This window comes from Odocoileus virginianus, chromosome 11 (assembly GCF_023699985.2).
Source record: "Odocoileus virginianus isolate 20LAN1187 ecotype Illinois chromosome 11, Ovbor_1.2, whole genome shotgun sequence".
Classification (NCBI taxonomy): Eukaryota; Metazoa; Chordata; class Mammalia; order Artiodactyla; family Cervidae; genus Odocoileus; species Odocoileus virginianus.
Window position 1 is genome coordinate 52,206,748 of NC_069684.1, and position 264,406 is coordinate 52,471,153.

Genomic DNA, 264,406 nt, shown 5'->3' on the forward strand with positions numbered 1-264,406 from the left:
ACAGGTGGTCCCCCATTCATGTCTCTGCCCTCATAGTCAAGCCATCGCTTCTGAATGATGAGAGAACAAGCCCATAGTTGCCCTAGAGGATGTCCATTTGGGGCCAAGGTGACACACAGCCCGAGGAGGCCAGGGGTGCTATTCCCACTTACCACCCAGACCCAGGCAGGTGAAGCGATGGGCTTCAGGTGTCACTAGTGAAGGGTGGTGGCCGGCCTTGCATCCCCACAGCCAGGGCAATAGGGCCCTTGGACTTGCTCTGCTCCCTTCACGCCTGGCCTGGGAGTGTCCTGGCCTTCAGTTCACAGGACACAGCCCGTGTCCCGGCCCTTCCTCTTGTGGGTCTGGAAAAGATGCCGAGCAAGACCCATCTCACCGATCAATGTCAGGATATCCCTTCTTTTCAGTTAAAAAGGAATACCGTGCTCAGGAATTTCCAGGGCTGGACGGCCTCCTGTTTATTCCTCTCAACCTGCTCCAGCCACAGATAAGGAAGAGCAGCCCATTCTCTGCCTGCGTCCTGCGTGCTTCCTGCCGGACTGCAGGCAGCCACTTCCCAGTGGGCTTTTTCCCAAGGGGTGGGGTGGGTGCCACAAGACCTTTAGCATGAGAAGGCAGGGGACAGGGAGCCCGAGGGAAGTGGCAGCAAGCAGGATGGTGGCAAGAAAGGGCCCAGCTGACCTGGCCCCAGGCACCCTGTAAGAATGAACACATGGGAAACCATTTCACTTTCTGCAGAAGACAGGCCCCTTCTCCCCACCCAGGGTCCCCTCAGCTCTGCACTTGATGGCAGCTCAGATGAGAAACCAACTAACCCACTGGCCACCCAGTCAGTTGACACTGTAACAGAGAAGAACAAAGCTGACTCCATACTGGATTTATTTTTTAGTTCTAATCTGGTGTTCTGTAGACTGTGCTTAGTCATGGTGGCTCTGCATCTTTTGTTAGTAATAAAAGAATGTTGCCTATAGCCTGAAATATACAGGATAGCCCATTCTCAAGGCTCTGACCTTTAAAAGTATAACATGTTTCCATTTATAAAGAGATTAAAAAGTTGCAGAACAGAGAATAACAATTGTCTTGATGGAAGTTTATAGGAACATTATGACCAGATCCACCTGAATAGCTGCAAGAAAAAAAGGATTCCTTTGCCAAGAAGGTTGCAACAACCAACCACACTCCCTTCCTTTTAGTAAAAAAGAAGCCTAAATTTTAACTTCATTAAGATGGTTCTTTAGGACACTAGTCTGCCATCTTCTTGGTCTGCTGCTGCTGCTGCTGCTGCTAAGTCACTTCAGTCGTGTCCAACTCTGTGCAACCCCATAGACAGCAGCCCACCAGACTCCCCCGTCCCTGGGATTCTCCAGGCAAGAACACTGGAGTGGGTTGCCATTTCCTTCTCCAATGCATGAAAGTGAAAAGTGAAAGTGAAGTCGCTCAGTCATGTCCAACTCTTAGCGACCCCATGGACTGCAGTATACTAGGCTCCTCTGTCCATGGGATTTTCCAGGCAAGAGTACTGGAGTGGGGTGCCATTGCTAGCTTTCGAAATAAAGTGATTGTTCCTTACCCCAACAAATTGTGTCTCAATTTATTGGCTTATGGTGCAGCTCACAGTACAGGCTTGGACTCAGTAACAATATCAGGCAGACCTGGCCAGGCAGTGGTCTACCTGGCTGGTGCCTCCTGGATGCAGCAGAGACGGATCCCTGGTGCTCCAATAGGGCACTGCAGTTCTCTGCCTTTTTCTGCCAGCCCAGTGTCTGCACCTTAGGGAAGCTGGTGACCCCAGTCTCTGCTTTCTGAATGTGGTAAAGAGAGAGGTCACACACTGTTGGCTCAAAGGATCTACCCCATTTCTTGTCCCCCAGAGCTTCAACTGTTCGCATTTTCCTTTTTCAGATGGGTAAACTTCATGGGGAAGTTGCTGGGGGAATTAGGCATAGCCCTGCAGTTACCCATTTGGGTGGAGTTGTTTCCACTATGAGCATTTGCTGGAGAAGTGGATGTTTCAGAGGTTATGAGGGCCAAACATTATTATTAGAATAGTGAGCATACTTGTAAATACGTAAAATACTCAATGGCTTCTGGGTAGAACTTAAAACACCAGAGTAAATCCTAAACATGAACTCACTGACCTCAGGGATGTGAAGACCACTGCTGGCAGAGAGGCCAGTGCCCCTTAAGTTTATTTCACTTCTGGCTCATTCCTTGTATGAAGTTGAAACTGATGAGGTTGAAAGAAACCTCTTTCTCTCTGCTTAGAGTTCACGTTATTGATCAGAGTTCTGAGTTGCAGGCAACAGAATCTACTCTAGTAGTTTACAAGTGATATTTTTACCAGGTCTCCTCTCATTTCATACTTGCAATCCTATGAGGTAGGTATCATCAGCTTTATAGATAGGGAAGCTGAGGTATTAGACAGTGATTGGCTTCACTCTTCAACCTAAGTCTTTGGATCTTAAAATCCAAATCCCTCAGGATGTTTTAAGGCCTTGTTGCTTCACACCAAGATGACTCTAAAATGATTGAGACTACTTAAATCCTAGTTTCAACATTTTTCATATCTCCAACTTAAAAAAAGTCTTACTTGTGCAGTTGTTTGTAAATTCCTTTCTCTTGGAGGGCATCCATTTTGCTTTTTAAGGATGGTAGCTATCTTGAAAGCAGAGGTTCTTCATCATTAGAGGCCCACCACTGTGTCCCAAATACACTGGACTTTGGGTGAAGTTTTGTTACTTCAGCACAGCAAGGTGCTGAAGAGTGCCTGCTCTTAAGGGCTTAGACTAGTGAGAGAGGCAGGTAACCAGACAATGAAAACAGTAGGTGATGGATGATGGTGGTGAACCTTGGTGTCAGAGAGGCTCCCTATTCTAACAGAAATGTGGAGTTTGAGCAAGTGAGGTTACCTGCAGTTCTCTTCAGAATGGCCCAAACTGCTTAAAAAGATTCATTAGGCTGATTCTCCCAAGACCCACATAATGACATCAGAACACAGAGAAAATGAAACTTTCCCTCCATCTCTGAAGGGGCTCAAGATGAGTTCCTCCAGTCCAGAGTGTTTTTAAAGAACCAACCCACGGATGAGAAAAATCACAGTTTTTGTTTCCAAGGCAGGATTTGTGCCTAAATTAGTTTTCTGAATCATAGTGATTTAGAGGAAGGATTGAATTTTGTCTCAAAATGGGCTTTCCTAACCTCTGCTTACTCTCTGGTAACGTGTAGATATTTACCAAAGTGCTGTATAATTTGTCATGATTGGCAGGGAAGTCATTTACTGAAGGAAATTTACTGCACCTGCTAATCACAGCCTAGGGTTCTTTTCAGGGTAGGGCAAAGAAATTCAAGAAGGGATCTGTGAAAGAATTATTAAAACAATTCAAGATTATTCAGTGTCTATCTCTCCTGCCTGCTATATGTGACTAATAACACATACAGTCTTCAGAACACTGAAGGTAAAGAGATCAAATTGTAGAAAAGGACAGACATCAGTGGACTTAAGTCTGAGTGAGGGTGTTGCCAGAGATTTGCGTGTTTCTCACAGCCTTTCCTCAGATCTCTACAGGAAAGGAAATTTTGCCAGAGGGAGGATAAAGCTTGTGGCTTTAGAGATCCCATCCTTTAAGGCTACATTGATTTAAGCACTTCCTTACTGCCAAAATGCAGAGAACTAGGTCACCCTGCAGACCAGAGAGTTTCCCAAGGTAGAACAATGGTTCTCACGGGAGTGGGGAGCATCCAACAAAGATCACATTTAAGACATTTAAAAATAGATATTATTTAATACTCTCAACTAGTATTGAAAACATCTGGTAAAGTTTTGCCTAGAGATAGTCCCACTAGACTTTTTTTTTTTAAATCAAAGAGATTTGTAAATGACCATGTTATATTGCAAAGGCAGTAACACTACAGTAGTTTTTTAAACTCTTAGAGGTTTGTTTTCTTAAGCAGGATGAACAGGCTCTTTGTAATCTTATTTAGATTACTGATTTACATAGTAAATCCTTTCCCCTTTAAATAGTGGAAATCTCAAGACCAGTTCATTAATTAAAAATGACCAACTAGTGGATAGAGGTTGAACAAATTTCACTCTTTTTGTTACTTTGTTGCAGGTTAAAACCAGCTCTTTTAAGAGCTGGTTCCAAAAGAAAATATATCTTACTGTAAAGAGTCTACCCTTCACTTTTAGGAAGGTGTAGATTACACTGCAGAGTTACATGGAAAAAATTTGATTAGAAGGGTAAATGTCATAGTATAGGTATTCCAGTTGATCTGATGACATCAAGTGTAACTCCAATTTCACTGCACTAGTCACAGGGTCAGGGATACCACAGAGCTATTTATAATAAGCACAAGATCATGAAATTATCCAATTTTAGGTGTCAGGTGAGAAGAGTGGAGGGGTTGACCACTGTTTCAAACCTTTGCTTAAAACCCCTAAGAAGAGGGTACATGCTCTACAGAATTCCTGTCAACAACTTAGGCCACTGACTTATCTTCTTACTCAAAACTAAAAGTATTATGGCTCCTCTCCTACGCTGTTGGTGGGAATGTCAATTGGTGCAGCCATTCTAGAGAACAGTAAGCGGTTCCTTAAAAAACTAAAAATAGAGCTATAGTATGATCCTTCAATCCCACTCCTGGGCATACATCTGTAGAAAAACTTGATCCAAAAAGATACATGCACCCCAGTGTTCACTGTAGCATTGTTTACAATGGCCAATACATGGAAACAACCTGTATGTCCATTGACAGAGGAATGAATAAAGAAGATGTGGTCCATGTATACTTTGGAATATTACACAGTCATTAAAAAAGAAGTGCCACTTGCAGCAACATGGATGGACCTAGGGACTGTCATACTGACGAAAGTCAGTCAGACAGAAAGAGAGAAATATTGGTGTGACTTCCCTTATATGTGGCATCTAAAAAGAAATGATACAAATGAACTTACGAAAGAGACTCACAGACTTAGAGAGCAAACTTAAGGTTTCTGGGGGGCAGGGTGAGGATGACCCACTGTATAGCACAGGGAACACAGCTCAGTTATGTGACGCCTGAACGGAAGCGGAGTTTGAGGGAGAACGGATACGTGTACATGTATGGCTGCGTTCACCGTCCACCTGAAATAATCACAACATGTCTGTTAACTGGCTATGCCCCAACACAAAATAACAAGTTTGAAAAAAGGTATATGGTTCCCAAGTTTTCCTGAAAGAAAACCCTAGAGGAATATCCAGGCTTGGAGGGGCCATCCCTTGTACTATGGTTTCTGAACTCAGATTATCATTGCTTTATTTCTTGCCCCCAACTTAACACAGCACTCTCATGGCCTCAGATATTAGGATGTCAGACTTATGGGCAACAAATATCCATCAGGCTTTGCTGAGTTAGGAAATCGTGTCCTAGTTGACACTTGTGTTGTCAAGTTCATGTTATGGGAGTTGACAGAAACTGTGCTGATCTCGGTTACTTAATGATTTGTTTTTAAGTGTGCATGCTGTGGTTTCTACAGCTGATGAAAAGAGAAATGACACTTTTCTCCCCATGAAAAATTCAAAAAATTATAACATTGTTAAGAACAAAAGGCACAAGATTCCACTAGTCAGCCATGAATATTCATTGCTTATCTTTTTTTGTATATATTTAATGAAAAGATAGGAAACCTCTTAGTGCACAAAATCAAACATTAATTAAAGTGGCTGTCTCACAAAAAACATTGTAGATTAATATAACAACTGGAGATAAACAAACTAAACACTAGCAAACATTTTGGAAAGATCCACTAGGGTATAAAGGGTATTTGAACATGATAGTTCTTTCTGCATTAAAAAAAAAAAAAATCCCCTCATGAGTCAACAAATTTCTCCTTTCATGGCCACGTCTGAATCTTATGAAGAAAACCCAATGGAATCTTCAGATTTTTTTTTGACATAGGCTTAACTTTTTTTTCTAAAATGACTCTCCTCATTAAAAAGATGCAGCTGTTTTCAAAGTCATTGTTTCCTCATATTTCCTTCAGAATCTGTCCTAAACTGCTGGCAGAAAGATGGTTTCCATGTGAGACAATGTGAGTAAGGAACATTTCCTAATCTCCTGTAAGACCACATTTGTAAAACTACTCTTCAAATCACCCGTTGCAAAAGTTTTAACATTGGGAATGATTAAGGCTGGGGCATAGATTATCATCATGAAATTTAATATAATAACAGCTTAGCAAAACTTCAAAGAACATTGTTTTAGGAGGATGTGCATTTTATAACAATGATACACAAATGAATATCCGCAGACAAGGCTGTGCAGTTTATTTCAAACAATATAGCGCTTCTCTGTGAAAAATTGTGTTCTTGGCCTATTCCACTTTTCCATCAAGTTGGGATTTAAAACCCTGGAGAAGGAAATAGCAACTCACTCCAGTATTTTTGCCTGGGAAATCCCATGGACAGAGGAGCCTGGCGGGCTACAGTCCTTGGGGTTCAAGAGTTGGACATGACTTGGTGACTACACCACTACAAGAGGGATTTAAAAGTGACCTTGCAAGGAAGAAGTCAGGGACAAATTTGGTAACATGGAATCAAATCTCAGAGGTGTGTTCTGTTGCACAAGAGAGTAAGAACATCCTTTTCATAAGCAAATACCCTCCAAGTTACAAATATTTTTCACAGTAAAAGGGCTCTTTCCCCCTATGTACGAATTAGCCTCCTCTCTGTTTTGCAGTCCCTCTAGAAGAGGACAGTGGACAAAATGTCTTTGCGAAACGTAGCTACAAATAGTGATCCTTTGCTGCCCAGAATGAGGAATAATTAAAAATAAAACAACTTTCTAGTCCCAGCTAACAAATTCTCTAGAAAATTCTTGCATAAAAAATACAGTCAATTCACAGTTCACAGTCTGTGGATGAAATCAATGTGGAAAGTTTCCGACAGCATCCAAGGTTGAGGGTGATGAAGCAGAGGGGGTAGTGTGGGAGGGAAGAGAGGCTGCTCCAGCCCCCCGAAACCAGAGCAGGTGCAGGGGCAGATCAAGAGCAGAGCTGGACCAAGGCCCAAGGGAAAAGACAAAGGACTTCTCTCCTCCTCCTAAGTCCCTTTCGTTCCAGTTTTTAATTTCTACATGAAACAGCACTTAGCTCACAGGAGTCTTGTGGGTTGGACTCCCGGTAAAGAAGTTTGCTTCTCTTGTTGCCCTTTAATTCAATCTGTATCCCTGCTCAGCATACAAAAAAAAAAACGTGCCTTCAGATCACTACATTTTCAGCGGCCAGCTTTATATTTACACATTTCAGAAGGAAAACAAAGGATATAGTGTTGGGGATCGTGAGTCCTGTTTTTCAGTGTTCCCTTCTCTTCCTTGGATTTTTCTAAGGGAGCTTGAGTGCACTGGGTATGTACATATGATCCCAAATATCAGGGTCAGCTTGGCAGCAATATAGGAGAAAGACTTAGTGGGCTGAGGTTCCTCAAAGCTGCAACATGAGGCAGCTGTCAGGCCTGAGCCAGAAGTTATTTCCATCTCTAAGTGAACTACCAGAAGCACCATCCTGTCTCCCTGGGGTTGGCCCTCCTTCCTGTGCTCTATTGGAGTCTGTTTGGGTCTCGTATTTGGGCAAGGAGTTCAACAACTTTACTTATCCAGAGATAGTAATTGCTCAATCACTTAAGACCTGGTCATGAGAAGAACACTGGAGTGAATTGGGGATGTGAGTGGGAGGACAGGACTACTGTTTTCAAATCTCTTTAGGGATGCCATCTGGCAGAAAGAGGAGAGCCATGTGTTCCCACTCCAAAGAACAGAATGAGAACAAAATAGCACAGAAAATCCATGGGACAACAGATTTGGGTTCAACCAAGGTAGTCAGGTGGGGCTTCCCAGGTGGTGCTAGTAATAAAGAACCACCTGGCCAATGCAAGAGATGTAAGAGACACAGGTTCAATCCCTGGGTTGGGAAGATCCCCTGGAAGAAGGCACAGCAACCCACTCCAGGGTTCTTGCCTGGAGAATCCCATAGACAGAGGAGCCCGGTGGACTACAGTTCATAGGGTCACAAAGAGTCGGACATGACTGAAGCGACTGAACAGGCACGCAAGATAGTCAGGTAGTAAGTTTCTTGTCACTGAAGTATTCAAGCAAAAGCTGGAAAGTTACTTCACAGAAAGGTGGTTTGGTGGAGGTGGAGTGGAGTCAATGAACCGTAAGACCCTTTCTAACTCTTGACAGCTTTTTCAGATCCTGAATATCATGCAGATCTAAGATGGAAAACCATTCTGAGACAATAACAGAATTTTTGGAAAGAACATTGTACTTAGAAATATTCCCTCCAGTTTTCTTCAGAGGATCAAACTGGAGGCAGAATCCAGAAGGAAGAATTCAGTGGAAGTCTCCCTGCCTGGGACAGGAATGCATACTGTGTCAGATGACAGCATGAAAGGAGGTTCTGTCATCTGAAGAATTACCCAGAAGGCGTGCTCCGACAGCTCATGGACTGGAGCTTGATCTAACACAAGATACATGAGTGTCAGTTAAGATGCTGCCTGCAGGTTCAGCATTTCCGGGTGTTAGTTGCACAATGAAATCATCCATGCATATCCCAAGACACCTTAGCCTGGGAGAAGGCAGCCCTCTGAACACATCCCCTGGGGTCTGGGCAGAGATTGAAACAAAACTGCTTGGAACAAGTTCTTCTACTCTGACTGTTTCATCTGACCTGGGGCTCTCTTGGTCAAGATGAAACTTATCATTTCAGGTGATCACCTCTCTACATCTGTGTTCTTCCTTCTGTGGCCCTAATATTTGTCACCAGACACAAGATGATGCCCATGACTCCGAGTGAACAGGTATAACCATGGAACGACTGTACAGTTTGGCTAATGTGGAAAGACACCAGTTGGATACACATGGATCATTGGCTTTATGGACAGTCTACCCATGCAGACAGGTGGAAGGCACTATTTAAATGCTTGGCAATTCATTTCTGAATGAGGTCTCATCAAAATTAGAAATTTTAAAGTTGTTTAGTTCCTGAATCCCAACTGAAGTAGCTTTCTTAAAAATCAGTATTTCTCTTAAGTCATCAAAAGCCCTAACTACTGACAACCAAAGGCACCAGAATAAGGGTTATCAGGTAAATACAACTGCCAGGGAGAAACGAAAGTTCTAGATAATTCAGACTCTAAATCTTTGACTCACTGCTATGAGAGGGTAGAGAAGCAGGCAATAACTGTTCAAGTTGAGTGTAAATGTCAAAAAACAACTGTACTTTTTGAAAATATAAAACCCCAAACGGCTAACACTCTTAACACTCATTAGATATATGCGTTTGTTGATTGTTCATATGGAATCTAAAAATACTTCATGATTTTTGACAAAGTGAAACATGCCTGTTCCTGTATTTCTGGACTCTTGTTTCTAAAATTCCGGATTTCTATTTCAAAGGCACGACTGAGGCGCTGGTTTAACACTATATTTATTAAAGTGTTTTTATTAACAAACTCTCGCCAGAAAGTTCTGAGGGTGTTAACACAGCAGGCACGCCGGCTTCGATGTTTGGTATTGGACAGTCCACAGAACTGCGCTTCACTCTCACAATTCTGCCACGGCTCTGTGGGTTGTTTGGGCAGGACCTATACCCGGCCTCCCCTATTAAATGGTTAAATAGGAATTTGGGTTCATTCTGATTTAAATGTTCCGAGCTCACAATGACATCAGTCTGTGATGGGCTCAGCTCCACCTGCCTTTCTGTGTTGTTGGGCTGATTCACTGAAACGGAGTCCTTGGCGGCGGCCCCGCCACTGCCCTCCGTGGTCCTGAGGTCTCTGTTTTTACAGAGTCCCCTTGGGTGAGTCTCAGGACCACAGCAGGCTTTGTGTAAGGCTCCGGCACTTCTGCAGACCAATGATGATGGCTCTACCGTCTTTGGAAGATGCTCTTCGAGGCTCTGAAGACTGTGTACACTGGTCTTAGTGATTTTTTCTTGGGCCTGAATGTGCTGCACTGGGTGGAGGAAGAAACTCCTGGGCAGAGCATTCTGGGCTCCAGGCAGTTTTGCCCTGCACTGTTGGCCAGAACAGGGGTGGATGCGCGGGACCGGATGCATGAAGCCCTCGGGGGCTTGGTGTGCGGCCTTCAGAGGCGCCAGGCCATTCTGGACGTGCACGAAGCTGCTGGCAGTGGGAGCGCACTGGTGGCACAAACAGTCGCCCATCTGCTGGCAGCAGGGTGGGCTGTATTTCAAATGTTTGTAGGCATTTGGGCAGCTGCATCTCTGATTCAGAGAGAAGAAGTGACACATGGTGTGCTGTTCAAGAGAGGCCTGCAACAAGGCAGGGCTCGTTTCATTTTTGGTGCTTTTGTTGAGTTCACTGTTGTAAGCTGTGTGGACAGGCAGCCCTAAATGCCTCGCCTGGCTGCTGAAAAATTCAGAGCAGATGTGGGTCTCTTCGTAAGTGGTCTTCTCAGACGCTGCACAGCTGTGGGCGGCCAGAGGTTCCAATTCATAAAACTCATGTTCCATTTCTGATGTCTGGCCCCTAGGATCTAAATGATAAGCATTCAGGGTGTGTGTCTTGCTTGGTCCGTTGTCACTGGGACTTGCAGACAAGGCGTGGGAGAAGGCACTGCACTGGAGTTTTTTAGGTAAAGGGATCTGACCGCAGGTCCCCTGCGGCCCAAGGCACCGGCACATGCACTGGAAAAAGAAGGTGGCGAAAGCCCAGCTGATACACATGATGAGCATCATGAAGGTGCCCAGCTGGGTGTAAGCCAGAACCGTAGAGGGCATCATCATGGCCCCGGCCACGAAGGTGGTCAGCGCGGCCATGGCGATGGCAGAGCCCATGCGACTCAGAGAGAAGATCACCTTCCCTTCTCGGTCAGCATCTGGGGCCAAGCGATAAGCCACCCCATAATGGACAGCAAAGTCTACAGACAGGCCCACCGCCACCGAAATGGTGACGGACTCCAAAACGTTCAGCTCCCAGCCCAGTAGGACGAGGGAACCCACGGTGACAAATATAGTTCCGGCAATCGAAATGATGGCGTAAAGGCTGATGATTATGTTCCAAGTGGTCAGCAGCATCACACTGAAGGCCACGGCCACGGACAGCCCCATGGCAATGAGGGTGCCATCGGAGAGGCTGTCCTGGAGGTCATAGAACTCCAGATTGCTGACAAACCAGCCGTGGCTGAGGCCCTCAGGGGCAGAACTCAGCTCGTTGGAAATCCATGAGTCCACCTCTTTATAAAACTGATGCATTTTTTCATAAGCCAGGGTGAAGAGGTAGGTACTCTGGAACTCTAGCACAACTGCCCTGATGGTGTCATTGATGTCAAACCTCGGCCCCGGGGTCTTGCTATCTAAGTGGTAGCCTGTGCTCCTCTCCAGCTCCATGATGGCTCTCTTGATGCACAGTTCGAAAATCTCCTGCTTGTAGGGGAAGCTCCAGTGGCTGCAGCAGGGGTATAGGGCAGGCTCATCGCAGTCCTGGTTTTCCATCCACTGCTTAAAGGTCTCGATGAAGCAGCTGGTGAAGTCCTGTTCGTCGGTCTGGTAAAAGAAGGTCTGATTTCTCAGTTTTTGACAGAAGTGCAAAATCCAGACCTGCGAAGCCGGACTAGCGATGTTGAAGGCGCTGTCCAAGGTCAGCTTCCCTTTGCTCTTAGGGTTTAGGGGGTTGCCGTTGTCCTCTGGGGATACACCCCAGATGACCGTGATGGGCATGTGGAGCTCCTCTCCGTGGTGGACGCGCTCGAACATGAACAGCTTTTTGTACTCGGCGTCGTAACGTTCAAAAGGGTGAGACGACCTGAACACCTGAAACTCGGAGAGCTCCAAGGAGGGCAGCTTCATCTTTGGGTTTATGCAGACGATGTAGGCCCCGCCCACCGTTAAGGCCAGGAACCAGAATAGCCAGAGGTAGCGAAACTTAATAACGATGCACGGCAAGACTTTTTCAAAAAAAATTCGAGATGCTTCTGAAATGGCAAAAAGGACTTTGTGGCACTTCTGACAGGCCACCGTCCAGCAGCTTTTGTTGTCATAAATCTGCTGCTGGGGCTTCTTGAAACAGCTGAAGATATTAAGCAGATACCGCTCGTGCAGGACAACCACCGCCGGAAGCCACGTGACCATCAGCACGTAATTGACGAGGATGGCTGTCCCCGCATACACCCCGAAGCATCTGATGGCCGTGATGTTGCTCACGTAGTTGGCGTAAAAGGCAGCTGCCGTGGTAAAACTGGTGACGAACATGGACAGGGCAGCATGCTGCAGCGTGATGCTCACTGTCTCTGATGTTTCCGCGTGAGGCTTGTCAAATTTGGTGTAGTTCCAGACGTCACATAGGACGAAAGCATCGTCTGCTCCAATGCCCACCAGAATAATGAGCGCGGTGAGGTTCATAAAAGGGAAAAATTCAAAGTTAAACACCACGCGGTAGAGAAAATAGGACACGATCAAAGAACTGATGATGGCAAACATCGTCATCAGGGTGATGAACATGGACCTGGTGTAGATGCACATGACTAAAAGGACGATCACCATGGCGATGGCGGGATACACGGTATCCATCAGAAGATAATCCTGAAACAAGCTGTGCTTGATACCAAACTCAATGCCGGTGACAGTGGTGACGCCGTCGGATGCGTTCCAGTTTTCGAAGTTGTCCAGGTAGATGTTCATCATGCTCTCGCCTTTCTCGGTGGGCGAAAAGAGCATGCTGTATTTCAGAGTGGGCGTGGAATCGGCTGTCTTCGGGGCCATGAAGTCCTTGTCCACCAAGTAGTGAAGGATCTGGTACACGGCGTTGTACTTGGTGCATTTCCGTGGCACGTTGGTGCACTTGAGCTGGTCCTTCCTCCGGGCCGCCATATCCCAGCAGTCTGGCTCCAGGGTGCCGTTCTGGTAGTGTTTGGCGCACGTGCGGAGAAGCTTCAAGGTATGAGAAACATCGCGCTCCACGATTTTCTGGCAGGATGATCTGTTGTTCAGAATAGCAATGTAGTTCCCCAGTGTCCAGCTGGGGCAGCAGGAGGCAGCCGTGGTCCTCTGGCAGAGATCGCCAAACTGCGGATGCGATCGGATCTGCGGAGACAGAGACAGGCGGAAGGACTGCCGTTTAAAATCGGTTCATGGAAAGGTCTGAAAGACGGTGGCCTTGAGGGGCAGGACAGTTACCGGAGTTACAGAATCATCCTCTGGAGCTGTCAGTTTGACTACAAGGTGAGATTCCCTCCCCCACCCCACCCCACCCCCGTCCCCAGTCTGCTTTCTTGGCTACAGAAGGCTCACTTTGTTGTTCCCTTGCTCAGTCTGACTCTTGGTGACCCCATGGACTGCAGCACATCAGGCTTTCCTGCTAGGTTACTTCATTTTGAACAGTGAACTAGTATTTGGGGATGACATCCAAGTGTGAAACAATTTCAATCAATGCCAGTTTGGGTTCAAACAGGAGGTAAAATTAACACCTCTTTGGTAAACAAGCCCTTTCAAAATCACTTTAAAAAGCAATTAAATGGATAGGCTGTGAAGCATATGTATGAACACCTACTGGATTAATTAAGAGAACAATTGCCCAATTGATATATGGAATGAATTTGTGGCTTCACCTAAAATTTCTGGTGATCAGCATGAAATATTTGGTGACAGAGGTACTATATTTCAATCATCTTAGGTGGAAGCAAAGGTGATATTCTCTAGAAAACTGTCAGTGAATCAAAAAGTGATCCTGGTAATATCAGAAGCAGATGCTAAAGATACATGTAAAACCTGGAATAAAATGGTTTCCTGATATATAAGTAGAAAGGGGAAATGTTTCTAAATTAAAATGATATATGTATGATTTTAAATAAACATATACAGGTAATAAAATACTTAAGTGGGAATTTATTTCTTCCACAGCCTTCAAAGTTTATTCAAGTTGGCTAACCACCCCTCCCGCTTTGGGGAACTTTTTGTTTGGTAAACAGAGGTCTGCTGCATATTAGTAAGTCTAACAATTCTGGATTTAATGTGGACAGTATTTCATTTGGAACTGAAAGCCTGGAGAAGGCTTTTCTTCTTATGGCTGTTCTTCTTATAGAAAACTGAAATCTGTTCCAATGCCAAAGGTGGCATTGGTAAGGTTAGAGTGAAGACTGCACAATCCTACTGCTTTAAAAATCTATAAATTACATGAATGTCCCCTCTACCCTGAGGCTGAGAGTAAGAACTATCCCCCTGCTCTCGAGCCTGTCCAGAGACTTCTCTGGAAGCAACAGGGCTAAAGACGACCCACTCCTATCACTTTCCTCATCTCTATCTACCAAATGTTGTTCCAGGGAAGAAACTCCAAAGTTGAAGAAGGGCTCATGGTATTTTTTTTCTAATGAGATTAAAACCCTTTCCCTTTTATTAAAGTGTGTGTGTATGCTCAGTCATATCCGACTCTTTGCAACCCCTTGGACTGTAGGCCACCAGGCTCCTCTGTCCTTGGGATTTTCCTGGTAAGAATACTGGAGTGGGTTGCCATTTTATCAATCATGCACTGAAGTATTTTGTCAAAGTAGAGATGTTGGCACAAATCATCTTTAGAACTCAGACTTATCCAAGAACCAAGTTACTTGTAACTCACTAAGCCCTGGTGATCAGCATACTTTACTGGGACTTATCTTGCAAGGGGCAAAGAGTAGATGAAAGGAGATTGGCCATATACTGGGAACTGCTGAAGTTTGGTGACCTGCACATAGGAATTCGTTCTACTATTCTACTTTTACATCTGTTTGATAATTTCCATAATAAAAAGTTATTTTGTTTTGTTTTTTAAGATATTCTATTGGGAGTTAAAAAAAATGAATCAAAGGGTTGTTATACAATATACTAAAATAATGCTGATTTTAACAAAGGCTTGATTTTCAAGCTCATTTTTAGAGAGTGATAATTACTGGGCATTTCATAAAACAGGATGATTAACATTTAATTGTTCCTACATAAAAACATTCACATAAGCTCACACAGGGGGAACTGAATCACCTAATAAATAACAGGAAATCCTGGAATAGCATCTCTCAGATAACCAGTTTTATCCCATAAAGAAATAACAGGCAAGTCCCTGGGCTCAGCCTACTGAATTGAAAGAAAGGTAATGCATGGTCTGACAGTTTTGAGATGGAAGAAAATGAACCGTATCCATTACAAAACCCACTATCAGCTAGAAAGAACATATCTGTACTTGTCCAAATAACCAAATGCCAAAGATAAAGGAAACAGGGTTGCCAGCTAAAACTGGGGGAAAAGGCACAGAATTCTGTCCTTGACTAACCTTTTCAAAGAATTGCAGAGGGTTTTTTATGTGTGTATCTGACCAGAGATTAAAAAGTTGGACATGACAAACACAGACCAAATACTACTTTGATGGCTGCTATAAAAAATAAATGCTAATGAGCCTCTGGAGGGCCAATCCTCAAATTCAAAGGTGATGCTGGCTGATGTACAACCTTTGGAAAACAGTTTTTGAGGACTGTTTTAGAGGATAAAAAATAAGGACAGAGAATAGACATTTATCCTGAGTTGGATGCCAGTGCCCTAAATCTAAAGGCATGGAGCTCAAGGGTCATTTAGGCTTTCAGGGAGTGATGCTGTATGTCCCCATCCATCCATCCATCCATCCATCCATCCATCCATCCATTCAAAAGAAAAAATATTTATTGAGCACCCATGCAAGACAAATAAGGCAAATTGGTCCTGCCCCCAGGTTGCTCATGGTAAGGTGGGGAAATCAGACAAGAAAAGCAACGATGACAATTCGCATGAGAAGCAACGTATTATGTTTATGAGTCTATGTGAACCTGTGAACAGAGTGCCAAAGTCTGTAAGTGCAATGAGAGAGAAGCACGGCTTAGTCATCTGGGATGAAGACAGCGCGATACAGAGTGATATGTTACACTGTGGGGCTGAAAGGGCTTGGCAAGCAGGTGTATCTTCATGCAGAAGGCAGCTGCATCTCTGCATATTTTTGCCATCAGAGGAATGATTTTGAAATCTTTGAAGTTTATAAAAATAAGGATGGAGTTTCTGAGAGCCATTTCTTGCAACTCTCATGAGGGACACCCTTTTCATTCTAGGTATTCACAGATGGGAGTTTTAGGAAATCATTTTGCTTGTGTGGTAATAACACGCCTTTGCACACTTCCCTGGTCAGATGGGAGCAGGGGTGGAGTTGCCTTCAAATAGAGAAAAAGAAGAAACCAGCAGAGTTTAAATGATACCTTAACTTTCAAATCTAATGGCCAAGTTGGAGTTATGGTAAGACGTGGAGAAAACAATAAAGGCAAGAAAATTCAGCCCTTAATACCAGGTTCAATCAACTGCTGGACTCTCACTCCCCACGTGACTAAGTTCCTCACGTATAAAAGTTGAAGGGAGCCTAGAGATGAAAGAAAAAGCAAGGGCTCCACAGCTTTCTTTAAAACAAGCATCAGGGAACTTCCCTGGCAATCCAGTGGTTAAGACTCTGAGCTTCCACTGCGGAGGGCTTGTGTTCAATCCCTGGTTGAGGAACTCAGATCCCCCATCACCTGCTGCATGGTGTGGTCAAAAAATAAAACCAAACAAACAAAATCTCCAGGCATCAGGAAACATTTCTAGAGTCTTCTAAGCTTCAGAGGAGGGGGGGTGCGTTCCAGCTGTCCACAAAAGCTATGTAAGTAAAAAGGGTACCAAATTTCAAATCCCTACTATAAGCTGATTCCTCTGAGCACCAACTTCTACAGTGTACAAAGATTAAAAACAGGGTAAAGAGTTTCCAGCAGTCAAGATTAGACATACAAACGTCTTTGTTACTAATGACTCTCTGCCAGCATGCCCTACAGGAATGCAAAAGCGCAATAAAAAGTAATGAAGACAGTCGGAGGAAGCAACTGAGTCCCCTTTTGAGAGAGTCTAAGAAACCAAGCATTTCTGTGACAAGACAGACACAGCATCAGAAACAGAAGCTCTACACTCTAGAAACCAGCACCCATCTAAACTGTGAGTACAAGTGGCATGTAATTTAAATGGGAACTGGTGTTTGAACTCAATGTGCTATCAACACAGGCAGGCAACAACTGAAACACCTGGTCTCCTGGTGACATTACACTGATTACCAGATGCTTTCTGGAGTCAACTGACCAACAATTAAGCTCTTCTGCTCTGTATCATTTCATATGTGTCTCATTCAACTTGATCGTTGTTAATAATCAAGTGCTTAGGTATGACAGTGAGGATTTGAGGGGGGGAAAAGGAAAGACTGTCAAGTAGCCTCAGGACACCGTTTGCTCAAAGCACCATAACAAATAAAAATCCCCAAAGGGTCTTGAGCTGGGAGACTCAAAAAGGTACAGTAATAGTCTGAAATCTGAATCGTTAACCACTAGATATTATTCCCTGATGGCTCAAGCAGTAAAGAAGCTGCCTTTAGTGGAGGAAACACAGGAGGCGTGGGTTTGATCCCTGAGTCGGGAAGATCCCCTGGAGGAGGAAATGGCAGCCCACTCCAGTATTCTTCCCTGGGAAATCCCATGGACAGAGGAACCTGAAGGGCTATAGTTCATGGGGTCAAACAGAGTCAGACACAACTGAGTGGGCACAAGACATCACTAAATATATTATCTCTGTGAGAAACACGTTGTTCTAGGTTCACAGCAAGAGTTTGAGGCTAGAATACAAGGGTATTTGCAATTGGCAAAAATAGCATTTAATTTAAAAAGCTCAAATTACAACCATACTCCTTGAGGTAGAATTTCAGGGCCTTGGTTATGTTTATTCATTTACTGGTATGCATCTGTAAGTGGCTTGACCATTCATTCAGATGTGTCTTTGGGTCTGTTCCTCACATTTTCACAAAAGTACTACAGATTGTTACGTTCTTTCAAGGAAGTGAGCATAGGCTTGAACTCACAGCTAACCATTCTTATTATGAGCTCAGTAGAGAAAAAAGGACAAGCAAAGTACATCTACTTTTTTCAGTAGTTTAAATTTTGCAGACACTTCAAGCCAAACCATTAGAAACCATGTATTGAGATTTCACTGCTTTATCCCTTGTAGAAAAGCTTCTGGTATATCTCAAGTACCAACCTACTTGAGATATGGTTTACAAACCAAGTAAGAATCAGCACTGTACCTCTCGTAAATCTGCTAAACCTGCCGTTAAGAACTTTCTTCAGAACATCATACTTCTTTTGGAAGTATGGGAACAATCTTTTCCTGTCTTAGTATGAAGGCAAGATGGGTTTCTTCTAAAAAACAAATCTGTAGCTCTATTTCAGTGACTTTTGTCTCTGACCGTGAATTCCTCTGCGCTGGTTGCCAGGGAAGTTAAAAGACAAATTTGAAGCTCACCACCATGCAAATACACAGAATTGTGGGGTATGCATTATTGTATGTCCAATCTCATCCTTAGCTTTATTTTCCACCCACTATTGTCCCTTCAAGTAATTCATTCAATTATTTATCCTTTCTGTATGCCTTTTTGTAAGGTTCCTATTGGTGCTGATATTTTATCATCTGAAATATACATATGTATGTATATATAATATACTCTTCACTTATGAAAGCTATAATGGCACAGTACTGCTTACTGGTTTTAGAGTTTTTGAGTTCATTAAAAATCTAAGATGTACTCATAGAACAAATTGCTAGCTTTTTAAAAGGTACTTATTCTATTCTAGGCCATGATGATTCTTTGAGGTTCATTTGAGTGGGAAATGGTATATATAGCAAAACAACACAAAACATAAATGGGAGAGCAAACAGTAATCTGCATTATGGAAGCATAAAGAATGGAAGGTAAAGGCACAGACTCTAGAATTAGATTTTTGTTGTTGTTTAGTTGCTCAGTTATATCCGACTCTTTGAGACCCCACAGACTGTAGCTTGCCAGGCTCCTCAGTCCATGGGATTTCCCAGGCAAGAATACTGGAGTGGGTTGCCATTTTCTCCTCCAGAGGACATTCCTGACCCAGGGATCGAACCCACATTGCCTGTATTGGCAGGTGAATTCTTTACCACCAAGCCACCTGGGAAGCCCTGGAATTAAGACTTGGCTGGGTTCAAATCCTGCATCTGTCACTTACCACCTGTGTGAACTTTCTCATCTGCAAAACAGGCAAAATAACAGTGTTTCATTCCTAACACTGTTGTGAGAATTAAATGAAATAATTCATTAAAGTATTTAGAATACTTCCTGACAAATATCAATAACACTCAAAAAACATCAGCTGTTAATCAATTGAGTGAATTCAATCACTTTAGTGTCTTCAAGGGAGGGAAGGTCTAAAGATTAACTGCAAGGGTAGGAATAACAGGGTCTAAGAGGTTAATGAACTGTTTTCATCCAAGGTGTGATTATAAAGTAACCAGACTGGCTTAACTTCTCTAAGCTTAACTGCTCATCCATTAAAAGGTATTATTCCAAGGTCACAGGTCTACTGTGAGAGATGTAAAATACCCATCATAAAGCCTTGCACACAGCAAGTGCTCTCTAAAGTTAACTTTAGAGTCAACTTTCTGTATGAGAACGGCTGTAACCCATAACAAGGAGAAATAAGCTCATAGTAGCTTTCAAAAATCCACTGATCATTGTAGAACAGAACAAAATATGACAAAAATGGCTCACTGATGAAGAAACTGTAGGCTGTTTACAGATGGTTTGTGACTTTGGTCTATTTGGAGTTGCAGAGAGACAAGATGGCACTCACAGAAAATCCTGATATCCTCATTGATGCAAAAATTATTTTCAAAATATGTAAACGGCCTCTCCGAATGAAGAATGAAGTCAGGAGATCTGGGACCAACTAACTAGGTGACCTGGGTAAGGCACTCAGTTCTCAGAAGGTCCTTTTATCAGCACAGGGACAGTGCTGGTCTGTGGGTGACCTCAAAGGGTCCTTTCTACCTCCTATGCATTAAAGAATCCTGTTAATAGAACAGGTGATTTAATTCCCTGGATTGTTAGTCTAACTCTTAGAGCATGTGATTAGATTTTCAACTGACAAGTGATTTTACATTTTATTGGGTTTCATGCTGGAGTTTCTCACTTGACAATGCTCCACAGTCAGGTAGACCAGCTGAAGTTGATAGTGACCAAGTCGAGACATTAATTGAGAATGGAATTATGCTCAGAATACAAGTTCCTTTTCTGCTTTGTTACTGTGCTTGGATGAGGCCATTAGTGACCTCAGTGACCAGCAGTTTCTACTTGGAGAAACTACGTCTGAACACATGAAATGGACTGCTCTTCCAAGCCTGGTAGGTGACTTTATATTTTCTGGTGCTCTACAGAAGATTAGGAGTGGAAGTGCCTGTCTTCTTATATCTTTATGTCTTGCTAAAGCATTAAGGTGTTCAGAATTCAGAACAATCTGGATTGGATTACTCAGGCCATTTCCATAGATATTGTATTTATGCTCTTTGATGTCCTCTTTCCTGGCCTGTGCCCTAAATTTTCCTTTGAGGTCACCGGCCAAAAGGATCCATTGATTGCCAGAAAGGTGAGCATTTCATTGCATAATTAAGATGCTGACAATTGCCTCAGGGGGAAAAATGGAGTGAACAATGAAACTAGGAAAGAGAAAATACAACAAAAGAAGAAAAAAAGGCTTAACTATTATCCTGAAAGGAAATAAGCTGTGAAATAACACAAAAGACTATGAAGGACAAAGAACATGAGTGGGAAAGAAAGAGATCTTTATTAAGGAAGATGGTATGTTTTAAAGGTGGGGAAACAGAAACACTTTGATCCTGGGGTCGAAAGAATGCAAAGCCATTCTCCTGGTGTTTATTCTTCAGTAGGTAAGCCACTTAAGTGCTTTCATCTGATCAGGCACCAGGCTCAGCAATAAAAGGAGTTTCAGAAATACAACCTTATTTGTGCCGAACAGATTTCAGTTTTACTTTACATACCCTTGAATTATCTACATTGCACATTGATTTAATTGCAGGTAAATTCCACAATGTCTCCCCTCCAGCTGAAGTAAATACTACTCTGGAATATCGGTCACCTGGTGACAGGGGAAAAAAAAAAGAAAAAGGTTTATAAATTATTCATTAATTTCAGAAGACTCAGCATTCAGAAATAATTCAAACTGGGAAACCACATGGGCAATTCATTAGCAGTGGGGAATCCTGTCTTTCATTAAATTCCAGGAGAAAAATGTAAGAAAAAGATTTTTTTACATATTGCTTTAGCTCAAAGCCTTTGTCGACTCACTGTATCTTAAAAATCGTAGCAGTTATGTGACATATCTAGTTCTGATCAGACTGTAATTAGGAAGGACAATCCATAAGAACTTTTGGCAGAAAATCAATTGAATGCCTCCCTCTTAATTTCACAACATATCACCACAGTGGTATATAAAATCAAAGAATGAGGCACCAGGGCATATCAAGAATGAATTATAAGGGTGTTCTCTGTGGCAGCTAACTAGAGAGCAAAGATGGCAAATGATCAATGTTAAAGCACTAACTGAAGTCAACTAAACACAGAATGCTGGCCAGGATCACAGACTCACTCCTCATTCTTGCTGAGTGTTCAGAGTTCTAGAAAAAATATTTTGAAAATCATACTGTTACAAAATATATTTCCGAACAAGGGAGGCTGTGTGATATCCTGGAAAGAACGTGGTCTTTAAAGTGAAAACTGGGTTGTAACCAGGTTCTGTCATTTACTAGCTAGGTGATCTTAGGCAACTAACAGCTTTCCTGAGCCTCAGTTCCTCATCTGTAAAATAAAGACAGCAACACTTTCTCAAGTAAGTGTTGAGAATTAAATGAGATACTGAAAAATAGGTGCTCAATAAGTACTGTTTCTGCTCCCTTAGCCATTAAAAAATTAACATAAGTGAACTGAAACAAAGTAGGTTAATTTTATATGATCAAAATGCCAAATGGTGCAAAGAAAATCAATTTACAAATTTATGAATAAATCTTTATTACATGAGCATTTATTAATGGTCACAAAGTTTTCTTTAGTAAACTCCGTCTTCAAGACAAAGACCCTGAAGTTTGAATAGATATAGAAACACCTAAGACCCAATCACGTAGGTCCCCTAGTGATCTAAGAAGATAAGAAAAAAACACATCTTAGAAGGATTTTCAACAACAAAAAAAGCTGAAACCAAAGGAGCTTCAATGTTAATATTCACTTAATCAAAATTGAAGTTATCACAATTCCCCACTTGTAACCATGAGGGCTAATCAGTGACATGTAAAGTTAAACATGTTTCTTTGAGACCCTGAACTCTTCTTTCCTGGCAGCTACAGAGGAGCCAGGCTGACTCTAGGCCACAGCCGATTTTGTTTAGTGAATTTGCTGCCAACATTTAGAGATCTGTGATGCCATACTGAAAATCCGGATTCCTGGCCTCTGGGAATTTCTTACAATATTTGGGCCCTCATTTTTTCAAGGCCATATTCTGCCATATACTCTTCAATCACCATCACTTCCTGCTCTCTTAACTCAGTTCACTTATCTCATCCATATATGAGCTGGGTCACTGAGGCATGCAAGCTTTGAACCTCTGGACTTTAATTGTTCGTCTTTCTTCCTCTAATGCCTAATGACAAGGCAGGCACAAGAAGGCTATTAATACAGGTGTTTTGAAAGTAGATTATTTCAGGGTTCAATCTAAAAATATGTGCAAGGAGTTTTTTTAAATGACTTGAAATATTGAGCAAGGTCAATAATTTTATTAGATTTATATCTTTCTTAAAACCGGCTATAACTCAATCCTCTCTTATTATTTTTTTCTTTTTTGCTCATTATTTTTTTTAATTATAGGTAAATAAATTCAGATTAGTGGTTGACTAACCTAGAGAAGTAAAATTACAAGTTAATTAAACAAAATCTCTTGAAGCATGACAGAAGCAGTAAAGCTGTGTGACCAGTCACATATACCCGACAGTCTAGGTTATCTATCTCGTTCAATCTCAGGAAACTCTGAGAGGTTTGTCATCTATGATGCCACTCACTTGGAACGTCACAGAAAAAGCTGTCCTTGTGGAAGTTCCAGTCAACTTCTCTCTTCTCTCTTTCATAATGATCGTCTGACCATCTATCATCCCGATGGCTGAAATGGAACACAGTTTGATCTTCAGTCAAGTCCTCACCATTCCAAGGATGAGAAACCTACCGGTAACAGTACTGCCTCAAAGTCATGACCTATTTAGTGCTTGGTATTAAGTTGGATGGATGGGCATAAGCAACCGCCATTAATTTTCTCACTTCTGAAAAAGGAAAAAAAAAAAACCCAAACCCAAACCTTCACTAACAGACAACACAATCTTAAAAGACAATGACAATTTTAACACATTCAGTGGTAAAGATTTTGAGCCACACATTTTAGATGTAATTGCTCTGCTCAGGCAGTGTTTATAAGTGGAATTCATTAGCAGTGTTTTGTCTAAAAGTTAATAAATGGTTACCTTTTGGCTTGTTCATCTGCATATTTAAAGGGGTAATTTGCTAATGTTGCTTTGTATCCTGTATTTTTCACCATGTTATTCCATGTGACCAGTCTCTGGCCTATTGCAGTCCCTCTTGGTTCAAAACCCTAAGGCAAAATATTACAAATTCCCATTAGTGTACTTCATTTCAGGCTAAGTATAGTTATAACAGCTTGGGAAGGCAATGTCAAGGTGATGGATAGCTTTCAACAGAAAATAAATACGTTCCTCACAGCTACTCCAGAGGTGAACTGCATTAAAACAAGATGATTTGACATAATAATGATCACCTATTTACTGTGACAAATCAGCCTGATTCTTTGGTATGTTACATATCTCAGGAAAAAGGAGGATAAAAAACTTATCTGAAGCTTCTCTTCTATATGCATCCCTAGCATTTAGTAAATACTTATTTTTATGTTATAAAACATCATGGTCAAATTAAATTATGTTATGCATGTTTTACAAAGAGTTTATCATTATAATTATCCTCATTCATATTTTCCTCCCTATTCCACACCCGAGGGACATCTACCAATACTTAAAAACAGACCCTGCTCTCTCTTAGTAACACTGAAATTCCTTTAACTTCCTCCGGAAAAAAAAAGTGACATTTTGGTTTTAAAGATTTTGTGAAAATGTTTTTATAGTCTGCAGATTCTCCAATTTACAGCTCTTTAGGTTAACATGGAGACCAAGAAACAGATTTCCAAATTTTTGATGGTGAGCAAGTTCTTGACCCCCTTTGAGAACCGGAGAATACAGACAAGTCTTCCCTCTTTCAGAAAGTGACTGTACTTACTGATGGCTTGAGAAGGTTTCAAAAGAGAGGGTATTAGATAACATAAGACAAAGTGTCTTAAAGTGCTTATTCTTTTGAGATGATTGAAGGCTAAATAAAATAGACCAGCAGATTCTATTGGCTCAGTTTTCCTTACCAGCAATGGATCAGAGAAATCAGGAAGCTCTGGCACTAATACTCCAACCAAGGCACAGACCACGATGAACACCGTGCACAGGCCCAAGACAACCACAGGCCAGTCTGCTATCAGGGCTGCATAACTACAAGAGCAGAGAGAGATCACAGAGAAAGCCGCTTAGAAGCAGAGTAAAGTTTTTTCACTACCTAACAGAGCAATTTGTTCATTCTTCCTACTTCAGACCTAGTACAGGTATTTACCAATGAAAGATCTAATGAGATTATAAACTGTTGTTCCTCAGTTGCTAAGTCGTGTCTGACTCTTTGTGACTCCATGGGCTGCAGTATGCCAGGCTTCCCTGTCTTTCACTAGCTCCTGGAGTTTGCTCAAATTCATGTCTGTTGAGTCGGTGTTGCTATCTAACCATCTGAAAGTGAGCATAATGTCCATTTCTGACAAGTAATATTTCATTATTAAATCTGTGCCTGGGAAAAAGATCTTGAATCTACACTTTCTAAGTGGAAAGAAATATATTTTAACAGAGGCTCCATCCTCTTTGCAGTCTCTTCCAGAACTTTTGTTCCTCCAGTTACTCCTTTCTCCCTACTTTCACTCCATCACCTCTTGAAAAAGAACCCAGCCCATAAACAGGTTCAGGTAAAGCTTTAAGAATTGTTGTTTTAGATGCTAAGTCATGTCCAACTCTTTGTGACCCCATGGACTATAGCCTGCCAGCCGCCTCTGTCCATGGAATTCTTCAGGCAAGAATACTAGAGTGGGTTGCCATTTCCTTCTCCAGGGGATCTTCCTGGCCCAAGGAACAAACCTGCGTCTCCTGCATTGGCAGACAGATTCTTTCCTGCTGAGCCACCCAGGAAAGCCTGTAAGTCTTAAGAATAACCAAACCAAATTGAAACCTCCTCATAAACCTATTAACCTTCCTTTTAGTTAAAATAAAAAGTTGGACATGGAACAACAGTAATGAACTTATCCACTAGATGGTGAGCTACATGAGGGCAGAGACTTTTGATTGAGTGGTTGATTTAGTACAGTATTAGTGCCACCTTCTTTTTGCTAAACATTTATATACTTTCTTTTTTGAAAATTATTTTTATTGGAGTATAGTTTTTTACAATGCTGTGTTAGTTTCTACTGTCCAGCAAAGTGAATCAGCCATACAGATACACACATTGTATCCCCTCCCCTGGGAATCCTTCCCATTTCGGGTCACCACAGTACATTAAGTAGAGTTCCCTGTATGTTCTCATTGGTTATCTAGTTTACAGAAAGCATCAGTACTATGTACATGTCAATCCCAATCTCCCAATCCCTCCCACCCCCTCTTCCCCCTTGATACCCACACAGCTGTTCTCTGTGTCTGTGTCTCTATTTCTGCTGTGCAAATAGAAAAATGATACAGATGATCCTGTCTGCAAAACAGTGCCTTTTAAAAGGTGCTTGGTCACTGTCTATTGATTACATGAACAAACACCCATGTATCTATCTTCCCTCAATTCTCCAATCACCATGGCCTGGTTGTGTTTTCTTACTACACCTCAGAAACTCCTGTTACCAAACCCACAGTCAAGTCATTTCTCCCGATACCCTTCCCATACCCTCATTCACTATCTTCCACTGAAAGACCTGTTTCTGGGCCCTTCCATCAGATCCTGGACCAGGCCTTCCTAACTTGATGCTTGCAGATCTAGCTAACAACTTAGTGCTTAATAGAAGTTGACTAAATTGAACTCTTCTAAAATTCAAAATGTATTCTGCCAACTTCAGGTTTCTTGAATTTTTATTAGAGAAGAAAAGAAACATCTATCTTCTGGACAACTACTCTTCAAGTCTCAATAGTGTCAGCTCATTGGGCTGCTGTGATGGCTATTTCTGGCTCATTTGAAATAGACTTCTTGCTCAGATATTTTTAGTTTTTTCTTCAAAATCATGCTGGCAGTTCAAGGAGAGCTTGTGGCTCTACAATTCTGAAAAAAGCTATAAGACGTCTCTAAGAATAGATGGCTGATTTTTATATTCTGATCACTAAACTTCATTGATCTGGCTTCATGGAGATTTTCACATTAAATTTTAATAAGAAAGTTAAAATATAACATAATTATGTTTTAAGGGTGTACTTGCACAGGCATTTTCATTATTTTTCTTTTAAAAGCAACCTTAGGAGAATAAAGAAGAATAGATTGCACCCACTAAGAGTTCCAGTTGCTCTCATGCTTTACATAGATTATCATCTCACAGAATTCTCACAACTTTATGAGATGAAACTGAGGCATGGTCAGGTTGAATAACTTGTTCCAAGTCACAAGCTGGCCCTGGTCATGAAACAAGTATGTCCTGGGGATGTAATGTACAACACAGTAACTATAGTTAATAATACTATACTGTATATTTGAAAGCTGCTAAGGGAGCAGATTTTAAAAGTTCTCACTACAAGAAAGAAAAAAAAATTATAACTGTGTGTAGTGATGAATATTAACTAGACTTATTGTGATTATTTCACAATACATATGAATATCAAATTATTATGTTATACACCTGAAACTAATATAATGTTACATATCAATTATATCTTTTTAAAAAAGTCACAAGGCTAGGAAGCCAGGTAGTCTGGTTTAAGAGTCTGGCTTCTTAGTCACTATGATATCATCTCTTGATTCAAACACAAGAGAGACAAAAGACATCAAGAATAAAGTCAACTTGCCACAAATAGATGCTTTCCAAAATTGTCATTTAGAATTAAATTCCTAAGCCACACTCTTAATTTCTCTGTGCAAAATCATGTAGACCCAAAGGACTTCGAGTTTGAACATGATTCACTAGACTGTAAATTCTGCATTTAAAAACTCATTAAGGAAAAATTATACTAGATAAGGTGGAATAACTTAAGAATAATTCTGAATGTATTGAAAACACAGAAATCACAATATGCTGATTGTAGTTGTTCAAATGTAAACACCAAGTGGTCAGAATCGTTCGTATTTCCAGAACACACCCAATGCTTATATTTTCTATACTTTATTTCCTTCTCCACCAAATGCAAACCAAGATGAAAGTAACTGGTTTGAAGCAATAAAATCCTTTGTCAATAGCACATTTGAGACTTTCTGTTCATTGCTTCAGGCTTAAAAAAAAGTCCTTTACATTTTAGACCTTTAAAATATCAGCCCTATGAAGTGAAAAGGGCTCCAGGCTTACACAATTACTCATTATACTTTATATTAAATGGATCAATTTTCTTTCAAATAAACCAGAAGTTATGCATTTTTACCTACAAACATGTTATCAATAGAAGGCCATGGGCCCCAAATTGCTTAGTTTTCATACTATGGTTTAATTTACCTATATAATGACTTTTTGTTTGTGTTCTTGAAAAATCTGCACACATGCACAGCAATCTTAAAAAACTCATTCAATAATTGCTTTTTCTTGCCTTTGAAAACATTTGGTTTTGATTTTACAGCACTGCTCTCTACCATATCCGTGCACTGACTACATATGGAAACTTTACGGCATTAGTGATTTCAGCACATTTCTTCCAAACATGTTTAACCTTACCCTATTACAAGTCCACTTCTTCACACAGCACATGTTTCACATGCTAACCTTTCCTAGAGACAACTGTTCACACTTAAGAAATGGAATCACTATCCTGAGGACATAAAGCACCATGGAAGGAAAGCCCTAACTCTTTTGAGTAAATATCACTCAGACAGTGGTTTCTCCTAAATATCACACAATGACTGAGGCTATTTCTGCTTCCTGCTGTCTATGCTACGATGTTGTGTAGCTATGGGCACCATGTGGGAAACAAAAGTTTCATGTATAATATGAAACCCAGACAATGGTTGTAATATTATGACAAAAATCTAATAAAGCAGGAAAACTGGAGAAGTAAAGGAAATTAAAAATGACCTATAAATCTTACAGCTATATTTTTTCTAGCTAATTCCCTTCATGATGCATCTGAGTTCAAGGTACATATTCTAAGTTTAAATTTGAAGAAAGGACCTGCACATTCTTTTCTCTGAAAAGTCAACTACACATGCATTGGAAGAATTTTCCAAAGGACCACTCTTTTACTATAATATGTTCCTCTGTATACCATGTAGTAATTGTCTTTCATCTGCCTGATCTAATTTTGTACATCTTTAGACCACGCTACAACATAATTGTACGTGCCATCCACTTCTCCAACTCCTGGATGACAGCAGGCAGTCATTTCTTAATGACTTACTGATCAAGTGATGGTTTTCCTCAAGGCCCTACTGCTGAATCAGCTGCTTAAGTTAGGCCCGCAGCACTACCCATGGCACTGTTGTATTGGGTTGGCCAGAAAGCTTGTTTGGGTTTTTCTATATGAATGGTATGGTTAAACCTGAATGAACTTTTTAACTAACCCAATATAAAAGAGCACATCATCATCTCAATAGGTCACATATCAAACAGTACAGATATGAAGGATTCATTCTTCTTCTATAAAATGACAGATAACAGAAGGAGCAGGGTGAATGGATTTCGTTTGTGGGTAAACTGCAGATCTAAGTGAGTGGGCAGGCTGCCTAGCATCCTGATCCAGGCTGTTCCTGTCCTGCTAAAGTTTTCGAGAGGTATATGGACCTTGATGGCTCAAGTGGTAAAGAATCTTCCTTGCAATGCAGGGGACCCAGATTTGATCCCTGGGTCGGAAAGATCCCTAGAGGAGGACATGGCAACCCACTCCAGTATTCTTGCCTGGAAAACCCCATGGACAGAGGAGGCTGGTGGGCTACAGAGAATGGGGTTGCAGAGAGTTGGACATGACTAAGCACACACGCATACATGGCAAGTCCCTCATAGATTCTCAATCACCTTATTATTGGGTTTACTCCGGAAAAAGATCAGCAATAACTATGAAAACAAATAAATGAAGTTCTTACAGGGCGAACTTATGCTCATGTGACATGGGGGACCTGTTTTAAATGGACCATTTGTATTACAAGACCCTCTGTAGTAAACTTTCCTCTCTTAGTTTACAGAGATTTTTTTCTTTTGACCTTTGCTGCCTTTCTGGAAACCCTCTCTTCTTTCTCCCCCTCCTTTCTGAGCAGAGAGCTAGGCTGTAGACAGTATGAGTACCTCGGACCTCAGGCCTCTTTTCCTGACCAACTACCCAGTCCTTAACCCCTGATAGCCTGGCTCTTGCTCTGGTGAGTCTTCCGAAACTGCCAGTATCAACTAACTGTCTTGGTTTTCATCTTCTTTTACCTAAGCAATATTTAACACTTTAGCTATTGCTTGCTTCCTAAAAAAAAAATCTCTTCCTCCTATGTTTCTTCCCTTTTGTTTCCTTTAATATATTTTCCTTATCCCTCTTCTCTAAGCATTTCTAAATGTTATTAATCCTAACTTTCCTAGTGGCATCAACTATCAATTGAGTGGAATATTTGAAGCTTATGGAATTTCACAGAAGAAAACAGTATCAAGCTCTTTCTTGTGAAGTGATAAACTCATTCAACAGCATTACATAGTAAGGATGCAGGTTTTCTGGGAATAAAATCATAGCAGATAACCACTGTCTGAGTGATATATAAAATCATAGTAGATATCATAGAGGATATGAATAACTATCCTCAAGGAAATTAGAGCCTAATTCAGAAAATCAGACAGGTACACAAATACCTACAGAACTAGGTCAACAGAGGTGTATTTTTACAGGGATACAGATTAAAAAATTTTGTGAATTCTATGAAGGAAAAGATTACTTCCAGCTAGGGTGGGAAAGGGGAATCAGAAAAGGCTAATTTTAGGAAGAAGTTGTATTTACATGTGCATCTATTGAAAAGAAGAAATTAAGACTTTTAAAAATACAAATCTTTTAACAGAGAAAAATACATATGACTCTTTCAAAATATAAAACTTTTGGTCATTTAAGAAGACCCTATTATTTCTAGAAAAATGGAAATTCATTTTCTTCATGTGTCATATTTATTTGTATAACCTCTTTCCTTCATCTTTTTTCCATAATTTTTTTTTGTTGCAAAATTGGGTAAAAAAAATGTAGTATATGCATACCATGGAATATCATTCAGTCTTAAAAAGGAAGGAAATTCTGACGCATGCTACAACATGGATGACACTTGAGGACAACATGCTAAGTGAAATCACAGAGTCACAAAAGGACAAATGCTGTGCTTTTCCACTCATATGAGATGTTAGAGTAACGGAATTCATAGAGGCAGGAGAATGGTGGTTGCCAGAAGCTGGGGGGAGGAAGAAATGAGCAGGTACTATTTAATAAGTACAGAGGTTCAGTTTTGCAGGTTGAAAAAAGTTCTGGAGACGGATGGTGGTAATGTTTGTACAATAATGTGAATGTACTTAGTGCCACCGAAGTGTACACTTTAAAATGGTTAAGATGGTAAATTTTATGCTATGTCTATTTTACTACAATTTAAAAATTAATATTTTTAAATATAAAAGAAATTTACTAATTAAAATTTATGTAGCAATCTTACTCCAAAGAGAGAATAACTCTCCTGAGGAAGGCTTCAGAGCTATCAGCATCTGAGCTTCCTTAGCAAATGAATTTCAAATATCATGAAGAATTTCTTAATAACCTCATATCTGGAATCACCATGCACAAGGACATCTGATGAAACAATGCTTTTTTTTGGAAACACTTGTCCATTTAAAACTTTGATTTTCTATTAAAAAAAGAAAACTTAAAAATTTTCACATAAAAGAGTACCTCCATCTTAACATGATAACAAATTTTTTTTTTTTTAGGGGATAACAAAATTTTTATAAAGACACAGACAAGTCATCTGAAATAACTGCTGTGAGTTCAAGTCATGGCAGTTGACTGGATGGTTTCTCTCTCATCAATAAGTAGGACATTGAGAAGCCAAGCCTTACAGGAAAGAATTCAAAATAATCATGAAAATATAAATGATCAAAGTGAAAGTGAATGTTGCTCAGTCGTGTCAGACTCTTCGAGACCTCATGGTGTACAGTCCATGGAATTCTCCAGGCCAGAATACTGGAGTGGGTAGCCTTTCCCTTCTCCAGGGGATCTTCCCAACCCAGGGATCAAACCCAGGTCTCCCGCATTGCAGATAGATTCTTTACCAGCTGAGCCACAGGGAAGCCCATAAGTGATCAAACCCAACTAGAATTTAAAGGCTAGAAGACTCCTTTGGGATTAAAACCACTTTTTGGAGTTCAGGATTCCTCAAGCAGCCAAATCCGAGGAAATATAATTTTCCTTCACAAAAATACAAATGAGGAAGGCAAAAACAGCAGCAAAACGTAAAGAAAATACTAAAATAGGAAAAGCACATACTTATTTCATAAGATGATCCAGACTACTTTACCTTTTTGGTAACTTGAAAGGTCTGGATGGTCTGGAAAAAAGCAAAGGAAAAACAATCAGAAACAAGGCATCATAATATAAACAAATTCTTTATACATTTAACATTTCACTTATTATCTCTCTTTATGAAAGAATCCTTGAAGAGTTAAAAAAGACATTTCTATTTGAGAGATTTTGGATTTAATAATGAATGTTGACCACCTTGTATGCCAGTAGGTGGCATATTCTCAGATGTTCATCACAACCTCCTAGGGGAATCATAGTCATACCAGACAATCTCCAAACCTATAGCTACAGATTCCCTCATCTCTCTCACAACAGGAAGCCATATACCTGTCTCCAATCTGAGCTGCTTCTTACTTATCAAGGATCCCCCAACATCTTTTTCTTTTAATTTGGACATCAATACATTCTTCAGCTAGAAATATCATATCGCCTTACAGTTACAAAATTCACTGCTCATGTTTCACCATTCTGGAAGACAATGGTTCTCCCCATGTGGGATGAAGACCCCTGGGACTTCCTCATATCCTTCACAGGGTTTTTGAGGGCCTCCCTTTTCCAACCCCATATCTCTTTAAGGCTGGGTTTCCTCCATAATATATATTTCAACCAAACAGCAGACTGCAATAGACTGACTGCAGAAGCAAGTATGAGAAGCCTGATGTCTCCTATTAAACCATACATCAAAGAGACTTACAAAAATGTGAAACAGTGCTAATCACCTCACTAAAGTTTTTTTTTCATTTTGGAAATTATTTTTCATAACTTATGTTAACATGTAAAGGGCTTACAGTCATTATTTTAAAAGAATTAAATTAAAAAATTTAAATTTCTCAGTTTCAATTCCAATGTGGTACATATCAGATATAACACATAAAATATTAATAACTCTGGATCCTTAATAATTTTGAAAGTGTAAAAAGGTTGTGAGATCAAAAGGTTTGATAACCACTACAATAATACTGAGAGGATATTTAAATATTTGCTTAGTAAATGAGTAATTTCCTACCGTGGTATACTCTCTCCTAATCTGAAATCTGCCACCAGGCTGTCCCATACTTTGAGGAAACAAAAAGCAAAATGAAACATCTATTTTTGGTTTTTCTACTTCAGTCTATTACTCTTCCAATAGTTAGACCTCTGTTAGGAAAAGACCCTGATGCTGGGAGGGATTGGGGGCAGGAGGAGAAGGGGATGACAGAGGATGAGATGGCTGGATAGCATCACCAACTCGATGGACATGAGTTTGAGTAAACTCCGGGAGTTGGTGATGGACAGGAAGGCCTGGCATGCTGCGATTCATCGGGTCGCAAAGAGTCAGACACGACTGAGCGACTGAACTGAAATCTAAAGTTTCCTTTCTTATTTTTCCTTCTCTATTTATATGTCTCACTAATATATATGTGTTTATTCTGAAAAAAAATATTTATTTAACTCCTGGTATTGCCATGAATGAGACCAACAGGGTCTCAAACTTCACGGAACTCACATTCCAGAATGTACTTTGTATCAATCTGCCTACAGAAAAGATGCATATGTTCTAAATTTCATGTTTTTTGTACATGTCCTCATTGATGACTCTAAGCCCCTTAAAAATATTATACTCAAGGAGATGAAAGAACCCCAGAGGTTGCAAGCCCTGGAAACAGTCTTAGAGAAGACATATTCCAATTTCCACCCCAGTCTTATTTTCAGAGATGAGCCTCTGTTTGCCTTTGGTCATTCAGGGTCTTAGGAACAGAGCTGCAGAGAGAATTCATGTTTCCTGATCCCCAACTTGCTGTTCTTAGCCTTGTGTGTGTCAATCTGTAATACCAACGGGGAAAAATGACATAGGTATAATCATAAAGTATTCATCTGTCATATATGAAAATAAGTAGTATTTCTTTGGGGAGATATGGAATTTAGAGTTTCCAGTAAGAAGAGCATAAGAGACCTTGTTGCTCACAAATAAATATGAGACCAAATATTTGTGAATATTCTTTAGCATTACTAAAGAAATCAACCCTAAAATGTATTACTTTTTCATATATATACAATAAAGAGAATTCCCTTTAAAAGCTAAAAACTGACATTAAAAGCATACACAGGGACCTATCTTATTTGTGCTCACATCTCCATAATCTAGTATAATGCAGGGTCCCTTATAGATGTCAGATCAGAGTTTTCTGGATTAATGAATTAATTAATCTTTTATTAATGAAAATTAATGAATCTTTCATTACTTTTCTCACCTTCAACAGATGTGAAATCAGTAGTCAATGGACAGCAAAATAATGAAGACATAAATATCAACACAAGTAAATTTAGCTCTATTTCCTATTTGTTTATCCACCTGTTAAACATACACATAGACACAAATGCACACTCTGTAACTTCAACACATTCATATCTGCAAATCCTAAGCTCCTTCACCACTTTACTACATTTTGCAAGTTTTCATTTGTGTCTCTAAATCCTATAATAGAGGCCCTTTTATTCGATGCTGCAAGAATCATTAAATTGGTGGCTAATCAGAAAGGTTAAAGTAAAAACTTCTTTAATGGTGCCATAGACATTCCTTACATATCTAATTGTAACTTATGCTCAGTCATCTCTGACTCTTTGTGACCCCATGAACTGTAGCCCATCAGGCTTCTGTGACCATGGAATTCCCCAGGTAAGAATACTGGGGTGGGTAGCCATTTCCTTCTCCAGAGGATCTTCCCAACCCAGGGATCAAACCCACGTCTCCTGCATTGCAGCCAGATTCTTTACTGTTTGAGCCACCAGGGAAACCCAAATGCATACACAGGTGCCAAGGGAAATCTACCAAGGGAAAACCCCTCAATCCTCTCAAATATAATTATATATTGACATTTTTAAAAATATGTTTTACTGAGATATAGTTCACATTTGTTGCTGTTCAGTTGCTAAGTCATGCTGATGCCTTGCAACCCCATGGACAGGAGCACATCAGGCTCCTCTATCCTCTACTATCTCCTGGAGTTTGCTCAGTTCATGTCTGTTGGGTCAGTGATGCTATCTGTCTCATCCTCTGCTGTCCTCTTCTCCCTTTGCCTTCAATCTTTCCCAGCATCAAGGTCTTTTCCAAAGAATTGGCTCTTCCCATCAAGTGGCCAAATTATTGGAGCTTCAGGTTCAGCATCAGGCTTTCCAATGAATATTCAAGGTTGATTTCCTGTAGGACTGACTGACTTGATCTCCTAGGTGTCCAAGGGATTCTCAAGAGTCTTCTCTAGCACTACAATTCGAAAGCATCAATTCTTCGGCGCTCAGCCTTCTTTATGGTCCAACTCTCACATACATGACTACTGAAAAAAACCATAGCTTTGACTATACAGACCTTTGTAGGCAAAGTGATGTCTCTGTTTTTTAATACACTCTCTAGGTCTGTTACAGTTTTCCTTCCAAGGATAATTATTCCATTTAAAGTGTACAAGTTAATGGGTCTTAGTCCTTCCACAGAATTGTGTGACCATCACCACAACCACACACTGCTTTTTAAAGAACATACCTGAATACCAATGATGAAGCTATTAATGAGCTTTGCAAGAAAATTTGTTTTTACAGAGATGGAGACTAAGACAATGACCAAAGAAGCCAGTCACTTAACCTGTACACAAAACCTTAATTTGTCACTCTCATTATACATTCTCAAAACTACCCCTTGAATTTCCACAAGAAATTAACAGATTTTGCTGTCTTTAGACTGAAGGTGATCCCCAGAGCCACAGCTCTGAGCTGGATTATACCCAGCAGTTGCAAAAAGAAAAGATATTTTATTATATACATTTTGGGTCGTTACAAATATAAATATTTTTTTCCCTCCTATTCACCCCCATTAACTTTTTTTTTAAACTGAGAAATTCATGGATCTACAACTAATTTATTCCCAAGGGACAGAAACAACTATATATTCATCACATTCTTTCTGCTTGAGTAAAAACTTCATTTTATGTTAAAGTTGAGACAATAAGTAGAGATTGTTGACATCAGTTGAGAAAGAAAAATTGAGGTTACCGCAAAGATACCTCCTGGGAAAACATTAGATCCCTTTGAAGTTTTTATACTAATGGACATGACAAACAGATGTTTGAAACACCAAAACCACAACTGCAGGTAAAACATGAAACCTGTTTGATTTACGGTTTAAGGTGTTGCCATCTTGAATTCTGCCCTACAATCTCTTAACAGAACATAGCTGTTTAAGGAGGCAAGTGAGGGAATCCACCACATACTTTCATGGTCAAAAATAGTCTTTCTTCATTTGTGCCATCTTTCTGATTTGCTACTTTTAATAGCTATCTAATAAAATCTGCAGAATAAATTTTTTCCTCCTAACCTCAGTCTTGTGTTGCTAAATAACAACTGGTAAAAACAAAAAGAGAGAAACAATGTTTTTCCAAGGTTCACTCACCTTTTAATAGCATCTGGTCAAAACCCATGCCAAAAAAACAAATAAAAAATAATCATCTTAGGTGGAAACATCTGCTTGTTCTTTGGTTAGGGTTGTAGACATTTTCTTTTCTGCTGAGAAAAAGCCCCAAGGTGGATGACATTTGCAGGCTCCACAACACAACTCCTACAGGCTATAGTGTAAATAAGCTTGGGTTGTGCACAATCCCCAGATGACTAGCTGGAGTGTCATTCTCTCTCCCACTCAAGAAAACATTTCTGTATGTGACTGGGTAACAGCGACATGATTGTAGAGCTAAATTCAACTCTTCTTTCAAAAAAAAAAAAAAAAGAAAGCACTTGCAAACTCAGTACTCATACTAAGTAATTAATTGCCTCTGGCATTTCACATTTGAGAACTGTATAATAGCAGTTGAGAACCTTGGCTCCAGCTCAGATGACCAGTGGACTGTAGTATGTGCACATATATTGGTCAAGGGACCAACTAACGAGAGTGTAAAGTTCTCAGAAGAAGGGAGGGTGGGGGGTACAAAGAAGGGTAATCAGGACCATGGGGGTTGGGGGAAATACAGAAAAAAGGAAGATCTTTTAAAAAGGTCATAAAAAAAGTATGGGAGGGAAAAAGCTAACAGGAAACAGGAAGGAATGTAGAAAAGCTACAAATGGTCTATTTCTTGGTTTCCCTCACCTTTCCTCTTTCTTTTGGTAATTTTTGGGAAAAGAATGGCAGATTGTAAGGTGAGGGTAATGGGGCTGCTAAAACATGAAAACATTCCACCCATCTAGAGAGGTCAATTGTTGAGGTAACTGCAAAATTAATATAACAAGTTAGTAAGGGACAGTATCAAGTTTCATAAATTCCAAATAGCTCTTCCTAGCATTCAGGAAAACCAAAGCTATGGAAAAAAAGAGTTCTGTATATTTCTGAACAACTAAAATCCTGTGAAGGAAATACATTTTCCACTTCATGTTAGTAACCAAATTTAAACAAGAAAATGCTTAAACTAGCATATTTTAGTCTCAGTAGTCCCATATTTTAGTCCCACAGGATTGTGCCACATTGCCTTTTTGTAAAAGGGGTATTCTGCAATGAATAACTTCAGTTCAATGCTGGCATGTTACAAAGAAAGTATCTGAAAATAAAGAATCCACACTTTGATAAGCATTCTTTAAAAGATTTCCAACAAAAACAAAACCAATCTTTATCACTAAGTATTTCCATGAATCATCAGTGGCATGCTTGGGGTCTAATGTGAAGATGAAACAGATACTCTGTAGACAACCTAAGCTTGGCCTCTAATTCATCTTCATGCACCAGAGCTAAATGTTTATGGTCTGTGTCAAGTGATTTGAAAGATAACAATAACCACAACTACTTGCGTAATGCATGTCCTGACTGCTCAAGAGATGTTGACTCAAAAGTACCGGTCACTTTGACATCTCAAACTACTGTAACTGACCAGAGTCCCACTACCATCAAAAATATAAACTAGGAGAGGGACTTCCCTGGCAGTCCAGTGGTTAAGACTCTGCTCCCAAAGCAGGGAGTTTGAGTTTGATCCCTCCTCAGGGAGCTAAAATCCCACATGCCTGGGGGCCAAAAGACCAAAACATAAAAGCAATACTGTAACCAATTCAATAAAAACCCTAAGAATGGTCTACATCAAAAAATCTTTAAAAAATAAACTAGGAGAGCAAGGAAAAGGTTGGATGTGGACTAATATTTAGAGAGCATGTAACAAATACACATCTCTTTATAAATGTTAAAAAAGAAATTGAGCAGAAATTAAATATTTGAGTATGAGGCAACTGTCTAAGAAAACAAGTGAACTTAGTAATCAAAAAATGTGAGTTAAAACTGATAAATAACTAGGTCCTACTGGATAGCACAGGGAACTATATTCAATGTCTTATCACAATAAACTGTGGAAAATTCTTAAAGAGATGGAAATACCAGACCATCTGACCTGTCTCTTGAGAAACCTGTATGCAGGTCAGGAAGCAACAGTTAGAACTGGACATGGAACAACAGACTGGTTCCAAATAGGAAAAGGAGTACGTCAAGGCTGTATATTGTCACCCTGCTTATTTAACTTATATGCAGAGTACATCATGGGAAACGCTGGGCTGGAGGAAGCACAAGCTGGAATCAAGATTGCTGGGAGAAATATCAATAACCTCAGATATGCAGACAACATCACCCTTATGGCAGACAGTGAAGAGGAACTAAAAAGCCTCTTGATGAAAGTGAAAAAGGAGAGTGGAAAAGTTGGCTTAAAGCTCAACATTCAGAAAACTAAGATCATGGCATCTGGTCCCATCACTTCATACCAAATAGATGGGAAACAGTGGAAACAGTGGCTGACTTTATTTTTTTGGGCTCCAAAATCACTGCAGATGGTGATTGCAGCCATGAAATTAAAAGACGCTTACTCCTTGGAAGGAAAGTTATGACCAACTTGGATAGCATATTTAAAAGCAGAGACATTACTTTGCCAGCAAAGGTCTGTCTAGTCAAGGCTATGGTTTTTCCAGTAGTCATGTATGGATGTGAGAGTTGGACTGTGAAGAAAGTTGAGTGCCAAAGAATTGATGCTTTTGAACTGTGGTGTTGGAGAAGACTTGTGAGAGTCCCTTGGACTGCAAGGAGATCCAACCAGCCCATCCTAAAGGAGATCAGTCCTGGGTGTTCATTGGAAGGACTGATGCTGGAGCTGAAACTCCAGTACTTTGGCCACCTCATGCGAAGAGTTGACTCATTGGAAAAGACCCAGACGCTGGGAGGGATTGGGGGCAGGAGGAGAAGGGGATGACAGAGGATGAGATGGCTGGATGGCATCACCAACTCTATGGACATGAGTTTGAGTAAACTCTGGGAGGTGGTGATGGACAAGGAGGCCTGATGTGCTGTGATTCATGGGGTCACAAAGAGTCAGACACAAATGAGAGACTGAAGTGAACTGAACTGAACTGAAGGAAGTAATGCAGAAGACTAATGAGGACTAAAGTGTAATGCCCTTTTGTTCATAAGCATAGTGAACCTTTATGATTTACTTTACAAGATTCAAATGGCACTTGCTACTAGCTGAATATAATAAAAATAAATGGTATCATACCCACAAGCCTACTTAAAACAAGAAAATTGCTGGAACTGTAGGAAACTCTAAAAGTCTTCCTTCTAATCTTTGTTTTCATATAACAAAGGAGAAAAAGGTACAAGGTTACAGAGAAAGTCAATGAAGAGCCAGGTCTAGAATGTGAATTTTCTGCCTTGATCCTATACTTTTGGCCACAACCTGGAAAAGAGTACACTGATGGAGGTTATGAGATACTGCTTGTGAACCAGAAATGGAAAGAAGGGCAGAACAAGATCTTATTTAAGAGCAAATGGTACATGTTCATAAGCGTGCATCTCACTGAGGTGTGGTTTACAGTAAGGAAAAAAGTGACAGCAACCTAAAGGCCCATTTATTAATAGAAGGATGCTTATTAATGGTAGTACATCTATACTGTGGAACACTGCACAGAACAAATTCTCAGAGGTATACTTACACAGATGTATACTGATACAGAAAGGGCGCCAAGACAAAGTGAGAAAGTTCAATATAATTTCATGTGGCATTTTTGAGAAAAACTATATAAAATATGTAAATGTACATTAAAAATTCAGAAGGGAACATGGCAAATCAATAGCCTTGTTTACCATGAGAGAAGGAATCCAGAGTGAGTTTTACTTTATATTTTTGAATCCTTCATGAGAATGTATTCATATATTCATTGTACAGTTACAAAGAAGTGGAAAAGAACTTTACAGAGAGAAATTGCATACTTATTCATTTAGGTACACGTGACTGAAGTATTTTATTTGAAAATTTCTCTCATTGACAAAGACTTTAGGAAGAATGAAAACATCTCAGATAACTATATACTAGATGAAAATAGCTAACACTATACACAGGTCACAAATTATCAAAGAACTTAAAACAAAATACATTTAATACAAAATCTACAGTTAACTTTGTTTAATTCAAGTATTAACTGCACAGTTTAAATGATACCACGTAATATGATCTTCACTGGAATCACCTGGGTAGCTTATTTAAGAAAGAGATTTCCAGGGTCCTCAGGGATCTGGTTCAGTAGGTCTTGGAATAGAGCCTACACAGTCAGAGTTTGAACCACTGCTTAGGACAATCTGCCAGGAAAATGTGACTTCCAGACAAGAAGCAATTAGAGAACAGTACAAGAAAATAATAAAAACTTAAAGGTATAGTACAAAATATTGAGTAGGGGAGATGATATTGGAACAGAGTACTCCACAAAGAACAGCAACTGAACTCGACATAAGTGGAGTTTGAACTAGGTCTTCAAGGAGAGTCAAGATTTCAGACAGATAAACAGGAGGCACAGTTTCCTTGGAAACAAACAGTACTAAGTCCTGTGCCAGACACCTTCCCATAGCAGCGTGAGCAATGGCAACTGGACTTAATGAGGGAATAATACAGAGCTAGTGTCGTGTTCCAGGTGTACAGTGTGGAGCAAAAAAGAAATGACGAAGAGTTTAATCTTCCTTTAATGATTCAGAAAGCCTCTAAGAACCTTATACATACATATGTGAATCAAAATGTGAGTATCTGTTGTCATAAATATATTATTATATGATATATAATAAGATTGGGACTGACATAACACACTACTATACAGGAAATGGATAGCTAGTAAGAACCTACTATGGAGCACAGGGAATTCTACCCAGTGCTCTAATGGCCTGAATGGGAACAGAGTCTAAAAGAGTGGATATTATGGCTTCCCTGGTGGCTCAGACAGGAAACAATCCGCCTGCAACACGGGAGACCTGGGTTCAATCTCGGCTGGGAAGCTCCCCTGGAGGAGGGCATGGCAACCCACTCCAGAATTCTTGCCTGTAGAATCCCAATGGACAGGGGAGCCTGGGGGGCTACAGGCCATGGGGTTGCAAAGAGTCGGACACAACTGAGTGACTAAGCACGCACGCACGCACGCACACACACACACACACACACGTATATATGTATAACTGATTCACTTTTCTGTACAGTAGAAACCAACACAACATTGTAAATCAACTATACTTCAATAAAATTAATTAAAAATAAATAAAAATTGGAAAAATAAAACAAATGATTATATAATTATGTTATTTATATATTATCATGTTATTAATATAAAATATATAGATATGGTTAATATGTAATTATATAATCAATAATATTAAAATGTATATATATTACATGAAAAAAACTCTGGTGAGCTTTTGGATACATTTATATATTCTATGTATAACACACTTTCATACTCTCAGTTATTTAGAACCCAGTTCTCCTGCACTGCACGTGGTTTCTTTCCCATCTGAGCCACCAGGGAAGCCCATTAATATTTATTCAATATACATAATGATGAACTTTAAGTACAATTAGAAATGCCTAAAACTTCACTTATCTCTACATAAGGAATTAAAAATTTCTGTAGTACCTACTGAAATGAAGCTAGAGATAATTTGAATTACAGCACAAAGGGGTTGTCCAAAAGGTTAGTCTAGAAGTTGAGGGCATAGTTCTTTAAGTATATTTGAGAAGTTTACATTCAACCTGATTCAACAAATACATTTCATTACTTTCATTAAGGTAAGATACACAAACATTTCGCCACTTTCAAAATTTTATGGATCTTGGCTTCCCTGGTAGCTCAGATGGTAAAGAATTCACCTGCAATGCAGGAGACCTTTGTTTGATCCCTGAGTGGGAAGATGCCCTGGAGAAGGGAATGGCTACCCACTCCAGTATTCTGGCATGGAGAATTCCATGGACAGAGGAGCCTGGCATGCTACAGTCCATGGGGTTGCAAAGAGTCTAACACAACTGAGTGATTTTCACTTTCACTATCTGTAAAAAAGTAAAAATGTTTGGCATTTTAATTACAAAGTATACAAATAAGAGTTTGTTAATTAAAACCTCAGTTAGGTCTATTTGCATTCCTGAAAATAAGTTATCTATTAATATTTTATTAATAGGACAAGACCTTCATCAATTAGACTGGAGATCAAAAGTATAAACATAATTATAATCCACAAACTTGCCAATTATTTTCTCCAATATTGCTGGTTTTCAATTTTTAGTATAACATCTACATTTTGTTCAATGTAAGAACTAAATATCTTACAATGAGCAAAATGTATTCAAACTCCACGTTAGAAGATTATTAATCTTTCTTAAATTCATTTCCTACATATTCTGGATTATTTTGGCCCCCACAAAAATTAATCAAATAAGTTTGAGTTTGGAAGGTTAAAAGTCACACCTGCTATCAAAAACTTTGGGAGAAGGGTGGGGAAGTTTAAAAAAATAATAAAAATCCACTGTATCAAAATGAATTCCAACAGTGTAACCAATACCTTGCAGCTGTTGTGATATCTTCATTTTACTGGCCAGGAGGATAGACTATTCCCTCAACTACTATAGAAATTCTTTAGTTATGCTTTTCAGAACAACATATAGTGAAATTGATTTTTCTTCCTGAACTAAATTTTCTCATATTTATCCTTTAACTTAAAAAGTTACATTTATATAACTCAACAGTCTAGAAGCTTTACTAAAAGAGATCAAAGCAAAACTCTAACACAGTTTTTATAAAAATAATACTGACAGGAAGAGAGTCTTGTTAGCCAAAGTCGAGGTAAAAAAAAACACACACAACTCTGCTTAAAAGAATTAGACTGAGAAGAAACAAGAATTTTTGAAGAAATGAGGAAAACCCCAGGATGACGGGACCTTGTGCCCTCAGGCTGTGCTGAGGGCCTCTGTCCACTCCGGTGTTAAGGTGTTCAGGCGCTGTATTCAGTTCATAATGGTGCAGATTCTGTCTGCAACCCCAAAAACCTATCATACCAAAGACCATGAAAACAGGTTGAGGAACTTATTCTAAGAATAATGTATTAAGAAGACCACAGCGAGAAGTAAGAGGACCTGTTACTAACTTGGGGGATTAATCTTGAGTTTTAACTTCTCTGGCTTCAATTTCCTCATCTTTGAAAGACAGTTGGATTTAAGTTACTTCTAAGGTCCTTTCCTGCTGTGAAATTCTATTGTACTCTCATGTGGAATTTCAGAGAATCCAAGTTATCACCTAAGTATTTCAATACACTAACATGCCAAAAGTTGGGAAGCCAGGTTACCCTCATCAAAATTCCCATGTTGAAATACTTCATGTGAATAATCAATTTAAAAAACAACACCCCTCCCCATAAGGTAGGTAAGAATGAACTTAGATTTTAAAATGAATGCTGGCTCCTTACGTGAGTAGCTCGAGAGACTGGCCTTCTAAATAGCTAGATAAATGGTTTAAGAAAAAAGGGAGTAGGTAGGAGGATGGGGCAGGGTGCTCTGGGTTAATGAACATGAAGACTGATGAACTGTGATGCCAGTGACACATTTTTGCTAGTATGTGTCAAAGGAAGAAGAAAACACTGTAGGGAATCATGCCAGGTTATCAAAGATGCTGGTGGTTAAGAAGTGGTGAGGAATCACCTAGTTCACCAGCCTAATACATTCTACCAGAAGAACAAACATGATAAAGTACTCAAGTTAAAAGGGCTATTCTGAGGAGACATATCTTCTGCTTTAATGTTAGTTTTGTTTTCTGATTATAAAACAAACACACACTTTTTCAAAAAATTCTGAAAAATGCAGAAAATTATGAAGGGACAAAAATCAGCCATATTCTTACTACACCAATCTAACCTCTGTAATTCTTTTTTATCTATTTCCTTTCAGTATTTTTTTCCTTTGTGCCTAAATATACACTTTAACTATGCACACAGTTAGGATCATACTAGATACATGAAGTGTTACCACTTTTGATTATGAGTCTTCCCCATGTATCAATAATTAAAACCTTCTAAAAACAGGAAAAACATGATTTTAGTAGATGTATAATGTTTCATTCCCCAAATTCATGTAACATATGCATATAGCTGTAATCACATTAACATATTATTTTATGTCTCTTTTGCTTATATTAATATGTATCTTTCCTACTTATTTATAAAAGAGTATAAAAGCTCCAAAACATCAAAATTTTCCTAGTTTGTGATATGTTTTTTAACACGATTTTTAATATGCATTCTAAAAATTTCAATGGCTGTATTTTCCTTTGTAATTTGGGTGACTACTTTTACAATTATAGAATTATTCTTAATTCAGATGTCAGTTTTTTCCAATTCCACTTACTGATAATCTAGGCCAGGCCTATTATTTTGTGATGCTTCAATTATCATTTTCTACATGGTCTCATTTCAAGGGGAAAAGTAGAGTCCAAAAATTCATTTTTATAAAATGTATGGCATCTGATATTGTGAGAATAATAAGCTGATCACGGTACACCTGTTCAGCTAGGAGACTGAAATTTCCACGGTCTGGCTGAACCATCCAAATCCATCCTAGTACCCCGTTTGGTGCCGTCTAGTAACAGTTGTTCTCTTGGGTTTAATTATCAGTGGGGACAAATGTGGATTTGGAGCTTGACTGGTCCTTCCAGGACTATCATAGTGGTAATAGAAATCTCCCAGTTAGTTGGTGCTCATTTTGTTAGCTAGATGTGGGGAAACTGGGCTGAGAGAGAAACACAAATACAGAGATTTTTCACTTCCTGAAAGAGGGTTGCCTATGATCAGATGATAAGAATTTGAGTCTGGCCCTGTTGGAGAATAGGGGTTAGGTGGAAGTCAGGAGCTCACTGAGTTTCTAAGGAGTTTTACTTTATTAAAGTTTTACACATACTAGGGTCTATTTGGTCTAATTATTTCCATAGAATCACAATGTTTTAGTTACTCTGGTTTCAAGATACCCAAGTCCCAGGATGGAATATATTTAGGAAATCCTAATTTCCTTTGAAGAGCTAATAGATTCATAGTATTATTCTTGCATTGGTAATTTGAAAACAATTTCAGTTAGTGAAAGATCAAAAGAGATTTTTAAATGGGTCCCCAACCAAATACAGCAAACTTAACCCTATGATGACATACACATGCTAAATGATAGTCTAGAACAAAGATTCTAAAGGAAATTTCAGCTCATTTGGAACAACTTCATAACAAGACAACTGCATGAACCTCAAGGGCAGTATTACAGCAAGTTTCCCCTATGCTTTCCTTGTGCACAGGTATTTCTTACAAAGTAAACTCACATTCAATTTTAAGTCAACTGAGCACAGTAAGTTTTCCCAGAACCTGGGAAAACCTATGACATGTCATAGGTTGAAGTATTTTGGAGGAAAAGGCTTACGTATGTAGAATCCAAGGGCTCTCTCTTGTCATAAATGTTAAAAACACCCTTTCTTTTCCTTCTTCCTGGCCCCAAATCTGTCTCTTCCACATGGAAAACAAATCTTTTTATAATCTTGGCTTAACTTTATCATGAAATGTTTGGCAGAAGGCTGGGAAAGATGCTTTATTACCTTCCCTAAGGAAGACTGTCCAAGGACAGCCCTTGATTTTCTCAGCATTATTAAATCATTCATTTTGTTATCTTTTCTCCACCCTAGAAATTCCAGTCTGCTAAGCACTTTTGAGCAGTAAAAAGTAAAAATGAAATTTCTACTTTCAAATACCAAAATAGGAAGATGGAAGGCTGACAGAAGATACAAATGGGGAAGCAAGTAAGGCAAGGTGTGTGCAAGAATGTGATCATGTCAAAAAAGACTCCATTTTTCAGATTCTGAAATAAAAATGCAGCTCATAGCTTCAAAATAGATAACCAACAAGGACCTAGTGTATAGCACAGGGAACACTGCTCAATACTCTGTAATAACCTACACAGGAAAAGAATTTTACAAAGAATAGATACATGTATAAGTATAATTGAATCACTTTGCTGTATACCTGAAACTAACATAACATGGTTAATACTCCAATATAAAATAAAATTTTAAAAATAAAATAAGTATGTAAAAGTTCAAAAGTGCAGCTTAACTTTACTATCTTCAAATCAAGAGGAAAGAACATACATATTTAAACAGCAAGGTGGCAGCTCAGAGTGGAGCTTGGTTTATTAAGAAACTGCTGGGAGGAGGTGAGTATGGTAGCTGTTATTAAGCCTTCCTCCTAACCTCCAACCTCTCTCCCACTTGATTTATAATCAAGAATATAAAATTTAAGAGAATGTTATCTCTGTTTCCAAGTGTATATATGGACTGGCCAAGAATGTGAAAGGATATTTTAGAATTAAAGGGGAGAGATTCTTAAATCCCTTATGTCATTCTTTTAAACCCTTCCTATTTTACCAACTCTATTTTCAATAAGAGACACAAAGTTTAAGTGTTCAGTATGATGGATTTTACATCCATGGAACCGCGACTCAGATCAAGACATAGAACATTTCCCAGAAACCCAAAAGGCTTGCATGTGCCCCTTCCAATCAATAATCGCAATCAGAAGTAGCCATCATGCAGACTTGTATCACCACAGATAAGTCTGCCTAAAGTATCACCCTTTTCAAGACAGCCAAAGACAAAAGTTTAAGTAGAACCTTAGACAGCTAAGATTCAGCTTAGCTCAAGTTTGGGGAAACATATAAAAAGGAAGTTCCAATAACATTTTAAATAGGTAACTCCTCGATGAGTCGTAAGTCAATTTCTTTTCAAGTTTTAGAAATATCTGTCCCAATGACTTATAAGGTACAGACCTTAGATTACCTATAAATGGCCTTTGATGAGCAACAGAACTTCACTGATCTACAGCAAACTAGTCCTATACTAGTATCTGACGTTATGTTACTTTCGAGTAGATTATTTTTTCAAAACCCCTATTGCTCTGCTTCCTTACATATTAGCTTCTTCCAAAGTTCAAGATCTCTCCTGAGTCAACAATATCCAGTTACGGTAAATGGCTATGCTTACTTAGGGTGCAAGTGCTTCAACTGAAGGATTACAAAGTACTCATCCTCTGACACTTTGACAGGATATTTAAATAAAGATGGCCTACACGCTACTGTGAATTATGGGAATATCCATTACAGTGAGAACTCAGACAGGAAATGGGGATCTGAAATTTTTAACAGTTGAGAGTGGATGAAAAAACAGTGAGCAAGATATTATGGAAATGACAGTCATGTGAAAGAGTGGAAAAGGAGTCTCCATCAACAGTGAGAGGTCAGGATGGTCACAGTACATTGGATAAAAAGGGAAAGCATACAGTGATAGAGTGCAAAAAAGAGGACAGTTGAAGGAGGGATGGTAAATGGGAATTACATGCTATTGAAGGAAGGAGGATAAGAAATGAATTTGTCAAAAGAGGTCACTGACCCCAGGACTGCCAGGAAAGGAGTGATGGCAAAAATTAGACTGCAAGGCATTAAAAAGGAAAGAGGTAATACAAAGTAAAAGCATTAAATATACTAATATTTAAAAAAACTAATACTCAACATTTATAGAACTTCACTATGTGCCGAACACTGTCCTAAACACTTGACATATATTGAAGTGAAAGTGGCTCAGCTGTGTCCGACCCTTTGTGGCCCCATGGACTGTAGCCTGCCAGGCTCCTCTGTCCATGGAATTCTCCAGGCCAGAATACTGGAGTGGGTAGCTGTTCCCTTCTCCAGAGGATCTTCCCAACCCAGGAACTGAATCCAGGTCTCCTGCATTGCATGCAGATTCTTCACTGTCTGAGCCACGAGGGAAGCCCTGACATATATTGAAACATTTTTTAATTCTAAAAACAATCCTAGGCAGTGGATTTTCGAGATGAGGAAGTGGAGCACAGAAAGGTTAAATAAGTTGCCCAAACTCACACAGTAAGTGTTAGAGGCAGGATTCAGACCCAGGCAACTGACTTCAAGGCTCACCCGTTTAATCTCAAAGGTGCACTCCACAGAAGTTTCCACTGTTTTCCTAATATAGTGGTCAGTGATGCTGCCCATGGATCAGGGGTGGAGAGAGTCAACTATGGTTCAAGTAAATGACAGATAGAGGAGCATATGGAAAATGCTGCTGGAGAAAGTATATTTAGGAGTTAGCAGTGAAGACCGAGTTATTCCAGACTACATGAAGTCATAATTAGGAAGGGCTACAGTTTCCATCTTGTTTTAGTGAGCACTGTTTGGCAGTCTGGGAGCCAGAGCAAAGGCATCCAAAATCCTGAAGATGATAGCATGGAGTGTGACATTTAGACTAGAAAATATGATTTAGGCACAAAGAAAATGTTATACCTAAAATGTGGAAAATCTATTTCTTACTACTAGCCTGTCCAAGACCTGCTGTGTGTCCCCCTGTAAGTGTATGCTCAATTACTCAGTCGTGTCTGACTCTTTGCGATCCCATGGACTGTAGCCCACCAGGCTCCTCTGTCCACAGAATTTTCCAGGCAAGAATACTGGAGTGGGTTGCCATTTCTTCCTCCAGGGAATATTCCTAACCCAGGGACCAAACACACGTCTCCTGTATCCCCCTCATTGGCAGGCAGATTCCTTTACCACTGTGCTATCTGGGTGTCCCTCTGTGAGTGGACCTGTAGCAAACAGATGGGAGAAATCAAGCAGGATTCTTCCTTGGGGTCTGCATAAGGTACTGCTGTGAATATGTCCTTTCTGTGATCTAAAAAGGACTTGGAAAGCCCGGGGCAAGTCATCTGTGCTTCTCGTGACTGGGATCTATGATCTGTGCCATCTTAGCTCTGTGGTTTCAAGGATGAATCTGCACAGTGCTTACTATAGCTCAGTTCAGTTCAGTCGCTCAGTCATGTCTGACTCTTTGTGACCCCATGGACTGCAGCACGCCAAGCTTCCCTGTCCATCACCAGCTCCCAAAGCTTGCTCAAACACATGTCCATTGAGTCAGTGATGCCATCCAACTGTAGCTAGGACTCAGTAACTGTTTCTTGAAGTACTGCTAAAAAAAATCAGTAAAAACAAAAACAAAATTCTCTTACATTTGAGCAGCACATAGATGTGACTAAGAAGACAGGCTTCACAATCAGACAGACCAGGACTCAATTCCAGGCTCTACTGCTTATCATTAACTATTTAACTGATCTTTTAAACACTATTTAATTTTTTCTAACCATAGTTTCTTCATCTATAAAATGGAAATGACAATAATAGCTCTGAATTCCTTGCATTGTTTTCAGGATTAAATCAGAGAGGACGTGTAAAATATAGCACCATGTCTGATGTATAGTAAGGGTTCAGTAAAATCATTAATACTGTTACTGTAAATTTAATTGAGACTTTATGCTATTAATGTCCATTTTTCTTCACCAAATACAGGTACAACACATGACCAGGTTAGTTCCAATTCACAATTAAAAAAAAATTATTTACATTCAGAGACTATTATTCATTATTTTGGAATATTTTAGAATATTTGTAATAATAATAAAAATTACTATTAAAAATTCTTTGAAAGATTATTTTATAAAATTACACAAAAGAGACACTCATGTGGTAGCAGAATAAGAAATTAAGTATAATCTAAATTGCAATACTGATAGAGAACTAAATATTCTTTAATTGCTTACATGACCCAAGTACTCCAGTAATATAGAAACAATTTACAGTGATTATATTTCTATGCAAAACCTACATCTGTAGGTGAGAAAAGGAGATATACCTCTTCAAAATGTTCTTTGTCTCTCCCATTTTGAAACTGTGATGAAACACATATAATATTCGGTTTAGGTGTACTCTAATTTAAATTACAGACTTTATTCAATGATGAATTGTTTTTCTTTTAAATCACAGTTTTTAAACAGAACATCTGAGATTAGTTTATTTTAAATAATGAAAAAAAATTTAATTTCTAAACTGTGCGATACTAAAATCAGACTTACACCCATGTTGAATTTCTCTCTCAAGATATATCTAGACCCCTGACTATGACCATTCCTACCTTCAATAATAAATGTCTACACTTTGAATATAAAAATGTATGTCCTTTTGATAACTGACAGGAAAATGCCAGCAAAAGGCAGAAAACTGCTGAAATTTAAACGGATCATAGGCAATCCTACAGCTGAATTTCCTTTGTCATCTTTCACCTCCTTCTATTGCTTAAGCCACTAGCGGCTACTGATTAGCTAAGAAAAACTCACCTCCAATTTAGCTGTTAAATAATTTTAAATGTTCTCCCTAGAGACATTAGGAATGCCTCAGAGATGTGATAAAAGATTGCTGTGAACAATGATTAAAAACGTGAATTTCCACATACTTATAAATCCACATGCCAATTTTACTAAACTTGCTGGCAAAGACAATTATCTGATATTTAAGGAAGTTGGTCCAATGGGATCACTGACAGGTGAAACTGCCCACTCACTGACTCTACTAGACGTCACTTCAATTAGTGATTGAGACTGGTAGCCCACACAGGCATTTCTGTGTGATGTTCCATAAGAAAAATATGCTTTGTACATAATGTACAATATTCCCTGTCTGTCCCACTCAGACGCAAAACCCTATAAAGCTGGAACGAATCAGACTTTCATGTAACAGCTTGAGTTCCAATTTAAGTTAAAAAGAAATTTTTCTCATATTAGTAGAGCCTGGCCCTAATAAGCAAGAAAGAAATCATGTTATTTTTTTCCCCAGTTATTGCAATAAATAAGAAAAGAACTGTGTTATACGGATCTGGGTGAGAACAGGGAGGGGGGTAATTTCCTCTTATATAATTAAATAATTATTTCTTCTTAAAAAGGTGGAGTTCTAGGCCTGGCAGATCAGTCGCCAAAGGGCAGCTATTCTGCCGTTCACTGAAAGAAGAGGGAAGAAGAGCATGGGAAGTTCATTTTTAGACACCTTTTGCCCCTGTAGTAGCGGAGGCCAGGATTTCACATGGTTCTGGTCCTATGCAATGCACACCCCAAAAGAGAAATCTAAGAATGATTTTAAAAGAAACAGTTTAAAACAATGAGCATTCTCAAAAAGACAACTGGCTAATTAAAAATATTTTTTAACGGTTGAAAAGTATCTTTGCTTAAAAGAAACATTCTTCTTCAGCCCATGAAGTTAAATTTGCATAGTTTAGCTGGAGTTATAAACTGAACTGCCCCATGTGTTGCATTTTAAAGTTATACTAAATTATAAAGCACTTGCCCTTAAACTCAAGCTTTTCCATGCCAGACTTGCTGTAAGCCCCGAAACAAAACATGCTAAATGAGAGTATAGTATATACTTTTCTTAATAAGATGTGAATAATAATCACTAATAGCAGATCCAAGAAAAGCTCATAAGAAAGCCAGAAAAATCTTATTAAATTTAACTAACTTAAGAGGTTGGAATGCTGGAATGAAGTTTAAAATCCTCAAGCCAAAATACTCACCAGATACTAACGCTGCTCACTCAGAATTCTGAGCTTTGGGAGATGGAGGTCACGGGTAAGGAGGTTAAAAAAAAAATTAATACAATTTTGAGCTCAAGGTAGGGTTTAATTCTGCATTAGAGGGAGACCTTTTAACAATCAAAGAATGCCTTTAAATAAATCTCTCCTGGGGACTGCTTTACAATGAAATAGTTTCAGTTTCTGGTAGCCAATAAGAGCGGCCAGTGACAGAGAGCTAAAAACAAAGACCCAGAATATTTAGTGTTGACCAGGACCAAAAAAATTATCTGAGTCTAGTTCTCAACTACATATTAATATAAATGGAAATGGAGATACAATCATAGATCAATTTCTGTTTACGCTTCTAAAGTGCAGGGGGGAAGATATGATACAGTAATCTCATTCACTGAGATCTGTCACCTTCTTCCTGACCAGGGCTAGAAGATTCCTCCTCCCTGAGCTACCCTTCCTTCCCTCACAAAACACACTCCATCCCTTTAAAGGGACTTTCAGTGTCAGGCCAAGGAGTTTGGGGAAACCATGGAAGATTTCTGAGCAGAGCGGTGACATAATGAAAGCAGTGTTTCAGGGAGAGGGAGGTGGGCAGATCCAAGTGACCACAGGCACAGAAAGAGGGTCTGAAGGAATGAATGTGTTAACTGTCCATCCTTGCTTCTTAGTAGACACACAAAATAGTGTTTAGAAACAGTAAATTGCTCACATTCCGGTAGCAAGCATCATGCTTGAATCTCAAGCTATTTGATAACCATCAGAGAGCCCTGTACTGTTTAAATGGGGAAAATACACTGATTTAACTAAACCAACAACTTAGCAAATTCACAGAGACTAAGGAGGCATCAAATCTGGCCCTGTACCCTCTCATTTTATTCTAAGTCATAAAATACATATGGACCAAAAAAAGTCCAAACTATTATTTAGGATTTTATGTTTCATCCATCAGTTCTATAATCTGCTGATTGCTTATAAAGTCACTTTTACAAGATTTGCAAATATCCTGAAGGTGGCTAGAGCTGAGCAAACAGAAAGGTTATTCTGGGCTGATGCTGACTCTCCCTGGGTACAGAGTCTCCTGGCACCGCCCTGTCTTTCTCAAAAGGGCTCTAGAATCATTTATGAAAGAGGCTTAGGAGCTGTGTGTGGGAGTGAACTGGGTCTCTACCTTTCCTTTCTTTTTTAAAAAATTTATTTTTTTTATTGAAGGGATAATTGCTTTACAGAATTTTGCTGTTTCCTATCAAACCTCAACATGAATCAGCCACAAGTGTACATATATCCCTTTCTTTTGCAACTTCCCTCCTATCTCTCTCCCCATCCCGCCCCTCTAGATTGATACAGAGCCCCTGTTTGAGTTTCCTTAGCCATAGAGCAAATTCCCATTGGCTATCTATTTAGAGTCTTTCCTCATAGCTCAGTCAGTAAAGAATATGCCTGCAATGCAAGATACCCAGGTTTGATTCCTGGGACGGGAAGATCCTCTGGAGAAGGAAATGGCTACCCACTCCAGTATTCTTGCCTGGAGAATCCCATGGACAGAGAATCCTGGCAGGCTACAATCCACGGGACTGCAAGAGTTGGACACGACTTAGTGACTAAACCATCTATTTCACATATGGTAATGTAAATTTCCATGTTACTCTTTCCATATGTCTCACCCTCTCCTCCCCTCTCCCCATGTCCACAAGTCTGTTCTCTATGTCTGTTTCTCCATTCCTACCCTGTAAGTAAATTATTCAGTTCCAATTTTCTAGATTCTGTATATATGCATTAGAATACAGTATTTATCTTTCTCTTTCTGACTTACTTCACTCAGTATAATAGGTTCTAGGTTCATTCATCCACCTCATTAGAACTGACTCAAAGGCACTCCTTTCTATGGCTGAGTAATATTCCATCGTGTATAGGGACCACAACTTCTTTATCCATTTATCAGTCAATGGACATCTAGGTTGCTTCCATGTTCTATTGTAAATAGTGCTGCAATGAACAGTGGGATACAAGTGTCTTTTTCAATTTTGGTTTCGTCAGGGTATATGCCTAGGAGTGGGATTGCTGGGTCATATGGTGGTTTTATTCCTAGTTTTTAAGGAATCTCCATACCATCTTCCATAGTGGCTGTATCAATTTACATTCCCACCAACAGTGCAAAAGCATTCCCTTTTCTCCACACTCTCTCCAGCATTTATTGTTTGTAGACTTTTTGATGATGGCTATTCTGACTGGTGTGAGGTGATAGCTCATTGTAGTTTTTGATTTGCATTTCTCTAATGATGAGAAAGGTTGAGCATCTTTTCATGTGTTTGCTAGTCATCTGTATGTCTTCTTTGGAGAAATGTCTGTTTAGGGCATTTTCCCACTTTTTGATCAGGTTGTTTGTTTTTCTGGTATTTAGTTGTATGAGCTGCTTACATATTCTGGAAATTAATCCTTTGTTAGTTGTTTCATTTGCTACTATTCCAGCCCATTCTGAGGATTGTCTTTTCACCTTGCATATAGTTTCCTTTGCTGTGCAAAAAGCTTTTAAGCTTAATCAGGTCCCACTTGTTTACTTTTGTTTTCATTTCCATTACTCTAGGAGGTGGGTCATAGAGGATTTGCTTTGATTTATGTCATTAAGTGTTCTGCCTATGTTTTCCTCTAAGAGTTTTATGGTTTCTGGTCTTACATTTCGGTCTTTAATCCATTTTGAGTTTATCTTTGTGTATGGTGTTAGGAAGTGTTCTAATTTCATTCTTTTACGTGTAGCTGTCCAGTTTTCCCAGAACCATTTATTGAAGAGGCTGTCTTTGCCCCATTGTATATTCTTGCCTCCTTTGTCAAAAATAGGGTACCCATAGGTGTATGGGTTTATTTCTGGGCTTTCTCTCTTGTTCCGTTGGCCGATATTTCTGTTTTTGTGCCAGTACCATACTGTCTTGATGACTGTAGCTTTGTAGTATAGTCTGAAGTTAGGAAGATTGATTCTTCCAGCTCCATTCTTCTTTCTCAAGACTGCTTTGGCTATTCAGGGCCTTTTGTGTTTCCATATGAATTGTGAAATTTTTTGTTCTAGTTCTGTGAAAAATGCCATTGGTAATTTGATAGGGATTGCATTAAATCTGCAGATTGCGTTTGGAAGTATAGTCATTTTTACAATATTGATTTTTCCTACCCAGGAACATGGAATATCTCTCCATCTGTTTATGTCATATTTGATTTCTTTCATTAGTGTTTTAAATAGAGGTAGATGAAGAAGATCTATATACATTAAAGATTAACTGCAAGGGGAAAAGAACAGTAGGAAAAGCAAACAAAGGAATAAATGCAGAAAAAATAATAACAGGTTTAAAAAATTAAAAATAAAAAAAGATAAAAGAAAAAAAAAGGACAACTCCACAGAAATGCAAAAGCCCAATGTAGAGGCAGAGGTTTATAACAGCAATAAAAAGTGTGGTTGAAAAAAAAAAAGAAAGAAAAAAAAACAAGACTCAAAAGCTTAATTAGATTTCATAGTGCCAATAACATCGACAACTAAAACAGAGGGCGGCGGGGGGGAGGGGGGGGGGAGGAAAAACAAAAAGAAAAAAAATCCAAAAGAATCTACAGAACAAGTCAAAACACAGGAATAATAAATGTTTTTCTTGAGTCACTGCTGTCAGAGTCCTTTCCCTCACTGGGAGTTATAGGCCACCTCTCTTCACCAGGATGCCCTCCAACACTGTGCTGATCTCTGGACCTGTTGTGGGGGCAGCTCAGATTCTAATCTGGTCCTACTCCTGTGTGTTCTTGCCTCCAATGTCCACAGCTATCAGAACTAGTGTGTTTTCTTTTGTGGGAGCTCTCAATGGCCTTTTATATATTCCATACAGTCTGCCTAGCTGATCATGTGGATTTAATCTGCAGCTTGTACAGCTGGTGGGAAGGTTTTGGGTCTTCTCTCTAAGCCACACTGCCCCTGAGTTTCAATTGTGGTTTTATTTCCACCTCTGCATGTGAGTCATCACTGGGGTTTGCTCCTGAGGCTGCCCTGGGGGACTTGGGTTTGCCCCTGTGAGGGCCAGGTGTGGGTGGTGCAGCTGCTTGGGTCGCAGGGGTTCTGGCAGCACCAGGTACTCAGGGGAGTTGGCGGCTAGGGCAGCAGGAAATATAATGCTCTAGAAGGGTATGGCAACCAGTATTGGCCAATACACTCCAGTATGCTTGCCTGACGAACCCCCTTCCCTGACAGAGAAGCCAGGCAGGCCACAGTCTATAGGGTTGCAAAGAGTTAGACATGACCAAAGTGATCCTGCATGCATAGAGGCAAGAATTTTTTTTGCCTGTGGCAGCTCTGCCCCAGTGAGAGTTGAGCGTGAAGGTGGTGCAGCTGCTTGGCTTTCAGGGATCCTGGTGGCGCCAAGTGTGCAGGGACATGGACTGCCTGCACCCCAGGAGTTATGACCCTATCAGAGTCTTTTTTCGAGCCTCTTGTAGCTGGCAAACAGAAGGCCTCCTTGGCTAGTCTTTCTCCGTAGCTCCGACCATTCAGGCATTTAGGGGTCCTTAGGGGTCCTTCTCCATTGTTTGGCAAGTCAGGCACATAGAAGGATCCCCCTGGCTGGGGTCCTACTCTGTAGATCTGCAGTGCATCACGCACTTAAAGGGGCACCCTGCATGGGGTCCTGCTGTGTAGTTTGGTGAGTCAGGCCTTTGAAGGGCCAGCCTCTCTATTGTTCAGCTTCAGATGCTGGTATATGGGGAAAGAGACGCTATGGTGATGGCTCCACCACCTATACGTGACTCAGCAGTATCACCTTGCTTCATGGCTGCCTGGCTTTTCTCCACAGGCATTTCCCACCACAATCTCCTCCCTCACATCCCCTCCATCCCTCTCTGCAGTCAGCAGCAGCCCTCGCTCTGGGATTGCTCCACAATCCCTAAACTCCAGCTCCCAGCTGCTGCGCCTTCCAGGGGACCTGCATCCCTGTCCTGGGTATGTTTGGCTGCGGCAAGGACTGTCTGATTCTCATTCCATTTAGGCTACCACAGATCAGCTGTTTCACTCTCATCCTTAAATGTTTCTCCTGTGACTCAGACAATTCCCGGATGTGGGGATAGGACCGGTGCTTCAGTTCCCCTACCTGCTGAGGGCAGGTCAAGTCCTACTAGCACTCCTGTTTTCCCCCCTAGTTCCTTCGTCCTACCGAGCTTTGCGTGGTTCTATATATTCTTTCCACTGGTCAGGTACTCCTGTCCGCTCTCAGCTGGTGTTCTGCATGCACTTCTGGGTCTGAAGGTGTATTCCTATGTATCCATGGAGAGAGATGTACTCCACATCCACCTACTTCTCCGCCATCTTGTTCTACCTTTCTTTCTTATTTCTTAATGAATGAGGCTGTAATCTTTTTTTTAAAGTTAGAAACCAATGCATCGAGGGGGGATTTAAAGGACAGGAGGTGATATCCCCCTAAAGAAACTTAAAAATTAATAAAGTAAGGTCTTTAAGGGAACAAAACGTTTTAAACCTTTTGCTGCTGCGTGGGAAATACCTTACTCCAGGAGACCAGTGTGTCTGATTTTTCATTATCAAAGTAAAACATCATAAAATCAAGCTCCGCATAAGAAGGACTTGCCTGGTGTTCAATTATTTATTCATTTCACTCAACAATTTCCAAGTCTTCACTAAATGCTAGGCATCTTGGTAGATGGTACCCAAAGGCAGTACTAAAGAAACAGTTCAAGAAGCGAGCCTAAGGAAATAGTGCATCAAAGATATCGGTACTATAGACATCACTGCACATAAAGTACTCAGATACTTCCCAAGTCCTTTATGTTGACTCCACAACATTCAGAATCCACTGTTTCAGGAGAGCAGTCTTTGACAAACTATAGCCTATTGTTGTCCAAAGGTCAAATGAAATAAACTCAATGGTCACAACGTGCCGCCCGCCCTGGGCTCTTCCCCAGACAGAGGACGCTGCTTGCCAGGCTGTCCTCACACTTGCTCCCACTCTCATCTCCTCCCAGCCTCCTTTCCCATATTTTGGGCAACTAGTCTCCTGTCTTATTTTTGAAAGACTTTGCATCTCCCAAGGCTGCTTCTCTAAGCTATCTTATGACTCCACCTTCCTCTTTGGGACTCACATAACCCTCTAAACTCTGATTCTGTTTTTCAGAGACTGTGGTTTTTTGTTGCTGCTGCTGTTGTTTAGTTGTTCAGTTGTGTCTGACTCTTTGTGACCCTATGGACTGCAGCCCACCAGGCATGGGATTTTCCAGGCAAAAATACTGGAGTGGGTTGCCATTTCCTCCTCCAGGGGATCTTCCTGACCCAGGGATTGAACCCCACTCTCTGCATCTCCTGCATAGCAGGCGGTTTCTTTACTGCTGAACCACTAGGGAAGCCAGTGGTTACTTTTGCCCCAACTGCTCTCCTATTAGATAATAAATGGCTTGATGGCAGTGACCAATCTGGCTTTGTGAGGTTTTTTAAAAATTTAAGCTTTGTCAATTTTTCACAATTAAAAAGAAGATGCCCTAAGAATTGGGGGCAGGGGGGAGACAGTAATAAGTCATTCAATAAATATTTGAGTTCCAAATATGTCCCAGACTAGGCTGTATTTCAAACTCTAAAAGGCTAAGCAGCTGACTCTGGTTTGTGCTTTTTATGATACAATTTTGTAGAATCAATTTTGCTGAAAAGACCACAACATAGTATAGCAATGAAAACTTTCCTATAAATGTTAAGTTCTTTCCTTTTTAAGATGTTTTCTACATCTTTCTTTTTAAGATTTACTTATTTATTTTTGGTTGTGGTCGGTCTTGTCACATGCAGGCTTTCTCTAGTTTCAGTGAATGGGGACTACTCTTCATTGTGGGGTGTGAGTGTCTCACTGCAGTGGCTTCTCTTGTGGTGGAGCTTGGGCTCCAGGCATGAGAGCTTCAGCAGCTGCAGTCCACGGGCTCAGCAGTTGAGGATCGTGGGTTCTATAGCACTGGCTCAGAGTTGTGACACATAAGACTTAATTGCTCTGTGGCAGCAGTGTCTTCCCAGGCCAGGGATCAAACCAGGGTGCCCTGCATCGCAAGGTGGACTCCCACCCACTGGACCACCAGGGGAGCCCTAGAAAGTCTCTTAAATTACACCTAACAATCCACTTAAATTTGGAAAGAAGATTCAGTAGTACAGTTGGTTCTTTCCTGCAATTAGAGATATAACTGATTCAGATTTTATGTTTTCAGTTCAGTTCAGTTCATTTCAGTCGCTCAGTCATGTCGGACTCTTTGCAACTCCATGAACCGCAGCATGCCAGACCTCCCTGTCCATCACCAACTCCCGGAGCCCACCCAAACCCATGTCCATCAAGTCGGTGATGCCATCCAACCATCTCATCCTCTGTTGTCCCCTTCTCCTCCTGCCCTCAATCTTTCCCAGCTACAGGGTCTTTTCAAATGAGTCAGCTCTTGGCATCAGGTGGTCAAAGCCTTGGAGTTTCAGCTACAACATTAGTCTTTCCAATGAACACCCAGGACTGATCTCCTTTAGGATGGACTGGATGGATGTCCTTGCAGTCCAAGGGACTCTCAAAAGTCTTCTCCAACACCACAGTTCAAAAGCATCCATTCTTAAGTGCACAGCTTTCTTTACAGTCCAACTCTCACATCCATAAAATGACCACTGGAAAAACCATAGCCTTGATTAGATGGACTTTTGTTGGCAAAGTAATGTCTCTACTTTTTAATATGCTATCTAGGTTGGTCATAACTTTCCTTTCAAAGAGTAAGCGTCTTTTAATTTCATGGCTACAATCACCATCTGCAGTGATTTTGGAGCCCCCAAAAATAAAGTTAGCCACTGTTTCCCCATCTATTTGCCATGAAGTGATGGATCTGGATGCCATGATCTTTGTTTTCTGAATGTTGAGCTTTAAGCCAACTTTTTCACTCTCCTCTTTCACTTTCATCAAGAGGCTCTTTAGTGCTTCTTCACTTTCTGTCATAAGGGTGATATCATCTGCATATCTGAGGTTATTGATATTTCTCCTGGCAATCTTGATTCTAGCTTGTGCTTCCTCCAGCCCAGCATTTCTCATGATGTACTCTGCATATAAGTTAAATAAGCAGGATGACAATATACAGCCTTGACGTACTCCTTTTCCTATTTGGAACCAGACTGTTGATCCATGTGCAGTTCTAACCGTTGCTTCCTGACCTGCATACAGGTTTCTCAAGAGGCAGGTCAGGTGGTCTGGTATTCCCATCTCTTGAAGAATTTTCCACAGTTTATTGTGATCCACACAGTTGAAGGCTTTGGCATAGTCAATAAAGCAGAAATAGATGTTTTTCTGGAACTCTCTTGCTTTCCTGATGATCCAGCAGAGGTTGGCAATTTGTTCTCTGGTTCCTCGGCCTTTTCTAAAACCAGCTTGAACATCTGGAAGTTCACAGTTCACATATTGCTGAAGCCTGGCCTGGAGAATTTTAAGCATTACCTTACTAGCGTGTGAGATGAGTGCAATTGTGTGGTAGTTTGATCATTCTTTGGGATTGCCTTTCTTTGGGATTGGAATGAAAACTAACCTTTTCCAGTCCTGTGGCCACTGCTGAGTATTCCAAATTTGCTGGCATACTGAGTGCAGCACTTTCACAGCATCATCTTTCAGGATTTGAAATAGCTCAATTGTAATCCTTCACCTCCACTAACTTTGTTCGTAGTGATGCTTTCTAAGGCCCACTTGACTTCACATTCCAGGATATCTGGCTGTAGGTGAGTGATCACACCATCGTGATTATCTGGGTCATGAAGATCTTTTTTGTACAGTTCTTCTGTGTATTCTTGCCACCTCTTCTTAATATCTTCTGCTTCTGTTAGGTCCCTACCATTTCTGTCCTTTATTGTGCCCATCTTTGCATGAAATGTTCCCTTGGTATCTCTAAGTTTCTTGAAGAGATCTCCAGTCTTCCCATTCTATTGTTTTCCTCTATTTCTTTGCATTGATTGCTGAGGAAGGCTTTCTTATGTCTCCTTGCTATTCTTTGGAACTCTGCATTCAAATGGGTATATCTTTCCTTTTCGCCTTTGCTTTTCGCTTCCCTTCTTTTCACAGCTATTTGTAAGGCCTCTTCAGACAGACATTTTGCTTTTTTGCATTTCTTTTTCTTGGGGATGGTTTTGATTTCTGTCTTCTGTACAGTGTTACGAACCTCCATCCATAGTTCATCAGGCACTCTTGTCTATCAGATCTAGTCCCTTAAATCTATTTCTCACTTCCACTGTATAGTCAAAGGGATTTGATTTAGGTCATACCTGAATTGTCTGGTGGTTTTCTCCTTTCTTCAATTTCAGTCTGAACTTGGCAATAAGGAGTTCATGATCTGAGCCACAGTTAGCTCCCAATCTTGTTTTTGCTGACTGTATAGAGCTTCTCCATCTTTGGCTGCAAAGAATATAATCAATATGATTTCGGCATCGGCCATCCGATGATGTCCATGTGTAGAGTCTTCTCTTGTGTTGTTGGAAGAGGGTGTTTTCTATGACCAGTGCGTTCTCTTTTAGGTTTTGCTGTTAGCTAAATATTTTACCTTTTTAATGAAAAAGAAAAAATTGAACCATTCCTCTTTTTCTTCACTCTCTAGAATCTGCTAAACAAGTAGGAACACTATAGAAAGGGGACAATTGAAGAATACATTTGCTTCATTCCAAAATGTTATATTAATTAGTTTTAAGAAATAAAGAGGGTATTGTTTCCTGACATTTATTATTAAAGTAAAAGATGACTAAGGCTCATATTTTGAAATGTATTACAGACTGTGCAATTCATTCCGTGAGGCATAGCACACTCTAAAATCGGTTCATTTATAGTATATAGACGTCTCTAAAAGACGTCCTACTAATAAAATAGGCCTTTACTCAATTTGACTGCCAAACTGACTTACTTTGGCAAGCAAGCTTGGAACATTTTAAATTTTACAAACATTATCCTGTTTTAAAAAGTTAATTTTGACTACTTTAAGGAATGTAAAAATAAACCTTGGTTTCAGTGAAATCAAGATTAAATCCTACCAGACTTCTAAAATTAACTGTCATAATCAGATTATACAATTAGTATAAACTATAAAGGCTCTGAGTCTTGGGGTTGGAGAGGCCCATTTATTCTCAACAACTCCCTTTTCCTCTTACAAAAGGCAACTTAGTGACCATCTTTCCCATTTACTCTTTCCTGTAGGTTGATGGGGTAAAAAAATACACAATTTATAAATGAGACTGAAAAGCAACACATCAGGTATTTATTTAAATTGAGATTCAATACTAACCTGATTTCTGAAACAATATTAACAAAAGTAAGTGCACAAAGCAAAGAATAATGACGACAAAAACTTAAGGGAAGAAAATGAAAGGAACAAAAGCAGAAAGAGAAGAGAAAGGAGACTAATAATCTGGTTCTAGGCACTATGCTTGGTTCTAGGGCTTCCCCGATGGCTCAACTTTAAAGAATCTACCTGAAACACAGGACACACAGGAGACGCAGGTTCCACCCCTGGGTTGGGAAGACCCCTTGGAGGAAATGGCAACCCACCCCAATATTCCTCCCTGGAGCATTCCATGAACAGAGGAGCCTGGTGGGCTACAGTCCATGGGGTAACAAAGAATCAGACACGACTGAGTGATTAAGCACACGGGCACTGTTACTCCCATTTTTATAGAGACAGAAACAAAGGCTGAGAGAGATGCAGTATTTACCCAAGAGCACAAAGCTATTCAGTGGTAGACAGGATTCAAACACAGGGCATCTCTTCTAAAGTCCATGCTCTTCCCACCTCACATTGTACAGGAAGGAAAGGAAGAAGGATTGAGCAAAGAAAAATGAGAGCTGTAATGCAGTACCAGTGATTACTCCTAGAGGCTAGCTGTACTTACTTATCTACCTTTCAGGAAAACTTTGTTTAACATTTGTATTTAGATCCATGAATAGAAAGTGCAGGCAACTATAAATTCAATACGTTGGCACTTTTGCCTCCAGACTGATCTGCAGTAGTTTAGACATTAACTGTGGCCTCTAGGGAGAAGACAATGGCACCCCACTCCAGTACTCTTGCCTGGAAAATCCCATGGATGGAGGAGCCTGGTAGGCTGCAGTCCATGGGGTCACTAAGAGTCGGACACAACTGAGCGACTTCACTTTCACTTTTCACTTTCATGCGCTGGAGAAGGAAATGGCAACCCACTTCAGTGTTCCTGCCTGGAGAATCCCAGGGACAGGGGAGCCTGGTGGGCTGCTGTCTATGGGGTCGCAGAGAGTCGGATACAACTGAAGTGACTTAGCAGCAGCAGCGTGGCCTCTAGAAGATGTTGAAGGATACTGCTGACCAGCTACATTTTTAAAAAATAATGATAATATGGCGCTTTAGACTTTCAGATTTTTGGAGAAGGGGAATTTTATCTTTTGTCATTTCCTTGTTATAAACAAAATACAAGCAACCATACTTCAATGAATTAGAGTTATGTTGACCAAAAAGGGTATATTCACTGTTAAATACTGCTGTTCCTCTACATCATACATGCTCCACGTGCTGCCACAGAGGTTAAAAAGGGATTCCAGTTGCTTTAACAGAGTCAAGAAAGATAGTTTTCCAATAGAAGTTCTCTGCAATGATGGATGTGTTCTATATCTGTGCTGTCTGATATGATAGCCACTAGTCACATGTGGCTGCTGAGCACTTGCAAGGTGGCCAGTGTGATTGAAGAGCTGAATTTTTAATTTTATTGGATGATCCTGAACAAAGGCACCTGCCTTGCAGTCCTGGCCAGGTTATAATTTATAGCAATTGTATATAAAGACAAATGATTTTTTAGCTATTAGTGGTGCTAGTGGTAAAGAACCCACCTGCCAATGCAGGAGCCATAAGAGATGCGGATTTGATCCCTGGATTGGGAAGATCCCCTGGAGAAGGGCGTGGCAATCCACTCCAGTATTCTTGCCTGGAGGATCCCATGGACAGAGGAACCTGGGGGGCTACAGTCCATAGGGTCACAAAGACTCAGACACCACTGAAGCAACTTAGCACACATGCGTGCAACCTTCCAATGGTAAGAGAGGAAAAGAGGGGAAAATGAATTTATAAAACAGTAGACAGTCTGGTTCTCCTTTTTTGTTAATATATAAGCCCTGCTTGTGTCTCTGTAAAAGCACTGATACTTAACTTCTGTGCTCCAGAGAACAGAGCAGCTCTGCAGTCAATATTTGTTGATCAAAGAGGGCTGTCTATCTGAGGTCAACTCATGCTGAATTCTGAGCATCTTACCCTGTCCACATTACCCCTACATCTTGGAAATTGGGACCCATGCTTGCAGTTTTTACCTCTGTCTCCAGCAATTAACACTAAGTATTTATTAAATACTTAGTAAATAAGTAACTAACCTTGAAATTTCTCCACTCATTGCTCCAACATCTCAGAAAAGCCATTTGAGTTGAGTCTGGTGATCTGGGCAAATCAGAGACTCCAGGATCTGTGTCAATGCCAAGTTCATGCTACACTGCAGATGAAGTGTTCAGAGGGACTTTTGGTTCAAATTTCCTAACTAACTAAAATAATATCATTGGCAGGCTTAGGGAAGGGGGAGGGTGGAGTGTTGCAGGCCAGGTGCGGCAAAGTAAGACCCTTTGGAAAATGGTGCTCAGGTCTATAATTTAACCCCTGGACGTTATGATACAACATACACAAAGGAACCAGATTCCAAGTGGTAGATTCTATCTCTTTTAACCAAATGCAAGAATTCTCAGGTCTTACTTTTTAGGAAAAATTGTTCCCTTCACAGAAAGTAACTAGTGTCCTAAGGGGAAACAAAAAGAAAACCTCTGAGAAAAGTGAGTCTGAAATTGGAAAACTAATAAAGAACTCAAGGAGAAAGGAAATATAGGTTACAAAAATTATATAGTCACAATGCATGCGGAGGTAGGGACAGTGTTTGTTTAACCTTTCAGGGGCTGAACTAATGGTAGGGTTCCACGGTCCCCTTCTGTGCCAAGTCTTCTTAACTCGGTATAGCCCTAATTCCTCCAGAGTGCCATGGGGAACATTCAAAGTGACCATCTGTCTATGAAATCACCCTCAGAGAAATAAAAATGCATTTGGCAGGCACCCAAAACTATCACAGGTTCCCTACCATGATAACGAGTTTATTGGTCATTGCCAAGTATCCTTTATGCAGCCCTCTGTGAACATCAGGAACATTTTTTGCAACACCAAATTAAAAGGTAAGTATAGTTTAAATTAGAAATCTTGTATGCTATTTTTGGATGCAGAACTCCTTATTAGTTGTCATAATACCATTACCCTTTCACTTTAATACAGGCAATAAGAAGATTCCCAAATGAATCATTCAAAACTTTGCTTCAATGAGTACACATGGAATGTGACTGGCTCCTGAGAGGTTTTTCCAGAGCTCTGAGGATAAAGAGCAGATCATTACCATGCAGCCTTTTAGAGGACTTGACTGTACTCAGGATGTAAAATTAGAAAAAGCTGTCTCTCCTGACTGTACAAATGATCCCTTCACCCTGGCCATCCTGTTCTCCTTACTCTTCCTTGAGTAGGCTTTTATTTTTGTACGCTTTCCCCTTCCAGTCTTCCCCACAACCTTCTGAGTTCTGTGCTGTGGGGGCAGTCCCTTTATCATTCCCGGTCACCCTTCAAGGGTCACTCAAGTTCTCTCTTATCAGACTGTCCCTAACTTTATCAACCTACAGGGATCCTTCCCACTTCTGAACTCCTAAGTGCTTTATCGTTTCAACTGCAAGCTAAAAACTTCTCATTATTATCAAACTTATCTTATCTTTAATTCCCCTGGATACTGATAATCAACGAAGTTTGGGACTTGTGGATATAGGCTCCATCTCATGGTAGGAAGAGACTACTATCTGCCTTTTAAAAATTCTTAGTGTTCTCTGATAGAGGAATGGATGAATAACATGTGGTACATACATACAATGGAATATTACTCAGCCATTAAAAATGAAATAATACCATTTGCAGCAACATGGATGGACCTAGAGATAATCATACTGAGTGAAGTAAGTCAGACAGAGAAGGAGAAATATCATATGACATCCCTTATATGTAGACTCTAAAAAGAAATCATACAAATGAACTTCTTTACAGAACAGAAACAGACTCAGACTTTGCGAATGAAATTATGGTTGCCAGGAGGCAAGGATGGGGGCACAGTTAGGGAAATTGGTATAAACATGTACACGCTGCTATATTTAAAAGAGATAATCAATAAGGACATACTGTGTAGCACATGGAACTCTGCTCCATATTATGGATGGGAGGGGAGTGTGGGGGAGAATGGATACATGTATATGTATGGCTGAGTCCCTTCGCTGTCCACCTGAAACTATCACAGCATTGTTAATCGGCTATACTGCAACACAAAATAAAAAGTTTAAAAATCCTTAGTGTTTCCAATTAATTATCAGCTGATTGATGGGCATGAGGATAGGAATCTATAAATGAAAAAGCCAGAAGCTTTAAAATGAGATCAAGTTGAACTACTTGATATGTGGTGATAAACAGAATCAAAAGAGAATATACTAAATGTGACCCTTGCAATGATCTTAATCAGTCAGATGATTAACAGATAATTTTAAAAAGAGCAAAAAAACACACACGAGTGATTGACTATAATGAATCTTTTAGAAAGATTTATTACAGCTTAAAGAGTCAAGAAACAATGAAAGATAACCTACTGTAGTACAGACGGTGGGGAAAAGAGAAATGAGAATATGAACAACTGAAAGGAGGTAGCAAATTAGCTGGGATAAAATTATGTTTTCTATTTGATTGGCTTTTTAAGACATTCTATGTGGCTTAAGTACTTTATAAACAAACAACAACTTTAAAATACCAACCAGGTGGGTGCATTTGTAGGTGCAAAAAGGAATAGCAATTTAAAGTGTCTGGGATCTTCCATCTATACATAATTTTACTATAAGGCTGTTAACCTTTAAGATAATCTTACAGTGATATGAACATTCTATACTATTATCAAGTCAGAAGTACATCTTAAACATTAATTGAATATTTCATTAAGTATCAGTTGAGAGTATCAATTTTTAAAAAAGCAACATGCAAGAAATCACAAAAAGAAAATAAAAAGACTTAGAGAATCAGTGTTCCTGGTAAAGGAACAGCCTCTAGAATCTTTCTTCTAATAACTGTCCTATAGGTGTTGGGAAGAGTAACTAATAAAAGGCAGCAAAGTATCACAGAACATCCTCACATTCAGCATTTCCTAGTGAGACCATCCTGTGTATTCTATCCCAAACTGTCCTGCTCTTACACGGTAGCTATATCCACATCCACGTTTGTTTCAGTGGATGTCTTCCTGACTTGGGAAAGACAGACACAGCACCTGGCTTAGTGCCTTGTCCATAGTACAATGCTGCAAATACACACACGCTGGGCTGAGTCTAAATGCTCCAGTTTTCATCCTACGATCACCTCTAACAGTATCGTTACTCTCAGTGTAACTGTCATGTATAACTCAGCATCCTTATTCGTTCAAGAAAGCTCAAAGGACAGCACTCTTCCATTGTTACTGCCCACCCCCAACCCCAGAAGCTCTGCTTGCTATGCCTTCTTTTATACTCCCCATTTTAGTGACTGGCATCCCCATCTACCTGCTTAGTTGCTCAAACCAGAAAACTGCAAGTCAGCTGTGATTCTCCTTCTCTTCCTCCCCCATAACCAGTAGTTCACCAAACCTAGTAGATTCTACCTCATAAATCTTTCTCACGTGAAATTATTTCTAAATCCTGGATCAAGTCATCACCTTCTCTCACCTGCATCAAGGCTTCTAAAGGTCTTTCTCTCTATGACAGTCCTGACCCAGTTCAATCTACTCTCCACAATGCAGGTTACAGACCTCTCTAAAATATGAATCTGAATTATTTTCTGCTTAAAAATCTATAATGTCACACTATTAGGATGGCTATTATAAAACAATTAAAAAAAAAAAAACAGAAAAGAACAAGTGTTGGCAAGGATGTGCAGAGCAGCTGTGGAAACAGTGTGGTGGATTCTCAAGAAGTTAAACATAGAATTACCACAAGATCCAGTGATTAACTTCTGGGTATGTAACCAAAAGAAGTGAAAGCAGGAACTCAAACAGGTATCTGTAACACCCATGGTCAGAGCAGCACTGTTCACAATATCCAAGTGTCCACTGACAGATAAGTGGATGAAAATAATGTGGTATATACATACAATGGGGTATTAATCAGCCTTTCTAAGGGAGAAAATTTTAATACATGCTATGACTTGGATGAACCTTAAAGACATTATGCTAAGTGAAATCAGTCACAAAGGAACAAATACTGTATGATTCCATTCATATGAGGTACCTAGAGCGGCCAAATTCATGGAGATAGAAAGTTGCATGGTGGTTGCCAAGGGCTGGGGAGGGAAGAATGGGAAATTATTGTTTAATGGGTATGGAGTTTCAGTTTGGGAAGATGATGGATGTACTGGAGAAGGGATGGTGGTGATGGTTGCACAACAATGCGAATGTACTTAATGCTACTGAACTGTATTCACAGGAATGATTCAAATGATACATTTTATGTTCTGCATATTTTTTTCACAATAAAAAAGTCACGCACACACAAACATCCACACTGCCTCTCACTGGCTCAGGATACCGTCCAGAAACCTCAAGTGATCCACATGCCTCTCAGGAGTTAGTCCCAGTACCTCTCCCCTTGCTAGTACACCTTCTCTAGCGCCTAGTCGTACTCAACCATGCTGGAGTTGCGTTCACACCACTTTGTAAGTCTTTACACAGACCAATCCCACTGTCAACCAGACCACCTCTTTTCCATTTGTAACATTTTTCATTTTCACCCCTTCTTGGTATCTCTTATCACAATAAGAGATAAGAGCTGCCTGTAGCCGCCTGTTTGCTTTTCTGTCTCCCTCCCTACTAGCTTACAGTTTTATGAAGGAAAAAAAAAAGTCTCATCTCACTTGGAATTATATCTTTGGTGCCTGGCACACATAAATATTCAGTAAATACTACTGATTATATAAATGTTAAATACATAATTGTAGCAGATAGGGAAGAATTTCTGGAAGCACATATTTTACAATAAAGTATGTAATATACACAACTGGACACATACCATTCCTTCACCGGCATCTTTAAAAAATTCTATGTCTGTTACAAATGGTTCATCAAAAGGTTCAAATTCTTGAGATAAAATTCTCATATGAAAAATTTCTCACATAATATTCCAGTTTCTTCTACAGTTTTTCCTGATGGGCAAATATGATACTTTAAAAAAATCAGTTTGTCTTTTTAATACCATTCTATTTAAAGTCATATGCATATAGGACTCTCATTCCTTTAAAATTAGATCATTGAGAAATGTTAAGTCAGAATCCTGAAAGTACTATGTCTGTCATGTTGAAACAATTGGTCTCTTGCCCATTGTTCTACTAGTTTGTGACAGTTTTTTGTGTGTGTGTGTGACAGTTTTTAAAGGAGGAATCAGCTTCAAAATATCATCTCACATCCTGAAACCATATAATTTATGATTCTAAAATATCAATACTTACGACCATATAATTTTAAAATTAATCACTTAAACTGTTTCATTCAAAGTGGAAAGAGTCTGAAACTAGCCATGCAGCACAATGCTGTCAGGACCAATCTTATAAGAAATGGCTTTCGTGAGTGCTTTTACCATAGTTCTATAAACTAAAAGATTCTCACATCTGATATAAAAAAACTATTCAGCAACTGTAGAAACAAGCTGCAGAGGATCTCCATGCCCTCCCTCCCATCCCTTGTCCTTTTCCCCATCTTTCTCTTCCTCTCTTTTCAAAGGACTGAAACCAGATAATCTAAGCAGCATCTAAAACCTGATAAAAGTGAAAAGTATTTATTACTTAATCCCTGTCTGGATGTGATTTAAAAAAAATTGAGATACAACTGACATATAACATTAGTTTCAGGTGTACAACATAATGATTAGATATTTGTATATACAGCCAAATGATCACCACATTATGTTTGCTTACCATCCATTACCACATATTTACAAATTAATTTTCTTGTGATGAGAACTTTTAAGATCTACTATCTTAGCAACTTTCAACTGTACAATACGGTATTATTAACTATGGTCACCACACCGTGCATTACATCCTCATGACTTATTTATTTTAGAACTCGAAGTTTGTGCTCCTTTACTTACAAGTGAATTTGCCACCTGCACACGATGAATTACTACTCAGCAATAAAAAGGGGAAGTAACACACACAGCAGTTAGATAGTCTCAAAAATGTTAAGAGTCAAAATTGTCAGATACAAAAGGGTACCTACTGTATGATTCTGTTCATATGAAGTTTTAAAGCAAACAAAAAAATCTATGGTAACAAAACTCAGAACAGTGCTTCTGGTGAAGAGAGAAGGAATGGATAAGCAGTGGCACAAAGGAACTCTCTGGGGTGACAGAAATATTTTACATCTGACCAAGGTATGCATTATAACACTGCATACATTTGTCAAAGCTGATCAAACTATACACTTAAAATATATGCATTTCCCTGTATAAAAATCATACCCTAATTTTAAAAGAGAATGTCCTCTTCTAGCTCTTTTAAAACTTTTTATTACCAAAAAATATAATTCTTGGTCTCTGTTAAGTACTTAGGATTTTATAAAATATGTTATGATTGCTCACCTGCAGTATGTGTGACTTTAAACTTACTCATGAAAAAAAAAAGCTGGAAAGCACATATCAGAGAAGTCATCGCCTGAGATAGGAAGGAGAACTGGCAATGACAGAGATTTTCTAGTATTTTTCAACCTATCAGATCTGAACATGCTTTTTTTACAAAACACATTTTTTTAAAGTTCTATGCTACAGATTTATAGGTTCCACCTGCTGTGAAACAAATTGTTGCTTTTGTATCATCTCAATATACTACATAGTCAGTCCAACCATTTGCATAGAAACTGTGAGTACAGCAGTAATGAGGCACTTGGTTTTACACTTCTTTTTCATAAATGTTGATCACTATCAACAGTAGCAAATAAAGACTCCTGTTTAGGCAGCCTCATCACAAATATATCCATCTCCCATGTTTAATAACAGAAATTACTGACAATAAAATCTTTTACTGAACTTTATACTTCAAGTTCTAGCAGGGACACCTAACCAGCTTACCAACAGGAAAAAAAGGAAGAGAGGGTTTAACTGACTAAGAAGTCAATGGATAAACAGGTCAAATAATACTTCATTTGCATTTTAATAGCCTTCACACCATCAGTAAGCAGTTTCATTAATTCCCTTTTCCTGATACATTCTTCTCTCCTCCTTTTGGAGAAATCAACACAAGCAGTCACATTCACATGGAATTAGCTGAATGCTAAAGTCCAGCAAACCTTGTGGACCACTCACCTGATGTTGGCTATGTGCTGCGGCACATGCTGATGCTGAAAATGGTCAGGCCACGGATGATGCAGGCAGAAGGATGGAGAGGGCTGAAGACAGCACGTTGTCTGATAAACAGGTGAATGGTTTGGACAGAGAGATGCAGAGTACTCTGAGTGTGGCTGCATGCAACACGAGGCCAAAGCAGGAGGTGCTGCGGGGCCAGCCTCGGGATGGCACTCTTGGTGACTGTCATGGGAAGTCAAAGGGTGATGGTATGGGCAAGGATGGCAGCACTGGGGTAACACCGGAGGCGTTCTTTGGTTGTCTAAAGGCAGAAAGGATGATTTAACTGTGCCATTAACTTGCAGGCATCCATTTGGACTCACTTTTGTTCTGGGTGCTTCTTTGGGTGCGAGCTGCTGGGCTGCAGGGTCTCCATCACCGGGGGTGAGGGGAGAAGGGGTGGTAGCACTGGTTGCGATGCTGCCATTGCTCAGAACCATAAAATCGCTGTTTCCGTTGCTCATAGCCATGCTCCAGTTTCCTGACCCTAAGAAAGAAAACGATATAAAATCAACCACTTACAGTCAGGTAGACAATTACGTAGAAAAGACGGGAAAAATATTTTAAAACAGCTCTTTGAAGACAAGGGTTCTTGCAGGAGTTGTGAAAGCTTTAGGGGAAGCCCTGCCACTCGTGCAACAGAACCAGCTGGTAAGTTAGCCCTCTTCTCTGCTCCCAGCCACACCAGGCAGAGCCCTCTCCCGTCCCATTGACCACCTCCTCCCTGTGTGCTGAGTCACTCAGCCATGTCCGACTCTCTGCAGCCCCAGGGACTGCAGCCCGCCAGGCTCCTCTGTCCATGGGGATTCCCCAGGCTAGAATACTGGAGTGCGCTGCCATGCCTTCCTCCCTGCCCCACCTCTATTTTCAGTATCTATCTTCTCTCCTCATCCCAGATGTGAAAATCATCAGTTAAGAGTCAGAACATTTGGGGACTTCCCTGGTGGTCCAGTGGTTGAGAAGCCACCTTGCAATGTAGGGGACATCGGTTCCATCACTGGTTGGGCAATCCACACACCACAGGGCAACTAAATCCATGCACCCCAACTACTGAGCAGGCTCTGGAGCCCATGAGCCACAACTAAGACAAGATGCAGTCAAATAAATAAATAAAAAAAAAAAGAATTAGAATATTTTAAGATGGGGGTGGGGAGGTGGTAAAATAGAGAGGGGATACCAATATCATTCTTCAGCTTTTCAATAATATCATGCTTGAGATGTTCTGATACAGAAACAATAGGCAAATGAAGGGCGAGGGTGATTATTTGTGAGGGCAATTAGTTGTGTGGGTTAAGATAATGTGAATAATCTTAAGAATCTCTTATATCTTTTAAAAGTGTCAAGGAAATAAGATTTTCCGTCTAAGTCACTCAGGTCTTAGAATAAGAATAAACAAAAGAAAATAGAAACCAATCAGCTAAGCTAAGAACTGTGGCCACCAAGATATCAGATGCAAAAGATTTATCCCCTAAACCAACAACTGTAATGCTAAAAAAAAAATAAACATAAGTTGCCATGATATTATTAACTTGTTTTCTGTTATGTCCTATAGGGTAGTATTGCTTGCACATAAGAAAAATAGTACTATGGCTGGGATTTGCGTCAAGTAAGATTTTTTTATTATTTTTTTCCCCCTCCACCAAAGGGTCCAGGCCTTAAATATAAAGGAAAAATTAAGTGTTCAAATTACCAGCTATAGTTTTTTCTGCCTGGTCAACAAACAAAAGCAAAACAACCTTCTTTCTTACTTTACCACCTTCTGACCAACACACATAGAAAATCTGGAAATGCAGTAAGAAAAATGGGTTATCAAATGCTATTGGTTTATTTGACCTATACATGATGCCAAGAATAAAAAAAGAAAACCATTGTTTGGCTCACTAACCCTTCAGGCACATCATTCTTCTGAGTAGACAAAACAACTTCAGGAGAAATCTCTCTCCAGTCCCTCCCTACCTCTGGCAGACACACAGGTACCAGAAGAAATCATCACCCATGAGGATGATTCCTATGCATATTTTCACCCAGATTACAAACTACTCAAAAGGCACCTTTCTGAGCAGAGAATGCCAGAGCAATGCATAATGTTTCAATCTGAATACTAATACCCAGAAGATACTCTTTGCTGTTGTGGTTGTTCAGTTGCTAAGTCATGTCCAACTCTTTGTGACCCCATGAACTGCAGTACAGCAGGCTTCTCTGTCCTTCACCATTTCTCTGAGTTTCTTCAAACTCATGTCCATTGAGTCAGTCATGTCATCCAACCATCTCATCCTGTTGCCCCCCTTCTCCTCTTGCCCTCAATTTCTCTCAGCATCAGGGCCTTTTCCAATGAGTCAGCTCTTTGCATCAGGTGGCCAAAGTACTGGAGCTTCAGCTTCAGCATCAGTTCTTCCAATGAATAGTCAGGGTTGATTTCCTTTAGGATTGACTGGTTTGATCTCCTTGCTGTCCAAGGGACTTTCAAGAGTCTTCTCCAGCGCCACAGTTTGAAAGCGTCAATTCTTTGGTGCTCAGCCTTCTTTATAGTCCAACTCTCAATCCATACATGACTACTGGAAAAACCATAGCTTTGACTAAACAGACCTTTGTTGGCAAAGTGATGTCTCTGCTTTATAAAACACTGTCTAAGTTTGACACAGCTATTCTTCCAAGGAACATCATTGTACCACGATGCAAATTTAGCATTTCTGACTTATTATCTTCATTTTTAGCTTTTTTGTTTTTGTTTTAGGTTTTTTTATGTGGACCATTTTTAAACTCTATTTAATTTTTTACAATATTATTTCTGTTTTCTGTTTTGGTTTTTGGGCCATGAGGCATGCAGGATCTTAAGTCTCCAACCAAGGATCAAACCCATACCTCCTATACTGAAAAGCAAAGTCTTAACCACTAGATAGCCAGGGTAGTTCCCAACTTATTTTTCTTTCAGACACAGCTCATCAAACACACACACACACACACACACACACACACACACAAAGCTATATAAACATCAACACTATTAGAAATGGAAGAATAAATGTGGACATTAAAAATTTTCTTTATAAACCATTTTAGTGGAAAAGATAAGGCATTTGTAAATACCAAACATATATATAAATTAAGTAGATGCTACTTCTCTCATCAGCCTTACCATCACTTTTGAAAGTGGTCTGCCAGTCCCAAGTTCCTATTATAATGACCACTGAGAAAGATTTTCAATTGTAGCAAAACATTGTCCTGTCCTTCAGTTAAATCACTCCTGGGTATAAATATACACTATAAAACATTCACATGATATCCCCAACACAGAGCATTTATAGTTAAATGTATTACCCAACTAGTGGGAAGACAGTGTAGATAAACTGGTTAAGAGCCCTAAACTGACCCAGGAGGCACAGACTAATTTTCTTTCTATCCCTTTCTTAATCTGCCATCTCAGCAAGATCTGCTACCTTAAGTTTCCATTTACTGAAGGATATAACCTTCTTTCTGTTGTTAACAAAACAAAAAGCTGTGTGCAAATGTTCTAAAAATGATAAAACACACTAATCAGGGGCCATCTAAAAAGGCACCGGACTTTTAAAAAGTTACCTGAAATTTAAGATGTTTATTTTCACAGTTAAGTGAAAGACCATCTAGAAAATGTAAGAAGTAATCTCTTGATGAGATAAATGTAGTCATTTCTCAGCATCAGAAACTCTTGTTGTACAAATGCTCTAGAGAAATCATGGAAGGCACATGCTTTCTCTTGCCTTTACCCATGACTCATGTTCCCAAGACTTCTCTGTAGACCTCAGCCAAGCTACTGGAGCTGATGAGATCTGCTGAGAAAATCAGGACCTCCTCCTGGCCCTTTCATCAAGATAGACAGAATAGGAATACTCTTTTTCTGGTCTATTGGTTTGTTCTGGCCATACTAGGTAGGTTAATATCATTTCAGAGGGTCTATTTTGGCTTAATTCAATCAGTCTTACTGCTTCTAATCATAGGTATCAGGTGAGTTAGGCTAGTGAGAAGTATCTAACAAAAATCTTCAAGGTTTTGAAGTGAAACTGACTTTCAGAGTGACATCAACCTTAAATGCTTGTGAAAGTACCCTGAGACCCCCTCTAGACACTCCAAAAAATCTCTGTTTCCCTGTCTTCTCATTGACTCTGTTTCTCATCAAGAAAAATAATTTCTCTTTTTCTGTGTAACAAGAATGAAAACTATCATTCTCTCTCATTTTTATTGCCAAAGCATCATTTTGTAGTTACATAAGAGTTAAATATATTTTTGAAGGTCAGCCAAGGGACCTAATCATTATTTATAACATTTTTCCCCCCGGTGTGGTAAATAGCAGTTCAAGTGCCAAATAACTTACTTACAAATGAACTTTTGGAACGTAACTTGTTTGGTAACTTGGAGACTTCTTGTAATGAAGTAGGTACGAATGGATAGTAAAGAATAACTGAACTATGACTTTGGTTTGTATTTGAAGTAACTCATATGAGCTTTCTAAGATTCAGTTTCTTTAAGTGTAAACTGGGAACAATCAAATTGACTTTATAAATAAGTTGCAGATTATAACTTAAAAATGATGAAAAAGCAAAAGTTGGCACAAAATTGTTCTCAGAAATGTTTACAGATTAAGTTCAATTAATGTATCTGTGTAAGAATTCAGGTGACCAGGACAATGGCAAAATTTCCATCTAAAGTCAAGAGTTGACTTTAAGGCCACAAAGAGAAAGACCTTGTTTCTTTAGAACTTTCACTGAAGCTTTTTCACTGAAACAAGTGAAAAAAAAAAAGTTGATCTGAGTCAGAGAGAACAGAGAAAGAGATGAGCTAGAAGAAGATTCAACATCATAAAAAGGAACTGTTGTGATAAATGTAATGCTATGTGATTACAAATGCAGTGACAGTTATTATTTACAGTGGAAGTTTAAAATAAGTCTTGGATCAAATATAATGAATGACTTTAGAAGAGCTATGTTGAAATCACCTGTTTTCCCCAGGGCCATAACACACAGGGATTGCCAAGAGAAAGCTATTCTTGAGGCGCTGGCTTGAGATGTGGTGAGGCCCCATGGCCAGTATTTTAGTGTATTTCCTGTTGCTCATGAGTATAACAAGCCAATATCAATATATCAAAAGCCACTAATCTCACACCTCCTATTTCAACCTTTCTACTAGCATTTTTATGCCCTGAGTGCTTTATCGGTTCTGAGGTTTATATGGCCTTGGGCCAAGGACCATCTTTTGATTACATTTTAAAATTTAAGATTTTTTTTCCTTTGGGTCTCAGTTCTTCACAAGTGTAAATCAGGATACAAATCAATGTCCACCTCATATGATTACTCTGAGAATGTAAAAATATATTTAAAACCATAAAGGGCTATGTATTTACAATGAAAGAATTATTATTATTGCTTAAGTGAGGAGAATATTTAAAAAAATATGAAATGATGCTTCCTAGTTTCAAAGTCAAAACTATGTTTTAAAATGGCATCAGAGATATCTGTAGCTTAGAAGAAATGGCCTGGATGAGTCTAAATTTTAAAGCTGACTCTACTAGTTACTGAGAATCTGGGTCAAATTATTTACATTCTTAGAGTCTCAAAGTCTTAATTCTTTTTAGAGTTAAAATTGTTTGAAAAGCAAACTGACGTAACCTTCTTAAAGAGCAACATGGCATTACTATTCAAAATTTAAAATACCCTCATCCTCTTGACTCACAATTCTACTAGGGTTTACACAGTTTGGATATACTTGAACAATGTGTAAAGATAAACGTTCAGAGAAAGATGTTGACTGCACCACTGCCTGTAACAGTGGAAACTGGAAATGATCTAAATTATCAATAAGGGACTTAAATTCTGCCATATCCATAAATTGGGTACTCTGTACAACAAAAAAGAGTGAGTTAAATCAGGATTACTTCTAGGGAAAGAAGTCCAAAGCAATACCTCTTCATGTGTGAATAAAATCCAGCTGCAGAAGAGTCAATGTAGTATGAACCCATTTCACTGAAAAAGTGGGGACGACTCACATATATGGTTAATGCATATATGTAGATAGTTTCTAGAAGAATATGGGAAAACGCTAACATTGTTTCCTGCTAGAGTGTTCCACTGGGCCATTTGGAAGTGTAGAGAAGACTTTCATATTTTATTTTTTGTACTGCTTGAAACTTTTACTATAAATGTGCTCTCTTCATAGTAATAAAATATTAATGAAACAACATAAAAAGTTTCTAGCATGGTGACTAAAAATGAACAGAAGATAATTATTATTAAAATGCAAGAATAGAAACAAATTTACTTTACCTTAAAGGATTAACAATCATCTATTCACTAGATGCATTTTAAATTGTTTGTCTTCCAGTATATATCAGCTCTCTTATAATAACACCCTACAAAATATATCAAATAATTGGATAAAGCAGGAAATCAAAACCTAGCAAAGGAGAAAGAACAGATAAATACAAACTTTTAGAAAATGGTTTGCAATCTCATAGCTTCCAAATTTGGGGAAACGTTAAATTATTATTTGTTGAACCAAAGCTATCTGTGAATCAAAATTACTATGACTAGTTTCATAAGCATTAAACAGAGAAACAGAGGAGAAATATAGATGTGTTCCAATCATGTTGAAATGTAAAGAGAAAAGTCCTCAGAGTTCATGTGATTAGAAGGTCCAATTACATCCTACTCTGGCTTGGGGCTCAGGACACTAACACCTGTAAGATAAAAGGAAATTACCCTGCTTCTAAGACTAAAAGTAGTATCTCATTGAAAATGCTATCATATAATCATAGTAGGAACTGAGGAAATTATGGAAATGTTATTCATCAACATATCATATACTAAAGTCTGTTAGTGACATACAACCTACCCAAAAGATGCAATCATACTACTAATATTAATAAAAGGGTTACAAAAACCTCATAGTAGCTCCTTGCAATTGGAAGCCAGAACTGCTGGTATGGCCAGAAAACTGTCAAGTTGAAATCTACATGTAATGTTGAAAAGAATACACAGACATGTTCCAATTACCACAGTAACCACTTAGCGGAGTCATCACTATCCTTGACAAACACGAAGCTCAGATAGCCTGAAGGAACAACATCTTCATCCACATCAACAGTTACAACGGCACACCTCTTTGGTATTGCCAAACACTTTCACACACATGATCTCACTCGAGTTGACCCTCCTAAGAGCCCTCAGAAAAACAGGTGTGGCAGGCATTGTGGCTCTACTTTGCAAAAGAAAAACTTGAGGCACAGAGTCTCAAATGGTTAATGTCAGGAAGTCTGATGCTGAGGTTTTGAGGGGTTTCTGCTAAACTACATTCCATAAGCTCAGACAATGTATTCCAGCACACATTTTTTTTGCTTTGTTTCATTAGATTCATAACACCAAACTTAACAATAAATGGAAAGACTGTATCAAAAACAAGATTCCATATTGTAGACAATCAGCTTTTTCAAGAAGAGTGATGTTCCCTATAACACAGTTTTATTAGACAAAATACACAACACTGATACGGTGTTTTTCAAACATCACTTGAGGATGCTGCTAAAATGTAAATTCTGATATAGTCCATTTGGAGTAGGGCGACAAGATCTTCCAATCTTCCATACTGTTGGTTCAAAAAAACACTTTCTATAGCAAGGCAAAGACACAACTAGGCGGGGAGGCCTCAAGAGAATTAGGCCTAAGCAATGGCAAAATGATGACCAATGAAAGCAGACAAGATAACAGCTAACAGAGAAACAAAAGGTCCATTTTTCTAACTAAAAGAGAGAAGAGTAACAAATTTTAATAGCAGAAGTTCTAATTGATAACCAAGTTTAATTATGGCTTATTTCAGGCCCCTAAACTGTTATGTACATTCAGAAAACTAAGATCATGGCATCTGGTCCCATCACTTCACGGCAAATAGATGGGGAAACAGTGGAAACAGTGGCTGACTTTATTTTTTTGGGCTCCAAAATCACTGCAGATGGTGATTGCAGCCATGAAATTAAAAGACGCTTACTCCTTGGAAGGAAAGTTATGACCAACCTAGATAGCATATTAAAAAGCAGAGACATTACCTTGCCAACAAAGGTCCATCTAGTCAAGGTTATGGTTTTTCCAGTGGTCATGTATGGATGTGAGAGTTGGACTGTGAAGAAAGCTGAGCGCCGAAGAATTGATGCTTTTAATCTGTGGTGTTGGAGAAGACTCGTGAGAGTCCCTTGGACTGCAAGGAGATCCAACCAGTCCATCCTAAAGGAGATCAGTCCTGGGTGTTCACTGGAAGGACTGATGCTGAAGCTAAAATTCCAATACTCTGGCCACCTCATGCAAAGAGTTGACTCATTGGAAAAGACCCTGATTCTGGGAGGGATTGGGGGCAGGAGGAGAAGGGGACAACAGAGGATGAAATGGCTGGATGGCATCACTGACCCAATGGGCATGAGTTTGAATAAACTCTGGGAGTTGGTGATGGACAGGGAGGCCTGGCATGCTGCGATTCATGGGGTTGCATAGAGTTGGACACAAATGAGCGACTGAACTGAACTGAACTGAAACTGTTGTGTGCATAGAAATAACAACCAATCAGATTTTAATCTTTTCAGTGTAATATATGTGAATTGAAGCACCCTGCCCAGGTAACTGCATGTGATCTTTTTCTTTCAAGTGTATGAGAAAATACAGTTGGAAAATAGGAATCCTTCCTTTCTAGAGAGGAAGACTGGATCTTCAGATATAAAGATACCTGAAGTCTTTTTGTTTTTTCCCACACACAAGATATAAAGGCAGTTTGGGAGTACCTCTATTCATTATGCACCAAACCTGTTTTAATATGAAATCAGTCCCCTAAAATTGTTTGATGGTTTCATTTCTTATCACTGGTACCAAAATGACCTATTAATATTTAGTGCTATGGCCAGAGAATAAATAGATTCTCTAAATGCACCAGACAAATTGACAAAGAATATCCAAGGTAACTTCTAGAGTGGAGTTCTTAAAACTGGATAGTAGAAAGATACCACCCAGGTTTTATCTCTAACTACTTATTACCCTTCAAAGGGCTATCCAAAAGTGTGTGTGTGTGTGTGTGTGTGTGTGTGTGTGTGTGTGTTTAACACCTCACTGTGTCAGACACTCCCCTCACAATACCTCTACAAAGATCTTATTAAACCCATTTTAGAGAAAATCAAAGGTCAAAAATATAGTGTAACTAATCCAAATCACATGCTGGGATTTAATCTCAGACCAGCATGTCTCTGAAAGTAAGGCTTCTCTAACAATCTCAAGACGCTTCTAGGGCAATGCTAAGTTCAACTAGCTTTTATAGGACCACTGGAGGATACTGATATAAAATTCAGTCTGAAGGTCCACATGAAAAATATCCTCTGAACTCAATATTTCCCAAGATAGCTTTAAACGGTACAATTCAGCATTCAAGAGTGTCAGAGACATATTTCATTGAATTAAAAGAAGTGCTATCCACCCATGTATCATAAAATGCAAACAGTGAAAAGCAAGGTGATGGACTGATTTTGGTTGTCATGTAGTATTTGGACTACTTTAAAATAACGTAATTGTTACCTGGCAGCAAAATCTGTATCTTTAATCAATGAATCAGGTCCTTTTAGGGAACTAAAAAGTATAGTCTTAAATAAAGAAACAATCTTCTCCCCTTCTGAGACAAATTAAATTTTCTTATTTTTCTTTGAGTTCATGAACTTTCTATGGTAAAACTCTCCTTCAATAAGAACACTTTAAATATCTTCATTTAATCACCTATAAGCATTTTATGTGTTGCAAAGAACTCTACAGAAATAAGGCATTATTGATATCATTTCCCTTAAATCATAAACTGCAATAAGTTAGAAGCCATTTTCTCAAGGAAACAATGTTATACATTTGAGAATCTACACTACCAAACAAACATTTCATAAGAACCCATTAGGTAGTACTATGCTTTCCATCACACCATGAGAAAGCAAACTGAGTTTCAGGCAGTCTGAAAGCAAGGAATCACTATTCTTTTACAATGAAAACTCAGTTTCCTTTAACTTTACATTATCAAGAAGGTAGTTTCAACTTACAATAACGAACCACATCTTTGAAAATGAAATACACCTAACATTTTTATATAACCTCTTAAATAGGATTACACACAAGATATATATTGATAAAGGCACCGATAAATTGCTATATGCTTCATTTTTACAAAAACCATTCATAACACGTGTTGTTTTTGTTCAGTCTCCAAGTTGTGTCCAACTCTTTGTGACCCCATGAACTGAAGCATGCCTGGCTATTCTGTCCTCCATTATCACCTGAAGTATGCTCAAATTCATGTCCATTGACCAGTGACTCAGTGGTAAAGAATCTGCCTGCCAGTGCAGGAGACAGATTCGATCCCTGGATCAGGAAGATCCCCTGGAGAAGGAAATGGCAACTCACTCCAGTACTCTTGCCCAGGAAATCCCATGGAAGAGGAGCCTGCTGGAGTCCACGGGGTTGCGCAAGAGCGGGGCCTGACTTAGCGACTAAACAACAATCATAATATTTACAAACAGCTCAATGATACAGAAGAAAAATTTAAATGAACAGATACAGCTTTGCCCTTGCCCAGATTTACAAAACTGTATTGACAGGTAAGAGTTAAACAACGTGAGGAAGATATTATAGTGCCATAGCAAATCTGAAGACCCTGAATTTGGAAAACAGTCTTATTGCTAAATAAGAGTTAGCTGAGCTTCATATTATAGGACTGAGTGATAGGAATTTTATTGTTGTAGAAACATTACTCTCATTTTTCTCATGTTTTGTATTTAATGTAGCTTTGGTAGCAGGTCTATGTGAGAAGAGAAATGTGGATGTAAGAAAGTTTATCTTTTATAGTCTGCGATAAATGGTAGTCGAGAACATTCTCTTTCCAATATAAACACTTCTCTAAATATACATTTCAAGAGCCCTATCACTATACTGTAGCTATTAAAGCAGTTTTTAGAGCTCTCTTTCCAAGTTCATCCACCAAAATCATCATTCCACAAAATACTCACCACTTCTCCCCACACTTAAAAATATTATATCCATAAGCATCAATGGTCTTAAAAAAGAGAAAGTATTCTTTTGTTTTCACATTCCTATTTCGGATGAGTTTCAATTCTATTATGCTGCAACAATTTAACCCTAAATCTGAAGATTTTATGTTCATTTGCATAACTAAGAATATACAAAATAAAACTAGAGAAATTTCTATAATCAGATATGTGGAAGGAGTTTGGAAAGAACGTATATATGTGTATAACTGAGTCACTTTGCCGTACAGCAGAGATTGGCACAACATTGTAAATCAACTATACTTCAATTCTTTAAAAAAAAAATGTCAACCTTTGGTCTTTCAAGAAAACTCTAGAAAGCCCCCTAAAAAGTTGTTATCTAACTCAAGAACTAGCTGAGACATTCATTTGGACTCTGTTGCAAGTCTTGAAGGGAACATAATCAATATAACAAATACAAAGTTACAAGTCTATTACAGTGATTTCAACTCCTTCTACATACTAGAGTCACTTCAGTGATACGAAACAATTACAGACACAGGGCTCTGGCCCCAGAGGTTATGATTTAATTCATATTGTAAGGGGTACGAGTATTAGCATTATTTAAATACTCCCCAGATTATTCTAATGTGCAGCTAGGATTGAGAACTACTGATCTATACTTTATTTAATTAATGCTGATCAATTTATAAGAGCAAGCAACTAACTCTCAAAATATTCAATACTGTTTCAGAAAATATTGCTTGAAATGCAGACTGTTACTGTATATTCTAAAACATTTGGACCTGGTACTTCATGTTAGACATGTATTATAGTATTTGGATTAGTTTTACTTCTTTTGGGGTTACCCTTGAAGTTATAAGGGTGGGGACAAGGGTGCTGGGAAGAGAAATCCTCAATAACACATCAGTCTGAGAGGCAACAGTGTGAAATTCATGTGGAACAATGTTGTGGAAATACAAAACAACTTGTCACATGGTCTCAATTATTGGGTTGGTCATAAGATGTTATGCAAAAACCTGAATGAACTCTTTGGCTACGCCCATATTTATGGATCATCTGAATAGAGTTTAGGATATAGCCAATTTGACTAACAAGTTTATTTAACCCTCAAGAAAAAAATATCTCCCCAACCCCTGGTCAATCTCCAATGTGAAGTCCCAAGCCTCTCTATTAAAAGAGCCTGCTCCCTAAAGCTTTGTGCCAAAAAGACAAGGAAAGAAAGGGAGAGAGAGAAAGAAGAAAGCAAGAAGGGAAAAAAAAAAAAAAACAACAGAAGAGAGGGGAGGAAGGAAGGAAAAGGAAAGGAAAAAGAAAGAAAAAGCCTTCTGATTGCATTTTAAGTATTTTAAATGTTTCAATATCTAGCCTCCAGACACCAAACCTCCTAATCTAGCCTCATATCCCACTAAAAAAAAAAAATAATAATAATAATAATAATCACAAGATGCTTTGGTAATAAACAGAACCCCCAAGATGTGATAGGTCTATCTTTAGGTCATAAGATTTCATCTGAAATTATTTTGCCCCAACTAAAGTCACAAAGCATTGAGCAATCTGTCTGTATCACTACAGCTCTTCCCCAGTAGAAACAGAATCATATGACTGAGCTTGACTCATGTTGTTGAACAGAGATCACAAGTCATCTAAAGACACCATGAATGTTTAATATTTCACACATCTCAAAACCTCAAAATTTAGCAGCCCAAAGGAAAACACCATCACGGAGATAAATCAAAATAAGAAAATTCTACATCCACATACTGTGAAGCAAAAGAATGTGAAGGAATTTTTAAAACATCTTCCATAAAGCCAAAACCTGAGATTAATCACCATTAAGCGCTTGAAAGTTGTTTGATTTAAATGGTAACCTGTTGTTTCTTCATCCTACACTTAGAATTATCTAAGCTTTTCCCACCAATGCTAAGCATCTGACACCAGGCTCCGCTCCCTGCTGTTCCGTGAAGTTTGAGAAGTAGCAAATCAAATTTCCTCAAGCAGCTCCCCAAATGGGTTCTTCCCCGCAGAGTTCAGCAAATCAAGTCTCAGGGGTATCCTTTAGTCTACTGAGCAACTTGTAAGACATATCTCAAGGTATTTGTATGAGACACAATTGAAGACATCTTTTTACTTAAATAAAGGACACTAAGATTTACTTTCAGCTTAGAAAAACATCAAATTTTGATTGTTTTTCTTACTTGAATTGCATCAGTAAAGTAACCCTTAGCAAGAGTCTGGGTACACCTTTCATAAATCTTTTCCTATTCCTTACTTAAATTACCACTATAAATGCTTGTGAATTCTGCTGTTTTCTTTCCTGTATGTATTAGGTGAACTGAAATTCCATTTACATTGTTCAAGTGGGAATTTGATTTGCTCACAAAGGTAATTAAATTGTATTTTTCAGTTCAGTAGGTGAGTGTCCTTATTTAGCAAGCATATAATAAGTACCTACCATGTTCCCTGTGAATAGTGTTTTTGGAATCTAATATGTGAGCCTGAAATAAGTGAGCCTGTTTAATAGTGATTAAAATGATAAAAGAATAGAAATTAAGGGAGAGAGAACAAAGGGCCACCCTGTTCCCCAAGTCTTGCTTCACTCATATATTGAGTTCTTTTACTTTATATTTTTTCAAAAGGCTGAGAGGTTAAGCAGTTCATCTTCTTGATCCTAAACACTCGGTTTTCTTTCCCGTGTTAGGATGTGATAAGGAACTGCAACTTGTGAAAAACTGGACATCTTCACATAGTCAGTGGGTCGAGGCTTCCATCACCTGTACTGAGCTGGAAGAGTCGTACTGCTGAGGGCGGCTCTGACCCAACCCCAGAAATCCAAGCAGTTAGAACGAAAGGTAAAGAGCCGATGCATGGCAAACACTGAAAGGCAGAGTCCCCGTTACCTAAAAAGGATTGAGAGGTTTAACACACACTAAAAAGACAACTGGAAGTAGACTGAAATTTTGGACGAATCCATTGTATAATACATATCATTTCCAGGACTGAGGCAAGGTTAACATGTATGTTACTACATTGCTTTTCAATCATTTCAGACACTTAGACATTACACACTTTTCATAATCAGTGCAAATAGCTCATGCTCATACTTCTGTAATCCATGTCTAAGATGCAAGCTATATGAAACACAGAAGACACAAAAAATACTCTGCCTATCTTTGTATACTAAAACAAAAACTGACAAATGAAGTATAATCAACCAATAAAATATTCAAGATTTGACAATGAAAGCATAAGATAGTTTATTAAGAGTTATAATTTTTAAAGTACAATAATTTTTAAAAATGATATTTTAAAAATAATGCCAAGACTGTTTAACACTTTGAAAAGTAGAAATGTGTCAGCAGACATTAAAACCATGGGAAGTAGTAAAGCCACTGTCTACCAGTGGAACATTCTAGAGTTTATTTACATAGTTTAGTGACTTCCCAGCCATCAAAGGGAACTGGAGTTTCTTAAGTATAAATACTATTATCTAAGATAACCCTCTTGTGGGTAAACAGGACATATTCATTCTTTTCCTTTCAACAGAAATACCTATTACAGAAAATTTTAGCAAACTGTAAAGTAAAGTATGCTGTCCATTTTTTACATTATCCCTGAAAAAATCATTTATGTTCTGTCATTGATTTGCATGATATACTCTAGTTTCTGCAAATATTTTACCCACTTGGTTTAGAAAATTTTCACATTTCGCTACAAAACATAAAAATATTTCACAAGTTAATCTAGTTTGAAATTTTCTACCAGTCACATATAAATCATCCACTTTAATTTTAAGCGAAAGTAAACATGGCAAATACATTCTGCTTTCTACTATGAGTAATAAATCCAATTATAATGTAGCTATTATTGCCACCATTAAAATGAACATAATACATGAAACATTTAATCATCTCAAAAACAACTTGAGAGTGTACAGCAAGCTCTGTGTTTAAAACAAACATTGATAAAAATTAAACTTGCTATGGAAGCTTGGCTCCCAAGCTTAGCTCCCAACTTCTCTTTTTAAAAGCTAGTTTTTTAAAAGATGCTAGTATTTTACTATTTTCTTACAACATTTAATTCACAAAAAGTGATTAAAGCATTTCCTACAATTCTACATCTATTTTTTGACCAACTGGCAATGAGAGAAGCATTTATTTTCTGACTTTTCTGATTAGAAAGTAACTAAAAAAGAACCTCAAAGCATGAAACAGCTCAACGACTTGACATCTGAGGTTTCTTCCCAACTTCGTAAAGAAAGCACATTAGAACAAACCTTAAGAAACAGCTTACCTTACCCTAATGTGCTAGACTAACATTCAAAACACTTCATGAGGGATTTTAATGCATTCAGATGCCGTTCAAAGCTTACACCGAAAGAAAACTGTGAGCTGGAATTTTAAATTCAATCTGAGAAGCGCACAGCAAAGTTCAGCTTTAAAAGAAATCCTCCCCAAATACATTCACAGAAGCGTGAATAAATGTATTACCTTTCTGGTAAGAGAAGCGGCGTTCCTGGTTCGGTTTGGTCTGCAAGTGACTACAGTAGCAACAACCGAAAGTGGCCGCAGGGACACAGCACAGCAGAGGGCGACCAGAGAGTCGCAGGAGCAGCTCCTCGGAGCAGCAGGACAGACCGAATGACAAGCACATGCAGATTGCTTTGAATTAGGCATGTTAGGGGCTGGAACTTTCCGAGTTTGCTCTCCTATAGGACAGGAGAGGTTTTCTCCTACTTAACCCCTGGGGGCAAGGTCTCCGTAATGGTAACAGCTGGCATACAGAGGGGCTTGATCTGAGCGCAAGGTCAGCAAGCCAGGATATGAAGCTGACATGTAATTTCTAGCCTTTTCCTGCTTCTACAGGGAAATTGCACGATGGACTGTTTTTAGTTATAACTTCCTTTGATCTTTTGGACTTAAAGTTACTTAGTAGATTAAAGCCATGTTAGCTGACATTATTTGCTTGCTTAGCCTAACTTAAGTGTTGCAGATTCAGTTTTCTGACACATAGGGCTACTGCATTTAAACTAACACAAATAAACACCAATTCGTGTTTATTTCCAAGTTCCGGGGATTCTTGTGTTCTTTCACAAATGGCTCTTGAGACTCTGCTTTTAAGGCAAAAAGTTCATAGTTTTTCAAAGAGGCAGGCTTCTTTATTAAAAAAGAAAGTATTATTTAAAGCAATTTTAAGTGTTTCTCTTCAATTGTCCTTAACAAAAACAGTTAAATGAATTTGACACTGCTTTTTATAAATCTGTGGTCCTGTTGATGCCAGTATTTAAAATTCCACAGTCACAACAACATAAAAACCTTACAAATACCTGCAAATAAATGCTTTAAAATTACATATGACAGCTATTGACAAATAAGTGATAATTTACTGAATCCATGAAATCTAACTTTTTATGATTTCTTTAATAAAAATGTGTAAACAACTCTTACAATGGGCTGTATTGATAGCAATTTCAAAATTAAAGACGGTAATACAAGTAGTCAAAGAAAAAAATAGATGAAATTGGGCTTCATCAAAATAAAAAACTCTTATATATCGAAGAACATTATCAAGAAAGTGAAAAAACCTTTTGAGTGGGAGAAGATATTTGCAAACCACATATCTAAGGGGCTAGTAATTATAATATATAAAACTTACAACTCAACAATAAAAAGACAAATAATCCAATTTAAAAACAGGCAAAGTTTTAGAATAGAGACTTTTCTAAAGAAAATATACAGATAGCTAATATGCACTCAGCATCACTAGTTATTAAGGAAATTCAAATTAAAACCACAATGAGAGACCACTTGACAGCCACAAGGATACCTAGGGCTTCCCTGGTGGCTCAGAGGTAAAGAATCTGCCTGCAATGCAGGAGCCACAGGAGACTCGGGTTTGATCCCTGGATCGGGAAGATCCCCTGGCGGAGGGTACGGCAACCCACTCCAGTATCCTTGCCTGGAGAATCTCAAGGGTAGAGGAAGCTTCGTCACAAACAGTTGGACATGAAGTGACTTACCACAAGATAGCTATAGTCAAAAAAAGAGAGGAAGGAATAAGGGAGGGAGGGAAGAAAGGAAGGAAGGGAAGGAAGGAAGGGGAGAGGAAAGGAAGGAAGGGAGAAGGGAAGGAGGGAGAGAAGAGTTGGCAAGGAAAAACTGGAATGTCATACAACATTGGTGGGAATGTAAAACAGTATAGCCACTATGGAAAACAGTCCAGCAGTTTCTCAAAAAAATAAACACAGAGTTACCATATGACACAGCAATTTTACTCCTAGGTACAGTTGATCCTTATTATTTGTGGATTCTGTATTTGCAAATATGCCTACATGCTAAAATTTATTTGTAATCCCCAAATAATCTTCATAGTGTTTCTCAGTCCTTCAACATGAACACACACAAAATACAGGGAAATTTGAGTCCTCTAACACACAAGTTCCCAGGTGAGCTTTAGCAAGGTGACATACTGCCTTCTTGTTTCAGCTCTCACCCTGAAAACAAGTGATCCTTTTGCAGTCTACTCCAGTGCCGCATTTTTCACATTTTCATGCTTTTTGTTGGCAATTTCACTGTTTAAAATGGTCCTGAGGTGTCATGTACAGTGCTGTCTGGAGTTTCAAAGCTCAAGAAGGCTGTGACGTGCCTTAGGGAGAAAATACATGTACTCAGTAAGCTTTATTTAGGAGTGAGTTATAGTGCTGCTGGATATGAGTTCAGTATTAATGAGTCAACAATATATATCAGACATGTGCTCAGTCATGTTCAACTCTTTGCAACCCCATAGACTGTTGCCCACCAGGCTCCTCTGCCATGGAATTTTCCAGGCAAGAAACACTGGATTGGGTTGCCATTTTCTGCTCTAGGGGATCCTCTTGGCCCAGAGATTGAACCCATGTCTCTTGTGTCTTCTGCACTGTCAGGAGGATTCTTTACCAACTGCACCACTGAGGGAGCCCCATATATTTGGTAAGATATCTTTAAACAGAAACACACACAAAACAAGGGCATGTACTGAGGATGTCACAAATGTGACCAGAGGCTGGAAGGAACGTAAGCCTATATTTACCTGCAGAGCAGTGACTTAGTATGCGTTAATGCAGTGTTTGCAGAGACTTTAAAGAATATAACTACCACAAATAAGGTGAATCAATTTTATATACCCAGGAGAATTGAAAATGTTATGTTCGTGAAAGAACTCATAACTAATGTTCACAGTAGCATTATTAACAACAACTAAGGAATCAACTCAATTCAAATGTCCATCAAGTGTTGCATGGATGAACAAAATGTAGTGCATGTGTACATGGAATATTATTAGCCACAAGAGGAATAAAAGCACTGACACATATTACAACACAGATGAACCTTGCAAACACAATGCTAAGTGAAAGCCACACACAAAAGGCCACATGTCGTATGATTCCATTTACATGAAATATTCAGAATAGTCAAATCCATAGAGATAAAATTTATCTGTAGGTTAGTGGTTGCCAGGGGCTGGGGGGCAGAGACAGAGGACAGAGGGAATGACTGATAACAGTTATTGAGTTTCTTTCAGGGTGATAGAAATGTTCTATAATTTGGCAGTGCTGATGGTTTTATAACTTTCTAAATACACTAAAACTCACTGAATTGTACACTTTAAAATAGTGAATTTTATGATATGTGGGTTTTACCTTGATAGAGAAATGCTTATGTACATGCTAAGTTGTTTCAGTCATAACCAACTCTTTGTGATCCCATGGACTGCAGCCCACCAGGCTCCCTCTGTTCATGAGATTCTCCAGGCAAGAATTCTGGAATGGGTTGCCATTTCCTCCTGCAGGGGATCTTCCTGACCCAGGGATCGAACCCGCATTTCTTATGTTTCCTGCATTGGTTGGCGAGTTCTTTACCACCAGCACCACCTGGGAAGTCCTTGATAGAAAAATAAGAAAGGTATAAAATTCTAGTCATTAGACTGGGAGAAGGCAGATGGCTACAGCTCATCCCCAAAGATTCTGATTCTGAGGATCTGGGATGGGGCCTGAGAATTTGCTTTTCTGAAAGACCACAGGTGATGCTGACTCTGCTGGTCTGAAATCCACATTTTGAAAATCAGTATGTTAAAGACAATGTATAAGTTCCTGGAGGGCAGGAAAGGTAACTTTCACCTCTTCATCTTCTAAATTTCCCTTAAAAAGAGACAATCTTGGGGAAGAAAAAGAGGGAGGGACGGATAAGAAATATTTAATCAAGTAAATATATTGAAAGATTCAGTCCTTGCAATCTTATTGTATGCTGACTTCATGCCTTATGTATTGCAAAGGCTGTACCACCTAAAAACCTACCCCAGAGAATTAAAGAATTAAAATCCAAATCAAAACTACAATGGCCATCATAAAAACATCTACAAACAATAAATGCCAGAAAGGATATGGAAAAAAGGGAACCCTCTTGCACAGCTGGTAGGAACGTAAATTGATACAGCCACCATGGAGATTTCCTTAAAAACTAGGAATAAAACTACCATATGACTCAGCAATCCCATTATTGGGCTTATACCTTGAGAAAACCATAATTCAAAAAGACACATGTACCCCAATATTGATTGCAGCACTATTGATAACAGATAGGTCATGGAAGCAACCTAGATGTCCATCAACAGATGAATGGATAAAGAAATTGTGGCACATATATACAGAAGAATATTACTCAGCCACAAAAAGGAATGAATTTGAGTAAGTTCTAGTGAGGTGGAAGAACTCACAGCCTGTTACAGAGTGAAGTAAATCAGAATCAAGAAAAAACAAATATTGTATATAACACACAAATATGGAATCTAGAAAAGTGATACTGATGAGCCTATTTGTAGGGCAGAAACAGAGATGCAGACATAAAGAGAGACTTGTGGACAGGTGGGCAAGGAGAAGGTGGGACAAACTGAGAAAGTATCACTGAAATATACACATTACCATATGTAGAAGAGAGCTAGTGGGAAGTGCTGTGTAACACAAGGAGCTCAACCTCGTGCTCTGTGACAGACTAGAGGGGCGGGATGGGGTTGGGCGATGGGAGGGAGGTCCAGGAGGGAGGGAATGTATGTGTACTTACGGCTGATTCACAGTGTTGTATGGCAGAAACCAACACAACATTGTAAAGCAATTATCCTCTAATTAAAAATTTTAAAAATGAAAATGAAGGTATTTAACCGTTCTTTGGTCATCTGAATAGTACTTTGGTTTAGTTTAGTAAAAAAACGAACCCCATTTCACTATGCTCATCATTCCAAGAGATGGAAACAAAGGTTCTAGAGTGTGGATCCCATTAATTACTCCAGGAAACCTCTTAAATTAGTTAAAGCGTCACAGAAACCAAAGACGAACTCCCCAACTCATAAACATGTAAACTCTTATTTCTGCTTTTACCAAAGGCACTAATTTGTACATTTAATCACTTTATTTTAAAATGGTCTATGTTATATTGTATGACATCCCTCATACGTGAATTTAAAAAGAAGTGATGCAAATAAGCTTACAAAACAGAAACAGATTCAGTCTTAGAGAATGTACTTATGGTTGTCAGGGGTGGTTAGGGAGTTTGGGATAGACATAAAAACACTGCTATATTTAAAATGGATAACCAACAAGGACCTACTGTATAGCACTAGCACTCTGCTCAATGTTATGTGTCAGCTTGGATGGGAGGGGAATTTGGGGATTATGGATATAGGTATATGTATGGCTGGGTCCCTTTGCTGTTCACCTGAAACTTTTACACCATTGTTACCTGGCTATACCCCAATTCACAGTAAAAATTTTTTTAAAAATGGGTCTGTGTCAAAGGAAACCCAAAAAAGAGGGGATCTATGTATATGTGTAGCTGATTCACTTTGCTGTACAGTAGAAACTAACTGAACACTGTAAAGCAACTATACTTCAGTAAAAGTTAACTTTTAAAAATGGGTCTATATTAAAATACAGTTACAATTTAAAGTACACTTTTTGTACTGTCATGTGAAATCCATTATTTTATAGATAATAATCAGGATTATATCCAATCGGTTTGTATGTTTCCCAACATATTAGAATGAAAAAGAAAACACTAATAACCTTACAAATTCTGATGTTTTCTGAAAACAAAATCCTAGTTTTTCTCAGGTCACATTACCTAGGTATCTTTCTTCATTAGTAGGAAGACAGAAGAGCACAGGAGAGGGACAGAGAGGCAAGAACTGGCCGGAGAGGCACAACAGGTGGTACTTTTTAAAAAGTGAAAAAAACACCCACTGGGTAACAAACTCTTTCACATCTGAACTCAGTCCAAAATATGATTCCAGATGTTGTTATATTTATTGACATTTAAAAGTCCCACCTATTAATCTTTGTGTGTGTGTTAAACTTCAAAATAAAGTTAGCTGTGAATAAACTGTGGTCTAAGGTAGATGGTAGAGTTCTGCTTGAGCCAGATTTCTATTTCAGTATGGTCAAGTCAACAGCTTTGTCACTGGAAAGTACAAGTTCAGAAAAAGTAATGACAGGAAAGTTCTCATGTTTTACTGTTTTTAGAGTACAGACTGTTAGGTACACAAAAGACTTCAACCCGGAACATTATGCTGCTCAAGTCAGAGTCTGGAGTCCTGAGGTGCAGCGTCAGCTCTGCCACTCACCAGCTCTGTACCCACAAACTAGTCACTTGATCCAGAGTTTAGGACCTCCTGTTTATAAAGTCAATGGGGGCCTCCCCAGTGGCTCAGAAGGTAAAGAACCTGCCTGCAACACAGGAGACTTAGGTTCAATCCCTGGGTCAGGAAGATCCCCTGGAGAAGGGAATAGCAACCCACTCCAGTATTTTTGCCTGGAGAAAATCTATGGACAGAGGAGCCTGGCGGACAACAGTCCATGAGTTTGCAAAGAGTCGGACATGACTGAGCAACCAACATGTTCACTTTCATACCTTAGATGAAATGGTCTCACAGGTCCCTCCCGACTATGAATTCAGTTTTTATGAATTTGCATATCACTCAAATGGATAAAATGAACCACAGTTTTACTATTCAAATTTGGATCAAGAAAAAAACCTATACAGTCAAAGTTGAACCAGCGAGTTTGGAGTAAAGACCATAAAGCAAGCAAATTGGAACAGAAACAAAATAACCGTGATGCTAAAATTCCTTTCCATCAGGATGGAAATATGTGCATCAGTCTTACACATTCCTCTCACCTGATAATTCACATTTTAAAATCTTACACCTTCTTTCCACATCTTATTTCCTGTTAAAAACACTATCTTCAAAAACAACAATGCTTACAAATGAAAATGTGATGATCCTGCTTATCTTCCACAGTCTGACTTCTAAGGAACTTGAGGGTGAACCTCTTCACCCTTCTTTTGCTCTTCACTCCAGCCCTGGAATCCTTACCAAGGACTCTTCTAGTTTTCCTTGCTGTGCACTTCCTTGACTCAGATTTTATGGTCAGCATTTATTTACTTTACAAGCCTTCTACTGTGCAGGACCTTCAAAGGTCTCCCCTCAACTTGCTTTCCCACTATCTTTTCTTCCTTCCAGGTTTGGGAATGCTACTGAAAAAAGTCATCAGACAGGAAGGCGGAGACCTAAACCAAATGCAGACTCTCACCTCTGGAGGTTTCCTTGAGCTGCTGAGATTCATCTCATTTATCACAGATTCTTCGAAATCCCCACAGGGACTGCTAGAAATGTTTCCCATGCTCCCTATCTTAACCTTCTCCATGAAAAATGCTATCTATTTTATGAAAAAGAAATGACCATGAGTGCCTGCAAGTATTATCATCTCTACCTCACACTTCTTCTGGAACTCATCCCTTATCTCTCACCATGTCCATGCCTCTTTCCTAAATTAACTACTTACATACTAGGTCTGTGCTACCCAATGTGGTAGCCAGTAGCCACATGTGCTACTTATATTTAAAGTAATTAAAATCAAATGCAACTAAAATGTTCATGCTTCGAGTGCACTTGCCGAATTTTCACGTGCTCAGGGCTACACACGGCTCATGGCTGTTGCACTGGACAGAGCAGACAGAGAAGATGCCCATCGCTGCAAAGGCTCACTGAACAGCTCTCCTCTAGACCCACATGCTCCAGATTGCCATGTTTCTTTAACCTGTCTCACCCTCCCTCCCCAAGTCCATCTACAACTTTTTCCCCCAGAAACTTAACTTTATTTCCTTAGAAAAAAAATATTTAGTTTTTCCCACAGTCTAACCAAGTCATCCTTCTCTTGGCCTGCTGGTGCTCAAGTCTCTCTCTTCCTTTCCTGTCACTGCCAGGCAATACTCAAGCCTCGCTTCCTCTCATTCCTCAACTTCTAACAATCTTGCATGAGTGCGTGCTCAGTCACTTCAGGTGTGTCTGACTCTTTGCGACCCCGTGGACTGCAGCCCACCGGGCTCCTCTGTCCATGTAATTCTCTAGGCAAGAATACTGGAGTGGGTTGCCATTCCCTCCTCCAGGGGATCTTCCCCACCCAGGGATGGAACCATGTCTCTTGCATCCCCTGCATTGCAGACATATTCTTTACCATCTGAGCCACTAGGGAAGTCCCTAACAATCTTACTCACCATCTAATAGAATTGTTTCTTCAAAAACAAAATTCCTTTCTCAATACTCATTTTCTTTATGTGTCATTTCCCAACCCCGCTGGCAATCTCCTTTTCTCCTTGCTCAGTTTCCATCATTCTAACACTCATGACTTCTTTAACATCAATTCCATTTTCTTAGATCCTCTGAACTCTTATTTTAAATCTTAGGCACTGTCCAAGCCTTCTGTCACTTGTCCTTTCTGTTCTATGCTTCCTGCCTGTGTCAGCCCATTCAACTTCTTTTCTAAGTTCCATTTTTGCAGCTTTTTGCTATCTAAGGACATTTCAATATATATGTCCTGCCAACAGTTCAAACTCAGTAATGTACACTACAAATTATCTTATCATCTTCAAACAGTTTCTTGATTTTCCTATTTCTGTTTACTCAGTCACTTAAGCCCCAAATTTTAACTTAAATATTTATTCACTGAACACCTGACCTGTACCTTTGACCTTTATACCACTCTCTACCCTTATTTATTTGTTCTCAAGATCTAGCCATTGTCACATAAACCCTCATTTCCTCCCCCTTTCCTCTTCTACCTTCTATGTACTGTGCCCTGGAATTACTGCAACAGCCTACTTGTTTAGGCACTCAGTCATGTCCAACTCTTTGTGACCCCATGGACTGTAGCCCGCCAAGCTCCTCTGTCCACGGGATTTCCCAGGCAAGAATACTGGAGTGGGTTGCTATCTTCTTTTCCAGGGAATCTTTCTGGATCAGGGACCGAAACCTCATCTCCTGCACTGCAGATGGATTCTTTACCACTGAGCCACCAGAGAAACCTGCAACAGCCTACCAGATGTAATCTAATCTATGGTACCTTAAAATTCCAATCTAAGCAACACAGAACGTTCAGATTTCTCACCATAACAGATAGATCTGATCAAGATGCTCCTCAGTACAGAAAACACTAATGGCTCCTGCATGCCACTAAGTAAAGTTTAAACATGTTACTTAGCTGGCATGCAAGACCCTCCAATATCTGGGTCCTTTCCCTTGCTATTCAGTGCCCTTGTCAAACAGAATGTGCTTTAGTCCAAAGAAACTGGCACACAACCGCTCAGTGCTTATGCTCTGCCTTCTATCTGCAGTGCTCTTTGTTCACATTTCCAACTTCCACCATCCCATCCATTCTTTACAATCCATGACAAATAATGTATCTTCCATGAAGCCTTCTCCGCTTGCCTAAGACAGGAATTCTTTCATCCTCTTCTAAGTTACATGACCCTGAGAGCATTCTTGTGGCACTCAGCACATGTTAACTTTTTATCATGGTCATTTGTATACCTCTCTTACCCTCTTAATCTACACATAACAGCACAAGCTCTATTATTATAATTTTTACATCCTTCAGGAAGATCTAGTAGCTGGCAAGAACTTGACAGATACTTATTGAAAAAGTGACTTTTTTGTTTGTCTTTACAATTTGTTACTATTACCTCTATCATTTATTAAACAGAATAAATGTACCTTTGGAATGTAGTCTGCAAAGTAAAATTCAGTACACAAAAATCCTATTTTTCCTGCTGATTTATATGAGCCCCAAGGACCACGTCCACTGTGGTTGTAGGAAACAAACAACAGCCAAGATTCAATATATTTTAATATGACTGCAAGAGGCTGCACTGTTCTCCACTTTTAAACTCTTGAGTACTAAACTTCTGCTAACACTCAGAGATGTCAGTAACTGGCTTCTCACCCTGTTCTCCAAACCAGTAGAGGTCACTCCAAAAGCTAAGATGCAAGCTTATTCCTGGACAGGTTTTAAATTTCTTTTTGTCTTGTTTCTAAGGTAAGATTCTCCTTGACATTAGCAAAAAATATTTTTAAGGAATGAAAATAAATGAGTTTTCCCCTGCAGCGAGCCATTCAATTTAATGGACAGTAGACTTTCTGTTTAACTGCCGACTGATCTTACTGTAGCAAATACAACTTCTGTGATAAAACACCTTGGAAACAAGCATTAATTAATCTGAGAAATCTTTGTATTCATTATGTCCTTTGCTTAACTGGATTAGAAACTAGGTAATCATATGCATTTTCTCAACAATCCAGAAAGCATTTTGGTCATCCAGAATGAAACTTACTTATTAATCCATTAACTACCAAAATTTTTAATGAAGATCAGAAGCTGGAAAATATATTTTAAGCAAAAAGCACAGAGATTAGTAACTTTCAGAGAAAATATAGGCCTTTGTTCTGTGAAGAAAAAATATCTTACTATGCAATACAAAAAAAAAAGTTGGCAAACATTTCAGCTCTCCTAAGATAAAAAAAAATTACTATTAAAAAGAACTTTTTAAATGTGAAAAATAACTCAAGCAGGTTAGTTTATCGTAGGTTTCACGTTGGTATTCTGGTGAATATCTTGTCTTGACATGAGCAGCATAAACAGCATGCTGCCTGAGAGCCTTTCTCCCACACAAGGCATAAAGAATGTTTCATATTTTAGAGGAGGAGAGAAGGCTCAGATTTGATAGTTTTATATAAAAAACAAGCTGGATCATTTCAGCCATAACAAAATAACTAGACTGTAGATCATCTGAGAATATAATCTTGTGATGTGTGATAATTTAGAAGCAAAGCACAGAGCAGTCACGGGCTCTGGAGAGGTTCCAAAATATTTTTGGTTTGCAATATAGGATTTCAAAATAAGATATTTTACTTTTACCATAGATGCCCCTAACATGAAATATACTCCTAGAATGAAGATCAGTGTGTTTTAACTCTAATCTAATTATAACATTATTATAATTGTTACAGCTGTATTGTTACTAAACCTGAAGTGAATCTAAAAATGAATGCAGTATGCATATGTTAAGAAGAATTATGACCAATAAATTGAAATTTTTCTGTAAGTTAGACTTCTAATATTGATGGAGAACATGACATTAACTTTCCCTATGTCATGAAATAAAAATACAGGCAAGTTAATTTTCCAAAAGTCAGAGTTTATTGGAAAATATGCGTCACTTGCGTACAAATAGCTATCGTCATTACTAAAGGCTTTGATCAAGTAACACTATGACACTCTGCATTCTCTGATATAAAATGAAATTGTATGGGAGAAAGTAAATGAAAATTCTAATCCTATTTTATTTACTTATACTTTTTGTAACATGTGCCAATATTATTTTTGGCAAGGAAAGAACCCTAAACTACCCAAACTCTAAGACAGAAGATATTTATTAGGGTTAGATATTTCACAAAAGTAGCAGGAGTTGTTTTGTAGGATGAAAGCACACACACTAGTTATTCAGTTCAAGCAGCTCAAAATTATGAAACTCAGGGTATGTGTGGCTTCAAAGAGTCGTCTATATGAAATAAAATTCTGTCAGATGACTAAAAAAATTAGAAATAATGTAATAACAAGTGGGAAAGGAGTAAGAATACTTCATTTCTATAAGACTGTAAGAACATGAGACATATACTAGAATACTAAAATACCCCATATAGCAGTGCAGTCAGATTCAAAATACAGATCTGGCTGAAAGAACACATTTATAAATGGGGTATATTAGAATCTAGAATTAGTTACTATGGACAATAAAAGGTTATCTCTTTTTCCCATGTTATTTTTTATTTCTAGTGTTATTAACATGCATAACATCTACAGTGTTTTGTAATATATACAGCAACACTGATGTAAGTACTGAAAGGTAATTCATCTTGTAAACAGACAATGTAAATTTACAGCATCAATAAATATATTACTGTAGGAAAATGGATTTTCCTCATGATTTTCCTTAGTTACATTTTCTTTTCTCTAGCTGACTTTATTGTAAGAATATGAATATAACACAAATAACATACTAAATGAGTGTTAACTGACTCTTCATGTTATCTATAAGGCTACCAGTCAACTGTACTCTGTCACTGGTTAAGTTTGGGGAAGTCAAGTTATACATTATTTTCCACTCACAGGGTGTTGGGGCTCCTAAACCCCATGTTGTTCAAGGGTCAACTGTAATTCTCTATACTATTGGATTTAATTTGCTAATAATTCATTGAATTTTGTTTTTTTTCCCATCTATGTCAACAAGAGATACTGATCTGTAGTTTTCTTCTTGTAATGTCTTTGTCAGGTTTCGGTATTAAAATAATGCTTGCCTCATAGAATGAGTTAGGAAATATTCCCTCTGTCTCTATCCTAGTAAAAGGTTATCTTAATGTATTTAACATAGTAACTTATTGATAGCATGACAAATGCCACTTTAAAACATTAAAACAAAAATCATCACCATGACTGGCGCTCCTCAAGAACAAGGCATCTTTGGCACATTCATATAACCTCAAATGAAGAAAGTATAAGCATGCTCTGAACCATCCCTGAATGGTAGACCTTTCTGGGCAGTCAGCCAGAATGGACCTCCTGGGTATGTACTGGTAAACTCTTCAGCTCCAGTGTTGGGAAGTGTGGACACAACAAGACAACTGTCCAATGCCCATGCCAAACCATCATGTGTGGGCTGTGACATGTATTATTAGATTCTGGCATCCCCCAAAACTTAAGATACTTTAACTGGGGGTGGATAAAACAAGCCAGTTGAGGCATCCTTAACCTTAAACATCTTTAGAGAAGACAAGCCCACAACTTTCTTTGCTAACTTGTTCCAGGTACTCGAATAATCCAAGATCACAAAACTTCTGACAAAAACATAGGGAGAAAATATTTAAAGAGAATTTAAATATTTCTATTCCTTTATAATAAAACTTAAAACCTAATTATATATTAAAAAATTACCATGACAGATATGTAACAAGCATAGTTTCAAGCACTGCCTTTACAAAGAAACACCAAAGGAGATAGGAATTCCATTACTCTGAATACAAAGCAACAGCAACAGTGAAATAAACTTAACACAACTACTGACATCAAGAAAGTACATTATTTATTAAGCAGAATCACTGTATCTGAGTTCCAAGCTATGTTAACAACAGAATACCACCAAGACAACCTCTGCTTTAAAAAGAAACAGAAAAGTGATATTTATCAGTATTAACCAATTTATCAATGTTATTATTCAGTATTTAGACTTCACAAAGAACTGTCAACAAAAGTGTCATACTACAGGAGAATAAGGATGAAAAAAACTGGGGAGTCAGAGAAACGGAACTAAATAGTTCTTTGTTTTATTTCTAAATTACGGCATCCACCTTGTTTAGTCACCCAACAGTCTGCTTTCCTGGATATCTCAGTCAATGACCAAGAATTCCTAAGTATGTGTTTCACTTAATAGCCTCAAGTCACATTTCCTTACATAGTACACTGTCAACACAGCCGTCAGCCACAGTGAAGGAACATTACACACTCCCCCTCACCATCCCTTTGGGATATCAGGCCATGCCGTGTTCATTCCTTTCTCTGCCAGTGGAATGCCTTAGTAATATGCATCCACACCCTGCTGGCTTTTGCAACAAGTCAAACCCAGTATCAAGGATCCAACTCAGGTCCTCTATAGAGCAACAAGTATAACAGTCACAAATTTCTAAAATGATCCCTAATCTTGCATAAAGCTAAGATACATCTTTTGCTTAGATCAAAAAAGCTCAACTTTTGGAAATAACTGCTTTTCTTAATCTCTGATTATATTTGCAATGACGGTTACTATTGATACACACTTGACAACTAGTACTCAAACAGTACCCAGGACAGCTAGAGCTAAACTCAGATTTTATATATCTAGGAGTATATGAAAGATACTCAGTCTTTGCTACTATGATCTAAACTTCCTTATATTTTTTTTTTGACACTGTCAGAGATTAAATTTTACAAGCTCTGTCATTGTACCTCCTAAGAGGGGAACAATATTGGTGATGCTTATTCTCACAGTGATAAATAACTCTGTATCCTTGCCAAGAGGGTGAGCGAAAAAAAGGGGGGAGGTAAGAAGATTGAAAAAGGATGTAAAAAAAAAAGAAAAAGGACGTAAGGTCCTAGTGTTCATGTTACCTTATCTGTGAGGGCAAAGCCCCTTGAACTAGTCCAAAGGAAACTCGAATCCAAATTAATAATAATGCACAGATTTCACCAGGTCACAAGAAAAATACTTTATTTTCTGATCCCAACTTCAGAGCATAAAACTAATATATCATTGGTTTAATACATTTTGAAATCAATTAAGTTTGTATATAGAAACACACATTTATTCCTGTTTTCTGGTACTAGTATACATGAAAGGTTTCACTGTGGATATGCACAAGTCTCCCTAAATACTGGTCCCTTTGATCAAAACTAACTTCAAATAGAAGAGCAAGGAATTTTATAATAGCCCAAAGATTTTAATGATTTTCTCTGGATCATCTGGCATCAGAGTAAGCCTATACTGACATGGGTAAGAGAACCATGTAACAGTATTAGTTATACGAGCAGACCATATCCATTTTTTTGTTTAGAATTTTTTTAAAATAAACTACTCCCATTTCAAGTATGAATTTGAGAATAAAACAAGTTATCTTTCCTTGGCTCTGGAGTGTTTGAGTCTCAAATTTCATAAAAAGTTATCTCTAACATGAATGCTAAGAAAACATTCCTATGTTATTTTTCACCTACTTTTATACTAAATGTTTAATGCTAACATCTTGTCACTTTTTTTTTTAAGACAAGTGATTTTTTTTTTTTTAATAAAAGTAGAGGAAAAGAGGCAAAGGAAGACCAGCTAGGGTAAAATCTTGCGCTAAGCAAATAAAAAGAATATAGTTCAGGTAGTTTTAATATGCTATGAACCAACTTCTTTTTCAAATAAGCTCTCTAACATGGAAGTTCATATTTTAGATAATATGGATATAAGAGTAACATCTCTGCTCTCTCTGCTCTTTACAGATACATACAAGCTAACATGTGAAAGCAAATTATCTCACCCATAAAAAACAAATTTAATCCATTAATGTATTTGCTTGATTCTTTAATGTTTTATAAAATGATTCAGTCTTAATTTTATATTTCACTTCAAACCATTTCATAACTAAGTTTTTAAAGAGAATACAAGTGATCAAGAATCAAGGAGAAAGGGTGGAGGGCAGTATTTTTTACGACATCAAAATAAATCTTAACATTCTAAGTTCCAGTCAATATTTTTTACTTTATTCTAAAACTCTGAAGTATAGTTCAAAGTTTTTTAAAGTACAGTTGTGTTTCTGTTTTTAGCATTCCTGCTTATAAAAATCTAGTTCTGTGGGCTGAGTCCTGCACACTGTCTCGTATCCCAAGATCACGTCACTGCATATGGCGGCGATACTTCATTCTTGCTCCCACTACCTCATATGTCAATACTCAGACATGAAAGCACTTTCCTATCACTCTGCTATTTTTCTAGCTCACATTCTTTAGTGAAACCTCAAATAACCAAATAAGTTCAACAAAAGTTTACTGAAGCTTAGGAATATAGTATGATTGCCTTTTATTTTCTACTGCCTCGTAAGTTCTGAGAATAAAGTTAAAAGGAACAATTTGATTAATACATGAGTCAACCCCCTATAATTAACTTTATGAAATCCCTTGTACAGAAAGAGAGTTCAACATATGAGGAAACTAAAGCCTACGGACAGTAAAGAGAGGAGTAACAGAAAGCAAATGGTAAAAGGAACATGGGAAATTGAAAATGGCCGTAGTATTGGGGTGATACATTCAAGACACACACAAGTAATGGGGATGAAAAGAAGCAAGGCAGAAATGGAGGCAATGAGAGAGGAAAATTGATAACTGAAGGAAGAAGAGAAAATACAACACCGAAAATAGATAGGGCAGAAGAAAAGTTAGGTGTTTCATGCTGTAATCTAACACAGAGTGGTAATCTTTGCTCTTATAAATAAAAACAATTTATTTGCTTTGCTTAATAAATAAAACCAATTTATTAGGAGAAAAAAATATAAATGAAGAAACTACAACATTCCACATATCTACAGTTACTGCAGAGGTCTAATTAAGCACTCCTGTACACTATGGTTCCTCTTGAAATTCCAGCCGACTTTTTGTATAACCCTGTAACATTCATTGTAACTGTGAACACACAGGAACTTGATTAAAGCACATTAGTAAGAGCTTATGAAAAACAGAGGACTACTGGACTACCAGAGACGGTAGTCAACCTCCTCTGACCTATGGCCAAGGATCATATGAGTGCTCACTCCTGTCTGCCATCATGCACTCACTCCTCACTATTTCTTGAGTTGGCAGTCACCACCTCACTCCTTCATTAAAATAATCTCTTTCATCTGCCAAAGAAATAAAAAGGCACCAGATAATGGCACTCTTCCTTTTAAGAGTTCCTTAGCTTTGCTCTACACAGTCTCATAATACTTGAAACAGAGTAAATCCACATTCTCCCAGTCCTTTTGTTGCAGGTTCCTTTGTCTGCTAGACAATTCAAACTAGAAACAGCAAGAGATTGTGGTTTAGAGAAGACATTCTCTGATACTATGATACCCTTACTGATACCTAGAAAGCATTTATTCAGTCTAAAGATCAACTTTGGGACAAAATAAAAAATAGGTTTAACTGTACATTAAAATAACATAAGAGAGATGGAGGCTTTCAAGTAACCTAATCATCAGGAAAAAAGAAAACACAGCTTGAGAAAAAAGAACTTACCAGGAAAAAAAAAGGAAAGTCACTAAATCAATTAGTATTAAATCTTAAAGAAAGCAATCCCACTTCTGGGCATACACACCAAGGAAACCAGATCTGAAAGAGACACGTGCACCCCAATGTTCATCGCAGCACTGTTTATAATAGCCAGGACATGGAAGCAATCTAGATGCCCATCAGCAGACGAATGGATAAGGAAGCTGTGGTACATATACACCATGGAATATTACTCAGCCATTAAAAAGAATTCATTTGAATCAGTTCTAATGAGATGGATGAAACTGGAGCCCATTATACAGAGCGAAGTAAGCCAGAAAGATAAAGACCATTACAGTATACTAACACATATATATGGAATTTAGAAAGATGGTAACGATAACCCTATATGCAAAACAGAAAAAGAGACTCAGATGTATAGAACAGACTTGTGGACTCTGGGAGAAGGCGAGGGTGGGATGTTTCAAGAGAACAGCATCGAAACATGTATATTATCTAGGGTGAAACAGATCACCAGCCCAGGTTGGGTGCATGAGACAAGTGCTCGGGCCTGGTGCACTGGGAAGACCCAGAGGGATCGGGTGGAGAGGGAGGTGGGAGGGGGGACCGGGATGGGGAATACATGTAAATCCATGGCTAATTCATTTCAATGTATGACAAAAACCACTGCAATGATGTAAAGTAATTAGCCTCCAACTAATAAAAATAAATGGAAAAAAAATATTAAAAAAAAAAGAAATGTATATAGATCATTTATAGAATACAAATACTAGAGTTTTGACTAGAAAAAGTCAACTTTTTAAAAACGATGCCATCCCATTATTCTTGATACAGAGATTCCCCCTTGCCTACCAGAAGGGCTCGAAAAGGTTAAAAAGAACCTTCCCAATCACGCTTACAAAAATTCTCAAGCCCAGCCAAATTATCTTCAAAATGAGTCTTGAACTTTATCACTTATATACAATTTGCTCATATTGCTCCTTCTCTCTCCCTACCCACCTCCATGACATTGACAAAGCTGAATTCTACCTATTTCTTCAAGGTACAGGTAAATTTCCTTTTCTCTTTTTAGACTGCTCTGCCTCACAGAGATCATTCTCTCTTCTATCTACCAAACAACTGGTTTCTGTAACATGTATTGGATATTTACAGTGTTATAACAGCACATTTTTTTGTAGTGAGAATAATTAATGTTCTTGTTTAATATATCATGTACACACATTCTCAAAGACAGGATTCCTACACCTTGCTGACATATTTAATCAACTTCAGTATTATTTTGTATTTGTGCCCACACCTTCCCTCTGGGATAACTTTTCTTATTGTTGAGTGCACCTTTAATTTAGCATTTCTCCTGGGGAGGTTAGGTGAATAGTAAACACTCATATACACTTGAAATTTTCTTAATTTTGCTATCATTCTGGAATAATACTTTAGCAGAATACAAAAGTTTATATATTCTAACAGAACTGTGAAGCTGTTAGTTCTCTGTCTTCTGCCATCTATGTTGCCAGTGAGAAATCTAGTATAGGTCTAAGTTCCTTTAGGTAAAGCCCTTTTCTCCCAACTGTTTTCATATTTTCTCCTTTGTTTGCTGCAGTTCTACTATATTGTTTCTTGATGTGGATTTAGCTTTATTTACCCTGTTTAGTGTGGGGGGAAGGGATGCTTCCCTGGTGGCTTAGGGGTAAAGAATCCAGCTGCAATGCAGGAGACTTGGGTTTGATTCCTGGGTCGGGAGGATCCCCTGGAGAAGGAGATGGCAATCCACCCCAGTATTCTTGCCTGGGAAATCCCATGAATTTTCCAGAAATCCCATGGACAGGAGAAGCCTGGAGGGCTACAACCCATGGGGTCACAAAGAGTCGGACATGACTTAGTGACTCAATAACAACCCTATTTAGTACCCAGGTGCACTTTTGATGTGATGACTCATGGCATTCATCAATTCTGGAAAATTTGAGATATTACTTCCTCTGCTCTTTGAACATACTTATTTTACAACTGTCATTAAAACTGCATAGTAGTGAATTCAATTTCAACTTAAAAAATTTTTTTAGCAGAGGGGGAGTTTTTAAACTTGTATTTTTGGTAACTGCAGGCTCATTTTTTAATGGGAGTATTTTTTATTTTGTTTTAACCCAGTTTTTCTTTCTTCCCCTCTCCTGACAATTGTTTCTGCAGTTGCTTGCACTACTTGCTCCCTCTCCTAGCCAGATTTTGTACAATTCTTAGCTCTAAACAGTTCAGACGATAACATTTAAAAACTATACCTCTACGGTGATATTAGGGATATATAGAGCCAGCAGACAAAATAACTCAGTTTCTGATCATTAAACTGTGCTTTTATCCTACTTTCTCCATTTAACTCACAGCTTCTAATAACACTATGGTTTCCCAAAGTTGGCAGTGCTGGCAACTTTTCACGCTTCAGACACAATAATGGAAATCAGGCTGGGGAGAAAGGGTTCTCCTCACTCCACTCCTTCCTTTAAGCAATAAGTTTGGCTCCTTTCCCATCTTCTGAGAAGCAGCTGAGCAACCTTCTGCCTTCTGGCCAGGAGCTTGGCAAGCTAACAGTTCCGGTCATACCAACAACTTTCTATTTCTGATCACTTTCAGGTCATCTGAGATGTTTGTTTTGATTTTGAGTCAGCTATGACATTTTTGTTCTCTTTTTATATTCGGCCATTGCCATATGGAGGATGGTGTTGAAACAAGTCCTTTTGGACCAAGCCTGACCATAACTCTCCTGTATCTCCTGTCAACCTCAGTGCCCAGTATGGTGCCAAACACAGAAGAGATTCTCAATAAGTATTTCACACAAAAAGTGCAAGTAAATGTGTATATATGAAAACATGTCAACAGAACCTTGAATCACAACAGAAGACCACTAACACATTCGTAAACAATCATAGTAGAATATGTTTTATTTGCTCTGATTAAAAATAACCATACTGTGCAAGTCAATCACATGAATGTGGTAACTGCCTGTGTAATTCATAATGAGCTTGAAATAGTTATAATTTTAAGAAAATGAGTGTGCTAATTGTCATAAAACACTAACCACAGTGTCTGATTTATCTCTTCCTGAATCCCTTTGTTCTCTACATGCAAATACTAATGGTGATATTATTCTAAGAAAAGTTTATCTTGAATCAGAAACAGAAATTAACATGCATCAATCCATATTCATTTAGCAAATTCATTCACATGTCATACCCAGAAGTAACCCACCCCAAGAAGCTTTTATGTAGGAGGAGTATACTCTAAGGGAGAAGAAGGTATTCCAAAGCACATCAAGAAACAACAGGATACAATACACTTATAAAGTGTAGTATAGTAACATCACAGAAAGTAGAGCTATAATCCCTAGATATTCTTTAAAAAGAAAAAAAAAGGAGGGGAAGAAAGAAAAACAAAAGGTCAAAGAATTAAAAAAAAAATCCATCCAGGGTCTTCAGCACTGGCCAAGAGATAATGGTCTTTGATTTTAGAAATGGTCTTCTGATTTTATTTTTCACTGACATATTCTTGGTACAGAGAAAGCAAATTCATAATATTATTGATTTCAAAAGAAATAATGTTTAAAAATATCCAATTACCAGCAATCCCTGGTGGCTCAGACAGTAAAGTGTCTGCCTGCAATATGGGAGACCCGGGTTCCATCCCTGGGTCAGGAAGATCCCCTGGAGAAGGAAATGGCAACCCACTCCAGTATTCTTGCCTGGAAAATTCCATGGGTGGAGGAGCCTGGTGGGCAATACTCCATTGGGTTGCAAAGAGTCAGACACACTGAGCGACTTCACTTTCACTTTCTTTTCACTTTCAATTGCCTTTAATTCTCTCCATCATAGGACTTCTCTGACTTAGAAGTTTACCTTTTAGGAGAATAAACACAGCAAATGGATGTGTATTGTTCTGCTCTGAGCTAGTTTTGTTCCCACCATAACATAAAAAAATTGACATTATACTTTACAAATAAGTGTTCCATTACTACTGGCTAAACTGCCACCGGCAATGCTGAAAGTCAGAGGTTACTGCACCAAAGTACAAACATCTCTACCTCATTTAGAACTCTGTACATTCAGTGATTAGTAATTTCAGCACAGCTACACTAAGTCATCAAATTGTTATATCATTCAGTTTGTAGTTGGAAATGACCTTAGTAGTCATCTCTTTTATAGAATTCCTAATCTCATGACTGTTAGCTATTACCTGATGAGCCTACTGATATCAGAATTCTCTAGAAGGTCTGTTAAAACACAGATCACTGGGTCTTCCCCTTCCCCACTCCCCACCAGATCCTGATTTGTTGGTTTCAGGCTAGGGCCCTGAGATTTACATTTCTAACAAGCTCCTAGAGGATGCTGAAACTGTAGTTGAGGTGCCAACTTTGAGAAGCACTGCTCTAGCTTCTTTCCCTTTTTACTATATCCTACAAAGCTAATCAAGTGAATTCTCCTCAGACCAGACATTCATGTAATATCTACCGCTCTCTTCCTAAAGCTACTCTCTTTAATGTCAGCTCCTCTATAAATCAGATTCCTCATTTACTCTGACCTCATCTCTTGTCCAACCATGCAAGCCCTTTCACAATTTTGCCACTTCTGTTCATCCTCTGCAGGTTCTCTTTTCCTGCCAATAAATTTTTACTATTTTCTTAATCAATGGTTATTTATTCATTCACTAGTTCAATAAATATTTGTGAAGTACCACCATAGTGGGTACTATGGGTTAGTCACTATGCTTGGTGCTGTGAAAAAAGCTGAGGTCAAATCTTCCATAATTAACCTCGAATCAACACCAAACACCCCATGACTCTAAATCTATCTTAGAAATTAGATTGCTTAAACAATCAAAAACTTCTGACCCCGCCAAAAGCATTTCGAACTGGTTTTTCCAGAAGTGGAAATGGATACACAATGAACCTACTATACTCTCCTTCCTGATCCTCTTATAAGGGCTTCCCTGGTAGCTCAGCTGGTAAAGAATCCACCTGCAATCAGGGGACCCCTGTCCAATTCCTGGGTAGGGAAGATCTGCTGGAGAAGGGATAGGGGATCCTCTTATAAGTTAGAATCCACTGTAAAAAGAGTTAAGGGTTTAATAAAGGATGCCATTACGTATAAGCTGAATAGATTTGCAATATCTTCTTCTCACATAATAGGCTTTAAAAAAGTAAGTGCTAGTAATTACAAGTTGATGCCTGATATTCTCTACAGATAAAAGAAAACTGAAATATATGAGGGCAGAAAATAAACCTTACATCTTGTTGTCTCTGGAGTTTCACAGATCACACAACAAATGCTCAGAAGTTAGACAAAAGGATGAAACCACTCAATGCCCTTTCAATTTTACATATAAAATATTTTTATAGATAACACTACAGCAATACATATTTAATGGTAACATTTTACTCACTCTTTTGAATCAAATATTTCTTAAATCCTCAAAGTCCTATGAGTACATTTTAAAATTTGCTTTCACTCATGCTTACTTAATTTTTAAATAATATTTATTCATATTCTAGCACAAATCTGAATGAAGTCATACAAGTTATCCAAAACTAATAACCCCATGGAATAAATGGAATTATTAATGCTAAAAGAAGCTTTCACACAGACCCAATTAAATCAATGTTATAATTTTATTAAAGCATGACAGAAGAGTCCATGTAAGTGCAATAAAGTTTAATGGAAACTCAGTCTGGTACTAAGAGTAGGCATTATATTCAATGAAAACATAAATTATAAATAAGACATAGTCTTACAGAAGTCGGTAATGTCTCAGAAATTAGCTAACATATACTTATAATCAAACTTATGCATTCAGAGTTTGCAGATAGCTACAGTGATGCTAGATACTACTTATATAGTCTGCATCTGAAAAATGAAGTTATTCTTTAATTAGCTATTTCTATGCCAAAGTTAATGGTTGTTTGAAAATGAGTCTCATTACATGATTCTGTAATGTACTCTGTAATAACTAACATTACCACACAGCTGTATAAACATATTTACTATGACATATTCTTCTACCACAGGTGTATATTTTCCATTCTGAGCATTACTAACATGTATTTCATACTAGCCTGATTTGGAATTAACGTTGAAGGGAAGAAATTTTTCTTAAATCATTCAACTAATAGTCAAATAAAATATTAACCCAACAGAACACTTACTATGTCATAATCCATTTTTGCATTTTTATGCTCCAACTTGTCCCTAAAAGGTTTATGGCAGCTATTTAATTTCTTTATTTTAGAAATATTAACAATTAAATCCTCATCTAAAATGTCAATAAGATCAGCCTCAACATAAATTAGGATTTGCATTTACCAGCATACATCACTTGCAGCATGAGTATACTTTATATTTTTCTAGTAACATAGTAAAATGTAGTTTAATAAGGTTAATAAACTACTCCAATAATATAAGTAAAAATCACTTTATTAGGACATGAGCCCCTGAATAAATTAAAGATAAATTATTCTTTCTAAATTTAATATAAGTATCATAATAAGAGAAAAGATTTCAGAATGAACTCTTAGCCTCTTTTGAACATCAAGAATGCTAGTATTGGGCTTCCCTGGTGGTCCAGTGGTTAAGAATCGCCTTGCAATGCAGGGGACATTGGTTCAATCCCTGGTCTGGGAAATTCCCAGATGCCACAGCACAACTAAGCCCATGGGCCACAACTACTGAGCCTCATGCTGCAACTACTGACGCTGGCGCACCTAAAGACTGTGCTCCACAGCAAGAGAAGCCGCCACAACTAGAAGCCTGCACACCTCAACTACAGAGTAAGCCCCTGCTCACCACAACTGGAGAAACCCCACACACGGCAACAAAGACCCAGCACAGCCAGAAATAAAAACCAATCCACTAATTTAAAAAGAATGCTAATGTTAACTGATAATGAAAAAGCCTAAAAATATGTTAGTATATAAATAACAATAAATGGCTCAATAATGACTTACAATGTAACAGACCAAAGACTGAATGATCACTTAGGAGCAGAGGCTTAGGAAGGCTCCCATAAATATATTTTGGAGGTAACTTTTTAGCTTTGGAAAAATAAAACAGATAAAAAACTTCACAATGGCAGGTAATCAAACACATTCCATGTTTCAGGTGATTTCTAAGGATGTGTAGGCCTTTACATAAAGGACATAATATTTTTCAGCCATTGTCCAACAACTATTAGCTTCATCTTCCCTGATTAGGGAAAGGAATAAGCAGACTCTTTATCTTTTCCAGGCTAAATAACACAAAATCTTTAAAACTAGCTTATGGAGCTTTTGTTTTCTCTCTCATCCTAAAGGGAAAACACAATAACTTATGTACTTGATAAAATAAAACCTATGCTCCGAATTCTTCACATTACTGTATGAGTAGATATATTTAAATATACAACTTTACATTTTAAAACTTACTTTTTACAATTAATGCTTACTTAGACACAGCAACATATTTACTCATTTTTCTATGCTCATATTGAGTCTTACATTTCATACTTTCCATCTGGGTTCACTTTCTTTCCAGTTGAAGCATATGCTTTTCTAGCTCTTTTGGCAAAAATCTATGAATAGTATACATCTTCAATCTTTCCACATTTCAAAATGCCTTCTTTCCACTCATACTCTTAAATATTTCCCTCAGTACTTTGAAGACATTATTCCACAGCATTTTGGCATCTATTAAGTCTGAAGCGATGTGAAGTGAAGTGAAGTCGCTCAGTTGTGTCTGACTCTTTGCGTCCCTATGGACTGTAGCCTACCAGGCTCCTCCATCCATGGGATTTTCCAGGCAAGAGTACTGGACTGGGTTGCCATTTCCTTCTCCAGGGGATCTTCCTGGCCCAGGGATCCAACCCAGGTCTCCCACACTGTAGGCAGCTGCTTTTACCATCTGAGCCACCAGAAGTATAGGGTAAATCTTAATTTTCATTCTTGGTACGAAACCTATCTTTTGTCTCTGATCACTGTTAGTATTTTCTCTTAGAGATGACTATTTCACACCTTTTCTTGGCCCTTCATCCCTCTGACAAATCCTTCTCTATCCTCATGTTGGGCTCATGATCTGGGTATCTATTTCACTACACAAACAATCAGAAGATAACTTCCAAGGCTGCCTGTCATCACAGCTACTCACCTACACAAATTAATTATCGGCCATCTCCTCTGTTTCTAGAGGTAAACTGTTCTCAAATCTAGAGCTAACCACGACATCTGTGTACAAGACACCATTCCTTTCATCTACTAAAGAACACTGTCAAGCAATTTTCATTTTCCTCATAAAATTTTCTCTTTCTACTGGACCATTCCCATCAGTTTACAATCATGCTTTTACTTTTTCCATTTAAAAATAACAAAACAAACCAAAACCTCTCTTGGTCCACATCTCCCTTGAGCTATTGCCCAGATTTCCAAACAAAGCACCAAACTTCAGCTCCCCCTCAGTTCTCTGTTTATATAATTAGTTGAGACAGTAGCTTATTTACAATGAGATCATAGTTAACCTAATTGGAATTATATTGAGATCAACTGAGATCATAGTTCACTAACTTTAGTGATCTCCTTTCTCTAATTTTTCAGGTGAGTTATTTTAATGCACTGAAAGTACATTCTAGAAGGAACCAAAATGTCTTTCAGCAGATGAGTAGATAAATGAATTGCTGTACATCCAGACACTGGAGTATTATTAAGCCCTAAAAACTAATGAGATGCCTGGCCATGAAAATACAGGAAAGGGACCTTAAATTCATATTAGCAAGTAAAAGGAGCCGATCTGACTGATCCCAACTATATGACATTCTGGAAAAACACAAATCTTTGGAGACGGTAAAATGTGGTTGCCAGGGGTTGAGTGAGGAGGGAAAGATGAAAAGGCAAAGCACAGAGGTTTTTAGAGCAGAGAAAATACTCTATATAATACTATTATGATGAATACTTGTCATTATACATTGGTCCAAACCCATGGAATGTTAACACCAAGAGTGAACTGCAATGTAAGCTCTGGACTTCAGGTGATTATGATGTGTCAACATAGGTTCATCATTTGTAACAACATACTATTCTGGTTGGGGGTACTGAAAGTGGAGGAAGCTGTGCATGTGTGGGGAAAGGGGTTGTATGATAAATCCCTGTATCTTCCTCTCAGTTTTGCTGTTAATTTAAAAAATTGCTCTAAAAATAAAGTCTGTTAAAAAAAAAAAAAGGTAGGTTCTTGGTTATTTTGGGTGTTGCTATCCAGTTATGTGTAATCCAGTATGCTAATTTGTTGAGACTCACTACTTTTCCATATTCTGACTAATCCATTACTAGGATCTCCAACAGAAGAAAGAAAACAGAAGTACTGAAAAACAACAAATTTAAGAGTGCAGTAAAGTCAAAGCCACTGATCAACTAGATGTCCTTTTTAGGTATCTCATGTATCATAGATAATAATCCACATTAACTGTACAATGTTGAGTTTGAATGTATGATATAAATTCTTCACATATATTATCTCATTTAATCCTCACTGTTACCTGTAGAGGCAAGTACTATGACTAGCCTCATTTCTCAATGAGAAAAATAAAATTTATCTCAAGTTATACAATGAGAAAGTGGCAGAACTGACCCCCAAACCTAAGCAGTTTGAATCCTGAGCTTAAACTCTTAACCATTGTATTACTGATCTCAATCTCAGGATTGATATTAATAAGGAAATGTATACTATCCAACACATGAATCCTATTTGTACTTTTAGGAAGTAAGCTACTTGAATTTTACTTAATCTTACTGAATTCCTAATTATACAGTATATATTATACTTCTATTAAACTTCATAATAAAATTATTTGAATTCAAAGTCAGACATCTTTGAGGGTTTTAAACAATTGCTTTTTGAGACTTTTTCTTAAGGCAAAAGACAGCTTTATACAGTGTATAACACTGAATTTCCTCTTACTTTAATTAAATACCCTCATTCCTTCAAGGCAGACAATATAATGCAAGGCCCTCACCCTTTGCAGCGAACACATAATTAAAATGGAGATTTTATTTTGCATACTTGGTCCACATAAAACTTGGAATTAATGCTCATAATTACTCTCAACCATTTTTTAATTACTATTGACCATTTCACAACTTGAAAATCACAGATAATTCCTCAACTTAGAAGACATGTTCTAATTTTCTCAGGCAGATACTAAAAGCAAATCACCTTAAAAAGTATCTTAAACTTTTTCTTAGCATTAGAATCTCAGACACATTTTTCTTGATTTCCCCCCTAAAATCAATAGGTTGAAATTTTGGGGAGAGAACACAATGACATAGAAAGACTGTGTTAAACTTAATGTCTGTGAACTTTGGTTTTCTCATGGCCTTATTGTCAGAATCAACTAAAAAAGGCTATATTCATATAAAGTGTTATTTTATATAGAAGCTGCTTGGTATTTACAATTTATTTACTAAGAAAACATTTAAGTCTTTTCTCCAGAAACATTAAAGACTAAACAGTACAAGAGTTAAACTAACTCAGTGTTAAGTGTGTGCTTAGAAAAACCAGAATAAGGACCAAGTACACTAACTGGATAATTTAATTTAAGCTAGTCAAAAGCTGAGCTCAGATATATAGGAGACAGATGTAAGGGTATGAAAGTAATGTAATACAGCCAAACCTGATGCAACCTCACACATTATCTGTTAAAAATGAAAACCACATCTTTCACAGTGAGCTGCTCTGATGTGTAGGTCATATGAGATGACGCATTTGAAATGTTTTAAGCCATTAGGCATTTTTAATTGAAAAAGATTATTACTGCTATTATTAAACTAAAAATTCAGCAAGAGGAGAGTTATAAATTATGAAGAGTTATAAATTATCTAAGAATTTTCCATTTGTTTTTCAACAGAATCACTTTTACTCTTTAAAGAACACTATATGCCACATTCTTAAAAATAAAGGTGAAACTTCAATAACTGTGTTTCCTTCTCTGCTGCATGACCTCAATCTTAAAAAAAAAAAAAAATTCTCTTTACCACCTCTGAAAAAGAAACTTTGATACTGGTTTAAACTTTTATAATACATCAGCTAGTGTGGACTTTTTCCATTCAAAACAAAGTTTATGTCCCTGCAGTTAAATATCTTCCATCTACTAAGAGCTATAATCCCTGAGAAAGGGACCAGAACTTTACAAATAAGATTTAATAAGAAAGCTTATGTTTTTTCTCAAAGAACACAGCTAGTGAAAATCGGATGTCAACAATTCATCTGTAGGACATCAAGACACAAAGCAGAAGAAAAAAATGACAGTAAAAATGCACCACTGACTGAAGATTTAAGACTTGGATTGAAAAAGACATATTCTTATGATTCAAATTAGATATAGAATGTTTTTGAAAGTAAATAAAAAATGGTATACTCTTATTTTTAAGGCATGTATATAGTTTGACTAAAACTCCCAAAAACTTTATCCTCTGAAAATACAATAGAGTAAATATAATAAAACTGGTACATATTTTTAAGATATAAAAACATTCAAATCAAAGTGAAAGCTATAGATGTTAAGAAATGTTTCAAGGGAATGGGGTCTACCTCATTATTTCTGGATTTAACTGTAACTACTAGGTGCAAAATTAAATTATTCATGACAGGATCACTGAATTGCCTCTCAGAAAGTTTAATAAAGCATCCTAGAAATACAGACCAACTCCCCATAAATTTAAGTGACAGATGCTTTTTCAAAAATACACAAAACTAGATGCTAGCAATATTTTTAAAAGTTTCATCATTTTCTTATTTTTAACCAACTTTATTGAAATATAATTTACACACAATAGAAAGTACAGATTTTAAGTATATAGTATAATGAGTTTTCACAAATGGATAGACACATCCATGTTCCTACAAACCCAGTCAAACTACAGAATATTTCCACCACCACAGGAAGTTTTTTTGTACCTTCTTATAGTCAATCTCCCCAGTGTACCCCACTCAAGGCTACCAATGATCTCATTTCTGCACTCATACAGTACTTCTGTCTGTTCTAGAACTCTGTAAATGGAACCATATACTATACTTGTGAGCATGTGAGCTCAGTCACTCAGTCGTGTCTGACTCTTTGTAACCCCATGGACTACAGTCCGCTAGGCTTCTCTGTCAGTGGGATTCTCAGGCAAGCATACTGTACTGGGTAGCCATTTCCTACTCCAGGCGATCTTCCCGACCCAAACCTGTGTCTCTTGTATCTGCTGCATTGGCAGGCAGATTCTTTACCACTAGCGCCACCGGGTAAGTCATACTATACTATGCGAAAGTGAAGTTGCTCAGTCGTGTCCAACTCTTTGCAACTCCATGGACTGTAGCCTATCAGGCTCAACCATCCATGGGATTTTCCAGGCAAGAGTACTGGAGTGGGTTGCCATTTCCTTCTCCAGGGGATCTTCCTGACCCAGGGATCGAATCTGGCTCTCCCACATTGTAGGCAGACGCTTTACCATCTGAGCCATATGGTGCTTTGCTAATTCAGATGATACATCAGATTCTGATTTCATGGTGAAGTATTACATGGCCACATTCACATTTCTTTGCATTTTTTTCTGTTAATGTATTTACAAATAATTGTAGCCTGTGGCAAATACCAAACACTGGAAACCCCTAAACGTTATTAGATAGTATGGGAAGTATATAATGTTTGGATCTCCTAGCAGGTTAATAACATAACAGAAACACATGTCTGAATCGCCAATTTAAGAACTTATTTTGCTACTGAAACTTGTTATTTCTTGGGACATCACTCACTGGAATTACACAAAGTGGACTATGTGGATAAACTTATTAACATTTATGTTATTTGCAAGAATGATTCACAATAAGCAGTAGACAGGACTAGGAATACACACTAACACATGGCAAGAGCCACAAGCAAGACTGATTGTGAACCCTTTTCTCCTCTGTGCTCCTATCCAGGTTCTCAGAAATGTTCATCTTAACCTGTGACCCCCTGGGTCAATGGCTCCTGCTTTTGCTTTGGACTCAGTATCAATGAACTCCTTTCAATCCACAATCTCTGCCTTGATTCCTAAACCTTAATTCTAACAGGAGCATTGTAACTTTCTTCATTTTTCTGATTTCTCCACTATTTTGGGTCTGATAAAAACAAAGCAAACCCCACATGGAAACACTTCTCCTTAGGTTCCCTATTGATAACCCCCACCCCAACCCCTACCCCCACTCCCACTGATTTTCTGCTCTTGGCCCCCGATCATGTGGTTGGTTGACACCCACATGATTTTATGCCCCGCTACTTATCCCCTTTGTTTCACTGCCAATTCTTAATAAATGTATGATTACAGTGTAAGTATATAAATACAGTGTATAAATATATTTTTTATTTTTACTCCTCTGCTTTCTCATTTGCCTTTCACTACTCAACATACAAAACCCTAGTTTCCACTTTGAACATTCTGCAGGGTCTGGTCTTACTAAAGGTTGCTAATGACCTCAAATTGGCAAATGAGACCTCTTTTCAGTTCTTACTCTACTTGATCTTTGTATAGAATTTAATGCCAAAACTAGTCTCTCAAAACTCCCTTCTAACTTGGTTTTCTAAGTAGTATTTCATCCAGGTTTTTTTGTTTTGTTTTGTTACTGCATATTGCTTTTTGACTTTTTGTTGGCTTTTTGTTCTGGCCTCCCCTTTAAAATAATGGGTTTTTTTTTTTCAAGGTTCTAAGTAAGTCCCAGCCCTTTCATCTAGAACACTCTTCCTGAGTCATTTTAGCTAACTTTGCTGTAAATGCAATGTGGGAGACCAGGTTTGATCCCTGGGTGGGGGAGATCCCCTGGATAAGGGCATGGCAACCCACTCCAGTATTCTTGCCTGGGAAATCCCATGGACAGAGGAGCCTGGAGGGCTACAGTCCATAGTGTCACACAGAGTCAGATACCCACTGAAGCGACTTAGCAAGCAAGAAATGAATCACTCAGGCTACCCTGCAGCTCAGTGACAAAGAACCCGCCTGCCAATGCAGGAGATGTGGGTTCGATCCCTGATCCAGGAAGATCCCCTGGAGAAGGAAATGGCACTCCACTCCAGTATTCTTGCCTAGAGAATTCCATAGACAGAGCCTGGTGGGCTACCATCCATGGGGTCACAAAGAGTTGGACACAACTGAGCAACTAACACTAAGTTCAGTTGACTTCCAAATCCTTATCTGTAACCTCAGCTCTCTCTTGACCTGCAGATACAAATTTCTGTCTCCTGGGTATCTTTACCTGGAAATGGCAATAGCACTGTAACTCAACAAGACTAGAGACGCAGGAAGTTATCTTGGATTACCTGTTCCTTCACACCACATTCTGTGGGCCATGATATCTACCTATCTACTCTACCTTCAAAATATTTCCGGAATTATCTCACTCCACCCTTGCTCTGAAGTTTCTATGCTTCAGCTACAGATTGTTCCCTGAATGAGCCATGTTTCTGTCTAATGTAAGGCCTTCAAAGAAGCGTTCCCACTTCCTAAAAAGGTGTTTTCCCCTCCCCTCATCCTCACTTTGCTAACTCCTGCTGCTATGGGTTGAGTTGTATTCCCCTCAAATGTATATGTTGAGTTCCTAATCCCTAGTACTTCAGAGTGGGACCTCATATGGAAATAGGGCTGATGACCTCGTTACAATGAGGTCATATGGAGGAGCATGGGCCTCTAATCCAATATGGCTGGTGTCCCTATGAAAAAAGAAAGTGTGGACATAGACATGCACACAGGGAGACTGTCATGTGAAAATGAAGGCAGAGGTCAAGGTGATATGTCTACAAGGCAAGGAACACTAAGGACTGCTGGCAAATGAGCAGAAGCTGGGAGAGAGGCATGGGACCCATTCTCCCCCAAAGCCCTCAGAAGCAACCAACCATGGGGACACCTTGATCTCAGACTTCCAGTCTCCAGAATTGTGAAACAGTTTCTATTGTTTAAGTCATGCAGTCTGTGGCACTTGTTATGACAGCCCTTGGAAACTAACACATGTAGACATCACTCAGATCTTAGTTCAAATGTCACTTCCTCCAGAGAGTTTTCCCTGACTCCCTCAAAATGGACATGGTCTCACAGTGCTCTTTACTCGTCCTTCATGGCATTCATCAGACTTGTCTGCATGACTCAGTGTACTGATTTTTATCTCCTTGACTAGTCTATCAAATAGATCAGCACATGTACATGATTAGTTTTCCCTGCATTACTGTCTTTGAAGCACTGATCCCCACCTGAGATGATCATAATCATTTATTTACATCCTTATTTATCACGTGTTTCTTCCTCTACAGAGCATAACTCCAGCTTGTAGGACAGTGCCCGGTACATGGCTGGTGTTCAATAGTTATCTATTAAATGAACCAAGGCATAAATAAACTCTAAGATGAAAACCTGTGGCAGTTTTGCTCACTAGTGACTGTGTCTCCAATGCTCAACATATAGGAAGCTATATGGTCATATGAAGATGGGGAATACATGTAACTCCATGGCTGATTCATGTCAATGTATGACAAAACCCACTGCAATGTTAAGTAATTAGCCGCCAACTAATAAAAATAAATGAAAAATAAATTAATAAATTAAATAAATAAATAAAAAAGAAAGCGCTCAATAATTATATATGTTCAGACAACAATGGTAACCTTTGCTCCAAACGGAAGGAATATGTCCATGAAAAGACATGAATAATTCAAAACTTAACCTTTTATTCCCAGGACGCCCTCCCTGTTCTTAAGTTATGAGCTATGTCATTTCCCACTCTGACAGGTTATAGTTCTCATATTCATGATAGATAAGTTTCATCTACCATTCAATTTGAAAATATCCCATTTTTAATCATTCTAGATAATGTATCATTTTCCTTTTTACATTGGTATAGAGATATTAACTCTGGAAAATAGCTTTACCAAGCTATATTAGAATGCCTAAAGTAACAAATATATATAATATTAAACTTATAAGTTACAAATAAAAATAATAATTATATATGTTGAATAAATGAATGAATGAACCTATTTAATAATAACGAGCATATCATTATCAGGAAGTTTAAATATACTAAATGTTTGGAGACTGTAACCTTCCATATAATATAGTAAATCTTTTACAGTAAGAAAATTTTATTCATCAATTTGCCTCTGCTTTCCACTTGATATTTAATATTTAAGAATATTTGCCAACAAAAGAACTCAAAAGGCCCAGCTATGGCTCTCAGTCATGGCTGATCTCAAAATGATTTAAATTCATGGAATGAAGATATAAAACTTACCATTTTCTTTGTGAAGATTTCTTTTCTAAAACAGCAAAATGGAAAAGGCTCTAAAAAAGTTTTTTCAAGACTGTCAGAAACATAAATTGTCTTCCTTTGAATGCTATGTATTGCTGAGGTAATACCAGCAACACTAAGACATTTTTAAAAATTACTTTCAGCCATTATCCTGTGTCTCTAACGCAATAGGTATTTTCCTTTTTCTATGTTTCTTGTAGACTTTGCCCCAAAGCGTATATATTTCATGTAGCTGAAGAGCATGTGACTACAACTATAAGAAAAATCGTTATATGCAGAAAATGATAAACCAACTAAAAACTACATTTGGAAGGAAAACAGTACTACAAAAGCCAAGAGATAGTGTCCAAGTGCTACTGTTTGTATTCTGTCACCTTCTAATCTGAAGATCTCTTGAAACAGTTCCTTTTAAACACGAATCTTTAGGAATTGCAGAAAAGCACTTATTGGGGGGAAAACCGATTACCCTATTATTATTCAGTTCAACAGACAAAGCATACAAGGTAAACGGATACCAAACAAAACCCTGGCTTTCAATAGATTAAACATCAATTTATTTAATACTAGCTTCCTTAGATTTTGAAAGTTTCTCCTTCTCTCACTCTTAACCTTAAACATTTTTGACCTCACAAAGATTCCCAACACCTTTTCCCCAAATCACATAATCAGAAATATAAAGCAGATGCGACTCAAAGTATAACATGTATTTTTATCAGAATCTCAGGAAAAAACATTTATATTACATGTTTTAAGATTAAAAAGAAGCAAACAACCAAAAAAACTAAGAAATTTCTTAAAAGTCTTTCAAACAGGGAAAAAAAAAAAACCAGTCACTCTAGATAAGGTAGTTAACAAAATGATATAAAAGAAAATCTTAAAAATTTCATAGTTCTGATAAAAGTTAACACTGTTGATGTTTAGGAAGATCTAGTTGCTCTCTCCCAGTTGTGGGAGAAAACAAGGATTACCTAAACACTTCCTGGTTTATCTGCTATCTTCAATGTGCTGCATAATTTATTCTGTTATCAGAACACACTCCGATAAAAACACTGAAAAACTCCAAATTTAAACTCTCCCATTACTGAAATTCTAATTTCTTCATTTTATACTGCCACACCCTCAGCATTCCCTTGCTCCAGAAAAAAATTCACTGAAAGTGGAACTTATAACTCTTTTCATTCAAAAAAAAAATCACAAAAAATTCTGCTTTAAAGATTCTTTCCTTCTTAAGATTGGCTTGTCCAACACACATAATAGCTTGACATGTTTACTTTTTAAAAGGTGGCTTGTTTAATATATATTATATATGTTTGCATGTAGAGATGTGCTTCAACTCATGCATGTCTTACAGGTAGTAGTCAGCCTGTGTGTCACAAGTGATGCTTATTATGATTGGCTAGTACAACTAACTAGTATAAAACTAAAAATTACTAGTGGGCCTATCTCTCCACTTCACACCCATCACTTAGCAGTGAATGGGGGAACTCACGTAGGGCTATGTTGTGACTATTGTGGGTAACTATAAAATCATCTCCTAGAAAAGCTCTTTGTCGTCGTTCAGTCGCTCAGTCATGTTCTTCTTTGTGACCCCACTGCAGCATGCCAGGCTTCCCTGTCCTTCACCATCTCCCAGAGCTTGCTCAAACTTACGTCCACTGAGTCAGATGATCAGTCCAGTGATGCCAGAAAAAGGCTCTTAAAGGATATAAATTGTATGAAATGCCAACCTCTTCCTAACATTCAGGTAGAGCCACTTTGCAAACCCACCCAAAACTGTGAACTCCTTGGAGTCCCACAGTCAATAATATTCCAAGGATTTGTAGCCAAGGACTCAGAAGTGTCCCAATCTGAACGCAGGGTCAATAACTCAGATTAGTAACTGACACAATCGAATGATAACAGGTCAGCAGTGTTACTTCTCTGCTACTATGACCTCTACACCTTGTTTTGACCTGCTAAATTAGGACAAAAGCTGTTTCCATTCTCAAAGACATCATTATTTTTAAAATGAAAATATTAAAAATAAAACAAATATCATATTTATACATAATTATCTAGTTCAGGAAATTTTTATGCCTGAAACTAACAAGTATTTTAAACCATGAACTTCAGCATAATGAAGAAGAAAATACTTTAACAAGTTTCTTTTAATCTCAACTGTCCCAAAAATATCTAGATGCTCTGGCTATGATCAGAACAGCCAATAAGAAGGATGACAAACAGGCAGGAAAATAAGGGCTTGTACTTCAGGTATTCAAACAAGTATTTTAAAAATGTGCCTGTCTTAACAAGCAACATTTTAAGGTGGAAGAGGATAACACACACCAGCTTTCAGTTTCCAGTTTCCCATTAACCTGACGTTAGGAAGAAACCTGATCACTTGGTATCTCTGAAACTGGACCTTCAGCTTCTGTGATTTCTTTTTCCCATTTAAAAAGTCCTTTTTAGATGACTTTTAAAAATATCTCAACTACATTCTCTGTATTTATGTAGAGCTGTGCATTTATCAATAAACTGGCCCTTCCCAAAAATGTCTGATGTTAAACGCATTGGTGCCTGAGAATTCTGAGAGACGGATTACATAGAACTATAAATTCCCATAAGGAAATCATTTTGAACAACTAATCCTCTGCCTTTAGGTAAATCAGATTAACTCCAAATGATCTCTCTGGAAACTCTTTAGGTAAACATGATGTTTCAAATCACTTGTAGCTATTTTCAACTCCCTTTTGGCAAAGGATTTTTTCTTTCTAGGCTTTCTAGGTCAAATGATTGGCCCTATGTAAGCAAAGATTGCCTTGAGTCACTCTGCTTCAAAGGAAATGCAACAGAAGATGGTCTCTCAAAACAGTTCTGACATCAAAGTACACTCCAGCTTCCTATACCTTTGGAATTGACAGGGTTAGTCTGTGCAAGTTAAGGAACTTCAAAGAGCTGGCCCCCAGCCAGCCACACATTTGTGCTCAGTAGCTTCCAATACTGAATTAATCCTCCCTAGGGAAGAAATGCAGGTATTATTTACCAGAAATGTCTAAACTTTGTCTTTTTAGAGTCAGTGGAGATTTGTCTGAAAATAAATTTGGGGTCTTTGTAAACTTTTTCAATGTAATCTTAAAGCACATAGTAAGTACTCAATAAACATTTCATGAATGGCAGACAAAGCAAGTGCAAACTAATGGGTGTGGCAGCTGTCCCCATCATCTGGATCCCACGGAATTCTCCAGGCCAGAATCCTGGAGTAGGTAGCCTTTCCCTTCTCCAGGGGATCTTCGCAACCCAGGGATAGAACCAGGATCCCCTGCACTGCAGGCAGATTCTTTACCGGCTGAGCTACCAGGAGAAGCCCCCATCCTCTGGAGTGTTACCTACTAAACCCCAGGATGTTGCTCTGCTTCCTGTCTCAGGTGATCTCTCAGCAATCACCAAGTCACATGTGCCACTGCCTAGCAAGCTCTCTTTGTCATCTGCATCAGAAAAAAGTGCATCAGCACCATTATCCAATGAGAGGTATCACTGACTTATCTTTCCCTTCATCCCTCTATCTCCCTATACTGGAGATGGTGATGGCAGGACTCTATATGCTATATTAAATACACTGGTTTAAGCTTATACATCTCCTTCCAAGTTGCCTTCTACAAGGGTTTTCTTACTTATAGGGTATAGCGCCAGGAAATCATGATGCTATTTATGAGATAACATGCTGACTCTTGGTGAGAGACTATAAAACAGGGTATGTTTAATTCTGCCATACAAATCAGGGATGATTTCAAAGCAAACAATATTACTGCATATATATTTTTAATAAAACTCAACCAAGGGTTCATACATCACAATACAATATAAGCTTATAAATTTTATATGATCAAGGATAATATGATTTAACTGTTCATTTGTCTTACCATTTAATGTTTACTAACAGAAAGTAGTAACAAGAAAACTTATGAGAAAATTAAAAACTGAGCAAATTCTATCCATTTTTCATTTTCAGCCAATTTGGAAAAGACCACCATTACTATACATGTTGTTGAGTCACTAAGTTGTGTCCGATTCTCTGTGACTCCATGAACCGCAGCACACAAGGCTTCCTTTCCTTCACTATCTCCCTGAGTCTGCTCAAACTCAATGTCCACTGAGTCAGTGAGACTCATGTCATGTCTCTGTACTTAGCAGAAACATAAACCAGGAGCTTGTGAGACATCAGAATGCTTGAGAATGAAGTTATGACATAATAGGTAGAGTAAAATAGAGGGGATGGCTGCACCTCCAAAGCATCCCCTAATTATGCCCCTGCCAAATCTCTTCAGAAAAGCAGATCGAGCCTTTTGGAGGTCCTGGGCAGCCACGGCAACTCCCTCTTAGCTTAGGGAGAAAGGCAGCACCTGTGGGTCTCAGAGACCCTTTCAGGGGATCTAGAAGAGCAAAACTATTTTAATGAAACAATATGAAGTCATTACGTGCCTTCTTCACTCTTACTCTCTTGAGTGGCCAATAAAGTTTTCTAGAGGCCACATGATGTGCAATATTGCAACAAAAGGAATGTAAAAGCAGCTAGGAAAACCCAGATGTCTTCTATTAAGCCACATCATAAAGATATTTGTAAACAGTGTAAAACAATGCCACTACTCTAATTTTTTGAGAAATATTTTACATGAAATTTGTTATTTATGATAAACAGTGCTGCGATGAACATTGGGGTGCACGTGTCTCTTTCAGATCTGGTTTCCTCGGTGTGTATGCCCAGGAGTGGGATTGTTGGGTCATATATGACCAGATCTGAAAGAGACACGTGCACCCCAATGTTCATCGCAGCACTGTTTATAATAGCCAGGACATGGAAGCAATCTAGATGCCCATCAGCAGACGAATGGATGAGGAAGCTGTGGTACATATACACCATGGAATATTACTCAGCCATTAAAAAGAATTCATTTGAATCAGTTCTAATGAGATGGATGAAACTGGAGCCCATTATACAGAGCGAAGTAAGCCAGAAAGATAAAGACCATTACAGTATACTAACACATATATATGGAATTTAGAAAGATGGTAACGATAACCCTATATGCAAAACAGAAAGAGAGACTCAGATGTATAGAACAGACTTGTGGACTCTGTGGGAGAAGGCGAGGGTGGGATGTTTCAAGAGAACAGCATCGAAACATGTATATTATCTAGGGTGAAACAGATCACCAGCCCAGGTCGGATGCATGAGACAAGTGCTAGGGCCTGGTGCACTGGGAAGACCCAGAGGGATCGGGTGGAGAGGGAGGTGGAAGGGGGGACCGGGATGGGGAATACATGTAAATCCATGGCTAATTCATTTCAATGTATGACAAAAATCACTGTAATGTTGTAAAGTAATTAGCCTCCAACTAATAAAAATAAATGGAAAAAAAAAAATCTCCACACTGTTTTCCATAGCGGCTGTACTAGTTTGCATTCCCATCAACAGTGTAAGAGGGCTCCCTTTTCTCCACACCCTCTCCAGCATTTATTGCTTGTAGACTTTTGGATAGCAGCCATCCTGACTGGCGTGTAATGGTACCTCATTGTGGTTTTGATTTGCATTTCTCTGATAATGAGTGATGTTGAGCATCTTTTCATGTGTTTTTTTGCCATCTGTATGTCTTCTTTGGAGAAATGTCTGTTTAGTTCTTTGGCCCATTTTTTGATTGGGTCATTTATTTTTCTGGAGTTGAGCTGGAGGAGTTGTTTGTATATTTTTGAGATTAACCCTTTGTCTGTTGCTTCGTTTGCTATTATTTTCTCCCAATCTGAGGGCTGTCTTTTCACCTTGTTTATAGTTTCCTTTGTTGTGCAAAAGCTTTTAAGTTTCATTAGGTCCCATTTATTTATTTTTGCTTTTGTTTCTAATATTCTGGGATGTGGGTCATAGAGGATCCTGCTGTGATTTATGTCGGAGAGTGTTTTGCCTATGTTCTCCTCTAGGAGTTTTATAGTTTCTGGTCTTACATTTAGATCTTTAATCCATTTTGAGTTTATTTTTGTGTATGTTGTTAGAAAGTGTTCTAGTTTCATTCTTTTTTTTTTATCATAGCCAGGACATGGAAGCAACCTAGATGCCCATCAGCAGATGAATGGATAAGGAAGCTGTGGTACATATACACCATGGAATATTACTCAGCCATTAAAAAGAATTCATTTGAATCAGTTCTAATGAGATGGATGAAACTGGAGCCCGTTATAGAGTGAAGTAAGCCAGAAAGATAAAGACCATTACAGTATACTAACACATATATATGGAATTTAGAAAGATGGTAACGATAACCCTATATGCAAAACAGAAAAAGAGACACAGATATAAGAACACCTTTGGACTCTGTGGGAGAAGGCGAGGGTGGGATGTTTCAAGAGAACAGCATCGAAACATGTATATTATCTAGGGTGAAACAGATCACCAGCCCAGGTTGGATGCATGAGACAAGTGCTCGGACCTGGTGCACTGGGAAGACCCAGAGGGATCGGGCGGAGGGGGAGGTGGGAGGGGGGATCGGATGGGGAACACATGTAAATCCATGGCTGATTTATGTCAATGTATGACAAAACCCACTACAATACTGTAAAGTAATTAGCCTCCAACTAATAAAAAAAAAAAAAAAAAGAAAAAAGTATGTTTTTTTATGTAAACATGTAACAGGTTTATTTTTTAATGACTTACTGAATACTTTTAAATTGTTTTTATTTCTATCATGGCAAAGATTGATAGATATAACTCACATAAACAAAAGCTCCTTGAGATCCTCAACCAATTTTAATAATATAAAGGGTTCTACAGATCAAAACTTTTGACAGCCTCTGGTCTAGAGAGTAGGAAATGACTAGGTAAAGACTGAAAGGACAGTGCTAAGGAAAAGAAATATATCAGAGATGACTTAGATGTGGGCTTAGAATAAATAAAACCTAAGCAGCTTGCATTTTCACAGTGTCTGTGTGAGTTAATTCATTTATATTTATAGCCCTATAATGTCCCTGTAATAATTATTTTGTGTTTTGAGGATACCATCAGTCTCATTAATTGGGACTAGGACAAATTAATTTAACTAATGTAACACACTAATTCGTCACTTAGAGATCCATTATCCTCTGTTGGGGGGGGGGTGGTATTGGGGGAGGGGTCATGTACTGCCGTAAATATTTAGTTCTGAACGACAAACACCAGATTCAAGCTAAACCACATGGGGTGGCCATAAAGAACGTCTCAGTATCAGACACCTTGAAAACACCCTAATAAGATTTTTATTTAGTAGAGGTGGCAAGCTGTTAACATCTGCCCTCAGTTCGTTTTTTTCCAAAAGAAAGTCATCTTTTCTGTGCTACACAGCGGTAGACTCTAAACTTTTTTCTTCCACCCCACCATGAGCAAAGTATTCTTGTGCACATACCCCCAGTTTAGAATGTAAATTATAGAGGTGAACTTCTATACCAATAAATTAGATAAACTTAAACACATACAAATTAGAAGATTTTAAAGGAAAGACGAAGGAAATAACACATTAAAGTAAGCATTCTACTTATTAATGGCTCCAAAACTGTTTCACAAAACATTGCTTTATTATTTATATATTAATACAGTGGTAGAGTGTGCTTTTTTAAAGAAAATCTTGATTTAACCCTTTGTGATAAAGGGATTTGTAAGTCAGCTTCCAATTTCAGTTTATTAATTACTCCGAGTGGCTGTCACAGCGGGGAATAAAATCTCACAAATGATATACAGATCTAAATGGAAGAAGCACACATCTTTAGCTGCATTACCAAATGTTGGCATTTATTTTTCAATTCTACCCATTAGCTGTTAGAGGTTTGCCTTCATGTACCAAGTGTTAATTTAAAATCTTAAAACACTGTAAGTGGTAACTTCAATAGCTAATAACTCAGAGTACAATATGCACATAGAGTGAAATTAATCCTTAATAAATGCATGTATCTAAGAAACTGAAGAACTGAGTTTAGGCCAGAAAGTATATGATTTCAAAGCCAATGCAATAAACTCTTGTTATCCAAAGTGTAACCCTTACCACTGAATCTGCAGCTTGTAAATGCATATTCTCAGTCCTTCTGCCAGATCTGCTAACTTGAAATCTTTTAAATTAGACCTTCAGATGATCTGTACCCATATTAAAACTGGGAAGCACTGGGTGTGCAGCCAAAATGGTAGAGCAGGAAGATCCTGAGCACACTTTCTCCCAGGGGCACATCAAAGTTACAACTGCTCACAGAGAAACTAGGATGAAAAAGGGAGACTAACAGAAAAAGATCTCCTACAACTAAAGACACGAAGAGAGGTAAGAGATGGAGACAGATAGTCAAGATCCACACCCCCATGGAGGTGACCCACAAATTGGAGAACTATAGATGTTATCCCCAAGAAGCAAGAAGTCCAAGCCTCACATCAAGTTCAAGCTACTCGGCCTGGGGGTCCTGAGGCTGGAATATGAGCCCTGAGAATGTCTGGCTTTGAAGGCCAGAAGACCTTGCTTTTGGCAAAGGCAGAAGGCTGTGAGAAACAGACATTCCACTTTAAATGAGTGCACACAAAATCTCACATGTTCTGACATCAGGGCAGAAGCAATAATTTGAAAGGAGCCTGGATCAGACCTATTTTCAGATCTAGGAGAGCCTCTCAGAGAAGCAGTAGGCAGCTGTTCAGGCAAAGACTCACTCTAAAGACACAGGCACCAGCAACAGCCCTTTGGGCAGCTCAGTCTACCAGGAGGACCCTGGTGCTGGCAAGGGTCATTTTAGAGCACTCCCTCTAGCTTATTAGTGCCAGGACCCAAACTCACCCAGCAGCTGGTCAGCGCCAGTCCTAAAGCCCCTAGGTCAAGCAGCTGGCTGCACAGGAACACAGCCTTCATCACTAGCAAACCAGCAGAAGCAGGAGACACTCAGGCGTCCCTCAGCAGCTGCAATCTAGTCTTGCCCATGCGCAGGCTGACACTAGCTTTCAGAACCCCAGGCCTGCAGCCAGAGACCCTGAGACTCAGCTCTGTCCACCTGTGGGTTGGCACTCAGACCGGAACTCCCCAGGCTGTGCAGGCAGGCACACTGGAACACGGCCCCACCTCCCAAGAGCCCGCACCAGGATCACTACTCCCCAGAACCCAGCCCTGCCCACCAGTGGGTGGCACCAGCCCTCGGACAACCCCAACCAGAGACCCATCCACCAGCTGGCCAACACCAGCTCTGGGGCCCAGACTCATAGCCAGGCACCTCAGACTGGCTCCACTCATGACCAGACCAGTCCTGAGACCCAGCTCTGCCCTCCAGTAGTCAGCAGCCTTCACACTCGGCAGGGCCTGAACAACAAATGGGTTGGGAGCCAGTCACAACTACCAGCATTCCCACAGTAGTCAACCCTGCCACAACAGAAGGACCCACACAGCCACACGGGGGCACCCCTAGAGAACACAGCTCTGGTGAACAGAATGCCACAGGACGTCACCTACCTGAGTCTACTTCTCCAGGATGGGGAACATAACCAATCTACCTAATATATTCAAATAAAAACAGAGAATCAGGGGGAAAAAAAAAAAGGCAATACAGGAATATTTTTTAAAAGAAGGAGCAACAATAAAACCTCAAAAGAAAAACTAGCAAAGGTGAGATAAGCAATCTACCTGATAAAGATTTCCAGGTCATGATCATCAAGAAGTTCAATGAACCTGGGAGAAAAATAAAAGAATACAGTGAAAACATTAACAAAGAGTTCGAAAATATAAAGAATAACCCAACAGAACTAAAGAACACACTAACTGAAATAAAAAATACAGTGGAAGGAATCAACAGTAAATTAGATGATACAGAGGAACAGATGATTAAACTGGAAGACACAGCAGTGGAAATCACTCAAGCTGAGACAGAAAAGAAAAAAAAGTGGAAAACCTTGAGGACAGTTTAGGAGACCTCTGGGACAACAGAGAGCATATTAACGTTTGCATTATAGAGGTCCCAGAAGGCGGAGAGAGACAGAGAAAAGGGCAGAGCACATATCTGAAGACATAATGGTTAACAGCTTTCCTAACCTGGTAAAGAAAACAGATATCCAGGTCAGGAGGCAAACAGAATCATACACAAGATCAAATTATAAGATAAGTAAGTATCAGGGATGTAATGTACAACATAATAAATACCATTAACACTGTTCTAGGATATATATGAAACTTGTTAAGAAAGTTAATCCTGAATTTTCATCACAAGGAAAAATTTTTTTCATTTTCTTTTATTTTGTATCTATGTGAGGTAATGGAAGTTCACTAGACTTATTATAGTAATCACTTTGTGATGTATGTATATCAAATCATTATGCTATACACCTTAAATTTATACAATGTGTTATGTGTGTGTGTGTGTGTGTGTGTGTGTGTGTGTGTGTGCACGCGTGCATGCATTCAGTTGTGTCCGACTCTTTGTGACCCCATGGACTATAACCCGCCAGGCTCCTTCGTCCATGTAATCTTCCAGAATACTGAAGCAGGTTGCATTTCCTACTCCAGGGATCTTCTCAACTCAGGGATCAAACCTGTGTCTCTTGCATCTCCTGCATTGGCAAGTGGATGCTTTAGCACTGTACCCCACCTGGGAAGCTTATGTATGTCAATTACATCTCAATATAAAATTGGAAATTAAAAAAAAATTAAGTTTGGAAAAAAAAGTCATAGGAGAAATGTTGTTAAAAAATAATAAAAAAACACTGCTTTAAAACAAGTGACACATTTATCACTTGAAAGTCTAGTACCTAAGAACATTTACCACCGGTCTACAGGCACTCACTAGAAAACTCAACTTCAAATGGTCTGATATCTATACATTTTTAAAATCCTAAAGGGATTTGTATTTGAGAGTCAGAGATGCATAACTATGTGTTTCTCTAGACATTTTTAAATCATGATACTTAGTCTCCCTAGAGAAAAGCTTCCCATAAAATCATGACTTAATTATTACCTTAGCCCCTTAACACTGCATATCAGTGTAAGAGTCATTGTATTTTTGAAAAACTGCTATGAGCCCCCTAAAATGTGAACTACTCAAAGGCCATGAACCATGTCTTAGGTATTTTGTATCACTGGGAAATAGTATAGTGCCTCAGTACTTAGCAGCATTGCAATTAATATTTGCTAACTGGATGTATGAGAGAATAAATACAACTATTATGTGGGTTCCCACTCTCTGCTGGCATTGTCATAAACATTTCATGTATATTTTTATATCCTCACAACAACCCACAGAAGTAGGAATCAGAAGCTCGGAGAGGGAAAGTAACTTACCCCATTACCTACCTGAGACAAAGTGCATTTAAATTCAGGTCTGACTTCAAAACCCTATGGGCTAAACCAGTGGTTCTGAAAACAGCTGAATATCAGAATCATCTGGGGGACTTTTTAAAAATAAGACTCACACTTCTGAGTGTACTGTTTTGTACTGCTCTGACTCAGGATGTCCAAGATGTTTCACCATAATCACAAAACAAAAAACAAAAACCCCAAACTGAATACAAATAGTAACAAATGATCTGGAGCAAAAGGTCAGTGGAAACTCTGTAAAGTCTCTGAAGGTTTTAAATTATTTCAAAAATGAAAGGTTAAAAAAAAAGCCTCTGGGCTTAGGTGAATGAGTAAGAATTCCAGAGGCAGGAGACCTAAGAGTCTGTATCTTTAAATAACCCAAGTGACTGTGATGCAGTCACCCAGTAGGGCTTTGGGAACCTAATTGGGGACCAGGATTTTGAGGGGAAAAAAACAAAAGGACAGATCCAAATAGTAACCATTTACTGCTAGTCAACTACCTACTCTCCAGGTGAGTAGTCTGACTCCAGACGAGTAAGACAAGACGGGTTCTTGTCATCAAAGAGCTGCCAGTCTGGCAGCTCTTCCTACCGTCAGGGGACCTCTCAGCTTTTGCTGTAAGAGCCCTGCATTGAGTACAGAAGGTGTATTTTGCATTCTCTCTACTTGTAAGCAAATGTAGCATGCTGTCCAGTTTCCTTGTTTAAGGACAGAAATGTAACATGACACATTGTATATGTCCAGTCTCATATATATTTATGAGACAGGATAAACCTTTGGCAAGCACATTTATAATTACATGTGTATAATTAACTAACTGGTGTATGCTTATACCTACACAACTATTTCTTGTAACTCTTGCATAGTCTGTCTCTAAATACAATGTGTGACCTTTATCATGAAAAATGTGGAAACTAAAAAAAGTAATGCTTCTGTAAAAAACTTTGTACATATGTACACCCTTGGTTGTTGCTGCTTTCCTCTTTGTCATCTTTTAAATTATTTTCTTAGAATAAATTTTCATGCTTGGAATCACTGGGTCAGAGGATATGAACATATTTATAGAGCTTAAATTGCACTGTCAAATTGCATTTGGCATCCAATAATCTGATAGATACCAGGCCTTATCACCTTTAAAGAACAAAAAAAAATTTAGTTTAAAAGATATGAAATTATTCTCCTACCTTATTTTAACTGGCATTTCTTTAAGTAATGATGCCATTCCACAAGCTTCTTTGCTATGTGGAGATATATACTTTTTCTATATTTACATATATTCTGCATTTTTTCTATGTTAATATATAAATACACATATGTGTTCTAAAGCCTGGGCCAATCATAGTCTTACCTATTTCACTGAAGTTTTACATGTGACAGACTTCAGAATCGTTCCTGAAAAATTTCTTGACAAAAATATACTTTTGTTTTTACAATATTCAATTTTTTCACTATATTAGTTTCTAAATATTCACATAGATACACTATTATGATGTTTAAAGATATTCTTAATTATCATCATCATTTATTTTCAGTAGGTTTAGCCTGTCATAAGAAGATAAGGAATTCATATAATTCCATCATAAAGTGCTTTCTCTGCTCTGTCAAATTCTATAGAAAACCAAGTCAGAGACATGAGAAATAGCCTAAAAGTCAAACACATAACATACTGATTTTTGAAACTGGAACAAAAGAAAACATACAGAGAATACTTTTCTCCATACATTCATAAATTACAAAGAGAAAAAAAATTAATTCTTTTATATTAACCTGCAAATTTGCAATATTTCTTCTTCTCTCCCTAGACAAAGATGCTTTTAAATGTAGTGCAGACAAGACAAGATCCCACCACACTTCAATTTCCCTCTCCTCTGCCATTGTATTGGAGTTCTTCTAAATATTTGCCATTCCCAGATTACTAAAATAGAATGAGAATCTGTTCCTTTGTAGTGCAGATGATGGAATAGCCCTCTAGAAGTAAAGCAAAATTCACACGCCTTCAAGGAGGAATTAAATTTACAGGGTAAATTTTAAAAGATGAGACAAAATTATTTTAAAAATTAAATTACTATTTTTATTTGCAATGTACATTTTAAAATTATTTGCAGTGTACAGTAGTTTATTCTTGATTACCTCATAACATGGAATACATATGGTAAATAAAGCACAATAAAAAAATTAAGAAAATCTGAAACTTCATGTCAATTTCAGATATAAATTTTCTCTAAATGTTAAGATGAAAATCCATAACCCTCTCCACCCACCTTAAAATTTTCCTTTTGTTGGTTCAGTCTTGTTAACTGTCTTTATAAATGTTTTAATTTAGTGTAACAGTCTTACTTTATGTGTACATGTCAGATACACAAACACACATGAATACATATGAAGTACTCAAAGAAGTGTTTCAGCCCACTCTCATTGAAGTATCTTTTGTGTCCCTTCCAAAAATCTAGAATTAAAAATACTCAAAGCAGTATTTTTCCTTTAAACCAAACTAAAGATATAAATGACCTGTAAAAACATTTGAGCATAACAACTGAAAATAAATGTTGCTAATTTTACAAGTTTGAACCATCTCTAATGTCAGCAGGCTTTTGTCAATAAATCCATTATGAAGCTGCAAACACAGCTCTTACTTCAACATTGTAAAGAGAACAGCAAGAAGGAAGGAAAAATAAAAGCACTTGTGTGACCATCTTGTTCCTTTATTAAAATCCATTAATGTGAACTGAAATGTTTCTTTATCAACAACTCAAGGAAACTGACAAGTTCTGCTTTAGAAGGATAAAGCAGGCCTCTCAGTTTTCCCAAACAAGTTAAAACCAATTTTTCTATATATAACACTTTTCTAGAACTCTTCTAGACATTACATTTTAGGATGACTATCCACCAAGTTACATATGGCTTTCTCTATCCACACTCAGCATAGTCACACTTTTCACAGAAATATATTTATTCTTGAGTGGTTCAATCAGAGGAAAATGTTGCCCTCTGTTTAAAAAAACAAAGTTCTCTCTTGTGATAAATAGCCTACCCCATGGAAAAAGAATCTGCTACAAAAGCCTGGGCTGACTGAATTCCCTAGCATGGAATGTCATCACACAAATAAATGATTTTGAGAAAATAATGTCCATTCTCTCTATAATTAGATACGTAGTACATGCAAACTGAAGAAAAACTGGACCACACAGAAAAGCGCGAACAGTGAATTAAGCATCCATGATCCTAATGCCTGAATACCTTCTGAACATTTTGGCATCTTTAGTCTTTTTTAATATACCATGTCTTTTTAAAATATAACTGAGATTGTGCTTTATGCTTTCTCCCCACTTAACATCACAACACTTTTTCAAGTTAATTTAAATTTTATAAATCTAAACTGCAACAGTTGCATATCTCATCATATAGACACTTCATAATTGATTCAAACATTCCCTGCTACGAATGAACATTAAGATCACTTCTGATTTTTGTTATAATAAAAAAAAATAGCTCAATGAATACTTGATACATGACCTTTTTGCATATTTATTATTGTTCCCTTAAAACTCCTAGAAGTGGAGTCTTGATACATATTCATTTCAAAAATCTTCAACAATGTGGAGTGTTAAAATATATTTTGTTAATCTTACTAGGTAAAAACAGTATCTTATTAAAAATATACATTTCTGTGATCACTAGGAAAACCAAATCTTTTCCATTATACACTAGTAATATACATGTCCTCTTTTGTGAATTGCCTTTTTGTCTACTGAGATTTTAGTCTTCTTATCAATCTGTATTTTTAACAATTTATAGTTCATAGATATCAATCTTGTCATTTTTGATGCAACTATAGCATTACTAGCTAGCTTTCTGTCTTCTCTGTTTATAATTTTATGTCCTAAAAAATGACTTTAAATTTAAAATACATTCTTCATAATCTATAGAGGAAAATGTAGACAACTGCATTTTACAGAAACTGAAAATTCTATTATATAGATATTCCTTATATAACTTCAAAAATTTCCTCAGTTCAAGTCATCATGATATCATATGAGGTTTAAAAAAATAAGTAAACAGAACATAGTTCTGTTCATAGTTCTTTTCATCATTACCACCTCCTTCACCAACATAGTTATTCCCCACTTCTTAACAACCACGCTAAACATACTCAAGTGTGATAAACAGGCACCAAATTTCTTGCTTGGGTTTAAAGCACATCAATATATTTTATATGGCAAAGTAAAAATACTGCACATAGGTCTTAAACAACTAAGCCTGGTGTCTTATCACCAGTGAAGAGACAGTCCCTTAAGATATTAAACAATTCTGTTTTTAAAACAAATGGTACACTAACAAGTACAAATTAAAAACTAAAGTCAAGAGTCTATCCTTGAAAACACAAAGAAAAGACATACATAAAATAAACCCAAAACAATTAGGAAAATCCTCGTAGGATCATACATATGGGTAATTACTTTAAATGTAAGTGGATTAAATGCACCAACCAAAAGACACAGACTGGCTGGCGGGATGAAAACACGTGCATGTATGCACCTCCACTTAACCGTATCACTCTACCTAGCCCCTCAAATTGTATGTAATTATTTTATACTGTTAGGTTACTCATGTTTCCATTATGGCTTGCAATTGTCATTATCTTTCATTTCTTTGTCTGACTATTGATTGTGAAACCTGATAAATATATTTTACTTTTGTGACTAGGTTACTATTATTCACTTAATACTTTTGTATCATAATTGGTCAAGAGAAATTAACAGAATTTGGTATCACTAAAATGACCATTTAATAGAAAAACCTGTAATAACTTTCTAAATCCAGATGCATATCAGAATTATCTTGGAATTTTTTGAAAAATACAAATACCTAGGTATTGCTTTTTTCCTCCAGAGCTCCAGATGTGTTTCTAATGAGCCGTCATGTTTAACAACAACTGGGCTATATAATGATCTTTTACTTTTATCTAGTTTGTTTCACTTCCTCTATTTCATATTTAGTGCTCCCATTTCATTTAGCTTATATTTTCCAATTTCTCCATCTCTTCTTTTTCACTTTATGTTCTTTCTCAAGCCTTTATCAAGCATAGCAGAAAAGCTTTTGTATACATATATATAAATACTATGTAAAATATAATACACATATTTTTGAAAACTTATAAATTTCTTATCTAGCTAAAAAATTGATGACATTTTGATTCCACTTGTTTGAATTAGTATGAAAAGAATGCTAGATTTCTAATTTTTAAAAAAAGGTACACAACAAGCAACAAAGGTTTACTGTATAGCACAGGGAAAATAGTACCACATAATAACCTAAAATGGAAAATAATATGAAAAACAATACATGTGTATAACTGAATCATCTTACTGTGTACCTGAAATACTGTAAATCAACTATACTTCAATAAAATATATATACTAAAAAAAAAAAAGTCCTTTCTTGAGAGTGTCAATTTCAGTATAAAGTAAAACTTAGGGCCGCTTGTCTATTACAGGGCAGAGTCTTTAACTGCTCAAAAGAAGAGACGAAAAAAATCAAAAGACCAAGCTGCCACATAAGCAAACATCAATTATCAATAAAATGCTGCTTTTAGTTATACCCCCAAAGCAGGTATTTACATTTAGTCTCCTTACACATAAAATCTTAGTGTATAAAAGCCACTTCAGTCGTGTCTGACTCTTGGTGACCCCATGGACTGTAACCTGTCAGGCTCCTCTGTCCATGGGATTCTCCAAGCAAGAATAATGCAGTGGGTTGCCATTTCCTCCTCCAGGGGGTCTTCCCAATGCAGGGATCAAACCTGGATCTCTTATGTCTCCCGCATTGGCAGGTGGGTCTGCTAGCATCACCTAGGAAGCCCCGTATTAAAGGACAGATCTCCGCTTTCCTGAAATTAACTTTTTAAGATTACAGAAGCTCCCTTAAAGATCTTTTAAGAATTAAACAGAATATCTGAAGATTTTTATTTTCAAAGTAAATAAACTTAGAAAAAATGTAACACGTCATACTTCCATGCTACACTGGGCTTTACAAAAATGCATTTGCCATAAGATGCTGTAGTTGAACAGTATAATCCCTATCTTTTACAGAGGGCACCTACGCTGACAACAGTACATGATTCCCCACAGAGCTAATTACAGACCGAACCTCCTACCCTCAAGATCTTTCTGAAACACCCACTGAGCCTGCTTATAAAGTCCAATGTCTGGGAGCATCATGAAAGCTGCTGACCACTCAGAGTCAACCTAAGCATTAAACCTAAGGACTTCTGGTTAGACATGAAAAATGAGAAGCACTACCTAAATAATGTGAACAACTGGCCAAAAATTAATAATAAAGTAAACTTAACTTACTCATAACTACAGTACACTCAAATCAAAACATTCAGATGTTATGTTTTCTTGTCACACAGGCTAAATTTAAGTTTGCTGATAGCTCACACTGGCAAAGGTGTGGGAAAATGTACACCGTTCTGCCTGCGGGAGGTAATGTAAGCTAGTGCAACCTTTCTAGAAGACACACAGCAATTGTTACTGACAGTTTAAAAATACACCTTTAAAAATACCTGCAACCCAGAAATCCCATTACCACAGGAGTTTACCCTATGACTAACTTAAAAGTTCATCAAAATAACAGATACAAGATGTTTCTGGTACTATTCTTTATTTAGTAAAGGAGAAAAAGAAGAAAAAAGAAGGAAAAGGAGAAAAAAAGAAATAAATTATCCATCAACAGGGAGGTAGTTAAATAAATTAAGGTCCATTCCTGTAAAAGAACTGTATGCAGCCATGAAAAAAATATTTATCTTCATATTTCTCTATATTTAAGTTTATACTTTAAATCCTTTATTCTTTCTTTTCCTGTAGCCACCAGTTTTCAGAATAAGTTAGTTTCTTAGCATCCTCTAAATTTGACAAATGAGGCAAAAGATTTTTTTCTTTTTTGAAGATAATTTTAAAAACCAACCCACCCACTCCCTCCTTCCTTCTCTCTTCCAATTTCTGATCACCTCTTTATTGCTGGAGGCAACATGGAAATGCTTCGGGAACAAGGGGAGCAGCTCCAAGGCAGGGGAAGGGAAGCAAATACCCTTTCAGAGTGAGAAACAAAACACCAACAAATTCATTTATCAATCACCTGACATGTGACACAGACATCATAAACCCTCAACAAGTATTTATCTAATTCATTAATGTATGGAAAACATTTTAAACATTAATGTATTAAGCACGTCAGCTGATGGAGGGGTAAGCATATCTGGTCATTTTGGTAACAGTGGTTCCACACAATGGAATCCATCTTGAATACTGTTAAATTCCTTGGTATTGGTTGTATTTATTTAATTACTTATTTAAGACTCTAACTTTGTACAACACAGCATAAATTCAGAATCTGTACAACTAAGGACTCTATTATATTTAAAGAAGATGGCCAATAAGGTGAGCAATTAATAGTTTAAAAAAAAAAAGGATTATTGGGTGACCAATACCCTTCCCAATTGCATAGAAGTTAAAACAAACTACCCATTGGTTTGTACATGCAACTTCAGCTTCTTAATTCTTGTCCTCTAATAGGCCATCAACACTAGCTCTGATTATTCTGAACCAGTTCAACTGACCACTTTCTAGAACCTCCTGACAATGTCGCATTGTTTCAAGTGGTTTCCAAACTGTCCTCCAAGCATTTCTTCCATTGGCCCTGATTCATGAAGCTCCAGCTTAATAGTGTCTTCTAATTGCTCTTCTCACATTCTTAATTACCCAACGGGGGTCTACAGAGTTCTGTAGACCCCGCCGTCCTACTTTTCCAGCACTACAGGGCACATCTGTTCTCCCCCTAGACCTCCCTGCTCCATCCCCCTTGCCTCCTTTCAGCTCCTTCTAATGGCTATGCTCCCTCCTACAACATTTCAGGCTGCTCCCTCAGGCTGGACCACGCTACTCTCTCCTCTGCACTGAGGTTCCTGTCTTCTTCGAGGCCCAGCTCTAAGGCACTTCTCAGGGAGCCCTTTCATGACTTCCCCTTGTCCCAGGCAGTTGGAGCTGTTACAGTAAGAATACCATCGAAGGGGTGTCATAAACCACCAGCACTGAACTGACTCCTCGCAGCTCTGGAGGCTGAAGCCCTGGATGAGGGTGCCAGCGTGACTAGCTTCAGCTGAGAGCCCCGTGCTGGTTCCCTTGCGCGGCAGCTGGGAGAGAGGAAGCAAGCTCTCTAGGTTCTCTTCTAAGAGCATCAATCCCATCATGAGTGCTCCACATTCAGACTTAAGTACTTATTTCCCAAAGGCCCCACCTCCAAATATCATCACATTGGGAATTAGGGTTTCAACATATGAATTTGGGCCAAGGGACACAAACACACAATCCAGAACTCATAGTACATTGCACTTGCCCTTGAAGAGACAGATCACAGACACCATTTACCTTTACTTGGGTGATCAACTGATCATTTACTTCCCCATCTAGACTCTAAAGTTATGTAAGGGTGGCATGACAATGCCTATTGTCATTCATACTGTATTCCCGACACTTCTGCAACTCAAGAGCTAAAAAAGGCACTTCAGATGTGTAATCCATTTCTCACAATAAACTGGGATGGAAGTATTATTATATTCACTTTGTAGATGAGGTAACAATCTTAGAGAGACACAGCAACTTGTCCAAGGCTACAGAGGCAAACAGGGAGAGAAGACAAACCTGTGTCTCTCTGACTCCAGAGGCCAGCTTCTTTCTCTCTGTACTGCTTGTAGAACATCTTCACATATCCATCTTAATTTGCATGCATGTGAAATACTTCAAGAAAGAGAAATAAAAAGCCTAATACAATAAATATCCATGTACTTGTTTCCCAGATTCATAAAAATCTTAAAATTTTGACTTCTTTGCTTTTCTTTCTTTAAGTAAAACATTACAAGCAAAACAGAGACTTTGTGGATGGTTCTAGAATCCTATTTCCTTTCTTCCTTCCAAAGAGGTAACCACTATACTAAATTCACAAGTTTTCATTCCATGCCTATTTTATACTAGGCTTCCCAGGTGGTGCTGGTAAACAGCCCACCTGCCAATGCAAGAGACATTAAGAGACATGGGTTCAGTCTCTGGGTCGGGAAGATCCCCGGGAGAAGGGCACAGCAACCCACCCCAGTGTTCTTGCCTAGAGAATCCCACACACAAAGAAGCATGGTGGGCTACAGTCCATAGGGTTGCAAAGAGATAGACACAGCTGAAGCGACTTAGTGTGCACAGAAGCCTATCTTATACCACTATTACTACTACATATGTATCTATAAGTAATACATGTATTTGGCATATGTTCAAACTTTATACCATACTATCATATGGTATCTATCACTCTGCAACTTTATTGCTCAATGCTGGCTTTGAGATTTATGTTCATACAGCTCTATTTCATTCTTTTTAACTGCTTAACTATATAAAGACATCAAAATTTATTTGTTCTTTTTTTATGAACATGTAGGTAGTTTTGATATTTTACAAGTGCAGACAGTGCTGTAAAACATCTGTTTATGTACGTCTCCCATATATATGCAGGAATTTCTCTAGCGTATTTCATTAAGAAGTGAAACTGCTGGTAGGAAGGAATAAAAAATGTGCACAGAAAAGGCAAAACTGCTCACCAAAGTGTTGGTACTCTACTTCCATTTTAAACCTACTTATTAAAGATTAAAGACAAATCACATTACATACTCCAGATGCTGAATCTTACTCTTTTCTCCCCTCACCATGACTGATCAGTCATACCTCTTCCCCATACACACACTGCAAGCAATGAATTCTTATGAAATAAAATGAATATCTAAATGAGGTAAGAATAGAAGCTAAAATTTTATTAAACATTTTTACTATGTCAGACACTACTCTGAACATGTTAAATAAGTAATACCCCATTTAATTTTCATGAAAATCCTAAGAAGTAAATACTGCTGTTATTGCATTTTGTTATCTGATAGATCAAATCTCCCTTCATAACTCTTTTTTTCAAAATTTTCCTGGCTGCTTTCATACTTTTTTCTTCCAGGTAAACTTTAGAATCATGTGCATATCTTAAAATGCATTTTAAAAATGTTTTCTGATTTATTCCCTATCCAAAAATACTCTTTGCTCCTCTACAAGATCAAGAGAGGCTCTGGCCTTTCCATTCTTCTTAGGTTCCTGGTATACGGAAAAGGGAAGAAAAAAAAGTCAAAATAGAGTTCAAATAATTTATACTATATTCTACAGTGTAATGTTCTTAAAAGAGACAAAACACATAAAATTATATATCGTGGACCTTATTTGGGGATAATATAAAAAACTTAAATTTGAGACCCTCCAAGAATACTAACTAAGGCCCAAACTCAATGATCCACCAGCCCCACCCCATTACCAGCCCAGAATTCACTCTCATTTTCTATTTTCACCTTACCCCTTCCAAAAAATTAGTATATTAAAGTAATGACTTCCTTTGACCTGACAATTATCTAATTTTCACTTGGAGTTATAAAAATAGTAAGTATAGCCCTCAGATTGGGAGAAAATAATAGCAAACGAAGCAACAGACAAAGGATTAATCTCAAAAATATACAAGCAACTCCTCCAGCTCAACTCCAGAAAAATAAATGACCCAATCAAAAAATGGGCCAAAGAACTAAACACATTTCTCCAAGGAAGACATACAGATGGCTAACAAACACATGAAAAGATGCTCAACATCACTCATTATCAGAGAAATGCAAATCAAAACCACAATGAGGTACCATTACACGCCACTCAGGATGGCTGCTATCCAAAAGTCTACAAGCAATAAATGCTGGAGAGGGTGTGGAGAAAAGGGAACCCTCTTACACTGTTGGTGGGAATGCAAACTAGTACAGCTGCTATGGAAAACAGTGTGGAGATTTTTTAAAAAACTGGAAATAGAACTGCCATATGACCCAGCAATCCCACTTCTGGGCATACACACCGAGGAAACCAGATCTGAAAGAGACATGTGCACCCCAATGTTCATCGCAGCACTGTTTATCATAGCCAGGACATGGAAGCAACCTAGATGCCCATCAGCAGACGAATGGATGAGGAAGCTGTGGTACATATACACCATGGAATATTACTCAGCCATTAAAAAGAATTCATTTGAATCAGTTCTAATGAGATGGATGAAACTGGAGCCCATTATATAGAGTGAAGTAAGCCAGAAAGATAAAGACCATTACAGTATACTAACACATATATATGGAATTTAGAAAGATGGTAACGATAACCCTACATGCAAAACAGAAAAAGAGACACAGATGTATAGAACAGACTTTTGGACTCTGTGGGAGAAGGCGAGGGTGGGATGTTTCAAGAGAACAGCATCGAAACATGTATATTATCTAGGGTGAAACAGATCACCAGCCCAGGTTGGATGCATGAGACAAGTGCTTGGACCTGGTGCACTGGGAAGACCCAGAGGGATCGGGCGGAGAGGGAGGTGGGAGGGGGGATCAGGATGGAGAACACATGTAAATCCATGGCTGATTCATGTCAATGTATGACAAAACCCACTACAATATTGTAAAGTAATTAGCCTCCAACTAATAAAAAAATAAATAAATAAAAAATAGTAAGTATAAGAGATGCTCAGAATTCATAAAGGGTTAATTTTAAAGTTTCACTAGAAATGGAAACTATGAAATTTATAATTTATAAAACTAATCTATGCAAATTTAGATGCCTATAAGTTACATCTCAAAACGTGGAAAAGATCAAGAAGACCAGATCGCCTATTTTTCTTTATAACTGTTTCATCATGTGCAATTTATTTTGTTCCTTTGTAGCCTGAATCAACTAATCCTTAAAGCTATCATGAACTTTTAGATCAGATGCCCATGGTTTCTGCAAGTTTTACTAGCTCCTCAGAGAAAAAGAATTCCCTTGTTAAAAATGTAGTGCTTCAATCAGATCTGGGTTACATTCTTATGGTCTTCTAAAGATATTCATTTGGAGCTACTTCAGTGAAAAAAAATAAAAGCTTGCTACAAGAGCAACTCATAACACAAACCTTAACCAAGGAAAAGATTAGTATTTCATTTTCTCCATCCCAAATACACTCAAATTGTTACTGATATTTTTCTTATAGTTTTAAAATTTTATGTGAAGAACTGCTTTGTTAGTATTACATGAAACCTATGACTAACAGACTCCTGGTAAATATTTACATTCAAAAATATTCTTCTTTTATTAGCACCTGTCATTTAAAACAAAAAACCATTTAGGACCTGAGACATCTCTAATAGTGGAAAATTACAAGGGATTTACACTTATTTAGAGTTACTGAAGGCTCAAAGACTTAGAATTTATGAAAATTCTCAAGACGCAAAAAGTTTATTTTGCCCCCTCTTTTAATAAAAACTTTAATTACACTACATATTACACTACCTTTCTTGACAAAGGGAAGGTTTGAGTCTTAATTGAATCAAGAGCATTATGAGGCTATTTTAGCCTTGACTTCACATGGAAACAATATTCACCTTTCATTAGTGAATATACTAATTTAATCAGTTCACTGCTAAACACAAAAGATTTCTAAAATAAAATAAGTTGAAAAATACTTAACATTATAATTGTAGAAAAAGCATAACTAAAAATTATTTTTAAGATGCTTCTTTCTGTATATACGTTATTACTGAAGAACTTAAGTGTATCAGAAACTACCAGAGTTCAGCAGTCCAGTGGCCAGTTAATCCGTATGCTGTCTCCTGTGGGAAATTCTATTAACTAACTCACTATTATAAGCTCATTTAAAAAATAACGTACACAAAAAGCTATAGATTGTTTTTAATTTTTGTTTATTAGATCTCTTTAATAGCAAAAGTAATAGATGCTTCTTGTAGCAAGTTAAACAATAAATGAAGAAATAGTTAATCATTCCTCTACCAAATCTGACTCCATAAAACAGTAACTGCTAATAGCCTGGTTATTCTTCCATGTTCATTCAAATATATATAATCACCTCATATATATATGTATACACACACACACACACACACATATATAATACACACACATGCACATATATGCACATATATATATGGTTTTGCTTTAGTTTTAATGAAATAATATTTATTACACTAGAACTTGCTTTTGCATTACAATCACAGCTATTCCTTCCATCAGAAAACATACAGCTAACCCAGTCTTTTTAATACCTACAAAAACACTGCACTCTATGGATGTACCATAACTTATTCTCCTCATAATCATCCTCCCTCCTCTTGATAGATATAATAAATGTACAGACAATTTCCAAGCATTTGCCACAAACTTATCGTAAGAGTCTGCTTTCCCTTCAGGTCTCCCTCTCATTTACTTCCTCTGCAATCAACATACTGGCCTAAGCACCATGGAGGAGAGAAAAGCTTCCTTTTCAAAACCAATTTTACATGTTAGGCTATCCCACGGTGGGTTGTATTTTAATATGTATCACTGCCTATATTAACCTGTACCAAAAGACACTGACTTCTTATATGGTAGTCAGAAATCTATTATTTACAACAAAAGATACACTGGACAGAGAACCGTAAAATCCAGGCCCTACTTACAGCTTTGCTCCACATGACTGATGTGACACTGACAAGTAATTTAACTACTTAGAGGTCCATCTCCTCCTCCAAAGAATGAATCGCTTTAACTAGAAAATTTCCAAAGTCTCTTCACACTAAAGTCAATAATAATGGTACTGTTCCAACAAATACAGACTTTATTTTACCCAGGAGAAAGAATACTAAAGGAACCTCTATATAACTTCCACAAAGGGTTTACTAACAAATTAACAGTACAAACAATACTCAAAAGAAAAAAAAAATATTGTAATTAAACAAGAAAGCGAAGTTTAAGAATCTCCACAAGAACATAATTACATATTTACAGACAAATAATATGCTAATCACAATGGCCAGTTCATTGAAAGGGCAGGCCAAGAAATCTTATGTTATTATATATGCTTGGTTTGGTTCCCATTATTACAGACCTTAAAAATAAAATTAATTTCTTTTAAAAATGTAGCCAGTACTGAATGGTCATCAGGAGACTTGGGCTCAACTTCTGCCTCAGCTATTCAGTTTCTAGATTAAGTTTTTTCATCTGTAAAATTAAAAAGTATCTCCAAAGCTTTTAGGATTCACTTATTCATTCAACAGACCTTTACCAAGCATCTACGATGTTCCTGGCAGATATTCTGCTGCTGTACTAAGAATACAGTCGTGAGAAAAAAAAACATGGCCACCCTAACTATTCCCAGTGCTGAGATTGTATCATTCTATGATTCTGCACTTCAGACTGTCTTCTGATTCAAACTGGCCCCTGCTTTCAACTTCATTTAAAATTTAATATATATCTATTAAAATATTCATGTATTATTTTCTTGCAAACATTCCACTGCATTGTTAAAGAAAAACAACAAAAAAATTAGTTATCACTTCAAATAGCAGAAACGTTTAGCAAACTTACGGGAAAGAGGTGGGAATTAGTAAAATAATATCCATAACTATATTTAACTCATGAAATATTAAAAACCTGGATTTTTACTTTGCTTGATATTTGACTTAAAAATACATATAGAAGAAGAAAATACAAAAATATCCTAGAATACCATGCACTGATCATATTTCTGAGGCACCATTCTTCTGTGAAAGAAAGAAGTAAAAATAAAAAAGGAGGTAAGAGTAAAGAGAGTGAAGGAGAGAAAATGCTATTTGCTCCAGACAAAATGACTAACAAATGGAAAAAGACATGAGAGCTCTTATATAAAAATTCAAGGAGAAAACAAAAACATAACTTTGGCTAAAGGTGCAGAGATACTTTTGGAAATAAGCCAAGAATACCAGACTCTAATAGTACTATGTACATGTGTGGTATGAAAATCATTAATATTAGGTTGTATAGTTTATTAACACTAAACTGATGCTGTAGCTATTTCTATTTATAGAGATAACCAAAACAGGCAACAAGGAATCAATGACATGACAATAACACCCACTCCCAAATACTTCTTAAGCAACAATTTTAGGATATTAGCTTTATATCCCTATATTTAAAAGACATAAAACCAGAGGCGAACCCAAGATGGCAGAATAGAAAGCACTGAGCTCACCATCTCCCATGGGCACACCAAATTTACAACTATTTACAGAGCAACTATTGATGAGAAAAACCTGGAGACTAGCAGAAAAGTTCTTCTGCAACTAAAGATATAAAATAGGAACAACAGCGAGATTGGGAGGAGGGATACAAACATGGTGCAATATCTGCAAAGATGTGATGAATGGCATTAAAATCCTATGAACATCTCAAGAGATATGCACAAAGAGCTTTTGACAAAATTCAACATCCATTTACGGTAAAAACTTTGCAAAGTACATGTAGAGAGAATATTATCTCAATATTATAAAGATATATATAATAAGACCATAGCTAACATCATACTCAGTGGTGAAAAGTTGAAAGCATGTTCTCTGAGATAAGGAGTAAAACAAAGATAGCCACAGTAATCAGACAAGAAAAAGAAATAAAATGAAGCAAAACTGGAAAAGTAAAATTGTCACTGTTTATAGATAACATGATACTAAACATAGAAAATCATAAAGACACCATAAAAAACTGCTAGAAGTCACCAATGTATTGGGTAAGGCTACAGGATACAAAATTGCCCTACCAAATGCCAATAGCATATTTCACACTATTAAAACAAATAACTCTAAAATTTATATGTAACCACAGAAGATACTGACTAACTAAAACAATTGTGAGAAAGAGGAATAAAGCTGTAGGTATTTGGCTCCCTAATTTCAAACTATACTACAAAGCTACAGTACTCAAAACAGTATGGAACTGATATAAAAACAGATACATAGATCAATAAACATGAACAGAGAGCCCAGAAATGAACCCACACCTATGTGGGCAATTAATCTATGACACAGGAGGCCAAAATATACAATGCAAAAATGAGAAATCTCTTAAATAAATGGTGTTACTAAAACTGGACAGCTACATGCAAATGAATCAAATCAGACTACTTTCTCACACCTTATACAAAAATAAACTCAAAATGGATTAATACTTAAATATAAGACCTGAAATCATAAAACTTCTACAAGAAAACATAGGCAGTACATTTCTTCACATAGGTCTTAGAAAAATTTTTTTTTTTTGGTCCATGCCCCTCCAGGCAAGGGAAACAAAAGCAAAAAATAAACAAATCGGACAACACCAAACCAAAAAGCTTCTGCAAAGTGAAGGATGTCAATAAAACAAAAAGGCCACCTATTAAATGCGAGAAGATATTTACAAATGATACATATGACAAGGGATTAATATCCAAAATATACCAAGAACTCATCCGTTCAAAAAGCAAATGATCCAATTTAAAAATGTGCAGAAGACCTAAACAGACATTTCTTCAAATGTGACATAAAGATGGCCATGAAAAGATGTTCAACACCGTGAATCCTCAGGGAAATGCAAATAAAAAGCACAATGAGAAATCACCTTATACCTGCTACAATTATCAAACCAACAACAATAACCAGGGGTTGACAAAGATGTGGAGAAAAGGAAACCCTCATGCATCATTGATGGGAATGTAAATCTGTGTGGTCACTATATAAAACAGTACTGAGAATCCTCAAAAATTAAAAATAAAACTATCATACAATCCAGCAATTCCACTCTTGGGTACTTATCTAAAGAAAATGAAAGCATTCATTTGAAATGATATATGCACCCCTATGTTCATAAGAATAGTATTTAAAATAGCCAAGATATGGAAGTATCCTAAGTGTCCATCAACAGATGAATGGATAAAGAAGTTGTGTTTACATGTACAATGGAGTATGCTGAACTGTAAAAGGAATGAAAGCTTGCCTTTTGCAACAACATAGATTAAACTAGAGAATATTACACTATGTGAAATAAGCCAGAGAAAGACAAATGCTATATAATTTCACTTGGATGTGGGATATAAAAAAACAAAACAACTAAACAGAAACAGTCACAGATACAGAAAACAAACAGGTATATGGCAGACAAGAGGGGGGTAGGGGTAAGAAAGATATGTGAAGGAGATTAAAAAGAGGTAAAAACTTTCAGTTACAAAATAAATGAGGCACAATGATGAAATGCACAGTGTAGGGAACTTTGTGTTGTTCAGTCGCTCAGTTGCATCCAACTCTTTGCAACCCTATGGACTGCAGCACACAGGCTCTTCTGTCCTCCAGTTTCTCCCAGAGTTTGATCAAACTCACGTCTATTGAGTCAATGATACCATCCAACCATCTCATCCTCTATTGCCCCCTCTCCTCCCGCTCTCAATCTCTCCCAGCATCAGGGCCTTTTCCAATGAGTTGGCTCTTTTCAATCAGTGGCCAAAATATTGGAGCTTCAGGCTTCAGTTTAAGTCCTTCCAATGAATATTCAGGACTGATTTCCTTTCAGACTGACTAGCTTGATATCCTTGCTGTCCAAGGGACTCTCAAGAATCTTCTCCAGCACCACAGTTTGAAAGTATCAATTCTTTGGCACTCAGGCTTCTCTGTGGCCCAACTCTCACATCCACACATGATTACTGGAAAAACCATAGCTTTGACTAGACAGACCTTTGTAGGCAAAGTAATGTCTCTGCTTTTTAATATGCTGTCTAGATTTGTCATAGCTTTTCTTCCATGGGGCAAGCATCTTTGAATTTCATGGCTGCAGTCACCATCTGCAATGATTTTGGAGCCCGAGAAAATAAAGTCTGTCACTGTTTCCATTTTTCCCCATCTATTTTCCATGAAGTGATGGGACCAGATGCCAAGATCTTCATTTTCAGAATGTCAAGTTTAAGCCAGCTTTTTCACTGTCCTCTTTCATCTTCAGCTGTTCAGTTCCTCTTCGCTTTCTGCCATAAGGGTAGTGTTATCTGCATATCTGAGGTTGTTGCTATTTCTCCCGGCAATCTTGATTCCAGCTTGAGCTTCACCCAGCCCGACATTTCATATGATGTACTCTGCACATAAGTTAAATAAGCAGGGTGACAATATAGAGCCCTGATGTTCTCCTTTTCCAATTTGAAACCAGTTCATTGTTCTATGCCCAGTTCTAACTGTCGCTTCTTGACCTGCATACAGGATTCTCAGGAGGCAGGTAAGGTGGTCTGGTATTCCCATCACTTTAAGAATTTTCCACAGTTTGTTGTGATTCACACAAATGTTTTGGCATAGTCAATGAAGCAGAAGTAGATATTTGTCTGAAATTCTCTTGCTTTATCTATGATCCAACAGATGTAGATCATAGGCAATTTGATCTCTGGATCCTCTGCCTTGTCTAAACCCAGTCTGAACATCTAGATGTTCTTGGTTCATGTACTATTGAGGCCTAGGTTGGAGAATTTTGAGCATTACCTTGCTAGCATGTGAAAGGAGTGCAATTGTGCGGTAGTTGGGACATTCTTTGGCAATGCCTTTCTTTGGGATTGAAATGAAAACTGACCTTTTCCAGTCCTGTGGCCACTGCTGAGTTTTTCAAATCTGCTGGTATATTGAGTGCAGCATTTTAACAGCATCATATTTTAGGATTTCATATAGCTCAGCTGGAATTCCATCACCTCTACTAGCATTGTCTGCAGTAATGCTTCCTAAGGCCCACTAGACTTCACACTCCAGGATGTCTGGCTCTAGGTGGTTGTCCAGGTCATTAAAGCCTTTTTTGTACAGCTCTTCTGTGCATTCTTGAAACCTCTTAATATCTTCTGCTTCTGTAAGGTCCATGCCGTTTCTGTCCTTTATTGTGCCCATCTTTGCATGAAATGTTCCCTTGTATCTCTAACTTTCTTGAAGAGATCTTTAGTCTTTCCCATTCTATTGTTTTCCTCTTATTTCTTTGCATTGATCACTTAGGAAGGCTTTTTTATCTCTCCTTGCTATTCTGTGGAATTCTGCATTCAGATGGGTCTACCTTTCCTTTTCTCCTTTGCCTTTGCTTCTCTTCTCTTTTTTTCTTGGGAATGGTTTTGATCACTGCCTCCTGTACAGTGTTACAAACCTCCATCCACAGTTCTTCAGGCATTCTGTCTATCAGATCTAATCTCTTGAATCTGTTTGTCACTTTCACTATAATCATAGTGTAGGGAATACAAGTCAATAATAACGTAGTATCTTTGCACGGTGAGAAATAATAACGAGACTTCTTGAGATGATCAGTCTGTAATGTATAGAAATATTAAATCACTATGTTGTATACCAGGAACTAACATAATGATATATATCAATTATACTTCCAAAACAAACTCATAGAAAAAAGAGATCAGATTTGTGGTTACCAGTGGTGGAAGGTAGAGACAGGGAGGGAGAATTGTATGATAACAATCAAAAGGTACAAACTTCCAGTTATAAGATAAATAAATACTAGGGATGGAAAGTATAACATAATAAATATAATTAACCCTGCTTTATGTTATATATGAAAGTTAAGACAGTAAATCTTAAGAGTTCTTATCAGGAAGGAAAAATGTCTTTTCATTTTCTTTTTTTGTTTCTGTATGATCATAGGTGTTTACTAAACTTATTGTGGCAATCACTTCATGACTTACATAAGTCAAAACAATATGCTCTACCTTAAACTCATACAATGCTGTATGTCAATTATATCTCAATAAAACTGGATGGGGAAAAAAAGGCCTGAAACAGCAACAAATAAGATAACCTTTAGACTGCAACAAAACACTATCACGAATTTAAAAAAAGAAAAGATGAATCCATAGAAACTTTAAAACCCTGCCTTCAACAATTCAATCTTGGGAAAGATGACTTTATATAAACTGCTATAGTTTTTCTTTATAGAAGGTTTTCGAGACTGCAATGTTTTAAGTGTTGTAATTTTTCTTTTTACAGGTAACTTGATATTTCCCCTTATATGCATGGGGGAAATTTTTTAAAACAAATGTTTCTATAAAGAGTTAAAGAAGTTATGTTGGAGAAAAACTTCCTTAAAACAAAAATAATCAATTCTCAGTCAATCTGATAGAAAAGTCATTCTTAACATAGAACTAACTCTCTTTTTTCTTTCCTACTTTTCTGGTAGTGTGACATGAGAAATTATACACTGTGAATTCTACAGTATAGATTACTTTGCATATGCTACATCTAACATACTTTAGTTAAACAGAAAAATTAAATAGTAATTTTTAAGCAACTTTTTAGGGATAAACAGAGTTTATGTGCAAGGAGCTGTTAGTTTTAATTACATCAGAGAGAGAAATAGATTTCCTGAGGTTTAAGGGAGAAAAAATTCCACTTCAAGAGGTACCATCACTAATGGCTGTCCTAAATTGTAAATCTGTAAGTTTGAGGGCAGAGGTGAATGAAACCCTACTGTTTTCCCCAGATTATTCATAGAGTTAGTAATATAATTTGGCAATGAGTCTTAAGGTTATCAGAAATTTCAAGTCCCTTGCTCATAAGTTATCATCAAGCATTCTTGTTTATAACAGCTTAATGACAAGCAGCAGTGAAATGTAAATTCTTTTTGCCTGACGGCAGGGGGTATAAGAAGAGAATTCAGATGAAGAACATATTTTACATCACCAGAGTTGACAAATGTGAAAAATGTGCCAGACGGACTCCACAAGCTACAATTTTTGTAACTAGAAATGCTGAAACTTTTCAATGGCAAAGGTCACATTTGAGGTTTTTTTAAACAAAAGAAAGGAACTATTTTTCTTATAGAGCAATTTTGTTTTTATTTATGACTTTTTCTTATTGGAAAAAGGACTGATTATTCATTGAGTAATCTATCTAGATTCATTCTGTATACAGTAGAAAACAAGAATATTCTTATGGAGTCATATCTCATCTTCTTTGAAAGTTAAAAATGAAGATACTGGAGAGTAAAGAACCATTTGTTCAACAAAGTTTTAATCAACATCTACCTCAGGCCAAGCACCAGTCACAATCATGAGGATATACAGAGTTAACAGCAGGGCTATTTTATTTACTGATTCATTTATTCAAATACTTAAAAGGTATATTCATCACTTAATGTCAAGGCCTGAACAAGACATTTGAGATATAAAACAATACCACAGAGCCAAGTGTCTAACTGCTGGAGATGGGAGTTATAAATGTGGGCAGAGATTAGAATGAATCCTAGGGTGTTGGATTTCAATGGAATAACTAATACAAACTCTTAATTAGATACAGAACTTTAACTTAGACACAGACATAGATATATACATACACACATATTTTCTAGCTCAGTCTATGAGATCTGAAACTTGAGAAGATCTAGAACCAAATGACACATTAGTAGCAATGAGCAAACCAATAATCCAGATTTAAGTTTTTAAATACCATTCTCCATTAAAAGGAACAGGGTAACTTAGAAAAAGGCTGAGTCCAGGGCAGGAAACATAAGGACACAAAGAACTTAGAAATCTTGCTATACCAGAAAGTAAAAATTCTCGAAGAACAATAAAGACATACTAAAAGGACAGAGGAGTGGTATGTCTCATTGGCCAAATCCAAAATTATTCAAACCATCAAAATAATTAATGACAGTAATGTAATATAACTCCTTGAGTAAAATAATCTATAAGTTTGAAATAATATAATTTAAAAATAAATAAGATAAAAAGAAGCTCTTCCTTAGAGCAGAATGCCAACTAATAAATATGAAAGGATGGAATGATGGATGCTTACAGCTATTGGGTTTTATGAACAATAAGATTATTTACAGTTTCAAAGTAGCTCCCACAAGTTACATATTAACTACAAAGGAAAAACAGCAGTTTTACAGTGGAGAAACCTAGTGGATAGAATTTAAACAAGTGAAAATTAATAATATTTGTACAAACTGGTATCATGTGCCTAGTGATACTGAGAGGGGTACAACCTACCTTCTGTTGCTTTCCTGACAAAACTGTAAAACCTCAATCGACTCATGAGGACACATTAGACAAATCCAAATTGAGGGATATTCTACAACATAATTGACCTCTACTCTCTTAGGTTAAGGTCAAAAAAGGAAAACAAAGGCTAAAGAACTGTTCCATACTGATGGAAGCTGATGAGACATGAAAACTACAGTTGACCCTTGAACAAAGCAAATGTTAATCTGCATATAACAATAGTTGGCACCTCATACCTGCGGTTTCTCTGCCTGGATCATAGATTGTGCAGTACTATAGTATTTGCTATTGAATATACCTGGACCCACAAAGTTCAAATCTACAAAAATGGAATGTTTAATCCTGGATTAAACACTTAATTGAGGAAAAATAGCTACAAAACTAACATTAAGACAATGGACATATTTGAATATGGACTAGAGATTAGAAAATAGTACTATGTCAAGGTTAAATTTCCTGATTTTGATAAGTGTACTGTACTTTATATAAGGGAAAGTTCTTCTTAGAAACTACATATTGAAGTATAATACTTAGGGGTAAAAGGTCACCATACTGGCAACTTCTCAAATAGTTCATAAAAACATTATGCACATATAAAAATTTTACAGTTAGAAAACAATTGGTAAAATTGGATAAACAGTATATAGGATTTCCTAGTGCTCATTTTGTAACTCTTCTTTAAGTATGAATTGACAGCAAAATAAAAAGTTTCAACAAACACTAACAGCTAATTCATTCATGAATGCAGTCATTCAGTTAACAGCTATGATTGTACTATACGTCAGACAGTGGACAAAAGTAGAAAACAAGATTCCTACCCTTTAGGACATCTCAGTCGTAAAAAAGTTGCTCAACCTTTCAGAAAAACAGGTTGTAGAATTATCTTATTACCCAATTTTAATGCAGCCAAAATACCTCGTGAGGAAAATGTATTACAAAGGACTAAAACATTTTCCCCATTATGCTAGAAGTTATATAATAAACATTCCTAAAAATAAATAAGTCTATCTTCTGAGAATTTCTGCTTTAAAAAATATTTGTGTTGTACTGTACTCTACATTGCAACAATATTACTAAACAATTGGGGAGTATAGCTTGCTTTATTAATGTCAAATATTGTGTTTAAATGCCAAATTAATCATTCATTATGATTTGAAAGGACAATAACATAATTATCAGTAACAATAAATGATGAGAAGGTGAAAACATATTTGTGAAGTAGAGGGACTTTGGGTGTTAATTGGAAACAAAAAGTGATAATACTAAAGAAAGACATGGGTGCAGACAGAATAAAAGGAGAGAACTGAAGAAATATACTCCAGTCAACACTTGTTGAACATTTACAAACAAGAGAATTCTTATTTCACAACCAGATGGGATTTTGGAAAAATTGAGCAAATAGTAGTGACATCACTCAAAAATAAGGTAGAAATAACAATAGTGAACATTTATTGGGCACTTAGTATATGCTGAGGACTTTGTCTGCTTTATTTCACTTAATCCTCACAGCAACCCCCATTAGATAGGAACAATACCCCCCCTTACACAGATGAGGAGAACAGGTTTAGGAAGAGAAGCTAAGCAACATGATAAGTAAGTGACAGAGATGGGATTCAAATCGAGGTCTGTCTAATGCAAAAGCCTTGCCTTTAAACATTACATAATCCGCTTTTCAAAGAAGTATGAGGATGATTTCAGTCAAAACATCTGAAAGCCTCCTATATGCACATACTATGATAGACACAGTAGACAGTGAACAAAAGCAACAACATAATCCTTGATTTCACAGAAGTTAGAGCCTACGATACGTAACTCAGTGGAACAACTGCAAAACTAGTAGCCTTCTTTATAGTGAAATGTGTTATCAGTACTTACAAATTACAATAAAAAACCACCAATGACTTAAAAGTCTTGGGGAGAAGTATTCTCAGAATTAAATTCAGCATCACCAAGAAACAAAGAGAACTTAGTGGCTCAGATGGTAAAGAATCTGCCTGTAATGCAGGAGACCTGGGTTTGATCCCTGGGTTGGGAAGATCCCCTGGAGAAGGAAATGGCAACCCACTCCAGTATTCTTGACTGGAGAATCCCATGGACAGAGGAGCGTGGCAGGTTACCGTCCATGGGGTTGCAAGGAGTCAGACACAACTGAGCAACTAACACACACATACACACAGGCAGAATATTCCCAGCCACTTGGCTATGATGTGACTGACTGTATCAATATGCAAGAAATACATTAATTCAGAAGAGAGGTGCATCAGTAAAGGAAGTAGAAAGAAAACAGAAGAGCTGTCCAGAGAGAGGGCTCCTTTACTCAAGGACAGCAATATTCCCTGGACAAGCATTCCTCAATGTGGAAGAGGCTGTAGCTCACTGCCATATAAATATCTTAAATTTTTATTTTTATCAAAACAATCCATTTACACAGTTTTGAAGTAGTTCTACAAGGCACATAATGGGAGAGAAAAAGTAGTCTCCTGCCCTCCTGCCCTACCTTTCTCCACCGATCACTTTCTATTCTTTCCATGAGTATTTCTAGATAACACACTCATAACTGCTTTTTACAGTTTCATATTTCAAATATTACATACTGACTTCCTACTACAGATACGTGGATTTAGCTCTCTATAGCATTCCCCACCCCCTCTCTCAATATAATTATATCACGACTGTTGGTTAAATGAACACTGGATGTTTCCCATTATTATGACTAAATATTATTCCCAGTTGAACCACTAACAACAATTTGACGATTGGATTTCCTTTCTTGAAAAAATGTTTCCTTCTAGTTAGCTCCCTCCACTTTTGTCATTTGCTCAATTCTCTATACATTATCTATGAGGGTAATTTCAGCCAAAACTTCTGAGGATCTATTATGTACACATACTGTGACAATGAAAAGACCCTATACGATTCCCAACCTCACAGAATTTAAAGTCTAGAATATATAACCAACTAGGAAAACATTCATTTATTTCAAACTCTTCCTGGAATTCCTCCTAAATTAGTCAAATATTAGACAGTTTGGTTTTCCTCTAACTGTATTTCTTTCATCTTCTATCTCCATTTTATTTTCTATAAGTCTTTTTAACTCACTTTTTTGGAAGTCTTAATTTTCTCTCTCAAACCTTCTAGTGAATTAATAATCTTTTAAATAGTCGAAAGTCTTTATTCTTTAAAGGATCCTTTCTAGAGTATCCTGTATGTTTACAGATACAATATCTTCTCCTACCTCTGATATTTTAAGTATTGGTTTTTGAAATGTCTTTTGCTCCTACATTGTTTCTGTTTCTGCCATATTCTTTTTTTAATTTTCCTATTTGTTTCGATCTCTTTTCATGTTAAAGACTTTTCCTCTAACATGTCTGTTCAAGGTAAGAGTGAGACAATGAAGAGATGAGCAATAGCTATACGTAGATAGTTGTTGTTAACTCACTAAGTCATGTCTGACTCTGCGAACCCATGAACTGCAGCATGCCAGGTTTCCTTGTCCTTCACTATCTCCCGGAGTTGGTCAAACTCATGAATTTGCTATACGTAGATGTTAAAACTTAATGACTAGCAGATTTCACCATAGCAAACCAGTTTTTCACTGGGGACCCCCAATGTCATTACAAGTAGCTCTTCTTTTTTTAGCTACTCCTTTTCCCTGGAGAGATAGCCTCCATTCTCCTGTGTGTTTGCTGGGGTAGAGGGGGAGACGTGGTAAGAAGCCAGGCAGCCTTCCATGTGCTAGTCAGAAGAGAGTGGGCAGTACGCTAACTCAGTAGGCAGACTCTTGATTTTTGATCTTATTAAAACCTAAATCAGTCGGTTACCCCAACTGATTCTGAGAACATCAAGTCCTTACAATGGCCAAAAAGGCCCTACCTGATCTTACCACCCACACCGTGCTCCTCTCCTCTCAGTTCGCTCCAACCAATGACCTTCCCTGTTGCTTTAGGCCTGCCTCTAATCAGGGCCTTTGCATTGGTCATTCCTTTGCCTGCAACACTCTCCCCCATGATCCCCGTGATTTATTCCATCTTCCAAGTCACTGCTCAAACGACCCCTAACTATGCCACCTTATTTTAAAATTACAACCCCTCTCACCTTGCACTCACAACCTCCCTTACCCTATCTTCTTTTCTTTTTCCATAAATATTTATCACCTTCTAACACACTATACAAATCACTATTGTGTCTACTATTTATTATCTCCTCTCACAAAAACAATATTTGGTTAGTCTGCTTTTGATCACTAACATACCCCTAAAATCTATAACAGTGCCAAGCACATAATAGATACATGTGCCTGTTCTTAACTATGCCCAATTCAACAGTTCTAGAACATATATCTCTAGTTTTCCACTGACGTGGGAAAGGGCAATCACCTGCAGCATATGGCAAAAACAGGAGCCCAAGAATCTTACTCTTCCTCATATAATTTTCAAACATGTCTCCTGTTTTCAATTCTACCAGCAGGCCTGCCTTCAGAAATGCCTGGTATCCTCAATTTCTGTGGTTTTCCAGGGAGTTGCTCTTCAATTACTCTATTTCTTATTTGCTTCCAACCTCCAAATGTTTAGGATTCTATACTCTCTGCTCTTCTGAATCAGGAAATACCAGTCCATCCACTTTCTATCTTCCAGAATTTTGTTCAACTTTCTTCTATTGTTGTCACCTAAAGTCATTTCAGTGGGGAGCAGAAAATGGAGCATGTGGTCAACCCACCATATTTACTTTTACTGCTAAATATCTATTTCCTATAACCAGCTCCTTTCTTTACATCCCCTTGCTCTCTAAGAAATCTCCTGATGATGACGCTTCCTACATAGGTATGCTACCTAGAAAACGCATCCTATTTATTCCCTTGAAAAGTGAAAAGTGTTAGTCACTCACTCGTGTCCAGCTCTGCGGTAGCCCGCAAGGCTTTTCTGCTCGTGGAGTTCTCTAGGCAAGAATACGGGAGTGGGTCCCCTTCTCCAGGGGATCTTCCGGACCCAGGGATCAAACCTAGGTCTCCCGCACGGCAAGCAGATTTTTTACCATCTGAGCCACCAGGGAAGCCCAAGAGAAACTCCATGTACACTGGTCTATCTATACCTTGGTAGAGTCTCCTCAGGAGAAATACCTACTTTTAGGATGCTGACACACCACCAGACCAAAGTCACACTAAGATAATACAACTTTGGAAGCCTCTTGGGAGACAGTCAGCAAACCTTTCATTTTTTTATTCATTTTTCCATTATGCTGATTATTTTCGTATTTTAAATTTCAACAAACTACAGCTAGACTAACAAAAAATGAGGCCTAAAAAAGCTGACTTAAAACTCAACATTCAAAAAACTAAGATCATGGCATCTAGTCCCATCCCTTCATGGCAAATAGATGGGGAAAAAATGGAAGCAGTGACAGACCCTATTTTCTTGGGCTCCAAAATCACTGCAGATGGTAACGGCAGCCACAAAATTCAAAGACACTTGCTTTTTGGAAGAAGAGCCATGACAAACCTAGTTCAGTTCGGTTCAGTCACTCAGTCATGTTTGACTCTGCAAATCCATGAACTGCAGGCCTCCCTGTCCATCACCAACTTCTGGAGTCTACCCAAACTCATGTCCATTGAGTCAGTGATGCCATCCAACCATCTCATCCTCTGTCTACCCTTCTCCTCCTACCCTCAATCTTTCCCAGCATCAGGGACTTTTCAAATGAGTCAGCTCTTCACATCAGGTGGCCAAAGTATTGGGAGTTTCAGCTTCAGCATCAGTCCTTCCAGTGAACACCCAGGACTGATCTCCTTCAGGATGGACTGGTTGGATCTCCTTGCAGTCCAAGGGACTCTCAAGAGTCTTCTCCAACACCACAGTTCAAAAGCATCAAGTTCTTCGGTGCTCAGCTTTCTTCACAGTCCAACTCTTACATCCATACATGACCACTGGAAAAGCCATAGCCTTGACTAGACAGACCTTTGTTGACAAAGTAATGTCTCTGCTTTTTAATATGCTGTCTAGGTTGGTCATAACTTTTTTTCCAAGGAGTAAGCATCTTTTAATTTCATGGCTGCAATCACCATCTGCAGTGATTTTGGAGCCCAAAAAAATAAAGTCAGCTACTATTTCCACTGTTTCTCCATCTATTTGTCATGAAGTGATGGGACCAGATGCCATGATTTTAGTTTTCTGAATGTTGAGCTTTAAGCCAACTTTTTCACTCTCCTCTTTCACTTTCATCAAGAGGCTCTTTGGTTCTTCTTCACTTTCTATCAATAATCTCAGATATGCAGATGACAAAGCTAGACAGCATATTAAAAAGCAAAGACATCACTCAGCCTACAAAGGTCTGTATAGTCTAAGCTATGGTCTTTGCAGTAGTCATGTACAGATGTGAGAGTTGGGCTATAAAGAAGGCTGAGCACCAAAGAACTGACACTTTCAGACGGTGGTGCTGGAGAAGACTCTTGAGCCCCTTGGACAGAAAGGAGATCAAACCAGTCAATCCTAAAGGAAATCAACCCTGAATATTCACTGGAAGGACTGCTGTTGAAGCTGCTGAAGCTCTAACACTTTGGCCACCTGATGTGAAGAACTGACTCATTGGAAAAGACCCTTATGCTGGGAAACATTGAAGGCAGGAGGAGAAGGGGATGCCAGAGGATGAGATGGTTGGATGGCACCACTGACTCAATGGACATGAGTTTGAGTAGACTTCGGGAGTTGGTGATGGACAGAGAAGTCTGGTGTGCTACAGTCCATGGGGTCACAAAGAGTTGGACACAACTTAGTGACTGAACAATAACAAAAAAGAACTAGAAGATAAATATAAGTAGATAGGCACATGGGTGGACAGGTGAACAGACTGGACAGGTAATTTATAATAAATACAGAATCTACCATGTGCTGAGTACCAAATATGCCCTAGGCCTTATATAGGGCATATTTTTATATCTACCATATTATTAATCCTCACACTAACTCTATAATCTATTATACCATTTTATAAATGAAAAATCATACTCAGAGATCTTCTATCATTGACCTAAGGTTACAGAGCCAGCTGAGATAAAGCCAGAACTGTTCAATTCCAAATTCTATGATCTTTATTTTGTACAAACTGTTTTTTCAGTATCAATTTGCTGTTGTTGTTAGTTAGTCACTTAGTTATGCCTGATTCTTTTGCGACCTCATGAACTGTAGCCCACCTGGATCCTCTGTCCGTGGGATTTTTCTGGGCAAGTTTACTGGAGTAGGTTGTCATTTCCTCCTCCAGGGAATCTTTCCAATTCAGAGATGGGACCAGAATCTCTAATCTATTATCCCATTTTACAAATAAAAAAATTGAGACTCAAAGACTTTCTATCATTGACCTAAGGACAGAGCCAGCTGAGATAAAGTCAGAACTGTCCAATTTCTATGATCTTTATTTTGTATACACTATTTTTCAGTATCAATTAAAACAGGTTAAAATGCAGTATGACTCTGATTTTAACAATATGGTAATAGTGATAACATTTTGAATGTTTCTGAAAGTTCTAATAATTTTACAACAAGAATTCTAAAAATCATGAAAACATATTGTCTATCCCAATTCAACATTCTGTCCCCAAATGGCAAGTGGCATCAAAGGATGTCTTGTGGTAGCAAACAGCTGCTTTCCACGACACCAACTTCAAAAACTTGGGGCAAATCCCTAATATATCCTTATTTTTCCTTAAAACCCTACTGTAAGCCTGTCTTCCATTGTATTATGTCTATCATCAAGTTCCTATCTATACTAGCCCTAAAACAAAGCCCAGTTATGTCGGTGTGAAAAAGGCCCACTATCTCCAGTTGCTGGAATTTCAGGCACATTATCACCGGCTTCTCATGGGAAAAAGGCAAACACTGCCTTTAAGTTCAGAAAAAGAAAATTAAAAACAGTAAAGCAGCCATACCTGGATTAGTAATGAATGACAGCAACACAGCTTGGAACTATTAGTTTCATCTGGGCCGGAAGGAATCTCAGTGGAGGAATTTTTGGCTGCAGCTCTGCTATTTGCTGAGAATTTTGAAAATTAAACACTGATCCACTAAAAATGGAATGTGCCTATGCAGATCACAGTAACATGTAGGCAGCTGCAGCCAAAGCTTTATATGAGATCTAATAAAGGGCTCCATGTCAGAACAGTTTTCAATTTTTCCAATTGAACGTGATAAAAAAATAAATGACAGTGATGGGGCTCAAAATATTCACACCCTGGAGCTGCCAAGCTAAATAATTTAATATCTTTTTGTACAGAAAAGGCTTTTCCCCCAGGACATATTTTTCAAAATATTAAATGTTCTGTTAGTTTAGCTTTCCCCTCGCAAGCAGCTGCATTCTTTTGTTTGAAACTGGAGAATTACAGTCTCGCCTCTCCTCTAATTGGAGGAAAATTCCAAGCACATTAGATAGAAAGCATTCAAATCACATACTATTACAGCTTATAAATTATGGTGTTCTAATACTATGCTGAATTTGAATAAGTCAAAATATCTTCAAAGGGTAGGGAGAAAAACATGTTTTGAAAATAAAAAGGAGGAAGCACTTCACACTGCAAAATTAAGTTAGTTATCTCTCTAAGTTTTGTTTCTTTAAGCATGGAAAGCACTTAGCACCCAACTAAGATTCAGGGAGAACAGCGGAAAGCCCCGACATGATGAGAACTTCACCCTCGGCAAGTATGGCAACATGGAGCTATCTACCGGTACAGAACAATTTTTCCATGTGCTAATCCTGAGAAGGTTAGAACTCATTATTGGCTAAAATATGTTGCTTTCTAAACAGTTCAGCGTGTTAGTTACTTCTACATATATTCTTAATGAAGATAATATATATTCCTATTTAATTAGATAATTTAAGAACATAACTTTCAGGGCTTTCAAATATCAATTGCTTACATCTATCATCTCTAACCGATATTATACATCTCCCACGGTGTGGAAAGTTCAAGTGTTGTGTGTCCTTTTCTTCTTTCCCTTTGCACAAAAGGGCTGCATGAGGAGAGAGGCAGAGGAGGAATGGCAGAAAGAGAAAAGAAGATGGGAGTCCAGGTGAAAGGTCTTAATGAGGCTCCTTTTCATTTGGAATCCTCAAGAGTTGGTATACAAACCCTCTATCTCAGGAAGGTTCTATGCCAAAGAATTCATTTACTGTTTTTAAGTTATTTGTTTGCTTTGCATCCGCCCCCTAGCTAAGGGTAGAGGGACACAGGCAGAGACTTCTCCCGTCTCAACAAACCTACTTCCACTGAGAGCCCCAAGGGTTCTCTAACGGGAACCTGAGCTTCAAAGCCAAGTCTGAAAATGATTTAGACTGAACTGCCTCAGTTCCCCAGGAAACAAACAGAATTGCTGGCATTCTAGAGTAGCCACTCTCCTATTGCCTCAAGTCTTGATTATCTCAAGAAGTTGGGATTATTTCACTTCCTCAACACTCAGGTTTCAAAGCACAGTCTTCTGGGTAGCCATTTACAATGGAAAAAAAAGAAAACAATGGATCAGAATATTTAGGCTCCAATTCCCCTCTAATCAACTATTACAAAAGGAGGGCAATAAAGCACTTCACTTCACACCTGAAAAGTGAAAGGGTCAGACTGATTTTGGTGATGTTAAAATTATTTCTTAGAGCCCAGGGTTCAGAGCTACTTCCAAAACAGGAACTCTAGGACCTCAGCTTCTATGATTCAGCCTTGTTTAAAGGATGTACTAGTTACGGAAACACAGTGATGAAAAATAATAAAGCTCTTCCAGCCTTACTCCCCGCTACAGGCTGTGGCCAGCATCTCTTGAATGTGTATACACGTTTTCATTTCAGAGCAAATTTTATGTTTCAAGGTACAAAAATTTTCTGGATGATTAAAGTGCCTTCTTTGTGGTACAGCCACAAATCACAGCCTGCCATCAACTTTACTAAGACACAGAAAACAGGTTAATCAAGACTAAGGGACGAGCTCTACCTTTTCTATCAACTAACTGTCGGGAGGTGGCTTTATAAAGCCAGACTGACGCCTTCTCAGGCCCTCTTCATTTCTTCACTGCACTTCTCACTGTTTGTATATGAAGACATGCATACATATTCAGTTCAGTTCAGTTCAGTCACTCAGTCATGTACGACTTTTTTGCGACCCCATGAATCACAGCACGCCAGTCCTCCCTGTCCATCACCAACTCCTGGAGTTTACTCAAACTCATGTCCAGCGAGTCGGTGATGCCACCCAGCCATCTCATCCTCTGTCGTCACCTTCTCCTCCTGCCCCCAATCCCTCCCAGAATCAGGGTCTTTTCCAATGAGTCAACTCTTTGCATGAGGTGGCCAAACTATTGGAGTTTCAGCTTCAGCATCAGTCCTTCCAGTGAACACCCAGGACTGATCTCCTTCAGGATGGACTGGTTGATCTCCTTGCAGTCCAAGGGACTCTCAAGAGTCTTCTCCAACACCACAGTTCAAAAGCATCAATTTTTCGGCCCTCAGCTTTCTTCACAGTCCAACTCTCACATCTAAACATGACCACTGGAAAAACCATAGCCTTGACTAGACAGACCTTTGTTGGCAAAGTAATGTCTCTATTTTTTAATTACATATATGTAAATATATATATATATACATGTGTGTATATATATCATATACATATACATGTATTTGTTCTTCTCAAGGGCAAGAATCTAAGGTGCCATGTTTAGTATCCTAGCACCTATATCCTATCACCTACTAGGCACTCGGTTTATTTTCGTTATGTATGTATATGGCACTGTGTTAGCTAAGTTCCACAAATTATGACACTTAGTTATTAGCTAAGCCAGATTGGTCACCAGTAATTTTTTAAAGAAAGAGGGTGGGTGAGATAGGACATAGGGTTTGTGCTTGTTAATTTGGTTTGATTACTCCCCAGTAGAATCAAAGCTCTTGAAAATGGGCATTTTATTTTTGAGGTTAGAATAATCATGAGAGAGATGAAAGAAGCACTGTTTTGAAAGGAATATTTTTCTTCTCTAGACTTTTACACACATGATAAGATATATGAAGAATGTGATACTTGGGTATCTCCTTTTCCTAGAGGAGTTCTAAAATTTTCAAGCTGTCGTGATGATCCATGTGAATGCCGATTTTAGTTAAGGAAACAATTTTGTCTCTTTGACCAACTAGAAAAAAATACTAAAAGTCTACATTTCTGTTTTGTCATAGTTGACATGCCTTCCTTCAAAGGCTTAAAAGAAACCCCAAATGCTTGTCAATTTGGAATATTTTTCCTAATGAATTTATAACTGATTCCAAATATACTTTTTTACTGTACAATTGGCTTCAAAATATTGAGTTTCCAGAATACTGAGCTTTGATTCCAGAAATAGAAAATAAGAATAAATTGAGAAATATCTACTTTGTTTTAAATTAAGCTGGCCACTTGTTATGAATATTTGAAACAGGGAAAATAATTTTATGGGATACATGTTATATTTCTAAAACCACTAACATTTTTTAAAATTAAGCTGATACATATAAATATGAAATCACAACATAGTAATGCAACAACTGATGAATCACCTGGGAATTAAGTTCCTTTATAATAATTACTATGGTACAAATCTCAGGTGCTCTCTGAGCACAGAAAATAGAGTAGTGAGCACTTTTCCATGTGTAGAGAGGTGCCCCAATAACAGTGAGGACAATAGTCAAAGACCCAAGAAACCATCTGGAAGGGAGGATAGCTGCCATATTCCATGAAGCAATGGTTCTCAACCTTGGAGAAAGTGTGAAACTCTCTAAAACCCTGGTAAAGAACTATGGAAAAGTGAAAGTGAAGTCGCTCAGTCGTGTCCGACTCTTTGCAACACCATGGACTGTAGCCTACCAGGCCTCTCCATCCATGGGATTTTCCAGGCTAGAGTACCGGAGTGCGTTGCCTTTTCCTTCTCCAGGGGATCTTCCTGACCCAGGGGTCGAACCCAGGTCTCCCACATTGCAGGCAGACGCTTTACCCCCTGAGCCACCAGGGGCTATGGAAACTGCCCCTTAAAAATCGCTTCTTCATAAGATTTTATATACAATTTCAGAGGTTCTTTAGGCCCTCTGAAGGGCACTCAAAGATCTCAGGTTTAAGAGCCCCCAAGGCAGAGATACAGGAAGACCTACGAAGGGTAAAGAGTGTAGCGACCGGACCTGTCACACACAGGAGTAGCAGCTGGGAAATGTCCGAAGGTAAAGTCTTGGGGTAAAGTGGGAGAGAGCAGAGTTAAGAGAGAGAGAGAGAGAGACTGAACAACAAAGGAGGGAGTGGCGTAAAAAGAGAAGTGGGAAAAGTAGAAAACCAAGAGAAAGGGAAAAACAAAATAAGAGTAAACAGAGGAGAGAAAAAAGCTGGAGCGAGAACGCATGAGGGGAGAACGTCTGTTTACACTGAACTTTATTTCCAGCACTGACCAAGTGCTGCTCGAGTGCTAATAACACACTGAGCATTTTTCACGTATTCACTCATGTAAATCTCACAACCACTTTAAGGGATCTATTTCATAAATTTCACAGCTCAAGAAACTGAAGCCCAGAAAGGTTAACTACACTGTTCAACAGACTAAGGCAGAGCTAGGGTTTAAACAACCTGCTGTCTGCTCCCAAAGCCAGCCTCTACATGTTTTAGCAATACCCACAATACAACCTGTTTTTCTGCCACTTGAAAGGCATTCCTAGACCTCTCATATTTGTATTCCTCTTGAAGAAATTTTCTAATAATGAAAGTGATACTTTGTTACATTATCCTTCTTAATGGACGCTGTGTGCACGCTCTGTGCTTAGTCGCTCAATTTTATCCCACTCTCTCAACCCCGTGGACTGTAGCCGGCCAGGCTCCTCTGTCCATGGGGATTCTCCAGGCAAGAATACTGGAGTGGGTTGCCATGGACTCCTCCAGGGGATCTTCCCAGCCCAGGGATGGAACCCAGGTATGCTGCACTGCAGGCAGACTCTGTACCGCCTGAGCCCCCAGGGAAGCCCAAGAATACTGGAGTGGGTGGCCTGTCCCTTCTCCAGGGAAATCTTCCCAACTCAGAAATCAAACCGGGGTCTCCCATACACCAAAACCTAAATCACACTCTCATCGAAGTCTGAAATTGTCATGATTTTCTTTTTTATCCCAGCTTTATTAAGAAACAATTGCCATGTAACACTGTGTGTCATGATTTTCATGTCAACTGAAATGAAACTGTTATTTAGGTTTTTAATCTTAGAAAATTACATAACTCCACTTGTCAAAACACTTCAAATGCATTAAAAGGTTATAAAAAATGTACAGAAATATGGTCCACTAATATTGACCTGAATACTCACTTCAGTGGTTTGAACCCCCAACTTCCTGGCATGGTCCATGTTTGTCAGATTGGCTGCCAGCTGTTTCACTTTAGTTATTTTTCACAATACTGTTTTGTTAAAGCTGCCTTCCCAAATCATGGATTTTTTTTTTAGCTACATTGATCCTGAAAGTTTTATGTTATACAGATTTGGTCTATTGCATCTTGGTATGGTTTTGATTTAGAGGGCCTTTTTTGTATGAATACTAGGTTTACAAGTAACTTCATTCTTCTCAGAGTTTCAGTAATTGGTATTTTTCACATGGTTACCAAGCAAAAAATAGAATGTAGGCATCAAAGCTGGGGGACCCTTTCCTAAAAATGTGTTTCTCTTTTATAAGTGAATGGTGAAAATCATCTTGTCACAGGTGTGGAACATATACAGAACAGATGCTTGGATTTTAAAATTCATTAACTTGATCTTATAAAAACAGAAATCAATTACATGATTTTAGTCACAGAACTAGAGGAAGCGTTCATAGAAAATAATATTAGAATGAGTACTGAAATCACCATCATTTTGTTAACACATAGTAAGTATATGCATTCACTGTTCAGGATTAAACATGCAATAAGTAGAGTTAAGATCCTTAAAAGCAGAAAACATACAAAAGAAACATTCCAAATGTGACTTTTTGTCTTCTTTGTGACATAATATATAAGTTTGAGGGGGTAGGGGATCAAGGGTCAAATAACCACTTTGAGAAACAGTTCACAGGAAGGCAGCATAAGAACACTGTTTAAATATTCTCATTATCCCATCCTTATGTTTAGGAAAATGTGTGACTGAATGTGTGCAGTTCTGATATAAATATTTCCACATTAGTGGAAGGCAACTAAAAACATCCGTGTGTGTGTGTGTTTGTATTTATTTGTTTACGTGTCTGTTTCCCCAACTAGACTGTGAGCTGCTCAAGACTGATGGATGTTTTATCTTGTTTTATGCTCAGGGCCTGGCACACCGAGGTGCTCAATAACCAGCTGTTAAATGAATTCAGGCACAGTCTCTGCCCTCAAAGAGCTTGTAATCTACAACACCTATAATCCTGAATAAACATCATTTAATCTCGCTTGCATTTTTTTAAATACAAGTTATCTGTATAAAAAGAATATGAGTTCCTGACATTTCTATAAGCACAGTATAAAAAATTAGGAGCTCTAAGTTTTTATGGGAAAAAAAAAAGAGCTGTCTGTATCTCTTACTATACTTTTTCCTTTTGCAATTTACTCCCCTATTTTTTAAAAAATTAATTCCTTTTCCAATCTAGAAAGATGGTCCTGATGAAATTATTTGCAGGACAGCAATGGAGACACAGAGAAGAGACTTGTGGACATGGGGGAGAGGGACAGGAAGCAGAAGGCGGGATCTGTAAAACAGACAGCCAATGGGAATCTGCTGTATGACTGAGGAACTCAACCCAGGGCTGGGTAACAACCCAGAGGAGTGGGAGGGGGCAGGAGGAGGAAGGGAGGTCCACGAGGGAGGGGACGTATGTACACCTCTGGCTGATTCATGCTGATGTTTGGCAGTAACCAACAAAATACTGTAAAGCAATTACTCCAATTAAAAATAAATAAATTAAAAATAACTCCCCCCAAATTGACTCATTTTCTATTGAGATGATAATAATAATGGCTAATATGCGTTAACTACAGTCTACTATATCACTGGTATCTATTCATTTTATGTGCGATTCTCATCTAATGCTCGCAGTCACCCTACAAGGTTACTATTACACTACCCCACTAGCAGGCATTGCAATGGATGAAACAAACATGTAAACAGAACATAAATGTGTAGAAACAGAACAACGTAAAACAGGATCCAATGGAGAGAGCATTTCACCTCACTGGGGAAAAGACAGATTAGTTAATATTAGTGTTAGAATAACTATACATTTGGAAAAACAAAATACAATTAGGTCCTAAAATATCCCTCTAAAATCTTAGGTATATTAAAGATTAAAATGTTAAAAAGAAAAGAAAAAAAGTGAGATGGAAGAAAAAATATTTTTTAAAAGACAGATTTACTATTTTTACGTTTAAAATTCTGTACAGTCCCTTTCTTTAGTCCTCTTAATCCAATGGAGTAATTGAGCCAAATTTCACGAGGAAAACCTTTCCCCACCCCCCTGCTCTTTATCTTTCTCCCCATTCCCTCGGGCTGGACACAGCTGCTGGAGAGAGAACAGTCGGCATGTCCTGCAGGAAAAATTTTGCCATCGGTAGCCAGAAGATTTGCGATGTACAAGGGAACTGAGCAAATAAGCAAATATACCACAGTCAATGGAAGACAGGCTTCATTACAAGGAAAGAGGAAAACCAAGGGGAAAAGCCCATGACATTGGACTACAATTAAAGATATAGGTATGAACTCATGATTATTATATAGATAGGCAGATATAAAAGTAAACATATGTACATTCTATATATGTGTATGTGTATATACACCTAAATGTATATACACACATTTATATATAATTTCCAAGTTCTGTATGCTGACAGGACCTAAAAACAATGAGGCCTTAGTAGCAATGAATATAGTTAATATCTAGATCTTTGTTTCTAAGTGCCATTTTCCACTAAAAAGAACCAGAGATGCTTGGAGAAGTGACTGAGTACAGGGCTTAGGCAGGGAAAGTGCAAAATGAGCTGAGAATATGTCGTTATGAAAGAATATAAAAAAGTGTTCAAACAATCACAGGGATATGTCAAAAGGACACAAGTCAGCTTGAAGTAACACATTTTCACAGGCCATTTCTAGGACAATTTGGAGAATCAAAATAAAAATAACACAGTCTTACTTATGTGAAAAGTATATGTTTGCATATCTAGACAAAAACTGAAAGAATAATTTTATTAGCAGTTATGCTGTGATGGATGGAGAGAAACATAGTGGAAACAATTTTTAACATCATTCTTTTATACTGAAAATAAAGTAGCTTCACTATAAAACTTAAAAATTGTAAAGCCATAAAAATTAACATAATGGAGACCATGTAACAACATAGAAAACTGGTTACAGTGAGTTAAAGAAAGAAATGTTCTAAGAATCTGGCTATGCTCCAACATGTGTGCATGTGAACATGGACTAAAGATCTAGCTATCACATAATTCAATAGTGTGAAAACAGGACCCTTCTCCATTCATCATAAATCTTTTCCTTATCCTATATTGCAGTCCTGGTTACAGGCCATAATATTTCCTGGAACCATAAGCTTAGCCTCATCTTTCCTCCCTATCCAATGTTATCTCTAAAATGCCACATGCATGACTGGTGTTCTAGTTCAGGTCATCATTAACTCACACCACTCACCTTTTCACCCTTTCATTGCAACCTTTACACTATCACTAAAGTTGTCTCTGTATACAACCATTTTCAACAGGTTTCTACTGACTACACACACACACAAATTCATATTCAATCTATACAAAAATCAACTCAAAGTGGACTACAGACCTAAAAATAAAAGCTAAAAACTTTAATAACATTTCCAAAAGAAAATCTGAGAGGCAATCTTCAAAACCCTACGCTGAACAAAGATCTCTTAAGCAAGGTAAGAGAAGGTACAAAAAAATACAAACCATGTAAGAATAACAGGTAAACTAAACTTCATCAAAATAAAATGTATACCTCAAAAAGAGCCTCTTGGTGAAAGTGAAAGAAGAGAGTGAAAAAGTTGGCTTAAAGCTCAGCATTCAGAAAACTAAGATCATGGCATCTGGTCCCATCACTTCATGGCAAATAGACGGGGAAAGAGTGGAAACAGTGGCTGACTTTCTTTTTCTGGGCTCCAAAATCACTGCAGATGGTGACTGCAGCCGTGAAATTAAAAGACGCTCACTCCTTGAAAGGAAAGTTATGATCAACCTAGACAGCATATTAAAAAGCAGAGACATTACTTTGTCAACAAAGGTCCATCTAGTCAAGGCTATGGTTTTTCCAGTGGTCATGTATGAATGTAAGAGTTGGACTATAGAGAAAGTTGAGCACAGAAGAATTGATGCTTTTGAACTGTGGTGTTGGAGAAGACTCCTGAGCGTCCCTTGGACTGCAAGGAGATCCAACCAGTCCATCCTAAAGAAGATCAGTCCTGGGTGTTCCTTGGTAGGATTGATTCTGAAGCTGAAGCTCCAATACTTTGGACACCTGAAGAGAAGAGCTGACTCATATGGAAAGACCCTGATGCTGGGAAAGATTGAAGGTAGGAGAAGAAGGGGACGACAGAGGATGAGATGGTTGGATGGCATCACTGACTCAATGGACATGGGTTTGGGTAGGCTCCAGGAGTTGGTGATGGACAGGGAGGCCTGACGTGCTGCAGTTCATGGGGTTGCAAAGATCGGACACAACTGAGCAGCTGAACTGAACTGAACCTCAAAAACAACCATCAAGAAAATGAAAAGGCAGGGCGTAGACTGAAGAAAATATTCACAATACAAATATTCAACAAACTACTTGTATCCAGAATATATAAAGAACTCTTAAAAGTTCAATAACAAGAAGAAAACCCAAGTCAAAAACAGCAAAAGAATTGAAAAGACATTTCACAGAAGAAGCTATATGGATGGAAAATAAACACATGAAAAATACAGATTCAGACCAAATAAGACACCACTACACAACCACCAAAATGGCTAAAATTAAAGACTAACACTATCATCAGTTGATGAGGATGTGAAGCCTCTAGAACTTTCATGTATACTTAGTGGGAATGTAAAACAGTACAACTCTGAAAACGATTTGATACTTTCTCTTCAAGTTAAACATAAACTCACCATGTGACCTGGCAATTCTGAGTATTAACCCAAGAGACGTGAACACCTGTTTCTACACAAAGAATTATACACAAATGTTCACAGAAGCTTCATCCATAATGGCCAAAAAAACTAGAAATAACCCCAATGTCCATCAACAAACAAACGAATAAATGCATTGTGATACATCCATAAAACGGAAACTACTCAGCAATAAACAGGAACAAACTACTCACACATACAACATGGATGACTCTCAAGAATATTATGCTGAGGAAGACAAGCCAGACACAAAAGCAGACAGGTTGTATAGTGCCATTTGTTTTAAATTTGTGACAAAAGCAGATGAGTGGTTGCCTGGGGACAGCAGCAGGAGGGGAAACTGAAGGGTACAAGTGTGCAGTGGAACTTTTTATGGGATGAAATATTCTCTATCTTGATTGCAGTGGTAGTTACATGGCTGTCAAACACCTAAAGCTATACACTTAACATTTTATACACAAATTACATCTCAATAAAGTTAATTTTAAAAGAAAATAAAATTGAGAGACTCAAAAATGTTCATTCCACACTGGTTACTGAGATCCTGTAAGGTTTCTGATACTTCCTTGGCCCCCACACTGCTCAGGGTAAAGGTATTTGACCACCTGCAAAATTTTATTTGGTAGTACAAAGTTTAGATGCATATTATTAGTTCTCTTTTATAAGAATCATCCTGTTTCAACACTGTTCCAAATTATTTTTAAATTTTTCAAATAAGATTTGTACATTAAAAATGTACAAATTGTATCATATAAAAAAGCCAAGAATGAAAACAACTTAAAGGTCCATTAGAGGGGATTAAGTAAATAAATTCCATCAATCTATACAACGGAAACCAAGCAGCTCTTCATACACCTATATCTACAACCAGTAATTCTCACTGCAGTCAGAATTATCTGTTAAAAACTTAAAGCAGATATCACAGTCTTGACAAAAACAAATGAGCAAATAAACAAACCTGTTAATGCCTTCTCATCACACCTAAAAATGAAATCCTTTACCTTGGCCCTACGCAGCCTAGCTCTTGCCCATCTAATCCCCTTCACCTTCCATGCTCCATCTACACTAGCTTTCCTAAAAGTCCTTGGAGCCTCTTTCCTCTGATCTTCATCTAGCCAGTCCCTTTGTGTCAGTTCGGTCTCCATTTGGAGGTAGAAGGAAGGTTCAAGAGGGGTTATATGTATACCTATGACTGATTCATGTTGATGTATGGTGGAAACCAAAACCATAATATAAAGCAATTGTTACACAATTACTGTTACATTTACTGCTTATACAATTTTTTATTGAGATAAAATTTACAGAACATAAATTTTGCCTGACCATTTTAAACTGTACAATTCAGTCATTTTTAGTACATTTTGCAACCATCACCACTAATAGCAGAACATTTTCAACACCTAGAAAACAAACCCCAGATCCATTAAGGAATTTCTAATGGGCATGTCTCATGGTGGGGTGCATATCTCTTCCTGCTAAAATTGGAAGATCTCAGGCTCTGAAATCCATCAGGCTCTTCCAAGTGCCCCTCTCTCATAACTCACGATAGAAGTACTACTTCACTCACCACTTATTTTTCATAAATACAAGGAGATTAACAATAATATGAACTTCAGAAATATTCTGAATATTAGAACAGTTAATATACATCAAATAAATTTAATAATAAAATTTTTTTTTTAAGTCACCTCTTCAGAGGTCTTTCCTAAGCATCTAATCTAGTCATTTTTTTTTTCACCACATAACCCTACTTTAGTATTCTGTCTCTCTCCTCTTCTATCTTCCTTACTTGAACCTGAGCACCATAGGTGCAGAGACCTCATCTGTTTTGTTCACTGCTGTACTCCCAGGAGAGAGACTAGGCATTCAATTAACACCTCTCAAATAAATGATCTCCAAGATATGTTGTTAAATGGGGGAAAAGGAAAAAAAGGATATTATACTGTTTTTAGTTTACTATAATTTGAATAATAAACTGTAAAATAAAATATATGCACACATTACATATATGCTTCTACTCACATAAAAATCTCTGGAAAGATATTTAAGAAACTGGTATTACTATTGCCTTTAAGGAGAAGAACAGATGGGTTGAAGGGCAAAGTTAGAGAGACTGATACTCAACCTTTATTCTTTTTGAATTTTGCACCATATGCATATGGTATCTACTTTTTAAAGTAATCTAAAATATATATAAGCCATTACTTATAAAACAGCAATATCTACCATAATTAGAAAATGGGAGATGATCTCCTCTTACAGCTTTACAAATTTCCAGCTTTACTGCACCTTTGAATAGAAAGAGTGTCAGAAATTGACACCAGTTCTTAAACTCTCTATTTGTTACCTACACTTATTTATCATCATAAAAATGACACTTTTATTTTATTAGTCAGTATGTCAGTGTTTACATCATTGAAAATGCTTTCCAACAAACTGACTCACCTTCTATTTTTTTTCTCCCTGATGAACAAACATAGCTCTTACTCTGCATACAAATCATATTGACTAACAAAGGAAAGATCAGAAGGTAACATTCACTTAAAAGAATAGACTTAAGAAACAACAGAAAATTACTGAAATATCATAAGGGTGATTTAAAAAATTACTCAAGCCTGTTTGGATCTAATGACATTTTATGGTAACAGCAAGATTCTACCATGTGAACTGAGAACAAAATAAATAATAAACCAACACAAAAAACCATTAATAAACTAAAAATTATAACTTAATTTTTAACTGAGTTTAATTTTTTCAAAATTAGATAGAAAATCAGTATTTTTTCAAAGTATCCTTAAATTCAACCCGACAAATTTGCAGTTTACTTGAGTAAAAGTATCAAATAAAGGATCCTGATTAGCCACTGAAAATTCAACTTCACTATAAATTATTCTAAATATTGAAGGTCACCAAGTGATTTACACACTCCAAATACTACACCCTCAAACATATTTCCAACCAAAAAGCTGTATATCAGAGAGGGGAAAAAAAGTGAAGAGTAAGGCTTCAAAATTATCTTCTGACAGAACTGGCATTAAACTATCTGAGATCTGGATAAAGCCAAAATATACAAATACACATATGAAAACAAATCAGTTCAGTCATAATAAAAATAATTCAAAACAACCTAAACATGTTCAATAACCAGAAACTCATAAAGGACTGTGTTAGGAAATGTTTATTGTGGTAATGTGAATAACATTGGAAATCTACATATGCTTCAAAAATATTTGTTGAAAACAGATCTAACAGTTATGTAAATTTGAAACATTTTATCTTACATTGAAAAATTACACTAATGAAGACAACTCTGAATAAAAAAATACGCTCAGCTTTTTTTTTTTTTAAATGAGTTCTGGCAAGTAATACTGTCTATGGTTAAATGTCAAAACACACACGAAACTATTAGACTGTATTTACTATCAATCCAATTAGTCTCTCTTCAGTTTCTTGTTTGCATTAGGATGGCAAATGAAGTACAAAATTTCAATTTCAAATGTGCATATAACATTAACTGTGCCTTTTTTTTTTTGGCATTTACCACAAGTAAATTATTTGAGTATTCTATAAAAGAAGAACTATTGTCAAGAATAAGCAGTGAGCTACCTTCAGTGAAAATTTTATCTTTTTAATCACTAGATTACAGAAAGTCATTATTTTACCTTGCTAGATAAATGATAATCAGCAGTTTTTTACAGCCAGGTCAATTAGATATAAATCCTAAATGTTGAGTCTGAAGTCTTAACCATTTATCCACCAATTCTCATTCTTCTTTATATTCAAAATACCTCTTTCAAACAAATAAAGTGACTGTTGAACAGGATGGGGAGTTATTCTAAACTCTGCTTCATTGTATCTTAAACTACTCACTCAGAAATACAATTATCGATACAAATCCCACTGTAATTGTTTCATTCTGTCTCCTTGCCACATGGCACAGTGCCACATAATGTACTTTTTGCAGTCTGACATACTCAATGTCTTAGAAACAGCTTTGAAAACTGGCTCATGGCCTATTTGCAACTGATACTAGAGCTTAAATACCTTTCCAGCAAAGTTATACTAACTTCAAAATACTCTGGGATCAACCATTAAAATGTTTTTGTTTCGGTCACAACACTAATGAACACCAAATGTTAGAATTTGTTTTAACGATCTAATACATCAAGGATTTTCTTAAAAGGAAAGGCTGGATCAGCTATCCATTATATAATGAAAGGCAGATTAGTTAGTACTGATACAGATAATACTTGAGAGATTTAATACTTAAGTGAAGAATCAAGCATTAAAAAGTTAAATTCATAAAGTCTGCTCAATTAGCCATAATATTCTTTCCCTATAAAAATACCAAACTCCTGTGCTCTCTTCAGCAGCACATATATTAAAAAATACCAAACTCCTGGCTTCTGAGTGACATTGGAAAGCCTCCTTCCCTCCATTCCTAAAAGAGTCAATTAACTTTTGCCTTCATTTCCCCATTCCTACAAAATGGGTGATACTACACCATGCTTTGCTTACCGCAAAGGAATATACAATATCAAAGGAAGTAGAAAGGAGTTGGAGGAAATCGGAACACATTAGGTCTATTAAAGCCTGGTAAGAACACTGGTTTGACAAGATTTTAGGAAACAAATGCATAAATGCTATCTTTAAAACACAAAAATAAAGAGTAGAAAAATGTTGCTTTCAAATTGTGGTGCTAGAGAAGACTCTTGAGAGTTCCTTGGACAGCAAGGAGATCAAACCAGTCAATCCTAAAGGAAATCAACCCTGAATATTCATTGGAAGGACTGAAGCTGAAGCTCCAATACTTTGATGCAAAGAAATGACTCATCAGCAAAGACCCTGATGCTGGGAAGGATTGAAGGCAAAAGGAGAAGGCGACAACAGAGGACGAGATGGCATCACTGACTCAATGTACATGAGTTTGAGCAAGCTCTGGAAGATGATGACGAACAGGAAAGCATGGGCGTGCTACAGTCCCTGGGGTCACAAAGAGTCAGATATGACTGAGTGACTGAACAACAGTAAAGCAATTTCTGCCAGACACTGTATGTGTGAGAGTACTTGTTATTTGGGTGAAAAGGGAAGGTATGAGGTTTAAAAAACAGAAATGTAGGTATTATTCTTCTCTAAAACAGCTACACCTGATAAGACAAATAGTGCTCTGTTCATATTTAAGCCTTCTGCTATAGCTATATTTGAATATAATAGATGATTCCTTATTTTTTAAAAAGATGACAGGTTTTTGTTTAATAGATATCACAGTGAATTCAGACTTTTTTAAAATGTAACTATTTAGAGACTTCAAACAACCAAGGTACTAAGAAATATCCCAAAAGGTTTTAAAGAATGGTTGTATATAACCATCAATATGAATTGAGTGTCTTGATTCGTGAAATAATCAAACTCAAACTCGACTAGACTTTGAATCTTCAGAACTCCTTCTTAGATCACAGAACTGGACAAACTAGGCAAGGAGTTTTCATGACCTACAGAGACCAGTACAAGGCATATGTAAGCACTATACAAATTTTTGTTAAATATACCATTAAATACAAATGGTACATTTGCAATACATTTGCAAATAAAGGTTGTTGTTATAGAATCCTATTACAAAAGAAAATTATTTTATAGAAAGTGTGGTAAATAAGCTTTCATTTTTATTTATTTATTTACTTACTGAAAGGTAGAGTGGCTTTATTAAAATGAGACAAAGCAGACTTGAGAATAAGGAATATTGTCGGGGTAGAGAGGAACACTACATAATGACAAAGGGGCTGATTCATCAAAAAGACAGAGCAATTCTAAATATGCATGCCCATTCAAAAAAAGAGATTCAAACTATATGAAGCAAAACTGGATAGAATGAAAAAAGAAATAGACAAATTCACATTTCCAATTGTGACTTCAATACTTCTTTTACAGTAATTGATAGCATAAGTAGACACAGAATCCATAAGGGTGTATAGATCTGATGAGATCAATCATGGGAAGGCAAATGAAACATTATATTCATAAAAGAAAGATTTATAGATGAAACTGGCATTTATTCCAATTCACAAATGAGTACATGTTCATTAATTTAGTCATTCATTCATTCAAATATTTACATAGCTTCTTATTTTCCTAGCACTGGGCTAGGTATTAAGAGATAAATATGATAAAATAAGAGATAATTAAGATAAAATCTGTGACCCAAGACTAATCAGGTATTCTGCTCACTTTTGAATTTATTAAAATTTAAAGAAAATGTGACACTCACACAGTATTTAACTAAATGGTGTAACTATGCACAGTAATGTGGTTCTGTACATACCATCATTTTTTAAAGAACCCTTCTAAACATACTGCAAATAAAAGTTGAAGGCTGGTGAAACGGACAGACAAGTGTATCCAAACACATTTTCTCCTTATTCTTCTCTCAGAACCCAGCAGTTAATTAAAGAACACTGGATATGAAAGCCTGGCTGTGGTGGTTAAACTTGAAAGAAACTAATATGGTTTTCTGTTATCAAATAATTTGATCACTCTGAGAAAAATGAACAGGAGTAATTTGAAGCATGCAATTTGCCTCTCTTCTCTGAAGCAGATTTATGGTTGCTCTTACATCCTCACATTTTTGTTGTGGGTAGGCTATACTTTTCAATCTGCTTCTAAGCATTATGACACAGGAATCTTCTTTCTAACTTGGCCTTATATCTACTTAGCCTCATAACCTCTAGATTATATTATTTGACTCAGAGACACCATGAACACAAAACATTGGACACAAATAAATAGTCAAATAAATGGTCTCTAAAAGAAAATTCTCATACAGAAATTTTTAAAGCTTTAAGTCTATGTATCCTTTTAAGAAAAGACAATACTTACCAAACAAGTCTTCTCCCTCTACACTGTCATAGCAGTTTGAACCAGCAACATTTTCCCAAATATTTAGGAAATGAGATGGTACAGTCTTGGGAAAAGTCTCTCAAACAACTAGACTTCTCTACTCCTTGTAGACTACTCCACTGGAAAAAATTAGTTTGTGTCTATCTTGAAACTGATTTTTAAAAATTTTTATTGTGGTAGAATATATATATAAAATTTACCATCTGAACCACTTCTAAGTTTACGGTTCAGTAGTGTTAAATACAAGCACACTGTGCACAACCAGTGTTCAGAACTTTTCATCCTGTGAAACTGAAAGTCTGTACTTATTAAACAATAAATGAAACCACCATTTTACTTTCTATCTCCATGAATCTGACTACTCTAGCTACCTATATGAGTAGAATTATACAGTATTTGCCTTTTTGTGACTAGTTTATTTCATTTAGCATAATGTCTTCAAGGCTGTATAGCATGTGTCAGAATTTCCTTCCTTCTTAAGGCTGTATAATATTCTATTGTATGCATATACTACATTTTGTTTAACCATTCATCCACTGATGGACACTTGGGTTGCTTCCTTTGTCTATCATGAATAATGTTGCTATGAATGTAAATTAAATGATTCATCAAAAGTACATATTACTAAATTATTCAATGATGAATATGAAAGGTAAGAAAAATATGAAACAAATTATCACTTGGTTTTCTAATAAAGGGTGCTCATTTCCATTCAACAAACTGGTAATGCCTGCCAATGCAAGAGACACAGGTTCAATCCCTGATCTGGGAAGATTCCACATGCCACACAGCAACCAAGCCCAGGTCCCACAACTACTGAAGCATGCAGGATCTAGAGCTCATGTTCCACAACAAGAGAAGCTTCCTCAATGAGAAGACCCTGCACCACCACAACTAGAGAAAAGCCCGTGCAGCAACAAAGACCCAGCATAACCAAACAATAAATAAATTTAAAAATTATTTTTAAAAACCGGTAAACAGAAAATAGCAAAAGGCACACTTATGTATTTGAATTGTCACTAAGTTCTCTATCTTTCATAATTAGTTTTAAAAGTCTACCAGGTCAATTGAATAATGCCTAATTTTTATGTCTAAAGTTAACACATATCAAGAATTTATCATGCAGGAGTATTCAGAAATCTTTTTTTCACAGCAAATATTCTTATAATTTTATGGGGAAGCTTAAAATGACTGAATTGTTTTTTCCTGAAACATCCTTATAACCTCACTGAATGACATTTTTTTCAAATTCCATATTTCAAAGAGAAAATACAATACACTCTTTTGACAAGCATTTAATCATATAATCAACGAAAGTTATTTAAAGGTTTAAAATATCCAGAATGAGGAACTATTATTAAGTCTTGAATAATATGAAGTAAAAGCTTTTCTATTTAGACAAAGGTACTCATGAAGTTAATGTAATACATGTATGCCTATATGTCAGAGCACTTCTTTATCTTCCAGTTAATAATACGTTATTATGTGTTCAATAATCCTAAAACCATGAATATGTTATAACATTCAATTTTCATACCAAAGTGTCATTACTGGGCAGCATTTAGCTATGCCACCTTACAGTCTCATTCTAAGCGCACTGCTCAAAGCAAATGCACTGTGGGCTTGGTCCCCACAGTCACCAAAGATTCCTTCAAGAGGGTTCCAGAAGACTGACTCTGCTGCACTGGAAAATAGGCAGGATCTCCACACACTATATGCAAAGAGGTCCAAAACTCATTGTTCCATTAGAAAGTCAAATTGCAAGACAATTCTGAAAATACACGCATTAACCGTAGTTTCTTAGAGTCAGACTGAAAAGGTGGATTGAAAAAAGGACTTCTTCTTTTCATTTAACATTCATTTATCATTTTTAAGGCAGTAAAACTATTCTGTATGAAAACTACAATGATGTATATATGACATTATACATTCATCAAAACACACAGACTTGTACATCACAAAAAGTTAACAATAGGAGAAACTGGTGGGGTGGGGATGGAAGTGGGAAAAGAATATGGGAATTTTCTGTATTTCCACTCAATTTTTCTACAAATCTAAAAATGCTGTAAAAAATAAGTATACTAAATAAAAAAGAAATCTGTACTTTGAGTTTTAAATGACAAGTTCATGCAGGATAATAAAAAATTTTAAAACTTCTAAGAATGCTAAATATTTTAAATCACATGATTAATGCAGATTTGGGAGATGAAATCAACACATGCCATGTTATTGCAGGGCTTTCTATTCAATATTAGATATTTTGCTATTTAAAGCAGGTTAGCATCCAGAGTGTAAAAATGTAGATTTTTACATATAAATATGGACTAACATATTATAAACTATGCTATAGTAAATATAACATCATACATATTTTATATGTGTATAAAATATACATATAAATACATATGAGGTCTGGTATAAGGACTTCCCTGGTGGCTCAGATGGTAAGGTATCTGCCTACAATGTGGGAGACCCAGGTTCCATCCCTGGGTCGGGAAGATCTCCTGGAGAAGGAAATGGCACCCCACTCCAGTATTCTTGCCTGGAAAACCCCATGGACAAAGGAGCCTGGTAGGCTAATATCCACAGGGTCACAAAGAGTCGGACAGGACTGAGCGACTTCACTTTCACTTTCTAAGGTATATGTATATTTTATACACATATATATGTATATTTTATACACATATAAAATACATAGTATATAAAATAGTACATATTTTACATATAAACACGTACTAAAATAAGAATGCACTAATATAAAAATGTTAGTATATATGAACTAAGAGATAATAACTACCCTATATAGGTGTGGGCTTCCCTGGTGACTCAGTGGTAAAGAATCCACCTGCCAATGCAGGATATACGAGTTTGATCCCTGGGTCGGGAAGATCCCCTGGAGAAGCAAATGCCAACCAACTTCAGAATTCTTGCCTGGGAAATCCCATGGACAGAGGAACCTGGCAGGCTACAGTCCATGGTGCTGCAAAAGAGTCAGACATGACTTAGCAACTGAACAACAATATATAATATGCTACATGAGATACTCCAAACTGCACATAATAAGGTCCAGAGAACAGATACTAAAAGTCTGCATAAATACTGTCAAATCACTTACCAATGATTCTATTTTAAAACCTAATCTATTTAAAATATGCTTGAATTATTCTAGGAGGAGAAAAAGGAAGGACATGTCAATTTTTACAACTTTTTGATGTTTTTTAGCACAAACATTTAGGGTTTGTTTAGCCTAGAAAGTTAGGGGAAAAGAACGAGTATAAGGAAAACCTCTATGTTTTTTAATGAAATATTTCCTTATCAAAAAATTTGTATAGGAGGTAAAAAATGGAGAGGCACAAGAATGCATTCCAACATTCCAGAAAAGAGATTTCCTTAAGAAAACATTACTAGAGCATGTACAAGTGTGCCAGGAAATCTACTGATTATAACCAGGAGTATGGGGGGAAAGTTGAGATTTAGGAAAGTGTAACTTGTACTCAGCAGGGAAGGGAAGAAGGGGAGAGGGCCTTCTTGCCATGAATATGCTAAGGGGCCATGAGGTATACAGATCCCAAGAGGAGCCAGTAAGCAGAGGAAACATTCACCTGCACTTAGCACCTCTGAAAAGTATGCTTCTAATATTAATAGATATAGATCTCTACCTCTGGACTTATCTTCCTCCAAGATGCCAAAGGCTATCTGAACTAAAGGAAAGAAACTATTAATAGAATACAGCATGCCTTTCCCTGTCTTCATCCTTAAAGGTGAATCAAGTTTTATCTTTGGGATATATACACAGTGCAATTTTTAATGCACAGCCACTTTAAAATAACTTCCTTCCACTTATCTGCTGATGATTAAAATGTCTTTGAGATGATAATTACTTTCTTATGATAACAAATAAAGAACATTTAAAATGAAACAAAAATTCAAAGAAGAAAAAGGAATAAATATACCAAGAAAAAGGAATAAATATACATACAGCTTTAAGTGTTTCCCTCTTTATTATAGTGAATATGTTACTTCTCCAGTGAAAAAAATTTATAAAAACTTTAATTGGTTTCATCAAGTATTACCTTTCAAATTTTTTGACTAAAAATACAATTAATATACAAGTATAAATAACACATCAGTTCACCATTCCATCAAAATTAAAAAGACAAGACCAGCTGGGCCATAAAGAAGGCTTAGCACGAAAGAATTGATGCTGTCATGCTGTGGTACTGGAGAAGACTCTTGAGAGCCCCTTGGACATAAAGGAGATCAAACCAGTCAATCCTAAAGGAAATCAACCCTAAATATTCACTGGAAGGACTGCTGCTGAAGTTGAAGCTTCAATACTTTGGCCACCTGATGTGAAGAGCTGACTCACTGGAAAAGACCCTGATGCTGGGAAAGACTGAGAGTAGGAGGAAAAGGGGGCAACAGAGGATCAAATGGTTGGATGACATCACTGACTCAATGGACATGAATCTGAGCAAACTCCAGGAGATAGTGAAAGACAGCCTGGCATGCTGCAGCTCACAGGGTTGCAAAGAGTTGGACACAGCTTAGCAAATGAACAAGTGGTCTTGAAAGAAGACAAAGATTATCAGTAAGTAGAAAGAGCATAGGAATGGAAAGAAAGACTAAGCTCACCAAAGACAAGTAAAAATGACCGTTACCAACATCCAATGAGAGAGCCAGCATGGCACAGTGTGTTAAGATTGTGCTAACACATACTTTTCAAATCCCAGTGCTGTCTCTTTATACACAGATATAAACTTAGGGTACCAAAGGGAGGTATCTTAACTTCTCAAAGCTTTAGCTGCTTTATTTGGAAAAGGAGGACACCAGAAGTCACAGTCACATTAGTTGTTTTAAAGTTCAAATGAGACAGTGCTTTCGGCATAGAGGCTGGCACATATAAACACCCAATAAATGTTAGCCTAAAATAAGCACTATTAATATGTGGCAATAAATTTGAACAAACAGCTCTCTAGGCACACTATTAAGAAGGAACACTGCTACTGAGCTGTAGGGCACACAACTATGGCGTTCCATGGGCCTTCATGAAGGTATCATTTGAATCATGACCAACACATTACACAGATGCTTTGTAGGGGCTAACATTAATATTACAGACTTTAAAAGAATAATCAGAAAACAGCCATCTAGAAATGCATGAACACTCAAGCTGGCACAGATGTGAATCTAAACGGTATTCAAACTCTGAGTTTCATTTTTCCTATTTCTAATATGAAGATAATACCACTTAACTGACAAGGCTGTTAGAATAATAGAGAATAATTCATGTGACATGCTTAGTACAGTGTCCAACAGACTGCTCATAGCTGTCGGCTTATAAGCAGCCAATAAATGATATTAAGATTACAACTATGATGATGACAGGCACTTTTATTCTCTTATAATCAGATAACAATAGAAGGGGAATTAAACTGTTCTAGTTTTCTAAAAGAAAAAAAAATACTTGAGATGCTCCTTTTTAGGAAAAAAAAAAGTCAAAACCACCACCCATTATTACTTGGAATGCAGTTCTTCATGAGAACAGGCTGAAATATATATGATACCTCATTCTTTTGCTTTCACAAAGCCAGTTTGAATGAATGAGTGAATGAATGAATCAATGAACAAATTAAGTAAATAAATAAATCTCTGAAATAACTTCATCCATTACTGCTTAATTCATGAGACTGCTGAAATACAGCCACTTCAATGATATACTATGGTTGCTACCCATAACTAGAAACTTCTCACCAAGCCATAGCTGATGGAACAGTAGTGGCATAAAGTAGAGGTGGTATTAGAAGAGTTTCAGCTTTGGTGTGCAATATTCTCTCTCTTACTATAAGACAGAGAATTATTACTAGGATTAATCTACAGTGGAATAAAGAGGTACTGGCTTTAAGTGAAAAAAGTCAGTCACATATTGTATGATTCCATTTACATGAAATGTCCAGAAGAAGCAAATTCATAACAGAAAAGAGACTAATGATTTTCTGGTGCTGAGGTGGGGGAGGAAGGGCAAGGAGCAAGATAAGAAGTGACTGCTCACATTGGGATTTCTTTAGGGGTGTTAACATATTTCAAAGCTTAGCTGTGATGGCTACATAACCAAATGTGAATAAATGGGAAACCACTAGATGGTACGAGCATGTTTTCTAACTTCTTTTCCATGAATGTCAGTAATTAAAGCTATAGGAATAGATTCTGTAAAAAGTATTCTTTCAATAAGCTGGCAATGTGACACCCTATTATAAAACTTTCTAAGAAAAGAAATTATATCACCAAAAGGTAGTATCTACCCCTTAAAGTAATAAATCAGTAATGCCTAGGTTTATCTCAAAATCATGATCTCTCATTTCAGTAATATGATTAATGATTTATACACTTTGAAAATGGAATTTCTGCTGAGGATTGAGTGACTCAAAGAAACCATATCCAAACTTGTTACCTACTAAGAAAAAGAGTCCACATAAGAATTTATGTTCTACATGTTTTAGATTTATGTTCTAGCTTTTATTTCTGGCTGTACTACATATTAAGATACCAGAAACCCTTCTAGAGTGGACACTATATGGTTCATCTCCCAGGTCTTGCGCCTAAAGACTCAATTTCCCCAGCTGCCAAGAATGTTAGCTACTGTTGGTTCACTGCCAAGAGTCACTCCAGGAATTGCCCTCACCCAAAGACCCCCATCACTAGGAGGAGATGGAGTACCATTAGCCCCTGGCAGGTGGCAGGACAGTTGTTAAAACTTTCACCACTAGTAATCTGGAATGAGACACCAGTATAAGATGAATGCGCTGGTGGATATCACATTTCAGGGTCTGAGAAGTTAAGAGGAAAGCAGTAATTATAAGGACTGTGAAATCAGATGGCTCTTGCTAGGTGCTATTGGTGCTGTGGGCAACTGACTAATCACCAACTGAACGTAAAGTGCAAAAGTCAGAGGGCCTCCTTGGCAGCATATAAAGAGCCTCTCACCTCCAACAACAACAACAAAAACAACAGAAAACCGAAGCTTCAGCCCAAGACTCAACACAAGGGTAGCTGAGCTCCAGGCTGGATTTTCAATTCCCTCAAATCAACTACATCAAGGTCAGGGTTCTGATTAGAAAAGCATAGAACCCTAAGGCTTAGCATGAGGATATCTGAGTGATGCGCTTGAAAATCTTGAATCTCCAGGTTCCCAGGAACTATCTGATCCTGAGGAATTATTAATAATACTTTTCCTTGCCTGAAGATGATGCAAAGGTTTCTACTACACAAGACAACCTATGTCCTCCACGATCAACCTCCACTTCCCCTTCCGGCTCCAGACCAATCACAAACAACTATGCTTGGGAAGTGCAGAATGTGCTAAGGTAGAACAGGACTATGTGCTGAAGGAGCTGCAGGACTGACTTAGCCAACATTGACCCACAGCAGCTGGAAAAGTACATGTAGGGCTGGATCCTGAAAATGCTGATCAAGGGAGATAGAATATAAAGTTGGATAAAGGAGAGCTTAATTGAAAGGGCTTCCCAGGTGACTCAGTGGTTAAGAATCCACCTGACAATGCAGGAGACAAGAGATGTGGATGGTCGGGAAGATCCCCTGGAGAAGTAAATGGCAACCCACTCCGTATTCTTGCCTGGAGGATCCCATGGACGGAGGAGCCTGGCAGGTTCTAGTCCATAGGACCACAAAGAGTTGGACATGACTGAGCGACTGAGCACGTGTCTAGCTGAAACAGGTATCCTCCCATGATACAGAATTTAACACCTAGACAAGGACCCTGGAAATGATTCTACTCTACTATTAAGATAGCTCTTAAAAGCTTGGATGATGTAAAGGTCTACAGTAAGTGACAGGAAAATGCCAGAATTGCTGTGGTAGATGGTAAAGTGAAGGAATAGTGGGACCCTGGAGAGCACATATCAGGTTAAGGCTGAAAAAAAGGTGCCTGCCAACCATACTCCACAGGAGGGCCCAGAAGACATTATACCCCCAAAGCAGTAAGGAATACACTGGTGAGCATCGCTCAGCTCAGTGGTAGCTGTCCTCATAGGCCAGTTTGACCAAAGGAAATATTATTAGAGAGAGGGGCTCCCTGAGGTACAAAGACCTGGCCCCATGCCTGAATCTGAAATATCTCTGAACACGGATCCCTGCCCAGAGCTCCCCACAGAATTGAAATCCTGGTTGCAACTGCACTGTAGGTTAGCTTCTCCCTCTGCTCAATCCTGCTTCACAATCCTTCTCCTTCCTACAGATGCTGTTGCCAAGAGAACTGCCTCAAAAACCTCCTCCATGCAAATCTCTGCCTCAACTCTATTTCCTGGAGAACCAGACCTAAGACTATCTTAAACATGTAACAATGCTGGATGAAATAAAACAAACAATCCTTTAAACACATAGAAGGAAAGTAAGCAGTGAGAAGCCAAAAATAAGAGACAGGAACTGAGAAAACCAGACCCGTAAGCATGAATTGATTGTGGTTGCTGTGGGGAGACATGCCAGTTTCAATAACCAGAAGGCTTGAATTTTAACACCTATTAAGTAGCTGGAAATGGGGCCTTAACCATGAGAAACAGAGGGGTAGAATAAAATGCTCTCGTAAAACCAAGTCACCCAGCTAAGAGGCTTAACTATCTTGGCCAGGGTTCTAATGGACAAAAACAGTCTACACTGAGAACTTGAGAGTTGTGGCCTAGCCTTTAGAAAGGTTTGAAGTTCAAATGTATATTAGCTGCTTGGTTCAAGAAATCCAAGGCTCAGAGACTTATTTTAAAAAAAAAACAACTCATCTCAGGCCAATAATACTCCTGGGGTATCTAGCAAAAACAAATGCAAAACTACTCTGGACCTAGAGAATTTCTAAAGATATAGCCTCATTAAAGCTGAGCTTACAATCCAAAGTTACAAAGCACTTGAAGAAATAACCCACCACATGGTAAATAGAAGACACAAAAGATAATAGAATTAGACAATAAAAACTTCAGTTAATAGTATAGATAGAACTTACAAAATAAGCATGCTTAATATTATTTAGAAAATATTATAAAACATATCAAAAATGTCACACAGATTTGGGAGGGGGAGCTATCTTAATAGTAGAATAGAATCATTTCCAGGGTCCTTGTCTAGGTGTTAAATTCTGTATAAGCACTGAAATTTAAAAATACATATATGTATATGTATATATTTTACTAAGGTGCAGGTTAGGCTTCTCTGGTAGCTCATCTGGTAAAGAATCCATCCATCTGCAATGGAGGAGACCCTGGTTTGAATCCTGGGTCAGGAAGATCCCCTGGAGAAGGGACAGGCTAGCCACTCAGTATTCTTGGGCTTCCCTTGTGGCTCAGACGGTAAAGAATCCACCTGCAATGCAGAAGACCCCAGTCCAGTCCCTGGTGGAGACAGCAAACCACTCCAGCATTCTTGCCTGGAGAATCCCCATGGACAGTGGAATCTGACGGGCTACAGTCCATGGGGTCACAAAGAGTTGGACACAACTAAGCGACTAAGCACAGCATAGCAAGCTGCAGGTTAAGACACAGCTTAAGAAATCATTAAAAAAAGACAAAGAGCTAGAACTCCCCTGGAGGTTCAGGGGTTAGGAGTCAGCCTTGCAGGGCAGGGGACACAGGTTCAATCCCTGGTAGGGGAACTAAGATCCCACATGCTGTGGGGCAACTAGCCCAGATGCCCCAGCTACTGAGTCCACAAGCTCTAGAGCCCATGTGCCACAACTAGAGAGCCCACGTACTGCAGTGAATGATCCCACAGGACACAACAAAGGTCCTGCATGCTGCAACTAAGAGCAGAGCAGCCAAATACATAAATGAATATTAGAGGAAAAAAGAAAGATCTTAGGAAATTATTCAGATACAAAACAGAGACATGGAAAATGAAAAATGGCATTAAGAAATACAGAGCATAGGAAAGAAGACCTAGTAACAACTTGCAGCAAATCAAGAAGAGAATAGAATGAGAAGCAATATTTGAAGAAATAACAGGTGAGAATTTTCCAAAAATGATGAAAGGCATTAATCATCAGACTGAGAAACCTCCTACATACACATCTCACTAAGACGCATTGTCAACAAACTATACAAACACCAAAGACAGAGAGATTATCTCAAAAGCAATCAGAGAACATGGTCTCAAGAGGAAGAAACTAAATGGTATACAGCAAACCAAAATTAAACACAGTAAGACATTAGGAAGGCTCTATGCTGATATTCCTGTCATTCAATAAGCACATCTAGAAAACAGAGGGGAGACAGGATCAAACAGCATGTGAAAGAAGGAACCACAGAACACTTCTTCCTCTTATGAGAGAGCACTTGTCAAGCAGTAAAAATACAATTCTTTTTCTTTTTGGGCTTCACTGAGATGAGAGAAAGAAGGTAAAGTAAAATGAAAGAAGGTAAGGAGGGAGAAGAAAAATTCTCTTTCCTAATAAGAGACTATCATAAGATAGAATAAAAAAGTCTCTAAAGACAAAAGAATTTTTGGGAGTATTTTTATGAAACAAATTTTCAGGGAAAGCCTCTAGGATGAAGACAAAAATGCTTTGTTTATGGGTAAGACTAATGAAATTTGGTTAATTAGGGGAAACTAACTTATAAAAAGCATAATGATATAAAATATAAAAATGACGATACAGTGATAAAAGCAGAAATACTCAAACTAAACACTGTAATGGACACTGGTTGCAACCCCAGCAACCATGTCCCCTACTTTGCCTTTGGAGCACTACTCTTGCTTCACACAGCCTTTATGTTTAGGGGGAAGGCAACCACATTCACTCTAGCAATAAGGCAGAGGACTCAGGTTCAAGGCATTCAGTGTAATACCCCTTACTTCACCCTGACGGCTGGAGAAGTTTCCTGAGAACTTTTGGAAAAGAACATCTCTCCTTTTCTGTATGATGGTGGTATGAAATATGATGCCTAGAACTCCTGCAGCCATTTTGCAATCATGAGGAAAGCCAGCCTAAAAACAAAATCTGCATGAAGATTTGAGCAAAGCCAAGAGAATTACAAAGAAACAGAGCCAGAGTCCTGCTCAAATAGCATCTGAAGACTGACCTATCTCTAAACTTTCCAGTTAAGTAAATTAAACAAATTCCCTTTATTTTACTGAGTCAAGTTTTCGGTTATTTGTAACTAGAAATGTTATCTGATATATGTGATACACGGTTAAAGCTCTATGTGATTTATCACTAAAATTTCCACTGATTTAGACTCAAAACAAATTTTAGACTAGAAATTTATTAAGATACAATACAGAAATGGCTTAGGAAAAAAAATGAGAAAATGCTTGGTATGGGAGATTTTCACTAGTCATGAGAAAGCAATTTGCAGGAGCCAGGAAAACTGAGCATTCCAAACACCAGAGGCCCTGAATGTCCTAAGACAATTGTGCAGATGAGAGTTAAGATGCTGGAGCCAGAGAGAAAACAAGACATTCTTAAATGAGGTTTGCCTCTAAAGAAATCCAGAGAGTATCAAACTACTTCCTCTTGCCAGTCTTTTTGTTTTCATGCCATTTTGCTTAAACTTTGTTTACTATTTTTAAAAACTGAAAGATCTCTCATTATATATGCATAATATATGCATTTATCATCACTCCCAAAACTCCACTAAAAAGACAGTAAAGGAAAATTTTTAAGTATTAAATTCTTGGGATAAAGACTAGAGGAAATTAAAGACAAAAGAAGCTAATAAAATTTTGGAAGATGAAAAGCAAAGAGTTGGACAGTTTCTGACTTAACAGAACAGATAAAGTGGAAACTTAACCTGTAGTTAGGAGAGAACAATGCTGTAGTCAAGAGAATGATGCCAACAAGAAAGTAATCCACAAATAAAGAATCCCAGAAAGGCACAGAATGAGGCAGAGTTATGAGTGGGACTAAAATCAGGAGGATGATGAAACTTTTCATAAGGAACAACTACACACTGGACATTCTTTCCAACTCTCCCACTAACACTCATTCCGGCAGGAGAAAAGCAGTTACTCTCTGGTAAAAACTGGATCTGACAGATTTGACTTAGAAACTAAAGACACTGAATGTGAGGATAAGATACTGTACTGAAAACAAGAAGCATAAATACAAGTTTACTTACTAAGCAGTGAGATCACCCCCGACTCCCAAGCTTTCTTCTCTTACTCAAGTGTCAGACCAGCCTTTTACTGCCTAGGCAGGAGATAATGATTCCTCTTTGTGAAGAAAAATCAGTCCAAAAGAAAAGACTATAAGTTTTAAGAGTCAAGAGATATCTCAATAATATAAATCTTGCTTTCAACTAACAGTCCTAGAGTGCAATTCATATGCACAGAGAGTCCACTAAAATTTTCTGCATTAACTAAACATTTGAGGAACAACTGGGACATGATTCTATCATGAATAAAACAGAAACCAAATCAGATAAAAAAAAAACTATACAGTACACAAATAAACTGTTTTTTAAAAAATTAAAATTGATACCTTCAGCAAGATGAGATGAAACTGTATCCATAAAACAAGAATAGGGGATACATAAAGGAAAACCTAGAAAATAAGAAAAAAACTTTTGAAAAATTTAAATGAGAGCAGAAACTTTAAAATATATATATAATAGTTAAGGCTGAAAATAAAGCTGAGGAAATCACCCAGACCCTAGAAACTTGGAAGATCAAAATCTAGGATAGCCATTATTAGACTACAGAAATTCTGGAAGACAGAAAAAAGAAGAAATTATCAAAGATATAATAAAATAAAATTTCCCATAAATTTCAAGAAAAATAAGTTACAGAGAAAAGTGAGTATAATTATAATAATCACTTTGTGGCTCAGCTATGAATAATACATAATTATAATAATGAAGACAGTGACTAACCAAAAACTGTACTATTATGGAAGAAGAAAGTTGATGGGGAGAGGGAAAGAATTAATAGAAAGCAGGTATAAAAGAGCTAAATCTTCATTCGTTTTATTAGAAAGTCAACATATAGTTGACTAAAATTGAAAAATTAAGAAATTAGCTCATAAATAACAGTGAAAAATATGGAAGTATATACCAGAAGAAACTGCTAAAGAGAATTAAAAATAGTCACCACTAGGGATAATAACCCAAGGTTGAGAAGAACTAGTCAAGGGTCAACATTTTTCATTACACACTTTACCTCATTATTTGCACTTTTAACATTAATTAAACTTATAAACTAACCTCTGTAAGAGACATTTTATAACATTAAGTAGCATAAAACAATAGAAATATTTCATTAAATATGTTAATCTCTCTATTCACTTTTTAATTCTTTTAAATTTAAGTATTTTTCTGATACAGATCCTCTTGTCCAGTTAGCAGTTTTTGTCACAGGTATGTATTATAATCTCTACTTTATAAATGCAGAAACCGAAAAATCAGAGCTGTTTGCCCAAAGATCATATGGCTAATAATAATTAAGCCAGGATTCAACTCCATCTTGATCCTATACTATCTCTGCTGTGCATGCATACTATGTTGCTTCAGTCGTGTCTGACTCTGCAAACTAACAGACTGCAGTCCACCAGGCTCCTCTGTCTGTGCAATTCTCCAGGAAAGAATACTGGAGTGGGTTGCCACGCCCTCCTCCAGGGGATCTTCCCGACCCAGGGATCGAACCCGCATCTCTTATGGCTCCTGTATCATGTTAAATAACAATAGGAATGTGTATATATTATAAAATTTTTCACTAAACGTGGCAGAACTGGATTGATTCTAACCATAATCCTGGGTGTCCAGCAGTAGCAGCCACCCCACCCACACTGGTATCAGCATTTCCACCCCTGAGGGAATTGACCCCACTCTGCCTAATGAAAACAGCAATGGTATCCCCAGCGGGAGCTGCCATGTAAGACAATGCTGACTCACCTCCACCACCCCTCTTTTCTTCTAGATTTATAACTAGACTCAAGTCCCAGCAGGTTCCTAAAAGTGAGGTACAAAGTAGGAGGTTTGCTACGTACACACCAAAAGAACTACTTGGGTTTTCAATTATAATTTATGCTTGCAGAAACTGAGGGAACGTATCTGGAAATGAGTATTTAAGGGTATGGGATAATGGTACAAGGAACATAAAGTTGAATCAGGCTGAATTTCTTAATAAGGACTCATTAAGCAAAGATTCTGCCTTTCATGTTCCAGCTGGGGCCATTAGAAAGGGCTCTAACAGTTTGGCTGGTTGGGTGAAACATCAAAAGATGACACACCATGGGCAAATTTAAAACACCCCACCCCTGGTTCCCCTTTGGTCTAATGCAGAAGGGATTCAAAGGCTTAGGAAAACTGAAATGTTAAGAGTGAGTTGTCATTTAAGACCTACTTGCCCACAGTGGGAGGATCCAGAAGAGTCTGAGAAATAAATCTGTGACAGGTGCCCCAACATCCTTGAAAAGCCTTCTGATTACTCTTCTCTTCTCTGTAAGCCAGACCTTCCACTGGGAACTGCAACCATTCAACCAGAAAACCTAAACACAATGGGAATAATTGGGTCCCAAGGTGGCAGGGGCCAACTGGCAGCATTTAGCTGCCAAAGCAAGGTGGGCATAGTCACCATAATGAACAACAGAATCAAAGCAGCAATTGGAAAAGTAGGATTCATACAGACCTACGGTGTTGGCTAATCATGGTATTGCTAGAAGTGAAATAGATAGGAAGCTTACTAACTTCTTATTTGATCTGAATAAATGAAAAGTCTAGGTCAAAGGAACAAAATTCTAATTCAGATCATAAAAAGAGAGAGTCATGGCCCCTCAATTGATCATAAACTTGAGCCAGTTTACAGACCCAGAATCCCTTAAATGAAAAGGTCAGTTCCCTGAAGAAGGACCCCAGTAGACTACTGAAAACGTATGCTGTTAATCATTCTCCTAACCTTAGTAACTACGGGCTGGGGAAAAGAAAATAATGAGACCTTCCAGGGACTGATGAACACTGCCTCTGAACTGACACTGATTCCAGCAACCCAAAACAACAGCCCTCCAGAGTAGGAGTTTACGGAGGACAGATTACCAACGGAGTTTTAGCTCAGGTCCATTCACAGTGGGCCCAGTGGGTCCCCAAATCCACTCCGTGGGTTCCCCAGTTCCAGGATACATAATTGTAACACACCTATTTAGCAGATGGCATAACTTTCACACTGTCTCCTCCCTGACCTGTGGAGTGAGCGTTATCATATGGGGAAAGGCTGAGTGGAAGCTACTAAAACTGTTTCTATCGAGGAAAACCCAGTAAATCAAAAGCAATACCACATCCCTGGGAGGACTTCAGAAATCAGGCTATCAACAAGGACTTGAAAAATGCAAGAATTGAAATTCCCACCACTCTCCATTCAATCTCCTATTTGGCCTGTGCAGAAGACAGATGGATCTTGGAGAGTGATGGATTAACAGTAAGTTTAACCAAGTGGTGATTCCAATAGCAGGAGTTTTAATAGATGTGTTTTCATTGCTTGAGTAAATTAATACAATCCCTGGGATGTAGTATGCAGCTATTGATCTAGCAAATGCCTTTTTCTCTATCCTGTTCCTAAGACCCAACAAGAGGGAGTTTGCTTTCAGCTGGTAAGACCAGTAACACATCTCCACTGTCTCACTTCAGGGGTGTATCAACTCTTCAGCCCTGTGTCACAGTATACTTCGCAGGGATCCTATTGTCTTCCCCTTCCACAAGACAATACATTGTTCCATCATACCCATGACATGACGCTAACTGTAGAGCAGCGGCAACTACTGTAGACTGATTGGTCAGACATCTGTACATCAGAAGACAAGAGCCAAATCTGACTACACTTCAGGGGTCTTTTACCTCAGTGAAATTTTTAGGGGCCACTGGTATGAGGCAGGTCTAGACATCCCTCCTGAGGTAAAGGATAGGTTGCTGCATCTGGCCCCTCCCACAACCAAGAAAGAGGCACAATGCTTAAGGGACCATGATGGATTCTGGAGGCAACACAGTCCCCATGTGGCTGTGTTACTCCAGCCCATTTATCAAGTGATCAGAAGAGCTGCCAGTTTGAGGGGGTCCCAGAATTACAGAAGGTTTACAACAGGTTTCAGCTGCTGGGTAAGTTGCTCTGCCCTGGGGCCACATGATGCAGCAGATCCCACAGTGCCTGAAAGATCACTGGCAAACAGGGATGCTGTGTGAGCCTTTGGCAGGCCCTCATGTTGAATCACAGTGCAGGACTTCAGGATGTGGGAGCAAGACCCTGCATCATCTCCAGACAATCATTCTCCCTATAAGAGACAATTTTTGGCCTGCTACTGGGCTTCAAATCAAATGCTTGACCACGGGCTACCAAGTTACCATGAGACCTGAGCTGCCCATCACAAACCGAGTGTTATCTGACCCATCGAGCCCTGAAGTTGGGCATGCACAGCAACACACTACTGTCAAATGGAAGCAGTGTGCACCTGATCAGGCTCAGCAGGCCGTGAAGGCACAGGTAAGACATACAAAGAAGCAGCCCAGATGCTCATGGTCCCACTCCTGCTATGCTGCCTCTGTTTCCTACCCCCGCCTGCACCTGCACCTATACAGTCAGTCATCAGAGGAAGAGGAGGTTTGGATCTGGTTGACAGACGGTTCTGCTAGATATACAAGGTAAGTAGACAGATTCGAGATGCCTGACTTCCTTATCCCATCTTCCATTGAAGTAAGGTTTGTCTATCACAATTATAGTGATTCCCAGATGTTAAACGTTTAAATTATAATTTTTTCTTCTAGGTGATAATAAAGGACCAGTCCCAAATAAATCCTAAAGTTTGGCCACACATTACCACTTCTGTACACTTATTGAAAATTTATCAATGTTATTTTACCAACATAAAGCTAAAGGAGGAAACCTTCACAGTCAACAGTGTGTCTGTACAGATATTTCTAAAATCTAGTGTGCTCACTTACAAACATCATTAGAATAGAAGAACTGAAGTCTGATTTTTCTCTTAATTGTGTTTACCTTCAAGGTCACTGAAGGAGTCCAGTAACCAGTTTTCCCTCAGAGAATGGAACACCATATTCCTTCCATCTCAACAGTCAAAATTATTCACACTCTAACACAAGGTCTGTTTACTCTGTTTGATACTTTTTGCTACTGTCCTAAACGCAAAACAGAAATCCAGAAAGTCTGCTGAACTAAGCTAAATTTCTCAACATATGCCACAGTTACCTAAAAGAAGGACCCAAACATTCCTTTTCAATATTTGTGTCCTCCAGATTCCCACCTACTATCTTGTTCCTTTTTACCTGAGGCAGAGAACTTGCTGTTAAGATCTCGTCTCTTTACTCGAGGGATTAGTCCACAAAGAGTTAGCTTATCTCTCCAGCCATAGAATATGGTGCTATGCTCTGTTACACTATTTTCTCTATGATGTGCATGCCTGCTTAGTCGTTCAGTCATGTCCAAATCTTTGCAACCCCGTGGAGTGTAGCCCGCCAGGCTTCTCTGCACATGGGGATTCTCTAGGCAAGAATACCAGAGTGGGTTGCCATATGTCCTCCTCCAGGGGATCTTCACAATCCAGGGATCGAACCCAGGTCTCCCGCATTGCAGGAGGATTCTTTACTGTCTGAGTCACAAGGAAAGCCCAGGAATACTGGAGTGGGCAGCCTACCCTTCTCCAGGGGATCTTCTCTAAGATGAAGAAGGGAAATCAAACTTCTGAGGAAACGGGAGAAACAACAACAAAAAAAAAGAGTAAAAGTTTTAAAACTTAGAGAACATGATATAAGTACAACCAAATTAAAACACTAGGTACATGGTGGTGCAACAAACAAGGTCCTGCCCTCACAGAGCTCACAAGGTCAAGACCTGTGCCTTAGCATTGTGGGTACTCTTGACACATGCCTGCCTCCAAAGACTCACAATCTACCAATGACACTTCACATTTAATTAGCTCTTTAGAATTTTATAAAATCCTCTCTTAGCATCCTATCTAAGCAACAACCTGTGATAGAAATGACTACCCCTCCCTTTATTCAAGAGAAAACAGATTAAGAAAAACAACATGTTTTGCAGAGTGACACAAATAGTAAGAACAGAAGCCAAGAAGCAGGTCCTCTGGCTCCAATTCTCCTTCACTAATGATCTCTGAAGAGAAGTCTGGTTTCTGTCAGGTGAATTTAGAGCCCAGTTTATAATATCTGAAATGAATTCCTCATAACTTACACATCATATCATAGCTTCACACCATCATGGCAAGCCAGTGGTCATTTGAGGAAAGCAGTCAACAACCAAAGGGACAGATTCTAAAGACTGAGGTATAACAGTAGCCCCAAGGCTCTCTTACCCTCTTTCTCCTTGAACAAAACCCCGTTTACCACTGTCCATTACAAGTCTCTCCATGCAGTCTGAATATATAACTAAACTGTCCAACAGTCTCAGAGGTCAAAAGGTATAGTTTATGGTCACAAAAAGTAGGGTACAAAAGGGTAGTTGTGGATTATCCAAACATTACTGTCAACCCAAGATCAGAGCCCACAGAGTAGCCCTAAACCAGAAAGGAGACCGTCTGGAAGGACCGACTTAACACCCACACTATGGCCACTCTAATATAAGCTCCTGTGAAGCTGTACTTGTGACTTATCTCAGCTATCCATACCACTTCATTAAACATCTATTCTCAAAGACAGGGCTCTTTTCAAGCCCAGAACCCTCAGGGTTTCCATTCCATCCACAGGATGGGTACAAGACTGTTCTGATTAGCTCTGATTCCTTTGGGGTGCTTTTAAACTTGAACTTATTTAAATTTAAACTTAAAATGTTAATCTAATTTAACTTATATTTACTTTCACCTTAAAGTTAACTCAAAATTAAATCAACAATACCCAAAAGAAAGCAAAACTATATAAAACAGTCCTTTATTTAAAAAATCCTCAACTAGAAAACTGTTAGGTAATAAAATTTTTGTTAGTGATGAGAAGATAATTTTCTATATATTTTATGATCAGTAACTCAAAATGCAGGGTCTTTCTTAGAGGAACTATTATGACCTTACACATTAGAAACTTTGGTAAAATCAATGACTTGGTGATTTGCAACTTTGTCATCTAGAACAAACCTAGCTCTGTCAGAAAGGGTCCAAACACTTGTACAAGATTACTAAGCCATCAAGCAGTGAATCAGGACTCAGACCTGGAAGTTTAGGCCCTAAATCAACCCATAGTTTTACAAGACTTCAAGTTTTCTCAGGATGATATTCAGTGTCCTATATGCCCCAGCTCCAGGCTTATCTTCCCTATTCCCCTAACATGTATTTCATACCACTACAACCAACTTGGTCTCAAACACATCTGCAATGTCTCACCTTCACCTCAGCTCCCCCTACTGGGTACTTCCTCCTCTACACCCACAACTTCCAAATCCTATCTTCAGTGTCCAAAAAGTTTTCTCTAATCTTTTTGTCCTGTGATAATCTCTCATCAGAACTACTACAACACTTACATTCACCAAGTACAGCTATAGGGTTTTTAAGGTTAAGGGATAAGAAGCTACAGCTGTTTATAAGTTCTACCCAGTATCAACCAAGTTCTACATGGGCATTTAGCTTATATCTGTCAAATGAACTTACGATGCCTTTATTATCAAAAAATAAACAATGCCTCTCATACAACTGTCCCATTTTTTTAACCTAACTTTAATTCGAAATTCCACATATGTATGTGTGTATGTAAATGCCAAACTGTGTAATACTTAGAGTAATAGCTTTTATCAGATAATAATGTTGAAATTCTCAATCTTGAAATAACCTAGGGACTTCTCTGGCAGTCCAGTGGTTAGGACTCTGCACTTTTACTAGAAGTGCATGGATTCGATCCCTGGATGCAGAACAAAGAACCCACAAGCCACATGGCACAGTCAAAAAAATAAAAGAAATAACCTAGTTTGTAAGAGGTCAGAGAATCATTTCACTTTAGCACAACTGAAGGTCAGCATATTAAAGATTCTATACAACCAATCTGAATATATATCCTGCAAAAGAAAGAACCTAGGAACAAATCTAATACTAAACATGTGCTGAAAACACTGAAGTTATCTAAATCTAAAAGATTCACCAATCACATGTGCCACCACAACAACCTTGGCAGGTTCTTCACAAACTTAGATACCATTCTTTATAGAGATTAGACTTCTCCATTAACCATAAAACAAAAGCACAGAGAGCAGATTTAAATAAAATGCAGAGGTTGCAATCTCACAGATGCTGACTCAGATCTATAAAAATATAATGGCCTAGTAGCCCTAGCACAAAGCTAACTCTACTAATGGGAGGAATCATGTGGGGAAGACCAACCAAAAAGTACTATAGAAATCTTTCCACTGAAACTTGCTTCAAAGAAAGAAGAAAGGAGGAAAGGAAAGGAGGAAGCATGTGTGCATGATAAGTCACTTCAGTCATGTCCAACTCTTTGCGACTACGGGCTGTAGCCTGCCAGGCTCCTCTGTCCACGGGACCGGCCCAGGGATCAAACCCACGTCTCTTACATTTCCTGTGCTGGCAGGTGGGTTCTTTACCACTAGTGCCACCTGGAAAGCCCCCTGATGGCTTAGACAGTCAAGAATCCGCCTGAAATGCAGGAGACCCAGGTTCACTCCCTGGGTTGGGAAGATCTAGTAGAGAAGGGAATGGCTACCAACTCCAGTATTTTTGCCTGGAGAATTCCATGGACAAAGGAGGGAGAGAGGGAGAGAAACAAAGTTCCAATATGCATACACAAATTGCACAACCTTCTTTTCATTGCAGTGGCCAAAAAATATTAAAAATAAAATCTACTTGTGAAGAGTCCTTTGAAACGGCTGCTTGATTTCATGGTCAAGTTATATGATTTGTAAGACTTGAAGATAATTCAAGTCAGTGATAAACACCAAATCACATGACCCACTTGTGAAAAAGACACCGAAATATCTGTTTGGAGTCTATACTGGCAGTGCAAATGAATGTACTTAGTCATTACTCAACATCACCACTCATAAAGCAAGCAACTGCTTCCCTTTGAATGCTCATCCTTTGTATTAGCACTCACAAAGTCACTGCTAAAAACACTAAATTAACACCTCCCACTACAAAATAATAACTTGATAAAACTTTAACCTTAACTATAAAAAATATGGTTTAAGTATCTTTTCAATTAAAATATTATTTTTACAGTGTTTATCTAGTGAGCAAAGAAAAACACATACATCTTATATAGAAACTAGGTCACAGGTTTATATGAAAGAAAGAAGAATAAAGAAAATACTCCTTTAAAGTTATCTCTAAAAAAATAAAATAAAAGTTATCTCTACTTCTGTATATCCTCATAATATTTATTAATAAATAAGGAGAACAAGTAAAAAGCAGTAGAGGCACTATTTTTCATAATGCATGATTTTTTTCACTTGAAAATCAATTAAAACACATGAAAAAAGCTTGTCTTGTATAAATGTTTTTATAAAAAACGAAAAACTACTTTTGAGCCTAAAATTTAATGAGAACTGATAAAGTATGGTTATCTTCTCTTTGAAGATTACTGAGGCCCTTGAAGATACAAACTCTGCAAAATTCCAATACAAATGCATTTTTACATGTTGATTGAAATTTCAGTGCTAGTCACTCAGTCACTCAGTCGTGTCCGACACCTTTGTGACCTCGTGGACTGTAGTCCACCAGGCTCCGCTGTCCATGGAATTCTTCAGGCAAGAATACTGGAGTAGGCAGCCATTCCTTTCTCCAAGGGATCTTCCCTACCCAGGGATCAAACCCTGGCCTTCTGCATGGCAGGCAGATTCTTTACCATCTGAACCACCAGGAAATTTCAGCTTAAATAAATCTTAGAACATCTGCTTCTACTTGAGCTTTACAAGTGACAATCCATGCTCATATCAAGTAATCCTTAGCTCCTGTTTATTTCAGAATAAGATGCAAGAGAAAGAAATAATTAAAAGATTTGTTTTCAAATATTTTTTTCTTCCTCCAGAGGGCAGTCAACCTAAGTCTCAAGTAAAGAGAGCTTTTAAAAAGTTTTTTGAAAAGTCCTTTGGTGGAAACCATCAGGTCCTGTAGGAGAGGAAAAGTATCTTTTCCTTCTACCCTCTAAGTTCTCAGCTAGATCTCTATAACAAAAGACAGATTAACAAGAGAAAAGCACACAAATTTACTTAAATTTTATGTGACTTAAATTTTATGTGACATAGGAACCTTCATAAAGAAATAAAGACCAAAACAATGGTTAAGCCTGAGTTTTTTACATGACGTTTGATGCAGAGTAGAGAGTGATGGAAAAGTATCACAGGACGAAAAGGGGTATGAGCTCAGAGCAGTAAACGGGGAAACTTAGCAAGGCCAGTTTGCTCAAACCTTTCTTTTCCTCTGGGTATAGGCAGAGCATCTCTTACACGAGATCTCATGACACGCTTCAGGGAGAAGTCAGAGAGTCCTATACCTGTCATTTCTCGAATTCCTTCATCTTAGGACAGTCAACATGCCAAGATGCCATATTTGGGGGTAGCATGTCCTAAACCTTGTCACTCTCCCATATGGAACTTCCCGAAGAAGTTTCATTCCCAGAAACTGAGTTGGTAGACTATCCCATAACCCACTGAATCAACCTCAGTCCTGGAAAATAGTCAGTCCATTCAAACAGTTGTGTCTCATTTCAGGAGGTGGTGGCATAGGTAGGAGTAAATGCCCACCTATTAGTTCTCTATACAGTATGAGCAATCAAGCATTTAACAAGGGACATTTCTATGAAAACAAACAGAAAAATACATAAAGGTTAATGGTTAGAACAAACATGACCTCAGTTTTCGAGTCCAGACGGCAGTCAGTTAAGATTTCTTGATGTTGGGCTTAAAAGTACCTTTAGATGGTACAGTGAGGACAGGCAGTAGCAATCTGATGGATTTTCCTGGCTGGCTGTTTAAAATGTCTGTGGTAAGGTCATCAAATACTCCATGAACTTTCTGAGTAGCCCACACAGCAACAGGCATGAAGGCTGCCCATACATGATCTGCTGTCGTGATTTCTCTGAAGTTTAAATCAAGTCAGCCAGACTCAGATTCCAGGCTTCAGGAAAAAGGACAGTTTTAGTTCTCAATGATTTCATGTCAGAAGGGTGGGAGAAAACTGGAAATGCTAACTTGGAAAGCTGTAGCCAAACACTGCAGGCAACTAGAAGAATTCAGGATCCAGTCCAATTAACAGGTAGATAAAACCTTAAAAACAATGAACAGAACTAGAACTTACGACTCACAAGGGTGTGCTACAGTTTCCTATTGAAACATGATTTTTCTCTTGGTAGTCACCCCCCTTTCTAGCAAAGATAATAAATGACTAATCTGTTTGCAAAATCAGCCTCATCTTGTTAAATCTGGCCTGATATTTATATAGGTGCAGCAAGAATAATGACAGACCATACAGACTCTTTTTAAGTTTGCTAGAACTTAAAATAAGGAATCTCAAATGAGACTTTTAAAAGCCTCTCAAGGCTAGGAAGTCAAAGCAGAAACTTGCCACCAGACTTCCCTTCAAACGTGCAGATTTGGCTGAATGCACCAAAAAACTGATGTTTTTGAACTGTGGTGTTGGAGAAGACTCTTGAGAGTCTCTTGGACTGCAAGGAGATCCAACCAGTCCATCCTAAGGGAAATCAGTCCTGAATATTCATTGGAAGGACTGATGCTGAAGCTGAAACTCCAATACTTTGGCCACCTGATGCGAAGAACTGACTCATCTGAAAAGACCCTGATGCTGGGAAAGATTGAAGGAAGGAAGAGAAGGGGACAACAGAGGATGAGATGGTTGGATGGTATCATCGACTCAATGGACATGAGTTTGAGTAAACTTCGGGAGTTGGTGATGGACAGGGAGGCCTGGTCTGCTGCAGTCCATGGGGTCACAAAGAGTTGGACATGACTGAGTGACTGAACTGACTGACTGAGTCTCCCTGGAGTGCCATTCGTCACTTACCTGTAATGCTGGGTACCCTGTAAGCCAGGTACCAGGCCAGTTTTTTGTTTTGTTTTTTTCCAAGAGAGTTTATAAGCATTAGTTCCATAAAGACCACCTTAGTTCCTTAAAGCTGTCTGGTCGTATTTGATTTTATACATCATTCTGAAATATAAAAGTCCACTTAAAGCCTTGGTAATACAACTGATGTTTTTATGATGTCCTATTTCAAGGAAAAGAGATTCTTATTGGACTTGCGCAAATAACTAAATTGCCATGAAAATAAAAATACTCAATAAGTTCCTGAATTCTGGAGAGATCAGGTAGGGAGAAAATAAGTTGTTTCGTCTTTGTTCACAAATGCATACTTTACCAAATTGCTGTAACTTATAGATAGCTTAAGAGAAAAGAGAAAAACAAAACATTAAAGAATAAGCAATGTTTCAAACAAATGTCATTAAAAAATTATAATCATCCTTATCAGTTGATTCAGTCTCATGTGATTAATACTTGGTCTATTTGATCTTGGATTAGCAGTTTTGTGAATCCATGAACTTCTTTATGAGTTCAGAAAATTCTTACTCCACTGGCCTGGTCTCAAAGCTATTCAAGGGATGGCATCATGGAGCTGTCTCGCTTGCAGCTGACTGTAAACAACTTCAGAGAAGCATCAGGAGTAAAACAAAACTGTCTGGGAATGACAAAAGTCTTTGAAATGACTAAATGGCTAAAAATCTGATGTGAGATCATTATAACATAATTGACAAGGAACTTTGTTTACTTCAGTGACATACAATATTTTAACATAATAACCAGAAATATATGACGGATAACATAATGCTGAACATACAAATGCTGAACATATGAACACTAAGTATTGACAAATTGCTATGAACTTTATACCATTTCTGAAATACTTATATTAATAACATATGCCCACACAAATACAGCCTAAAGAAGGCACATCATCACTTATTTGACAATGCTTCCTATGCAGCTTAATATATCAAATAAACCTAATTAGTTTAACATCTCTCCTTTAACAAGATGAGCAACAAATCTTTTGAGATTTTCTGAGGACTCTCTGGGAAACCCCAAAGTTAAAGTGATAAAGAAAAAAAAGACTTTAGTTAGAATTTGATTTGGGGAATTTTGTCAAAATGTCAAAAGGCTTGAGCAGTTGATTAAATAGGAATGAAGATGATTATAAAATAATACTTAATTATCTACTTAACCAAAGTGACAATAAAAGATCTTAAAGGCAGATACAGAAGATAATATAGTCAACAAACCCTTAGCTTTGTTAATCTTAAGTAATCAAAGATCTGAAAAAGACAACTGTGAAGTACAGGAAATCATTCTGATAAGACAGAAAAATTTGGTTCTTCAAACAGATTACTTAAAAGAAAAAGAAAAACTTTTAAACAATTTCTTAATAAGGGAAGACCAGTAATCCAAGAAAATGTTGTCATTCTAGTTACACCCAGTATACTTTTGATATTAAGGCTTATCTTTTTATTTTTAACTTAAAAATAAATCTATTCAATCTTAGAAGCTTGACCACACATAAAATTCCTTTCCCTCAAACCTTTCACATTCCTGCTTTTTTTCTATATATACACTATGCTTTTGTCCCATGCTTTTCCTCTTTCTCATTGTGGAACAGCCAGTCATTCTATTTCAGGATAAGATTACTTTCCTTTCCCTTTAACAAAAACATTCTTCATACAGTGTATATTTTTCCTTATCAGAAACACATCCTATTTTCCTTTTATACTTTGGCTACAGAAACTTTTTTTTTTCTTTGTCCTTATTATTCTTAGAAGTTTCATTAACATAATTGATAAAAATTTTTAATCCTTAGTCACTTTATTTTTCAGTGAAAACTTAGTAGAAAGCATGCATTTGTGAACTACCTACCTCATACTAACATTCTGCTGTAGTTTTGAAAATTTATAAATACGCCATTTTACAATTTCTAGAGGCATATACTTCCTCTTAGTATAGTTTTTCCATGTGGCAAAGATGTTTGCTAACAGGATGAAGTATCTTTGGCCTCTACAAAATTTAAGATCCCAAAAGAGGATAAGCTATGTTCAGCAATCAACGTTTCAGTATTTTGTCTTACATGGAAATGATCAGATATTCAATAAACGCCCATCATTTGAACATAACTTAGTATGCTCTAAGGTTTCAAGTTATCAAAAAGATTTTGGAAATTATTCTTAAGTAGACATATTATAAAGTACAATTATCACCAAAAATTTCATTTATAAACTTTCATCCTACTTACATTAACTCACTTATTCTTAACAATTATGCCTGAGTTGCTCATGAAAACTTCATGAGACATTAAACAAAGCTAGCCATCATTTTAAGTTATTTTTCTTGTTGATAAATCAAGCAAATATAAAAAATATCACAAACACAAAGAACCCAAAAAGTTAAACATGATTCCCTTTAAGTGTTCTTATTTTCAACCTGTTATGCTAGACATACATCAAGCAATTTATTTTTATTACATATTTTGCTGTTAGGCTGAACGTACAGTTTCATAATCTTAAATATCTAATATAGGCTTGTTTGACTAGTAAACCTAGGTAGAAAAAAAAGTGTACTTCTGCATTATATTTAATACTGAAAACTATGAGAACATTCTAATTTTACCAAGAATATTAAAACTAGCTTTATTTACCATAGGGTATCCTAGATAATGCAAACTTTTTTTAAAAAAAGTTTGGGTTAATTTTTTTTTAAAGTTGGGGTTAATTTCTATACTCCTGAGAATTGTAGGAATACTTAGTTTATGTAAATGTTCATTCATCTTTAAGCCAATTTGAACAGAACTTCTTTAAGGGATTTTATAAATTAATTTGGTAATATCTTCTAAAGAAAGAAAAATAGCACATATATGTAATATCCATGCATAGACATATATATATACACACAAATAAATACAAACAAAGATTTTATAACTTTTATTCTAAAATTTTAGCCACGTGTCAGTAAAACATAGTAATACAAAAATCACTGGATTTTATTCACTTTATATTTTTATTTCTGGCAAGTGGGATCAGTTGAGGTAACTTACTCAATATGAGGCTAATGTTTTTTTACCAATATTTGTGAAGACTTTTAAAATTTTCACCTACTCTGATATATACTCTGATGCAGCCTGTGAACTAAATTTTAGGCAGGTGATTGAGGAGACACTGAGCAGCTGTCTGGATGTCTCCAAAGCTCATCTGACATAAAATACTCCCTCCAATTAGCCTTTTTCCTTTTCAACCTCAGACAGTTACTCTGGGGAGGACCCTGTGTCCCCTGAGAGCAGGAGACCAGAGTTTAAGTAACTAAGGGGCTGGAATGGAAAATATCTGGCAGAGAAAAAATTAAGGGTGGAAGAGCTAGGGGCTTGAAGAGGGACCTATCAAAGGATTAAAGGAAATTGGAAGAGTGAGGTGGAAAAAGGAGGCAATAGAATCATAAGCAAAGGAAGAAAGAGGTCTCAGAGGAGTCAGTTTGAGATCTTAAGTCTCCCAAAGAAGCCAGCAAAGTTCTAAATCATCCCTCAGCAAAACTGTGCCAATCAGAAGTGAATTAGACAAAGCTGGTGGAACATATAGTCAGCAAGAGTTCCAGAAGGGAGTTTCACACAATTTAGAAGTTCCCATGTGAAGAGCAGATCAAAGAGGAAGAACAGAAAGGACTTTAAAAAACAAACCAAAAAACTCCTATAAAGTGCTGAATATAAGCTTTCAATTATGCCAACTTCTGGCAATAGAGCTCTTAAAAAAAAAAAAAGTATCCTTTCAAATATCTTAAAATCAGGTATCATTTAAGGCAAACAGTAAATATTTGGAAGTTTTGCATGTTTTTTGTTCTGTTTTGTTTTTAAAACCAAAGGTATGCCTATCTCAAGTGACCCCAAACTGTTAAAGCCTTTCTCATGACTTAACACCAATGAGCCTGTTACGGCTCAATCATGGACACAAGAGGCTTTCTCAAAGAGGGTGCAGAAGATACAGCCCTCCCAAGATCCCAACCCCCGACTCTGCCCAAGAACTGGCAATGGTGGGTAGGACATTACCCGCAAACGGGGTGCATTCCGCATTTCTGTCCAGCCACATTCTGAAAGTGTTAGTCATTCAGTCATGTCTGACTCTTCTCGACCCCATCCTCTGTCCATGGAATTCTCCCGGCAAGAATACTGGAGTGGGTAGCCATTCCCTTCTCCAGGGGATCTTCCCCACCGAGGGATCGAACCCAGGTCTCCAGCATTACAGGCAGCTTCTTTACCATCTGAGCCACCAGGGAAACCCATTCTAGGTGCCATTCACATTCTAGGTGCCTCCAATCTGACAACTGATGCCCACTCACATAGGTTTAACAACCCGAATGTCCCAGCAGGAGGAAAGCCAAGCCAAGTTCTCAGGACACAAAAGGAGACAAGGAAGAGAACAATAGAGGTCCCTGAGAGGGACAGGATTAACAATCAGTAGCTACTAGAAGACAAATTCACAAGTCAAGCTTCAAAGAACGAATTGTTAACAACTGTTTTTCTCCTGCTAATCTGACTCTGGAAAAGAATGGACAAAGCCATTTTTACCTTCCTCTCTTGACTGAGCACTAGAGATGCAGATCTGGGAGTGCTGACTGGTTAAGAATTGCTTTTTTTCTCTGACTTTTGTCAGTTTTCCCAAGATTCCATCTGCAGCTTCTGGGCAAATAGGGCCCTAGTCATCCTTTCCTGGTCACCAGACTGTAGGGGAGGAAAACTATCTTTTCCCTCTACCTTCTAAGTTCTCAGCTGGGTCTCTGTAACAAAAGACAGATTAACAAAAGAAAAAACATACAAATTTACTTTTATGTGACACAGAAGCCTTCACAAGGGAATCAAGACCAAAGAAATGGTTAAACATGCACCTTTATACCAAGTTTGATGAAGAGAAGAGTCATGGAAAAATATGATAGGACAAAAAATTGTCTGAGCTAAGAGTAGTGAATTGGGGAAAACCTAGCAAGGATTGGACACTTAGATTTCTCTGGTGTTCCTCTTAGAGGAGATCTTAGGAGATAAGGATGCTCTTTTCCTTAGTGTACATGGAGGACACCTCATACACTGAGGGGTCGTATGACCTGCCTAGGGGAAGGTTAGGACCTGCACCTGCCATTTCTCAAACCCCTTCAGCTTAAAATATTCAATATGTCAAGGTGCCACATTTGGGGGGGTAGAATGTCTTGAATCCCATCATTCTCCCTCAAACAGTTTCTTTCTTATATTCTCAATAAAATATTTTTGCTGGTTGCTAGGAATAAGTATGGAGAAGGCAATGGCACCCCGCTCCGGTACTCTTGCCTGGAGAATCCCAGGGAAGGGGGAGCCTGGTGGGCTGCCGTCTATGGGGTCGCACAGAGTCGGACATGACTGAAGCGACTTAGCAGCAGCAGCAGCAGGAATAGGTATGGTAGACTAAAATAAAGGTTCTCTCCCCACCTCCCAGGGTCAATGCAAAACACTCCAGTCAAGCACAATGACAGTATGAACTTCTGCTTCTGGCACTGTAGACCTGATGGTTGGAAATCACCTAAAAATGCTAGAGTCAATTATTTTAAAATTCTTCTGATTGAAGAAAGTGAGGAAGCCATATGAAATAGGGTAACAGGAGGCAGAATTCAAGGGCCTATTCAAGGTGGAGAGCTAGGGCCTTCCCACACTAAAGCCCAGGGAGCTGGGGGAACCCTGAATGGGGGTGGCTAAAAACCAATTCATCTTCCAGCTAATATGCATGAAGAACAGGCATACGATCAGAAAGCAAAAGAAATGACAAATGCATACAGGTAAATCTAAACACTGTTATTCTGTTATTTCTGTGGTTAAAAGATAACCAGGACTATAACATCTAATAAAAATAATTTAAACCAGAAGGAGGTTGATCTTATTGCTCAGTTCAGTCAGTTCAGTTCAGTTGCTCAATACTGTCCAACTCTTCATGACGCCATGGACTGCAGCATGCCAGGCCTCCCTGTCCATCACCAGCTCCCAGAGTTTACTCAAACTCATGTCCATTGAGTCAGTGATGCCATCCAACCATCTCATCCTCTGTCATCCCCTTCTCCTCCTGCCCTCAATCTTTCCCAGCAACAGGGTCTTTTCCAATGAGTTAGTTCTTCCCATCAGGTGGCCAAAGTATTAGAGGTTCAGTTTCAGCATCAGTCCGTCCAATGAACACCCAGGACTGATCTCCTTTAGGATGAACTGGTTGGATCTCCTTGCAGTCCAAGACACTCTCAAGAGTCTTCTCCAACACCACAGTTCAAAAGTATCAATTCTTCGGCGCTCAACTTTCTTTACAGTTCAACTCTCACATCTATACATGACTACCAGAAAAACCAAACCATAGCTTTGACTAGATGGACCTTTGTTGGCAAAGTACTGACTCTGCTTTTTAATATGCTGTCTAGGTTGGTCATAACTTTTCTTCCAAGGAGCAACTGTCTTTTAACTTCATGGATGCAGTCACCATCTGAAGTGGTTTTGGAGCCCAAAAAAAGTCTGTCACTGTTTCCACTGTTTCCCCATCTATTTGCCATGAAGTGACGGGACCGGATGCCATAATCTTAGTTTTCTGAATGTTGAGCTTTAAGCCAACTTTTTCACTCTCCTCTTTCACTTTCATCAAGAGACTCTTTAGTTTTTTGCTTTCTGCCATAAGGGTGGTATTATCTGCATATCTGAGGTTATTGATATTTCTCCCGGCAATCTTGATCCCATCTTGTGCTTCATCCAGTCCAGCATTTCTCATCATGTACTCTGCATATAAGTTAAATAAGCAGGGTGACAATATACAGCCTTGACGGACTCCTTTCCCTATCTGGAACCAGTCTGTTGTTCCATGTCCAGTTCTAACTGTTGCTTCCTGACCTGCATACAGATTTTTCAAGAGGCAGGTCAGGTGGTCTGGTATTCCCATCTCTTTCAGAATTTTCCACAATTTATTGTGATCCACACAGTCAAAGGCTTTGGCATAGTCAATAAAGCAGAAACAGATGTTTTTCTGGAATACTCTTGCTTTTTCAATGATCCTGCGGATGTTGGCAATTTGATCCCTGGTTCCTCTGCCTTTTCTAAAACCAGCTTGAACATCTGGAAGTTCATGGTTCGTGTACTGTTGAAGCCTGGCTTGGAGAATTTTGAGCATTACTTTACTAGCATGTGAGATGAGTGCAACTGTGCGGTAGCTTGAGCATTCTTTGGCATTGCCTTTCTTTGGGATTGGAATGAAAACTTACCTTTTCCAGTCCTGTGGCCACTGCTGAGTTTTCCAAATTTGCTGGCATATTGAGTGTAGCACTTTCACAGAATCATCTTTTAGGATTTGAAATAGTTCAACTGGAATTCCATCACCTCCATTAGCTTTGTTCATAGTGATCCTTCCTAAGGCCCACTTGACTTCGCATTTCAAGATGTCTGGCTCTATGTGAGTGATCACACCATTGTGATTATCTGGGTTGTGAAGATCTGTTTTGTATAGTTCTTCTGTGTATTCTTGCTACCTCTTTTTAATATCTTCTGCTTCTGTTAGGTCCATACCATTTCTGTCCTTTATTGTGCCATCTTTGGATGAAATAGTCTCTAGGTATCTCTCATTTCCTTAAACAGATCTCTAGTCTTTCCCATTCTATTGTTTTCCTCTATTTCTTTGCACTGATCACTGAGGAAGTCTTTCTTATCTCTCGTGCTATTCTTTGGAACTCTGCATTCTAATGGGTATATCTTTCCTTTTCTCTTTTGCCTTTCATTTCCCTTCTTTTCACAGCTATTTGGAAGGCCTCCTCAGACAACCATTTTGCCTTTTTGCACTTCTTTTACTTGGGAATGGTCTTGATCCATGTCTCCTGTACAATGTCATGACCTTCCGTCCATAGCTCTTCAGACACTCTGTCAGATCTAATCCCTTGAATCTATTTCTCACTTAAAATATATAATCCTGAGGGATTTGATTTAGGTCATACCTGAATGGTCTAGTGGTTTTCCCTATTTTCCCTCTTAAGTCTGAATTTTGCAATAAGGAGCTCATGATCTGAGCCACAGTCAGCTCCCGGTTTTGTTTCTGCTGATTATATAGAGCTTCTACATCTTTGGCTGCAAAGAATATAATCAATCTGATTTCGGTATTGACCATCTGGTGATGTCCATGTATAGTCTTCTCTTGTGTTGTTGGAAGAGGGTGCTTGCTATGACCAGCATGTTCTCTTGGCAAAATGCTACTAGCCTTTGCCCTGCTTCATTCTGTACTCCAAGGCCAAACTTGTCTGTTACTCCAGGTATTTCTTGACTTCCTACTTTTGCATTCCAGTCCCCTATTATGAAAAGCACATCTTTTTTGGGTGTTAGTTCTAGAAGGTCTTGTAGGTCTTCATAGAACTGTTCAGCTTCAGCTTCTTCAGCATTACTGGTCAGGCTCAGGAACAGGGTAAAAATACTACTCACATTCAGAATTCGTTAAGTATACATACCAATATTTCTTAGGGTAACCACTAAAAGAAAAGAAATAAAACTGAAAACTTCCAACAGAGTTGAGGGTAAAAATGGAATAAGAAAACAAGGGGAAACAAAAAAGACAGCATAGGATGTGAATTCACGCCTCAGAGTAAGATATTCCTGAATTCAAATCCCAGTGCTGCCAAGTATTAGTTCTAACTACAGTCAAATCATCTATTTAAAATTCCATTTCCTCATCTTTAAAAAGAGATAAAAGCTAAAAGTTATTAAACCCAGGACCTGAGTTATTGTGCAAACATACAACAGTAGCACAGTGCCTGCCATAAAGATGCATAAGTACCTTTTTCCTTTCCCTTCTTTTCATGACACTGAAGTAGATTCACTAATAAGCAGGTCATTGTTTTAGACTAAATGAGACATTTTAATCATGAATTCCACAACTATTATATAGAACTGTCATCCTTGCTTCCTTGGCTTTCTGTTATACTCCCTCCTTATTTCAGACTAAAAAGCTTCCAAATAAAATCATATTATGTGTAAGTACCACCAGTTTATTATTGCTTCAAAACTATGCTTAAACATATTTAGGTTTTCAAAGAAAGATTAAGTTCAACCTGAAGCAAATACCTCTTCAATAGCAAAAGGCAAAGGTTAAAACTTCATATAAGACAAAGAAAACCCAGTGGCTGCTTTATTAAATAGCTACCTACTCTTCCTATCCACAACTTGCTGGGAGAAAAAACAATGGCTATTAATTATGTCATCTCAAAGATGTGTAACTCACTCTAGTTAATTACAATTTGTTGAAATTGAGAATGAGCATGTAACCCCAAAATAAAATAAAATACTTTGTTGCATGAAGATTATTTCATGGATTAGGTAGTGTGCTCCCAAAGCTAAAGTCTTCAGTAAAAGCTTAGTCAAGTATTTCCCAATAACAGTGTTATAAGGGTTGACACTAAGGACAAAAAAGTGAAAAACTTTTCATTCAACAATGAAATTGTTGTATGGATTATCCATACTCCCACTCACTTTTTAAATTTAGCATGACCAATTCTGAATTCTGAGGGGATTCTTTTTCTCTTTTACATAAGGATGCTTCCAGAAGTTCCCCATCTGCACATTTACAGAATAAAAATGAACTTCTACATGTGTCTAAGATAAACTTAAAATGGCAAATCTACCCATAAACTTATCTAATTCAAAATAAAGTATAAGTACTTTAACTGTTCATTTCTACTGAGACAAAGGATTGACTACCGCCAACTTTAAAGCACATATGTCAAACAGCAAGGTGACACAACTCTCTTACCTGGAATAAAAATGGTAAAAACTTTATAAGTTTTGCAGGAAACCAACTGGCAACCTCTAAAACTAAAGATGAAAGTTTTATGAGAATAGAAATGGAAAATCTGTATACACAAACTCTAATAGGAAACAACACGGGAGAATTTTACGAGTAGAAATCTTAATGATAGAGTTGTTATGTATAAAACAGAAGGCATCAACTTGCTATACAGTAGAGCAATTAAGGGCTAAAGCCCTGAAGTCAGGTTGTCCCCATTCAAATCCCACCTCTAATTCCTGTGTCACAAGCTATTTAGCCTCCATATAATGACTCAATTTCTGTATCTATGAAGTTGGCATAATAAGGGTCCTTAATAAAATTGCAATGAGGATTAAATTAGATAACAGGTGTAAAATACTGAGCACAATGATTGGCACATAGTAAATATTTATTATTAGCTAGTTGTATAACTATTATCCTCTATCTAAAACTGCTTTGTAACACCACACTAGCAGAGGTGTCAAAAAAATCACCTGAAGGAGTTAAATTAAGAAAATATGTTCTCACTCCTTGATGGGAGTAGATAATCCTAATGCCCATCATACAACATTCAGCAAATATAATAACCTGGAAGCCAACACCAAAGAACCACAAATTAAATCATTAAAAATTAGTAAAGCATAAAGGTGACTACTAATCTGCTCACTTGAGCTCAGAGATCTAATTACTGATAATGAGATTACAGTATTAAGTGACTAATGAATTTCTCCTACACTATACTGCTGCTTCTCAGGTGGCTCAGTGGTAAAGAACCCATCTGCAGTTCAGGAGACGGGTTCCAGGATTCAGTCCCTGGGTTGCGCAGATCCCCTGGTAAGGAAATGGCATCCCACTCCAGTATTCTTGCCTGGGAAATCCCATGGACAGAGGAATCTGGTGGGCTACAGTGGAAGTGAAATAAAGTGAAAGTGTTAGGTCGCTCAGTCATGTCCGCTCACTTTGCGACCCCATGGACTGTACACCAACAGGCTCCTCAGTCCACCAGATTTCCCAGGCAAGAATACTGGAGTGGGGTGCCATTTCCTCCTCCAGGGGATCTTCCCGACTCAGGGATTAAATAAATTCTCCTGGACTGCAGGCAGATTCTTTATCATCTGAGCCACCATGGAAGCCCATGGGGTCACAGAAGAGTTGGGCACGACTTAGCAACTAAACAACAACATATTGCTGCTAAAGTGATCTTGAGGGGCAACCATGATAAACCATATAATGTCTAAAAGAATCAAGAACCATCAACTATTCTGTAAACACACCAATTCAATATGCCCCGCTAACCCCTGACAGTTCTAGTGGCTGGCGAGAAGGGCAATATAGTCAAGAGAGTAGCTATTCAAAACAGCTTCATTCTCTCTTGTTCCAGTGAGGAAAATGATATACTGCAGATAATTCTAAATGTTTGTTTTGCTTTTGATCTTGACAGCCTAAGAAAACCTAAGCAGTTCAGGGAAGGTCACACCTTTATCTAAAACCTCTCAATTGGGGATGAAAAGGAAAGCTTCTAAAGAATGCTTGAATGCTTATACTATCCCCAAGGGAGAAACTATTTGAGACAGAACTGTTAACTGGCAGCCGCCATCTTCAGTATCACCTGAACAGGCTTCCAGCACAGGAATGTAATAACTACTTATTAGGTAGCCACTAATTTACTCTTCATTTCAAAGCAGCCTTTTTAATCTAGGTTTAAAAAAAATGAAACTGTCTAAATGTCGTTTTGTTGTTTTTTTGCAGCAGATGTAAATGTATTTCATCATTACTCTCTCCATTATTCTTTTCAGCCTGCAAAAATCTGTGGTTGTAAAGCAAAGAAATAAAAGAGTTTGGATGATTTTAATCAAAGCTTGGATTCTAACCCTGCCCTGCAGCATGCTGTAATATGAGGAATGTTCCTGTTCACATTCCAAAAGAAATAAATTTTTACGTGAATACCCCCTCATATTACCTGTTCATTACCTATTCATGCAGCAAATATTAGGCATCTGCTTCTTTATGCTAGATGCTACATTAATTATAGTACCATCCTTGAGGAACAACAACAAAAAAACACACATTTGTCAGTAATAAACTCATTGCATTAATAAAAGTTTAAAGTGGAACAAATGAATCATAAACCACTTTCAGGAGTAGATGGATATACAAAACAAAAAAATTCTAGACTCAACATGCTGCTCATACTCTAAAAAGTACTGTAGGTATAGGCACCAAAATATTTAAGGTGCTTTTCAAATGCAGAGGAAAACAGTGTACAACCAAAAGCAGATGGGTTTTAAAATTAGTTCCACCATTTACAAGTAGTATGCTGCTGCTGCTGCTAAGTCACTTCAGTCGTGTCCAACTCTGTGCGACCCCACAGACGGCAGCCCACCAGGCTCCCCCATCCCTGGGATTCTCCAGGCAAGAACATTGGAGTGGGTTGCCATTTCCTTCTCCAGCGCATGAAAGTGAAAAGTGAAAGTGAAGTCGCTCAGTTGTGTCCAACTCCTAGCGATCCCATGGACTGCAGCCTACCAGGCTCCTCCATCCATGGGATTTGCCAGGCAAGAGCACTGGAGTGGGTTGCCATTGCCTTCTCCGTACAAGTAGTATAAATTTATACAAATGATTTACTTTCTCCAAACTTCCCTCATCTCTAAAAGGGAAATATAAATATTTACCTTATCTAAAGGTTGTTATAAGAACTGAATATAATATATATTAAATGCCCAGTGTAGCACCTGGCATATAGTATTGAATACATTATCAATGTATAGAGACTAGTATTATTTGAGACATTTTCAACAACAGGACACACTTAGTAGTGACTTTTACTCCTTGATGGAAAAAATTCATCATGTCACTTAAAACTGTTCTGAAAAACAAAGTAAAATCATAAGTTTCATAGACAAACACATAATTTGACAACATTTAAATAAGCAGAATTTCTTTTAACAAGTTGGAAGACAGGAACCTGAACTAAGAGATGAGTTATATTTCACAAGAAGAGTATCTAAACAAACAAAAACATATAGTGACAGTACAGAGGGAAGGCCTGGAGAAGGAAAAGAGTCAAGAAGTACCTATACCTATTTGTCAAACATCTTGTCTCTTCCTCTTATTCTTTCTCAATTTATGGAGGGAAGAAGTATGTTCTCACAGAAATTGGGAATCAAAAAAAAAAAGGAAGTCAGAAGTAATAAAGCAAACACATCATCTCTAAATATGAAACCATCTGCTATTTCTCTGAGTCGACAGGTTTTTTTGCTTAGTTTCACAAATTTCACTTTAAAATACATCTAACTTCATAATATACCTTGTGATTAGGTCTATCAATCACTCCACTCCTACTCTGAATTAACTTAATCAAATAACTACACATTAGCTATCAGTTATGAGAGAAATGGAGATTTCATTTGGAGGAGAGATTAAAGGACAAAAGAAAGAAAAACAAGTGTTATGAATGCATAGGCACTTGTGAGATGAGAAAGCATCGTTATCCAATGGAGGAAATAACAGCCAGGAAAGGAAGAAACTGCAGGAGAGTGTGCATCAGAGAACAAACACTAATGATCAACACAGCACTTACTCTTTTGAGACAATAATTACCAGCATGTCTCACTGACCAAATGCTACTATAGACCACCAATACTTATCAACTGTAGAACTATGAAACAGAATACCATACAATTTGAAACACTGGGGCCTGAAAATAGAAAGCTGTTCTATCTTATGATCAAACTATAGAAAAATCAAAAATCACTAAAAAAGTAATGTTTATTTAGTTGCATCTTTGGGGGAAAAAATAGGGATCATTAGAAAGAAAGAGTCAAATTCACTTCTCCTTAAAGCCCTCTTTCAAGCTTTTCTGAACTCCTTTGTTTATGAATGTACACATACAACAAATTTCTCAGTTTAAATTTAAAAGCCTAGCATACAAAATTGTGCACAGAACCTCTCTTTCACCTCTAAGAGTTCCAAGAAAGAACGCTTCTTTAACAGATCTTCAAGCACTGCAAGGCTCCTTCGAATGATAATATACTAATTCACTCCAATTAAGTGTAAACTTTACCAACCTCTGAACACCAGTGCAATGGTTTCCAGGTCTGGTTCAGAAACAGTCGCAGTAAAGATGAGATAGATACGCTAAGCCTCATATTTAGCCCATGGGACTTCCCTGATGGTCCAGTGATTATGACCTTGTGCTTCTACTTCAGGAGGCACAAGTTCAATCCCTGGTCAAGGAACTAAGATCCTGTATGCCCTAAGACACAGCCAAAAAACAAACAAAAAAACCCAAAAGCCTACACATCTGTCACTTGATTACCACTGAGTCTACACTCTTAAGTGTTTTTCTATCTTAACACACAATTAACATACAAAATTCCTTTTTTTTTTTTAACCATTATCTTTGGAGTTGACACCCATCAAGTAGTTCACTTTTTTCCCAAAACTAAATGAAATAACCCTGTGAAGAGGAAAGCGAGAAGTTACTCCAAAATCTTGTACTTTTCACTTCCCTTCCCAATCATATCTTCACAGTTAAATTCCAAAGAGTGTTGGGCGGCGGAGAGGCAACAAAGTTAATTGGAGATAGTGCTGTTAGAAAAGTACATCCTTTTATTTTGATGAGATGGAATTTTGAAATTGAAATATGGTCCCCCCAAAAAAGTGCACAGTTTGCTCAAAAGAAAGCTAGCCTGAGGATCACAGAGCTAGAGAAGTACTAAACACTGTTAGAGACATGCACGTGCCCGGAAGTAAGAAACCTGAAGCAAAAAGCATGCTGAAGAGTTCCCTAGTGCTTCATTTCTGTCTTTTAATATAATTTTTTCTTTGTTGAAAGGATAATATCATATATTAATGCACATATATGGAATCTAGAAAGATGGTACTGATGAACCTATCTACAGGGCAGCAATGGAGATGCAGACAAAGAGAAGAGCCTTATGGACAGGGGAGGAAGGAGAGGGTGAGACAAACCGAGAGCGCAGCACTGAAGCACGTACATTACCGTACGTACAGCAGATACAGCCAGTGGAAACTTGCCGTAGGATGCAGGGAGCTCAAATCTGGTGCTCTGCGACAACCTAGAGGGGTGTGATGGGGTGGGAGGTGCGAGGGAGGTTCAAGACAGAGGGGACACACATATACCTTTGACTGATTCACGCCAATATATGGCAGAAACCAACACAATATTGTAAAGCATTTATCCTCTAATTAAAAATAAAGAAATTAAAAAATACTTGAGGGGGGAAAAGGCACAATAAAGAGCTATGGAGGAGACATAAAGAATAAGGGAAGCTGGGAAAAAAGGATCTCACTCTAGACCCTCAGCCAATTGCTATGACATAATAAGATAAATGCTATTGTTTACCGAATACTATGTGCCAGACGTTATGCTAAGCACATTACACACAGTATCCCCTTTACCCCTTATAACAACTATGTGCATCAGGTATTATTATTTTACAGAAAAGGAAGCTCAGATTATACCTGAAACCTGGCAACCTTCTAAAGGATCCCTTTACATCCTACAACTTTTCTCTATGCCACAAGGTCCCTAAAATTCCCTCCTGGAGGAATTCCAAACCCTTGCCCTGTGTGGGTTTATAGAGAGCATCTGAGTTTCAACAGCTACATGTTTTTCTGTTCTCAATCTCCTCAACAAAGAGAGCTTTCAGTAACTTATCTTGGTCCATGTGTTACCTACTCTTAAGATCCTTTGGAATATCCCCTGTGAGTCATCCAATGGCTAGCCTGGATTGTATTTCCTAGTAAAATCTCTTCAAGCCCCGGGGGTATCTCATGCCACTGTGTGCCCCAAGTGGGTGTGTTGTCCAATTGTAAATATCTTACAGTATCATACTTCTCTCTGCCCTTCCCCTCCTTTCAGTGTGACTGAATGGCAAGAATTCCACCACTATTTTCTTAACTAGTAATTCATATTCACTCCCTTAAATAAGACTCAAAATCACTTTCTCTTCAGAAAACCTGCCCATGATTAGCATCATTTAACTGTAACCATTCTGGTGGCAGAAAAGGCCCTGGATTGGAAACCAGATCTGGATAGATCTGGCTTCTAATCTTGGTTCTTTTACAGTAGGATATGTTACCAGGGTAAATTACTCCACTTTTCTGGGACTAGTTTCTCAACTGTTAATGAAGGGAATTAGACTAAATAAGTTCAAGACTGATTCCTAGATCTATCTTTTTTTTCCTATAAAAAGGCTACCAAAAGCCATTAACTTGTAAAAACAGAAAAATTTATATGAAATGATTAAAATTACTTAAGGCATCTTATATTTTAAAAAATTAATATACAACATATTAAAACCACAAAAACAGAGAAAAACTTAAATTTCAAAGGGTGACAAGGTTGATTAAATTGTCCATTTTCCATTCTCTATTTGACACATCACTGAAAACCCAGGTAATCCCTTAAAGACTACTAGGCTCTGAACATACACACTCTCCTATTAACTAATCACTACTGCAATATTTCATATACCACATATTTGTTTAATACACCAAAAGTATTCCAAATACTAACTGTGAAGATTAGTCTTATCCATCAATTTTGCTAGGTTATAGTACCCAGTCACTTAATCAAACATTAATTTAGGTGTTACTGTAAAGGTACTATGTAGATGGAGTTAATATCTACAGTAAGTTGACTTTAAGTAAAGAAGATTACCCTTGATAATGTGGGTGGGACACATCTAATCAGTCGAAGGGCTTAAGAGTAAAAACCGAGTTTTTCCAGAGAAAGAATCCTATCTCAATACTGAAGCATCAACCTGACCTTAAATCTGGCAGTCTTTCCTACAAATTTTGAACTTGACACCCCCCCCCAACAATGTCATGAGTCAATTCACAAAAACAAATCTCTTTTTAAAAAACACACATATGCACTGCAAATGAGAGTGGTTTTGTTTCTCTCAAGAACCCTGACTGCTATACTAACATACTAAATACTCCAACTAGTATTTTCTTTTTCAAGTAAGAATTAACAGATGTGTGTGTTTAACCTCTTTAAAATATTAAAGCATTTTAAATAAGTATTCAGAATGTTACTGCAACGATTATCTCACTGTCCTTTGCTTTATTAAAATACATAGGAAGAAAAAGAATGTGATGTTTTCCACACTGAACTGTTAGGTTCTGAAACTGATTTCAGAAAATTCTGAGATTCAATTTTTTTTCTCATTTTCATGGCCTTCAAAGAGTTTCATAACTAGTCATTATATAACATGACTGAAGAAAGTCACTTACCAGCCCAATTTTAAAGACTAAGGAATCAGGCAAGTAGCAGACTTTGCAGTACTTTATTGAGGTATATTTGCAGAATCAAGCTGGGAATTTTCTAGCTCTAAGTTTTATTGTTAATCCATCAACTAGTTAGCCCGCCATTGTACACTGACATAGAAAAAGATTTTAGAATCCCAAAATACACAGAAACTACTAAAGACATAGAATGACATATTTAGAAATATCAGTTCATATGCTGGTTCCATTCAAAAAGTGTTACTGATTCTAGGTACCTATAAATTTTTTTTCTGTAAAAGGTAAGTAGTATTTAGGCCTTGCAGGCCATAAAGTATCATTGGCAACTACTCAACTCTGCCATTGTAGCCCCAAGGCAGCCAATGACAGTACATAAATGAACGAGTATGGCTGATATTCCAATAAAACTTGATTTACTAAAACAGGCCAGATTTGGCCTGTGGACCATAGTTTGCTAACCTCTGATTTATGCACATGAAATCAAGGAGCTTGAAAAGACCCTGGAGATCACATGGCAAACTCCCATTCAATGCCAAGATATCTCTATATCCAACACCAGTGACCATCTGGTTCAGAATAGGTTCTATAAATGAATTGTTTTCCAAGCTAGATTGGTTATTCCTCAATAAGTGACTTCATGCTTTTTGGATAGGATATTTTCCTACAGTGTAGAACTATCTAGAGCACTGTAGGTCATTTAGTATTCCTGGTTTCATGAACAGTCACAAATACACATCCATCACTATGACAACCAAAACCTTCCCCACATGTTCCCAAATCCCATAAGATGGAAGTACTGGTACCCAGTGGGTGAAGATATATTGAGCTATCTTGAGATGGGATATGTGGCAGCTGTCCATGCAGCCGTTTCCCCTTCTACCTAGGGCAGACATGACTAATCAATCACAATACTATTTCCTACTGAGGTTGGACTTTGCTTCAGAATGTTTAATACAATGCTCAAGGCAACCATCACCAATGAGCCAGAACTGTGACGTTAAAACATATTTGTTATCCCTAATCTAAAAAAGATAGTTCTATACACACACACACACACACACACACACACACAGAAAAGAAACTGGTTTCCTTTAAGCTTATGAAGCTAAAAGATAATATGGCTTAATTTTAAACCCTACAGGATGTTTCGAAAGTTTGCGTGAACATTTCTTGGTTTTGACACTGCCAGGGCCACTGACGGCACTCGGCGCGCTGAGGAATGAGGGGCACTGCTGTACGCCAAAGGTGATCCTGCATCCTCCCCGGAGTTTTAATATCCCATAGAAACAGACGTGGATGTGAAACTCATTTAAATTACCTAAGTCTAGACTGTAACTCCACTGAACATACAAATAGGAATTCTCTTTTTCACATTGCTAATAATACACAGGCTCGCCCAAAATGTAACTGCTCTGAAAGTCAAGGCAAGACTGTATTTAAGTCTTTTCTGAATTTTGCCAAGAGTTAATTCAACATTTTGGAAAATCATCTCAATGACTGCAATATAATTCAGTGTATGTAAGTACGATTTATCTGAATAAACCTGAATTTTTACTTATTTCAATCACAATAATTCCAGACACAGGTAACAAAGTTAACCACTTGCTATGTATAGAGCATATACGTTTTGAAAAATATATTTAATGACTTTATTTTTATTTCTCCTTTATATTAGAGTTAGAACATTATGTTCATTTCTTTGCAGCCAGGTTTGCAAGTAGTTACAATATATCTATGAATGCACTTCAGCATAATAAAGGGGGACTACAAAACATTTGTTTTAAAAACAGAGCACTGGCTCTTCCAGGTTAAGAACCACTGGTCTAAACTAATGAAATCTTTGTACCAAATTTCACTAACAAAGACACCAATTTTGCCCACAATTTTGAAACAAATCTAACGTGTTTCAAGAGCTTAAATACAACTTTCACTGGCTACCTGAAGTCAATTTTACAGGAAAACACAGATCTCTCAATGTAGGTGCAGTTTCTGTATCTCCTCTCCCCTGCTGTATTAAATACACAAGAAACGTCTTAGGACCTCTAAGTGCTCCAGCACACTGGAGCTGTCACTGTGATTATTTCCAACCAATTGTGAAGAGAACTGGCAGTGTTACAGAGTCAATGAAAGAACCCAGTCATCACCGAGGCAACTGCCCTTGAGCATCAGACAGAAAGATTCTACTCTAAGCCAGTCCATTTTCCATTCAATTATGTTATTGAGAGCTGTCTCTTGTTCTGCACAGAACAGCTCTATAACAGCATTCAAGAGGGCAGAAACATTCAATATCTGCACTGTCTGTGTAAGAGATTTCTAGATTAAAAATTTAAAGGCTTGACATTGACTGAAAGTGGAAATAATCTCCATATAAGTCTACATATTATACACACACACATGTAATGGACTAAGGCCAACTGCAAGCCTAGTTTCTAAGAATGTAAATTACTGTTTCCAAGTACAAGTTTCTCTTTAAAAACCTTTTTATAGTTCATGGCAGTTTTAAGTCTTAGAGTGTGAATCATGCTCATGCTCAGTGGCTAAGTCATGTCAGACTCTTTGTGACCCCATGGACTGTAGCCCACAAGGCTCCTCTGTCCATGGGATATTTCCAGACAAGAATACTGGAGTGAGCTCGCATTCCTTCTCCAAGGGATCTTCCCAACCCAGGGATGGAAGCTGCATCTCCCGCATTGGCAAGTGGATTCTTAACATTGAGCCACCAGGGAAGCCCTAGAGTGTAAGTAAGAGCCCACAGTCTTTAAGTACTTCAAAGACTAAATCTCAAAGCAACACAGTAAACATAAGTAAGGGAGGGTCCCAGATACTTTCTTTAAACAAAGTTTCCAACTATTCTAAGTTAAGCGGTGACATTCAGTTTTGAGAGCTAAGAGAGACAGGCATGTTAGAACATAATTTCAATGACTTCGTTATTTTTCTATTCTTCAGAGACATGCATGTAAAAGTGAGTGGAAGGAAAAGGAAAAAAACAGCAAGGCTTTGAAATGGTCTATAAGTAATTCTTGGGTCTCCCAGGGAATAAGGCAACCAGGTCCAGGGAACTAGCACTTCTCACATTTCTCTGCAGAAAACTTTCTATATGACCCACTTCTAAACCTACAAGGTGCATTAGCTACTTAGCCACAAACAGCCCAAAGCCAGCCCTGACTCAACACAATCTCTCAGGAATAAGTATTATAAATAGAGAGGACAAAGCTGAAAAGGATGGATAATATGCAAACAAGAATATTGAGACCAATATACGTATTTATAAGCTAAAATGCTGAATAGCTAAAACACAGGTAGGATAAAATTAAATAGAGAGTAAGTGTAAAGTCATGCATTTCAATTTAAAAATCAGCTCTATGGGTACAAGGACCACACTAACAGAGAGTTCCTCCTGCAGAAATCTAGGGGGCTTTGGCTTACCAAATGCTTAATATAAGAGCAAGATGTGTCTACTTGAATATTAACACAATTTTGGACAAAGAGTATCGTCCACTTTACAGGAAGTTGACAGTCCCACTATTTGCTGCCTAAACTAGTGCAGACAGTGATGGAAGCTGAATTTTCAGAATACTGACATTCTACTGCATCCAGAATAAGACAACTGGAATAGTGAGAGATTTAGATATTGGCATTATTTAACCTGAAGAAGAGATAATAAGACATAGTTATTTTAAATATGTGACAAAACTTTATATAGCAAAGAGGAAATAGTTCTTCTGTGTTTCTCTACAACTAAAACCAACTAGATTTTTAAAAAACACACAATAGGTAATTTGGAGACGTGAACACCTACCTAATCACTCTATGTATTCAGGTAAGGGCCTGAAGTCCTCTGGGATAAGAAGTGTTATCAGGGTACCCAAATCAGGTAGAAGAATGGATTAAGGGACTATTACAGGTTCATCCAATTCTGCAATGATATTCTTTTAAGTGCAGAAGAAAAAGTACAAGCTGAGTCAACAGACACTTTATTTCCCTAGTAGCAAGTTATGTTAGAGAAAGGAGAGAAGAAATAAAGACAGCCAAGTGATTTTAAAGTACATTTTAAAATACATGGTATGTAAGGACCTCAAAGTGAGATGCAGTGGAAAAGAGAACTGGATTTAGGGTTGGAAGACTTTTCATTTAAAATGGTGAATAACTGAAACACAGGCAGGATAAAATTTAACAGGAAGCAAGTGTAAAGTCATGCATCTCAATTTAAAAATCAGTTGTACAAGTGCAGTGTTTTCATTCAAAAATGTTGAATAGCTGCATCCCAGTTCCAGCCCAGCCTAGCTAGTCAGTGAACCTTTCTGTGGCTCAAGTTTTTCTACCTCTGAACTAAGGATACCACCTCTCCTGCCCCAAGGATCAAAGGACCAAGCAAGAAAAGCACTAAAGCACTATCTAAATAATTTATACATAACTTATCATTGTTATTATTCTACATTAGTCAGACTCTTCTAAGCTCTGTTCACCTCACTTTAAAAAGGATATGAAAAATCTATTATCTTATAAAATCAACCAAGTTCAGACCTTGTGATTTAACTAGAGAGACAGAAAGCATGTTTTGGGTAGAAACCTCAAGGAAAAGAGAGTCTTATCCAAAGAAAAGTAACAAGGTACTTATTATAGAATAAGTTTTGTGTTCTTCTAAAGAATGCAGTTCAGCTGTTTTCTATAGGATAAGGAAATGAGATTCAGAAGAGGTGGACTTAAATGGTTGCAAGCGAGATTACAGGCAGGTCTAGAGAATAACATTTTACATGCTTTTTTTGAGATCAAATGAAACGAATCCAACATGTCAGGATGATAAGACCCTGGAAGAGGCTACAGAGGTTTAGAACTCAAAACCTACTTGTCCTGGATTGGTCAACATTTAATACCCTTAAGGGAGTCAATCAGATTATTTCCCAAGGTCCTTTCCAGCTCTAGAACTCAGAGAGTTAGAACCAATAAATAACTTTATTAGGAAAAGAAATAAAGTTAGCAGTTGTACTTGGGAGCATGTTTTATATGAGCTTTCTACTTTCATCAAAAGTGCTCTTATTTAAGTGATAAAGCAAATAAGGTAAAATGTTAAAAATAGGTGAATCTGAGTAAACAGTATACAGGTGGTTCCCTGAACTATTTCTATTTTTGCAACTTTATTCAATTACTATGAAATAGTCATCATTTAGGTTTAAAATATTAGGAGTTGACTAATTGACTGTTACTGCTTATCTTACTAGTTTTTGTGGGAAAGTCTATAACTTGATTATGCATCACTTCATAGGGCCTGCCCTCCCTCCTCTGCCGTAATTTACACAAGTTCACTCATAAATAGTGCTTGGCCTTCTGGTATCTACAGTGTTCTCATCAATCCCAATGCTTACTTCCTCTCAATTTTGCAAATAAACTTCAATATTTGTTTTTTATTCACATGTCTTTTTAGTTTGTTTTTTAATTAGAGAATAATTGCTTTACAATGTTGTGTTGGTTTATGCCATATAACAATGCGAATCAAAATTGTATGTGTGTGTGTGTGTGCGCGCGTGCGCATGTGTATCTGGAGAAGAGAACGGCAATCCACTCCAGTGTTCTGGCCTGGAGAATTCCATGGACTGTATAGTCCATGGGGTCGCACAGAGTCAAATACTACTGAGTGACTTTCACACATACACACACATACATATATATCGTCTCCCTCTTGTCTTGCCTGGAGAATCCCATGGACTAGCGGAGCCTGGTGGGCTACAGTCCATGGGATCACAAAGAGTTGGACAGGACTAAGCAACTGACACTTCTTGAACCTTCAACCCTTCCCTTAAACCTCTCCAACACTCCTAACTGCCATATACACTTTGACTTCCCAGCCTCTGCCAGGTCATTCTCACAGAGGTGGGAGAGATGGGAGGGATTTTTTTTTCCCTGCCCGCTACAGGCAATGAGGGAGCACACTGTCTGCAGGGTATTTTAAAACAATAATAAATGCAACTAAAAGTCTTTCTGCTTCTTATCATCACCAGGCACTGCCAATATGAAACAACCTTAATGTTTAGACACTCCTTCCAATCACTGCAGACAGCTTCAAACATTACCCTTAACATGTCACCAGTAATAATAGTCAGCCTCTTCAACCTCTGCCCAAATCTTTTATCCAATAGTTTTTCTTTACCTTGGGATCTCAAAATAAAAACAAAAACTAATAATAAGAACAACAAATACTAAAAGCAATCAGTGTACTTTCCAAAATATTTGTAACTGTGAGGCATATCATTATCACTTTAATAGAAAAGCTCATATAAAATCTAATGCGATGCCTCTCTCAAGCAGAATTAAGTAGAGTCTCTATATATCACCTCAATCAATTATGATTTAGCATTAAAACTATTTTTCAAACAACAATAATGTAAACAAGTGGTTCACAGCCATAACCTAATGCCTGGAGGCTGGAAAACTTGCCAAGATTTATGGACTCAGACGCAGCAGAATAAACAAGGCTCTACTAACATAACTGCAGTCCTTTTGGCCACTCTGTTCCCCTTACATCATATGGAGGGCCATGTCATCTTAGTCACTATGAAAAAAAAGGTCTAACTCAGCGAAAGAAAAAGGACAGAAAGAGATTTTAAAAGGAGTCGACTATGCCTCAGTTAATCTTGCCGAGGGCCTGCATCAAAGGCAATGCAGAGCTGGATGGTAAAATCAGCAGATCAACACTCTGCTTGGTATCTCCCTGTTCAAAGCTGTACTCCTCAGCTCTAACAAATCCTCCTGACTCCATCAAAAGGCAGGGAATGGCTGCCAACTAAGGTATGCAGATAACTGAGAATGGACTACATAATCATAAAATTGATAACCAGAGAGTTCTTGTTGTTGTTCAGTCACTAAGTCGTGTCCAACGCTTTGCAACCCCATGCTGTAGCCCTCCAGGCTCCTCTGTTGATGGGATTTCCCGAGCAAGAACACTGGAGTGGGTTGCCATTTCCTTCTGCAGGGGATCTTACCCACTCAGGGATCGAACCCACATCTTCTGCATTGGCAGACAGGTTCTTTAGCACTGAGCCACCAAGAAAGCCCAATCAGCGTACAGAATCAAAAAACTCAATATAACAAGCTACTTCACGTGTTACAAACTGGTGATTAAAAAGAAACATGCTAGCATGTGTATTTCAAGGGGGTTTTGATTATAGCTGTTTTAACAGTTCTTCAAATGCACAGATACATGTTTCAGTGTAGCAGAAATAAAAAATAGTAAATTCATAAGAATAACAAGTAATTTGCCACACACTGATTTTTTTTTAAATGCCATTACTGGTTAAACTATAAAATACATCTAAATCCTACAAAATAATACTTAGAATTTATCTAGAGAAGGCTAAAAAATTTACTCAACATTAGAACAAGAGATAAAAATTCCAAAGATAATCCAGAACACAAAGCAATCAAATTTCAAACATACTATTCAGACACATAACTAGAAACTTGCTACAGAAGGCAGGACTCTTGTGTTTCAAAAGTGAGCACTTCCTCTCCTATGAACTAATGTCTAAGAACCTACAGGCTTTCTCCTAAAAGCAAGGGAAAGGGGGAAAGAACACATTTTCAAATCAACAATATATGGAAAAATCAGAAAAGGCCTCTTCAGAAAAACAGTATTGTCTAAAGAAATAAGATTGAATTAAAACATACAGAAATCTACCTGACAGTTAATTCAATAGCTTTAAAGATCAGTATCATCTTTTCACTTTCTAATTTGAAAAATTATTCAATTTCCTTTCATGTTACAGCATAGTTTACGTAATGCTTTCCACTTGAAAGTTTCAGGTTTGCCCCTAAACACATGAAGTTATAACAATCTTGCTGCTGCTGCTAAAGTCGCTTCAGTCGTGTCCGACTCTGTGCGACCCCACAGACAGCAGTCCACCAGGCTCCTCCATCCCTGGGATTCTCCTGGCAAGAACACTGGAGTGGGTTGCCATTTCCTTCTCCAATGCCTGAAAGTGAAAAGTGAAAATGAAGTCGCTCAGTCGTCCGACTCTTCACGACCCATGGACTGCGGCCTACCAGGTTCCTCCGTCCATGGGATTTTCCAGGCAGAGTACTGGAGTGGGGTGCCCTTGAGTTCTTCGACGACAATCTTACACAAGCATAAATTTTCAAGGCCATCAAGAGTTTAGCTTAATAATACTATGTTGTACACTTCAAATTTATTAAGAGTACATCTTAAGTGTTCTTACCACAAAACGAAAGAGAGAAATAAGTAACTATGTGACGTGATGGTTTGTTAATTAGTTTGACTGTGATAATCATTTTGCAATATACGTGCACATTAAGTTATCACGTTGTACACCTCAAGCATACGCAATTTTGATTTGTCAATTACGCCTCATTAAAGCTGAGGAAGAGAGTTTACAAACTAGCAAGACACCAAGCCATCAATAAACATAAACTGTTCAAGTTTACTTGAATTAGTGCAAGTAAAACCACTAAATCAGATTTAAAAGATCTACAAACCAATACTGTAGTTTTAAAATTTTTTAAAAATGTTAACATTTGAAATATAAACTGCTTGAAACAAGCAAAAGACTCAATCATCAGATACCACCCTCCACTAAGGACAACGCTCTCCTTAGGTACCTTGTCCAGTTTGTGACAAAAATACAAAATTTGCCATTACCTAAAGCTAAAACAGTCTTTGTAAGTACACAGAAGTGAGACACTATAATGATGTAGATTAGGAAGTACATACTAAGTGTAGTCAATAAAACATAAATAAAATGCAGCAATAACTAAAATTAATAGTTACCACCTCTGGTAATGATAAAAGCAAGCCCACACACTACACAATCGCCAATAAGGAAAACTAAATAAGCTAATGTGTAATAACAACAGATCTTGGGTTATCAATACTTTTAAAAAATCTACCCATGGAAAATACATGTTTTCCTTGTAGCAGAAATAAAAAGTAACAGTAAATCCATGGGAATTGCTACTCAAAAACTAAACACAACAGAATAACTTTTAGCAAAAATACAGGATAACTTTTAGCAAAAATACATTACAAAGTTATGCAGAGAAACAATGAACAGTAACTGACAACGTGACTGCACTGGCTTCCCATGTAATTATCACTGTAATTATCACTAAACGCATTCAGAAGCTGACTGCATGATAAAGGAAATAAGACAACCTAAACTCTGCAAGGTAGGAAAGATTCCAAAAGGAAAACTTTGGCTGGCGTGCTGGTATGAGGATAACTTTAAAGCACAATCTATCTGACAAAGAAATGCAAGTTGAACCTGGGTGCGGAAGAGTTCAAGTTTTCCCTGGAAATGTAAATTCTTCCCCGAAATTCACAAAGGTTTAAAAAAAAAAAAAGCCGCATCAGTAAACCAGCATTAATTGCAAATGAGGCAACAGCAGTTCAGTATCCAATAGGCGGTCTGATCATCTTTCTGATCCGTTAGGTCAAGAGTCCTTCTCACCTATGACCCTCAGAGAAGGGCTGACTCCTTGCTCTCAAGCCTCCTCAGCAAGCCAACCTTTGCCAACTCATGCCACCCTCACAGACGGTCTGCCAAGTCCCGGGACACTCCCCCAAGGGGGACAGTCTTCCTCCGAGACGCCTCCAGCCCAGTGTCACCCGCCACTCCCCCTCCCCTTCTCAGGGCCTCTCCGGCCTCAGGGTCCCGAGTGCCTTCCTCCCCAGACCCTCACCGCTGCCCTCAGAGCTCCCCGCCCCCGGTCCCCGACCCCCAATTCTAGTCCCCTCGCTCAAACCTGGGGTCACCGTTCTCTCTCTGCCCGCGCGGGGAGTCCCGATTCTCCCGTCCCTACCCGGTCTCCGCGTCCCGCGACGCGGGGCGGCGGCGAAGGCGCCGAGAAGCATCCACTGAGGAGACAAGTGCCTGGGGACTCTCCGGCTCCGATCTGGACCGGAGCCGGGCTTCCGCCTCGCGCCGGAAGGCATTCGCGAGCGGGAGCGGAAGTCCCGCCCCACCCGCTCCCCGCCGGCCGGCGGGCGAAGACCGCACCGTGGGGTCTAGCCAGACCGTCAGGAGGATTCGCTGGGGTTAACAGGGGTTGTAGGCACCCAGCCGAGAGAAAAAAGGCTTACCGTGAAAGGCCAAGGCGCCAAAAGTCTATCTCCCTGCAGCTTCTCTTTACAGCCGATGAGCCAACGCACCTGCAATCACTTGACCAAGGGGATCTGCTGACGCCCCCAGAGAACAAGATGACTCAGACCCTGACCCCTGACCCCATAATCTAGTTGAAAATTGACATAAATATAAACAGAGATGAATAACACCACAAGGCAGCACTGATTCATTCCTTAATCCAGATGTTTATCACCTGCTATATATCACTTATTGAACAACTAGGCTGTAAACAGATGCAAGCCCCTATCTTATGAAGTGAGGGAGGCACTCAAGGCAATGAACTAGGCAGAGAGTAAATCAAACAGCGACCCATCCCTCGGGAAACTTAGGGTAGTGTAGGGACAGATATATGGGCAAATAAGTGCAATGAACCCATCGAGCATTAGAGGAACTATGGCCGAGCTGAAGGCAATGGTGGCGGTAGGAAGGTGAGCAGACACAAGACTCTATAGAAATACTGGCTCCTCAGTGAGTCTGAAATGAATGATGAATAAGAGTTAAAGGTCAAACAAGGTAGGGAAGGGCATGCAGAAGAGAAGGATGCCAGAGAGAGCTTGGTTTAATTAGGGATCTGGAGGAGGGTACAGCTAATTTAGCAAGGTCTGCGATCTGGAAGGCGGGAGGAAGCACAATAAGAGGAGCGAAGCCCAGATCTGGAAGACTGTTTTGTATTATACTAAGGAATTTAGACTTTAGACTCCAGGCAACAGGGAATCAGTGCATTATCTGTAGGGGATCAGACTAAACACTGAGTCATGGGTTGATTAGGATGATTGGCCTACTCATCAAAGGAAAGTAACTTGAAAGATCATGGATAGAACATTGTACCTGTGAGGGTGTTTTCTCAAGCTGTCATCAGTTCAGTCACTCAGTCGCGTCCAACTATTTGTGACCCCATAGACTACAGCAGACCAGGCTTCCCTGTCCATCACCATCTCCTGGAGTTTACTTAAACTCATGTCCATAGAGTCGGTGATGCCATCCAACTATCTCATTCTCCATCGCCCCTTCTCATCCTGCCTTCAGTCCTTCCCAGCATCAGGTGGTCAGTTTTCTGATGAGTCAGTTCTTCACATCAGGTAGCCAAAGTAATGGAGCTTCAGCTTCAGCATCAGTCAGTCCTTCCAATGAATATTCAGGACAGATTTCCTTTAGGGTTGACTGGTTTGATCTTCTTGCAGTCCAAGGGATTCTCAAGAGTCTTTTCCAACACCACAGTGCAAAAGCATCAATTTAAACTGTTATACCCAGATGTAAAAACGATGGATGACTACAACAACTCTACACAGGCAAGGCCACCAGAGCTCAGACCCCGGGGTTGTCTACTGGGCAAATCACCCCAACCAACTGAGTGGCCAGGTGAAGCTGTGGCAACCGTGGGATGAAGGGGCTGAGAAGGAAGAAAATTCATTACCAGCTGCAGTAATGAGGACTGTTGCCTCTATTCTCTTACTTGCTACTGTTTAATCAGTACCCTCTTGCACACTAAACCCCATTTTTCCTTTTTAGAAATAAATGGTATAGCAGTTTTTTCTAACTCTTTTCCTTTTGCCAACAATAAACTATGTTGCAATATATGGAGATAGAATTAGGTAATATAAAAGGAAGACTGGACATCTTGTAGAACATCTGTACTTAGAGGGCATAGTATCACCTCTGAATGGAGTAGAAAGACACAGATTTGAGCTTTAAACTCAACATTCAGAAAACTAAGATCATGGCATCTGGTCCCATCACTTCATGGCAAATATTTGGGGAAACAATGGAAACAGTGACAGACTTTATTTTCTTGGGCTCCAAAATCACTGCAGATGGTGACTGCAGCCATGAAATTAAAAGACACTTGCTTCTTGGAAGAAAAGCTATGACCAACCTAGACAGCATATTAAAAAGCAGAGACATTACTTTGCTAACAAAGGTCTAGTCAAAGCTATGGTTTTTCCAGTAGTCATGAATGTGAGAGTTAGACTATAAAGAAAGCTGAGTGTGAAAGAATGGATGCTTTTGAACTGTGGTGTTGGAGAAGACTCTTGAGAGTCCCTTGGACTGCAAGGAGATCCAACCAGTCTATCCTAAAGGAAATCAGTCCCAAATATGCATTGGACCCCAGTTTCATCCATCTCATTAGAACTGATTCAAATGAATTCTTTTTAATGGCTGAGTAATATTCCATGGTGTATATATACCACAGCTTCCTTATCCATTCATCCGTTTGCTGACAGAACAGACTTTTGGACTCTGTGGGAGAAGGCGAGGGTGGGATGTTTCGAGAGAACAGCATCGAAACATGTATATTATCTATGGTGAAACAAATCACCAGCCCAGGTTGGATGCATGAGACAAGTGCACGGGCCTGATGCACTGGGAAGACCCAGAGGAATCGGGTGGAGAGGGAGGTGGGAGGGGGGGATCGGGATGGGGAATACATGTAACTCCATCGCTGATTCATGTCAGTGTATGACAAAACCCACTACAATATTGTAAAGTAATTAGCCTCCAACTAATAAAAATAAATGAAAAAAAATTCATTGGAAGGACTGATGCTGAAGCTGAAACTCCAATACTTTGGCCACCTGATGTGAAGAGCTGATTCACTGGAAAAGACCCTGATGCTGGGAAAGACTGAAGGTGGAAGGAGAAGGGGTCGACAGAGGATGAGATGATTGGATGGCATCACCAACTCAATGGACATGAGTTTGAGTAAGCTCCGATAGTTGGTGATGGACAGGGAAACCTGGTGTGCTGTGGTCCATGGGGTTGCAAAGAGTCAGACAGGGCTGAGCAACTGAACTGAACTGAACTGAGGGAACAGAGAGAAGATGGCCATTAAAGCTGAGTCCCGTGGCAGTGCCCCAAAGGAAAGATCTATTAACACCCCTTACCAAGGACACAGGACCTGACCTGTTTTCTTTGATTACAGGAAATATCCCTGTGTACTTCTGAAACATTTTTTTTTTGTTTTGCTTGACTAGGCAAGAAAGATTTCTGCTATTTGCAACCAAAGTAATTTTGTTTAAGACGCTCTACTCCCAGAGTTCCTGTTGAATAGGCGCTGAGTCAAATGATCCACATTCACTGCCACAGCAAACTGAAATGGATGTAGCATGTGTTCAGTCGTGTCCAACTTTTTGCGACTCTATAGACTGTAACCCGCCAGGCTCATCTGTCCATAGGATTTTCCAAGCAGGAATATTGGATTGAATTATCATTTCCTCCTTCAGGGGAATCTTTCTGACCCAGGGATCAAACTTGCTTCGCTTGTGTCTCCTGCATGGCAGGCAGATTCTTTACCACTGAGCTACCTAGAAAGCTGAAGTGGATGTAGACACAACCCAAATAGGCTAAGAAGGTCTCTCATGCATGGATTTAAGCATTGACACATAGCCCTCCACTTGGTCTCCCTTTCATGTTGAAATAGAAATGTGACGTAAACCCAGGATTGGGGTAGGCATGAGCAAGGTGTCCCACGCTTATAGAAAAAAAAAAAAAAAATGAGTAGGAGAACCAGAGGGAAGAGGAGAGAGAAATGATATGGAAGAGAGAAAGATGGGGAAAGAGAAGACATAATTATTTGAGAAATAATTAGGTCATCTTGGTTTCTATCTTTTCAGTTTTTTAATCCAAACCCTATGAGGTCCAGCTAAACTTTCTGTCCTTAAGTTCTAAGGAAATTCTGTGTCCTTCCAGTAAAGCTCCCATTTGACTTGAGTTAATGTTAGTAGGTTTTTATTCCTAGCAATGAAAATACCAAGACATCAGTCCACAAGACACAAGGCTCTCTGTTCACTCTCTTTTCTGCATCACTCCCTTCTCCCCAGAACTTTGGAGTCAGCTTCTAGCCCCAGGCCCAATAGCAGGAGCAAGATTTTCACACCCCCACTGCTGCCTACAGGAAAACTGTCAGAGTTACCATGGTGTTGATGGGTGGAGCAAATCATACCACCATCAATAGGTAAATATGGAGGAAGATTTTGGAAACCCACACTTCTTTTTTTGAACTTTTTATTTTGTATTGTAGTATAGCCAGTTAACAGTGTTGTGATAGTGTCAGGTGAATAGCGAAGGGACTCAGCCATACATATACATGTATCCATTCTCCCCCAAACTCCCCTGCCATCCAGGCTGCCACAAGGTATTAAGCAGAGTTCCATGTGCAATATAGGTTCTTGTTGGTATTTTAAATATAGCAGTTGAGTGCATGAGCATCCCAAACTCCCTAACTGTCCCCTCCTCCCAAAAACCATAAGTCTATGAGTCTTTCTGTAGAAACCAATATTTCAAATTCTTCATTATACAGAGGTGGGAGCTAAAGCCCAGCTAAACATAGCAGTTTCTCTAAGGTTGAATAGTTCAATAGTCCCAGAGATAGGACTAGTTCAAAAAGCTCTCTCCCAGTCCACTTATCTGATTATTTGGTGTCGAAAGAGTCTAATACTCTCAAAAGGCTATTGTGAAAACCTTAAAAGTGTACTATAGGGATTTCTCTGGTGGTCCAGTGGCTAAGACTCTGCACTTCCAAAGCAGGGGGTCCAGGTTGGATCCCTGGTAAGGGAACTAGATCCCTTCTGCCAAAACTAAGACCTGGTGCGGCCAAAATAATTAAATATACTTTTTAAAAAGCACACTACTATCCAGTCTCCTCTCTCCTGGCCTCTAGAGTTCACTCATATCTATATAATGGCATCAGTCTGACTGCAGAACCAGGACAACTGTTTAGAAGATACTTGTGAGTGTCAGCAGGTGATAGATAGTTCCTCTGAACCAGGAAAGAACATCTTAAGGAATGTTTTCCTACTTTTTTTTTTTCAGTACTCTCTGACTGGCTCAGACAGATAGATGGGTTAATTAACAGAGCTAATAAGGCTAGATGTTTAAAAAGTTTACTCACAGATTCTCTATTCTCTTTAGTTCATACCTGATCATCTTTCTTATCTTTATTTGTTTCACCACCAGCGTAAACAACAATGTCATTAAGAGTCACATCCAAAACCACATCCTCTTCCCCTTGCACATGCAGTAGTTTAGTAATTAGTGGCAAAATAAACTAGTCTATGTGCATGCGTGCTAAGTCGCTTCAGTCATGTCTGACTATTTGCAGTCAGTCCATGGGGTCATGGACTGTAGCCCACCAGGGTCCTCTGTCCATGGAATTCTCCAAGCAAGAACACTGGAGTGGGTTGCCATGCCTTCCTCCAGGGGATCTTCCTGACCCGGGATGGAACCCAGCTCTCTTGCATTGCCGGCATGCTCTTTACCACCTGAGCCACCAGGGAAGCCCAAACTAGTCTATAGTTAGGAGCAATCACAATAGCATCTTCTCTGATGTATAAATAAAATAATATTAGTAAAAGATTATGAATTGAATGACAGTTAAGGTCATCCAATGCTCTCCAATTAGTAATTCCCAACTCTACCACAAGGTACCAAATAAAGGTGTTTTCTGTGAAGATCTCAGTCTTCTGTGCTCAAATAATATCACTTAAAGTGAAAGATGAGTCTTATTACATTGAGGGTGGTGTTTTCTTCCTAAAGGGGGAGCTGCCCCAGAAATGCTTCAGTTTAACTGAAATATTTTTGAAAACATGAACTTTTATATTTTGGTCTAGATTTTTTGTGGTAAAATATACAAAACATAAAATTGCTCATTTGAGCCATGTTCAATTATGCATTTCTGTGGTATTAAGTGCATTCACAGTGTTGAATAACCATCACTCCCATCCATCTCCAGAACTTTTGCATCTTCCAAAACTGAAACTCTGTACCTGTTAAACAGTAATTCCCCATTCTTCCCTCTCCTAAATCTAATTTTGGTCTAATTTTATAGGTTTGTATATTCCATTAAAATATTTTCAACACTAATTCATACCCTCTTGAAGTAAACATATTTACAAACAGGAAATAAAACAGTGCCTTATTCACCTCTTTTCCCCTGTGGAATTCAAGTGCAACATATCATTTCCATTGTACATTGTACATTTCATTGTACAATGATCAGGTATTTCTACTTCTTTAAAACCCACACCAATGGGAATTCCACATGTAAAGGAGAAACACACTAGGGACGCTTGACATGATACTCATTAACTGAAAGTTTTGGTGGGTATGTTTGGAAGGACTTTTATACACGTTAATGATTTTAAACTGCAATCCTTGTTTTCCTTTCTGCAAAAGCCATGGACATTCCACACATCTGACTGGGGCACAAACCTCACTTTGTTTTCTTTCCAACAAAATCAAAACCAAACAGGAATGCTCCTGCCAGAAAAAGCTTCACCTGCTAAATTCCAACAAGTCTAGGAAAACAAGCCTTTCCTCTTCAATAAAGATTTCTCTCCCTGGCCTGGTAACTGAAATAGACACACAGTTCTACTTCTAACTTAAAAATCTCACCACTAGGTAGAGTAATAGACTGAATTTTTAGCCCTGAATCTCAATTTCCTTGTTTAGTCACTAAGTTGTGTCCGACTCTTTGCAGCCCCATGGACTGTAGTCCGCCAGGCTCCTCTGACTATGGGATTTTGCAGGCAAGAATACTGGAGTTGGTTGCCATTTTCTACTTCAGGGTCTCAATAATACAAACTTATTTCCCAAGAAGAAATTAGCTACAGTCTGAGAAGATTGAGACAAGACTTTCCTTGTGAAAGCAATAGGAGTATGTCTTAAAGAGGAATATGCCCTCTCTACAAAAGTATCACGATGAATTAGTAAGAAGTCACTTCCTTTTTTTGGTTTGTTGGCTCTGCTGGGTCTTCACTGCAATGTGCAGGGTTTCTCTAGCTGCCATGCAAGGGGGCTTCTCTAATTGTGGCACACAGGTTCTCTAGTGTGGGGCTCAGGCTTAGTCGCCCTGCAGCAAGTGGGATCTTAGTTCCTCAGCCAGGAATCAAAACTGAGTCACCTTCACTGAAAGGAGTCTTAACTGAACCACCAGGGAAGACTGCACCTCCTTTATTTTTCAGTTCAATTCAGTTCACTCAGTCGTGTCCGACTCTTTGTCACCCCATGGACTGCAGCACGCCAGGCCTCCCTGTCCATCACCAACTCCCAGAGTCCACACAAACCCATGTCCTTTGTACTGGTGATGCCATTCAACCATCTCATCCTCTGTCGTTCCCTTCTCCTCCTGCCCCCAATCCCTCCCAGCATCAGGGTCTTTTCCAATGAGTCAACTCTTCGCATGAGGTGGCCAAAGTATTGGAGTTTCAGCTTCAACATCAGTCCTTCCAATGAACACCCAGGACTGATCTCCTTTAGGGTGGACTGGTTGGATCTCCTTGCATTCCAAGGGACTCTCAAGAGTCTTCTCCAGCACCACAGTTCAAAAGCATCAATTCTTCGGTTCTCAGCTTTCTTAATAGTCCAACTCTCACATCCATACATGACTACTGGAAAAACCATAGCCTTGACTAGACAGACCTTTGTTGACAAAGTAATGTCTCTGCTTTTTAATATGCCATCTAGGTTGGTCATAACTTCCCTTCCAAGGAGTAAGCATCTTTTAACTTCATGGCTGCAATCACCATCTGCAGTGATTTTGGAGCACAGAAAAATAAAGTCAGCCACTGTTTCCACTGTTTCCCCATCTATTTGCCATGAAGTGATGGGACCAGATGCCATGATCTTAGTTTTCTGAATGTTGAGCTTTAAGCCAACTTTTTCACTCTCTTCTTTCACTTTCATCAAGAAGCCCTTTAGTTCTTCTTCACTTTCTGCCATAAGGGTGGTGTCATCTGCATATTTGAGGTTATTCATATTTCTCCCGGCAATCTTGATTCCAGCTTGTGCTTCCTCCAGCCCAGCGTTTCTCATGACGTACTCTGCATATAAGTTAAATAAGCAGGGTAACAATATACAGCCTTGACGTATTCCTTTTCCTGTTTGGAACCAGTCTGTTGTTCCATGTCCAGTTCTAACAGTTGCTTCCTGAACTTTACAAATCAAATAATACTGTACATGTTGAATGTATCTGCCTCGAGTAGCCATGACAGAATCATAGAGGGTTTTATTTTCTGAATCCTCTTTTTTTTCATCCTGAAGTAGACTTTCTCCATGGCAAATACTCACTGCCCAGGAAAGTACCCTGAACACAGGGTCATCAGATAAAATACAGGACACCCACTTAAATTTGAGTTTCAGATTATTTTTTCATGTCAGTATTAATATGTTCCCAGATATTGCATGGACATACTTCTAGCAAGAAATTATTATTGCCTATCTGAAATTCAAATTTAACTGAGAATCCTGTATTTTTGCTTGCTAAATCTAGTACCCCTTTTGCACACAAAAAAATTTGTTAAACATTACTAAAGGAAAGATTTCTTAAATACATCAAGGCCACTTTTCTCCCACAATAGTATGAACAGACTATTGGACTGTTAACACACTATATGACAACTGCCCACATTTGTATCCATCTTAACATTTTACAATTAAAAAAGAAGAGAAGCAAGATCAAAGATCTGTGATAAATATTGTTAAGGATTAAATGGAAATTAAATAAGATTGAGTTAGAGAAACTGATCTGATTTCTGTTATTTAGTATGTGAGTCTAGTTTTTACCTAAGTACAGAGTGGACAAGTACTACTGAACCAGATTAGTCTTTTCACTGTAGTTACTTTTTTAAAGTATTTTTCTGTAGGGTGGATTTGGTTGGTTTTGTTTTATTTTAAATTATGTTCTATATTTTTTGTTCTTTTTTTTTTTCTTTTGGCAATCAAGCAGAAATTTGGTATTACTGAGGACTATAGCCCAAAGAATGCTGGAGAAATTTATACAACATTTTTGGAAAATGGAGAAGTGAGATTACATTAAAAAATAGACATATACCTATGATTGATTCATGTTGATACATGGTAGAAAACAACATAATATTGTAAAGCAGTTATCCTCCAATTAAAAATAAATAAATTTTAGAAAATAAAATTTTAAAAAGCATTAACAAATAGATATGAACTTTGCTGACCTATCTGCCTCCACACTCTGTTTAGTATTCACTCTAACAGAGATAAACTGTACATAAAATAATTTCTGAGACATTGCTGTTGCCCTGGGCCAAGGAACCTGTCTACATCTGTCATCTAAGATGCTAGACCTTGAGGCGCCCCTGTGGATGTACTTGCCAATGTCCTCTCCCCATTCAGGTCTCGCTCTATCCCCTAAACACAAAGGAGCACTGCTGAAACCCATTTTAGCAAATATAGTTTGTCAAACACTGCCTTCATTTTTTCTTGCAACTGCTCTCTCTCCAATAGAACAGAAATCAATATATCTAAGATACCATACTGTTCTTGTTAGTCTTTTTAAATCAGTCTTTTTTTTTCCTCTCAATTTTTTTGGCAGCCCTGCAACATGCGGGTTCTTGGTTCCCAGACCAGTGATCAAATGCACACCCTCTGCAGTGGAATCACAGAGCCCTAATCACTAGACCACCAGGGAAGTCCCCTTAAATCAGTCTTATTAGCCTTTTGCCCCATGCAACTTTCTTATTCCTCCTCAACCAAGCATGCATTGATTCATTTGTTCATTCAACAAATATCCAGAGAGCACACAGTTCTAGATCCATCGGTAAACAAGAGACAAAAGCTCCTTGTGGAATTTGCATTCTAATAGGAAGGGCAGGGGATAAGAGGAGAAGGAAATAAGCAATAAAGGAATAAATAAATACATTGCATTTGTTACTCTTTAATATATTAATTTATTTAATATGATGATAAATGTTTATTATAATTTCATGTTTATTTCCCTGGTGATTCAGTGGTAAAGAATCTGCCTGCCAAGCAGTAGATGTGGGTTCCATCCCTGGGTCAGGAAGATCCTCTGGAGAAGGAAATGGCAACCCACTCCAGTATTCTTGCCTGGAGAATTCCATGGACAGAGGAACTTGGTGGGCTACAGTCTACAGGGTCACAGAAGAGTTGGACATGACTTAGCAACTAAACACAGCATTTATGTGACCTGGTGATAAATAATTTAGGGGGAAAGAGGGCACAGTAAAAGAGTAGGAGGTTGCAATTACAATCATCAAGAAGTGACACGGGGGCAGAGGGTTGAAAAAAGTGAAAAGAAGTCATGTCTGGGGAAAAGCATGCCATGATAGAAAGAACAGACAGAGCAAAGACTCTGAGACAGGAGCATACAAATCAAATTCTGGAAATCCAACTCTCAAGCTTGCAACATGCTCCAAGGTGTCTCAATTCCAGCTTAGGCTCACCCTGGACTCCCTCCTGGAAGGACTGATTTGTTTGCATTTCTGTCTCCACTCTTAGCCCTGGCCGACATTTCTCCTTTGACAGTTGCTTTCTGTTAGGTTTTGCCTGTAGGGGACATTAGGAAGAGACAAGGGAGGGACTTGTTCCTTCCTGTCTACTTCCTGTTTCCTGTCAGCATCGTTTATGGTGGCCCTTCCCCTTGGAAATGGCTGTTGCAATGAGTTACCACCTTTTACCCAACTTCCAGACCCAGCCTCATCAGGCCCCTCAGAGTATCCACTACAGAAATGCAGCCTGACTTCCAAGTCCCAGACCCCCCTTCCAGAGACTCTGTTCCTCCCTTTGTTTCCACAGCCCTAAAGTCTTGAGCTGCTTCCTGCATCCACTATCTATTATTTCAATGCTCCCTTTTCTGTTTGCAGTGGTCTATCACTCATTTAACAAATTCCCAATACTAAATTCTCTCTGTTGAGATAACTAGTGTGGTTTCTTTCCCTTGACTGGAACTTGGCTGATAAGGAAGCTAGAATGTAACTTACCTGAAGTCACTGACTATGTTTTATTCATCTCTGACTCAAAGCACTGAGCAGAAAACCTAATATACAATAGTGATCATCAACATTTGTTGAAAGGATCTCAAACAAATATCATATCTACTCACAGGCAAAATAAATTGAGCCAATGCCTGGACAGTGACAGCCAACCCTAGCCATCTCCTTAAAGAAAAGTCAGAAAATTGCCTTGGTTTGCCTCCTCAGAGTAGACCAACTGGAGGGTCCTAATGCGAACAGCAACACTCACCTCCTCCCATTCCCATTCCCTACACAGACGGAGTTTGTGCAGAATGAGGAAGGCACGGGCAGAGAATGCAGTCAGGAACAATCAGTCCTTAGGCAGGCTACCACTAGCCCAGGGAAATTTTGAAACAAGAAGAGAGTGTTTGGGCTAAAATTACTTAGTAAAAACATTAGTGTTTGGTCCACTGCCCACCAAAACCCTGCCAAAACTCTAGTCTCTTACTGACAGGGATTCATAGTAAGACACTGAGCAGCTTATTTTAGTTTGGTCAGAAAGTATAAAAGAACATCTCTCTGGGAATACTTGTGCACTGAGAAAATACAGAGCCACATTTTAAATCTAAACTATACTCCTGCAAGGAAAATTAGTTGTAGTAAAAATGAAGCCAATGATACCTGAAAGTAAAGCGAAGTTGCCCAGGGCCTTGCATGTAGCAAGCATGTAATAAATAGTTGTTAAATTCTTCTAATGAGACTCTTTATCAAGATTGTAATCTATGATGAAATCATCCTAGAGAACTCAGAGTGCTTTGAATCCCACAACTAGCATGTGAGAGATAGAATTTTGGCACAGAATCCTTTTGATGTACTTTTCCATCTCAACAGCTGTCTCAGTATAAACTCCATTTTTTGGACTATTATAACAGCCTGCAGACTGGACTTCTCACCATTAACTCTGGATCACAGTCCCAATCGCTCTTAGTTCCAAAACTCCTTCACTTAGTTCGAATTTCAGCTTTGTCACATACTGGCTGTGTGGCCTTGGGTACCTCAATTAACCTCTCTGTTCCTGGCTTCTTCATCTTAAAATGGGGATGATAACAGTATTTGCCTCACAGGTTTGTTATAAAGGTTAAATAAGTTAATAGATCTAAAAGACAATGCCTAGCATATTGAAACTGCAACATAGGTGATAGCAATAATTACTACACTTGAAAACACTAGTCAACTTCCTGTAGTTTATGGGATAAAATTTAATTCCTTAGCAGGTACGGGTTTCTTTCCAAATTCCAACTTTCTTTCCAGATTCATCCTCCACTTTTCTCCTCTCTACGTTTCCCCATACTTTTCTCTCTTCATTCCCTCTGACAAAATCTACTTTCCTGCTAAAAGCTCCCATGAAATGAACCTCTAACCACCACTATTACCACTACCACCGTCTTCCAAGTCTTTCCTTCTGAATGTCTGTGCATGTGTTTTCCTCTGTGCCTGGAATGTCCTCCTTCTGCCCCTTCTTCAGCTCACACGTGCCCGCTCAACCTTCAAGACCATCCCAAATATGATTCTCTGAAGCCTCCCAGTGCCCTCCCAGAACAAGTAATGACTCTTGTCACTAAAAGACTTCATATCTTGAAGACTTTAAGGACCACACTATTTGTCTCTCCTCACAGGAATTCAGACTTCCAGGGAGACAAGAAATATACTAAAAAAAAGATGACAATCTTTTTCACAGCACTTCCTTAATGCAGTGATTGACATAGTGTGTGTGCAATAAATGATGAACACATGAACAAATAAGTGAATCAATGAAATAAAAGCAACTCAAAACAGGCAGAAGGAAGGATCAGTTACTTGAAGCCTCCAAGCAGAAGCTGAGTGACCGTCTGCCACCATTACTTTAATGAGAAATGAGTGAGAGTTTGAACCAGATAACCTAGTTCCTGCCGGGGAAGGCAATGGCACCCCACTCCAGTACTCTTGCCTGGAAAATCCCATGGACAGAAGAGCCTGATAGGCTGCAGTCCACGGGGTCGCGAAGAGTTGGGCACGACTGAGCGACTTCACTTTCACTTTTCACTTTCATGCATTGGAGAAAGAAATGGCAACCCACTCTAGTGTTCTTGCCTGGAGAATCCCAGGGATGGGGGAGCCTGGTGGGCTGCCGTCTATGGGGTCGCGCAGAGTTGGACGCGACTGAAGCAACTTAGCAGCAGCAGCAACCTAGTTCCTGATCCTAACCGTCCAAGAGAAATCTAGGGAAAAGCCTGTGTGTGTGTAAATGTATTTTGCTTGATGTAAATGAACTCAAAGTGGACTCCGATATTATCATTTCATCCTTTTTTTTTTTTTTTTTTTTTTTGCCACAGTGCCCTGCAAGCAGGATCTCAATTTCCCAACCAGGGATCAAATCTGTGTCCCCTGCATTGGGATCATGGAGTCTTAACCACTGGACCACCAGGGAAGTCTCACTTAGTTTTTAGTCTTCTTAGTTTTTAAACTAAGAAGAAACATGTATATACATACCATATACCAAAAATTGGTTTTCTTTTTATTCTTTTCTTTTGGCTGCACTCCACTGCACGTGGGATCCTAGTTCCCCAACCAGGGATCAAACCCACACCCGTGGAAGTGAAAGCACAGAGTCCCAACCACTGGACTGCCAGGAAATTCCCATGATTTCCAAGCTGATGAATTTTGCAAAAATTCATAGGAGGAAGAGCTCAACTTCACTTGTATTGCACACAAGGGGTCATTCTTCCAACTGGGAGTTCTGAAAAATGCAAATTTAATCTCTTCCTATTACTAAAGAAAGTCAAATATATAGACAGAAGAATGATAAAATGGTAGGTGAAGAAACATAGGTGCTACAAGGAGAGAGTTGAGGAGTGGCCAGTGGGACTAGAAGGAAAAATAGACACTCAACAGTAAGGTGAGTAACTCTAGATGACTCAGAAAAGCTAGCTGTCAAACAGTTTCAAGCCTAAAATTAATATGTTTAGTTAAATAATTCATAAAATGAAAAAAGTCAGCAGTAAAAACACTAACACTTTTACCTTCATACACACATTCAAAGCTTGAAAAACACTTCATTTAAGAAACTTTCCTTTTTCAGACTTGAGTACTTCACATAAAAGGGTGACACAAATCGTTTTGTAAAAGGCAGATGTGAAAAAAAAAAAGGCAGATGTGGAAGAATAAGACTGAAAATAAGATCACTCATAGTGACCTTAACAAAACAAATGTATGTTTAAAATGTTGAAATCATTCAGTCATGATGTGAAATGTAGTTTTTTTTTAATTAACAAAAATAATAAACTGTGTTGGCCAAATCACCTTGAAACACTTAAAATATTAGGTTACCCGGCTAACTCAGTTTTCACCTTTCTCTTCCTGTTTATTCACAGACTAAAGAGAAAGATAAACTTTCCTGCTTTTTTTCTTTTTAAGATCCCAAAGAGATCTCAATTTACAGAGATAGATAACATTCTTTCCAAACCTAAAAAGCATCAGTTTCTCTGAAAACTGGACTCACTTCAGGACTCTCCCAGAACTCCAGGCCTTCACATGTCCTTCAACACATCAAGAACAATCCACTGCGCCTTCTTCAAGTTCATCATTAGTGACTCAAATGAATTTATTATAGCCAATCATAACTTTTTATTGAACTACACCAGTGTAATTAAATTTTTGAAATACAGGAAAATAAAGTAAAATTTTAAAAAGATGAAACTCTTTCAAAAAAAAGTGCCCAAATAAAAAGTATAATATTTTGAAGCAGTAATTTTCCTACAATTTTCAAGGCAAGGAAAAATTCCTGTCTTACAGTTCACATGGCCTCCAGACAGTAGATCTAATTGTAGGCTGGGAAGGGTGTAACTCTGTAAACTAAAAGGGAGTTGGTCACCTTCGGCTAAAGTTCACTCTAATCTCAAACATCCTATCCCATTATCCATGTAAGTACACTTGGACTTGTCAGATCACTTGAGGAAATTTTTATTTCAAATATATGACCACTGAACCTTTGACATGTGGGCCACTAATGACTTTTGATATTGCTGGAACAAGAATTCTGAAAGAGATGGATTCCTAAGGCTCAATTATGAAACTTATTTATCAACCCTCCCATTTTTCCTCCCTGTTTCCAATGCTTGTCATGGTTTTGGCTCATAATTGAGGTGTTAGCTGAAGAAGTCTTAAACATTGATCCTCCCAGGGATATTTTTATTTCCCTGAAAAATATTTCTTTAAAAAAAAAAATGCCTTCAAGAAATAAGTAAAAGAAGCAGTAATAGTGGGCTAGGTTGGGTGCATGAGACAAGTGCTCGGGCCTGGTGCACTGGGAAGACCCAGAGGGATCGGGTGGAGAGGGAGGTGGGAGGGGGGACCGGGATGGGGAATACATGTAAATCCATGGCTAATTCATTTCAATGTATGACAAAAACCACTGCAATGATGTAAAGTAATTAGCCTCCAACTAATAAAAATAAATGAAAAAAAAAAAGAAGATACAGTTTGCCAGGCCAGCATGGTAGCTCCAGACCTTTCCATCTTTCCTGATAGGAGGTGTGAAGCTTGGTGTGAGTCCCATACAGTAAGTCCCCTACATATGAGTGAGTTCCCATCCAAAAGCATGTTCATAAGTCCAATTTGTTTGTAAGTTCAACAAAGTTAGCATAGATGCCCAACTAACACTATACTGTACTATAATACAAACAATATTTTTCAAACAAATAATATACAAAAATCAAACAAGCACAAAAAACAAAGGAAACATTTTTAATCTTACAGCACAGTACCTTGAAAGTCCAGTAGTACAGTACAACAGCTGGCTTACAGGGGCTGGCATCCAGTGAACAGACAGGAAGTGTTACTGACCTGAGGGGAGAGGAAGTGGGAGATAGTAGAGTTGAAGGATGGTCAGCAACAGGAGGTGGAGGGCAAGCCACAGTTTCACTCACGCCTGATGTTGATAGAATGCACATTTGCCAAAAAAAAAAAAAAAAAGAATGCACATTTGCATCTTTGAAAGCTCACAACTTGCAGGTTCGTATGTAGGAGACTTACTGTACTGCAGTAACCCTCTGCCAACCTCCCCTTTCCCTCTGGCCCCCTTTTCCTCCCCCTCCCCCAAGTTCCTGCAGCTGCTTCAGTGTCATCATGTGTCTTAAGTTCCCATCTGAGACTGAATACACGAAAGACATGCTCCTTTGAAGAATGATGGCCTCTGTCCACGTCATAACCCAAAGACCCAAAATATCATTCTAAGTGACCAGTCCCTCATTCCGTCCTTGATTAAGGTCTCAGTCCATGAATTCTGCCAGGCCACTTCCTCTCATTCACTCTCTGAGTGTCTGCAGAAGTGTCTACCTGCCCACAGTCCACAGCAGGCACCTTCCCTTTCTCCAAAGGGCTTGGGTGGATGATTTGTGTGAGCTTGACCTCCTACCCCCACCCCCAGCGGCCCCCGCCAAGAATGACTCTGGCAAATTGAGCTCAGAGTATTTAACATGTGAAACCCTGTCTTTGGGGGACCAAGGGCTCCGCCCCTGAATAGTAATAACTGATGCCGCAGTTATAACTGCAGCTGCTCTTCAGCGGCCTCCCCCAGCTCCTTCGACAGTCTTGGTAGCAGCATCCTTTGCTCTTGGGCTGCTAGTTATTATTTTCTAGACCTTGCCCAGAGGTCAGGGTTCTCACCCTTATTTCAGTCATGACCCCTTCCAAGAACATAAGGAAAAATGTATACTTCTTCTCCTAAGACACAGCACTCAACACACACACACACACACACACAATTTCACATATGATTTTTGTGTGCTCATGGACAGTTTGGTGATTTGGGTCTTATCTTCAGAAACTTTGTATAGACAAAGTTGCCACAATATATTAGAGACAAAGAATATGCTGCATTTATGAAAACTTTGAAATGTATGGCTCAACCCATCTCAGTTCACTTCATTAGGGGACAGTTCAGAAACCCACTCTATCTGAGCCAGCCCAAGATGTCTGCTTCTTTTCAAGGTTTACAGGGTGAAAAATTCAGGTCTCGCTTATTTTAGCTCCAGGAATGCCAACCAGTCTACAGATTTTTGCCTAAGGCTCCATTTCTATTACCAAAACAAAATTGGAATTAGTTCTTTCTTTTGAAATATTTCCAGAATAGTTTACTCTTCCTTGCCCAAGACCATACTCTCACCCTGAATCATATTTTTTTTAGAGAGGAGGAAGAAGGAAATATGATCAGAATAAGAAAATCAAATAGGGTTTGTTAAATATCTACGGTGTCACCAGTCATGAGTTTCAGAGTGCGATTATGTAATAACCCGGGTTGTTGAAGGATAATCAAGTTATAATCTTTCTCATGTAGAACAGATCTTGAGACATGACGAGCTTAATGGTGCCATTATAATTACTGAGGATTATAATTACTTTTGGATTTTGATTGTCTGTTAAGTTGACAGTCACATTTTAAGTGCAGTTTGGCACTTTATGGAGACATTTTTACATTTATATATTGAAATATAAGTATAAGGAATATAGTACTTTAAAAAGCACTTTCAAAGTCTTCTTGATAACATCTTTTATAAACCCCCAAACCACTATTTTAGCTTCTTTGAACCTGAAAATTCCTGAGTAAAAGGAGAGTAGGTGGAAAAGGAGAACAGTAAGTAGGAAGAAATGTTCCAACTTTATTTTAAAAATGGCATTTTTGTTGTTCAACATTTCTGAGCATGCATACAATCTTCTTAAAGAACATGAAAAGAGACACAAGTTTGAGCAACTTTTTCATGGGCTCGGTATGTAGCCAGTCTGAGTACAATGGAGCATACAGCTGCGGGACATACCTCTGGAACTAGATGAAGGGCTGCAGGCCTATCCGGCCCATCAGCCTCATCAGAGCATTTCTGAAGGTCGGATGAGTGAGTGGGCTGATGCCTCAAGGAATGAGGGATCAAGGACCCAGGGCTGCTATAGATTCTGTTTAAAGAAAGGAGGTTCTGGCAGTGATCTGGTTAGATGAGGGCTAGGGGACTTTCCCTGAAGCTGCTTCCAAAGCAAGCCTGTGGGGGGGTTTGTCTTATACTATAAAAGTGCTGGTTCTAGACTGTACTTATTTGGAGCAGCTTGGGGAAGGCTGATGGTGCTGTGGCGCCGGGGTCTTCGAAATCCCTCTCTGGAGCTTCTCCTGCATGTGCCTTCCTGCTTCTCCCACCCTCTCCACTCTTCTCTCAGAATAAATTGCTAGCCACCCCCATCCCACCTCTTGCCTAAGCCAGGCAAGCGTTCTCATTGAATATTCCCAAGAATACTGGAGTGGGTAGCTAATCCCTTCTCCAGCAGATCTTCCCAACCCAGGAATCAACCCAGGGTCTCCTGCATTATAGCCAGATTCTTTACCAACTGAGCTATCAGGGAAGCCCCATACTTTCATTAAGACTGAGCTAAAAGATAAAAAAGAAGAAGAAGACATTTAGGGTTGAGATGACTTGTTTGTGATTGAGAGTAAGGGAATTCTGAAGGTGTTCTCTTGACTCCCTAAAGTCTTAAGGTGAAGACTAGATCTTCAGAAAGAGATCTTGGGAAAACAGATAGAAAGAAGTCTTCAGAAGCAGAGGTCATAATATTACAGGATGAGAAAAAAAGAAAGAGATCAACTTCTAGGTAGGAGTTCTTGTTCTCCGGAAGCTAAGCTTCCAAGGTAACTTCAATATCAACTGTTTTTTAAATCTTAGAGATCATCTTCTCAGAGTTGTGTGCTGAAGATCAGCTCTGAATGTATCTGTTTCATCCAAGCTTTCTCTAGATGTAGATAAATTGACAATTCCTGGCTTAGAAATTTGGAGAGTCAGCTTTATCCAAAGCAGGTTTGCTTTGGAAACAGCTTCAGCAGGATTATCCCCTCTAAATCTAAAGTCTTACTACTTTGACCGTGATGATGTGGCTTTGAAGAAATCGACCAGATATCTCCTTCACCAATATCATCATGAGAAGGAATGCACTGAGACACCGAGGGAGCTACAGAATCTGCAGTGAGGTGGCTGGATCTTCTAATCAAGAGAACAGAACATGGAAGTTTGTTTATATTCTTCTTTTTTTACAGAAAAGAACAAACAACATATCCTCATTAAGATGTCAAGGGAAAATGTATAATTCTCTTTATTCTAGCAGAATTCGCCTCTTGTTCAAATTAAACAAATATTTATTAAGTATTTATTATGTGTACTTTCCTGCAATAAGTCCCGTAAGGAATATAAAAATAAGTGAGAGACATTTCTTCCTATTAAGGCACTTATAATTGGGAAGAAGGGATAAGTCAAATTACAAATTCATAAATAAATCTGTGGAAGATGAAGACTATCAGAAAGAGACTCCCCAAATGGTACAGAAACCAAAAGGAAAGGCAAATCAAATCAAGTTCAGAACAGAGGAAGGACTTTGTGGAGGAGTTGGTAATAGCGTTGGCCTTGAAGGATGGGTAGAATTTTGATAGTAAAGATAAGTCAGAGACTTCCCTGGTGGTCCAGTGACTAAGACTCCATGCTCCAAATGCAAGAGGGCCCAGGTTCAATCCCTGGTCAGAGAACTAGATCCTGCATGCAGCAACTGAAGATTCCACATGCTGTAATTAAGACCTGGAGCAGCCAAAACAAATAAATAATTAAAAAGAATATAAGGATAGATAGAAGAGTGTACCAAATGAAGAAACAACAAGGGCAAGTACCATTGGGCTTACAAAAGAGAAATAAGTTTTCTAGTTGCTCCTTGTGGTCCCAGTATACAGGTTAGCAGTCTCTTTCCAAAAATATTTTGTATTTACCTACTATATTAGCTTGCTAGCACTGCCATAATAAAACACTACCAACTGGGCAACTTAAACAACAAAAATTTATTTTCTCACAGTTTTGGAGACTGGAAATCCAATATCAAGGTGTCAGCAGGTGTGGTTTCTCCCAAGACCTCCCTCCTTGAGTTGCAGATGGCTGCTTTCTGGCTCCGTCCTCACATGGCCTTTTCTCTGTGTGGGCACATCCCTGGTGTCACTCCCTTTCTTGTAAGTACACCAGTCATAATGGATTAGGGCTACACACATGACCTCATTTAATCTCTTTATAGGCCCTAGCTCCAAATACAGTCACGTTCTAAGGTACCAGGGGTTAGGGCTTCAACACAGGAGTTGCGGGCAGAGTACAATTCAGTCCTTAACATTTATTTAATAACCTTCTCCTGCTTAGTCTGAGAAGAGAGGTCTGGTTTTGTTCACCTCTTTACTCCATGTGCCTTAGTCCGACGCTGGGGTGTTAATATTTCTTCATCCACTTTTTGTTAATTTAGAGGTACAGTACAGATTTGTAGGCTGAAGTCAGATAATGGAGAAAAGCTTTCGATGCTAAAGAGAGCTTTAAATATGTTCGAATAAAGAGTGAAGGTGGGAGTTATATGATGAAGCACTCTTCAAGAAAATCACTCTGGCAACAGTGTAGAGGATATGTTGGAAGTAAGAGGGAAAGGAGACAGGAAAGTCAGTTAGGAGTTTTTCACTGTGGCCCAGGCAAGGGGGACTGAAGATCTGAATGCTGGTGACTTTGGAGAAGGAGATGAAGGGGGAAACCTTTTTTCAAAACTTAGATATGACAGTCAACTTGGAGTGGGAGGAAAAAAAGGGAAAAGTGAACTTTTTTGAGCTCGATAGCTTGGCAGAAAAGTTATAACCCCATTCAAGTCAAGAGATGGTATTCAAGCTGAATATGATGAGTTTGAGATGTAGGTGAGCTACGTGGATGCTATGGCGGGAGATTTGCAATGTAGGACCTAGAGAGACATGTGTGTTTGTTTAGTTCATTTCCCAACAGAAAGTTGAAAATGTGGATCTGTTGTCCAAGAAAGAGCTGTCAGAGTTAAGTTGCATGAGGGATGAAACTTTTATTTTATTTCTTGTATCTGCAATTCTAGTTCAATGCCTAGCCTATATAAAAGTGAAAAGTGAAGTGTTAGTTGCTCAGTCGTGTCTGACTCTGCAACCCCATGGACTGTATGTAGCCCACCTGGCTCCTCAGTTCATGGAATTCTCCAAGCAAGAATACTGGAGTGGGTAACCATTCCCTTCTCTAGGGGATTTTCCCCACCCAGGGATCAAACCCAGGTCACCCACATTGCACACAGCCTGTATATAATGCTCAATAAATATTTGTTGAATGAATGAAATAGGGATTGAGGAGTGATCTGCCTGGCAGGCATTGCAATCAAACAGATCATTGTTAAACTCAAGGATATGAAAGGAGGAAAAAGAGAACTAAAGCCTAAGGACATTTTATCTCCCCCATGTAATTTTGAATTATTGCACTGTAAACTATGGGAAATACAATGGGTTATACTCAAAATAACATAGAGAAAAAGCAATCTCAGTGCCTGAACAACAACAACAAAAAAAAACAGGCATTTTGGAACCAAGGGTAAAAGATTAGTAATATGTTATCTTAACAAATAGCAACACCTAGTGACCAGTTCCAAAAACAACATGGAGACTTTTCAGTGCGTTTCTTAGTGAGGCTTTTTGCAGCCCTTTCCCATGTGGGGAAACAAAGTTGTAGTAATTGACCAGCTCTGATGGTGGTAGTGACAATAATACTGTTTGTATGGCACTTAATAATTTTCAAAACACTCTCCTATACTTTATCTCATTTGGTAATTGAGATATTTGGTAATTGAGATAAATTGAGGCCGATGTAGAGAAGAGGATCAGTGTCTGGGCTCCTTGGCGTGGTTGAGTACCCTTTGATCTTTGTCACAGAAATGATGCAAAAAAAAAAAAAGAAATGGTGCTTGATAAGCAGCGGCAGACAGGAGAGAGGGGATGACCTACATCAATCCTTCACCACTATTAGAATAAATATTAGTTCCAAGGCGAGCCAAACAGCTATACGTACATACACATACACACACTCAACTATGCCCAACCATGTGATTGCATACTCACAAATGCACATACACATTTTTTCCCTTTAACCTTAGGTGGAAGCTTAATCTAGTTTGTTAAGCCCTCTGTTGATTTCCGCTTGAATTCCCCCTGGCTATCTTTCTAAACTTTTTCTACTCTAAAGCTCTGGACTGCCAGTTTGCTATGGGGTTTGAACACCTGCCCCAAAATTTCCTTGATGCGTGACCTTGGTTGCTTGATCTCTCTGTGTCTCATTTCTATCATCTGTACATTGGGAATAATTATAGAACATAACTTAAAGGCTGATTGTGCGGTTTAAGTGAGTTAATGTATCTCAAACTCTTAAACATGCCTATCCTATAATAAGGGTTAGCTACTATTTTTTTCTATCATTGGATTGCAGTTTTTAATATTTACTTACATTTCTTTCTGTTCTCCTGGTATGGTTTCTTTGAGTGTAGAGTTTTGTTCACCTCTGAAAACCCCAACAAGTATGGATGGCATGTAGTAGGTCAGGGTAAAGAGGTTAGTCTTCAGGATTTTGGAGGAATAGCAGGATTTTGGAGGAGAAGGAGGAGAAGGGGATGACAGAGGATAAGATGGTTGGATGGCATTACCGACTCGATGGACAAGAGTTTGAGCAAGCTCCAGGAATTGGTGATGGACAGGGAAGCCTGGCGTGCTGCAGTCAATGGAGTCGCAAAGAGTCGGACACGACTGAGTGACTGAACTGAACTGAGCAGGATATCTGAACATGTTTCTAGAACATGATGATCTAGAAGGAAATCAGAATATATCTCCCCCAAATGTGCCACTTCGCCCTGAGGATTATTTTGAACTGAAGGCAATCAAGAAGCAGATACTAGAAAAGCTCCTGGCTTTCCCCGCATTTGCCTAAACACAGAACATAAATCTTGAAAGGTGTCCCTTCTCCCTCTCTATCAGGGAAGACAAAAGGCGATGATCACAAGAGGCAACTTTAGACTCTATCTGGACATGGCTGTGGCCTCTATCTGCATACCCCTTATCACTGGGCATGACTCTGCATGTTGCTTATATGCATCCCAGTTTTCCCAGGACTGTCCTGACATAACTGTTAATAACTCATACTCTTATGTTCAGAAGTGGCCCTATTTGGACAAAATTACATGATCATTCTACTTCCTGCTCCCTAGCTCCAGCCATACTTGTCTTCTTTTCATATCTTACCTTTTGCCACTTAAGGGACTTTGCAATGCTCTTCCCTCTGCCTGAAAAGATTTCTCCCTTCTTGTTTTTCTACATAATGATCACAGCATAATCAGATTCTTTACACCTTGTTTTCATCAGGTAATGGTCCTACCCCAGATCGTCGAAGACTTCCATTACCTGTGGGATCAAGTACCAACACTGCATTCATTTATTTATTTAAAGATAGTAATTTTATTTATTTATTTATTGGCCGTGCTGTGTGGCATGCAGGATCTTCCTGGCCAGGGATTGAACCCATGCCCCCTGCAGTGGAAACGTAGAGTCTTAACCACTGGACCACCAGGAAAGTCCCAAGCACCAGCACTTTAGACTGAGCATTCAGCCAGGCTAGTCAGCTTACTTCATCCCATTTTAAGATTCGTGCCCATTGACGCGTCTCCCACCTCACTGTGACCAGAGCTGCCATATCTGTGTGTACAGGTTTAGCCCTATACAAGCATCCAACCAAGGGGAAGCAGAGGCGGAAGGGCACGCTGGCCTCTACACACCACAGGGCTGCCTTTTTCTTGTTCATGGAACAGCCCTGAAGAGTCTGGAGGCCCCATCTGTGACCATTCCATCTTAGGAAGTTTGGGCCCTTAATTATCAGTGGTTCCCAAAGGTGAGTCCATGGTCCAGCACATCAGAATCTCTTGGGCCACTTACATCAAGAGATCTCTGGATTTTCTGAATTAAAACCTCTGAGTGTAGACACCAGGGATCCATGTTTTTAGCAAGTCCCCTTGGGTGACTGATGCACACTCAGGTCTGGAAGGCACTGGTGTCAGCCATCTCTCACCCAGTTTTCTTGGGCTACCATTTAGTCTTTTGTGTGTACCAGACTTGCTTCTCTGTCTAGAGCATGGATCCCCTGAGGATGAGGACCCCATCATAAAATACTTGCTATTCATTGAGCACTTAACATGAAACAGTGTGAAGGAATGCATAAACCACAGGGACCAATTTCCCAACAAGGAGAGTTTGCACAACATGTAATAAACCCACTTAATTAATACTGCTTGATATGGAGGTGCCTCGGAAAATGAAAAATAGAATTACCATGCAATCAAGCAGTCTCACTCTTGGAAATATATTCAGGCAAAACTAAAATTCAAAAAGGCACATGCACCTCTTTGTTCATAATAGCACTATTCACAGTAGCCAAGACATAGAAACAACCTAAATATCCATTGTTAGATGAATGGATAAATAATAAGGTACATGTATACAATGGAATACTACTGAGTCATAAGTGAGATAAGTCAGAAAGACAAATACCATATCACTTATACGTGAAATCTAAAGCATAACAAATAAACCTATCTGTGAAACAGAAAGAGAATCATGGACATAGAAAACAGACTGATGGCTGCCAAGGCGGAGGGCGTTGGAGAGGAATGGAGTAGGAGGTTGGGGTTAGCAGACGTAAGCTTTTGTATACAGAATGGATAAACACCAAGGTCTTACTGTATAGCACATAGAATTATATTCAATATCCTATGATAAACCATAATAGCAAAGAAAGAATGAAAGAAAAAGAATGTGTGTATACATATATACACACATACACATATAAGCTACATGTATGTATATAAACTAAGTCACTTTTCTGTACAGCAGAAACTACTACAACATTGTAAATTAACTATACTTCAATTAAAAAATATTAAAACAGGGAAAAAAGTACAGCTTGAGACTTACTGAAGGCTAGCCTTATGCTGGAGGCGGAGGAGACAGGTGTGTCTACACGGTGTTTGGGCTTCTCTCATGACTCGGTAAAGAATCCACCTGCAATGCAGGAGACCCTGGTTCGATTCCTGGGCCGGGAAGATCCGCTGGAGAAGGGACAGGCTACCCACTCCGGTATTCTTGGGCTTCCCTTGTGGCTCCGCTGGTAAAGAATCCGCCCACAATACAGGGGACCTGTGTTCAATCCCTCCGTTGGGAAGATCTTCTTGGGAAGATCCCCCGGAGAAGGGAAAGGCTACGCACGCCAGTATGTTGACCTGGAGAATTTCATGGACTGTGTATCCGTGGGGTCGCAAAGAGTCGGACACGACTGAGCCCCTTTCTCCTTCACTTTCACACGGTGTTTACTGACGGGAGCGCACAGGCAAGTCTCGCGGCAGTGACAGTCGAGTGTGGCGGTGCAGAAAGCAGACTGCCGGAGCCACGAGAGCGCAGGGGAGAAGTTCACTCAGACGTGCGAGGCCAGGGTTGCTCAGAGGCGATGCGAGTGAAATGGGAAAGCAGCCACCTGGGCAGAAGAAACACGTGCAGCGGCCTCGACCCCAGAAGGAGTTCGTTGTTAGGGGAGGGTGGAGGGTAGTCAGGAGGGAGGGGGAGAGAGAAACAGAAGCCAGTTCGTGGGGGCTTTGTACGGCGAAGTGGGGGCAGCGGTGGGAGTGGGGGGTAGGCTTGGCCTCAGCGTTAGGTGTAAATGTCCCCCAAACACATCAGACCTTTCACATCGCGGCTTGTTTGGAAAGAAAAGCCCCACCTCAGAGCTCCCTGACTCATCCTCCTGGGGTCAGAGGAAGAGCGCTGCGCTCTCAAAAGGGCTTCCCGACCGGTAACAGCCCCTCCCGATTCCGTCACTCAAGGTAGAGGGTTGGGATGTCGACCAGCAATGAACAGTCTTGGAGCTTGGTCCTTGCATGGGGTAAGGAAGCTATGCTGAGGATTTACGCTGGATTTAAGTGAACTGCTTATTTTGGAAATTGCCAAGGGCGAGGAATAGAATCTTGGCACAGGACCAAGAACACCAGATTCCAGGACAATTGGAACGATTTAGATTAGGCTCTGGGCTAGGAGATACTATTGATTCAAAGAGTATCTTTTTCTTAGGAGACAGATGTTGAAGTGTTGAGGGGTAAACTGTCATGATTTCTGCAACTCATATATATCTTTGTGTGTGTCTGTCTGCATACCCGTATCTGTATCTGTAGCTAGGAGAGAGAAAGCAAATGCAAGGCAAAATGTTAACAATTAGTGAACCAAGATAGATGAAGGCTATAGACAGTTATTTTGCTATTCCTTCAATTTTTCTGTAAGTGTGATATGTTTTTTAATTAGAAGTTGGGAAACAAAGAAAACAAGGCTAGCAGGTTCCTGGCCTAAGTCAGCTTGGGTTTCTCCTCCTTTGGCCGTTTGAGACCATCCACTCACTTTTTGATGGACTGCTCACTTGTGCATCTTGAAGTTCCTAGAGGACACAAAATCTTGAAAAATCTGTTTTGAAGTTATAAAAGTAACATTCTTCAAAACCAAAAGACACACACCAAAAGATTAGGAAATTGTTCTGCCCACTCTGCAAGATTCTGTTGCTCTCCTGTGCTGGAAAATGATTTGTGCAAACAAGCTAGTCAGCAATAGATTTGAAAATACCACATGCAGGAATCATATCATTCTTTATGTTTTATGTTTCTTGGGATTTTGGGTTTTAACCACCCATCGAATTCTCATTTTAAGCACTTGTGATGTATGCTGCTTTAAATAATTCATAACACAATTCTGTCATCTGTTACCACCATATTCCTCACTCCAGAGATTTACAAAATGTGTTTTCAGATGATTGCATGTGGGCTTAAGAAATACAGCAAGGATTCTTTTGGGAGAAGAGGAAGAATGTGGTTTATAACTAGTGAATGTAATAAATGACATGAGGATGGGTGTAATTAGTGAAGAAAAGCTATATGCTTGAACAATTTACGGCTGAACTTCAACAACTGGCATGTGATATGCACTACTCAGGAAAGTGATTTTATTAAGGAAAACGCAGTTGAATCAGAAATCTTTCAGTTTACTTATCCTTTATCATCTATTTGTTCTGTGGGTATGTTTGAAAGTATCCCTAAAGAAATATACCAGATAATCCCACCTTTCAACAAGATTTTATCACACATAATTCAGTTTTTTTTTACTAAGATATAGTTGATTTACAATACTATATTAGAGTCAGATAAATCTCGATTCAAAATTTTTATAGATTATACTCCACTTAAAAGTTTTATAAAATATTGGCTCTATTCCCTATGCTGTATAATATTTTCTTGTAACTTAATTATTTTATGCATCGTAGTTTGTGCCTCTTAATCTTATGCACTATTTTGCCCCAACCCCCTTCCCTCTACACTCTGGTAACCACTAGTATTTCCCTAGGTCTGTGAGTCTGCTTCTCTTGTTACACACATTCCTTTGTTTTATTTTTCAGATTCCACATATAACTAATAACATACAGTATTGTCTTTCTCTGTCTGACTTACTTAACGAAGCATGACAGTCTCCAAGTCCATTTATGTGGTTGCAAATAGCAAAATTTCAGTTTTTCATGACTGAGAAGTATTGCATTGTATGTATATACCTCATCGTCTTTACCCGTTCATCTGTTGATGGATACTTAGATTGCTTCTATATTTTGGCAACTGTAAATAATGCTACTATGAACATTGGGGTGCGTGGATCTTTAAAAATTAGGGTTTTTCCTTTTCTTCAGATATATACCCAGAGTGGAAATGCTGGATCATATGATAGTTCTACTTTCAGGTTTTTTTTAAAGAATATCTATACTATTTTTCATAGTGGCTGTACCAGTTTACATTTCCACTAACAGCGTACACGTGTTCTCCATTCTCCACATCTTTGCCACCTGTTTTTATTGTGGCCTTTTTGATGATAGTCATTCTTACAGGTGTGAGGTGATATCTCATTGTGGTTTTTATTTGCATTTCTCTGATGATTAGTGATGCTGAGTATGTCCATAATGGATGTTGAATTTTGTCAAAAGCTTTTTCTGCATCTCTTGAGATGTCCCTATAATTTCTGTTCTTCAATTTGTTAATGTGGTATATCACATTGATTGATTTATCCCTGGGATAAATTCCACTTGACTATGGCTTATGATCCTTTTACCATGTTGTTGAATTCAGTTTGCTAATATTTTATTAAGGATTTTTGCATTTATGTTAATCAGTGACATTGGCCTATAATTTTCTTTCTGTGTGGTGTCTTTGTGTGGTTTTGTTATCAGGGTGCTGGTGGCCTCATAGAAAAATTTTAGAGGCATTCCTCCCTCTGCATTTTTTTGGAATAATTTGAGAAGGAAGGGTGTTAATTTTTCTGTAAATATTTGGTAGAATTCACCTATGAAACTATCTGGTCCTGGGTTTTTGTTGGTTGAAAAGTTTTAAAATTACTGATTCAATTTCATTGCTAGTAATTAGTTTGTTTATATTTTCTATTTCTTCCTGATTCAGTCTCAGGAGAGTGTACATTTCTAGGAACTTGTCCATTGCCTCATAGGTTTGATATGTCTACTGGATGGAAACCATCATATGTTTAAGTGCAAGGAACTAGATCAGTGTTATTCAAACTTTTAAAGCTTGACCCAAAGAAATACATTTTCCACTGAGACCCAGTATACACACATGCCTATAAAACTGAAACAAAAATTTCATGAGACTACCTATCTTTATTAACTGCTTTCTGATATTTTCTTTTTTTACTCCATTTCTTTTTTAAAAAACTTGAAGTGTAAGACTCATTTAACCAATTTCAAAACTTATTGGGTCCTGACACTGATACTGAAGAACTCTGAAATAGATTACTTTTGAGGATGCATCTTTTTAGTGGACAAATAAAACACTGAAATGGAAGGAAGAAAATACTTGTACATTGTTTGTTCCATAGACTTTTGGACAAGGGATTATAGTGTGATAGTGTGATGATTCAACAGTGGAAGATCCTGACACTGTGCATTCCTCCTGCACACAGTAGGCTCTTAACAAAAGTTAGCTAATCAATCAGTGCCTGCAGTGACAGTATTTTTGGCATGATGTTCAGGGCCCTCAATCAATCCTGAGAGTTTACTTTTCCTTCAGATTGTGTTTCTTAGTCTCTTCTCTGAATTGTCATTGTTAGATATTACCATAGGCAGCAGTTTGGTTCCAGTTTTATCTTTTTCTCTTCATGCATATAGAATCATAGGCCTAAGATTTAAAATATATTTTAAAAAGGGTATTTTGGCTTGTAAACCAAAAGACAAAATTTTCTCTTGCTCTTCAAGAGGAGGAAGGCATTTTCATCTCCTAGTCTCAGTTTATGGAAAAGGAAATGGCAACCCACTCCAATATTCTTGCCTGGGAAATATCATGGATAGAGGAGCTTGGCAGGGTCACAGAATTCATGGGGTTGCAAAGAATCAGACACAACTTAGCAAGTGAACACACATGTATGCATTCAGTTTCAATGTAATTCTACAAAGATAACTGGAAATTAACCTCTAGCCAGTAACACTCATATCTACTCCTTTTATCCCCCTTTCCTTCTTTTTGGAGATTTGTGGAGAATAGTTTCCCTGGAACAGCCTTCACTGGGTGTGCCAATTAGATGCTGAAACTTCTTATTCCTCACACTCTGGGAAGAAAGTTATAAGATCCTTAAATTGTCAAAATGACATCAAAGACTTGTGCCAATCCTTGCCTTGTTTTGAGACCAACCCTGCCTAGGATGAAAGATTAGATCTCTCTGCATTTTAACAATACAATTAGACAAGAATTCCCTCAGCTTACCTGGATGAGTCTAGATTACTTAGTCCTCCTCTGCCGTCTTCCTTTGTATATGAAAATACATATGTACATATACAAAATACATTTCTTGAGAAAAACCTGTGAAATTAAATCATTTTTATACTCTGCATTATTGTGATGTATTTCCCCATCAGGTTTCCTTAGTATTTCTCTCTTGAATGACTCATTGTAAGCATTATATAGTAGAAAACAAAAATAACTTAAAACTGTATAATGGTTAAAATAACCCTATCAGTGTTTGCCCAGTGATAGTGACACTGAGTGAGGGCGTTTAAATGAACCCACTAAATATTCATGTTCCGGTGATTGTGCTTAGAGGTGCTCAAGCTATTCTCTTTGAAAAGAATGGGGAAATTCCTTAGTGATTTGTTTACTTACTCTTCCCTCCTTAACCAAAGTTTACCACCTAGTATCTATCCTTTCACACTTCCTTTGTATTCATATAATTACATACCATCTATACATACGTAAACTTTTTCAATTCACATTTTACAAAAATGAGGTCACATCACATATACTATTTTGCATCTAGATTTTTTCACTTATAGATACATCATGCAGATTTCCACAAATCAAATGGTTTAAATCCAACTCATTCTTTGCAATAATCTCATGTATTCCTTGACCTAATCTTAGCACAATTTATTAGACTATACTGAAGGGAAATTCCTCTGTTTTTGCCACAACAAAAGATGCTGCACTAAAATATCCTTGTACGTGTTTACATGTGTTTACACACTAGTGCTTTCATATTTAGCACATAGATTTCCTGAAAGATTTATGGTCAAAGGGTATGCATATTGCAACTTTTAAAGTATTTACAGATTACCTTCCATAAAAGCTGAAATAATCCAAATTCCCACCAACAGTATGTACAGAAAATAATTTTCTTCGTATCTCCATTGACAGTAGGTGTAATTTTCATTGTCTGCTAATCTGGTGGATAACTAAGGAAATCTCATTATTACATTAATTGGCATTTTCTCCACATTAGAGAATATTTTTCATTAGTTTATCGGAAATTTGGATTTCTCATCTACAAATTTCCTTTTCATATCATTTGTCCCTATTTCTGTATTTGTGTTTGCTAATCAATTTTTGAGTCTTTTAACTGGTATAGATATTTTTTCTTCTTTTATAGGAGTCAATTTGTGGCACATGTTTTTTCCCAAACTACTGTTTGTCTTGTGCCTTTGTTTTTATATCTTGTTACATAAATTTTTTATTTCATATAACCAAATATATTTATTTTATGCTTTCTAGATAACATTTGAATATTTCTTTATCAGTTTAAGAGTGATATATAAACATTTGGCCTTTACTTTTGCTTTCTGCTCCACCAGAAATTTTCTACAACTTAATGGATTAGATTATCCTGTTTACACATAGTAAAACAACTAATGCACTTCTCATTACTTCCACTTTTATTTTTTATTATTTACTTTGTCATTTCTCCTTCTTCCTTTTCATTACTATTTAATTCATGTTTCCCCTTGTCAATTAGAAAGTTTACTATACTTTTTCATTTCTAAAAGTCATCTTCTCTCCTGAAATTCACAATAAAATACCTATATTTCTTGATTATTTCATGAAAATGAGTGGTCAGCTAGTTCCACCACACACACACCCCTGTCACTACCCAGGTTCTCTACTTACCACTGTCCCCAGATAGAATCTTTACAATGTTATTAATTTCTCATTCTCCATACTCACCCTACCCCCAAATAAGATGGACTCAAGAGTTTCTTTTACTTCCTTTTTTTCTCTACCCTCCATTCCTAGGTTTTGCTGAGATAATTCAGTACCTTTCATTCTAATTTTTTATTAGATTTTTGCCTTGCAGAAAATATAGTCTATTTAAAAAACCCAAGTTCTGTCAGTCTTTCAACCATTATCCATCTAAATTTTAGTATATTTTAAAAGGCTTATTTATCATCACTATTTTCATTTCCTCTTTATCTTCCTCCTCCTGAGGTCTCTATTTTGGTTCTTTTCTACTTTGACTTGATTTCTTTCTTAAACATTTTCTTCACTTGAGGTACCTGGGATGTTTTATTCTCTAATAACTTTTGTTCCCCCTAATAACTATGTGTTACTCCATGTAGAATGGGGAGTACCATTCTATCTTGGAAAATAGATACCATTCTATCTTGGCAGTAGAAATGGCATTCAAATACTTAAACAGACACTGACCACTTAATAAGAAAGCAGAACCTCTGGTGTGCCAGAACAAGTTTACAGGACGGGGACAGGAGAGGTTGGGGAACAGAGAGATGCTCAGGGCCTGAGCTATGTCTTATCCATCATGGAAGTATTTCAGTATTTTAACAAATGTAGCTAAACAACTGAGTTCTGGCTGTGTATTAATAGAAGCCTTGGGTATCAGTCTTTTTCTTTCAGGAAATGGGATGTTATTTTACTCTCCTTCAGTTTCTAGGAGCAGCTGATGAAAAATCCAATGCCAGTCTAAGATATTTTTAAACCATGTATGTCTAGGTATATGTCTATTTTTTTTTAAATAAAGTCTTTATAAAACTTGGTGAACTTTTGAAATTTTCATCCTCAAGTATTTGTTTAGGTCACAAAAATTTTTCTCTGTTATTTAATTATTGTCTTCCTTTGCTCACCTGTTTTTGGGGCACTTTAAAAAAATAGAGTTTTTTTTCTTCACTTATTTTTATTAGTTGGAGGCTAATTACTTTACAATATTGTAGTGGTTTTTGCCATACATTGACATGAATCAGCCATGGATTTACATGTGTTCCCCATCCCGATCGCCCCTCCCACCTCCCTCCCCATCCCATCTCTCTGGGTCTTCCCAGTGCACCAGCCCCGAGCACTTGTCTCATGCATCCAACCTGGACTGGCGATCTGTTTCACCCTTGATAATATACATGTTTCGATGCCATTCTCTCAGATCATCCCACCCTTGCCTTCTCCCACAGAGTCCAAAAGTCTGTTCTATACATCTGTGTCTCTTTTTCTGTCTTACATATAGGGTTATCGTTACCATCTTTCTAAATTCCATGTATGTGCATTAGTATACTGTATTGGTCTTTATCTTTCTGGCTTACTTCACTCTGTATAATGGGCTCCAGTTTCATCCATCTCATTAGAACTGATTCAAGTGTATTCTTTTTAATGGCTGAGTAATATTCCATTGTGTATATGTACCACAGCTTTCTTATCCATTCGTCTGCTGATGGACATCTAGGTTGCTTCCATGTCCTGGCTATTATAAACAGTGCTGCGATGAACACTGGGGTCCACCTGTCTCTTTCAGTTCTGGTTTCCCGGGTGTGTATGCCCAGGAGTGGGTTGCTGGGTCATATGGCAGTTCTATTTCCAGTTTTTTAAGGAATCTCCACACTGTTCTCCATAGTGGCTGTACTAGTTTGCATTCCCACCAACAGTGTAAGAGGGTTCCCTTTTCTCCACACCCTCTCCAGCATTTATTTTTAAAGGGGTGTCTTAGGAAATGGTAACCCACTCCAGTATTCTTGCCTGGAAAATCCCATGGACAGAGGATCCTGGTAGGCTACAGTCCGGAGGTCGCAAAGAGTCAGACACGACTGAGCGACTTCACTTCACTTAGGTTCACAGCAAAATTGAACAGAAAATATAGAGCTCCCATATGCCTACTGCCTTAATTATGAACATCCTGCACCACAGAGGTACTTTTGTTACAACTGATAAATCTATATTCATGTAGCATAGATACCCAAAGCCCATAGTTCACATTAGGGTTTGCTCTGGTGTTTGTGCATTCTATGGGTTTGGACAAATGTATAATGAGATGGCATCCACCTTTATAGTATCATATAGAATAGTGCCTGGGGAGGCAGAAATCTTCTTCTACCCTTTTTGGTAGGTACCCTTCTACCCTTCTAACTTGTCTAAGAATTAAATTGACATGAGACAGATTAACAAGAGAAAATCAAACAAAGGTTTAGCAACATGTGTATGTAAGAGACACCCAAGAAAATGAGTAACTTGTCAAAATGGCTAAAGCCCTCAGCTTAAATACTATCTTTTGCTAAAGACAGAAAAGGATGATAGGGTAGTGATTTAGGACTTCAAAGGGGAAGAAGGCAATTCACATGGAGATCGAAAAGCAAATGTTTGGTAAGCAAATATTGTGCAGAGACAATGGGATTCAGAGAGGAATTTTAACTAACAGGCTTTGCTTGATTCCTCCCTGTCTACATACCTAGTTCATACTATAGTTATCTATAGTGATGGCGCCTTTCTGTATCTACATTTTCTTAGGCATTCAAGGGGTAAGTCAAAGTTTTTTCCTACATCTTTGGGCCTTGATTGTTTTCAGCTCAAAATAATCGTCAAGCTAAAGAGCTATTTTGGGAAGGCAAATTTTGCTCCCCCTACAATAGTTGCATTGCCCAAAAAATTCTCTGTGCTTTGCCTACTTATTCCTCTCCTCTAGCCCTCCTAGTTTTCACAAATAAGATCTCTTGGCTCTGTCCTCCAAATCTTGAATTCTTTCCTAAACACTTTTTGCACCATATTTTGATCTCTTTGTATTTTCAGTCTGTATGTTGAGCTATTGCTTCTACCTGATCTTCCAGGAAATATATTCAAGTTTCAACAGTGACTATTTCCCACTATAAATTTGAACTTAAGATATTCCCTTTTTACTCCATAAAGTACTGTGCATCCTGTACTTTTTTGTACAGGTTCTAATAGTTCTTGTACTATTAGAAGGAACTGCCTGTTCTATGTATTCTGCATGTTGTTTGTCTGACTGCAGAACTCTGGGCCATGCTCATGCCCTCCAGACCTCACCAGCTTGCAGGACCAATAAGTGATTTACTCAGGAGGGGTGCTTGGTAGCTAGATTGGGGTTCAAAGGAGACTATCAGGTACAAAATGATATTCATTTTGTCTCCTGCCTTCCTGCAAAAGAAAAAAAAAAATTTAAATGATTCTTTGATTTACTCCTTTCTTAAAAAATCTACTTTTTCAACACTGGAATATAGGCATTTATTCTTTTTTAAACTAAGATGACCAATAAGTATAATCCAGTCCTAGGAAAATACAGGCATGGCAGCTGTGGAGGTGTGCTGCTTAATTCCCTGTAAGAGAGATGCTGCCACAGGGAATACAGTTAGCTAACCGCCTCCAGGTATACGTGGCTTCAGGATCTGCCTCAGCTTTCAGGTCGAGGTCACCTGCTTCCTGGGGTCCCAGGCAAGGACTGGTCTGGGGTACTTCCATTTTGGGGTCAGCAAGAGACTCCTCTAGGATCCATCTCTGATGGAGAGCTCCTTATTTATTGGTCATCGGCACTGCAGGAATGCCTGAAACTCTTCTATCAAATCCTCTTTCCTCTCTCTCTCCTCTCACAAATCAGACTTGTGCCATGGTGTGCAGGTTCTCCCTGCCTTCCTTCTCCCCTAACCGTTCACAGGTAAAACCCTCAATAGATCGTTCATACTTCTAACTCTGTCTTAGTGTTGGCTTCCTGCCGGACCCATCTACACCAACTGAGAGAAATTCTTGCACATGAATATCAGGAAACGTGCACAAGAATGTTTTTGGCAGTACTGTTCATAACAACAAAAACTGGAAGCCACACAATTTCTCAGACTTCCCTGGTGGCAAAGAAGTATCACACATCATTACTGACTCAACTGAAGCCAAAGAACCTGAAAGCTGAAAGCGATCTTAGGCCAAAGATTGCAAAGTGGCAGCTTTTGGGAACAAACAGCCCACAAACACGTTATGTTTGACAGGCACAATGATATTTGAAAAACTGAATGTGTTGGGACTTCCCTGGTGGTCCTGTAGTTAAGAATCCACCTGCCAATGCAGGGGACACATGTTAAATCTCTGGTCTGGGAAGATTCCATATGCCTTGGAGCAACTAACCCCAGGCGCTGCAGCTACTGAGCCCATACTCTGGAGCCCACACGCTGCAACTTCTGAG

General features: G+C 38.3%; 1 protein-coding gene across 7 annotated transcripts; it reads right to left on the reverse strand.

Annotated features, from left to right (window-relative positions):
- Nucleotides 1–9,445: 9,445 nt before the first annotated feature.
- On the reverse strand, nt 9,446–228,766 carry DISP1 (dispatched RND transporter family member 1). Of its 7 annotated transcripts, XM_070474472.1 has the most exons (10): nt 228,657–228,743; nt 190,273–190,335; nt 180,592–180,774; nt 70,954–71,479; nt 31,743–31,772; nt 24,391–24,514; nt 23,432–23,559; nt 22,979–23,076; nt 20,912–21,009; nt 9,446–13,078 (listed from the first exon to the last, which is right to left on the reverse strand). In XM_070474472.1, exons 4-10 carry the CDS (start codon nt 71,460–71,462, stop codon nt 9,467–9,469), a joined length of 4,599 nt encoding a protein of 1,532 aa, XP_070330573.1. In that variant the 5' UTR covers nt 71,463–71,479; nt 180,592–180,774; nt 190,273–190,335; nt 228,657–228,743; the 3' UTR covers nt 9,446–9,466. The 7 variants fall into 7 exon arrangements, with proteins under 7 accessions (XP_070330573.1, XP_070330572.1, XP_070330571.1 ...); XM_070474471.1 differs by lacking the exons at nt 180,592–180,774; nt 190,273–190,335 and having other exon boundaries at nt 228,657–228,766; XM_070474470.1 differs by lacking the exons at nt 180,592–180,774; nt 190,273–190,335 and having other exon boundaries at nt 228,600–228,766.
- Between the last annotated feature and the right edge of the window lie 35,640 nt (nt 228,767–264,406).

Excerpts from the sequence above, each read along its gene's own strand:
- DISP1 (XM_070474469.1), bottom strand. The coding sequence starts at position 86,683 with ATGTGCTTGTCATTCGGTCTGTCCTGCTGCTCCGAGGAGCTGCTCCTG. Across the intron at positions 24,515-31,742 it reads CCTTTCAAGTTACCAAAAAG|TTATGCAGCCCTGATAGCAG; the intron begins GTAAAGTAGTCT and ends CTGCTCTTGTAG. Across the intron at positions 23,077-23,431 it reads GCAGATGAACAAGCCAAAAG|CCATCGGGATGATAGATGGT; the intron begins GTAACCATTTAT and ends GTTCCATTTCAG.